The following is a 275,322-nucleotide window of genomic DNA, read 5'->3' on the forward strand; positions in this document are numbered from 1 at the left end:
GGATTGGGTGATAATTGTTAGTGCCCGGCTGGCAGGAGTGATGTGTTCCAAGCAGAACAGCGCTAAGCCATTCATCTCCCAGCATCAGTTACTGGTGCACTGAGACAGGTCTTAAGCTCCACATACACAGTCTATAGATATGTATATACATGGCCTCATCTAGCCATTTTAGCCCACGCAAGCCAATTTGGAGAGCAATTTTCTCATGAGCAAGGGATAGGGGCAGTCAGGGATGACCATGAATTACTGGGTGGGTTACCCGGCCCACGCCAAGGTCCACTGTTCTTCGGGCAGTCCATAAGTATTGTTCGTTGCCAGTAGCTCTTTGTACTCAAGGTCTTTGGATATTGGCCCACTGGAGCATAGGAGCACAGAGCATTGGGTCCCTGTATCCACAAAACAACTGGGCGGGTTTCCCTTCTATCTCTGTGCATAGCCAGCACCAAGAGGCTCTCCAGTGTCCCCTCTTGTTCTTTTTGGGGCAGTCCCTGACCCAATGTCCTTTTTCTTCGTATTAGGCACACTGATCTTTAGCCAGGAATTCTCTTCTGTTGCCAGGTACTATCTTCTTAGGTTCCCTAACTACTGTGGCCAGTATATGTTCCTCTCTCGTCTTTTATCTCTCTTTAGCTCTCTAACTTCTTTTTTTTTCTCTTTTTTTTCTCTAGCTTCCTGTTCTTTTTACCTCTTTCTTTTTTAACCTTACTTTTTTTGTGACTTATACTAACTCTCAGCAACTTAACTTAACCCTTTAAATTTCTGTAACATTCTCTTTATCCTTTTCTTATCTTAGCCAGATTGGTGGGGCATTTTCTAGTCCCTCAGAGACCCACCCTTGGAGTCTGGCAGCAGACCTGGAGCACTCCCTACCTTCAGGCGTCTGAAGAGAGCAGACAGAAGTGAGGGCCTTCTATCCATGTCTGGAACATTTTTTCTGGCCTCTAGTAGGATTTCGTCTTTCCTCGGTGGTAAAGAAGACCTGTAATAGCTACTAACAAGCATCTTAAATGGGATGGTGAGAAAACAAGGGAATCTTGAGAATAGAGGTCCACTGAAGAGGGCAAATAGCATTTAGTCACACAGCTAAGCCAGGAGGCTTTCTTGGACAAAAAGACCTTGTGTCTGTGAAACAGAAAAGTGAGCAGAGGGGCAGTCTATCTGTTACCGGTTGTCTCTCTGGACTTAGATTTTCCCTTAAGGAGTACCTCCCTTTAGTGTCAGCTCAGTGGCTTTATCGCTCAAGAGACCCATCCTCTAAATGGCACTAGGCTTCCAGTAACAACTAATAACAAAAGGATGGAGAGATGTTAGAATCTGGGTGTTAGATACTAAGCAGCTGACAAAAGAATTGTAACCAGTTCACCTGGGGCTTCTTGTCTCTTACATCTAATAAAGAGATTGTTAATACTATAGTACCAACCTTTAATAAAAAAAAAAAAAAACTATAGCTCTCTCCATGTCTCTGAATATCAGGACTGCAGTAGTAGTCCTTCACCAAACTGTCTCAGTGGGCTAAGGGCCCATGGAAAAGAAAACATTAATCCTGACCTTGGCCACAGCCAAAGCCTGAATTCAAAATTTTGACTGGCAAAACAAAACAAAGTTCTTTACAGTTTGTTGTAGATTTTTTGAAACTATTTTAGGGGCTTCTCTGTCCCCCAACCTGGGACATTTCGACCACTGGGGCAGGAACTGGCTGCTGCGGGGATAGGATCAAAGGCATTCTCCATGCTAATGATGACCAGTGAGAAAAGTAATTTAATGCTGGAGACTGGCTCCTCTCTTGGAATAGGGCCAGCAGATAAGGCAGGCTCCTTAAAGAACTTCTAATGAGCACTCTCTTTCTGTGAGCAAGAGTTGAAGGTCTGGCCACTAAAAGCAGACATTTTTTTCTTGTTCTTGTTTTTTTTAGAGTCTTCTCCCACCTCACTCTCAGCCTTTTTAGATCATTCTTCCTGTAGCATTTCTAACACAGCCTGTCCCTTTTTTATAGCCTGTTGACAGCATTTCTGATCTTTTAGGCAGCTACGCACTAAGTGCCATACCGGCTGAAACTCCACCTTTAAGAATCCTTGTTCCCAAGCAAAATTTAAATCTTCCCCAGCTTATCACAGCTGTCTACCGTGAGATTCCCAGAGATAGCGAACCAAGGTGTAGCAATTCACTAAGAAATCTCTCTATAGTGTTTCTTTTTATCTTAAGCCTTTTCTTTTTAAACAGCTCCTGAAGAGCCAGAAAAATTGGGTGAGACTTGAGAAGTCCCCATGCTCGCTGCAGCAGCTCTGCAGCTAATTTCGCTCCCCCCTACTGTGTGTTGGGAGCACAAGCACAGATAAAACACTATGTTTTAAAAAATTAACGTTGGCTATCAACACACCTCCACTAGAGCGGGGTCTATAAAATTAAGTTTCTTACTCACTATACTTGTTTTATACCGGAGGCCTAATCTGGGGAACTTTTTTATTTACTTTTTTATTTGTCCTAAAGGTTTTTGTTAATGTCTGTTTAAACAACTGTTAACAGCAGCTAGGCTGATCAAGGGGAGTAAAGGGAGGGGCATCTCTCCTTGGGGAGGAGGCTCAAGAGAGAAAGACAAAACTCCCTGGCAGAAAACAATTTCTCTCAAGCAAATTATTTTTAACTTTTAACTTAAGCACCAAGAGGACCAAGTAAAACTCTTTGACGAACAAAGCGAACAGTTTCATGATTTCAAACACAGTCGTCAGTCCAAGATTTCAAACACAGTCGTCAGTCTAAAATTCAAAAACGAAACAAAAGTCAAAAAGACACTCGACAATACCACAGAAAACAAGCCAGACAAACGAGACCAAGACAAAGCATCCTATAACCAATTTTCACAGATGCCTGGTACCTTCAGTACCTGGCCCAAACTGCAGCTTAACCTTAGCTGCTTTTGGGATGAGATGGACCATCTGATTCCACCTCCCAACAGGATTTTAGAGTGTCCTCTTGTCCTAACATCCGTACAATGGTCCACCATCAAAGACAAAGGGGTTATCACAGTCTGCCCCATGGCAAAGAAAAAGAACACCAAACACAGAAACAGAACACAGACAGCAGACACTAAGGAGCACTCTGTCTCCTTTGTTCCAGAAAACCACAGTCAGGTCCTCCTGACTGCCCACAGCCGGGCTCTTCCGACTGTTCTCTGCCCATGGAACGTCTTCCAGGGGCTGCAGCCTGCGGGCCCCGGGGCGTCCCCCGCTTCCGCAGCCAGAGGGTCCTCACGAACCACAAAGGCAGCTGCACTGAGTGGGGATACACATCCACTCTCCTAGCACAGGGCAGGAATACACATCCACCCTCTTAGCACAAGGCAGGAACACACATCTGCCCTCTTAGAACAGGGCAGGAATACCCATCTGCCCTCTTAACACAGGGCAGGAATACCCATCTGCCCTCTTAACACTGACCAGTACTAAGACACACATATATACACACACGGCGGAACCAAAACAGAGACAGACACAGACTGACAATTGCGGCGCCGCTCACACAGAAACACTCAGACAAACATCCAACTCACCTCCAAGGGGTCTTCAGAGTCTGGGGTGGTCGCGAAGATCCCAGACGAGCCCCCATTATGAAAAATCCCACGCAGAGAGACCCTTACTCAAGTCTTGGGAAATCGCGGACCCCAGACACAGAGAGACCATTTTGGATGTAATAAGCAAAGGCGAGGTTTATTACAGAGACCTATTACAGAGATCTCCGGGCCGACACGTATCCCGCGCAGGAGACAGAGGTGTCGGCCACGAAACTCAAAAGTCAGAGGTTTATATAGAGAAAGCTAGGGGGTTTTGGCGTGGTTACATACAATTGGCTCATTCAAACATAGCAGTGAGAACAAAGCAGAAAGAGTACGTGTTAGAAGTCAGGGACTTATCAGGGTCTGGAGGATGGCCCTGAGTGAGCTGGCGGGAGATGTCTTTCTGCCAGACGTCCCATGAATCAGTCCCATTAACTCAGGCTGGTTCCTGCATTCCTTTTCTTTATGGCTTGCCAGTCCTGCCTGGACAGTGTTTCCTGTGCTCCTTTATCTTTATGGCCTGCTAGTTCTGGCTGCAGGGCTTAGCCCTGGGTCTGTGGCCTTTTGGGGTTTATTCTTTTAATTTTTATATTTTTAAACCTAGAATTCGTATAATTTTCTTTTCACTCCAATACCACTCATTTCCCCAATCTTCCATAACTGCCCTCCACCCTTCTCACCCCCTCAAGAAAAAAACAAAATAAAATAAATAAAATAAAATAAAATAAATAAACCATCTTCACAACGGCCTGCTCCCCTATCAACCATAGCCTTCCCTCACACCTGTCACAGCGGTTGCAACCCCAGTTCCCCTGCGCTTGTACCGATTGGCTCCTCAATCTTTCCTGTCTCTCCATCACCTGTTTGTTGTGACATTGGAAGTTGCCACGTGTCATGCAGGATACACTTTGACCCAAAGAGCTTTATTTGCAAAGATTCATTGCAATGAGACATTGGTCTGGTTCAAAGCCTCTGGCTTCTGCTGCGCCATTCATACTGGACCCTCACTGAGGGTCCGATATGCACTGTTGCCCTGAATCGTGCAGATGCTGAAGTTTTGGTTCTACAGGACTGGTCCCTTCACTCCCTTTGGCAGCTCACAGATAGGGTAGATATTGGGATGTATCAGCTCAAAGCCCTGGATCTGAACCTGAACAGTAGCTGAGTTAGTCGGCTAGCCAGCTCTCCCTCACTCCTGCCAGCTGCTGTCAGGGCCAGCTTTCTCATACCGCCCAGGCAAGGAGGCGGGGCCAGCTCTCCCAGGCCCACAGCCACCTCTCCCCAGCAACAGCAGGCAGCACACTCCTAGATATCGGCATGGCTTCAGGTAGCAGCCTAGTCCACGGACATCTGAATGGCCTTTTGTAGAAACATGGCCCATGGACATCATACAGGCCCCAGCTGCAAGGCTTCCCGAGACTTCTCACTGCAAAACATAACACCACCATCACCAGGAGCCACCAGCTCCGTGGTACCCAGTGGGAATCTGGCAACTGAACATAGGGCATGAATTCTGCCTTCTTGTACTGTTATATGCTTTGGAAAATGTATGTATACACATACATACATATATGGTATATGTATGGTAAATATATGTATGTATGTATGTATGTGTGTGTGTATTGTATATAATAAATCAGCCAAAATAGAGTGCCCAGCATCTTTTCTGGACTCTACATATGCTAGTTAAGATGACTTTATCTTAGAAACTCTGACTGTAACACTCCTCTGCATGGAAAACTGAACCCAATTATCTGCTATTATGAGCATGATCCTAACCTGCTGTGACACAATCACCAAGGCATGAGATCCAGCAGACTTCATCACCATACTGTCTGATTCCCCCACTTATTACAAAGTCTCTAAGCACCTGGGAACCACAAAAAACAAAGACCAAGGCTAGGGATTCCTAAGTTAGCCTGGTTCTGATAAAAATACTTAAGTGGAAGTTGGAAGGATTAGAAAAATAAGCGCACACCGCTTGCTTCCCTGGTCTACAACTTTTATTGTTACCATTGAGCCAATTATGTTGTTAATAATAAAGTAGGTTTTCTTACAGGCATGTTTAAGTTATTGTTTTTTCTAAACAGTACTGGGTTGATACAATATTGTGAGATGACTGAAGTCAGAGTAAAAACAAACGGCAAGTCAATTCAAGCACACCAATGACAAAAAGTGTTTCCTTGTAGACAATGGTTTGCAAATACAGCTTTGCTTGAGGAAGTTGGCTGTTTTTCTCTTTATATTCAGTGTTCAGAGAGAAGCATTGCACTAAATTTAAAAACGCTTTTCCATAGAACATGTTGAAGTGACGACACAGTAAAATAGAATGCGTTGACAGTTCTGGTTTATTCTGATGGTTTTTCTCTTCTATATGAACACTATGACAGAGCACTAGAATTCTAAACAAAAATCCAAAGCACACAAGAAGCTAGAGAATATCTAATCTATGGGGTGAGTGACGTGCCAAGAAACATGGCTGGTGCAGGTGTGGTATTCTAGCATATCTGCTATAAGATAAATGCCAGACACTTAACAAACATCTATTTTATATATGTGTGTGCATGGGTATATGTGTACGTATAAATGTGTGTGTGTACTTGTCTACATGTATGCACATGTGTGTGCACACACCTATCATTGGTGCATGTGAAAACAGGCTCAAATGTACCACATGGCATGTGTGGGGGTCAGAGAACAGAATTGTTCTCTGCCTTCTCCCTGGTTTAAAGTAGTCTCTCTTACTCACACCTGTATACACCAGACATGCTGGCCTGTAAATTTGCAGGTATTCCCCTGTGTCTGCCTTCTGCCTGACCTTTGGAGCCCTGGGATTACAGATGCACACACTACTCGCAGTGTTATGCAGGTCTGATGTTACATGTGTCCAGCGATCAGAACTCAGGCCCCATATTTATGCACTTTACCCACTAAAGGTCTCCCTGCCTCACTATAACCTTTTACTTAAACATTGTCCCAGAAAATCCAGCATGGAAGAGTTGAAAGTCACAGAAATTTTGTGCTCATGTAATTAACTTTCATGCACACATTTTTTTGCCTCTTAAATTTTATTATTTAAAAAAAAATCAGTGTAATCAGTGACTATGATAGCTGTGCTAGAAATAGATTTTTCTGCATCCATTTTCACATATAATGCATTTCCAGTGGAACTTCTTGTTTAAAAATATCAAGTAAACCCTAGCCTCAAGGATTTTCCTCTTTTAGAATTGTATTTGCCCCTCCATTTCCCATGGCTTATCCCCCTATTCACTTTCGACTTAGGTCTAATATCCTACCCCTCCTCCATTCCCATCTTTCTTACCTCCCCACAACTTCATGGACTGCCACCAATGGACACAGTTTATGCGATTTGCTGATTACCTCTCTTACTCAAGTACAGTGAATGCCGCATGCACTCTTGGATGCTATCATTATCTTGTGCTCTATTTTGAAGTAACTCTCTACCAACCCCTTTGCCAGATCACGTGCATCTGGGGCCATGCCTTGAGCCAACCACTTATGTTGGCTTTGCTAGAACCCTCTTCCCAGAACCATAAAGTAAATGTGGCCTAATCCCCAGGGCCTGAAGCCACTGTTTTCCCTCTCCTCTGTCTCAAGGATCCATATCTACTCAGTGGTACACCGTGGTCCTACTCCCCATACACATACCTTGGGTATTAAAGTTTCTCGTTTAACTGTGTGCACGTACTTTTTTAAAGTAGTGGTTACATCTACATGTATGGTGTGTATGTGTGAGTATATGCTATGGGTGGGTGGATGACCACAGATACCAGAAGGGAGTATTGGATCTGCTAGAGCTGAGGTGACAGGCAGTTGTAAGCCACCCACTGTGGGTGTTAGGGACTGAGCTCAGGTCCTTCAGAAAAGTAGCAAGTGTTCTTAACAGCTTAGCCCCCGTGAGTATATACTTTTCATTAACTATTTCTTTAAATTGTGTGGAACATTTCTATAAATGAGGCAGTTGCTGCTTTCTTAAAGAAAACACTAACATTATGAGGTAAACATTTACCTGGTTTAGGTAAATCTAAATCACATGAAGTGTCTGCAGATCTATGATGACCGGTTGAGGGGGACAACCTCGAGAATCACTGAGAACACACTGAAACACACAAATGTGGCTATAGATCTATAATACCATTGGAGGAGGCAATGCCTCCAAATTGAAACACACTGACTTGACAGTACATCTGTGATGACTAGCTGTGCTGGTAAAACCTCAAAACTGAGAAATAACTATAAAGGTTCAAAGTCTAATTTGAGTAGGGGTCATGTTTAGAAGATCTTCAATTTGCCATTCTAGAGCTTTACACACACACACACATACATTCACACACACACACACACACACACACACACACACACATACACACACACACATAATTATTCAGGAAGAAACTAACTTTAGGACCAGCAAATGTTCAGTTATTATGGAAAAATAACAATTAGAAATTTTTGGTCATTTTTGATAACAGAATTGACCTCGTGAATGCATTAGGCCAGTGGAAAGGCTTTAAGTAAATGCATGCCGTTTCACAAAGCCATTCATTCACAGATGAGGTCAGCTCTGAGTGATGACAGACGTGAAGGGGTTATGATCCTGAGTTGCATGAAGATGACCGGATGCTTTTGTTTGCAAGAAATTGCAAACTTCTAAGAATAAGTGTGAACCGAGGTTGTAGCAATGCACCACTTTGAGGTGCTAAAATCCCCGGGAGGAACGTGTTAGCAATGTCAACTTAAATACCAGAGAGAGCCGTGCAGGTGATCCGGTGAAGTGGAAATCTGTATTCCTCAGCACAGGCTAGAAGTTATGTATGCTAATAAAGCAGAAGAAGCTTCTCATATGTCCTGAGTGTTAAGCCCATAAATCTAGCAGCTAAAAAAAAAATCTTTATTCTTACTCAAACATAAGAAAGTCTTTATTACTTTTATTAAGTATCTTCATCTCAGTGCTTCAAAAGAATCAAATCTCAAAAATAACTAGGTGACTTTTTTCTCAATTATAATAGAGCATATTCGATTTTCTGAAAAGCCCACCTACTTTTTTTTTCCTCCCTCAAGACTTATGCTGATACTGTCTAAATAAATTAAATCCAGGTGAAACAGCTACTCATTTTTGTGGGAAAGATATTTAGTTATGCTCTCCAAATCCAGTAGGTCTGCGGTCTTGGGCAATGTGTTTAATTCAAATAAAAATAAATGACTTTCCGTTTGACGTGCCTGTTTGCTTTCAGTGCCGAGATTCTTTTACTAAGTAAGTGAATTGTTTTTCTTGGATTTACATTAATATAGCACATAAGTCCTAAGGAATTTTCAATGAAATGGCTCATTTCCCTCACAAAAGAGACTTGAGAATCTTTCTATTCCCAGCTCCTTTGGTGGGTGTGAGTAGGACTGACCCTCACAGGCTCATGTGCTGTGGCTTCGTTAACAGCTGATGGGCTTTTGAAAAGTGATGGATTCTGGGATTCTGATCTACTCAATGAGTTAATCTGAGGAGAATCATAATGCCATGGCACTGCAGGAACGAGGGTGTGGAGCTTCATGGAACCCAGACTACAGGGTCGAAGAAGCAACAGGGACCTAGAGGAATCTGCACGGAGGAGGGAGTCCAGATGTGTGGATTAGTCAGAGTGAGCGGAGTCCTGTCTGAAAGCAGGGAAGCAAAGAGTGCGATGTACTACAAGTGGCTCGCCGCAGAGGGACAGCGAAGGGTAAAAAGGAGAGACTAGAGTGCTCTCGGACAAGAGACATAGAGAAATGATGGAACTGGGAACCAGCTACCCGGGAATGACTGCACATACCCTGCATGTTCAACGGGAACAGCAAAACTCCTGAATCAAATCAGGACAAGAGGCACAAGAATTTGGGAAGTGAATTCTGGCAGCTAAGGTAGCCTGGCACACAGATTAGCTTTTCATGTGGGTTCTTATCAAGGTAAGCAGATGTCTGATGCCAGCTCCCACAGAAAGAGGAGGAAACAGCACCCGATGCATCAGTACCATGTCCTCTATAATGCCCAGTGTGCAGTAAGTGGTGAAACACTGTCAAATAAACAGAAATGTTGGATCTGCTATGAAGGAGAAAAGTTACATTTTTTTAAGCAGGGAAAACATCTACTTTACCCAACTCTGGAGTTTAAATACATGTTTTTAATTGTATAGGCATGTGTCTTAGTCAGGGTCTCTATTCCTGCACAAAACATCACGACCAAGAAGCAAGTTGGGGAGGAAAAGGTTTATTCAGCCTACACCTCCACATTGCTGTTCATCACCAAAGGAAGTCAGGACTGGAACTCAAGCGGGTCAGGAAGCAGGAGCTGATGCAGAGGCCATGGAGGGATGTTACTTACTGGCTTGCTTCCCCTGGCTTGCTCAGCTTGCTCTCTTATAGAACCCAGAACCACCAGCCCAGGGACAGCACCACCCACAATGGGCTGGGTTCTCCCCCCTGATCACTAATTGAGAAAATGCCTTACAGCTGGGTCTCATGAAGGCATTTCCTCAAGGGAGGCTCCTTTCTCTGTGATAGCTCCAACTTGTGTCAAGTTGACACACAAACCCAACCAGTACAGTACGGAACGGGCATCCCATGCAAAGGTCTTCTGCAAGGTATTCAAGTGAAGCTCTTCAAATAGAGGTGCTCTCATTTGTAGTGTGAGCAGAACCGTCTACCCTATTCTTGAAACACTAGCTTTACTTGAAAGACTGATTGGTAGAATATTGTAGTCTAGCCTTCCACGATTGGCAGACATTTTATTATAAATAAATAGAGTATCAGTCATTTGAAAGGCAGCATCAACAGCAGGATTCCAGTTTTGAGGGAAAATTGAAATATTGGAAAGTCTGCCAACATAGTACCAGTTTGTGTATTTAGCTTAGAAAATGTCTCAATGATCTCAGTGGCAGCGTACTCAAGGGTGGTCTTTTGGTGCTACACAGGGAACCGCACCAACATCGGAAGACGAGCGTAGCTCAGTCCAGTATCCCGAGTGACTAGTTAATACATATGCTATGAACGAACGTGGGCAGAGGATTCACTCAAACCAGATCAGAGGGCTTTCATGTAACAGCACAGAAATTCTTTATTATGCTTCCAGATTAGTGATGATGAACAACATCTGAGATAACCACCATTCTTTTCGAGTTCCACATTATAGCAAAGAAAACAAGCAATGGTTTCTAAAAGGGCTAAGTGCTCTGATATCTTGCTTGAATAAATAAATAGATTTCCAAGTCTTACTAAGGGGTTAGGTCAGAAGCAGGTATGAAGCCCAGACGGGCAGTTCAGCACTCACAGGAGTGCTGTGATTGGTCAGGAGCGACACTTCTGTCTTCCTGGCCATTGAAAGCTGCTCCACAGTCAGCGTGGACCCTGGGAGGTTTGCTCTCTGCCTGGGCACATGCATCTATCCGCACACATCCATCTCACCCTTGCAGCTAACTGTTCCTTCCAGATCCCAGCCCTGCAACGCCTTCCTTCACAGTCTGCCCATCACTCTTACAGAACAAAATCGTGACAAAGTAAGAGGTCTCAGCAGGTGTTAGAAGTTAAACAGATCTGGTGCCACAACTCACCCCAGCCCAGCCTCCAGAAGACAGGCTGCTGGAGGGTTCTTCTCATTTCTCACTGGGAAGCAAATACAGATGCTGAGGGAGGAAACTCGCAACTTCAGCTCTCTGATCTCTCAGCGGCTCCGGAGAAATGGCTCTCCCTAATAGCCTCCGCCTCCTCTTTGCTGGGAAATGTGTTGTCTCCTCTCTGACCTTCACTTCTGTATTTAACACTTCATTGCTCTTCTCTGCTTCCCTTGGGAGGAAGTCAGCCAAATCATAGCTTTTTGGAGAGCTTGATCATGAGTGGGCTGCTGTCTTTCCAGCTGCTAGCCCAAGGTTGGGCCCCATCTGAAGCAGCCAGAGAATTTAGCTGCTGTAGTGATTATCTGTGAAGTATAACAGTCTGATAACAAAACTAGCTAATGAAGCAATTAAGAATATATATACTTATAAATTTAATATTTTCATCATACATATATACATTATATATATATATATATATATATAATCTCCTGCATGGAAAATTTATATCTTGTGTAATCTAGGAGAAATGTTTAATGTTGACACTTAATATTATATTAAATATTAATATTTAATGTAATATATTTTATCTACATGGAAAATGTAGAGACTTACTCTTGAACATGTCTAGGAGAAATGTTATAATATTGAGGGTATAAAAATTGCCAGAAAAAGAAAAGCACAGGTATGTATGCACATACAGACTGGCTTCTAAGCAAGGAAGAGGCATCAGACTTTCCCACGCTGCCAGATCACAAGACTAATATCCTACTATTCAAACACAAATATGCAAGTTCCGAGGAACATGCTATGAATCAAGCCATCTACAGTTCTTCAAGTTAGCATTGCTGTGCGACACAACGGAAAGATATTCCGACTGATGCCAAAACCTAAGCGCCTACCACCGATTGGAAGAGAAAAGCCTGTGCCGTAGCAGTGAACACAGCGCTGGTGGATCAGGTAAAGGTGAAGAGACGGAAATCCGCATACGGACATGATGTAGACATGGCTATGGTTAGAAAGATAACGTGGGACATCTACTTAGGAGGTAAAGATGTTGCCGTTAGCTGGTAGGGTTTCTAAAACTGACGTAATAACAGATAGAAGGACGGACGACGAGGATGGCTTACCAAAGCAGCTTTATAAAGCCACAAAATCAATGCAGTATGCAGCCATCTGCTATAGTCACCATACCGTACAACAGGACTCTTCAAATGACTCCTGTGACCAAAAACGTTACCTCGCTATGTCATGTCCTGCGACAACCCCAACTTCCAGATATTTGGCTATTCGCCAAGAGACAGTTCTCGAATTCAATGCGATCACCACAAGCTCTCTCTTAGGAATACGAAAGGCTGTGAATAGGAGAATTTGGGTTTGGATCATCTGAAATCCTCTGCCTCCGCCTAAAACCTTTTCTCGAGTTCAAAGTGTATTAAGAGAACAGCACTATGCTGCCTTACGTACTGCTTGACACCTTGCTGTGTTCCGTGGAATAGACTGTGAGACAGTTGCCGGTCTTAACATACGGGTTTTCGCTACGGTCTGTGCACAAGCTAGAGCCGCTCGTTCTGCAACAGAGTAACATTCATCAAAGAAGTTCTGGATTTCACAGCGTCCGAGCAACGCCGTGAGGCAGCATCTGGCCTCAGCGCCTTCTGGCAGCGGCGGTTTGAAGAGTATTCGTTACGATGACAACGTCAGTGAGTGGCAGCAAAAATGGAAGCAAGATTATTTTTGTATTTACGATCTATGCAGTTTCTCTCTAGTATTCCTGACGGTTATTCATGGCTACAATCAGAAAGCCTACGATAAGTGTCATCCTTACTCACACAGAAGTAACTTATTTCACGAAATGATAGACATTTTAGCAAAAAGGGGTGGGGGGGAGTTGTATCAAAAGAGAGACAGCATTGCATCAAATGTGCTAGAAAAGAAAAGAAAAGAAAAGGAAGAAATAGGAAATATTGCAAGAGGGTATTAACTCTGTTTTGGGTTTCTGATTTAACTCTTCCCTGACTTCACTTGGTACAAGCAAGGATTAAACAGCCACCCGAAGGAGAAAATTGCTTAATAAATATCGTTTTGATGGGTGCAGGCAGTTTTGATTTGCATTCGGTTCATCTCTTTTGTCTGCTCTTTTCAAAGAGGAAATGGAGGGGGTGGGTCTGGGGAGAGGGGAGAGGAGAACTAGAAAGAGCAGAGGGAGGGGAACCTGGTTGAGACACATTGCTTGAGAAGTGAAGGGACTTGCATACTGCAGGGTGCTCCCCTCTGGACCCCCGGTTAGGCACAGACCACACCCAACCAATTTCCAAACTCGAACTAAACACAAAGAGATCTTTTATTAAGCAAGGTAAAGAGACAAGGCGGCTTCTAAAGTAGATGTTGCCTCATTTTTTTTCTTTTTACCATTGAACCATAACACTGATTTCCAAACTGAATGACACATCCATCCTGCCTTCACTGTGTCCTCTACCCCAACATGCTCCCTTATCTAACAATTGGATCTTCCAAGAACTTCAATGACTGCAGTTAAATTCAGATAAAGCTACCAGACATAGTGGTTGGTATAGGCCTTAATCCCAGCACTTGGGAGGCAAAGGCAGGCATATCTCTGTGAGTTCAAGGTCAGCCTGGTCTACATAGTGAGTTCCAGGACAGTCAGTCACATAGTGAGACCCTGCTTCAAACATGCGGGCACACATGCGCATGCGCGCGCGCGCGCGTGTGCGCGCGCACACACACACACACACACACTCATGAACAATTGACTGGACACGTCAAGATGGACACGTGGAGAATTTCATGTGAAGAAGGCAGCGTGGAGCACGTAGTGACAAACTAGGGAGTGCTAAGGACATCAAGGGACTCTTACAAGTAAGTGTCCTAGAGCCAAGAGAGTACAGCCTACCCACAACCAAGACTCCAGCCTCCAGACCACGGAGAAGACAATTCTGTTTGAAGCCACCTTACTGGCAGCTGTGTGTTCGTGTCCGTAGAAAATTACTGTTGGGTCATTGATGTGGAGGTACGGGGGACAGGGAGTTTTGGAGTCAGTTGTCAGGGGGAAACTGGTTTAGTTAACAAAAGCCAAAGCCAAAATGAACGGTGGAGCCTCCCTGCTGCCATCTGGTGGTCGATAGATGGAAAGAAAGGTAAGCCAACTTGTCTTCAGGGATTCTGCGCAGAAATCCAGCTTCAAGACTTGGAATAGTGATAAAAAAAAAAAAAACAAAAAAACAAAAAAAAAAAACTAAATGTTCAGGAAAACTGAAAGAAAAAGGCTACCCAAATCTCCCAGTTAGCCCAGTGCACGGATGGCCAGTACGGCTACACATGCAACTCCTTTTATCAGCTGAAGTGTAAGACTCAGGAAATCCCATGGAAAAGCTGGCCAGCCTATGCCTCACCCCCACACCGCTCACTCCTCTCAGAACATAGTGAAACAATAGTCTTCACTAGCATTCACACAAACACACAAAACAAAAGATAGCAACAGCAAAAATAGCGTGCGCGCGCATGCGCGCGCACACACACACACACACACACGCACACACGCACACACGCACACACGCACACACGCACACACGCACACACGCACACACAGAGGCATGCAGGGAAGGTTGGGGGGAGGGGACAAACAATAATCCCTAGAAGCTAAGTGTTGCTAAGAAAGGAGATTATTTTTTATAAAAGAAAGAGAACCTCAGAGATTACAATAAAAACAAAGAAGAAGAAAATGTTTTTGAAAACAAGCAAATAAAGCTAGAAAGGACCAGCCAAGCTGGAGAAAGGGAGAAAGGAGAGGGAGGAGAGGGGGGGTGGGAGGGAGGGAGGGAGGGGGAGAGAGAGAGAGAGAGAGAGAGAGAGAGAGAGAGAGAGAGAGAGAGGAAGGAGGAGGAGGAGGAGGAGGAGGAGGAGGAGGAGGAGGAGGAGGAGGAGGAGGAGGAGGAGGAGGAGGAGGAGGAGGAGGAGGGGAGAGATTTGGGGTCTTCTCATCAATACTCTGACCATCTGCTGTCTAAATGGCTCCTCCTTGAGTGATGTCATCAAGTGACACTTTTTCCCAGTGACCCCTGAAGGTGCTGACGCGAGGTAAGGTGGGAAGTTATTTAGGGGAACAAATGTTCTCCATACTCTGTCTTATTACAATTTGGTCTTACTCATTTGCCTCTGAAGGAAGATTGCCCTGCTGAACTGAATGAACTACTTTATGAGGAACACTTGAGGCCCTAAGACTTCTGTACCATATGAAGTTGAGATGAAATAAAACCTTTAGAAAATCAGAGAGCAGGGGTTGGGGATTTAGCTCAGTGGTAGAGCGCTTGCCTAGCAAGCACAAGGCCCTGAGTTCAGTCCCCAGCTCCGGAAAAAAAGAAAAGAAAAGAAAAGAAAAGAAAAGAAAAGAAAATTAGAGAGCAAGGCTTGCAGTGAAGCAGTCTGGGGAGGCAAAGACTTGCCTGCGCTTCAGATTATCTAAGTTAAGTGCATGTCGCAGGGGGATGGACTTTTTAGAATCCAGAGTAGGAGATGTAGGTGCTGAAATGCCTCCTGGGCCATCTTACGATGATGTAAGGCGCAGATCTCAGAAAGCTGGATGCCTATATCTACACTGTTATGCTGCACTACACAGTCTGCGTTTAAAAAAAAATTAGTTTGCTACTATTAAAATATATAGCTTCAGGGTTGGGGATTTAGCTCAGTGGTAGAGCGCTTGCCTAGGAAGCACAAGGCCCTGGGTTCGGTCCCCAGCTCCGAAAAAAAGAACCAAAATATATATATATATATATATATATATATATATATATATATATATATATATCTTCAAAAAATACCAACAAGGAATGAAATACATATCCTGAAGAAATTGTCTAATTGTGTCCAGACATGCCTTGTAAGTATATATACTAGGCAAACAAAATGAGAAAAGTAAACCTACAATCAAATATGATCCATGACTGGTTACAATTTTGTGTGTGAATGTGAATTTGCAGACAAGCACACATGTGTATGGGTCTGTATGTACATGAATGCATACATACAGAAGCCAGACGTAACCTCAGGTGTCATTCATCGGGTACCACCCACCTGTCACTGGTCTGAGGCTTACTTATTTGGTTAAGCTGGCCACTCAGTGAGAACCAGAGGTTTGCCTGGCTCTGTCTCCCCAGTACTGGGATCACAAGGGCATCATGCCTAGCTTTGTAACTATAATTTTTAAACACTTTTTAGTTAGAAGTTATAATCCAGTTGTACATTGGGCAAGACTGAGGAGGGGCCATATTCAGGGATGAAAAAGGGTTGAAAGGACCGTTTCCAGCTCATGTTCTCTGGGCACTGATAGGCAGATCTCTGTGAGTTCAAGACCAGCATTGTCTACATAGCAAGTCCGAGGCCATCCCGGGCTGTAGAGTGAGACCATGCTTTTAAAATAGTGAAGCTACATGGGCTGGTTCAGCAGCTAACACCGGAGGCTTGCTATCCAGCATGCAGTTACCTGTATGATCTTTGCAAGAACCCAGATAAGCAGGCAGAAAATGTTGCATGTCTATATCTAAATTTTCTCAGACTGTTTCTTGTCCCTTTGAAAGTCACCCCTGTTGTCTGGTCCCTGTGTTTTTCACAGCCATTAAAATAGATTCTTGTCAGACCACCAGTTTTCACCAAGCCAAAAGCTTGGTGTCCTTGTACAGTCTACGAATCCTTTGCCTGAACCTTCCCCACCTTGCTGTAGCCCACACCTCTGCAACCACCACCAGTGTATTTGGTCAGTGCCCTGGTTCATGACTTCCTTTGCTCTGGGATAATGTGGCCTTACATATCACTCCCACAGGGGAATGTCGTCTTGGAGACAACCTAAGTCCATGCTTCCCGGCCATGGTTAGTTTCTCTCATTTATCTTAAGAATAAAGTCTCCCTTATCCCCGTAGAGGTGAGAGCCGGGTTTATGCTGACATTAGCCCCAGACTTCTAAAGTTATACATGAAATGACCAGAGGGAAAGACTGGTCATTACAAGATGAGGTAACTCTTAAAATCCAGTCTTTTCAGTCAGCAAGAATCTCAGTTTTCAACTCTTAATATTCTCAACTCTAAATTCAAAGTGTTCAGGTCTCTAGCAGGAGTCAAATCCTAGGCAATGAAGGACTTACAAGCCCTTCCCTATAGTATTTTAGATTAATAGTCAATGCGAGTCAATAGTCAATAGTCAAACCTAGCAGGGTGGTATTGCTGTATTTTCACAACTTGTATAACAGGTCAGGATTACCTAAGAGTGAGCCCTGAGTGTTGGCAACACTGTATCTACAGGAAACGTCATTAATTTGGAACAAGCAGCTGGAGAGAAACAGAGGTTTGGTTTTAGTTAAATAATTAATTAATTTTAATTAATTCATTAATAAAACCTTCAGCCATGTTGAGATCAAAGGCATGTAACAACCAGCTGGGCAGTAAAGAACAGTAAACCATCTGTCCATATACACAGTCTCCTCCTACTGACAGATTGAATTATAAAACATTAATGTTCCCTAAAATATATATTTTATATATTATCTATAACTCCAAGGTTTTCCAGAATATAATTATAATTTCCTGAGGACATAGCAAATCTTAACTTACATAATGGGATACTCTGCTTCTCAGACTGGAATCTACAGATTGAGCATCCTGACCAAGCAAACAGAACTTTGACATATATGAGAAGGAAAAGCTATTCTCCTGTGTACCCAATAGGCACACTGACATTACCCATTAGAGAAAGGTGGTTCTTAGAAATGTGACTGATTCCTCACCACTGATTCACATTTAAGTAAAGCAGCAGTAGAAAATGACCGTATTATCGGGACTTGCACTCATCCGTTGTTACTTGAGATCAGATTATTGAAAGTCAGAAACAGGACTCACAGGAACCACCTTATCAAAGGGTGCAAACCTCCCTAAAGAGGGGAGCATTCATGTCACTTCTTCCAACATTCTGATACCATCTATTGATGGGACTGAACATTCTTGTAATTAAAAAAACAAACAAACAAAAAAAAAACGGCATTTTGTATTCCGGAAGCCTCTTTGGTTGAGGTGAAATAAAGACCACTTTTCTACAAATAGGCACCAAGCAACCATGACTGACAAATAAAGTGTGCATCAGACATGATGTTTTCTTCCCTGCGTAATTCAGACATCAAGGCTCTAAGACCCAGATTAAAATGTCAGTCTGCAGTCAGCCTTGGATGGGTTTTCCTCACGGAGTATCGTCCTAACGTTATGGGCTATTAACACATGCGTGCTATTTCTGGGCATGTGTGGCTATCATGGATCTGTCATGTAGATGCTGTTTGGCAGTTGTGATCACTCGACATCACTGCAACTGAACCCTGTACTTTTCTGTCTCACCACAGGAGGGTGAGACACAGCTCTGCCAGTCACACTTACCAGGGAAGCAGGAAGCCCAACTGCAGATCTTTGCCTCTCTCTCTCCTCTCCCCAAAGCCACTCATCCAGTCTCAGCCCCAGCTCCGTAGTGCCACCTATTGTGGCCTCCCCTCACTCTTTGCCCCCATTCCCAGAAGAATAAGAAGATCCTGCCTGAACACCCTGTTTTCCTCTTTTCTGTGGACCCCCTCAGCTCCCTCCCTTACATCTCACCCCCATCTTCGCACGTCAGCTCCCATTACTTAGAAACACATTCTACCCAGAACACTCAGCAGCTACATTGAGCAGGATCCAAAAAGAATTCCCTACCAAAGCCACCGCACCCTCCTAAGAACCAGAGACCGGAACAGAAACCAAAGACCAAATCGCAAAGCCAACAAAGACAAGACCAGATACCAGCACCTAGAATTACCATCAGCCCAAAGCCAGATGCCTAGATGCCAGCATATAAAAAAGGAAAAAAATACAGGGCTGGAGAGATGGCTCCATGGGTAAGAGCACTGACTGCTCTTCCAGAGGTCCTGAGTTCAAATCCCAGCAACCACATGGTGGCTCACAACCATCTGTAATGGGATCCGATGCCCTCTTCTGGTGTGTCTGAAGACAGCGACAGTGTACTTGTATACATCAAATAAATAATAATTTTTAAAAAGCAATCAACAGCAGTCAGGAAACTATGTCTCCATTAGAATCCATTAGACCACAGTAGGTCTGAGGGACGGCACAGATGAAGCACAAGACATGGATGTTAAAATAACCTTGATGAATATTATAGAATTCCTTAAAAAGAAAATCTGGGACTGGATGAAAAGACCAAACCTATGAATAACAGAAATAAAGGAGAAGAAACAACCCAGGTCAAGGACATAGAAAATATTTTCAAAACAATTCCTGTGTCTTCCAGCTTCTAATCCCCCTTCCCTGTTCCCCTCTGCCTCCCCTCTCCCAACAAAGTCCCTCCCTCCGCCTGCCTTCTATGAATGTTTTGTTTCCCCTTGTAAGTGTGACTCAAGCATCCTTGCTTGGGCCTTTCTTGTTTAACTTCTTTGTGTCTGTGTGGGGTGTATCGTGGGTTCTCTGTGCTTTATGGCTAATATCCACTCATTGGTGAGTACATGCCACGCCTTTCCTTTTGTGACTGGGTTACTTCATCAGGATGATATTTTCTAGTTCCGTCCATTTGCCTGCAAAATTCACGATGTCCTTGTTTTTAACAGCTGAGTAGTATTCCACTGTGTAAATGAACCACATTTTCTGTATCCATTCTTCAGGTGAGGGACAACTGGGTTGTTTCCAGGTTTCTACTATTACAGATAAAGCTGCTGTGAACATGACGGGGCACGTGTCCTTGAGCTATGGTGGAGCATCTTTTGGGTATAGGCCCAGGAGTGGTATAGCTGGCACATGATAGATGATAATTTTCACTTGCAATTCAAATGCGCTTTATAGAGAACAAATGACTCTAAACAAGAAGAGTGTACTGCATGCTTCCTACAGCAGGAAGAAAGGGTTTCCAATGGCTTCAGCACAAAGAAATGCTAAATATTAGGGGGTTACATTAATTAGAAATTATGCAATGAATATATATATATACATATATATATATATATATATATATATATATATATATATGCTGAACCACCCCATAGGATCCATAGATTGGAACCTGATTTTACTTTTTTGTGGTTTTATGTGTGTATTTAAATTTTTGATTTAAAAGACAAAAACCCAAGAACTAACATAGACATAGCATAGACAGCCTTCACTTTGGGACTCTGAACAGAAACTGACCTGTAGAATACCAGTTCTCATTAATTTTGTATGATTTGAGAACCGAGATCCAAGCACTCTGTTCTCTGAAAACTGTGCAGATGGACAATAATTTTTGGGAGGAAAATCTGTCTGACAAGGTGCTACAGTTTGAATATGAAGTCTCCTTCATATTCAACCTGACACAAGCTGGAGTTATCACAGAGAGAGAGAGAAGCTTCCCTTGAGGAAATGCCTCCATGAGACCAAGCTGAAAGGCGTTTTCTCAATTAGTGATGGGGAGCAGCCCATGGTAGGTGGTGCCATCCCTGGGCTGGTGGTCTTGGGTTCTATAAGAGAGCAAGCTGAGCAAGCCAGGGGAAGCAAGCCAGTAAGTAACACCCCTCCATGGCCTCTGCATCAGCTCCTGCTTCCTGCCCTGTGTGAGTTCCAGTCCTGACTTCCTTGAAGATGAACAGCAGTGTGGAAAGTGTAAGCTGAATAAACCCTTTCCTCTCAAACTTGCTTCTTGGTCATGATGTTTTGTGCAGGAATAGAGACCCTGACTAAGACATCCCTAAAACTCATGTGTGGAGAGCATGGTCCCCAGAGTAGAGGTAATGGGTCACAAGGGCTCGGAATCTGTGAATGGGTGAATATGTTGATGGATTCATAGGTCAATAGGCGAGTGGTAGGTGGTGGGAACTTCAGTAGGCAGGGCCTAGTAGGAGGGTGCAAGTGACATTTCAGAATATAGTTAATCTATAACACCCTTTTGTCTCCCTGATTGCACTTCCAGGCCATCAAAAGGTGAGGTGCTTTGTATTCAACACACACACACACACACACACACACACACACACACACACACACACACACACACCACAATGCTCTGCCTCTTTACTGACCCAGAAGCAAGAGAGCCAAGCTGAAACCTGAGGAACCATGATTCAAAGCCAATTCTTCCTCCTGCAAGATGATCCTCTCGGTTATTTTGTCACGCAATGTAAAGCCGACGGACACACTACAGAAACAAATTGTGGCGTTTGAGGAAGGAACAAGAGAGGGTGCCAGATGATAGCATGGAGGCGAGTAAATTTAGACTCCATAATGACCTTCAGAAGATAGTGTGGCCCACATTTTAGTGGTAGAAAATGTGTTCATGGAAAGGTTTTAAACATCACATGACCCTGAGCCCCACGTCAGGAGCAATGTTAGAACTATTTCTGATTCCTTAAGCCTTCCTCTTCCACACATTCTGAGACCATTCATACACTTTAATAAGGCTGTATTTAATATTTATTATTTTACGACAGGAAGAGGAGTCTTGGACTAGGAGAATGGCTCAGTGGATAAAGTGCTTTCTCTGCGAGCATGAGGAACTGAGTTCAAATCCCAGAACCTACATGAAGTCAGGATACAGTAGTAACACATTGTTTCTGTAATCCCAGTGTTTTTCTACCAAGAAGAGAGACAGAAGGCAGGGGGATCCCTGGGACCTAGCAGGCCAGCTAGTACAGTATATACAACAGTAAACAACAAAGAAACTCTGCCTCAAGCTTGACGGAAAGCGACAGTGGCCTCTTTACATATGGTGTCACATACCTGTACCTGAACTCACACACAAGAACACTCATGTGTGAGCAGGTACACACCATATGCACAATAAAAGGAGGAGGAGGAGGAAGGACAAGGAAGAGGAGGAGGAAGAGGAAGGAAAATGGAGGGAAGGAGGAGAAGGAGGAGGAGAAGGAGGAGGAGGAAGAACAAGAAAGAGGAGGAAGAAGAAAGAAAAAGGAAGGAGGAGGAGGAAGAAGAAAGAAAAAGGAAGGAAGGAAGGAAGGAGGAGGAGGAGGAGAACAAGAACAAGAAGAAGAAGAAGAAGCAACAAAGTGTAAGAGAGTGGGAAGAAGGGCCATACCTCCCAGTCCAGAACTGCTCTGGTTAAGCCTTATCATTTTTAGTTGTGTAGAACTTTAGTCTCCCTTGGGGGAAATCATCCAGGTCAAATACCAAAGCGAGCAGCTACTCACTTTGTAAGCGGGTGGGGCGGCAAGTGACCAGATTTGAACACAGGAAGAGGAGGTGCTGTAACAGACAATGCACAGACTGTGCCAAGCTCAGCAGTGCACTTCACCAGGGCTTTCACCAGGGGCATCTTTAATCAAACCGGAAGTGACATTTCTGCCTTTGGTCTTGGGGCTTTTAGACTGTGACCCTGCAAGAGCTTGGGGTTTAACAGGGGTACAGCAAGAGGGTCCCAGGCTGACAGACCACTCTAGGAGTCCACAGACCATGCCTAGGGAGACAATAAAGAGAGGACTACTCAATTTTGTTGAAAAAGGTCATGAGTTATGTATCTAAGAGACTTGGAAACGAACAAGAATTCATGTCAAATACACATTTGATGAAATTCTGTGGTGAGGAGAAGAGATCAGATTAACAGCAGGCATTTCTTTCAACAGGAACAGTTTAAAATGCCTGCACCAAAAAAAAAGTCAGTATTAGGGAAAAACTGAGTCTTTCTGAGTGTTGACTAAAGAGATTTACTGTGACAAGTGGATACTTGGCTTTTATCACTTACAAATTCTCCCTGCCTCGTATTGTAAATACAACAGTGCCCTCTAGTTCTCGTTCTGCATGGAGAAGCTGTGTTTCGAAAGAAAGCAAACTATTCTTCAATACATGAATGATGGTTTTAATTAAATAAAAATTATTTCATTCTGAAATAATTTAGATAAGTAAAATTTTATTTAATAATGAAAATTTAATCCTGTCGATTTTTCATCTCAAATATTTAATTCTATTTTTAGAAAATAGAAAACCACGCCCAGCCGTTTTTTTTTTTTTTTACTTTTAATTGGCCATATCCTTTGATATTCCAAGTTGATATTAAGAACAGGTTCTTAGGGAAAGCTTTAAGTCTGGTGCAATGTATTAACATGTAATTATGACATACCCAACATTTGCCTTGGAGAAATTGTGGAATTCACTCACTCACTGATTACACGTGGAAGGGGTCTTCTAGAAACACCTTAGGGAAGCTTCCCACACGAGCCTCCAGGGTTCCAAGCAGCACTTGGGTACAGTTACTATCTGAAAACACCAAGCCCCGCCCTCTGCAAAGAGGACCAAAGTGGAGCACTCGTGATGTCTTGGATCCTTTTAATCCTACATACTCCAGAAAGCAGGGTAGCCTGGCCTGAAGCCAGAACCAAAGTTCAACCTCAGGAAGCACAGTGACCTGGTTATGGACAGAACCTGAGTCCTAAAAACGCTTAACAAGCTAGGCTCAGGCACCTGTCTCCAATACAGCACTTAAAGAGTCAGGTAAGAGTGGAAATGTGATTTATTCAGTGGGGTCACATTGAGAAGAAGCAAGCTCCATTCCACTCCCTCAAGTCCATCTTTGAAGTTCAAACATGAGGTTTATGTTTAATGCAGGGAAAGAAGTATGCAGGAACTCGGAGCCCGGGGCTGGGGGCAGAGTGTTCGATAGGCTGAAGACAAGCCGAGTGGTGCTAGGGGAGACCAATCGATCTCATGCTAAGCCAAGCATCACCCAGTGGTTTCTCTACATTCAAGCTGACTGGAACATCCTTCACGGCAGTACTTACTGCAAAGAGATCAGCCTGTTTTAAGCCTGACGTTCTGACTGATTACAAGTCTGGTGCGCCTAACTGGGTTTATTAATAAAGGCAGAGAAAACCGGGTCCCCTTTCAGCCTTACCTGGTGAACCTGGACACAGCTGTCTCCCCCATTTTTTTCTCAAGCATATTTGTCAATAAAGCTTTTAGGACTGGGAAATGTGATACAGTAAGCACAATCTTTATTGAGCAGAACAGCGGAAAGCAGAAACTGGGGAAAGATCAGTGTCAATAAAACACAAATGAACCCGGGGGACAGGACCATTTTAAATACTCTGACAAAATGTGATCGGGCTGGAATGAGAAAAGATGGCAAGGCAGAGAATGGATTTGAAGAAATAGTGACTGGGAGGCTCTCAATTGGGTTAAAATAAGAAATGCCCACTAGGAGCTCACCAAACCCCTGGAGGGAAAAAAAAAAAAAAAAGGAAAGATATGTTTCCGGCAGAACACAGAAAGAACGGCACCGTCATCGCAGCAGATAGGATGCCCAAGGATGCTATCTTTAGAAACTCCCGATTTTTATTTTTAAAGCTATAATTCACCATCTCATCGGATAAACACAGAAGTCCATGCGGACTTTCAATATGGGTTTGATTCAAAGTTAAAATTATTTGAAAGTAAAAATGATTTGACAAAATCCAATGCACATAACAAGGCTCTGTTCCCACCCCCACTCCCCGTCAGCAAACAAACAAAAGCCCTCAAAATTTCAATGGACATTAATGTTAATAATTATAAGCAAGCTGGGGGGGGGGGAGCAGGGGAGAGAGGATCGATTCTTTCCCCATAAGAAGCGAAGCAAAGTTACAGCTAGCATTGTTACCACTGCTATAACTTCCCACGAGATTATCCCACCGCCAGGAAATCAGACGCGTGCAGGTTCAGGATGGCTCTGGCGGTGTGGGCACCAAAGTGTGCCTGAACTGACAGCTGTCTCCTCCCTCCAGCAATAAAACACTGCAGTGTCTCCTCTTTCCCCTGACGCCCTGACCCTATTTTAAGAAGTGTAACACTAAATGGGGTTCACCTGGGCGATGCAGCTCACCTTCCCCGCTGTAGGAACCTTAATGCATCACACCTGCTGCCCAGATTACACTTAACTTCAACTTGATTGAACTGGGGGGACTCAGACTTGGATGTCTCACTGAGGACTGTCCCGGAGAGGATTAACCAAGTGGGGAAATGCAGACTGAATGTGGACCACATCATCCCTTAGCCTGGGGTCCCATACAGAATAAAATGGGGGTGGGGGAAGACAGCTAGCTGTCTTAGCACCTACCTACCTTTCTCTGCCTCATGTTCTGCCCAGATGGCCTTCATGTCCAGCCTGTGATGGTGGATTGCATCCCCTTTGACCCTGAACCTGAGCCAAGACCTTCTTACCTTCTTTATGTTGCCAAAGCCAGACATTTTTATTCCAACTAGAAAAGTACCTGGAAGTCACACATCTGTGTAGCGGTTGCTGTTGGCTTGGTTGCAATGAGAATCAGTAGCCTAGAGCACAATTGCCTTTTAATTTAAGGTAGCATTGCCAACCACGTTGGGCATTTGCCTGAATGTGGCTTGGGGTAGAGGGCAGTAATTCGGTCTACCAGAGCAAGGCTGGCTTGGGCTTACTGTTACCATTCAACACTGCTCTAGAATTCCTAGACTTGACAGAAAAGAAATAAAGAGGCATGAAACACCTAAATGTCTATATCTATTCTGCATGTTGTGGTCATAGAACACCACGAAAAGTACACGAAAAAGAGTCTCCTGGCCAAGCGGAGGGATGCAGTGTTTCTCCAATAAATAAGTGATTTTTTTTTATGTTACTGTGGTTAATCTTGTCCGCTTGATTACTCTGAGGAGTCTGTAGGAGATCAGTAAGGATAAAGTGGTGTTGGCTATTCATTTGTTTAATAAATTGGCATTTGCGCTTAGCTTCCAACCAGCCTTCGTTTGAAAGTTAATCGTTAGAAACCAGTTGAAACTGCTTGATTGTAAGCACCCAGGACAAGGCTATAATGAAGACTAAATCAGTTTTACACAATTACATTTGACGGTAGCGAAGCTTTTCAGTAAAGGGAAACAGCTATCTACATGCACAAGTCTACAATTGCAATGAAAATACACTGACTTACTTCTAACTCGAGTGGCGTTTTTAATATGTATAGAAAATAAAGGGCTTTAAAACTCAAATTACAATCTTTGGTTTAAAAAAAAATAATGTAGGGCTGTCCTTGGTCGCGCTTGACACCGGGCTGAAGTCAAAATGACCTTACTTCAGCTTGTGCGTGAGCACTGGGTTCATATACTTATCCCTATCAGATTTGTCTTAGGATATTATCTAGACAGGAAGGATGATGCAAAGCTCACTGCATTCTGGAATAAGAGTACGCTATTTCAAAGGGAACTCTGAGGCCCAATGAAGAAGTTACTTGGAAGTAAAAACTGGTTAAATCACAGAATGCTCACATTTTAAAAGTTATTGGAGAAATAAAAAAGTTTATTATTTAATTAGAAAGAAAAATAGTGTATTCTGTCTTTTGAAGCTGACAAGAAAATTGTAACTGTAAACTGTCACAGAGATTGAAAGTTCCGAAGCTAAGCTTGATCGGCATTTTCATCTGTACAGGGACGAGGCAGTTATTCGGACATGAAAGCAGAGAGAAAGCAGACTCTGCAGGGTCTGTCGTTGTTGTAGTTGATAATGGTGATGTTGTTGATGATGATGATGATGACGACGACAACGATGATGATGATGTTGCGCATGGGTTTTCATTGTGTTCTTCGAAGTAGCTGGTCTTCTGGACCTAAAGATGTCCTCCTGATGCTGCAAGGAAAGCTCCAGGGGTAAGAACGTAGCACCCAAGCGTTCACTCTCCACACATGTGACGCTCGAGGTAAACACATGCCTACTTCCAGCATTATCAGTGGCGTGGCGGTAAAATAGTTCCCTAAGATAGTCACCAACACCAGTTCACTCCAGTGACTTCTGGTCTTTGTGTGTGAGTTCTCTTCAGTCTGGTAAATCATTGGTCAGGCTTCTTCATAAATGGAGGTCTGAATTTCCCTCGCAGGTTCCATCTTCCTTTCTCTGTTCTTGAGACATCAGTCCTTTTGTAGAATGCTACCTGTCAGTGCCAAGGCCCAAGAATCTCTCTTATAAGGACAAGGAAATTTGGAGAACGCTGTAGGACGACAGAGCCTCTGGGTCCCAGCCTCTGCGGGAAACCAGGAGGCTAACTTTGGTGGGCTCCTTGCTCCAAGTTATAAGGAAAATCTCATGCGTGGATTTGGATTTATGGCAGGCTCATCCCCATGGGCCTCTCATAGTGTCCCATGCTAGAGCAAACTGTGGCTCCTAACCATTGCCCGGCCTCCGTGCATGTAGACTGCTGCACTGAAGTGGGTCACACAGTGGGAAAAAAAAGAAAGAAAGAGAGAGGGGGGAGGAAAGGAAAGAAAAAGAAAAGAGAAGAAAAGAAAAGAGAAGAAAAGAAAATCTTACCCTAAGGAAATGAGAACACTTTCACTCTGGATCAAGCCAGTTATCATACACAGAGGCCTGTAATCTGCCTCTCCATCCCTGTCAGCAGCTCTTAAACCCTCTGAGCTTAGAGCCAAGCTCTAGCCTTATCACACTCACTTTCCGAACTAACAGCCACATAAAGTGTTCACTCCAGTTGGATTTTCCCATTCCTGTGTTTTGCGTTGACAATGTGCGCTGAAATAAAAGGTGACAAGGACCACATTTATGTCAAAGACCCTACACTGCTACTTGTTGGTTAGAACCTCCTGATCGTGAAGGTCTGGGATGATGCAGATCCATGGCTAGATTATCTTGGGCTCTCCTTAGTCTTCTTCAAGGATGTTTATTGCACGTCTTTGTCTTGGCTTAGCATCCTGGTAACTATCAGTTAGATCCCTTTGGAATGCATAAACTAAACAGACCACCAGTTTATACCAATGCAAAGAATGTCATCAGACAACATCCGAAACCTAGAGCAGAGACTTCCCCGCTTTGCTCTAACCTCCTACCTAATCAATGTCCTTGAAATTTTCTGTAATATATGCCTTTGTTGTGTTCTGAAACTATAAAATCTCATGATGCCATTTCCAGATCTGAAGATGTTATTGGGTCTGCCCAGAACGGTTCAAGGCCACAGTTGCTCACATGTACTGAAAGAGTAATCTTATTTCGTACACTCTTTGAGATGAGAGCCGTGGGTAGTGTGGGTACAAGTCGCAACTGTTTGAAGGGGAATGGACTTGTCATTCTCGTAGCCCCAGCTCAAGTCCTAACGAAGAGAAAATCAGACTGAAGGTTACACTGAACGGTCGAAGATTCTATAAAACATGAGTAGAACTATTGGTGGAGGGGGCACGGGGTGTCTTGAACATAAAATAATTTAAAAACAGATACCGGGAAACTGAAGGCCAGTTTGCTGGAATCAGAGGAAGAAAGAGGATGTATCGAGACACAGTCTTGTGTCTTAGGTTCCATTTCTGTTGCTGTGATAAGACACCCTGACAAAAGCAGCAGAGGGAAAGAAGTCTTCATTTCGTCTTCCAGGCAAGAGCACAGCCCACCGAGGTTGGGTGTTCAAGGCAGCAGGAGTTTGAGGCAGCCAGGGAGGGGGGTGGACAGTGCTGTGAGCAGTATCCTTCCTTCCTGTTTACAGTATCCAGGACGTAAGCACAGGGAGTGGCCCAGCCCACACTTACCTTCCCACCTCGAGCTTCACCCCCACACCCCAATGGCATTTGGGCCATTTTTTCATTTTTTTAACCCCTTGGTGTGCCAAAGTGATAATAAGTTTCTTGAGTAACCTTTCAATTTGCTGCAAGATTTTCAAAGCTCTTAATCTTAAGAAAGAATTTTTCCGACAGTATTTATAATTAAATATCACTATATTTTAGTCAGAGAACAGCAAAGGACCAATTTCTAATTCGAATCTTCAAACAAGGGTTTTATACAGTTGTTTTTTAAAAAGTAAAATGTTGGATAGATTGAGTTCTATATTGTTTTTATAAATATTCAACACATACACACTGGGGCTCACACATGTACATGCATGTACACACTCATGCACTCAGGCACACCACGCATGCACACACCCCAAAATTAAGATTTCACATATGAGAGAAGATATGTTTATCTTTCAAAATCTGGAATATGTCACTTAACATCATGATCTCCAGTTGCAGCCATTTTTTTCCCCTGCAAATGAAAATGTCATGATTTCATTTCCTGCAAGGCTAAATAAGATGCCATTGTGTGTATAGACCACATTCTCTTTGTCCATTTACTTTTGACGGACTTCTAGGTTGAGATTGCATAGCCGTCTTAGGGTTTCACTGCTGTGAACAGACACCATGACCAAGGCAAGTCTCATAAGGGCAGCATTTAATTGGGGCTGGCTTACAGAATCAGAGGCTCAGTCCATTATTATCAAGGTGGGAGCATGGCAGTGTCCAGCACAATTCTCTGGGCAGAAGGTCCTGGGCTGTAAGAAGAAAGCTAGCTTACAAGAGAGCAAGCATGGTTTCTGCTTCAAGTCCCCACTTAAGTTCCTTTCGTGACTTCCTTCACTAATAGACGACAACCTGTAAGCTGAAATGAACTCCTTCCTCTAAATTGCTTTTGGTTGTGGCATTTATCATAATGACAGAATGAAACTCTTGTATGTATGCATCACATAGGAATCTAACTGAATAATGTAAGGGACTAGAACTCCAACCTCCAAGAAGCAAGAAAGACAAGAGATAAATAAGTTATCTTCTGCTCTTACCGGAGTAATCAGCATCTCTGACAGTTTTAAAGTTTCCCACTGTGTAAACAAGACCCAAGCTAATATCTCATCTCAAAGAGAGTCCAGCTATGTAATCCTTATTTCATATCCTCACTTTTATTAGCATTGCAGTGGCCAGTGGTTATAATGAGAAGCACTTTAAAAGCTATCCAAATGTCGTATACAACACTTTCTGCATAAAAGACCTAGCAGATAGCTAAGCCAGGGAATATTTACCAATGCACTCCTTTGTTTCGCAAGCCTTGCTTAGCTGCAGGTAAATTAATGTGCAAATTAAATATTCATGAGCCAATTTATGTTATTTGTTTACGTTACAACATCTAGGCGTCATTTTTCTCTTCTTTGATATACACCTGAGATCCAACTGCAAACACCAAGCATATTTGTTATGTGTGTGTATCATTAAAAATGGAGCCACGAGGCTACCTAGAAGGAACCATTTAATCTTTAAAACAAGACATGTCTCCTGGGAATCTCATTTTCTATCTTAGAATAATGTTACATCTATAACACCAGTTATACAGAAGTAGCAATTTTTAATGCAATTGTCTTTTAAAATTGTGGTCTTAGGGTCCATTCACATTATTAAAACTTATTAAAGATATAATTTTTCTTGATGTGGATTAAGAAATACTTTTCTTTATGTGGACTCTATGTAATAATTTGTGTTGTACAAATCAAAACTGCTAAAGCATTAAAAATTTCTGTTTAATAAAACTTATATTCATAAGCGTGTTATAGTACAATTATAAGTATTATCATAGTATGTCATGGTTTTATAAAAAATTCTATTTTCTAAAATCAAAACAAAATTAGGATAACTATATTTCATATTTTGGTAATTATTGCTTGGTGGTGGGTTTTGTTTTCTTTTCTTTTCTTTTGATTTTAGTAGACTAGGCTCGATAGAACTTATATAGATTCTCCTGTCTTCTTCCATTGTTAGTGTGTTTCAAAAGCATTGGTTAAAGTACCTACCTGAAGAAAATTTGGGTCAGAACACATCATTGGAGAGGGCAGACATTTCAGGAGGTTATTTTTCTTTGATACATAGAAAAATGAAAGTGTCATTTTTCAATATGAAATTTGAAACATTTTGCTCTCGATTTTATCAACGCAGAAGCTGTAATATGCATATGCCTGTTGGGTGTAAAACAAGTGGTATATTACATGCCAGTTACACCAGGATTGATTATTTTTTCTCTTCATCATATAACCAAGTCAATCTGTGACTAATTACTCAATGCCACTAAAGTTTTATATGATTTCTTATGAATGTGTATGTGTATGTAGATGATGTGTGTGCCTGGGTGCTTGTAGCATGGTTTGTGTGTGGAGGTCTGTCTTAGTTAGGGTCTTATTGCTGTGAACAGACACCATGATCAATGCAAGTTTTATAAAGGACAACATTTAATTGGGGCTGGCTTACAGGTTCAGAGATTCAGTCCATTATCATCAAGGCGGGAACATGGCAGTATCCAGGCAGGCATGGTGCAGGAGGAGCTGGGTTCTACATCTTCACCCGAAGGAAGCCAGGAACAGACTGAGCATCCTCAGGCAGCTAGGAGGGTCGTCTCCAAGACCACGCCCACAGTGACACACTTCCTCCAACAGGGCCACACCTTCTAATAGTGCCACTCCCTGGGCCAAGCATATGCAAACCATGACAAGGTCAGATGAAATTTTGTGGTTTGGTTCTCTCCTTCTACTTAGTCAACCCTGGCCATATATCTCTACAGTTTAGAATCTCTCTCTAGATGGCGATTCTTCTTGTGCCAGTGTACCAGAAGTGGGAGCACCCCTAGACTCTCACAAACAGCAGGGCATGCCTGAATTGGCTGCCTCTTTCAAAAGAAACTCTTGCCTAGCTTTATCTCTTTCTTCTTCTTTTGTCTGAAGCTCCTTCTGTAATAGGAATAGAATCTATTGTTCTCCGTCATAACTCTTGACTTTCGCATGACAGCATTTCAGACTGATCTTGATTTCCTAGACTGCTGTCAGTCCACACATGTGCTCTATAGTCCCATGGAAGGTTCCATTAAAACTATGAAATGCAACTGAGAATGATCAGTTTCTGCTAGTTCGTGTTTTTTAAATAACTATTTACAATGCAGGCTTGAGGGGAAAATGGAGATATTTGAAAAAAATAAAAATTAAAGCCGGAGTAGTGGCGCACACCTTTAATTCCAGCACTTGGGGGCAGAGGCAGGCAGATCTCTGAGCTGGAGGCCAGTCTGGTCTACAGAACAAGTTCTGGGACAGCCAGAACTACACAGAGAAACCTGTCTCAAAAACAAAACCAAAAAAAGAAAATCATATACATCAGCACACAAATATAGATATGGATTAAAGCCTACTACCTGTGGTGTAAGAGCTGTTTAGAAACTGCTAATTTAACCCAGTTATTTGGAAACCACTAATGTTGAAAGTAAATAATTAGCATTGCTTTGCTAGTATTTTTTAAAGAATTATTTATTTATGTATATGAGTACACTGTAATTGTCTTCAACACACCAGAAGAGGGCATAAAATCCTATTACAGATGGTTGTGAGCCACTACATAGTTGCTGGGATTTGAACTTAGGACCTCTGAAAGAGCAGTCAGTGTTCTTAACCTCTTAGCCATCTCTCCAGCTTTGTTAGTATTCTATGTGTTAAAAGCATGTATGCCTAAGAACAACTTACAACATTGACTTGACTTATTATATTATATTATATTATATTATATTATATTATATTATCTTTATTGGGAAGCAATAGATCTCACATCAGGTTGTCTTGGGACAATAAAGACATTAAAGTCAGAGATCTAGTTTCTGGACTGGAGTCATATCTTTGTCCTGTTAGTTATACTTTTTAGAGAAATTTTCCTAAGTTCTTTGCAAAACAGACTCTCCTCTGGAGAGGTTTGGTCTGAATTGTGTATGTGAAAAATCTGCATAGTGGATTCTAAAATAAAACCATTATGATCTCTAAAGAGCAAGCAATTGTAAGAAAAATACCCTATACTCCGGGCAGAAAACCCAGGATCTTTTTCTCAAAGCTTTAAAGTGATTGCGGAGAAATAAAACAAAAGATGAAGGAACCACAGATTGTAAACACTAGATCGCCCAAGGCAAGAGCTATTCTCTCTCTCTCTCTCTCTCTCTCTCTCTCTCTCTCTCTCTCTCTCTCTCTCTCTCTCTCTGCTGTGTGTATTCAGAGCCAGTGTCTCTCTGCTGTGTGTACTCAGATTGTTCACCCTCAGGATATTGTTAAAAACAACTTCTCAAAGATGAAAAGACATTCCACAAGAACAGACCAGCGACTTATGGGAACAGACCAAGGAAACGCCCTTGAAGTAGCCGTGTCAATGGGTCTTCTGAGAGCTACTGAGCCACTCCATCCTCGTGCTTCCTAGCCTTAGCTATTCACTCTAACTTCACATCCATCTTTTATTTGAACCCAGATATTCTTAAATCGTATGGTAAAATATCTAAGTCTGGCCCAGTTTAAAGGGATAGCAGAATTCTTACAATTTTATCCTATAACTAAGCACCGCATTGATGTGTAAAGAACTAAACTTTGAGCACCATGAAAATGTACATAGGATTGAACATATTTTCACTTCTAAACTCATAGACAGTAAACACTGCAGTGTCAAAACAGATAAAAAGAAAACATTATATGGCAACTGTCGCATTCTTGAATATCAAATAACACATTGAAATTCAACACTTTTTATTATATTCTAAATATTACATCACCAACTCTTTGGATGAATGAATGGCTGGATGTGAATAAGGCACACAATCTTTTTGTGCTCCCCTGTTTGGAAAATGATTCTACAATAAGAGTGTCCACATGTGGTATAGATTGTAAGCTCTCCCTTATATGCATCTTCTCACTGGTTTATCAATAATATTGTGCATTTCTTCTTTTTCTCTTTCTGTGCATCTGTACAAAGTGATAAACGGAAGGTGTCTGTATATCTAAGGGTTGTCTCACACAATTATATTGCACGAAGTCATTCTAATACTGGTTCCTTCTACATTATAGCCCTGACATTCTCCACGTAAGTACATTCTACTAGACTATAATTCCTATCCCAGAGTGGTGAGTTAAATACACTTGGCCCAATACAATGGGAGTGGCACTATTAGAAGGTGTGGCCTTGCTGGAGGAAGTGGGGTGGGCTTTGAGGTCTCCTCCTATGCTTAGGCTCCACCAAGTGCAGAAGAGAGCTTCCTCCTAGCCGCCTGTAGATGAAAGTCTCCTTCTGAAGGATCAAAATGTACAACTCTCAGCTCCTCCAGCACCATGTTTGCCTGGATGCTGCCATGTTTTCTGCCATGATGATAATGGACTGAGCCTCTGAAACTGTATCCCAGCCCTAATTAAGAGTTTGCCTTTATAAGCGTTGCCTTGGTCATAATGACTCTTCACAGCAGTAGAAGCCCTAAGACACCCAGGATTCTACGTTTAGTAGCAGACTAGCTTACCTTTTCCTTCGTTACCCTTATTCGCAGATCCAGAATATCTATTAATGCTAGACCTAACTCCGTGGGTCTGCATTATAGAATGACGCTGCAATTTGGTTCTGTGCACTTGAAATTGAACTCACTTTGAAGAGCTCTGCAGTGAAATCAGAGCAGTGTCACAATACAGGTCCAGGGTGCTTTGGCTGTCAGGGGAAACGCCAAGAACTCAGGTGCCCCTTCCCTCTTCTGGACACTTTCTCCCTGGGAGTCTTCTGGCCTTTGCTCTGGTCTGGTTTTCTCCTATTTTCTCAACGGGCATCTCAAGGTCTCCTGCACTGTGTATTCTTCCTTACATGTGCTTCTGCTTCCCTGTCCTCTCATTAAGTGCTACTTACTGTTAACAGTCTAGCTCACAGTCCAGACAAGAGAGAACAGTAGCTCTTGGTGGAAAGAACTTAATGACAGTTCCCTCGTGATCCTGTCCCATAAATCTATGAAGATCTGACTATAGCCTCATTAGAAATGCAATTTTCTCTTTATTAAATATGATTTTTGTCAATTACTCCCTTATTCTCTAGGATGCACTTCCTCCATGGAGGTGTTCACTGTGAGCGGACACCTCTGCTTTGGAATCCAGGCAGAATTCCTAAGAAATGCAGTAGACTGTTAGGCAAAGGGGCAAAACTGATGGTTATATATAAGAAAATATAGAATACTTCAGAACAGGGTCATGACTGGGAAGTAACTATTGTGTGGTTGATGTAACTAAGATAGGTGTTACTGCAGTGCTGAAGAAAAAGGACTCTGACCTATCCACTGGGATGTAATCTTTGATCTGTTATACGATCTCTGGCATGGGCTAAGACCTCCCTGCAAGTCCAGTGCCGCATCTGTGGAGAAAGAAACTGAAATGGTTAGTGCTTGTGCAAAGGCTGTGAGTGTAGCTCAGAACAGAGTGATTATGATACACAGCTCCCTGCATAAAGACACTCAGACCCCATGTGATACTTTTGCAGGTCAAATATCACATCAAATCACATAACCGAATTTTTTAATTCCTTCTGATGTAACAGCTCATGGGAGAAGTTCAGACCTTCCCTTTTTGGCCTAACTTTTATGGCCAAACTTTCACACAAATAGAACTAAGTGAGAAATTAAGGGACTGATATAGAAATAAAACAGCCTCATTTTTCTAAACCTACCGAGGCAGATAGATAACTAAAGCGTAAGTTTGTTCTCTTCCGCCATATTGTCATCTTTGTTAAGTGTAATTATCTGGTACCACATCTGTCTTACTTAGGGTTTCTATTGCTGTGATAAAACACCATAACAAAAAACAAACTGGGGCAGAAAGGGTTTATTTAATCTTATGTCTTGTAGTCAATTATCCAGAGAAATTAGGCCAGGAACTCAAGTTAGAGATCTAGAGGCAGAAACGGAAGCAGAAGCCATGGAGAAACGCTGCTTGCCGCTCAAGCCTTGCTCTGCCTGCCCCTTCTGATACCCTCCAGGCCTATCTACCTAGGAGTAGTGCCTCCCACAATGGGATGGGTCCTCCCACATCAATCATTGGTCAAGAAAATCCACTTCTGGGGTTGGGGATTTAGCTCAGCGGTAGAGCTCTTGCCTAGAGAGCACAAGGCCCTGGGTTCGGTCCCCAGCTCCAGGAAAAAAAGAAAAGAAAATCCACTTCAGGCTTGCCCACCAGTCAATTTGGTGTGGACATTTTCTCAGTTGAGTTTTTGTTTTGTTTTGTTTTGTTTTGTTTTTTTGTCTTCCCATAGGATTCTGGCTTGTGTCAAATTTATATAAAACTAGCCAGCCTGGCACCATAATCAAATCCAGATACTACAGCACACCAGACAATTCTGTAGGGCTATTCAAGTAATCCCATTTCTGATCCCAGATTTTCAGTACAAAGACCTTGTAGTTGCTGCATGAAATGGAGCAAGACCATGCCTTCTGGGTAAGTAGATGCCTACATACTCCAGATAGCACCTGGAATCACTCAACTTTTTTCTTTTTGGCCTTAATTTATTGGACTGTACTCGTTGTGCAGAGTGAGTTTCATGAAGACATTTACATACTGGTTTACCATGTACCTTGAGCACACCCTCCCATACCCGTCTTTCATAGTCAGATGTCCCACTCCGTTTAGTCCCCTTTGCTCCCCAGTCAGTTTTGCCTACACTTTCCTGTTACATGTGCACATGCATGACTTTGCACACCATTACAGTATAGGACCCAAGATGAAACAATGTGTGTCTTTCTGGAGGCAGAGTAGTAATTCACTTAAGATGATGACCTACGGTTGCTTCTACTTCCCTGAGGACTACACAAATTTGTTCTTTATGACTGAGAAACATTTCACGGCACATGTGCGCCACAATTCCTTTATCCATTCTTCTGTTGTTGGGCACACGGGATACGAGGAAGACTGGGCTTTGACAGCTCAGGGGTAGGCGGTACCCAAATGGGGGATTTGGTGGGCAAAATGGGCAGCGTAACACATTAGTCCCTCCTGAAGCAAAGGCGTTGTTGCAAGGTGGGCAAAACTGGCTAGTCACGAAAGGTAGTTATAACAGCATGTCCTAACAGAGAGAGCAGGTAGTCAAAGGTGATCAAAGCAGAACTCATTATATTCATCAGAAGTATCTGGTTTGCCAACCCAGCTGAAGAGAAAGGAAGCAGGCACATGGACTGGACTGGTTTGCACCAGGTTCCAGCAAGTCCAGGGTTTTCTACTCTCATAGGATGACCTAGGGCTGGTGTGGTGTAGATCACCTTCAGAGCAGTTTGTGGTCCACAACTGATTTCTGGATGATGTCTGCCAGTTGAGTAGAACTCTGCCAAGACAGATACAGACTAGAGACAGGAGTTAAAGTTAAAGAACTTTAAAAAATATTTCTATTTGGAGCTGCCCTCTCAGGAATAGGCAGCAGGCCGGGAAGGTTAGGCTGTTCATTGACAGAAGCTCTTATCTGGAGACCATTTGACCCTATGGTGGGTCTAAGTCTTGTGATTGTTTTTTTCAATGCCCTGAAGCTCACCTTAAAATCTTGAGCTTGTGACTGATAATCGTAGTCAATGCTTTACCGGTTCATCAGAACCCCATTAATGTTAAAACTTTAAATTTTTGAAATCTTAGTGAGAAAATAGCTTAGGGTAATTCGTATTTATATACCTTAAGTCCTTTTTTAGGTCCTCATAATTTATTTAGACTTTTTGTGTCCTCAAATGTTTACAATTTAGGTATTTTTTTTTCTTTTCTTTTTTTCGGAGCTGGGGACCGAACCCAGGGCCTAGCAAGCGCTCTACCACTGAGCTAAATCCCCAACCCCACAATTTAGGTATTTTAGGCCTTTGTAATTTATATACACTTTTGATTCAATTTTTTACCATTGGAGATACCTAAGTGGTTGGCGATCCGAAGCCATGGATTTGGGCCTGGGAGGGGTGAATACACAGAAGGTGCAGACAGGGTGGCACGCTTGGGGATAGGGGTTGGCCCACATAGCCGCAGCTTGGCTTGGCACTGTGGGAGTAGCAGGAGTCAGAGCCTGATCTGGCTCCCAAGTCCACTTGTAACTGGCACAGGAGCGTGCACACCTAGAGACAAGAGTGAAAACGAAACCGACACATGGAACTCACGCAGGTGAAAACCACAAGCAAAACACAATACACAGAGCTAAATAACAGAGACACGGACAACAGGGGTCACTCAGAGGCTCACCAGTTTGATCAAAACATTTTCTTACGGCTTTTCTTTTTTTTTTTCAGTTGTCTCCCCACACAAACCAGACGCTCGGAACACACCAGAGGCTTCCCAAGTGTCAACTTTTACCCAATTGACTTATGCCGGGGCCTTTCTGAGATCTCCTTGGCTCCCGGTATGCCTGACATCTTCTGCTGGGCCTCTCCAAACCCTCAGCTTGGTCCCCAGTGTAGTAAGACATCGTTTCCTCTGCGCAGGCCAGGTCTGCTTCTGCTTCAGGCATCATGGTGTAGGGGTGGGGGTGGAGGAGTGGGGGAGGGGGGCTGAAATGAAGCTTAGTCAGCTGGGTGGTTCAGACAGGAACTCAGGAACTCATCCGGCGTGAGTACGGGAGCAGTAGCCTTCTCCGGAGTCAGGTTTGGTGGAAACTGCTCTCCTTTATTGGTAAAAGGTAAAAGGGGAGTGGATAGGGATTTTCAGGATGAGCGTACATCTGGGGCAGCGGTGCTAAGAATGCTTGATTTTCATGAAGAGGAATTCCAGGTGCTTGCTAATTTTGCTACCCAGCTACTTGACTACCTCAATGGCAGCAGAAGTGGGGTTTGGAAGGCTTACGAACTCAGGGACTTGCAGGCCCAGAGCAAGGAGGAAGCACTTCTACTCCTTCCGGTCTCAGATGAGATTTTTGTTCTGGGTTTGGACACATCTCGACCTCACTCTTGCTCCGGATTGGCTCTCCTGGTCGCACAGCTTTCCACCAATAGACCTCAGTTCTGTTAATGCACCGTAGGCCTCGAAACCCTGCCAATGGCTGTTCAGGTGTCGGGCCTCAGCCCACAGTATCACCCAGGCATCCTCAGTAAAAGAACTGGTGGCTCTGGCCAATTTCCCAATTAACTATAAATGACCAGAGGACCATGGGCCCTCCTTTTGCCATGATCAGAGGAATTCCAGTTCTTGTCAGACTCCCTATGTCCCCAGATCAGGATCCCATATAACCAGAACAGAACCAGAAAACAGATGTCACGGGGGTGGGGGGGAGGGGTGTAAAAAGCTTCTATGATTGACCAAAGAGAGAAAAGGTACTTGCTTGGGTTTTTCGTTTGGTTTTTGGTTTTCGGTTTGCCGTTGTTGTTGTTGTTGTCGTTGTTGTTGTTTTATGACATTCTTATCTCTGAGGTGCACACCTTCCAGGGAGCAGCTCTTCAGTCCCCAAGGGCAAGAGGGAAGGGTCGAGGTCTTGCTCTTGCTGGGCAACTCCAGATGCTAATCCCAAGATGGGAGAAGAAATAACCACGGATGGAGCCTTTGGCCGGTGGCATAAACCAGGAACCGCAAGCATCCGGAGCATTCTCTAGTCTTGGTCAACCGTAAGTGGAGCCGCAGCATGCCAAAGAGACTGTGTAGGAACCACGCTTTGCAAGAGGCATGGACCGTGTAGAGATTACACCTTCAAATGCGAGCCCTTTAAACTCAGTCGACGTCGGCACCACGTAGCTTGGAGTGAGTTGTTTTGAAGGGGAGCGCATCGCACATGGGCTCATGGGTCTGAAGAGCTGGCGGTGCCGTTCCCCAGCCGGCAGTGCTGGTTTGGGGAGGTTGTAGAACCTTGAGGTGGTAGGGCCTAACTAGAAGTGGATCGCGGGGAGGGATGGGAATTGAGGTTCATACCCCAGCCCCGATTCATCTCTTTTATTTAAGTGCGAGCAGCCTCACACCCCTACCATAAGCCACTAAAGGCTGCGCCTGAGCTGTCCATTCCCTACTCAACAGTGGACCGTAAATCAAAACAAACCATGCCTTGCTAGAAACTGCTTATCCAATATTTAGTAACAGCAGCAGGAAGTGTAGTCAATGTATGCGGTCCTAAAGAAACCCACCGCAGACAGCTCCAACCGGAAATCTGTTCCACAAACTCAATCAAGGTTCTCTGGTGTCTAATTTCAAGCCCAGCCACGACCTACTTATCGCCACCCGGCACCTAAAACTAACTTGCCAAACATCAGAGAAAGCTGCCCAAGTATTCAAGTAGTCAAGCATCTGGATTCGTCGTTCAGTGCCCCTCACTTGACAGTATTCTGATATCTCGCCTTTCCAGTCACAGCATATGTTTCTGCCCATCCTCTGCAGGCCCTCTGACTACAGCCATCTATGGGGAATGTCCCCTAGTCCCCTGGGATGCCCAGCATAGACATGAATCCTGGACTGGAAAAAAAATGTCACAAATATTAGAGGATTTACTGAGGCAAAAACACCTGTCATCCACCATCCACATGCAAGATTACAAATTTAAAGTGCTAAACACTTGGAACCAAAGGATCCCGTCGCTTCTGTGCAGAGTCAGGGACCCAGGTCATTTCTTCTCCTCCTCAACCTGTCAAGTAAATTGCCCAAAGAAAAATTGTCCGATAAAGTGTTAACATTGTTCTCCAACAGATAAACATACAGGTTCAAAGATCTCTGTGGAACAGGATTGGCAAAGGCCGGGCTCTGGAAGACCCTCTTCCAGCCCCTGGATACGCTGACCCTTCTTCTATGTGGAAAGCAGCTTGCTGACCTCCTCAGCTCCAACAACACTGCAGCCTTCCAGTGACTTCAACCCCTGTGAGAGGAGTTAAGACATTCTGCATGCAGACAAGCAAGGCAAGCTACTCACCCACCATAGTGTCGTGCTCACCCAGGTCTCTACTCCGGCAACCAGGAAGGGTTTTGTCTGCCCTGGCAGAACCTCACAAATTTACTATCAGAAATTTAAGGAGATGGAGCAGAGTGTGAAAAAGAAACAGACACACGGCATCAGACTCGAGGGAAGGAAAACTCAGGCATTGGCAATGGATTCAGAGGAAGGAAGCCTCGGTAGAAGGAAAATGGCCTTCACAGAAACACTGCATGGCCAACAAGCATAGAGGAAACAGCCTCAAATGGGGCCAAGAGTCCAATTATGAGGCCCCGGTCCAGCACGGACACAGTTCTAATTAAAACCATCACTTCTTTATTTACATCCTGATCAAAGCTTCCCCATCCCTCCTCTCCTACCAGTCTCTCCCTCTTGCCCCTCACCTCCACACACACCACACATCCCCACCTCCCCTTTCTCTTCAGAAAAGGGCAGGCCTCCCACGGATATCAGTCAGCCTTGCCATGTCAAGTTGTAGCAAGTTTATCTTCCATCGAGGCTAGACGAGGCAACCCAGTTAGGGGAAAGGGATCCAAAGGCAGGCAAAGTAGTCAGAGACAGCCCTGCTCTGGCTTTAGGAGTCCCCCATGAAGACCCAGCTGCACAACAGCACAGAGGACCGAGGTCCATCCCACGCACGCTCTCTGAGCACCAACATATTTTTACCTCTGCTTCTAAGACAGAAACCGGCCTGATGCCATCTTACCGCCATCATACTTCTAATTTGTGTCCCGTGTTTTCCCCTTCCCTGCCATTCTACTCAAAGGAAATCATATTTGCTTGATGACTACCCTGTGACTCGCTTTTGCATTCTCTGGGTAATATTTCCCAAGTCTCCTAGCTGTACCTGGACATTTGTAGTTTCCTCTGGAAATCTTTGCCCTATTTTTTTGGAGGGGGGGTTCTGTTTTTTTAACTAGAGTACTTACTCCCATCAGTAGAAAAGACTTTCAAGGGAGATCCCTCTTCTCAAGAAGACTAAATAAAGCCAAAGGTATGCCTGAAGGATCCAGTAGCCAGTGATAACCACTAAGTAATCCACAGGTATGATGTAATCTGTTCTCAGGTTGCATGCCACCTATGACCACAGCACCAATGTTCTAAGTAATCCAAGCACGGGGAACTCCAAAGCCCTGGTCATCTACATCTTCTCAGTAAAGAGTCTGAGGTTTAACCAAAACCTGGAAACCTTGAACTAATCAGCAAGGGAAAGGAGAACCTGGGACATTGGGTTTGCGGATCAATGGCCACAACCCTCCCATGTTAGCCTGGCGGTGTGCACATGCCGTGAGCTCAGTGAAGCAGGAGACCCTTCTCACTCAGTTCAGACACACATGAAAGGCTTTCAAGCCTACCATAGGAACTCAATTTTCTTGACTTCAGTCCTGTAATTAAATTAGGGTACCCTGACCAAAAGTGTTGGGGAGTTCCTTTCTCAGGCATTTGAGAATGGCAGCTCTCTCCCTAGAGACTTATCAGCTGCAGTGTTATTGATTCAAGTTTGAATACACTCAATTATAGGCCTTGGAGTGAGGGGAGGAGCAAAAGAATATTCAATTTAAGAAAATAAACTTAAAGATATTCAGTCCCTAGTGCATAAGCCCTTAGCAGCTGAGACTGCAAAGTTGCTGGAGAGAAGCACGAGAATGCGTCTGCCTCACAGACACTTGGAAGATTTTCTTTGACACACAGAGAGCTGCAGTGGGATCAAGCTTTATTCAAATAAGGAAATCTTCACTCTTCAAGCCAGAGCACTGTATCGTAATGTTCCAGACGGCTCTGCACCCCATCCAGCAATAGAAAATGCCCTTTACAAAAAAAAAGAGGTTCTCTTGCTTTTCTCACCCTTTCTCGAGGTCCGTCTTCTTATTTGCAGTTAATATACAAGGGCTGGTGGCTTCTTCAGCAGCTAAAGATGCGTGGGAAATTGGAATGGACCATAACACAGAAGGCACATGTCAAATAAGGGAAACACATTAAAACAGGAAGCCAATTAACCCCCCCCCCAAAAGAAAACCCCAAACACATCTTTTGCTGTCCTCTGAACAATCAATCTTATACCTTCAAACACTATATGGTATGTCTAGTTTTCTGCATCTCTCTATTGATTCAAAACCACACAGTTGTCAACATTGGAAGCTTCACAGCTAAATCCAAGACAAACAGGGAAGACAGATCACAAACATGAGGTATCATGGCTTCGCAGATGAACGGTATACACAAAGCAGGATAACAAGAGCAAAGAGCCACTTTGGGCAGCACACTCTATTTTATTCTAGAATTATCTATCTATAGTATCGGCTCTTCATGGGAATGGAGAGATATATCCCAGAGAGGCTGTGTGCTGAGCTAAGCACCTGAGTCCTGTTGAGGCTGTCCCCTGACTGGCTGTGTGATTGCCAGTGTTGCCTTACCTCTGCAAAATCCCTCACCACCCCTCAACTCCCCATGTAACACACAATAAGAATAGTTGTACCTGCAAAGTTTGAGTGAGGTAATCCGTGTAAAGGATTTAGCTCGGTACACGGCACAAACTGAGTACATGAGGGTAGCCAAAGATATTGAAAGGCAGACGAAGTGACACCACTTCATGTGAAATGAGCCATTCAGATTCAAGATTTCTCTAAGGAAAGGGGAGTGATTTGGAGAATTCTATTGCTAACTAAAAAATAGTACAGTCAGGGCTGGAGAGATGGCTCAGTGGTTAAGAGCACTGACTGCTCTTTCAGAGGTCCTGAGTTCAATTCCCAGCAACCACATGGTGGCTCACAACCATCTGTAATGGGATCCAATGTCCTCTTCTGGTGTGTCTGAAGATAGTTACAGTGTACTCAAATAAATAAATGTTTTAAAAATAGTACAACCTTCTTTGGATGTGGCCTTGAATTAGTGAGAGTCGCAGGTTGCAAACTGTAGGGCAACTAACTTTAAAATGTAAAGTATACTTGATACATTTAAAAAAAATGAAACTATAGCAATTACAGAAAAGCTCACCTTAAATCAAAGAAAGGAAGAAATGGGCAGAAAGGGAAAACAAAGAACCGAGAGAAGTTAGCTAAAAACAAAAGTCTCTTTTAATGACTATGTCTAACTTAAACACCAATAGTCTAAATTACTATCAAAGTGGATTTTTCTAAAACAATTCAATGGCTCATTACCTGAAAAGACCCACTGTAGGTGGCTTGATCTTTTTAACAAGCCCACAGCCGTGTCTTGTGTATTACCCTTTTCCTAAGCACCTCTCTCTCCCTTATACCTGTGCTTGAATCTATAGTGAAATCTCTAATAAAATTGAGTTTAACAAACTCAATTTTGACTCAAAAAAATGCTGGGACAAAAAAAAAAACGCTGGGATGATGACTCAGTAAGGCACTCACTACACAAGCCTGAGGACCTGAGTTTGGATCCCCAACACCTAAGTTAAAAATCCAGGCATAATGGGCAATCTTATAATCCCAGCACTGAGAAAGCTGAGGCAGAAGGATGACAGGCACTTGCCAGCACCGGTCTAACTGAATCCTGACCTTTCAAAAATAAGGTAGAGAACAACTGAAAAAGACACCCAGGGAACATCCCACAATATCTGAACCAGGAAAGAGAAAGAAGCCTGACCCAGCACAGACAGCTCTTCCTGGAGAGGACGTGGAAATTACAGATGACAAGCTAGCCGATGTTGAACTAACTTCAGAGCTCAAACTAAGCGACAGCTTCTGACAGCTTCCTAAAGAGTCGACGGATCCTCATCCAGGCATTGGAAAGAAAAGAGGCACTGAGATCAATGCATTGTCCTTGCTCAACCGTGAACATGGGGCAAAACTCCACCCGGCTCCTACCAGCCTACTCTTCGTGTGCTATCTGATTCCAGGCTTGCAGGAGGCGTTATCCGCTGCAGGAGTGTTCAGACGAAAGACAGCTTGGCTGGTGAGACTGCAGTGCTTCCCGTGTGGATGGGATCAAGGAGCACACAGTCACTTCACTCGAGTTGTTTTCCAATGCTCGGCCACGGTCGAACGCTAGTGATTGGATTAGCTATCGAGTCATCTGAAAAGATGGTTCACAGTGGCTCTAAGCAAACTGAAGGCAGATTCAAGACTCTCGTGGTGACAATAGGGAAATCCGGTCATGGGGAATCTGCAACTCACCTTAGCATGTCTCAGCCCAGAGCCTCTGTGCACTGGCTCAACTCACAGCCTTGGGGTGTAAGTCTGCTCCTTGGCCTCTTGTCAACTAAGTTTAAATCCCCTGGTAAAGACCTTCGTATGGTAGCATCATATGCCCAAATGCTCGCCTACGTGATGATTAAACAACACCTGGATCGATGTATGGCTAGGACGACAGCCTTACTGCAGGCTGCAAATGAGATACTGCCTTTCCTCTCGACAGAGAGGGATCTCAAGAAGGGTCTAGGAGAATGGTTTGAATCTATTGGCGCTATAAAGCACAGTGATTCTATGACATTAGACCCCACAAGCATTTCCAAATCTCTCCTTAGCAGCGCACTTTTGGAGCAAGAGAGAAAGTGCAGCAACAACAGTGTGTAAAGCTCCAGTGATTCAACCTGACCTGGATCATCCCTTACAGAACCCTTACTTCCAAGGGCTCAGGAAAGACAAGTCGTAAGATCTGGAGTCAGAGGAGAGCTGAGTCCAGATCCTGAAGTTAGTTGGTATTACTGAAATCTCTATCAACCAATGCTAGAGAGAGAGACAGAGACACAGAGATACACAGTGACAGAGACACAGAGACCAAGACTTAGTATCAGCAAAACACACACACATACTCACAAAGTCTCCTTTAACAAGGGCATGGATATGTTAAAGCTAAAACTGATTTGTGGCGATTGCACTACTCAAGAGAGGGCTGGAGTTGCTGAATTAACCTCAAAGCTGGCTTCAAAGCAAAGAAAGTTGTCAGTGACAAAGTGGAGCATTCTATAGTAATAAAAGATGAAGTTCAACAAGACAGTCTTTTGTGTCCATCAGTATAATGAGAAAACATCAGAATACAGAAGGTTAAGATCGATAGGAAGCTGTTTGGGGCATTATGGTGCACACCTGTAATCCCAGCATGCAGGAAGATGGGGGGAGGGGAGGATCTTTGGCCAGCCAAGGCTACATAGTGAGTTCCAGGTTAGCCTGGGCTACATAGCAAGACCCTGTCTCAAAAAAATAAAGAGCGGGTTTACCGGAAGGCATGTCTGAACCTATTCGTACAGTGGGAGACATCAATGGTCTTCACACTACTACTAACTGAACATAATAATCAGGAGTAGATCAGAATTCAGTGGAATTAAATGGTAATTTCAATCAACCGGATCCAACTGACATTTACAGAAATCTTTATCCATCAGCAGAGAGCACAGTGCTCTTAAACTCAGAAGGGACAGTCACCAAGCGAGGCCGCTTTCTGAACTATAAAACCTACCTTAGGCAAAGTTCAAAGTCATAGATCATATGTCTGTCCTCAGACAACAGAGTTAATATAATGATCAAGAATCCAAATGCATTTGGGAAATCCAAAGGTATATCACATCTGAATAATACATGGCACAGGGCTGAGCTGCAGCTCAGTGGTAGATTGCCTGTCTAGCATGTGTAAGGCTCTGGATCCAAGTCCCAGGACCATACACATGGAAATAAGCACAATAACACGTGGGTTAAAAAGAAAATCCCAAAAGGGAGCTCTATGTTTTCAACAAACTAAAAAACACAATCTATTAAATTACAGGCTATAGTGGAGCCACGCATACATTCAATGTATATCTTGCAAACAACAAAGATCACTTGTTTCCTTCTTCCAAAGCCATCAAAGGAAAACCAAGTGAGAGCAGAAGTTAACGAAGCCGGATATCACAAACCAGTGCCCGAGAGAGACAACCACACACAAAAGACGTTGGGTTTGTTAAAGAAATCGATGAAACTGACGAGCCTCTCGCAAGCTAACTTAAGCCTCTCACAGGCTATCTTAAGACACGAATCGCTGATATCAGAAATGAAAAAGGAAGACATCAGTACTGACTCCATGAGCATCACGAGGATAATGAAGGACTAGAATTATAGCTCAGAGACGGAGCGCTCAATTTTCGTGTGTGATGCTCCCCTGGATTCCATCTCCAGCACTACAAAGAGAAAACAGGGTTGGATGAAGGACTGAACAAGTCTATGCCCAAGAGAAATAGACCAATTCCTTGAAAAGCACAATCTAGAGATATTTATGAATTAAAAAAAAAAACAGGTCCCTTGTCAATTAAAGAAGCAGAAATCAACAACTAATAGGCCCTGTAAAACAGAAAGCATGCATACCCACTGGTGAAATCTTCCAAAAATTTAAGGAGGCCATGACACCAATTTTCCATAATTCCTTCAGCAAATAGTAGCAAAGGGGACTCCTTTTGAACTCAAAGTGGGAATCCATCATTACCTAATACCCAGACAGCCAAAGACATGGCAAGAAAGGGGAAATAGAAGTTTTTCTCGTACACAAGACACTGGCAGCAGAACAATCAACCAGAGACATGAAACAGCCAGCCACAAGTACAGAACAACAAACCACCTGAAAGAAGGTGAGGACGAGCCCTGGCGATACAAATCCAGAGAAAGTAGCACTGAGCGACAGACAGGTCTAACCAGGGCGCTAGATAATGCTTGCCGAGAACAACAAGCAAAACCATCCTTCATACAAGAAAAGCCAGCAATGTCTGTTTATTACATGCCGGATAAGAAAGCAGAACTAAACAAGGAAGAACTTCTTCAGGGCAGCACCCTGCGCATAGTAAACCGCAGAGACCTAGAACCGTCTGCCCCCGCTCCAGAGAAAGCTGCCGAAGGGTCCCAGGGCCGCAAAGCGCTACGCCGATACAGCACAAGAGCAAATTGCTCGAATGAAATCGACAGGCTGTGAGAGAAAAAGAAAAAGAAATTAGCACCACCAAACTGACAGAAAAAAAAAAATTGCCAAGCGGCAGGGACCCTGCCAGGAACAGTGAGAGGACATGGGAAAATGGCTACATGATACAGAGAGAAAAAATAAACAACTAGAAATCACAGGCTTTCGAAATTTCACACAAATCTGAAGTCCCCCACCCCACCCCAGGGGAAAAAATAATCAAGAATAATCACTTATCAAGGTCCTAAACAAAACAAAATAAAAAAACCCACCAGTTTCTACAAGACAAAGTGACAACACAAAATACTCGGGACTATGGTCCCAAATCATTTAATCTTTCTGGCTGCCCAGACTATCAGTCCAAAGGAAGGAAAGACATCCTCTGAGAATCTTTGTAAGACCTCAGATATTTTTCCTACTCTGGACCAATTACCACAGAACTGTGGAACAGGCTGTTCTTTGTACAACAGAGGAAGCAAGTCAAAATCATCGGTGACCAGGGCATTGAAACATGACAGAAATCCCAAGGCTAAGGATGAATACTGTCCAGCTGGCCCAGGAACATAAAAGTTCATTTCAGACTTTCAGACTAAGACAGAGGACACACGAGCAGGTGGCAGTGAGGTGGCAGCCAGACGCGTTCGCCCTGAACAGAGACGTTTACAACTCTATAGTAGCATTTCAACGAAGAGAGTTATTATGAGCGCACTGAAACACGAATGGAAGTTTGAGACAATTTCCCCAAAAAACAATACTGAGAAAATTATCATCGCGAAATAAAATCCTATGAAAGGTGACAGTGTCTCTCTGAGGCTAGTAGTGGTTTGTTTTTTTCTCTTTTTGTTTTGTTTTTGTTTTTGTTTTTGTTTTTTTTACCAGCCCAGGAGCTGAGATTATAGCCTTTATATTCTTTTAAAATGAAAAATAAAATGTTCTGAAGGAAAATATAGAATAAACACCCCCAAAAAGGAGGCAAAAAATAGAGATGACTTGATCCCTGAAAGAAGCCAGACATGTGAGGTAAGAGCTACATCGACACGATTCGCTGCCGGTGTGCGCGAGGGCCTACGCAGCACAAAGAAACTAAACCTCAAGCAGAAAGCCACGGCATCGCCGGCTCCAAATACTGGAAAATGAAGATTAACACTGCATACAAGTGGGGAAGGAAGTACATGAGGAAGACAAACCCCAACAGGAATGTCCAAATAGCCTCCCGTCTGTCCTAGGTGCCTGCCAAGCCGGCCAGAGCAGAGCGCACAGTCAGGAAAATCTAGAGCTTTCACGGGGGCAGTGTTTAAGAGGCTGAGGTTGAACCGCCCAGGAGCGGCACCCACGTGCAAGGAAAGCACACGGAAAGATGAACCTGGGTCCCAGTTTCACACAATATGCAAAAGCCAACGCCAAGTGGACACTGGGTCCTTTTCGAAAGCCCACTTAAACGGGTCTCCTGGATGTAGGAAGCTCCTAGAAGCCAGCGCAGCAGCAAAACTCAGCAACTTCTGGTACAGTATCCAAAGCACACATGGTAGGAAAAAGGAGAAGAGAAAAAAAAAACCTGAATTCAACCAGTGCACAAGAATGCAAGCTTAACATGTAAAGCTGCGACCGAGGGACCGAGACGGAACAAGCGTTTCTCTCGCAAGGTGCTTGCGTCCAGGCTATTTTAAAGAATTCATACAACTTAGTAACAGCCCAGTTCTCAAACAGCCAAAGTGCCTGGGTGACAATGTACCTGCTAAGAAGATCTGCAAGTGGCCAATGGTCACAGTAACCGCTGTTCAGTGCCTTTAGCAACAGGAGACAAAAGCAAAAACATGGTACTCGGCCACCCACTGGGACAGCTGTCATTCAACGAAGGTGACAACATCAAGCAAGCTGTAGAGAAACTGGAACCTGTATGCGTTGTTGGTGGCAGTACAGCAGAGAGAACAGCTTGGTGGCTCCTCATAACGGGTGGCTCTTCATAACGAACAACACAACTTCTGTAGGACCTGCAATCTTCCTTTCTAGAGAAGGACTTGGGAGAAACGAAAATATCTTATTCGGCCAAAAAGGTATACACGGATGTCCTTGGTCTTGGACTATGACACTTCATCCCTGTTACATGCATCCCTTTGGAAATACCCATAACCTGAGTCCAGGTTATGAACAAAAGCCAAGAGTGGAGGGCAGACTACAGGAAGCCTGGACTATTTGTTCTCCAAGACTGACAGGGTCATTAAAGAGATAAAAACTGAAAAAGTGCCTATGTTTGCAGGGTCACAAAAGATATGACAAATAACTCCACCCGGTGCCCACGGGTGGGACACTGAAACAGAAAAGGGACATTAACAGAACACCCTGGTAGCATCTAAACAAAGCCTGGGGTGAGCAGCAAGATACTCAGGTCAGAACCTAAACTTGGGAAATGCCCAACACGAATGTAAAACGTTAGCGCTTGGGACAAACGAACGAAGGATGTATAGAAACTCTTCTTTCAAATATGCATGTAAGCCTAAGATTCTTCCAAAGCTCACAGTTTTCATTTTTTAATTTTCTTTAAGTAAGGTCACTAAATATAACCCTTTCAACAGTGCGGACTGCTGGAAGTCGGTGAGTGGGGCAATGTGTCCAAAATGCTTACCACTTCACCTTAGAATACTCCAGAATATGCACGAAATCAGCTCTGAGAGCCTCAGTGCACTGCCCCGTATACTTTTTTTTTCTTTGATAAAATTGCTCTAAGAGATGCTTCATAGAAGCGAAATAAACCAGGGAGGGAGCTCTGCAGGATGCCATTGCTTTTGCTCTGTTGCTCAGAGGATTAGGTAGGAATTGTGCTTGACTCTCTGAAGGGAGAGTCAAGCACAATTTGTCCACCTCAATGACAAGCCAGGAAGACAGAGCAGGCAACGTGGAGAAAGGGAAACTATCAGGGGCAGAAAAGGGGAAGAAAATCAACATGTCCTCGGCACCTGAACAGAGTGTGGATGGCCACGGTAAAAACTCCTAAGGCTACATCACTTCAGAGCACCCACCTTATATCCTTCTGACCCAGGAGATTCGGTTACCCACAGACTCCCTCCCGCTAAGACTTGCTATCCATCCAGTTAGATTTCTGGGTCTTAGGTTCCAGGTCAGGGGCATCAGTGGACCAAGTCAACAAATTCTTTGACAAGTAACTGCGAGTCCCTTTGATGTGTTTTTTATCCTCCGACATATTCTTCAGGGATATTATGTGATGGGTCCCATCCCCCCCATTTTTCCCCTGAGTTCTAATGCTTTTATATCCATATTATGCATCCCTCTAACCCCCATCTAAGGAATTCACAAGGACACCACGGTGGCTCAGCCATTCATGACACTCACCCAGTAGGCCAAGCAGGTACCAAGCTGGCCTCAACCCCGACTCCTACAACAGCGCTTCAGGAAACTGTCCCAACACACCTCCTGCCACAGAATGAACAGTTGAAAGCTCTTTGAGTCAGAAGCAGCACTGCCACGTTGCTTCCGTTATAACCCAGTCAGCGTCTCCTCTCCAGCCACTACCCCCATGTCCCTCCCGCACCAGCTCTTAGCACCGGATACTTCTCTAACCCATGCCAGCATCGGAGTAAACCATTCTTTCTCCTTAGCTTCGGTTCCTCTTATTACCAGTAATTCGGACTTTTAATTATAAAGTCAGTCAGTATTTGACAAGGATTGAAAATGGATACTGAAAAAAGAAAACACAAAAAATATTTTCAAAAGGTTCATATGGAATTTTTTTCTATAGCTGAAAATTTATAGCGCCTGAGGTTAAAGCATCCTCGATAGGAGGTGGGGATGTAGCTCAGTTGGTAAAGTGTTTGGGCATCATGTTTTTTTAAAAAAAAAAAAAAACAGTACCACAGAAACAAGGCCTGGTGGTACATGCCAGCAATCTCAGCACTTGGTAGGTAGAGGCAGGAGGATGGGAAGCTCAAGGTCAGCCTCAGCTACATAGCAAGATGGAGGTCAGCCTGGGCTACATGAGACCCTCTCTCAAAAGAAAACAAAAAGAACTCGGAGTTGCAGCTAGCCAAGGAGACTTTCCAGGCAGTTACGCTGAGTGCAATGGCTAGTCTCCAAGTACCATGGCGTGAATGTGTCGGCTGCATGAACAAAACACCCTGAAATGACAGAATCCCAGAAGAGTGGTTTCTAGGGCTTGGGCTTGGGAAATCTGAAGCCATAGAGGAAAGATAAAAATGGAACACAAGCAGCCCCCTAACGGGGGTCAGGGGGTGGGGAGAACTCTGAAGACCACTAGGTAGGAGTTGTGTCTCTGTCCGTGTCATTTGGGGTTCTAGACTGTCATCTATTAAGATGTTGCCATCGTTGAGCAATGAACAAAGTATGGGGATAATCAGCCATGATTCACAACATCACGTGGTTCTATAATCACCAAGCACATTTTCAACTAAAACATATAGACCACCAGCGAGCCATTGCCACAAACGACATCAGTGGGCTTTGATAAATAACAGAAGGACACAAAGACACAAAAAAGACAAAAAAAGCTAAGCAGAGTCCCAATAAGTTTCTCTCTCTCTCTCTCTCTCTCTCTCTCTCTCTCACACACACACACACACACACACACACACACACACACACACACACACACACACACACACACAATGAGGAAATGATGGCCAAAATGTTTTCCAATTTTCATGAAAACCACTCAACTCACAGAGCTAAGAAGCTCGACTGACCTCTTCATCACCACAGCACCCTCAAATGTCTCAAAGCCAGTAACAGACTGCTCTAAAAGGAGCCAGACTCATAAAAACATAAGTTCCCAGCAGCTCGCTAGGAAAGCCTGCAGAACAGTTACATTCAGGCAGAGGGCAAAGATACAGTCTACCTTGCTCCCTCCACAGCAAGTATCTTTCAAAACCAAAGGCAAAGTGGAGAGGTTTTAAGTCATACAACAGCTTAAAGAAACAAAAAAAAAATGCTGAAAGAGGTACAATGAGTGAAGCAGGGACTGAAGGAAAGGTCTTCCAGAGATGGCCCCACCTGGGGATCCATCCCATATGCAGACACCAATCCCAGTCACTATTGCTGATGCCAGGAAGGGCATGCTCACAGGAGCCTGATATGGGTGTCTCCTGGGAGGCTCTGCCAGAGCCTTACTGATACAGATGAGGATGCTTGCAGCTAACTGTAGGACTGAGCTTGGGGACCCCAATGGAGGAGTTAGAGAAAAGACTGAAGGAGCTGAAGGGATTTGCAACCCCATAGGAAGAACAACAATATCAACCAACCAGACCCTCCCCCCAAGAGCTCCCAGGGACTAAACCACCAACCAATGAGTACACATGGAGGGACCCATGGCTCCAGCCACATATGTGGCAGAGGATGGCGTCGTCCAGCATCAATAGGAGGGAAAGCCCTTGGTTCTGTGAAGGCTCGTTTCCCCAGGGTAGGGGAATGTCAGGGAGTTGAGGTGGGAGTGGGTAGGTGGTCGTGGGAGCGTCCTCACAGGAGCAGGGGGAGAAGGGGGAACGGGGATAACATTTGAAATGTAAATACATAAAATATCCAAGAAAAAATAAAATGTAAAAAACAAAGCCGAAGGAATTGATCACCAGAGCAATCTGATAGACAAGGTAAATTCCTCTAGTCAGAAGGGCAATGGCACAGTTGTAGGAACCTGGCTCTACACTGAAGCAACGAAGACCAGAAATAAATTGCAAAGCCTCTAGCTTCATGTGACATGATTTCCCAGGTTTGTCAGCTCCCTGGAAAATAACTGAGTGTTCAAAGCAGAAATAGGACTCACTGTAAAACTTAGAGCATCCCTAATCATCGAATCTACCATGATGGCAGAAAAAAACTGAAGACAAAAAAAAAAAAAAAAAAAAAAAAGTATCAGGATGCAGTTGTCTGCATCATCCGCTCACAAACCAGAGTCAACGAGTATAGACAAGTATAGGCAGGCTGAATTTCAACAGCAGAGACTTATTTTTCTTAAATTTCTGGAGGCTAGAAATCCATAATCAGAATATTAGAGGTCTGGATCCTGCTGCGGGCCCCTTGCTGGCCTGCAGGCAGCCAACTCCTCTCTGTATGAAGAGCCTGTGACCTCTCCAGGAAGTTATGTTGCAGAGTAAGAGAGTCAGCAAGCTCTCTGGCGTCTTGTAAGGACACTAACCCCATCCTGATAGTTCCACCACCATGAGCTCATGGATCCCAAGTTACTTCCCGTCACATTTGTGGTTAGCGCTCTACCGGATGGAGTGGGAGACAAGAGGTCTGCAAGGGTTGCTGCCGAATGCATGAAGGTTCCGTGTTGTTTGACGGTAGACTAGTATAAGATAAACCGTAAGCACTAGCCAAAATAATGCTGATCACACAAGCCTGAAGGTTGAAGGTCTTTGTTTCTGTTTTAAATCCTCAGCTAAATTAACAAAGACCAAAAATCGGAAGAGGAACTCTTGTCTAGATTAGACAAAAAGACTAACATCATCACATTAAATGTAAATAAACACCCAATTAACCATTAGATGTTGTTGGAACAAGTAAGGGTGGGAGGGGGAATGGCTGTAATGGTAAATCTTGTCACTCTCGTAGTAGGCTTTGAAGTTGCCATGGAATCATCTGAGTTTGGTTTTGAGAGTTATCTAGGCCCATAAAATAACATGCACAGCAGACTGTAGGTCAGGAGGGGAGAAGAAATAACAATGGAAAAATAGATCAAAGACGCAAACGGGCATTCAAAAAAGGAAGAAAGATAGAGCAAAACCAAATTTATCAAAATGATCATCCTCACTAAAAATTCAAGAATTAAAAATTAAAAGAAAACACAAGATGCTGTGGCAAATCTACTAAGGAAAAATTAAATTGACATTCAGCCATGAAAATTATTTTACACAGTAGGGGATCTAAGTTTGTGTCTATCTGAAAAAAGAATTTGCATTTCTTTCTAAAATTGAAAACCTGCATGCTCTGGTATTCAAGAACTGTTCTGCCCTTGTATTTCTTGCACAACCCCACTAAGAAAAAGGCATGTGTAATTTCCCAGCAACATTTTTAATAGCAAAAAAAAAAAAAAAAAGAAAGGAAAGGGAAGGGAAGGGAAGGGAAGGGAAGGGAAGGATATCCTTCATCCTGTGGGCCATTGCCAGAAGGATTTGTAAGCAAATTATTGTCAGAGAACATACAGAGCAGGAACAATGAGCAGTGGCCACTGGCATAAGTGTGACTTCTCTAAGACTATTCATGAAAAAACTTTCGCCCTCAAAAACTAAGCAGTATATTGTCACAAGCACAAGCCCAAGTGTAATATGATACTTCTGGTGGCCTTGTCTCAATTGCTACATCTGTGCCCATGTCACACCAGTTGTTAAATATTTTGAATATTAACCCTCAAAACAAACAAACAAACAAAAAACATAGCAAAGGCTGACCAAGTGTAACCACAAAATTCAGTTCCTACCCATTTCAGGAATGAACAGGGGGCAAAGGCTTAAACACTTGAGGTTTTGGGCAATTCTCTATTTCCACATGTGTCTGAGACTATGTTTTCCTTCTCTCCTTCCCTGATGTGTGTGTGCACACACACACAATACAGCCCAAGTGTTCCTGTGCTCTGCCATTTGTGTCACGGTGCCACCCTGTCCTTCACTAAGGGCCAGAAATGACAGTGTGTGGTTTCCAGGTCAAGTTCAGGTCATACAAATCAAATCACCTCTGCTGGGCTGTGAGGCGCTCTGAGCAGCAGCCCTGTGGAGAGACCCAGGAATCAAGGAGCTAAGGGTTCCTGGGACAGCTAGGACCAGTTTCCAGATGATCTGGAAAATGGATGTGGGTGTCCCACACAGATGTTCCCATCGCTGCCTCAGCTGATGCCTTAAACTTCAGGAAGTGTTCACAAACAGACAGCACCACACAGTCCACAAGTCTTTAATTCCAGGCACACCAAGGGCACTAACGACAATAAGCGACTCTTCTCATGGGGGAGCACCGAACTCTAGGTAACTGTTGTCAAAATAAGAAATAAGTCTCACAAGTGGGATGCTACTGCCAAGAAAAAAAAAAGCCTAAAGTGGGCACTCTGATGTAGATCTTGAGTCTCCATGTGCTGAAGGGATGACTTAGTCAACAACGTGTTAGTTACACTTTTGGGAAACTTGTAGGTTGCAGGTGCCGCCGAGTGAAAAAAAGTCATCTCACGGAGGTGCATGCAACTGAAGGGGATAGAGGAACTTAGACCTAACCCTCCCTCCTACCTCTCGCCCATATAAGGTAGGTCCACAGCTAATCTCTGCCACAAGCAACTTGCCCTGACGTTTTCTGCATTGCCACAGGCCCACAAACGACGGGGCCAGGCAGCCACAGACTGAAGCTTCTGAAACTCTGAGCCAAAATAAATCTTTCCGCCTCATAAATTTCATCATCCTATCTCTGGGATTTTTATCCCAGTGACAGAAAGCTGACCACACCTACACCCTACTGATCGAACAGCAGGCAGATGCCAAGGCAGACGTGGGGGGCTGTAGCTCACGGGCTTTGGGGTGGTTGCAAAGCTTTGGTGATGTTTGAAAAGTCGCCAGTAAGGACACATGGGAGCTGAAGAGAGACTATTTAAGAAACTGTGTAGAGGCAGAAAGCCTAACCACATCGTCATGTCCCCCAAGAAATCACTAATATACTAAGGTAAGCAGCTGGAGTTTGAACCACTAACACATCTAGCTGGTGGGGCAGAGACACGCTGAAGGAAAAGCTGTGTGGAGGTCCGAGACTGTTATGTTTGTAAAATCTCCGGCCTTTCCAAGTTTGCAAAGGAAACTGCAGAAATGGTACTTGAGCAGAGACCTTAGAGATCTTTCCGGGAGCCCACTCTGAAGCCTCCCCGACTGCATTTACAAACAGCCACCTCCGTCCCCACCCCCACACCCTTCTGCCAGCATCTCTGAGAACCGCCTGGAGGCAAACAGCAGGAAGCTCCCTCGGGTTACAAAGACACTGCCCTCTTCCAGGCTTAGCAGCTGTCTGGAGTGAAGGAAGAGAGGCTTATTCTGAAGACCTTGTAAACATGACATCTGTCCTCAGAACTTGCCCATTTAAGCAGGAGATTCACAAGGCTGAATCAGCCTCCAGCCCCGGCCCACCCCACCCCACCCCCAGCTCCTTGGACTACAAGCGACAGAGAGGATACCAAATGAAAAATGGTCTCTGAACTTTCAGACATCTTCCGGCAAGATACCTGGAAAATCACAAGACAAGGTGCAAACCACCAATGAGAATCATGCAAAGATAGAGACAATGGGCAAGCAAGTAGAGAGCTGCTTCCGGTGAACCAGAAGAGAAGTCTTCTTCCGGGTGCATTTTAAAAACGTGTCCTGTGCAGGCTTTGGAACAACTATCTGGGTGTGGACAGAGAGGGCCTGCGGCAGTTACCTTCTGCCTGTCCTGCACAAACACTCCGACGTGAAGAACTTGACCCCAGCAGCCTAATCACTCGATGTCACCCTGGAGTTGCCTGGGTGAGGATTTTTGTGAGATGAAACTCATGAAGGAGGGGGAGGTTGGGTTAAAAAAATATTCCATTGTACCCATGGAAAGCACTAGGGGCTGAAAGGTGAGTTAGGGTACCAGTCTCAAAGATGACCCCAATTTTCCTGAGTTGCTGGTATTCAGACCCAGTGGGATTCTTCAACAGACGCGGGGTCGGACAACAGACATTGTCACCTATAGCCGTGCTTTCTTGGATTACCCATTCTCTCAAAACTGGGGCATACCAGCAATTCCAGCGACCCCCATCAGCGAGGGAGTAACAACACAGTTAGCAAGGGCTCTGGCCACTGGCCAGCTGGTCTCAACCTTCCTGGCACGTGAGACATTTTGACATTGTTTTAAACACCCACCAAGTACACGGGGTGTGTTGTGTCATGGCAGATGTGTGATAGAGTTTAAAATGTGGAGCAAAAGGTCACCAAAACCAAAGATGGGAAATGGGAGGGGCTGTGGATTTGACAGTGGGTGGGAGTCAACATGCCTCCCCTCTAACTCTACTTTCGTCTCCACCCCCACCTCCAAGCAGATACAAAGCTCTCCTTTTTTTCACAGCCATGGGACCTGAACACATTTCCTTACAAATCTTCTGCAGAAGACAGACGTGTCTTGAAGCACACAGGCTGGGAGGAAACTTCTAAGGGATTTGGTGCTGAGAAGCAGCTTGGGCTTCTGAGCTGGCAAATCGTTTGACATGGTGAGGTCATAATGAATCCCCCACTCAAAAAAAATCTTGCTTTAAAACTTAAAATGCATAAGACTTTGGGGGGCAAAAGTAAACGATCAATCTGTCCCGCTTCTTTTTTTTTTTCTTTAAAGAGAGATCTTTTTTTTCAAGGGTCACCACTGGACTTTTTATGTGTGGTTCCCAAAGAAAAACACTTCTGGTGAGAGGGAAAATGTAAAGCAGATGTAGCCACATGGAGGGAAAATGAAAATATTACTCCACTCTCTATCATATATACTGCAATAAAATGGACTTGGCTATTATTCCATTTTAATAACAGCAAAGTGAAAGGCTTTTTTAAAGTTTATTTTTAATTAAAATATAATTACATCATCCCCCCCTTCTCATTCCAACCCTTCCCATGTTCCCTGCTCCTTCTCAAATGCATTACTTCTTTTGGAATATTGTTATTTTACATATATATAAATTAATATGTAAATTCAACCTGCTGAGTCCATTTAATGTTGTTTGTATGTATATGTTTTTAGGGCTAACCACTTGGTGTTTAGCAACCAATTAGGGGTTTATCCCTGAGGGACTCCTCCCTCCCACAGGCGGCTGTTAATCATCTAGAACAGACAGACCCCCATTTCAGAAAGCCGCAACTGGTCAAAATGTAGAGAACAGTTGATCTTGTTGTCCAGCCCCAGCGTTGTCGACATCGGCAGGGTTTTAGTTTTAGTTCATCGACCCGCATACCTCTCCCACAGTGACTCTTCCCACTTTACCTCAAGCTCTTTTCCCAGCATTCAGTTACTCGGGGCCCACTTGCTATTACAGCTGACCGGATTTTATTCTTTTATGTCTCTATTACACATCCTCAACAGTGTCTGCAGGTTCCTGAGAAAATGTATCATCAGAGGGACGAGGAAAACATGGGGTTTTATCCCCTGTAGCTACTTGAACATATTTTTGAGTCCACCACTCCTTGAGAAATGGGGCAGGGAACATGTGAACATGATATTGTACTTGATGACAGCTCTCACCCCAGTTAGTGAGATCTTTTGGATGAACTTCTAGAAATGAACATCTGCTCCCTTCCAACTCTTCTCTCCTCCTCTGGGGTCTGGTGAGGGATGCCAGGTCCCCCAGGGCATGAATGGCCAACCAAGTTCCCCAGGTCTCGATGCTAAGGCAGATCCTTGGATGCACGCAGCTGATTCTCTTGGTGAAGTGTTCTGATCCCACCCCCCACAAGCCCTCTCTATGAGAGTTCCTCCCAAAGAGCTCCACCACCTGCCCTCACTGACAGCCTTCCCTAGCTCCTGCTAGAGCTGGGAGCCAGCTGGGTCTCTCCTTGTTGCAGTAAAATGCTCACCCCATCACAGATCCAGGATACTTGGCAGCTTCTGGGACAAGCTCTCAACAAAGGTGCAGGTCTCACCACTGGCTCTAATATGGACTCAATGCTGCCTCAACATTACATAAACTGGTGTTGTGTAATCCCTTCCTTCCTCCCTGCCCCACCTCCTGGAAATTCCTAAGGGCAAGGAGACTGCATCACCTCCACCCTCCACCAGGGAAATTTAAACCAGTCCATACAAACACTCCCTCCCAACCCCCTCCCCCGGCCCCCACCATGGCCTTCTGTGTCAAGTTCCATAGAACATAACAAAGTAAAAAGGTATCTGGGACAGGGCCCAAAGGAACAACAAAGGCAGAAGAATCTTTAGCGCTCACCTAAATAACGAAAACAGCGTTGTGTAGAGACCAGGAGGATTGGGGAGGGCAGAGCTACCAACTGGCCTCAGGCCTTGGTCACATGAAGGTTGAGGCTGGTTTCCAGAGTGCACACAATACAGAGAGCCAAACAGTTGTAGCATAGCATGGGAAGGGAGCCCTAGGGAAGGGAAGCCATAGATGTAGGCACTGTTTTCAAGAAACTTGGCTGTAAAAGAGAGGGTAGGGGAGAGACGAGCTGCACATACAGACAGACACCACAGCTCATCTTTCTGTTCAAGAGGCAGAGTCACTGGCTCCGACTGTGGCAGTCACAGTGGCAGAAGTATCTAGCAGGCTGTCCTGAGAAGGAGCCAAGATTATTAATGGCTTCTGGACTGCATACCAAGCAATACAGAACAGAACATACATGACACTGGATGCCCAGATGACTTTGACCAAGGCAAATTTAGGGGAACTGTAGCCTAGAAGGTCTTGTGTGTGTGCGCATGCGCGCTATGCATTTCTGAGCAAACCCAGTCACCAGGTCCTAGTTTTACAAAGGCAGCAAATTGGCTGTCATGTCTGGCAACTTGCTATGTCGGCCAATCCTGGATGCCTGCATTTACCACATGGGCTCCAGTAGCTCAAATAAAGATGCTGCATCCCCAGCCCCTGAGAGGCAGGATGGTATTGCCTGTAACAGATAGCTGGAAAGGCCCTTAGAAATCAATTAGCCAAACACCCGATTGTCCCATAGGAAAACTCTAATGCAAGACAAACAGTCTGAATTCAAAGGCAGATATCCTGAGCTTATACTTCGTGACTGAAGTGGTCGACTCGGTGCGGGGGGGGGGGGGGGGGGGGGGAGGCACACCCTGTGCCTTGGGCTACCTTACCAGCTTCTTTAGAACCTGACATAGGTAGAGCAGCCTAGTAGAAACACTTGAATTCTTTTTTTAAACAACATGCCTATTTACTGACAAAACTTAGAGCCCAGAGGTCTATATGAAGAACAATGGCACCTTTGGATTTGGAAGAAGCCGAATCCCTAGGTTTGGGCAAAATGATTTCTTCCTTAGAAGTGTACGTAAGCAGCAGCATTCTGAGCTAAGCCAGCAGAGGGCGTGCTGCTCCACTCTTTTCCCAGCACAACGTGGGTTTAATGTGGCAAAACCAGGCTTTGGTATCTCCCTACTAATAAATACCAACACTTTCAAATGGTTCAGGCGCTTAACTCCCTTCATCCCAATAGAGAGGTCAGAAGACAGAGTGGTATCTGGCTCTGGGAAACAAAGTTCAGCACAATGGAAGGGGGAAAATAAACAAAACAGGAGACCAAAGGTTTCCATGGTGCAGACTGGAAAATAAAATTCTGATATCACAGCAAAAAGAAAAACATGTTCCAACTTTAAGAATGTACATAGCAAACTCAATGTCTAGGGTTGAGAACTAACAATCCACAGACCCAGAGAAGCTAAGTAACCAGGAGGGCTCAAGCGGGGTGGGTACACATTGATCTCCCTGGCAAGGGGAAATAGATTTTGTGTGTGGACTGGAGATGGGTGAGGATAGGAACAGGAAGGACCAAGCAGGGGATGGGAAGGACAGAGGGTGAGAGCACTGGGAGAGACAGACAACTGGAATTGGGGGGCGTGGGGTGGGGGTGGGGGATGTGATATAGAATACTAGTGCAGTGGCAGTGGAAACTCCCTGGAATCTACGAGAGTGACCCTCGCAAATTCTCCTAGTAATGGGGGGGGGTGCTGTACCCAAACTGGCCATCTTCTATAACCAGGCAAGGCTCCAAGCAGTGGGACTTGGGGGACACACTCACCCAATCACAAAACCTTCGACCTACACTCTGTCCTGCCTGCATGATATGCTGGGGTTATGGTGTTGCAGAACCTGGGGGAATGGCCAACCTAGGACTGGTCCAACTTGAGGCCCACACTACAAGAGGGAGCCTGACACCACAGGATGAGCAGGAACCAGAAGCTGGATAGCACAGAGACTTAGGATAGAACCAAACATGACTGGTTGGTAGATGGATGGATGGATGGATGGATGGATGGATGGATGGATGGATGGATGGATGGATGGATCTTTGAAATCATTCCTAATAATTATCTGCGATGCTCATAAATTGGTGCCTAGCCCAATTGTCATCAGAGGGGCATTATCCAGAAGCTGATGAGAACAGATGCAGAGATACCCAAACACTAGGCGGAGGCAGGGGAACCCCACCAAAGAAGGGAAGGAAGACTATAGGAATCAAAGGGGTTGAGGACACCACAAGAACACAGCCCACAGAATCAACTAAAGAGGCCTCATAGGGGATCACAAACACTAAAGCAGCAAACATAGACCCTATATGGGTCTAAGCTGGGTCCTCTTCATATATCTATGATTGTGTGACTTGTTTTATGGGACTCCCAACAATGGAAGTGGGGGTATTTCCAAGTCTTCTGCCTGCACCTGGGACCCTTTTCCTCCTACTGGATAGCCTCAGCCAGTCCTGACGTGAAGGTTTGGGCCCAGTCTTATGGTAACTTGTTAAGCCGTGTTTTGTAGATAGCTCTGGGAAGCCTGCTCTTCTCTGAGGGGAAACAGAGAAGTGGATGTGGAATAGGAGAGTTGGGAAGAGTAGAGGGAGGGGAAACTGTGATCAAGGTACGATCTATGGAAGAGACACCAAAGACAAAATGTAAAGAATAAAACTTTAAAGAGAAAAGAAAGCTACAAACAGAGTAAGTACCAGTTAGCAAACCGACTGCCGGCGAAACACTGAAAATGTGGGACACAAGCCCATCCCACCTTCCTCAGAGGTCTGGGTGAGACAACCGAACAGTCCATAGCCACTATGATCTCACAGCCAGGGTGGAGGACACCAAGAGAGCAAGAGAGCACCCCCCACCCCCGTGCCACTTTAACTTTCTGGGAAAGTGACTCTCTCTCTAGTATGCAATCTTTAACTTCGGGGTGCAAGCCTAGATTCCTGATGAAGTAACTCACCAAATCCCATGCCACTGACACACGGCTCCTGCTGTCACCCTAGCCTTCCCAGAAGACACTGAGCCGGGCACAAAAATCAAAAGTGAGGCGAGTAAAACAGTGTTACTTCAGATTCTAAAGTCTCTTGTACTCTTGAGGTTTCTCCAGGCAGTGCGGTGTCTTTGAGAAAGATTCTAGTACCCAGCGGCAGGCATTAGCCTCAGGGTGGGCTCCTGCAGAGCTGATCACTGCTTCCCCAGCTAAGGGTGGCAATGCCAAGTTCAGAGGACAGGGGCCATTGTCACCTCCAGCCTCAGGCACTGCAGGGCTGACTTGTGACAATGAAACCTATGTCTCCCTATCACTCACCCAACTCACCCCGACCAAGTCCACTAAGACAAGAGATAAAAGTTACTTTATTTCCATCTAATGGAAACTTACTTACATCAGATGAAAACGAGCACTCCCCCTACTCCCCCCACATGGAGTCACAGGCACCCCCTTCCCTCCCTCTCCACCATGACAGCTGCATGTGGGCTTCTCTAACCTCTAGCTCCTTTGCTGTCCCATGGGCACTATGAGCTCATCTAAATCGTTTTGGAGAAAACAAGAAGCCACGAGGCAGGGATTCCAGTCACATCCTGGCATCGCTCCATCCAAAAGGCAGCCAGGAAGCTCTATCCTGTTGAAGCATCTCCTCTGCCCTCAACGGAGCAAGATCTATGGCCGATGCTTCTCATGCCAGCTCTACACAGATTCTCAGGCTTCCGTCCCCAATGCCAGCCCCTTGGACAGCTTCTCTGTGCAAGGCTCTGCCTCGATACTTAAAAGCACTCCTCTCTCCCTGAGGAGTTCTCTCCCAAGTGCCCGCCCAGCCACCTCTCTCCCTCTTCCCATTCCAGCGCCTCCTTTGACCCATTTGCCCATTGGCACACCCCCAGTCAGCTTCTCTCACTTCTTAACACTTCCAATCTGAGTTGGTACCCCCAAAAGGACACTTCTCTAAGTCCCCAGCAACCTGGCCAGTCATATGCCTGCTTCTCTCTCTCTCTCTCTCTTTTTTTTTTCAAGAAGCCTTGACTGCTGTGAACTATTGTGATGCTTGCTTGTTCCAGAGTCCATTTACCAGGGCCCCAGCTGGCTCTCTGCTCACCTTCGGACCCATTCTGGCCAGCTTACTTAAGCTCTCCTTTAGGAGTTCCTACTCTTATCACCAGCCTTCTACACAAACGAGCTGATCTAAACTCAAACTTTGCTTTAACTTTCATACCAGAAACTCCCTTCCAAAGGCCTTACCCACTACTGTGGCATGAATCCATTCCTGAGATTCCTACCTCCAGAGTGCAGCTCTGCTCAGAGTTCCTGTCCCACTCCCCATCTCTACATAACGGTTTCAATAAGGCCCATCTCAGCAGGACCAAGAACCAACCAGAATCTGCCTCTTCCTGTCACAATCCTCCCTCCTGACACAGACTCTCCTCCTTCCCCCCCTTCTCCTGCCCCCATGCAGTTCCTCCTTCCTGAGGGTCTCCTCTTGCCAAATGGCATGTCAATAAAGAAGCCACTGGTGACAAAGACACGGGGTCACCTTCCACTTCTTACCTCCTGCCTCCACCCAACCAAACAAGGGCTGAGTTCTGCAAACTCTACGGCTGAATACATATCAGCTCCACGTCCACTTCTCCCTCAACCAAAATAACCATGACTTCTGTTATCCAAGGCCTCCCAAAAGCCCCCTTAGGCTTCCTTATATGTTCCACCCAGCAGCCAGTCAGGAGAATACTGCTAAAAACTTTGTCACTTCACGGGATCCTTGGTGCGGCCCCAGACATGGCGTCTCATTGACCTTGGACCATGCTTTGGTGCTAGGATATGGTATCCTGAGATTCTTGGTACTAAAAATGGATTGCTGTGTTGCAGGCCTCCCTGACAAAGCGGTGGCCGCCTCTGCATAGACCTTGGGGTCACACAGCCTCGGAGGCAACTCCTATGAGGACCTAATTGAAAACCGAGAGCCTAAAGATTGGTGACGCAGACAATGCCAGCCAATGGGGAACTGCCACTTGGAAGACATGCTTATTTGGGGCCAATGGGACGCGGGTGGAAGGGTGCACCCCCTTCCCGCCCCCCCCCCCCAGGATCAATAAAAGAGCTTGCTGCAGAATTCTCACCTGTTCCGGGAGACTGAGCTATTGATTCATTGATTCCACGCCACTCTCATTCCCAACCCCCAAGGGTGAGCATGGTCCGGCAGTGAGCAGTGCTGGTCCAGGGTACAAAGCAGCACTGTGCTATTGGGGAAGGGGGTTTGTGGTGGAGTGCGGGGAGGGGGGTGCCTGATCTATCAAAGACAACTTTGTAAAGTCTTCCTCGTGGCAGGGCTGTTTCCAGAATCTTCAGGGAAAGTGAACATACTTCCATTGAGAGAAGCAGAGAGTCAGTAAGGGGTTCGGTGTGCTCAGCGCTCAACCTGATGCCAGCAAAGCTTGGGGGGGAGGGACACTAGATGAGGCAGGATCCCACTCAGACAAAGTGGAAGGACAGAACTGGCAATAAGTGCGGACGCAAACTTATCTCTCCACTTTCAGCAAGTATTCAGGTAGGCCCCTGTCACACCAAGTGTGAAAAATCGTAACTACAAATCTAGCTAGCCCTGGACAGCTAAAAACCAGGGCTTCTGACATTCGCCGGCCTTAATGCTTTATGTGCTAGGAAACAGAGGAGAGAGCAATACACAGAAGCAACAAAAAGGCCAGTGAACCCCAATAAACGTGAGACAGCTGAGCACCTTTACCTCCAGGTGCAATTGGTGTGCCCTTGAACTGCTCATTTTACTCACGAGTCTGTGTCTATTCGCAGACAGAAACTTCTTCCATTCACCCAGAAAGTCCAACTTCCTAAAGACCCTGAAACCGTCCCCCACCACAGCACAGGAACTGTCATCAAGCAGCAAGTTGTCCTCCATGAGAATAAACGGAAATTGTGGGCCATGCCTAGGCCGTTACGGACTCGGACCCGTGGATAGCTCTTCTTTCTCCAATCAGCAGTGAGCCTTCCCAGATCCCATCAATCACGAGCAAGGTGCCTCAGTGCATAAGGAGCCCCGGCACAGACACCCCCCCCCCCGGGCCCAGCACGGCACAAAACTCCAGCTCTCCAGATGCTCTCCTCTTTCCCAGCTTCTCTCTGCTTCTCACTAAGACTGTCCCTTTGCTCGTCTGTGTCTCTTCCCCCTGGTGGAAAGTATAACGCTCAGCTTCTGAGCAGCATCGCTCTGGGCTCCCATGGCCAATACGGAAATAATACAGTTGCGCAGGACCCGGGTCTGGGATCTAGAAGTGGGAGAAATCCCCCAAACGGCCCCGGTGGACTTCTTGTGGCCACAGGTATGAGAAACAAGAAATGCAGGGGTTGCGTGGTGATTTGCTCCTCTGGAGAACACATAAACTGCCTGTCCTAAGAGGCCACAGCTACTTAGCAGCAGCGGTAGAAGGGAGTCCAAATCACAGCTCGCTCGCCCCGCCACATACCCTCAAGTTTTACACGGCACGTAAAAGAAGACCCACTCCCGGCACTGCTCGGAAACCGTTATTCCGTGAGTCTTCCTTTCCAATCACATTCAAACACTAAGCCAGGGGCCATCCGCCCGGCACTTTTTTATATCCCAGGTACTTTAAAGACCGAACAAAAGTAAAACTGAGGCCACCGTTTCACTTGGTGTTAGGTACACAAGCCAGATCAAAAAGCAAGACATTTATCCCAGGCATCATTGAGCAACTACATGCCAGGTACCACTGTGGGTGTCAGTGAAACAGGAAGTCTCACAGACCAGCCCCAGCGAGGGAAAATGGGCAGCAAAGCAGGCAGATGAACGAAGGAGAGTGCAGGTGCAGATCATCAAAGCCTCGGAGACAAAAGGGGGGGAGCTGAACCCTGTCTTCTCGGAAGTGTCATTGTTGAGCTGTGTCTCCCGCAGAAATAACTCTGCAAAGACAGGGAGGAACGCTTTCCTGGAGTGAGGAGTGCGGTGCCCCCTCCACAGACCTAGGGCCAAAAGAGTAGACAACCCAGGAGAGAAATAGTGTAGGAGGAGTTCAGAGCTGTGCACCAGAATTATGCAGAGCCTTCTGGGTCAAAACAAGGGATTTTTCACTTTGTCCTCAGAGGGGAAGGGGCTTGTATGTCGATGAGAGGCATCAAGTAGGACTATGGTCCCCAAGCTAGGGACATAATTGGAGTCATCTCTCCATGGTGAGGAGTGAGTACCACGTCCATGGGAGACACGGATGTGGCAAAGAGGACCAGAAAGCAGGACTGTAAGGGACAGTGGCAAAGGGTCTGTCGCTCCCACGCCAGACAGCTGCTCTGAGAGGACATCAGCAGGGAGCTACCACAAGGGAAATGCCTGCTGATGCTGAAAGCCTGTCTCTTTGGAAGTGGGCCAAGCACACATTTTTGCTTGTCCCTGTCCTTAAAAGAAAGACAACCTCGTGTCCCAAGGTCACTTGCTCATGTTTAATAGCTGTATGGGTTGGAGGACCTTAATGTGCCTGTTGGAGGTACCAGCACCTGAAAGACGTGGCTGCCTTCTCAGCTGAGAAGGAAATCCCTCCGGGACACAGATAGGATGTGCACAATACGTCCTAGGGGAGGGGCCCTGTGCTGCTCTGGGGGGAAGGAATCAGAGTTACAGAGCAGAAGAAGGACTGGACTAACTCAGAGAGCCAGAGCAGGAGGGGGCCCGGGAAGTTCAACAAGGCCCTGGGCCCCCAAGCAATACTCCAGTTCTCACTGTCTCCTGTGGATGAAGTGGGTTTCCACCGGGAAGGAAGCTATGATTCAGGTTTAAATCAAGGAGACCCTAGCTAAGGAGACAAAGAGTCATCGGTGCACCCCATAGAACATGTGAGGGTCCCTTACAGGGCCATTCAAAGTAAAACAGCCACACATACTGGGTATGGGGCGGGGTAGGGGTGGGGGTTGAAGGGGCTTCAGGGCTGAGTGCTCTGAGCTTCCCTGTCTCCAGACCCCCTCCTGTCCCGCATAGTAGACAGAGGCTGCCATTACCTCCAGTTTACAGACACAGGAAAGGAAGGCTATGCAGGACACAAGTCTGCAGGGCTCTCACCATGTTTTGCATAACTGTACTAAGAGCTAGGGTGCGTTCATCACCAAATTTTAGGAAAAAATTTCATAGACACCTTAATTGTTCATTTAACGTTGGGGGGAGCAAGACAGCTGAAAAGCAAAAGGATCTCAGAATATCCTAGATATACTGGCACCTTCAACCAGAGCCTCCTCACTCCCTTTATCTGTCCTTTTCTAGTATCTTTGCTAACCACCTTCTGGCTTTTTTCTTTTTTTCCAGTCCTTGGAAACCAATAGTGAGCTTAAACGAGTTACTAAGAGAGAGCTGCACTTGCCCCCATAGAACCCTGCCCAACTTGGTTCTACGAAGTGGACCGCACAGAAGCATCTTGGAACCTGCCACCCAGCCTCCCTCCCTGAAAACCAGGAGAAAATGAGGGTGACCCCGGCATTTCTGTGCGTACCCAATGACACTATGGGTCTCGCCTCGCCTCCCACCCTCCACAAACACACACACACACACGCACACGCGCACGCACACACACACACACACACACACACACACACACACACGCCTCCCACCCTGCAGCCATCACTTCCACACCCTGGGAGCCACGAAAATTAACCTCCTCTTCCAGTTTCCCCAAAAAAGCAAACTTGCACAGAAGCCGTTGGCAAAAAACGTGGACTTTCCAGATTATGCTCTGCTAACCCGGAATAGAATGCCCACCCCGGGTTGCCACAGCAGGAGACCCGGGCATCCATCCAGGTCCTTTTCAGTGCTTCCTCTTTGGGAGAAGGTGCCCACACTCCTCCCCACCTCACCCGTCCCCCAACAGCCAGGGTAATGGCTCCAATGTTCTCCCCTTTCTACCACCCCCAAAGTCAGAACAACTCGCACTTCCCATTCTGACACTATGGCTCCCTTTCAAACGTCAGGACTGGTCATCCTATCTTGCCATAGCAAATAGCTATACAGCTGTGTTCACACATGGCAGATGAGGTGCTTCATATTTCTCAAATTACTTTTTGTTTCTGGTTATACCTAGAAAGCAAGCTTTTTTTTTTTCTCTTTCTCAAAGTCTATCCCATTGTCTGTGTGGTCCGGAGAAAGAAAGAGAGGGGATGGAGGGGGAAGAGAAAGAAATGACTTAGAGGTTCAAAATCAAGCCACTCTATAAAGCTTTTTGTTGGCCAGAGCTTGCGACAAATGCCATTCGGCGAACTTTATAGCCGCCATTCCTCAAGAATGCGTACATCTTCGGGAGATTTTGAAAAGTAAGACGGAAAGTAAAACTAGTGGGTTTGACCTAGGAGAAAGAGAAGTGACAAATAGTTGGAGGGTGGGGGTAGGAGGAGAAACTCATCTCCCTTTGAACTTCAGCATGGCTTTGGTCATATCACAATTGGGTCCAAACAGTTGTTGGAAGGAAATGCACCAAGTCTGCCTAGAGGTCTTCCTGCTCACCTCCACAGGGTGAGCGTTGTGCCTGAGAAGAGCTAGACAACTTCCCTCAGAAAGGATTTGCCTAGATAAAGCAAGGGAGAGCAGAAGGCAAGTTTGGAAGGAAGGGTTGCCTTCCTTCTGCAGTAACATTACAGCGTGAGGCTCCCCACAAGGGGCAGAGCCCAATTTTAACCATTTTACCTACAATGTCATCTCAGAGCCAGCTCTGACCATACGCCTGGTCTTCTAGGTTGTTTTATTTGGGGGTTGGGGGGGGGTTCAAGAGAAGCAGTCTCCAGCTCTGGGAAACTCACAGCTTTTTTGACATCTATGGCCAATGTGAGTTTTCCTAAAACACCGCGTTAATCAAATAACACATCCTGGCTGGCTGGCTTCGACATACAGTGTGTTCATTTGTGATCTCTGGCCTGGGACACAGTTATCACAACTGCCCAACAATTTAGCTTGGCCGGTGCACACACACACTCACAGCCCTAATCGGAGCAAGGGTAAGGCAGGAGGAACCTTGTGATGTGTTTACACTGGAATCCAGTCATAAGAGGGTGTGTTCTTTGTCTCTGGGAACATTAACAGGACTTTCTCAAATAAGCTGTCTACTTGATTATCACACGTGGTGTTTTCCTTAATGTTTCCCCTTAAGGAGATAGAGAGATCTTTTTTTCTCCCCCTTGGCTTTTGACAGAAGGTAGGCCACAGTAGGGATACTTTGTTTCTGAATTATAGTTCAAGCTTTAGGAGCCCCACAAGGCAAATAAGAGAGAATGGCAGTTGTCCTTCTCAGTTTATTCTGGGTCCCATAGCTCCTCTTCTAACCGGCTCAGGCCTGAGGCTGCATCCTAGAGCATGGCATCCCCACCCTGGGTCAAACCTTACAAGTATATAGGGAACTCTAGCCCAGGACTTGCTTTGCTCATAGAAATCATCTTTAAAAAAAAAATCCTTTAAACAGAAGACAATCACGTATGTCTTCAAATGGCAGCATTCCCTAAGAGTGTCTGAGGGCACATGACGATCACAGCCCATAAACACTCCGCCGTGCGAGGCGCGTGCATTTCACATCACTCTGGTGCGGGTACCCAGAACCATACTGTCTTCTAACACAAGATCCCGGAGGAAGGGAAGACAGCGGGGCTCACTAGTGCCCGTGAAATAAAGTTGGCTCTCTGTCTCTCGAGGGGCCACTCAGGGCCTTGCGTAGACCCATGAGGCTATAACACACAGTGGAAGCAAAAGCAGGCAGTTCTGTCTTGACTGAGCATAAATGGAAACTTTAATAAAGGGGAAACATTTAAAACTTGCTCAGCCAAATTTCTGTGGGGTATAAAAGCATACGGCACATGACCTTTCTTCTAGATACAACTTGGATTTTTACAGAGGTGCCCTCCATTCACAGTCTCCTTCAGACGGCTACCCTCCCCCAAAGCCTTCTACAGTTAGAACAATAAGGTGATGGTTTTTGCACCAATCAGGAAGCTGGGGTGATATGGGAATTTTAAGTTCAGAAAATGAGCTTAAATTTGAATCCAGGGTCCCTGATGTGGGAGTCTAGACTGTCCCCACTTTGCTTGGAAATCTTTGGGTGGCAGAGGTCATGCTTAAATACGTCTAAGAAAAGCGACAACTCCAGTGGTAAACAATTCCTTGCCCAGTGAGTCACCATATCACAGCAAAAAACACTTTAGGAAGTGAATAAATCAAGCTTCCTTGTGGAAGCTTAGCAGAAGACACTGGGCATCAAGCAACTGTACAGGAAGCATTGACATACAACAATGTGGTCTAAGGGCCTCTCGGATTCTCCTCGAAAGGTGCCCTTAACTATGTGAGGAACCACAGTCAACCAACACCTATGTGGTACCTCCCTCCCCATTCATACACAGTGCTAATGCCTGGGGTACCATCCTGGCCAGGCTTTTTGGGGGTTTTCTCTCCACAGTTCTACATAACTTCAGCAAAAGAAAGCTGTGATCCATGTTTGCCCAGGCAGACCTGTTAACAAAACATTAACTGGAATAAAGAAATAAAGGTTTTTTTTTTCTGAGTCTCAGAGAACTATGACATAAGCCACATTTGCCACCATGAATGGGGGGTCTTACTCAGAAACAGTGTCAACACAAAGAGACAGGGAAGTTCAAGATTTAGTGAGAATCTTGATCATATTTAATTAAGCTCCTGGGTATAATCAACACTGAAGCTGTCATATTTCAAGGCTTCTGAATTATGTTGTCAAATTTTCAGTTTTGCTTAAATAAGTTTGATGTGGTACCACACACCTTGACAGAGATGAGCAGTGATCAGAAGACACGTGTATTACGTTTACTCTTAAAACCCTCGCAGACATGTACAGATAGGCACAGTGTGTCTGAGAGTCCTGAGAGACATTACAGTCATTGGTAATCACACTGATCATTATCAGTTTTGGTAATCTATAAGAACTCCTTCATTGGTCAATATGAGAAGACAATAACCAACAAAAGCACGTCTCAAAGCTTCAGACTACTGGACCACCCAAACAAAATGTCACCCTCTTGAACAATCGTCCAGCTCATGAGAGGAAGGAAACAACCCAGGTAGAAGAGAGACATTTTTCTTCACTTGAAAGGACAGTCGCTAATGAGGAAATCTGCCATTGTGAGTAGGAGACTTAAGGAGCAAAGATCTTGAGAAACGTTCCAAGAAACTGCTGGTTTATTCCACTAGTAACTGGTTGTTAGTGCTCTAACTGTGTGAGGTTTTCTCTTTGGACCCATCAGCATTGGCAGAGGAAGTCCCTGGCTGGAGAAATGACAGAATTCATTTGAGCAGCATTTCTTGGGAGCTGGTGTCCGTTGCAGCCATTCTTAGCCTTAGGCCCTTCTAACCCCAGAGAAAAAGTCAGTAAACCAAAGAGGCGAGAGGATCGAGTCGGGAAGTCCTCAATGATTCAGGGATTCCAAATTAAATCGCATGTTGCCAAGGCTGGGAGGGAGTCAAGGATCATCGACTTCAACTCTATTCTACAGAAAATGAGATCCAGAAATGTCCTTTCTAAGTGTCTTTGGCAAGTATTTAGCCCAATGCTATAAAGTTAATGGTGAAATTGTCACCATATTAAAAGTGAATTTAAGGTACCTTATCTTCCTGATAATCCTACCACCTGTTTTTGAAGATGCTTTTAGCCCGTTCTTTTCATACATTGTCTCCCCCAAATCCTTGGAGACCAAATCTTTCTGTACACAATGATGGATCTCAAGGCTAAGCACTGGTCCTCGGCTCTAAAGACCCTCTACTTGATATAGCAAAGGTTAACACATTTTTTTTTAAAGCTCTGTGTGATACTTGTAAATTTCTGAGGTTAAGCTTAAGTTTCTTTTATATATTTTACTGCCCCACCCCCACCCCCAACCCAAGTTTCTCACAGGTCATTTCCCACTTCATCACAGTGACCTTCAGGTGCACCACCATGATCAGGAAGTAAATCTCCCAGTATTAAAACTGGAAGAAACCTGACAGAATTCATTGTCTATAGACCGAGTCTAGGAGGCCCTGGAGGAGTGCTTGGTTGAAAGTCACTCCTGTTGTTAACAGAAATCAGAAACAAGCCCCTCCTCCTACTTTGCATTACTCTTGTTGCAAATTGGTTTCAGTGGGTGCTACTATGCCTGCCTCAGGACCGTATCCAGTGAATTCAATTAAAGAAGGACATGACTGCTCCTAGGTATGGCGGAGGAGGTGGTTTATTGTAGATATGAGGGAGAGCACGTAGAGAGGGAGAGACAGACATGTGGACGAGTCCAGAGTGGACATGACCAACAGACTGAGCAGGGCCATGTTGAGGACAGAGGGGAGAGCAAGGAGAGGGGATCTGTGAGCCAGGAGACCAAAAGGGCAAAAGGACCAGCGTAGCAAAAATGGCTAGGCTATATAGGGAAGGACAGCTTAGCAGGGGAAAGGGCAGCCCAGTCCCTAGGCTGGAGAAAGTTAGGGTCGGAGTCAGGGTATGACAGCCAGGAGGACCCCACAACAGGTAGGGGTTGAGGGATACTGAGCAAACCTCCCAGGCTTTCTCTGCTTTGGTAATGTTAGTAGCACCTCAGTTAGCCCTTTGTCCCAGGTCTGAGACCTGACATGCCTGAAATGAAATGCTTGACCGTGATATAAATTTCTATAATCCAAATAGTACTTCCCCCATTGAAAACCTGCGGTGCAATGGCGAATCCATCCATTGGTCGGATTCAAGGATGCACAAGTCAGCCAAAAATGTTAACTCCTTATTCCCTGCTCCCTTGTTTTGCTATTTACTGGAGCATCTAACGGTGCCGTGGATTAATTAGGATTAACTTATGTTTATCGTACTCCGTCTTAAAAGATCAAATCTCTTAACGGTCCAGGTGTGAACTCAAGGATTTAAGGACATGAGTCATTAAAATGGTTTAAAAAAAAAAAAAAAGCACAGCTACATGCGATCCATTATAAGAACCAATATACATGAATCCTTTCCATCGGCCGCTTTAGTAGAATTTTATTGGTTTTGTTTTATTTCTGTTTGTGAGGTGCTGTGGAGAAGTACAAAGTCCACAATGTGTGTGTGTGTTTTTTTTTAATCCCTTAAAGAACATAAATAGTAAGAGGAAAAAAATGCACACATTAGAGAAAAAAAAAAACTTCAAAACACCACCTCGATTATCAATCAGGTGGCAAAAGATTAATCACAAAATAAATCCTGCAAATAACTTAGAGGAAGAGAAAACAGAGGGGAACATTAAGGGAGAAGTTGAGAGCGGTGTGTCCAGTGTGGGAAAAGAAATCAAAGGACACTGCACAAAGAGCTGGTTATTTTGAGAAACCACCTGGCCAGTGTTGTAAAAGTTTCTTGGAGTCCCACAAAATCTGTTTTGAGACTGCAGCTTCAGGCTAGAAACCTCAGAACTGCTCTGGCACCATTTTCCTCCCAGCAGAAGACATTAAGCCGGAAACGGGAGAGACTCTGCTGTGTTCCATTTGTCTGCGCCGTATACACAAGTATGTGTACACGCCAAGCTGTGGCAGGACGAAGGCTCCGACAGGGGAATCTGCTGTGGGGAACCGCACCCAGCTAGAAAAGTCCTTGTGATTAAAGACTATGAACAAAGTGACAGGAAGCAGGGACAGTGCAGTAGGGAGGCCCTGGGATCTTGGGAAACCTAGGATGCGACTCTTCTGCTGAGTCCTAGGGAAGCCTTTGAGTGAGGTGAGGAAAAGCCCCCTTCAGTAAGCAAGGCTGGAACTGGTCTGGAGGTCAGAAGAGGACATCAAAGGGACCAACTCTAAATGCTTTATGGTGAGTAGCTTGGAGTCAGGCAAACAACCAAGGAAAGCAGTGTGGCTGCTGCCCACTGGATACACCAGGTGTTGAGAAACTTCCGTCCTTCTCTTCACATTTCAGTAAGCCTCTGCGAAACAGAAGCCACAATTATTGTCATGTCCAACCCACGTGGCCAGACCCTGCTCCCCCATTAAGATACTGCTCTAGAAATTACTCTGTCTACCCATTTGCTTCTTGGCTTGTTGGTAACACCATGTTGGCCTCCCCTGGCTGCATCTGACGACAGCCAGGCCACCAAGCTCTGATTTAGGCTTCAGATACACCCAAGCAGCCCTGTCATTGGAGGTAGAAGAGCACAGCTTGTCCTCTGAGGCCAGACCCTTCGCCAGCCCCTCTCTGCCACACCCCGCTGCTCTTGGGGCTCATTCTTCCAGCTGTTCACAGGACTTGATCCCAAACTCATCGACACATACTTAAGAGCATAAAGCGACGTGTGCTTCTTAACGCATGGCAGGCTCTGTGAGCCTCCCTCAGCCCCAGCCTGTGACCCACACGTCTGCCAGAGTATAAAGGCCCTACTTGCTGGGATCATCCCCAGCTGTTCCGTGGAACGACCTTTCCCAACTGCCTCAGGTTCTAACTGCTGCCCATCAACTGCCCCCAAGTAACTGCCACTCAGTGCCACTGTGGGGCATGGTACCACATCACTCTTGTGGTCCCTTCGGGGTTGACTCCAGGGTTAGGACACCAATAGGTCTCAAACCCTAGACAAGCAGCTAACTAAGGTGCTTATTAATTTGTCAAAGCTGACACTGGCTGCCAGGTTGTCCCAGCATCCCTTGCTCAGACATAGCTCAGCCATTTTGACTATGCCAGTCTGTTGCTCCAAGCTGCCTGCTCGTCTTAGTCGGCAGCTCCTCTCTCTCTCTCTCTCTCTCCCTCTCTCCCTCCCTCCCTCCCTCCCTCCCTCTCTCTCTCTCTCTCTCTCTCTCTCTCTCTCTCCCTCTCTCCCTCCCTCCCTCCCTCCCTCCCTCTCTCTCTCTCTCTCTCTCTCCACATGGCCCTGCTCAGTCTGGCCACTTTCACTCTGAACTCTTACTGATGTCTCTGACTGTTTTTCCCTTATCTCTATAATAAAGACCTCAATCCCTTAGGCGCCATCGTGCCCTCTCTTTTCACTTTGTCATTTAAACACTACTTCCTATTTTCTCAGTGGAGCTGGGGTCTATCGATCATTACCCTATGGGACACTGTGCCTTCTCAACACACAGGCCCTTTGAGGGCCTGCATAAGGATATGTGTCTAAAGCAGCTGGAGGTCACATAACTATTTCTTAAAAGAAAAAAGAAAGAAAGCATACCCTTGTGCACATCCAAAGAATATTTGGATTCAATGCCCAGAAGTCTACCGTTTAAATCTGACTTGAACAGTCAGACCTGGGCTACCGTAGCCAAGCCCCATCCTTGATCAGACCAGGAAACATAAACACTGTCCTGGCCTGGGACCTCCTGTCAGGCTGAATCATTACAACTGAATCATTGCACACTTTTCCATCAAAACCCAATTTCTTAGAAGTCTGGCTGTCTATTTTCCTCTTCCTCCTCTTCCTCCTCTTCATCCTCCTCCTCTTCCTCCTCAACACTTTTTTATTTATTTTTATTTTATGAGCACTGATTGGTGTTTTGCCTGCATGTCTATGTGAGAGTGTCAGGTCCTCTGAAACAGGAGTTAGAGCAGTTGTGAGCTGCCATGTGGGCGCTGGGTATTGAACCCAGGTCTCTGGAAGAGCAGTCAGTGTTTTAAACCACTGAGCCGTCTCTCCTGTATCACCGCTCTTTAATCCAAGTCATTAATGCAGTTTCTGTAGCCACTGTGTCTTACAACTCTGAGCCCCTGACATTTTCAGGATGAACTATGGGACTATGGAGACAATGTGGACATGGGCCCTTCCTAACATTGAAAGAATGAAGGAAACAGAGTTAACTCTCTGGGGTATACAGCAGAGGCCTCAGGTTCAAAGGAAGCAAGGAGAAGAATGAAGAAGTAACCAAGTAAAAACAATAAAAAAAATAGTGCTCCTACAAGACTTCAAAGCCAAGATAACAGCTAGAAAGCCCAGAGAATTCACCATTTCTTACCTCTGTTCCTCTGAAAAGCTCGTCCCTTTCTTTCTTTCTTTCTTTCTTTCTTTCTTTCTTTCTTTCTTCCTTTCTCTCTCTCTCTCTCTCTTTCTTTCTTTCTTTCTTTCTTTCTTTCCTTCTTTCTTTCTCCTGTCTGCATAGTGATTCCTAGTCTCCTGGCCGATCTACTGTCTGTATTTGCATGACATACACAGTTCATCAGGACGAGCATGATGGTCCTGCAAGACTAAGGTGCCAGCCAAAGCACACCCCTTTTGAGCTAGGTAACTCCAATCCCAGCAGCCAGCGGACAGTTGCTGCCCTGTACAGGTTTTGAACTGACCCTCATTGCTTAGTTACTAAGCTCTCTGTCCCTGACAGGAAGTCCCAACCAACTTAATCCCTCATTTTTGACAACAGTACTCCTGGAAAACCTTAGCTCAAAATCGTTCTAACTATCTGCCCTGTTCAGTGGTAGTTACCCCCTGCTTCTGGCCTCCTCCCTGCCGTCTGGCTTCCTACTTGGGCTTAATTACTCATCTGGTGGAGCTGTTAGCCCCATCCCTCAGAACGTCTTCTGAGCTCTTCCTAATAGTGTTTCCCTACAGTCAGTTCCTTAAGTAAAGGGTGCTGCTACCATAAACGGTGGTGGTAATGCTACTGGCCATAGCCAGACCCGACTTCCACAGAGAACATGCACTGCCAAGGACATGAAATAGAAACTCTACCCTGACAGCTGCAAGGATTCTGAAAAAGCACACTCCTGGTGCAGGTGGCCCCATCTTTGGAGTTAACGTAGGTCCAGGTTTGGAGCAGTGCACGGCTTGCCTTCCCAGGAAGCAGAAGCGGAACCCTGCCTCTCGTCTCACAGCCAGATAGAGAGAGGTGCCGTTCTAGAACTTGACTTACGATACCAGTGCCTCACAAGCATTGTAAGTAAACTCCGTCCCCTGGACACATGTCCGTCATCATAGTAAGCTTCGGTCTTGACCTAAAGAAACACTCAAGAGGGGAGGATGGATAAAACAGTAAGAAAATAAGATGTGGGGCCAGAGAGATGGTTCAGTGGTTAAAAGCATTGACTGCTCTTCCAGAGGTCCTGAGTTCAATTCCCAGCAACCACATGGTAGCTCACGACCATCTGTAATGGGATCCGATACCCTCTTCTGGTGTGTCTGAAGACAGCTACAGCTTACTCATATACATTAAATAAATAAATCTTTTTAAAGAAAATAAGATGTATTTCCTATTAGCTCTATTTCTATTTGGAGACTATCCAGACTGTTTAGCAAGTTACAGGTCTGCCACCATTTTTGTGCTGGTAAAGTCAGGACCTCTGAGAAGTGAAAAAAGAATTCCTCTAGTATACATATTCCCACCGTGGCTACCACTATGATATCACTGAGCAAGGTATGTGACCAGGGAAATGTAGAATGTGTGTCACTGGCTCTCACAATCTAGGCAGCCAGAACAGTATCCCCTCCCACCCCCATTCCCAGTCTGTTCCTTGGGTTTTTCTCCACATAGCTGGGTTGTAAGTTGAGTTGCTTTACCTGTGGTGGCTCTGCAGCCCTGAGTCGCCTATCTGCAGAGACTGTTTGCTGCACTGTTATGTGGTTCCCTTGATCGGATGACATGACCTGCCACTTTTCCCAAGTGAGCTATGTATGGATGAACCAACTTTCACACCCATACTTCTCTTCACCTCCTTAATTTCTACGTCTGGGTCTTGCTGCAACATTGGCGCCTCGACCTGGAATCAAAACGCACATAAGCTGGGGCTGGAGAGATGGTTCAGCCAGTTAAGAGCACTGACTGCCCTTCCAGAGGACCCAAGTTCAATTCCCAGTACCCACATGGCAGCTCACAACTGTAACTCCTGTTCCGTGGGATCTGACTCCCTCATACGTGCATGCAAGCAAAACACCAAAGTACATGAAATAAGAAACAAAAAGCACTTAAGCCTAATCCTTTCTCCTTCCTCAATCGTGGAGAGTCTGCTCTTGGCACAGGAGACGGGTGTGGAGGAAACACTCTTCTTGTTCTGTGTATCCATCTCAGTTTTCTCATCTTTTTCTCCAATCTCTTTTTTCTTGGGGATACCATGTCTAAAAGATTCTCCATGTATTTATTTACTCACTCAGATCGACACTGAGAACCCAGAGCGTTGGAGAAACTACACTTCCGGTTCCATAGAGCTTACACCGGAAGCCACTCCCTCGCTGATAGTCACTCGCTATGTTTGGAGCTATTCTGCTCGCTTGCCCCGGAAGCTACTTGAAAAAGTTTCCAGGCCAAGGGAGAGACAATTTCAAAGGTTCCAAAGACAAAAAGGAATCCAGTATCTAAGGACTAAAAGAAAAGTCTATGAGTGTGACCAACACATGTGAAGGGAAAGTGGCAGAGGTCAACTAGGAATCTAGATCATTCAGAACGTCTACCAGGTCAAGGAGAGACCAAAAGAAAAGATAATCGGCTCAGGACCTCTGAGACCAAATTCTAAGCACAAAGATTTATTTTCTCCAGAGGGACAGAGATGAGGGAATAAGAGACAAAGACAGGAGATAGAGGACGAGGAAGAAGGGGAAGAGAGCAAGGGAGAGGGAGCAGGGATGTTTGTCTAGAAGGAGGACAAAGGACTGGCTCTGAATAGAGAGGAGACAGATGTGACTCATAGGCAAATGGTGGTTTATAAAGAAAAAGGGGGAAACCCGGTTATAGGACAAGGTGTTTAATTTTAATCGGCCATGTTAATTAGGTGAGCCAAAGGGGGCTTTCCACTGCTGGACTTCAGTACTTTGATAGCTGGACCTCGACAGTCAGCCTCAGGAGGAGGAAGTGGACAAATATGGGGACAGACCTTTTTGGCTAGCTCTAGGAAGGTCACCTAATGGTTTTAGCAAGGCAGGGGGAATGGGAAAAGGGCAGAGCCTGACAGAGCTGGTTTGGCTTGCTAGAGCTGGCCAGAGTCTCCTCAGAGATGATGCTTGCTTTGACTGTGAAAGGAAAACCCCACTATACAAACAAACGGAGCAACACACTGGCTTCCTTTTAAAAATGTCTATGAAACTGCACTGTAGTGGAAGGAGCAAAATTCTTCAATTGGGCACCTTCCAAGCACAAGACGATAATCAGTTGAGTTACTAATAAGGCAGTGGAGACAGACGGACTTGAAATATGTGCCAGGAGTAAAGTAACAACAGCCTGTGGATGCTCATCTGATTGACAGGGAGCATGAAAAGGAGAGAAGCAAAGGAGGCAGAAGTTGGGAGCTTCTACTCCCAGCATGCTGCTCTCCCCATCTGAGCTGCTGAAGAGAGGGAAAGAAGCTGTACAAAGGGAGCATGAGTTTGAATGTATGAAAATGAGGTGATCACTAGATGATCAGGGTCGATGTCAAACCATCTGTTATAGAAGTCCAGAACCACTACATGGGCAGGATTCCTCCCTATGGCCTAATTTAAACTACAACTTGGAAACAGAAGGGAGCTAAGAGCTAAGCTGTGGGATTCACTCAGAGATAAAGCGACAAAAGCAGAGGCCATCCAGGTGACCAGGAAGGGCTGTGAGAAGAAAAGGCTCAGAAGAGACCATTCCCAGAGAACATTACAAAGACAAGTCCCAAGAACCGACCAAACGCAGCTGAGCTCGAGAATGCTCCAGAAGCAGCCACCGGCTCTGACAGCTGGGGACATGGCACGACCTAAGCCATTTCTGATGGTACCTGAAGGAAAAGAGGCTGAGGAATCAACAGGACTTGAATTCCTGCTGGGAATGATTCAGTGGAGATCAAGGACTGTGGGCAGACAGAAGGGAGAAGGAGGACAGAGACAAGTGCCCTGAAAGATGGGAGAGACCAGCCTTTAATAGGAGCAAGAGGAAGAGAGACAATGTTACAGTTTGTATATGCTCAGCCCAGTGAGGGGCACTATTATTAAAAGGTGTGGTCCTGTTGTAGTAGGTGTGGCTTTGTTGGCGTAGGCTTGTCACTATGGTTGTGGGTTTTAAGACCCTCATCCTAACTTCCTGGAAGCCAGTGTTCTGCCAGCAGGTTTCAGATGAAGATGTAGAACTTCTCTTAGCATCTCCTGCACCATGCCTGCCCGGATGCTGTCATGCTCCCACCTTGATGATAATGGACTGACCGAACCTCTGAACCTGTAAGGTAGTCCCAATTAAATGCTATCCTTATAAGAGTTGTTCACAGCAGTACAAACCCTAAGACAGACAACATAGGTTAAAAATGGACTGGAATACTACCAGAAAATGACGCCTCTGTTCTTCTTGTTGATTCTAATTGCCTGAGAAGAAACAAAGCAAGGCCTTAAAACAGGTTCTCTTACAAGGAACGGCAATCTCAAGAGTAAAAAGCTTTATTTAACCCTTTCCTCTTGTTCTAGTTTGCTTTCTATCGCTGGGATAAAGTCCATGACCAAAAAGTAACTTAGAGAAGAAAGGGTTTCTTTTCTCTTACAGCCTACATAGTCTATCACTGAGGAGAGCCAAGATAAAGGCTCAAGGCAGGAACTGAAGCAGAGACTACAGGGGAACACTCTTATTGGCTTACTTTCTTATACAGCTGAGGACCACACCTGCCCTGGCTGTTAACTGCCCACAGTGGGGAATCAATCACTAATCAGGAAAAAAAAACCACAGATTTGCCTCCAGGCCAATCTGATGAAAGAATTTTCTCAACAGAGGCTCCCTTTTCCCAGAGGCTTTTAGCTTGGGTGAGCTTGAAAAAGAAAAAAGAATAAAGAAAACCCTACCACTCCCTGACTAGAACACCTATTTCTTCTAGTAAACCCAGATCCAAGAGCTCATCTCACAGAAAAACTAATGCTCATGGAGAAGAAACGAAGAGAAACAATTTTCTTGGTGGCCAGGGTCAGGAAGCAGAATCGCACTGATGATTTCTGTCAGCATGAGAAAATCCATGGGATAAACAATGTTTCTTTAGGCCCACTGTTGGTGCAACCACTCTAGACAACCCTTAAAATGGGTCATACTCTTAATAAATTCAGAATTCAAAAATAAGAATTATGTGTGTGCAACCCAGGACAGATTCTTGAGCCATAAGCTGAAACTTATGCATGTGCTAGGGAAATGCATGCATGTCTTAGGATTTTGCCCTCAAAGGTCTGTGCATTCCTTCTAACTAGGACATAAGATACAAAGCAAGACCACTGGGAGATGGATTGTACAAGGCATAGACGGACCCATGGGCCATGCTTCTGGAGGCACCAACAGCAGCAAAGATAGCTAGAGAGAAGCCTTGGATGCTCTACACAAGGAGAAGGAGGTGTAAAGATGTCTAAAGATCATTAGATAGCCAAATGGGATCTAAAGCTCTGACCCTTTAATACAGTCCTGAGCGCTGTACGTGGGAATATCTGAATGTGCGTGGACCCTCCTGGAGATGGATAGAGGAGCAGAGTATTGCTTCCTAAGACCTCAGAAATCTGTGCTTTCAGATGATCTTAGGCCCCTATAAAAGGGTTGGTCAACCTCCACGGGGGTCGGGACCCGCAGGTTGAGAGCCACTGCTCTATGAAGCGGGCCAGAGATGTTTGTGTTCTTATTGTTTAGTCCTCCGTCCTTCGCGGAAGCAAACATACCACTTAACTGAAATGAAAACAGCCTGACGCACTTGGCAGAAAGCGTATTGAATCCTTCCGACCTCTGCCTTCCGGGGAGATGAACGTGCCTTCACATCCGGTCCTGAGGCACATGGGTCCATGTTCATCTATATCGTCTGTCTTCCTCTTGGCAGGTGGCAGGGCCTACAGCGCTACAGCTTACCGTGAAACGATGATATACCTGTGAGCTGTTCTGATACCTGTAACCCGGGATACAGTGCATCTAGAAAAGAAGAGTCTGCCGGAGGTAAGGAAAGAGGCACCAACACCACAGACCTCGGGTAGGGTTGACCATCTGTCCAGAGGAGCAAGACTGGATTCTGGAGCGGCTGACTGTCGCATGTGCCCTTTCGCTGTCTGGACATGAGACCTAAGTTTTCTAGGGTCGCAAAACCTCAGACTAATGGGAGTTTTTCAGCCCCGTCTCTGTGCATTTATGTTGATGGGTATTACAAACTCCAGTGTTCTGGTCACCAGAGGTGTTGTCAACAAAACCACAAAGATGACACATGGCCAGCTGTGTGACCTCCAGAAACACTTAATGAGAGAGAGAGAGAGAGAGAGAGAGAGAGAGAGAGAGAGAGAGAGAGCGCTAGCAGAGCTTATTTAGGATTTTCCATCCCAGTTTCACCGTTGGCACCAAAACAAGTTTCTACACTGTAGGAAACAAAGAGATGAAGCCTAAAAAAGGGATGTGGTAGCTTGAGGCCAGCCTGGTCTACAGAATGAATCTAGGACAGCTAGAGCTACCCAGAGGAACCCTGTCTCAAAAAGGGAAGGAAAGAAGGAAAGAAGGAAAGAAGGAAAGAAGGAAAGAAGGAAAGAAGGAAAGAAGGAAAGAAGGAAAGAAGGAAAGAAGGAAAGAAGGAAAGAAAGAAAGAAAGAAAGAAAGAAAGAAAGAAAGAAAGAAAGAAAGAAAGAACTCAGCAGGACGGCTAGCATCAAGGCCCACAGTATGAAACATTGATTCTCTGAAAGCAAGAAATGAGGTTATAAACACCAGAGGAGGACAGAGTCCTTACAAAATCCACTAACAGTCAAAATTTAAATGCTTCAATAAAAGCTAAGTATTTGAGGCTGGGGAGATGACCCAGAGGCTGAGCCTGAGCCGTTCTGGGAGAAGACCCGAGTTTGGTTTCTAGCACCCAATGGGTAGCTTACAACTGCCGGTAGCTCCAGTGCTGAAGGATCTGATGCCCACAGCAGACACGCCCACACAGCAGACACGCCCACACAGCAGACACGCCCACACAGCAGACACGCCCACACAGCAGACACGCCCACATGTGCCAACCCACAGTTCCATGCATATACACTGAAGTTCTTTCCAATAAAGTTTTTAAGATTGATTTATTTTTCTTTTGTGTTGTGTGTACAAGTCTTGTTGGCATGTATGTATGTGCCCCACCTGCATGTTGGCCTGTATGTATGGTCCCCACGTGCATTCCTGATGTCTGCAGAAGCCAGAAGAGGGAATCAGGTCCCCTGTAATTGGAGTTACAAATGGTTGTAAGCCGAAATGTGGGGCCTGGGAACCCAGGCTACTGCATGAGCAGCAAGTGCTATTAACTGCTGAGCCATCTCTCCAGCCTAAAAATAAAATATTTATTTACTTATTTATTTTACATATATGAGTGTTCTGTCTTCACGCACACCAGAAAGGGAATCAGATCCCAATTCAGATGGTTATTAGCCACCACGTGGTCGCTGGGAATTGAACTCAGGACCTATGGAAGAACAGCCATGCTCTTAACCACTGAACCATCCCTTCAGTCACCATAAAATAATTTTGTAACAAAATAAATGTTTAATGTCAGCCGACAAGTGTGTTGTCTACGCTGGAGTCTGGTCGATATACCAGGTGTCACACTGTCTTAGTTACTTTTCTATTGCTGTGACAAAAAGCACCGTAACCAAACAACTTATAAAAGACTTTTCTTGGGCTCACAGTTTCAACAGGTTAGGGTGTGTGGCAGCAGGAAGAGCAGAGAGCTCACATCTCAAACCACAAACAGGAAGTAAAACTAGCCTGAAATTATGTTCCAACTCTTGAAACTTCACCGGTGGCACACTTGAGCACGCCAAGGCCTCCTGTGATCCCCAGGGCACTCTCTCTGCCTCCCGCTTGTGGATCAATATGTGAGTGAGCTCTCAGCTGCCTGTGAACCATACACTTTTACCACAGTCATTAAGTCTCTGGAAATGTAAGCCCAGTCATTCTCGTTTATAAGTCATAGTGTTTCTATCACAACAGAAAAGCAGTAAAAGTAGCTTTATAGTTAGAAATTAAATTAGCTGTATTCAAATTATTTGTAACTGATCAAATATATTTAAGGGTATGATGTAATATTTGATGTGTATTGACATCGTGCATGGATTAAATAAAGCATAGGCATGATCTAGTGTGTTTTATGTTGAAGGGACTACTTAACATGTACTCCTTCAAGAATTTTGGGACATAAGATACAATAGGGTGGGTCCTCAAAACAAAACACTAAAAAAAGAAACTACCATATCTTGGTGGAGAAGGCACAGTAAGAAAAGGCATTATTTGCCAAGCCTGATCAGAATGATTTTTGTTATCATCCGGTGGAAGAAGAGAACCAGCTTCCAAACATTGTGCTCTGTTCTCTACATGCACGTCATGGCAAAGAGGCACACGCGTGCACACTCATAAATGCATACGCAAAAGCATTTTTTAATGTATTTACAAAGACGTGGCAATCTGTTTCTGGTCATCTATCTAGCAGGCGAACAGAAAGCCTAATGCCAGCAGTACGTTACTTCTGGAATTGTTGGTGCCTGAAGTCCCAAAAGTGCTCCAGACTTTACAAGCTATTATTGTCACTCGTGGCTACCCCTCCAGACTTGATGGTAAGACCCTATCGCTGAAGACGTCATAGACTTGAGTCATAGGACTTGAAGAAATTGAGCTGGTACTACTGGCCTGGATGGAAGCTTCATCTCTACTGGCTAGCTTTTGTGGAAAGGTGCTAAGCATGCTACTGGAGGACTGAGAGAGTTATATTTAGGGGTGTGTGTGTGTGTGTGAGAGAGAGAGAGAGAGAGAGAGAGAGAGAGAGAGAGAGAGAGAGAGAGAGGTGGGGGGAGGCCATCATGGAAGGAGGAAAGAGAAGGGAAATGATGTAATCACTCTAATTTTTTAAAGTAATCCTCCCTCCCTCTCTCCCCATAAAGGAAGCCTTCACCCTTTACAAAGCCTCTAGCCTTCTTCTACATTTGAGTTACCACCCCAGGCCTTAGAAGTCAGAGACTTTTGTCTCCAGGTGCCCTTGCTGCCCCTCCAGGGTTCAACGGCCAACAGCCGGGCACTCTGCATCCAGCGAAACACTCTGCTCTTAAGTAACAACAGCCACAGCCAGCAGCAGTTAGGGCCAGCTAGTATCAGGATGCTCGAGTACTTGAGTCTTCCCACTCCTACCATGAGGGTGTAGATCTGAAGCTGGCCTGGTGTATCAGGGCCCTCAGCCCTGGTGGGGGACGGCTCAAAGCCTCTTAATTTTTCACTTTTCATAGCTTCCTCCTTCCAACCCCGGCTTTCCATCTCTGCCTTCCTTCTGCCACTGCCTTTCCTCCATCACTTGCCACTGGGCCTCGGGAGCGGCTGGTGGTTGCTCCCCTAAGCCTTCGGCTGTCTTCTTTGCCACAGCTGGTCGTTGCTACTGTTTCCAGCCAAGATGGCTGCACCCATGATAAAGATCACATGCAGGCAAGAAATGGCCATTCGAGAATCCTTTTTATTAGACCTAATGTTGCGATACCATGGGGGCAACATGAAAAGTAGCCAAATCATCTATTTATATAGTCCGGAGAAGGACGTGGTTAGGATGCATCATGTAAGTGAAGAATTGTGTTTGCACCGATCCCAGCACAGCCTCCAATTTCACAGCACTGGCTTCTTACTGCTTCCCCTCCTGCCTTAAATGAGAAGAGCTTCTAGGTCATCTAACAGTCACCAAAGCCTATCTTGCTGGAGATACTGTCTTCCAAAGCTGGCAAGGGTTGTGTGCGGTGGTCACGGCTGGAGCAAGGCCTTCTGGATCGGAAGTCATTGCTTCCGTCGCCGTTATCCGTTCAGCTGGTGTGTGTCACGGGGCTTTCAAGTGTACAGAACAGGCTGGCAATCAGAAGGGCTACTGTTTAATATCTTCCCAACTCCAAGCTGCCAAGCTTAAGGGAAGGGTCTATCCTTTGCTACTCAAAGGTCTCACCAACCCACTCTTGGTTGTTTTGCTCATTCGTAGAAAGTTCTACCAAATAACATTTTCAACAGCGTTTAAAATTCTCCATCCTGCCCCAGCACCCTGGGGTCTCTTGGTCTCTTGGTCTCTGTCTCAGCTCCAGCTAGTGGTAACCTAATCGTCCCTGCAACAGGGCAAGGAGTTCTGCCCAGTACTTGAGTTAGGAGTACTAATACTTGCCATAGGAAGCGGTATTTACGGTAACAGGAGCTGATGCGCGGCGGCATTTACGGTAACGGGGGGCCGGGCTGGCCAAGGCCGGGCTGCTGGGTCAGCTCCGCCTGCTCGCCGCGCTCTCAGGTGCGAGCTCGCGCCTGGGACGTTCGGAGGATGCACAATGGCCCCTCGGGGCAGTGAGGGGCCGTGGCCCCGGAGCCGGACCTACCGCAGCCACGCCCCGCAGCCGGACCCCCGGGGTCCGAGTGCAGCGCTGCCTTCGGAGTCGGCCAGAGCTCCGGTCTGACCCGCGGGGACTTGCCCGCGCCCCGCGCCTCGATGGGCCTGTGCTACAGCCTACGGCCGCTGCTCTTCGGGAGCTCGGGGGACGCCCCCTGTGAGGACTCTGAGCCGTGCGCTGAGGATGCTCAGCCCAGCGCCGCCCCGGCCCCGGCCCCGGCCCCGATCCCAGCCCCGGCTCCGGTGGGGACCCTGCTCCGGCGAGGCGACGGCCGGATCCCCGCAAGCGCGAGGTCGCCAGTCGAGCTGCAGAACCGCCGGCGACAGGAGCAGCTGCGAGCCGAGGAGCGCGAGGCAGCTAAGGAGGCGAGGAAAGTAAGCCGGGGTATCGACCGCATGCTGCGCGAACAGAAGCGCGACCTGCAGCAGACGCACCGGCTCCTGCTCTTGGGTAGGTCTGCACCGATGGGCGCGGGAGCTGGGGGATTCGGGCGGGACCCCGCCTTGGGGAAATGTCAGGCGTGGACACTACCCACAGAATGACTTTCAGCCTGACATTTAAATGGCTTCGTCGCCAGAACGCTCCTGGGTGATTTCGCTCTCTTCCATGCCTTGTGACCGAAGGCCAGTAGCTCACCGATTACTAATTAATGAGCCTCTCTGGGAAATTTCCGCCCTTGATCCATTGATTTCCGCAGCGTGAACTCCACCGGGACGTCTCATCCTAGCCTTCCATTTCCTGCCACAGTCCAGGCAGCTTAGTTCGCTCTAAGAACGCCAATGATAGGAGACTTAGAAAGCCTTTTAGCTAGACCACAAAGCTTTTATTGAAAGCACGTCTTGGAGCATAGCTGGGTTAGGTGTAGGGTACTGGCTGCTGAGAAACAGCTTCCTTGTCCGCCTAGTGCTGTAAGTACAGGTGTTTGCTCTTCTTAGAACCTGCAACCTGGCCTGTCCTTTCCCACCCTGTGCCCCGCCCCCAGCCTCAGTAGTCGCTTACCAACTGTGATAAAGGGGACACGAACCTGCCAGCGCTCGGAGGTCCACTGGTATTTTTCAGACTTTTCGCATAAGTATGCTCTTATTAACTAACAACTATAAAACATTTTCTGTACGGTCCAGTGTGAGATGGAAAGGGAAACAGGTCATGGGTTCCCTGTGTCGGTGTACATAGTGTGTCTGCACATAGCAGAGACCAGAGTAGGACATTGGAAGTCCTGCTCTATCAGTTTTGTCCTTGTTCCTCAGAGACATCGTTGAACCTGGACCAAGATTTGTAATCATTAAGCCTTGGGGTTGCAGGGCTTCCCTGATGCTGAGATCCAAACGCAGGTCCTCATGCGTGAGCATCAAGGACCGTTTCTCCATCCTCTAAACCATAAATGGTTTGCTTTATTTTACATCTTTCTCACATTTATTTGGGTGTGTTAGCACACGTGTGTGGAGGTCAGAGGACAACTTAATGTGAGTCTGTTCTCTCCTACCAACTTGTGGTTCCCAGGCTTGGAACTCAAGTTCTCAGGCTGACAAGTACTGGCCTTGAATCTTAAATTTTTTTGTTCTATTTGTTGCCTTTTAGATTTCCAGGGGGGAAATGAAGGTGTCAGACTCTGATCCAATTTTGTGGGCTATCAGGTGGAATGGCTAGCATCCGAGCTCGGCTATATGGAGGGACTATGCCATGAGAAGTAAAATCTGGTTCACAAATGTACACGGCTCTCAAAATCTCAAGAACAAATATTAAGTTTAAATGGATTCACCCGCTTTAAGGATGAATAATTGCAAAACAAAACTAGCTACTGTATCACGGTGGATTACGTGAATTCTAAAACAAAGGGAATTTTCTTTTGAAACGAAAGACAAAATATAAACTTGAGAGCCTTACCTTTACTTCAGGAGATAACATTTCCAGTTCTTGTATGGAACCCTCTGCATACTCTGCTTTGCCCATGTATGCATAACTACTGTGGTGCTTAATACGTAAATTAGGCATAACCTAATCTAACAGCATCTTATTTAGACCAACACAACCGAGACCAACAACTAATAGAATACTACAAACAATAACCTGTAATAAATGCCATACGAATATAGTTTGTCTCCAAATCTTGTGCTGCTATACCGGCCCTTCTTATAGTGCTGTCAGGTGCTTCAGAATCTTAGCGATGAAATCAAGGCGAATGACACTGGAGTTTCTGTGTATCTGGAATGCTAGAGCACCATTTGTGTCCTATGCCTCAGCAGAGGAACGTAACCAGACACATGGATGTTTCCAATGTAGCTTATCCAGAGGACCGGTGTCACTGGCAAGTTAGCACCTAAGGAAACCGTCTCTACACTTCAATCCCAGCCAACAGTTGTAATAGAGAGGAAATTTTTTCCTATGTAGCCTTTATATTGTTGTAAAGATTTGGCACTCGTGGTGAGCATGCCTCCTTCATTATCAGCCTTCCCACTTGGCTTTCATTATATGAACATCTGAGGTGAGACTCTTCTTGGACTCTGGATCTGGTTAATGTCAAGTCTTTGCAGTCTTTAGAACAAGCAGGTCATTAATAGAGTGTATATGCAGATTTCTTCCCATGTTTGAATACAGAAAGTACCCAAGCCCATCCTCGCACCCCCTATCAATAACACACTAGTATTAAAGCTACTTGAAAATACCAAAGTGTATCAAAACTAGGAAACTACTAAGAGACCAGCAAGCAGGTAGCCTATAGTGTGGCTACTCTGTACAAAGGAGGATTCACCTCCTGGGCAGGGGAGCAGGGAGTGCTCAGAACGGGATTTTGCTGTGTTAATTGCAAGGGTCATTGAAAATTTATAAGTAGTTTATTTCAGAAATTTTTCATTTAGTATTTTCTAACCACTGTTAATCTTGGTCAACTTCAGATAGAGTTAACTACCGTATACCAAAAAGAAATACAGCAGTTGCCTCAAAAGAGGAGAGCAGAAAGCATCAGAGTTCTGCTCTCCGTGCCAACTTCTAGAATATACTGAAGCAAATGTTTCAAAAGGGCCTGAGGATACAAAATTACATCTCTAGACTTTCATGCCTATTTTGAACCATAGTGGCAGGCATGGGCACTAACTACATTTTTAAAAGGCAAAATAAATTTCAACTGCTTGAAACAAATTTTGAATGACTGTATTCTTCAAAGATATTGTCTCCTAGCCTGATATAGTTTGTTTGCTACCTCATGTTTGAAATAACAAGAGCTCAAAGTTCACACATACTTCCAATTTGTTTTATGAATCATATTTACAAAGCTCAAAGGGAGAAGGATTACGGTCTCAAGAAATAGGTTAGTGTGGTAAGACCATGAGTTATTTTTAACAAGGTTTTTGTTTTCTTTTGTATGTGTGGAGTTCTGTCTGCATATATTTCTGTGCACCATGTGCATCCAGTGTCCTTGGAGGCAAGGAGATGGCCAGCTAATTTGGAACTGGAATTATAGACAGCTACAAACTCCCATGTGGGTGCTGGGAATCAAACTCAAGTCTGCTATCAGAACACCAAATGCTCTTAACCACTGAACCATTTCTCCAGCCCCTGGCATAAGGTTTTTCAGTGTGATTGACTAGTCAGACATAACTCCTAAAATTAATAGAAATGAGGCCTAGTAAGTGTAAGGTTTTTGGTTCAACCCAGAAGCACCACCATCAGAAATAGATGAAGCAAAAAGCATTTGATTTATGATAAAGAAGGAGTAAAAGAGAAGTGGGAAATGTCCTCTGAAGAATGCTCCGGAGGCATAAATTTCTTTAGCACATTTTTGATGGTTATCCTCTTTAAAGACATTACCTCATAGTGTAATACGGTTTGTACAGAAATATCTGTTGTGAGTGGCATTAGCTCAAATGTCTCATTTTGTGGATTACATTGTATCTTCCACCCAAGACTATCAACAGCAAAACCTGGATCTAAGATTAGTTCAGTGTTAGCAGGTACTTGACCCTGAGTTTCCAGCACCAACCTTGAAAAACACAAGTAAATCACAATAATAATTTTAAAAAAAACCTGTTATATCAGGCTATTAGGGTTTATATATTTTGTGTAGATTTTGGTTATATGCAAAAAGGTTGTTGACATTTGTTACAATTTAAAAAGGCATTGACCAAAAGTCATGGATCAAACTTGTAGGCCCTTGATCTTAGATTGACTACTTCTCTTGCTCCTATGTTTGCCACTGATTTGCTTGTCCCTTCCTTTAATGATCTTAAATTGTGAGCCCACATTAGGAACTGTACTGGTTTGAACATGCTTGGCCCATGGGAAGTGGCACTATTAGGAGGTGGCCTCATCAGAGAAGGTGCAGTCTTGTTGGAGGAAGTATGTCCTTGTGGGATGTCGTCTGCCGTCCACCAGCAATGAACAGATTCCATAAGGCTCTGGTCTGGCAGGGAATGCTGGGAGTGTTAACAGCTCTTAGAAGAGAAGCGAGAAGGTTTGGGTGGCCTGCAGGTAGCACAGGTCCCGAGTCTCTCATCACTACCACAGTATCATTGGAGGCAGCATGAGCCTGGCCAACCAGGCAGATCCAAGATCCAGGATCTTCATCAGGGGAAAGAACTCCTCTCCACGTGTTATAGCTCAGGAAAGATGGCCACTCTCAGACAGTCCTCTGAAATAACTTCTGTGCTTTATTCCAGGGACTACAAAAACATTCAGGAGTGGGGTGGGTTTTAAGGGTAAGTGTTTCCTATTGGCTCAGTCTGAGATGTTAGTGATGCTCTATTTGCATGGGGAGGATTCCAGGGGCTGCAATATATGACTGACTACCTATGGTCCTCTCAATGGGGTGCCGTGGTTACATATTCCAAAGCAAATACAGAAATGAGTAGGGAGTGACTCTACTCCTGCTCATCTCAAGTGTCTGAGCTTCCCAAGGTCTGAGCTCACTCAACCTTACAAGTTCTCCTGTCTGGTGGCACAGCCAACTTGCCCTACGGAAGGGGTGGGCTTTGGAGGTCTTCTCCTATGCTCAGACTCTGCCAATGCCAAAGAGAGACACTCTTCCTGGGTGCCTTCAGATCAAGACATAGAACTCTCAGCCCCTTCTCCAGCACCATGTCTGCCTGCAGGCTGCCATGCTTCCTGCCATGATGACAATGGACTGAACCTCTGAAACTGTAATCCAGTCCCAAATTAAATGCTGTCCTTTATAAGAGCTGCCTTGGTCAAGCAATGAACCCTAACTAAGACAGAGAAAAAGTTCACAAACTTACTCAGAAAAGGTACACTTTCTTCTGTGCCCCTCTATGTTGAGGATGCTCTCATCCCCACCCACAATAACTACTAGGACAGATGTCAACCCTAGGTCCAGCTCTACCATAAGGTGGATCAGACTCTCTGCCATATATCACTCAGCAACATTCCCCAATAAGACCACAAACACCTACCCCTAAATTCCACCCCACTCCTCGATGTTTATATAGCCCCTGTCCACGTGGAATAAAACACACAAGTTATTTCTCTTGTGGGATTGTCTGAGAGCCTCACTGGAACAGTGAGGACCCTTGACGGGATAGTCGATAGGGGGAGCATCTTTCAGGAATACAGGATATTATCATCTTCAGGGATGGCTATGAATGGGATGGAGTCAAATTTGAGCAGCATGGTAAGAGTTGGGAGGTGTGGCCTTGGGGAAGGGGTTAGTGACTGTCACAGGCAGCAGGGAGGGGTCTGAGATAACTCTGTTTGGTAAGCAGGAAGTCTGTGATGGGGGTGCCCACAGGTCTGTTTTCTGGTGTGGAATTCCTGGGCTTGCAGTCAGCATCTTTCACATTTGCTGTTAAAATGTTTTCTGTGTGTGTAGGTGAGGGGCTCTCTGCTGTTTTTCCTCTTATGAGGACACCAGCTCTATCAGATTAGAATCTGCCTTATTTCACCTTGGTGACCTCCTTAGGCTCTGTGTCAAAATAATGTCAAGGATTAGAATTCAATATATAACTCATACATTGAATTGCAAATGTAAAGTTGTGTCCTAGTCAGCAATTAAAGCAGAGAGTGCATGCCCTGTCTTGCAAGAGGCAGCTTCATTTCCTTGACGTCTTGTGAAAACATACGCTGTGGTTCCCACAGTGGCCAGGTGTTATGACTTCCTAGAGTAAGATAGAAATACCAGTTTTCCCCTAAAGACTAATTTTTCTAGGCAGGGTCTATTGTGTCCTTCTGTCTTTCCTCCAACTCAGAGATCCACCTGCTACCTCCCAATTGCTGGGATCAAAGGCATGTGCTACCACATCCAGCAAGACTATTTCTTGAGCAGCTCAGTGTCGCCATGGCGGAGGTGCAGCAACTCCAAGTGCAGGAGGCTGTGAACGCCATGGTGAAAAGTGTGGAGAGAGAGAACATCTGGAAGATGCAGGACCTCGTGTTCCGGTGCAGTGCCAACCGCTGTGAAGGCACCCAAGCATCTATGCAGCAGGTGCACCAATGTATAGAGCACTGCCATGCACCTGTGGCTCAAGGCCAGGCCCTGGTCACCAGCAATCTGGAAAGGTTCCAGGACCACCTGGCCTAGCGCACCAGGCGTTGCAGTGACAAAGCCAAAGACTCAATGGATCCAGGAAGTAAGGAGCTTCAGGTGTGTGGCCAAGTGTGTGGATGACCACATGCCAACAATGACCAAGAAGATCAAGACGTCTCTGTCATCCATCAGGAAATAAAATTGTTTGCCAGTGGGGGAAAAAAAGACTATTTCTTAAGCATCATTAGATCATATTTTTGTGAGTCTACACAACCAATCTATGGTTAGCTAATGCTTGTCTCTGATTTCCCCCAGTCCACACTGAGAAGTCCCATTGATGGCAAGCCTGGATCTCTACCAATTAAAAGCATAATTGGCTTGATGAGTGTATCAGTTCATTTTGCAACTATAGTGAAATACCTGGGGCCAAGGAACTTTATAACAAAGAGAGGTTTACTATGGCTTGTACTTCCGAAAACCAATATTGAAGGGCTTGCAAGTGGTGATTGTCTGTTATCCTCTTGGTGGTCTCTTAGTCTCAAGGTGGTGCAGTCCTGACATCCAAGAGGGGGAGGGAGAAAGAAGAGGAGAAAAGAGAGAAAGAAAAGAAGAGAAGAAGAGAGGAGAGAAGAGCAAATGTCCTGGTCTCTCTCCCTCTTCTTATAAAGCCCTTGGTTATTCAATCATGAAAATCCACCCTAATGACCTCATCTAAATTCTAAACAGCTCCCAAAGGCACCACCCCTAGACACCAGATTTGGATTAAGTGTCTACTCTCTTAATACCTCCAATTCTCAATTAAGCTCAACACGTGAAGCTTACGGTACAAAGGCAGAGCACACATAATACCAGCCTTTGGGGAAGCTGAGGCAGGATTACCATGAGTTTGAAGCCAGCCTGGGCAATAAAGTGAATTCCAGCCAGTACCAAATAGCAAAACCCTGTCTCAGAGTGAGAGAGAGAGCGAGAGAGAGAGAGAGAGAGAAAGAGAGAGAGAGAGAGCCCAGAAGGAAGGGAGCAGAGTAATATGTATCATAAAGAGCAATGTCTTTGGGACAGTCACTACTGTTTTTGTTTTTGTTTTTTAACCAGAATCCAGGTGTGACTTTAACTCGTATCTTTAGAAGCACAAGGTGAAGTCCACAAGAATTTTTCACCAGCCTGTGGAGTTAGTCACTGTTGTTGTTGTTGTTGTTGTTGTTGTTGTTGTTGTTGTTGTTGTTGTTTTAAGTCTATTTTGATCTGTATATTTGTGCTGGCTAGTTTCGATGTCAACTTGGCACATGCTAGGATCATCTGGGAAGATGGGATCTTAATCAAGAAAATGCCTCAGTAGGATTGGCCTGTAGATTAGTCTGTGGGGTATTTTCTTGATTGATGGTTGATGTGGGAGGGCTCAGCTCACTGTGGAAAGTGTTGCCCCTGGGCAGGTAGTCCTGAGTCCTATAGGAAAGCAGGCTGGGCAAGCCATGAGGATTAAGTCAGTAAGAAGCACTCCTCCATGGCCTCTGCATCAGCTCCCGGTCCCTGCTCTGACTTCCCTGGATGATGAATTGTAAACTGTAAAATGAAACCCTTTCCTCCACAAGCTGCTTTTGACCGTGGTGTTTTATTCCAGCTATAAAAAGTCTAAGGCAGAAATTGGAGCCAAGTTGCATGGAATTGCTTTAACAGACCTGACTGTGTGTTTGGGAGAGGATTGCAGAAGGAGCTTGGAACTTTAGGCTCAGTGGGTTTTCTCCAGTTGCTTCCAAAGTAACAGAATTGATCAAAATGCAGTCAATGGGGACATAGATTATGAAGTTTCAGAGGGAAGTTTGAGGGTCCTTTAAAGATTATCCAAGCCATTTGCTATTTGGTATTAAGAATCTCTGGTTTTGGTCAGCCATAATTAACAAGAGACCAGAGCCACTAAAGTGAAACATTTTCTTTGCTGAGACAATCAACGCTGGTCAACTGAGGCTTAGAATCAGCTGTGATTTACGAAGACAGCAGTATCATTGAGGCAAAATCTTCTGGAAAGTGTTCCCTTTACCCAAGGTCAGTACACAGAAGCTGTGTTCCAGAGGGGGTCGCCGAGGCTGTATCTTATGCTGACAGCTGAACTTGGTAATGTGTAAGAGTTTTCTAGGTGGCACTGGTTTTTGAAAGCGTGAAGTTCATGATAAGGCACAAAAGCTTGGTACACCGTGGCTTGGCTAGCATCCCTGCAAAGAGGCTGGGAGAGGCCGTGGGTGAAGGTGCACCCTCAGTTACAGTAGAACTCCATCTTTTGAAGGAATCACAAAGAGACACTGAGGCTTGGCACCATGTGATGGGATCAGAGAAAGAGCCTAGGAAAGGGCATTGGTAACAGTGTAGCCCATTTGCAGAGACCCCAGCATTTTGGGGAGGCAGTGTCATGGCTGCCAAGACAGGGGCAGATGTGGAGTGGAGCCAGCCTGAACCTATGAAACAAGTTGTATGTGATGTAGGTGGCAGAGCTAAAAAAAATGGAGCTGTTAGTGAATGGGATTCTTGTGGGGAGGGCGGTAATGGGGGGGAGGATTGGGAGGGGAACACCTACACAGAATGGGAGGGGGAGGGGCTAGGGGGATGTTGGCATGGAAACCGGGAAAGGGAATAACATTTGAGATGTAAATACAAAATACCCAATTTAATAAAGATGGGGGAAAAAATGGAGCTGTGAGCCCAGGGGATTGTGAGTGAGTCCCAGATGTCAAGCCTGAACTTTTTATACTGTTGAACTTTGGTCTGGTTTAGCTTGAGTGTAACTGTGCCCTGGTTTTCCATCTCGGAGAAAGAACAAATTTACCTGCTTTATAGTTAATAGGCGTCCATAGTTGGGGGACTTTGAAATTTTAAAGAAATGGAATTTTATAGAAACCCTGCACTTTGGATGGATATTTTAAAGAGACTGAACTTCTAAAGTGTTGGAACATTTAAAAACAGCGGAATTTTTATTAAATGATAATGTTTTATATTGTCATATTAACATGACATCCTGGAGACAACAAAAAAAATGTTGTGGCTTAATAAGTGACGTGTTTGTGTGTCAGGCTGAGGAGGAGTCAATTTTATGTAACACAAGACAGGACCATCTGGGAAGAAGAAATCTTAATCAGAAAATGCCTCCATAGGATTGGCTAGTCTGTAGGGCATTTTCCTGACTGATGGTCAATGTGGGAGGGCCCAACACACTGTGGGCAGTGCCAATCCTGGGCAGTGGTCCTGGGTTGTATAAGAAAGCAGGCTGGCCAGGTGATGGTGCAGCACTCCTTTAATCCCAGCACTCTGGAGACAGAGACAGGCCAATCTCAGAGTTCGAGGCCAGCCTGGTCTACAAAGTGTATTTCAGGACAACCAGGGCTACCCAGAGAAACCCTGTCTTAAGAAACAAAAAATAGAGAAAAGAAAGTAGTCTGAGCAAGTCACGAGGATCAAGCTGTTAAGTAATGAGCCTCCATGGCCTCTGCATCAGTTCCTGCCTCCAAGTTCCTGCTCTGACTTCCCCGAATAATGGACTACAAGCTATGAGATTAAAATAAACTCTCCTCTTCAAGTCGCTTGTGTTCATGGTGTTTTAATGCACCAATAGAAGTCCTAATGAAGACAGCATGTATCTGCTCCTGTTCTATCTGGAATAGTTTCATTTAGCATGGTGATTAAACCTTTGATTTTGAACTTGGTCGAGCAACATCCCACATCCTCGAATGTCCCACGTTTATGCAGCCGCCATGTGACAGAGAAAGCCACCAATCCAGACTATCTGAACCGATCGATATACAAGCCTGGAAGGTGGCAGCACAACCAGTTACTGGCCAAGAACATGCTCCAAACAAGAGGTATGAAGCGAACACAGAAGATGTGTGGAGGAAAGAGGAAGGACCAGGCATTATGACGGTAATAGTAGAATGGTCAGCTCCCCCCCCCCCCCCCCCGGCTGGGAGGAAAAAAAAGAATTTGGAAAAGAAGAACACTCAGCAGTTGAGAAAGGTCAGGGATAATGAGGATGGAAAAGGAGACAGGGGTTCACGGGGTTGGTAAACAGAAGATTGAAAGGGACACAGAGAGATAATAGCCCCAAAGGAGACCATTAAGTTCAGTACTGCTCGCCCCATGCTGCGCAGGGAAGAAGGCAGTTTGGAAAGTACGAATGAACTCGTCAGCAAAGGACCACCGTCTCCACTGGTGGACGCAGAGTCTGCCTGTCTCTGCTCCGACAACGATTTCCGCTGCTCCGTGGTTTCCGCAATCAGGGAGTGAGCAGTAGGTGTGTGAACTCAAGCCTCTGTCCCCCTACTGCAGGCGAATTCCCCTGCTGGCACCACCTAACAGAACTGCAATTTAGAGCAAAGCTGATTTAGGAGCGAGCAAGAGAGAATATGCTGACCAACTCCATCTGTGAAACGTTTTTAAACACATCTGTCTTCAAAGATAAGCTCTGAGGTCGGACAGCGGCAGCGGATGTCGACACTGAAAACAATCAGCAGGGGATGATGCTCCAATACAGGGGCTTGTGGTGTGGCTCCGCGCGGCAGAGCGCTGGCCTAGTGCTAACATGCAGGAGGCCCCCGCGTCAGTCCCCAGCACTGGTCATGGGAGGAGGAGCGGTGGTGAACCTAGAACCAGGGTTCTACGACGGAATTAAGTGAGAATGGGGGAGGGGTTGGGGGATAGAGAGCTGGCTCTGTGGTCAAGAAGACTTGCTCTAAGATGTGTGGACTGAAGGGTTCACTCTTGGGCACACTGTGACACGCTACAGCTTCCACAATGAAGTATTTTTTTTCCTTTGGGGGAAGGTTGCAGGGGAAGAGATCGGGTACAAGGGGTTGGGGAAATGCGTGGAATTTACAAAGAACCAATAAAAACTTAAAGGAGAAACAGAAATGGAATAGGCACATAACTTTTACCCTGTCCTACCTTCCCCCCAGTAGAAAAACTACTGAATAATGAGATCTAGGGTCAAATTTACAAACTGTTTCTAATTTTGTATCTCCAGTGTATAAAGTACTTTTTTTCTATAAAAGTAAATAATATATTTTATTTCCCGCCCTGCCTTCCAATCCCACCCGAAAAGAACAATTGCTCTTAAAAATGGGGGGGGGCCGCACTGGAGAGACGGCAGCGGCTAAGAGCACTGACTGTTCTTTCATAGGTCCTGAGTTCAAATCCCAGCAACCACATGGTGGCTCACAACCATCTGTAATGAGATCTGATGCCCTCTTCTGGTGTGCCTGAAGACAGCTACAGTGTAGTTATAATTAATAATAAATAAATAAATAAATAAATAAATAAATAAATAAATAAATAAATCCATCTTAAAAAAAAAGAGAGAACAATTGCTCTTGCAGAAGACCGGGGTCCAGTTCCCAGCACCTCAGAATATGTGCTGATTCTCAACCACACATAATTTCAGGGATCTAACACCCTCTTCTGACCTCTGTGGCCACTAGGCATCAACGTGACACATGTGCAAACAAAGCACTTGTACACTTAAAATTAATATTAAGTTAGTCTTTTATAATGTTTTTAAAAGGAAAGAGCCCACAAGGAATGGTTACTTCACAGCACTAACTGGGCACTCACAGTGCTAAAGGTAGTGACAGCATCCGGAGGGGAAAGAGTGGCCTCTAACTGCCGTCAATGCTTCCTCTGAAAAGCATGGAAATGAGATCCTATCCACCGGGAAGTGAAGCTCTCTGGTGTTTCAGGTCCCCTTGGTCGGGCTAGGAGGAGCCAGGGCATCTTTAGGGCTGGGAAGCTGACCTGTCCGTCTCAGCCAGGGAGGACGGGTTGCTACTGCTCATTCAACCAAAACCACTGAGTGCCTGGCAAAATGGTGCACTCTGATTGCAGACCCAATGACAGTGATGTGTCCGGCTGCTTCATCCGTGGTGCCAGATGCATCTCTCTGGGGAATGATGACAAGGGAGGCTGTGTGGGACATGGAGGGCAAGGGACAGATGGAGAATCTCTGTACCTTCTGCTCAGCTTTGCTGTGGACCAGAATGCCTCCAAAGGCATAAATCTGCCAAGATAAACAATCCGCCCTGGGTTATGTCCTTAGATTGGGATCCAGAGCAAAGGAGTTAGTGAGAAGGAAGAGGAAACGGAGTGACCAGAACAGGGAGGTCTGAGTTACTCTGAACAGCCTGCTTCAGAGACACAAGCAGAAGCTTATCCTCTTAAAGAGACTGGTTAAATTAATGTAAGCCAAGCCAAGAGACACAGTGTCCTGCTGTTGAAAGCTGCAGCTTGTGAATAAGAAAAGCATCATTGAAAGCTCTCTCCTAGGCTAGAGAGGCAGCACAGTGGTTAAGAGCACTGACTCCTCTTGCACAGAACCCAGGTTTGGTCTGTCAGTCTGTTTGTTCTGACAGTCATGTGTCTAATTCCAGGGGATCCTGTGCCCTCTTCTGCCCACCCCCCCACTTCTCAGAACACATTTACATGTTATAAATAACCTTATAACCACAAACAAGTCTAGGCATCGCCCTTCATCAAAGAAGCCCCTTGGCAACAGACAGACAATTAGAGAAAAGCACAAGTCAAAACGCAGAGAACAAGTGACCATGTGGTTTGAATGAGAATGTCTCCCCATAGGCTCACACTGAATACTCATCCCCACTTCATGGAACTCTTTAGGAAGGACTAGGAGGTGTGGTCATACTAGAGGGGGTGTGTCAGTAGGGACAGGCTGGTTTCAAAAGTCCATGCCATTCCAATCTCTCTCCTTCTCTCCCACCCCTTCCCCTCGCCTCTCCTTCCCCTCCCCCCTCCTCTCCCTTGCCCCTCTGTCGATGGTTTTATCTCAAGATAGAAGGTCTTAGCTACTGCTGCAGCACCATGCCCTCCTGTCTTAACCACGCTCCCCAGCACAATGGTCATTCTCTCCCCCTCTGAAATTGTAAGCCCCTAATAAATTTTCCCTTTTTGAAGTTGCTTTGGTCATAATATCTAATCACGGCACAGAAAACTAAGACAGGTGCCCAGGCCCAGCTGATACATCTGCAACGAAATTCCCGTACCCAGGAGTCACAGCAGAAGAGGGTGCAAAAAGGTTTTAAGAGCCAGAGGACCAGGGAGTTTGCTGCATTCCATAAGACTGTCAGAGAGGATGCACCCACGAAGCCTCGTCAACATGGCTGCCCAAACAAAACCTGAGCAAAGACAATGCCCCGACAGACACTCGAACATGGAAGGGGGAGATCTCATGTGTCTTCAACCCTGGACAAGAAGACTTCAGGCAGCTAAGGAACGCTGAGAGCGGGAGGAATAGTTTTCCCCAGAGAAGACTCCCTCAACCCGTTATCTAACACCAAGCGGTCAGCTCTGTAATCACATACGAACAAATATTATTAGACTGAAAGACGTGGGGAGGCGGGGACAAAGAGAAGGGGAGTTATATAATTATATTTTAATCTCGAAACTTTTAAAATTTTAAAGCTGATATATAGCACTTAGCTAGGATTCACAAGCCCCGACTACGTTCAATCTTCAGTACTGCAGAGATGAGATAGCAGGAGTCCCCTTCCCTAGTGTATCATATTAGTCGGGGAACACGGGAGCAGTGGAGACATTCACTGCTGTAGTTCTGATGCTGGCAAATCAATGCATAGGGCCGCTGTCGGCCCTGGATGCAAACTGTCTGTAGAGGCCATGATGAGCCTGCCGTGTTTCTTCACTGGCAGCCACTGGAAGAACTCTCAAGTACCCAGGGCTCCTGGACCCAGAGCTCATGATCAGTCAACGTCACCCAGTGATCTATGGAGGCCAAGACAGCATGAGTATCTTGCTGGAGCATCTCCTGGGGATTGCACATTTATCATATCAAATCAGACTGTTTCACAAGTTGACATTAGGAACGTATTTTTTTTAAGATTTATTTATTTTATTTATACATGTACACTGTAGCTGTCTTCAGACACACCAGAAGAGGGCATCAGATCTCATTACAGATGGTTGTGAGCCACCATGTGGTTGCTGGGAATTGAACTCAGGACCTCTGGAAGAGCAGTCAGTGCTCTTAATCACTGAGCCATCTCTCCAAGTCCAGGAACTTTTTTTTTTAAATAAACCACAGCATCATGAGTGCTTGGAGATTGTTGTCCAAAAACAGATATAAAGGAAAAATATGTAAGTTTATCCTTCACGTGTGGGTCTCTATATTAATAACTGTCCACTACAGAAAGGAGCTTCTCTGATGTGGGCTGAGAGGTGAACTAGTCTATGGTTACAAAGATAACTCAGGAGACAGTTTATTATTATGTCCATTTGGTCGAATAACTGTATTCTCTGATGGTTTGTGGCCAACCAGGGATGTTGTCCCCAGTATGAGTGCCAGGAATGAATTCTTTCTCATGGAGTTGCCCTTAAAAACAATCAGGAGATGGATGGTTACATAATATTTGTGCCATGATTTCACCAGTGGCCACCCCTTGGCAGCTTTGCCATTACTGTAGTCACAGCTACCTAAGATTGGTGACAGCTTTTCTCCCCAGCAGAATGTCCCAGCACTGTGAAAGCTACCCATTACAGATGAGCCTTCTGGGTTGTTTGATTTGATATCACCATGTCCTGTGACTCAAGTACACAGTGTCTTCAGCAATAGGGTTTTACCAAAAAGTTCTGGAGGGCAATGGCAAGAGAGTACAGGATTTGTGGAGGTTGGTAGGACACCACTGACCAACAACTCAGAAAGAGTTACTTAGTAGCCTGTGGTGTCTGGGAGAGGCATTGCAGAGTCACAGGGTAACTCCACTTGAACTCCTCTTCTATGTATATGTATTTTGAGAATTGTCTATAATAACAACAGTATTTTCAAAGTCCTTAGTGTTATCCTGTAGCGTATCGCATAGTTTTAAAAAGGACCTATCGGTAGTTTCTCTGCTCCTCCATCGCCCCACCCCCACCCCCCATGGCTAGCTCTCTGTGGCTCTCTTCCCTGGTTCCTGCTGCTAGCTTGCTAAGCTAACCAAACCAGTTTTTCCTGTAATGGCTGACCCCTGGAACACCAGTACTGCTCACTCCCTCAGCTCCCTTTAGCCCAGTGAGATGAAAACACCAAAAACTTCTATTATACCGGCCAGATTTATAACGGTAAATCTCCAACCCCAAATGCCTGTGCAAAGAACACTCGACTCAGTAATATAATTACAAGCTGCACACGTAGATTGGACAAATACACTACTACACCGCTCCATTGCCCAGCTGTGAAATCTCTGGCTACTGGGACTCCTTCAGGCCATGTGGGTCGGCTCCATCTTCAACCTCTTCTTCCTCCATCCGCTTCTCCTCCATCCTTGAACTCTTCTCTCTTCTTTTTCCTTTTCTCTCTTCTCTAAAACCTTCAGCTCTGCCTTTTCCTTCCACTGCCCAATCACAGGCTCTAGCCTTCATTTGACTAATCAAGACTTTACCGACATTACTTGTGTATGTGATCTACTCCTCATCGGGGCACCCCTCCTGGGGGAACAGAAAATGCAAACAGCAATCCACAGCCTTATCCCTCCTCTTACCTCCCCCTCCACATCCCCAGTCCACTTATCCGTCTTAACCCTTCACTTCCCCTTCCCCCTCCATCACATGCGTTCTACCCCTGCTTCCTTCAAAATCTCCATCACCCCTAAGTTAGTCAGGATTCTTTAGAGGAACGGAACTAAAGGGGAGAGAGAGAGAGAGACAGAGACAGACAGAGAGAGAAAGAGACAGAGAGAGACAGACAGAGAGAGAGACAGACAGAGAGAGAGACAGAGACAGACAGAGACAGACAGAGAGAGAAAGAGACAGAGAGAGAGACAGACAGACAGACAGAGAGACAGACAGAGAGAGACAGAGAGAGACAGACGAGAGAGAGACAGACAGAGAGAGAGACAGAGACAGACAGAGACAGACAGAGAGAGAAAGAGACAGAGAGAGAGACAGACAGACAGACAGAGAGACAGACAGAGAGAGACAGAGAGAGACAGACAGAGACAGACAGAGAGAGAGACAGAGACAGAGAGAGACAGAGACAGAGAGAGAGAAAGAGACAGAGAGAGAGAGACAGAGAGAGAGAGAGAGAGAGAGAGAGAGAGAGAGCATATATAGCGTAAGACATTACCACCACGAAAGACAAGAGTTCTGATTAACTCTTGTGTTGGCAGCTGGAAGGGAGTCATTACAAGAAAGATGGGCAGTCCCTGATTCAAACCTGACTGCTGGAGAAGATGTATTTTATAGGCCCTTCTGGAAGCAGATAGTATGTTCTGGAGACTCCTAGAAAAGCAACAAGAAAAAATCAGGTCAGAGTCTGAGCCCTAGAAGCCCATGGTCACCTAGATGCCATCATTCTTCTCTCCTGGAAAGAGAAAGCTCCCTGGAAGTACGTGACCTGCATAGATGTGTAAGTGTGAGTCTCAACAGCACTGGAGTGAAACACCACAGCAGGACAGAGCAGGGCCCCGCAGAGGCCAGAGGAGACAAACCACAAGCTTACACTTACCCTGGGACAGAAACCTGGGATACAGCCAAAACCAGCATAGCCCTAAAGACTGAGTGGCTGTCACAAATCAATCAGCCACTGAATGTGTGGGACAATATATGTACGAACACAGATATTGAGCTGTGCTCTGACCTACTCACTGTTGACTAGCTGTTATTGGGATTCAGTAGTCACGTGTCCCAGATTCTGAGAGTCTGCTTTCAGACTTGAGCTCGTGGCCTCAGGCAGGAGACAAGTGACATAGCCAGCTGTGGCATACAGCAGCTCTCTTTATCCTAGGGGGATGAATTCCACAATGCCCAAAAGATTGAGCCAGGCCCTATAGACACTATGATTTGCTTTATGCGTGCATAGCCATGACGAAGTTTAATCTATACACTAAGTACAGTAAATGATATTAATTTATATACCTAGACTACTACCTAGAAGCATTATGATATAGTGTAATAAAAGGCTGTTTTTAAATTATGTATTGTTTATTTCTGGAATTCTTCATTGAATATGTTTAGATCTTAGTTAACCATGGCTACCTGAGTAGATAGAAAAGGAACTTGCTAATGGAGGAGACTATTCTACTATATATAATAGATATATATTATATTCTACATATGTAGTACTATAGTTTATGCTACACAGTATAAACTAGCACCTAGTAGGCACAGAGGACCAGCAATCAGAGAGGCAAGTGGGAGGAGCCTTTGTACAGACACTAGCAGAGCCTGATACCCAAAAGGCATCTTTCGAGGAACTCACTAAAAAAAATAAATAAAATAGAATAAAATGTGGACCATACTGAAGTTTTTAAAACAATAAGTTTCCCCCTATCCTTGTAAAGTTGCAAATTGAGGTTTCATCTAGAACAAATACTAAATACCTTGTCTGCAATTTTAACTAAATTCTACATAGGTCTCTCATTGACTTATGTGGTGAGTGAGGGCGTCTCTGCTCTTTGAGAAGTATAGAAAATGCATTTGGCTGCAATGAATTTTCATTCCACAAAGAGCAAGTTAAACTGTGACTCGTCACAGCCAGGTGATGTCCCTTCGTTCCTATGACATGGAGGGGTGGCTGTGGAGTTCCTCCCCACCCCCCCCCCACCCCCGAAGTTCTTTAACTGATGTTTTGCTTCAGAGCCATTTCTGATATGACAGCATACTGAACATTGGCTTCCTCACATGGAGCTAAAAAGCTTATATATGGGCAATTTACCCAATCTGCTCTGCTGTGCCTAATGGACAGGCTTATTTAAGAGTCCCTTCATTTCTCTCCTTTGGCCTGGTGATGGCTTAGAAGTTAAGCCACTGGTATTGGCGCTTCTGTAAGGGAATGGCAAGGCCTGGAGGGCAAGTATCAACAATCTGACATGCAGGCAACAAATTGTGTAGCTCTCTGTGAATGGAACCTTTGTCCCCTGTGGCTGAGGAAAGGAGATCCTTTCTAGGGGTGGATGCAGTGAGGCCTCACCCTGGACCACAGTATCAGAGAAGATAGCTTGATTCTGCTGACAGTAACCACCCTTGGCCTCTCTACTTTAAGCCCCATGAGTTACCCGAAATGCAAACTTGCCTTGACTGTACCAGGTATGACCAAATATTTCTTTAGTAAAGTGGGTGATGGGTTTTTAGAGTCATCTCAAAACCCTCATATTACTTTCCCTTCCACGGCTCTGATAAAACACCATAGCCAAGGCAATTTCTAGAAAGAAGACTTTTATTTGGGATTATAGGTGGGTGCCTCCATTATGACTAGAATGCAAGGCAGTAAGCAGCAGGCACGGCAGCAGGAGTAGGAAACTGAGAGCTCACATCATTAATTCAAGAGGGAAGCGGAGAGAACTGGAAATGACTCAAGATGTTGAATAGCAAAGCCCACCCCGAGTGATGCACTTCCTCCAACAATACTACATCACCTAAACCTACCCCCAAACGATGCCACCAACTAGAAACCAAGTGTTCAAATACCTGAGACTGTGGGCAACCTGTGTCCTTTAAGCCACCACAACCAAAGATAGACACCACCTTAAGGTAAAAGGATAGACTATGGTTATCCAAGCAAATACAACTGGCAAAAATAGAGGCTAAGCTATTCTAATATTTGACAAAACAGACTTCAAACCCAACTGTACAGAAGAGACAAAGAAAGTCACTTCATACTCATTAAGGGAACAACGCTTCAAGAGAATATTACAATTCTAAATGCTTGCACACCCAACGCATGTGCATCCAACTTCATAACGCAAGTACTAATACATGTCAAGTCACAGATTAGCCCCAACTCAGTAATAGTAGGTGATTTCAACACCCTACTGTCCCAATAGAGAGCGTATCTAGACAAAAAGGAAACAGAGAAACATTAGCATTAGATGACTCCATTGCTCAAATGGGCTATCAGATATATAGAACCTTCTACCCAAACACAAAAGAGCACGCATCGTTCTCGGCAGCTCAAAGAGCTTTCCTCAGATAGATCACGTAAGACATGAGCAAGTCTTGATAAGTGTAAGATTAAAGTAACATCTTGTATTCTGTCCAACCAAGCTGAGATAAAGCTAGATATTGACAGCAAGAAAGGCTACAGAAAGCACACAAACTCCTAGAAACCGAACAACACGTTGTTGAATGGTGACTGAGTTTCCACATGCATGCCAAGAAAATCAAGAAGGAAGATTTAAGTTCCTAGAATGGAATAGAAAACACAGCATCCTAAACTGTAGGCAACGCTAAGAGGGATGTTTATGGCTTTAAGTGCTTATGTCAGAAAAGCAGTGAGGGTGAGAAGGATGGCTCTGTGAGTAAAGTGTTTACCAGACAAGTTTGATGACTTGAATCAAGGCTCTGAAATACAGATACAGGTAAGGGAGAAGCAACAGCACAAACTCGTTGTCAAGTTTCCACATGCATGCCAGAGCACATGTGGGCTCCAAACACCACACATCACACACAGATAAATTAATGATAGCATAAAAATAATAATAGTAATAATAATAATAATAATAATAATAATAATAATAAATATGTTTAAATCAGAAAGAACACAGGTAAATAACTTTAAAACATTAATGACTTAATGACCAAGTCTTTGGAAAAGCTAGAACAAACAAAATATAAAAGCAGTAACAGAAAGAGACAAGTAGGGGCTGGGGAGATGGCTCACAGGTTAAGAGCACTGACTGCTCTTCCAGAGGTTCTGAGTTCAATTCCCAGCAACCACATGGTGGCTCACAACCATCTGTTATGAGATCTGATGCCCTCTTCCGGTGTGTCTAAAGACAGCTACAGTGTACTCACATATATAAAATAAATCTTTAAAAAAGAAAAAAAAAAGAAATCCCACAAAGAATCAATGAAATGAAGTGAAACAAAGAGATGGTTCTCTGAAAAAAATACATAAAATTGGCAAACCCTTAGACAAATTACTCAAAAAGAGAGAAAAGACCCAAATTGGAGGAATTAGAAATTAAAAAGAAGACATAGCGGATAACAAGGAAATTCGGAGAGTTATAGGGACATACCTTAAAAACTTGTATTTCACTAAATTTGAAAAGTCTAAAATACATGAATGAATTTCTAAATGCTTCTGACCTACCTATAAAAATTAAAGCAATATAAAATATGTGACTTTGGCAGATCTACAGCCATCAATGATACAGAAACAGTAATTTTCAAAAATGAAGGATTCCAGCAAACTTTGAAAGAACTAATACCAATGCCACTCAAATCATTCCATAAAATAGAAAAGAAAAGGAAGCTTTCAAGTTCATTTTAATGAAGCTAGCATCACCGAGATGCCAAAACTAGATAGATACAACAAAAAAGGAAAAATGGGCTGCACCTGGTGCTGAGCAACTTTAATTCTAGCACTCAGAAGGCAGAGGCAAGTAGATCTCTGTGAGTCTGTGGCCACCCTGGTCTACACAGGAAGTTCCAGGCTAATCGTAGCTCCTGTCTTAAAAGGCAAGCCAGGTTCAGTTAACATCAAAGGCATTATTCATCAGAATCAGGTTGACTTCATTCTATAGATGCAAAGGATGACTCAGCATAAATAAATCAATAAATGTAATTTGTCACATAAATGGACTCAAAGACAAAAATCACAAGGTCATGATCATAGACATAGAAAGACCATTGACATGGTATTCGACATAACTCAAACACCAGGTCTATGCAGATGACAGAAAGACCTCAACATGAGATACGATGCCCCGAAAGTGTTAAAGGACAAAGCATGTGCTTCCACATGTAGGCATGGGGTTAGCATTTTCTCAAGTGGAGACTCCATTCAGCAGACGAGGACCCCATGAAGCTAAAAGGCCTCTCGACGACATAGGAAACTGTCAACTGAGTGAAGAGGCAGCCCATGAAATGAGAAGAAAAGACGTTGTCAGCTGTGCGTCTGACAACGAATTAGGGCTTAGACTATGAAAAGAACTTTATCATTATTATTATTTTAATCAAGAGAGAAAGCTACTAGCTTGAAACTTGACTGTGTAGTTAAATGAAATTCTCAAAAGAAGAATGTGTTTACAGGTAGTAAACATTTAAAATGTGATCAAAACATCCTTACCTATCAGGGAAATGCAGATGAAAACCACCTCGCCCACGTCTGAATGACCATCGCCGAGAACACAGATGACAAGGGGCGCCATCATGAATGTGAAAAGGAGAAACCCCAGTACACTGCTGGTGGGACGTGAAGTAGTGGGGTCTTCTTGGAATCAGTTTGGAGGTTCCTAACGTGACCCAGCTGTGTTGCTCCTGGGTTCAAGTCCAACCTCACTACGGAGAAACCTGTCAGAAAATGGGTGGTGGGGTTGGGGATTTAGCTCAGTGGTAGAGCGCTTGCCTAGGAAGCGCAAGGCCCTGGGTTCGGTCCCCAGCTCCGAAAAAAAGAACCAAAAAAAAAAAAAAAAAGAAAAAGAAAATGGGTGAAATTGGAAAACGTCGTACTGCCTGAGGTAACCCACAGCCAGAAAGTCAAACACTACATGTCCTCGCTTACATGTGGAGCACACCGTCCATCTTTTATATTTGTTTATTTAACTTGAAATGTCTGTAGATAGCTGGAAATGACAGGGGAGCATAGCGGTAAAAGAGGCCTTAAGTGGGGACGGACCCTGGGGCAGGGAGGGTGAAACAGTTTAAATGAGTGGGTAAGGAATAGCATATAGGGTCTACCCAGTGAGATATATCAAAGAAGTCATATAGAAATCCACTAATTTATAAGCTACTTTAAAATATAACTTTAAAACGTTACAAGTCTGGCTGGGCACGTGGTGCACACCTTTAATCCCAGCACTTGGGAGGCAGAGGCAGGCAGAGCTCTGAGTTGAATCAGGCCAGCCAGGGATATGCAATGATGCCCTGGCTCAAAGGGGTGGGGACTTGACATGGAGCCTCCTGCATGGGTGAGTAGCATCAATCCCAGAAGCCCTAGGTTACTGAAAACTCTAGTATCAGGCTTGGAACAGCTCCCCAGGAGTTGGCTAGAGTGAGCTCACAGCCCCACCCCACAAGCTATACAAGTTATGTATGCCGTTGCCTTTGGTGCCCCCCCCGTGGCCCCCCCCCCGAGTTGGTAAGGTCCGGTTGCTGAAGACACAGCGTTCCTTGGCTGCAAAATACCGAGCAACTATGTTGGAACTGAGTCTGGAGTAGGAAAAGATACTGGCCAGTCTTTCTAAGGCCAGAATGACTGGTCAGGAAGCCGAGGGGAAAAAAATCCTTACCTCTGCGGCTTGAGTGCTGCAATGCCAACTTGGCAGACAAGAGTCACTGACTGGCATAGGAGTGTGGCACATCTGTTGTAGGGGTGAGCAACTGATTGTGTGTTTGTGTGTGTGTGTATGTGTGTGTGTGTGTGTGTGTGTTATGTGTGTATGCATTATGTGGTGTGTGGGTGGTGTGTGTGCATGTGCATGTGTGGTGTGTGTACTTGTGGTGTGTGTATGTGTATGCATATGTGCATGTGTGTGTATGCATGTGTGCATGTGTGTATATGTGTGTGTGTAATGTGGTGTGTGTGTGCATGTGGTGTGTGTGTGCATATGTGAATGTGTATGTATGCATGTGTGTATATGTGTGTGTGTAATGTGTAGTGTGTGTGCATGTGGTTTGTGTGTGCATATATGAATGTGTGTGTATGTATGCATGTGTGCATGTATGTGTATGTGTGTGTGATGTGTGGTGTGTGTATGATGTGTGGTGTGTGTGTATGTGAATGAATGGTGTGTGTGCATGTGTGTGTATGTATGCATGTGTAGTGTGTGTGTGTATATGTGTTTGTGGTGTGTGTGTGTGTGTGTGTGTGTGTGTGTGTGTGTGTGTGTAAGGACCGTTTATTTAAAACAAAGGCGGCAGGTATTGGAGGAGGAATTAGGAGAATTAATTATAATACAAAAGTGAGTTAAAAACAAAAGCTCCTTCTCACACACACACAAACTGCTGACCTAGACTGAACCTTACAGAATAGCATTCTGAGTCAGCACTTAAGTGAGTGCTGTTAGTTTTTGTTACAAGAGACTAAAGCTACAAACTCCACAGATTTGAGTTGTGCATAGGCAACACCATTTAAGTCCCCCTCCCCCATCTTGGTCTGAGTGAGGACAGGCTGATGGGAGGGTCCCTGCCCCAAGCACGAGAAAGAAGGTGGATTCCAAAGACAATGGATGTAATTCTAATTACAAATACAATATGCTTTAAAAAGTGGGGTGGGGGTAAGGCAGGGTGACGGATGCGGTTTGGGCAGGAACAATTTCCCCAGAATAAGAGGCTGCAGTCATTAGAGGCACGTGGGTAAGGACAGTGCGTTAAGAACCAGAGGAATGAGGTTTGGATCCAGACTTCTCCACATTCTACTGGCATGACCTAAAGGAGCAGCCTTTATCGGAGCTCCAGTTTCCTGCTCTATGAAACGAAGAAAAACCTGCATCTCTCAGAGATCTCAAGTTTGGGTAGGAAGGGGGCTGTGCACGTCAAGGGAAACACAGTTTTCCCTATGAATGTTCTGCAGCTGTGAACCAAATCATCTTTAAAACCCAGATCTGAGATCTGCTCCAGAGAAGAAGATTTAGTACCAATCCTGAGGGCCTGGCCCATGACTTGCAAGGCTGTAAGCCTGAGGGCTGAACCTATACCTTTTTTTTTTTTTCTAAAGTGACAAGTTGTCAAATGTATAGTTATACCTCAGTCTTGGTCAAAGAAACTTCTCTTTGCAGCAAGTAACAGTTACTAGAGAAACTCATGGCTGCTCAAGGAGTTAAGAGCAAGTGACTTTTGAGTGCTTAACCCTAAAAAGTGACAGCTGTGTCACCTCCTCAGGGAACATTGCAGCAGAGAGAGTGGGAAGAAAGGCCATGAAATGCTATCTTACAGACACGGCATGGCTGAGTGGCTCACAAACTCACGACAGCTGTGTCTGCCTGCATACAGCCTGCACTAGAGTGAACCCACAAACATGGTTCCTAGATGAGGAACAGTCTGTGGGTCATGCCTAAGGGCATGAATGGTCGTTGACCGCTGCTGGGGTAGAGGAAGTCTTTGCCTTTAGTGAAGTAGCCACTGGTGAGTTATTCACGCTCCTGTGGGTAGCTTCAAACCCATGCCCAAGTAAGGGGCTCTGGTTAATTCCAGTGGGTCACAAAGCAAGAACGAAGCACTGTGAGATGGGGATTCCGTGGAAAGAAGGGGACTGGTGGGGGTGGGAGAGGGACATTAAGGATAGGGGGTGTGACAAGAGTTTATAATAAGCATAAATTTCTCAAAGAACAAGTTGATTAATAATTAAGTTTTTAGCAGAAATAGCAAGAGGTGGAGTCGGGAAGGTGAGAGACTGCTGAAAAAGAGACCTGGAGGTCCCCCCCTCTGCCTTCCGCTCTGTAGTGTGTTCTAGAGAGATGCTCAGCGTCTGGGCTCAAAGCAACCACCAGGTGGCAGTGTTGCACAGAGAAACAACCCTCCTGCGCTCCTCCAGCTAAGACTTCACATTCTACCAACTGTACCAAGGCCTTGGTGTGGTCCAGCCTTGTCAGGTGGCTGCCCATGCAGGTTCATGCTCTGTCTGAGGAGCTGAGAGGTGCTTAGCACCGTGGCAAATACCTGAGAAAATCAACTTAAGGGACGATGGGTTTATGTTGGCACATAAACAGGCTTCAGTCTGTGGTTGACTGGCTGTGTTTCTAAGCCTTAGATGAGGAGAGAGCACAGTGACACAAGGGCTGAGTGGAGCGGAGACCCCCACCTCAGGAAAACCACAGCAAAGACACAGGGAGACAGGAAGGGGCAGGGGCAAGATACCCTCTGAGGACTTGCCCCCTTGTAATCCACTTCCTTCAGCTAGCCCCCACATCCTAAAGTTCCAGTTACCTACAGGAAAAAAAAAAGTGCCTTTAGCTAGGGACTGAGTCTTCAAACCCAGAAGTCTGTGGGACATTTTGTAATCAAACCATAACAGGTGTAAACTAGCTCTCCAGCTCTGTCACAAAAGGAATTTCTTCACATCTGAAGTGCTTCCTCTGAGGAAAGTGAGGAATGCCAAGCCAGGTGGCTGCACCCAGATGGACAAAGGCTGGAGCTAGGCAAGTGGCAGGTAGCTCACTGGGGGCTCCCTGTCCTCCCTGACCTCTTTCTTTTGTACATATCTTTCTAAAAAGGAAGAAGGGAAGGAGAGAAGGAGGGAGGAAAATACAAGAGAGGAGAGGAGGGGGAGGGAGGGGAAGGGAGAAGCACAAGATGTGTATCCACATGGTTATACATGTTCCTAAACATTCTGGTCCACCCTACAAACACATCTGTCCTGGAAGAGGCTCTCAGTCCCCCCCCCCCAAGGATGGGGAGGAAGATCACCTCAGTATTCTCAAGTATTTGCTCAAGGGACAGACATCTTTCTAGAGGCTCTGTGGTCTCCTGGTACTCGTGATTTAGGAAAAAGAAACCATCTTTTTCATCCCTGCATGAATTGGTCAAATCACAGAGTATGAGTTAAGTCAATCCAATCACTCTGGGTCTGAGGCCCAGAGCTAGAGCTGGGAGGCCTGGCCAAAGCGAGCTCCTCTCAGAGAGCAATGAACTCTGGGAGCAGTTGGAACGGCTTGCATCCTGTGTGCAGAGACTCGGCAAGGTTATGATCCTGTTACATGTTCAATAGGTGGGGGTTGGGTTTCAAGGGGAACGGACCTGACTGAATGGGTGTTGCTGGAGTCCTCTCGTTCACTAGCAATCATCAGTGGTCTGACTGACTCCTGAGATACGAACAGGGAAGAGGAACTCATTCTGGGAGAAAGACCAGGCATTCAAAAAGAACCATTGCACTAAGGGAGGAAGTAGCGAGTAAGCACGACACAGCCAGTGAGGTGATTGGAATAGGAATGGCTCCCGTAGGCTCATATATTTGAATGCTTAGCCATCAGGGAGAGGTACTACTTAAAAAGGATTTGGAGACGTGGCCTTTTTGGAGTAGGTGTTGTTGTTATATGGCTTGGAGTAGGCGTCAAGGTTTCAAAAGCTCAAGCCAGGCCCAGTATCTGTTGTATTTATAAGAAGATAAAGAGAGGGGGGGTATGTTCTATGGAGGTCTGAGGAAAGGGAGTGCCTCAGCAGGTTCATGCTAAGGCATTCCTTCCTGCTGTGAAACCAGCCACATGGTATATAGTATAGGACAGAGTTTATTCAAGGCATGGGGAGGGGAGTTAAAAGGGTAGTAGGGCAAAGAAAGGGAGGGAGAAGTAGAGAAATAGAAGCGTAGAGTAGAGGCCAGCCATGAGCACATGGACAGAATGGACAAAATGGGAAGAGGGTGAGAGCAAGAGAGCAAGAGCAAGAGGGAGGAAGAGAGTGAGGAAGGGGCAAGCAGCCCCTTTCATAGTGTCAAGCATACCCAGCTGTTGCCAGGTAACTGTGGGGGTGGAGCATAGACAGAATGCTAACAGTATCTCTTTCTGCTGTCTGCACCTTCAGATGTAGAATTCCTAACTCCTTCTCCAGCACTATGTCTGCCTGCATGCTCCCCACCATGATAATGAACCAAACCTCTGAAACTGTAAGCAAGCCCTAATCAAATGCTTTCTTTTATAAGAGCTAACCTGGTCATGGTGTCTCTTCACAGTGACCAAGACAACCAAGATTCCAGGGTATGTGAGAACAGCAGAAGGTGCTTTAAGTCTTGTGAACCAAGAAAGGCAGGAGGAAAAGCTGGCCAGGATGCAGTATTTTATAAGATATTAAAAAAGCAGTGCCAACACTGAGCTGGTCGAATAGAAAAGGCCACTGGCTAAAGGACAGATTGTTTTCATGCGAGTTATTTGTTGGTTTCATTAAGGGAAAGCAATACAATCAATGCTCGAACGCTAGAGTCTGGAGAAGGATAGGCAGCCAGGATGAGAGCCTTCATTTCATGGATCATGCTGGACTCAAGGGTTCCCTTCCTGCTGTGCAACCAGAAGCTACTGGTACGTGATGGTAGCCACCTATCAAACATGAAAAATACCCTCCACAATGATTTTTCTATGACAACTACAAAGTGTGGAGTTCCCAGCTATTAAAAAAGGAACCTAAAAAAACCCGAAACATTCTTGAAACCAGGGTTGACTCTTAGAAGGATGGCAGTGACTCTTCTACACTTGATCTTAGCCAAAAGGCCGAGAAGCGATGGCAGTGACTCTTCTAAGACATGGATTCGCCTAGTTTTCATCCCTGGAACTGAATCCTTGAAGCTAGGTAACTTTTAAGTTTTATTTAGGCCACGGTTTCGGAGGCCGAAAGTCCCAGTAGCACGATGCCACCTGGAAGTGAGGGCGTTGTGGAGAGGGCATCGTGGTGGAAGAATGTGGGGAAGGGAAAGATCACAGCAGGAGAAAGAAAGCTATGGAGGACCAGGAAGAATAGGGAAGCCCTTCTCTGATTCTTCAGTTTCGTGAAAACTGACTGGAGTCCCACGAGAGCTGCTTCAGAATGCCCTCCATGCCACCAGCGACCCTCCACCCAACTCCTCCACCTCTTAAAGGCTCTGCCACCTCTCACACACCCACACCAAGTGGCATGAGCCTTGGTCGGGGGCACATTCAGAGCATCCCGGCTAGCTTCAGGATAGATGAGTTACCAGAGTCCTGTTACCACGTAAGAGTCACTTGTCCTTAGCAGGTAGACATTGAGAGAGCCACGATGTCTCGGCATCCTTTTAGGGGGAGATGAGCGATTATGAAAACAGAGTGCCTCAAAATGCTGACAGTCTGGGCATGCAGACGCTGGGTGCCTTGCAGCATCCCCGTAAGCTTGACATTATTATTTCACGTTTAAAATGCGCGTGTTTGTTGCTGACCAGTCGTCTGGGGGCTCCCGTTCAGACTCATTGTGTGTGATTTTTAAAATCTCTACAGGTGAGAAAAAAATAGCTTTCTTCCAAACAGTTGTGACATATGCATGCTTTAAACTGGATGTATCTATTTGGGGTCCATGACATATGCACGCTTTAAACTGGATGTATCTATTTGTGGTCCGTTTCTAATAATCTCCAGGCATTTTTCACCTCCTTCGCTCTGACTTATCAACAACAAGGTCTTGCAACTTGGCCATAATGTTCCTCCTGCCTTTTGAACTGTGTTCTCTTCAGCATGATGCTGGGCCTTGGGCTCTCTGGATTATGCTTTGCATATTTCGAGCCCACTGGTTCATCTTCCTCTCGAAACCACAGAGCCAGGACTATCTGTACAGTTGTACAGGTTCTCAACTAAACAAAGGCGCAGACTGACAGATTAGGACTGGGGACTGAGAACCAAGTCTTTGTCAGAAGCCGCGCCTAGTGCCATCAGCACAGAGAAAGGCACTGTTCGGTGGGGACCCTGGGGGGAAAATAACAAACTATCTAAACCAGTTTAGCAAAGGGTTATTTATAAAAGTGAGGGGGAGGGCTCAGAAAACCACTGGGTGGCAGGGATGTGTCAGACCCAGTGACAACACGGAGCCCCTCTGTGCCACATTGATCAGAAATGGCTTTGAGAAAGTGCCCTGAGCTTCGTCTCCACCACTGAGCCTTCTGCAGTCCCAGAGCCAACACAGGGAGCCAGGGGGAGCCTTTTAGCACACAGGGGCAGCTCTCTGGAGATGCAGAAGAGGTGGAGGTGACACCTCCAGAACCTGCTGCAGCTCAGGGCAGAGCCTCTGCCTGCCTCTTAGCCTGGAGTTCAAATCTCCCAACGGTGTAGCCGGCCATTTGCAGCCTATACTGCCAAGTCAGTGTTGCAATGTGTGCACAGCTGGCTTCCTGAGGTGCCCAGTTGTCCCTGCCTACCCCATGAGACCCTGTTCAAAAGGATGGCCACTCTCCTGGGACCGCAAATCTGTGCTGTCACTCCAAAGAGGTTTCTCTCTCAAACGTGAGTATGTCTGCAGTTACGGGGAAATTGTAACTTCCTGGCTCTTCTCAGCAGACAGAGTGATCAATACACACACAAGACACAGAGACTTACAGAGGCCTGAGCCGACCTACTGATGAGCGTGGCCTCCTACTGTTCCTATGAGCCCTGTGCTTTGTTTTTGTCTTTGTTTTTGCTCCTCCAATTCCACATCTATATGCTGCCACTTCCTGTCAACCACAGGGTCGACAACACCCCTGCATTTGCTCACCCGGTGGCTTACCTATCTTTGCTTAGGATTTTTTCTGGAATGAGAGAATCCCTCTTGGATGTCATTGTGGAAATCTTTGTGATTTCTTCTTTTATCTTCCTTCTCTCTATTTATTCTAGAGTTGGGGAACTGAACCCCCCTCCCCACCCCGCCTCATACAAGAAAAGCCTCCTGTCTCTGAGCCACATACCCAGAGCCCTAACTGGAGTTTAAAGTCTTGGAAACAAATGCAAAACACGAGATGCAAAGCATCAATGTGAGAACTCCAGGACGCACAGATGGCTCTTAGGCTCTCCCCCACTGATTTGTCACCAGTTGCCCTGCGAGTTTGAGAATACTGAGTTTCCAGAGAAAGGGGTGTAGTTGGAGCCTGGGATAAAATGAGTTTATGTTCTGTTTAATTTCATATTTAACCTGATACTCAATCGTGTGGAATATGGCGGCTCTCAACTCTGCAACTGAACCAAAATTCTAAAAGAAACCAGTTGCTAAGGCAACTGGGCAGAGAGATAATTAATTCAACCGTCATTATATGCAGATTAATCTCTCTAATGAGTGGGAGGGGAGGCAGGCTTGTTCAGCCTCGTTCTGCAACAGTGGGAAAGAAAATGCTGTGGCTTCTTGCAGTGTATAAGGAGCCAGGTTCCAGGTCCTCCAGGCTCTCCCCACTGCCCAGTCCCTCCTGTTACCTTCAGACAGAACTGTGGACAGTAATGCGTCTTGTTAGGCTCAAATATGGTGTGGGAAGTCTTTTCCCTTCTTTTTAAACCTAAGGTGAACAGCAGCTCACACAGCTTAGTGGACGTTTCTCTAGGAAAGCAAAGCTTTTGTTTTCTAAGTCTTTAGAACTGAGCACACATATTCCTACGCATTCCCCCTAGATAGGAATCACAGAATCTGGTGCCAGTCTATTCTACTTGACAATACTATTGTGGTATCTGAAGTCAGAGATAACATTTATCAACACTCACAAATCACAAGGCCCAGCAGTGCTCCAAGGATATAGAACCTATTTTTTACATGCTTTTGTGGGGCTATGGGTGCATCTCAGTGAGGAAACGCTTCCCTAGCATGGAAAGAGCAAGGTTTGATCCTCAGCTCTGTAGAAATAAAATCTAATTTTACAAATGCGCTTCATGAGAGATGGATGTTGAGAGGGTGCGCTTTAAAGGACCCTCGCGGCCTATAGCTGCCCCTCATTCTGTACATTGAAACCGTCTAGTGAGGACCGAACACTGGAGTGAAAGTGCCTAAGGAGAAGAAAGCTGTTCAGAAGCCAGAATGATTGCTGTGTTTTATAAAAAGATAAAGAGAGAAGGAATATGTTTGGTGGAGGTATGGTAAGATATGGGGGAAGGGGTGCTTCCACAGCCCATGTTGAGGCATCCCTTCCCCCTGAGGGGCCAGCCACATATAGTATAGAATAGAGTTTATTCAGGGCATGGGGAGGGAAGTTGAGAGGGAGAGAGAGGGAGGGGGGAGAAGAAGGGGAGGAGGAGGAGAAGGAGAAGCAGAAGGAGGAGGAGAAGCAGAAGGAGGAGGAGAAGAAAAGGAGAAGGAGGAGAAGCAGAAGGAGGAGGAGGGGGAGGAGGAGGGGGGGAGGAGGAGGCCTGATATGAGCATGTGGAGAGAGGGGGAAAGGGGAATGGGGCAAGAGGAGGAAGGGGGGTGAGAGGACCGAATGAGAGCAAGATGGAGAGAGAGAGAGAGAGAGAGAGAGAAGAGAGCAGAGAGCAAAGGGGACAAGCAGTCCCTTTTATAGTGAATCATGCACACCTGGCTGTTGCCAGGTAACTGTGGGGTGGAGCTCAAAAGGCTGAGGCAGGAGGACCATGAATTTCAGGTCAGTCTTTGCTGTGGAGAAGAGCCCATTCTTTTTGGAGGGTCAGGATTAAGTTGGGAGAAACCCTCTCTGAAACTATAAACCTTTGTTCTCGCTCCAGAAGAATGTCTCTCTTCTACTGATACCAAGCTGAAGATTGTGCTTGTTCTGCTCTTTATTTCATTTTAATAAATTAGTTATATCATGTGCCATTTTAACCACTTGCCTCTGTCCCACTCAGTGGCGCTAAGCATATTTACGTCATTGTAAACCATCCCCACAACTGAAACCCTGCCCTCATTAAACCTTACGTCCTCATCCCCTCCTCCCAGCACCCGGCCACCACAATTCCATTTTCTGTCTTTATTTGCTGACTGTATGTGTGGATGCACGAAATGACGCAGCATTTGTCCTGTGACAGGTTGGTCCTCTTCACGTGATCTCTTCAAGATCCATCTACGTTCTAGTTCATGTCAGTTCCTTTCTGTCCTAAGGCCGACTCTTCCTCCATTCTGTATGGGTCACATCCTCTTACTGGGCATCTGTCATAGATGCTTGTCTCGCTGCCTTTATGTCCTCAGCTCTGTGAAGGTCCTCAGGAAATCTCTGTCGAATGTGTGATAACTCACTTTGAATGAGTCTGCCCTAGTCTGTAAAAAGGCCTCTTTAAGGATATCAGCATGTTGCCTTCTCTGGAAGAGTAAAATAGATAGGTGTCTGTCCAATTGATACTAAGTGATAATATATACTAGGTTTATTGAGAAATTACCATCTAGTACACACTGTGAAAAACGGATTCATTCAAACCACCATTCTCGTCACAGAGAATGGGCTTGGTCCCGTTGCCCTCAGCCATTTGCAGTCACAGCATGGAAAAGGATTTTGAATGTTCTTACCAATAGACACTCCACTGGAGAGATTACAGCTTAGGAAAAGTTACCATGCTGGCAATGTATATTTCCTTAAGGCTCCCCTGGTTCAGCCAACCTTGACTTGGACTTCACTTCTGTCCATCTTGTTTCCGGCAACCCCATGTCCTTACCTTTGCTCTCACATTTGCACGCCTACTTCTTCCTTGCCTGCCAAGCTTGTTCAAGCTGTGCCATGGTCTCTCTTTCCCCATGAAGGTTTCCCAGTTCTCCAGATCCTCCCACATAGAGGCTGTTTGGCACTATTCATCCATCAGTGCATACAAACTGTCACACTTGGCTCTCTGAGTGCCTGTTGCATGTTGCCTGTTCAAAACACCTTCTAGATTTGGAAGGTTTTAGATTTTGGAATATGTATGTACTATTCTGGCTTCCTTTCTGTTGCCCTGATAAAAACACTCTGACCAAAAGCAGCTTGGGAACAAAGGGATTTATATGACTTACACTTCCAGGTCACAATCCATCAGTGAGGGAAGTCAGGGCAGGAATTCAAGCAAGAACTTGGAGCAATATCTAAAGAGGAACATGGCTTGCTGACTCACTCACAGACCCATGACTGGCTAGCTTTCTTTTACAGCCTAAGACTACCTGCCCAGAGAATGGTGCCGCCCACAGTGGGCTGGGCCCTCCTACATTAGGTAAGGCAGTCCAAACAACCCTTCACAGACCAGCCTAATAAAGACAATTACTCAGCTGAGACTTTTCTCACATGATATGGACTGCGTCAGGTTAACAACTAAGGCAGACTAGGACACACACATGCACGTCATGAGATACCTTTCAGGTAAGACTCCAGTCTTAATACTAAGTTAACCTGTTACATGCACACCTTACATACACAGCCTGAAGGTAACTTTGTGCTGTATTTTTAGTGCACCTGTGCTTCAAGTTCAACCTGTCACTTGAGGTCAGGTCGGGGAATTTTCCACTGGGTGATCACATCAGCCTCCGGGAAACCTTAAGATTTCATACGATGTTAGGTTTAGCTTTGCAAGTTAGAAGTACTTCACCTATAGCTCATCTTACTTATAACTTACCATAGTACTTCCTTATAGCTTAGCTGTTCATGAGTATAAAATCTGCTCTTCTAGTTTTGTAGCTTGTAGTCTTTACTGCCCCACTTTATGCTCTGGGTAGACTGTGCTAAACACACACACACACAAACACACCACACAGACACACACACACACCACACACACTCACACCACACACACTCACCACCACACTCACCACACACACACACACCACACACCCCACACACACACACCACACACACACACATACACACACACAAACACACACCACACACACTACACACACACCACACACACACCACACACACATACCCACACACACACACCACACAGACACCCACACACACCACACAGACACACACACACCACACACACACCACACACACACCACACACACACCACACACACACCACACACACACCACACACACACCACACACACACCACACACACCACACACACACACACATACACACACACACCACACAGACACACACACACCACACAGACACACACACCACACACCACACACACACACACCACACACACACACCACACACAGACACACACACACCACACAGACACACACACCACACACCACACACACACACACCACACACAGACACACACCACACACACAACACACACACACACAACACACACAACACACACACATACACATACACAGACACACACATACACCACACACACTCATATTAGCTTATTTTTCAACCTACCTTATTGGTTCAATTGCTGGGCTCTTCTAAACCTCCCTTGGCTATCTCACCTATCTCACCCCTTTCTTTTCACTCCCAGATCTGCACCCTAAATCTGCCCTCAACTTTAGTGGCTCAGTCACCTTCTCCTTGTTCAGCAACCCAAAACTGCCCTCCATTTAATTTCATTTCTAATCTCCCACCTGGGGGAGCAAGAAGCCTATGGCCACTCTGCCTGAGATCTTACATGGGTCACCATCATTTCTCCTTCAGAAGCATGGCAGAATCTCCCTTTCCCTTCCTGTTTCCCTCAGCCTGCCTGCAGGGACCCAGAAGTCCCCCCTCTTTCCTTCCATCCAGTAGTCAGTCCTTGGCATCTTTGTTTATAGATCAAGAACCAATTGGGGAACAGGACCTTAGCATAAGAACCACCCCCTACATTCTTTATTCATTCATTCGTTCATTCATTTATTCATTCATTCGTTCATTCAAGTTTTTGAGACAAAAGAAAATCTCACTCTGAAGCTCAGGCTCGCCTAGGAATTGTGTTGTCCAGCCCACACTAACCTGAAATCCATGTCATCCTCCTGCCTCAGCCTCCTAAGTGCTGAGACTTGCAGACATGAGTCACCATGCCTGGCTTGTCCTGATACATGACACATGGGAAAAAGACACAAGTTCCATCATATGAGCTCTATTGTGCTCGTATGAATGGGGATGCTGTTAGCCAGCTTTCCTCGCCGTCTACTGTCATGTGATTCGCTAACAGACAAGAACAGATGTGTGCAGGTAAACAGCCCTGAAGTCCAGAACAGAGTCAGTACGTTACTGCTGGGATCTGTGCTGTGACATCTCTCACAGTTCTGAGACTCATACGAGCTGTCACCAACACAAGACACAAAAACAGCATCCAGCATTTAAAATGCAAGATACACCCTCCTCTTCCATTCAATGAAGGGACTTTGTAGAATTGGATTCACTTTACAAGAAAATAGTTTTGGAAATAGAAATACTCAAACTAGAACCATCTCTAAATAACGAAGCAATTTTTTTTTGTAACCATAAGATAATCCTTAAAATATAGTCTTTGTTGATGTAGCTTATATTGGTTTACAATTTTTTTTTAATTTTACTTCATTTGACCATTGTTAATCAGTGAAGAAAGATTACCTTTCAATCTTGGAAGACTGCTTTTTTTTTTTAAACTTCACATTAGTGTTTCAATATTTTTATTAAACAACTCGTATTGGACATCTGCTGGAGCCCGAAAGTTCGCTTGACTCCTTAAGGTTAAAGAGCAGAATGAAACCGCCAGAGTGCTGGTTGACATCGTTCTGATGCGGCCTTCTGCTCCGTCGCCGAGCCCTTTTGTTTTATGTGTGGCTTGTAAAATGTGTTTCAAATGTCACCGCGATACATGCAGCTTTTCTTAAAATACTCTAGTCCCTAGATGTGCCTCTGCCAACCGCCTCTGCCTCAGAGTTGGTGTTTGTCAGAATCGGTTACAGAAACAGACTGTGCGGGTCTCAGCTTTACTTTTCTTACAGCTGTGAGTGTTTTAGGCCATCGGTGTCTCCTTCCACTCGGCACCACTCGGCAGACTGCCGCCCCCTCAGAGAAAGAGAGAAGGGGACAGACAGACAGACAGACAGACAGACAGATGTGTACACACACACACACACACACACACACACTCATAGTCAAGGGAAGATAGAAGGCCTGAGCCATCACACACACGCACACACACACACACACACACACACACACACATGCATGCACGCCCGCACGCCCGCCCGCACGCACACATCTTGGCTAGAGTGTCAATGTCCCTTTGGGAGCATACCTTCAATGACCAGAAGACAAACTCCCTCCCCCACTAGTCTCCACTTCTTGAAAGTTCTGCCACTTGGCACTAGTCCTCCGGCCTGGAAACCAAGGTCTTACTAACACAGAGACTTTAGAATACACTCACTCAAACATGACAGGGCCAGGTCCAGTTTGATGGCTTTCCCGGGACTTCTGGACTGGGAACATTGACGGCTCCATTCTGCTTCCCTTCGACAGCATGCAGGATATTGGTATTGTTTTGGGTTTGTTTTTTCTGATGTCTTCGGTGTCTCCTACCCCATGTCACGCACAGTTGATAGAATCTGTCTGTGCCTCGGGGACACCGCAATCCTGGGCTTAGGACACAAAGAGAAGTCAGTGACATTTAGCATCCTTCCCCTACTGATGTGATGCTATTTTGGGGTTTAAAGCTGTCAGTTCCTGATCCTTTGTGGATGGCGCCTTTCACAGCTACTTCTGTTGTAGGAGTAAGAAAAAAAAAAGGAGACACATCATTTCAATAAGTTTTAAAATATTTGATCTCAGAGTATGTACAGAAAAGGAAACGTGAAGCTATTTCTCTGCTTTTCTGTTTTAAAAAAAAGTTTAAATGTACCATAATACTTGCTATGTGTATTATAATTAGGTCATACAGTGATATTGGCTGCTGAAAGTGAATGACAGCCTATTTTCATGTTTCCACCAAGACTCCAAGTGGCCGGCAGAGAGCCCTGCATGGGACAGCCTATGCTGGCCACATGGCCGAGTTTGTGGGCTGCCAGCTGCCTGCAGCTTCTCAACCACTGTTCTCGCTCTGAAATTAGCGAGTCCTCAGCTTCCACAGTTGTCCTGTTCCTAGGACATTTGATGAGCCCACACCAAAGGCCTTACTGCAGCTTTAGTCTTTAATATCATCAAAAGCACCAACACAGCAGAAGAACAAGCCGATTTTCTTTTTCATTCAAATTTAGCGCCTAATATCGGCTGGCTCGTTTTTTTCAGATTTGACCTCATTTCCTGAATCTGGGACCGTCTCTAATTGAAACAGCCATCCTGGATGTCATCTACTTGCTAATTAATTTTTTTCCAGGGAACTGCCTGAAAAGAAGGTGCAAAACTTTCTTCCTTTCCTGGACTTGGTTCCCAGTTCACCAGAGAGAAGCTGTGACTCTCTTCAGGGTTCCCGATCTTCAGTCAGAGGGGCTAAAGCAAACAGAAACTTTTAAGTCTTTATTTTAAATTTGTAAAACAAAAAATGCAAGAGACTGACATCAGACTTTTGAAACACTCCACCTGTCTTTATCCTGGGGAACCCCAGTTGGTTACCTTCGTCTTTGGACCTTGTCTTAATTAGGATTTTATTGCTGTGAAGCAATAAACACCTAACACATAACCAAGGCAACTCTTATAATGGAAACATGGCAGCACACAGGCAGTCATGGTGCTGGAGAAGGAGCCGAAAGTTCTACACCTGAATGTGGGCAGGTAGCAGGAAGAGAGAGACACTAGGTTTGGCTTTAAATTCTGAAATCTCGAACTCACCCCCAGTGACACACCTCCAACAAGGCCACATTTCCTAAGAGTGCCACTGGCTATGGGCCTGTGGTGGCCATTTCCATTCAAACCCCACTTTTTTTTTTCTTTTTTCTATTTTTTAGAGCTGGGGACCGAACCCAGGGCCTTGTGCTTGCTAGGCAAGCGCTCTACAACTGAGCTAAATCCACAACCCCAGGCCTTTTCTTTCACATCCCAGAGCCTTCCCCTTTTCTCTTTTCCCTGACCGCGTATGCTGGCGCCCTCTGCTGGTAAGGCTCATAGAGCTGCCCATAGACCCTGCAGGTACTAAGTGCCTTGCCTGTGGAGCCCCTTGGTGCTGCCTTGTTCAGGTTGCCTAGCAACAGATGCTTTCGTTGTTCTAGCCACAAATTGGTTTTCTGGGTAACCCTACAGCTCTGTTCCCTGGCTTCAGATGAGCCAGTGAATAGTTTGGACTGGTTCAAATTTTGGAAACATGGATGTGGGTATAAGAGGCAAAAGGCAGATTATTGGGCTTAAAACTTTTGAAGTTTGGGGACCAAGGGTGTAACTCAATGGAAAGGCACTTGTGAGCACAAGTCTCTGGGCTTGGTTCCAAAGACAAGGAGGAGGAGGAAGAGGAAGTGGGAAGGGTAGAAGAGAGAGGGAGGGAGAGAGGGAGAGAGGGAGGGAGGAGAAGGGAAGCCTTGAACCTAATAACAGGCTGAGATGGCTTTACATTTTTCACTGAAATCACTTAACAAAGCAGGCGCCATCACGATTTAGACTATGGGATGTACACGTTAGCACAGTGTCCTGGTGCATTGGGCAGATTTTGAGCCAGACAGTCCCCCTTCTAAGTCACCACTCTGAGCTCTTAAAATGACGGTGTCAATAATTCCTATGTTGTGTACTAAAAACTTTTTCCTAGAGACAGGACTTAGGCCAGTACCAGCCATCCCTCAACAGTCAGAAGCCGCTTTTCCGATGTGTGTGTTATCATAATATTGATGTCTACTAACTTTCTGGGTGCAGTGTGGTCTGTTTTTCACTGCACCAGTGTATTTAATCCTTAAATTTTATAACCCTAATTTATTTCTGTCTCACAGTTTATTTTGCAATAGGTAATGTGGAATCAAATTTAACAGTCTGTACAGTGATCCAAAGTTCATATTTATAAGAAATCAACCTTAATTGCATGATTTACAGCAGTGGTGGGTTTTTGCTTCCTATTTTCAAGTTTTACCGAAGGGGGTGTGGGGGTGCAGAGAGTAAGGAAGAGAGCAAGCCAAAAACCACAGACATTTGCATGTTAAAAGCACCCCACCGGAGTCATGCCTTGAGTTCTCTTTAAATGTTTCTCCTTTGTTACTTGTAAAAATAGCAACTCAAGACACTCTCAAAAACAGAAACCACAATGTTACAATACACTGTGAGTAGTTTAGATTCTGGTTCAAATTTTGGAAACATGGATGTGGGTATAAGAGCAAAAGGCAGATTATCGGGTTTAAAACTTTTGAAGTTTGGGGGCCAAGGGTGGAACTCAATGGAAGGGCACTTGTGTGACAGTTTGACTAGAACCCTGATTTATATATCTGATCAAAGTACAACCTTTTGCTATACTTTTTAGAGTCTCCGAGTATCATACTACCTTAAATATGTGTTTGGGATTTTCTAATCTAAACCCTCTTTATAACTTTTTTGTGGCATCTGTTTTGTTTCCACTTCTTTTTAACAATATAGATGTCTTGGCATTTAAAGACGGCAAACCCTTACAAAGCTACCCACACAAGGCTTTGCTGCTATAGTTCATCCTGACTTCCTTCCTGTCCTAATAGCTATGGTGTCTTCTGGGTTAGAACACTCAACAAATGTCACGGCTGTGCTAAAGTTTTCTATAAAACCAGTGCTCTGAACGTAGCTCAAAATGGAATGTGGCTGTGTGTGTTTATATCTACCTATGTCAAGAAGCTGTTGCTTCTGGTTTTAGGGGGAAAGTGTTTTTATTTTCATTATAATGCTACACTGGAGAAATACTTTATAAGTCTAGAATGTGGTTATGAAATTCCTACCACAACAGCCCATGCCTCAGCCAAGATTGTCTCTGGCATTTGTGAATTCTTCCTGCATTCCATAAAGAATCCACAGTGAATCTCTGGCTCAGACGCTGCTGTGGGGACAGGTGCAGGAGGTGCCCAGCCTGGCCCTCAAGGCACCCACGGTCTAATGAAGTTGTGATGCCTCAGATGTGATAGAGGAGAGGAAGATCTCAGACTCTGCGAGATACAAAGAGGAGATTCTAGGGATGTGTAATGGCTAATTCTGGTCATCGACTTGACTGAATCTGGAATCTACTAAATGGCAAGCCACTGGGCACTCCTGCGAGGGGCTTTCTTAATCAGATTACTTGAAGCAGGAAGTCCCACCCTAAATGTGGGCAGTACCTTCAGGTGGCACCTCGGATAAAAGAACAGGTAAGAAAGAAGCTTTTCTCTCTGCCTGCTTGCCTTCGCTCTCACTGACAACTTCATTTATCCTATTCTTGAAGCTTTCCTTTGCTGATATTAGAACACATGTTTTCTAAAGTAAACTGAAACCCAGCAGCTCTCCAAGAGTTCTTCAGATTGCCAGCACGTGACTAGTACTGATGAAATAGCCAGTCTCATGGACTGAGCAACTAACAGATTCTCAACCTCTTAGGGTCAGACTGCCATTGCCAAACTACCCAAACCAGGTCACAAAAGACAACCTAATAAAACCCTGTTAGTCTATAATCATGTGTCCATTACAAGCTGTCCAAACCAGGTCATGAAAGCCAATCTAATAAAGCCCTGTTAGTATCTAGTCATGTGTCTATTCTGTTCCTGGAGAACCCTTACTCCTACAATGTGGCTACAAGGGAGACATTGAGGCCAAAGAAAATAACTAGGAGTTGGCCCAGAGAAGGAGCCATAAGATACTCCCGGAGGGGGTTGGGGATTTAGCTCAGCGGTAGAGCGCTTGCCTAGCAAGTGCAAGGCCCTGGGTTCGGTCCCCAGCTCCAAAAAAAAAGAAAGAAAGAAAAAAAAAAGATACTCCCGGAGAAGAACAACTGTGCACCTGAACCTACCTTGTTAGGAAGGAGGGAGAGGGAGGGGGAGAAGTGGTGATGAAAGTAGAGGCCTAGAAGAACCAGGGAAGGAGTTTGCAGTGGTCTAGTCAGACGAGCAATTCGAGGGCAACACCACTCAGGCTGGGGACAATGGAAACGGGCCTCTACTGCTGAAATTGTGCTTAGAATTAGTGATCAAAGATGATGTGGCGGTAGAGGACAGGGGGCATATTTAGGAAACACCCAACAGGACACATGAACTTTTTGTGTTTACAAGGAAGAACAAAACAGGATCACTCCCATTCCGCATGGTTTAGAAAATCCAGAGAAAGGAGGGAGAAGGAACAGTGGGAGGTGTGGATAGTCACGGTGGCCAATCTTTATGTCTGGGGAGAAAGGACGAGCTGAGATCCACTAGGCAGAGACAAGCAAAACTCAGGTGGTGGTGTGTAGCAATTAAAGGCCAAGATTCAAGGAGAGGATCTGACTGGACTGACTTTCCTGAGAGGACAGAGACCAGACATCCCCAAATCTACTGGTAAGTCTGGTATTCTCTGTTCGGGACATGTCAGGCTACTAGGGCTGAAGTTTCAGGAGGCAGGAGAGGTAAGCAGGATTGGAGCCCTGGAAGGACTTCTCCATTGGTGGAACCCATGAGAGGGGAGACTGAAGGGCTCCCACGGCAGTGTGGGAGTGTGTTTGCATGCTTTAGGAAAATAGGCCCCATCAGGAGAAGGGGGGGGTGGGTGGGAGACTGGAGCAAGTGGAGAAAGCTAGAGGCAGGCAGAAGAGATGGGACAAAGAGAGGGGTCAAGAGGGCACAGTCTGACTACAGGATAAAGAAACTCAGTATCTGCTCTTTGGGACACAGGCCAGGTCATGCTGATTGCAAGGGAGAGTGTGGGTCCTGGAAAAGGCTGAACAAAGGCTTGTACGACTTGGTGCTCAGTACACAAATGTCGCCACACTGAAAACCATCGATTTCTTGTGATCTCTAGGACTTCAGATCTCAGTGCTGGAGTTAAATACCTGGCCCGGTCACCTCTTTTGTCCTGCTGATCCCCTGCACTTGCACTGTGAACACAAAACTCAGAGCTCAGCAAAACTAAGGACTCTAATTCTCTGGCACAATAAGGGCCCAGGAGGTTCCAGTCTCCTGTTCATTCCCCATTCCTCAGCTCTAAGGTCATGTTCAAAACCAGAGTGTGTTCTAGAAAAGCAGTGTTCGACAGAATTGCAAAGAAAAACGGGGGCTGGAGGTAAAGATGGGCTGGAAAGGTGGTGGCGGGGGCGAGCTGGAATAGTCTAGAAGCTGAAGAGAGCAAACGCGATGTGACTGGTGAGCCTCCTAGAGATCCTCCTCCCTGATAGAACATGCGTGATCCGAGTCCTCACTCGCCTGGGAGCCTGGAGGCGTCGGAGCTGTGCGAGGCGCGCGTACCCATACGCACTGGGGCGCGGGGTGCAAGAAAGCCACGCGGGTCAGCGTGTAAGCAAGCGCCCCTTGTCCCTCCTCTGACTCATCAGGTTAGGGAAACGCTCCTCTGAGCCCCCAAGCCAACCCCTACCCCAGTTCCCATCTCCTTCCAGGAGAGCGGGACCCGCAAGGGGCGCGCACATCAGACAGCAAAGCAACGAGTCGGCCCACAGTCGCCTTGTTGGGACTCTTTGGTACGAACTCTGGCCCTTGGTGCTGTGCTTAGCCACTACGAGGGGCAGGACCCTGCTTTTGGTTGCGCACCAACTCCCCCTCAGCATCTCCGTGGGGCGGTGCTGAGCCAGGAGCTGGCTGAGCCCGGGCACAGCGCCACCCCGCTGTCTCCAGCAGAACCCGGCGCCAGGGGGGTTCCGTGCGCTGTGCGCTGTTTCCCCAGCAGGTTCCTAAGACGACCTGCCTTTAAGGAGCGTTTCCCTGGGCGCGCCTGCCTCCCGGCGCCGTTAGCCGGGAGCGTGCGGTGGGCAAGGGAGGGAGAAGCCGGTGCGATCGTAGATCCCCGGGAGACCTGGCCGTCTCTTTCAGTATCAGACAGCGGAGAAGCCGTCGCGGGAGCGCACTTATCGGGGTCTCGCTGGCTCTGGTGCGCCTTCCTACTTGCCTGATCGGAGTGCGAGCCAGCAGGCATGGGGTGTTTGGGCAACAGCAGCAAGACCGCGGAAGATCAGGGCGTGGATGAAAAGGAACGCCGGGAGGCCAACAAAAAGATCGAGAAGCAGTTGCAGAAAGAGCGCCTGGCTTACAAAGCGACCCACCGCCTGCTGCTTCTGGGTAAGGCCGGGGTGCGTGGTAGCTCCGATCCCAGCGGCTCTCGGTGTCCCAGAGTGCACAGTCCTGGCCTCACGGGCACCGGCACACTGAGCAACGCTGGGCGCCGGAGCCTGGCCAGGGCGAACGAACTACTGCGAGAGCCCCTACGTAAGAGACGTTGGATAGCGACAGGATGGCCCGTTAGGAGGACATGGATGACCACCTTCTTTCTGTTTGTTCACAGGGGCTGGTGAGTCCGGGAAAAGCACTATAGTCAAACAGATGAGGATCCTACACGTCAATGGCTTCAACCCCGAGTAAGGATACCCAAATTCTCTGTCAACTGTGTCACTTCACAGAAGTACTTTCTCCGCGGTTCTGTTCATAATGTAATAGATCTAGGTGGTGGAGAGGTACAAATCTAGCATTGGATTTGCTCCATTTAGGCAAAACCCTTCTTTGGCAATGTCTAGCTTAAAAAGTAAAGTGCTTGCCAAAGTACTATTTGTTAGGAATTCTTGGGGGAATTGGTCTTTAATATTGGTGTGGCGCTGACCCCTCAGCCAATACATTGATCCTTGATCCCTTAGTATCTGAAGAGGAGAGCCCTTGAAATCCAAGAATATTGGAATCTGTTGCTTAAAGTGGCGTTTTAGTTGGGAAACCTCTAGGAGCATTCTTCAGTTCACTCCGAATGGCCTCCCCATGATTCACAGTACCTACTGTGATGTGTTAAGAAAAGCTGCCACTGTCGCGTTGGATCGTTTAGGGAACAGTTACAAGGAAAACTATCCACACATATGCAGTGCAGATACGGGTTTCTTGTTTAGTTGGTTTTGTGCCAAACGTTTTTTTGAACTAGTTGAATCCACCAGTGTAGACCTGCCTATAGTAAACTAACTATACTATATGGCAATACACCCTTTCTCTGTAGTACACCAACTTACATCTACTTCATTTTCTCTCAATATAAGGGATAGACTGGAATATAACTGTAGAGTCATATTCGTATGCACCATCCGTAGTAATTATTGAGATTCTGTGACCCTGACGTTTGTTCGAACTGTAGTTGTTTTTGCTTTTTGGGGTTTTTTGTTTTTGTTTTGTTTTGTTTTTAAGAGGAAACATTCAATTTGTTTAGGGCACAAATTGGAGAGGGGGTGCAGTTTTTATTTCTGGGGTTAAAAACTTGGCAGATGCCTTGGGGGTTGGTGCTGACCTCTGGTGACCCCAGATCTACCTGATGCTGCCCTCACTGGAAATTTAAAATCTTAATTGGCTTCTATCAATGAGGGGGGGGGGTGAATGAAATTAGTAACGACTTCTCTTTCAACGCAGGGAAAAGAAGCAGAAAATTCTGGACATCAGGAAAAATGTCAAAGATGCTATTGTGGTAAGGACTTCCCTTAATGTCTGATCACCTAACGTGTTGTAAGTTTTGCTAGACTCAGACTGGGTGAACAGGAAGAATGTATCTCTGATTACCATTCCTGGGATCCTTACCTGTTCTCTCTCTCTCTCTCTCTCTCTCTCTCTCTCTCTCTCTCTCTCTCTCTCTGCTTTGTTCTCCTCCTTCCTCCTACTTTAGACAATCGTTTCAGCAATGAGTACCATAATACCTCCAGTTCCACTGGCCAACCCTGAGAACCAGTTTCGGTCAGATTACATCAAGAGCATAGCCCCTATCACTGACTTTGAATATTCCCAGGTAAGAAAACCTTTCCTGAAATATTAAAAGGTGGATCCACTTCTAGTGAGGTTGCCTACTGAGGAGCAGCATGAATTCTCTAACCCTTGTGCTTGTTAAAAATAGTAAAATAATAATTATCATTATTAACAACAACAACAACAATAGTAATAGTCTTGTAAGAAATGCTCTTATGGACATCTAGATGGCTGATCATCAGGGAGGCAGCTTGTTTTTCACACATGCTGGTGGTGCTTTTCCTCGTATGTTTTTAAAGCACTGTCACACACAACAGAAACATAAATTACACGAGCAGAGAGAAAAGCTTATGGTGCATAACTGCCTCTGTGGAAATGTTTTTAAAAACAGTTTTTCTGGTTACAAGATGAGAGCTTTCGTGATGTAAGTAACACAAACCAGCATTCTGTGTGTTATATCAAGCAAGCTACAGTGAGGTTCACATCTGCCGCACTGACAGCTGCTACCCGTCATCCTTGTGCCAGCATTGCTTGTGCCAGAGGGAGACCAGCCAGTAGGAGTTGTTCCTTGTTTGATTTGCATGTCTTTAAAATATCGTTTACTACTGCAATGTAACAGATTTGAATCAAACTGTATACTAAGTTTCTGAGAAAGACATTTTTGCCGCTGCTGGGCCCCCCACCCCCAACCCCTCCACACACACACACACACACACACACACACCCAGGCTACTCCCTCCCATCCCCCACCCCTTCCCTTCCCATAAAGTGCCATTCTGTAGGCTCTGTATCAGTTAACAGATAACTTGTTGCTTTTTGTTTTTGTTTGTTTTTGAGACAGGGTTTTTGTTTTGTTTTGTTGTGTTTTTTGTATAGCCCTGACTGTCCTGGAACTTATTATATAGACCAGGCTGGCCTTGAACTCATAGAGATCTGCCCGCCTCTGCCTCTCTAGGGCTGGAATTAAAAGTAAACACCACTACATCTGGCTAACAATGTCCTTTTAAAATTATTTTCATCCTTTAGTATGGATTACTTTTTTTTCTTTTTCTGTATCCATAAATAACCATTATATTTTCATCCTTTAGTATATGTTTGCTTCTGATAAGCATCATAATATAGCCAGAACTAGCTATACAATCTCTGAAAAGCCGGTGCAAGTGACTCCATGAGTAAAAGAAGTTTGGCGTCTGGCACAAGACACATTGGCTCTGAACTGTGTCTTTACTTATGGATAACTGGGAGCAGAATAAGGAGATGGGAAGGTGGATGAAAGGTAGCAGGTGCTTCTGTCACATCCAGAAGCCTTCCTACATCCAGCTGGAGCTGTGGGACTTCTACTCTGTTCTCTGTGGCATTTTGTACATTGAGGAAGTCGTCCAATCTGAAATCGAGCGTGGCATTCTCATTCTGCCCCAGGTGTGGGCCGTCCTGTCAGGGTTTCCCAGAGTCATTATAAAAGATCTCTTATATCCCCAGAACATTTGCCTTTAGAATGTCACTCTCAGCATATGAGACGTTAAGACCGATTGCTCCATTCTGCTGTTTTCTCCCTGCTTATCAACACCCATAGCTAATTTCTTTCTTTCTAAAATCCTCCTGTGCTGTCTCAGGCATCCTCGTGAACTGTGAATGTGCCTTTTGGGTTAAGTCTTACATATTTTAATCAAAACATAAAACTTGAGGAACCATTTTCTACATACATATAAGCTTTCATAAAGTTATCATAAGCCATATTTAATTATCCATTAAGTAAAAAAGGGTTTGATATCAACTCATACCAATGTAATTAAAATACAGTGTGGAGGAAAACTCTTGTAGGGGCTGTCCTGTTGGGTTTTCAAATTTTCCTGTCCTAGCATTCTGTGTTTTTGCATATCTGTGCTCACATAATAGGGGAGTGTTTTGTTTATTTAAAAAAATCTAGACTTATAAAAATAAGAACTTAATAGTAATAGAAAACATTCTGATAATGCTATCTCTTGTTTGATATACATTCATTCTTCTGAGATGGCATTTTATAGAATTTGGAGGATGCTGAGTGGAATTCAGGATGCAGGCTAGATGTGAAGAATGGCTAGTAGAAGGCAAGTGTAGATTTGGAGCTGACTGAAATTATACCGACATGAGATGGTGTGGTGACGTGGTGTTGTGGTATGGGGTGCCTTTCATTGGAGACAAATGGAAAGTTCCTGGGTTTTGTTACATTTTTGGGGATGGAGCCATTGATTGAACTATTCTTTGTATGTGGGTTCTGAGCCTAGATTTCTGCACAGAAAATAGAAACAGGTTGGGAAAGGAGTGGGGGAAGATGAGAAGTGTTATTTTCCTGAGAAACTGGAGACCACCATTAAGACATCCAGGTGTGGGCACGAAGAGCCTGATGTGAGGGTTTGGAGTGCAGAGGGTGAAAGCTGGGGGTCCTCTGCACAGAGATTGTGAGGCAGGGTAGGCCGATTGGGAAGACTCTGGAGAAACCCTGAGGAGATGGCTGGGTTGCAAGTAGCTGTCTAGGATACCATGGCAGGACACTATGAACCAGAGCAATCAGAGCTGGGGTGAGGGGCACTAAGATGAGCCATTCAAAATTGAAAGAGACCTCCACCACAGGAAGTGTGGGGAAAGTAGATCTAAATAGGCATTCAGGGGGCGTGGCTTTTGTAGCCTGAAAGTCAGGAGTGACCTGACAAAGATCAGCTGGTTTGCTGAGAAGAGGATGCTGACTGGAAGCAGCAAGAGTATCCTGGGCTTTCCACAGGCTCTGCTGTGAAGAAAAGCCAAGAAGCAGAGACGAGGAAGGATATGAAAGGCACAAAAAGATCCGGGTTTGCCATGCACTCGGTCTCTAAGAAAATTCAGGAAGCACGGACCCAAGGGACAGAAAAGGCTTAGAGGGGTTACAGACAAAGGAAAAGGAAAAGCTTTGTTTCATTTACATGTGGATGAGAAAGAGAGAATAGGAGACAGAGAGAGATGTGGGAGCATGCGCGTATCGTGGTGCACAGGAAAAGGTCCAGCTGTGCAGAGTCGGTTTCCAGAGTGACATGTGTTCTTTAGCAAAGAGAGGGGAAAAAAATGGCAGTGCAAAGGAAAGGAGCTATTGACAGAAAGAGGCTATTGGCAAAGCCTGGACAGAGAGAGAGAGAGAGAGAGAGAGAGAGAGAGAGAGAGAGAGAGAGAGAGAGAGAGAGAGAGAGAGATTGAGATTGAGATTAAGGGCCAAGCCTGGAATCTCACAGAGTAAGAAGATGAGAGGCCAGACTTCTGAGAGACTGCTCTTGAGTACGAGGGAGGGCAAGGACAGGCAGAGACCTAGGTAAGACGGTAGGTATGGGACAGGAAAGGGAAGGAAGGCTAGCTTGCAAAATCCTCTTAAAACAACTGTTAAAGGAAATTGGCAAATGTCCTTAAAAATGATTATCTGGTTTGGGAATATTAGTGGTATTATTCATGGTTATGATGAGCAATGCATACGAGGGGATAAAGTTTATGCCCTTGAGCCCAAGTGATACCATGATTCCTTTCACAAACCAGAAAGCGCAAAAGGAGATTTCATACCAGACGTCAGAAGCAAAAACTCCAATTGTCCTTCTAGCTACCTAACAAGCTATCTGCTGTCAAAAACATGAAATTTGGGGAGACAGGCAAGCACAGTATGCTAAATTTTAACATCAACTAAACAAATGCAAATATCCTCTGAAAAATATAAATTATATTGGACAGGAAAGGTGTGTCCTTTAAGCACAAATAATTAATAAACAGTTGCATAGTTAAAGGTTTTTGTTTTTCATGGATATATCTAGACCTTATGTCATCTTGGTTTGAGAATCGGTCTACACAAGAATCATTTCATTAGTGGGTACCATGTACCTGCAATCAGATTTTGTATAGCAACCTGCACATCTGCAAAGAAAGAGATGGGAAACAGACTGGACAAAGAAGTTAAGCAAGACAATGTGAACAGATTGGTTGATCACTAACTAGGAGAATGTTGTGGTTGCCTCTTGCCCCCCCAAACCTAGCACCAGACAAAGCCAAGGGTGAGGTGACTTCTCCACTTGAGTCATTTTCTCAAACATGTGTGGCATATTAGCTCTTTCTAAAATGTGCTTTGTTAAGACACTTTCAAGACAAAGAAGGTCTTATGGAGAATGCAAAAGCAGAGCTGGTGTGGGGTTGGTAGCTGGTATAGCTGTCATCCTGCCATTCAGGAGGCCGAGGCAGGAAGATCGCAAGCCCAAGGGCAGCCTGGCCTGCATAGCAAGTTCCAGAGTGGTCAAGATTCTGGCTCAAAACAGGAAAAGGGAATAAAAGGAACAGAGAAGGAAGGCAGTCTGTCAACCCTTTGTCATAGTCACCACCTGACCACCCTAAGATGTCAAGTCCATCACAAGTCCATTACCAACATAAATCCAGGGAGCAGGCGTTTCGGTTTCCCCTCCCTCCATGAGGGTGAGTCAGTGAGGCCTCCACAGCTATCGTGAACTTAGTCAGCATCTAGACTTTGCACGCTGTTTAAACGTTGCCTTCACCAAGTGTCTTTGACTAGTGCAGTCTCCACACTGGGGCCTCCACAACTGCCTGAGTGCGTCCAGATCAAAGCTGGAGCAGATCTGAGGTCCCAAACAACATCTTGAGTCTTAGCTACCTGTGTAATTTCTCTTCTGCTTTTGCGATAGCAAGTCTGTGTAGTTCCGGCTAGCCTCAAATCTATGTAGTCCCGGCTAGCCTCGAACACAGGATCCTTCTTCTTTCTCCTCCCCTGTACAGAGATTTCAGGCCTGGGCATTACGTCAGGCGTAAGCTATACTTTTTGAAAAAGAGGTACTAGGGACCCAACCCAGGACCTCACAAATGCTAGCTTGACACTTAAGCACTGCACCACTGTAATTTGTGTGTGTGGTGGGGGAAGGGAGCGTCAGGGGGTAGTGAGTTTGTGATTAATTAGTCTGAAGCCTGCTGTGTAAGCCAGGGGCAGTGAGCTGTTCCACCAAGCCCGAGCTATGGTTATACTAGGATTCTCCAGCCTCAGTATCACAGCCTCAGGTCTCCCAACCTCCATCACCATGGCTGCTGGTGCTCCTTGAAACACAGCTGAGGAGGTAGCCAATCTCCTGCTGTGCTCCTCCCCACAGCTCACAGCAGAATTCACACAGAAAACCTGTTAATCCACGGTGTGACAGATCATTTTGTATCAGGGTCATCCAGGACAGTGAGCGTGAGATGCCGGCAGACGGGTTGATGAGATATCGGGCTATTAAGGAAACATTCTAGTGCGTACAGCTAAATGCTAGCCACCCTTTAATTCAAAGCACTGGGAATCATTTTCCCAAGCAGCTATCCCATCCTCTTTGAATTGATGAAGCCATGCGCCTGTTTTAAAAGAAACCGAAGAGAGGCTGGAGGCAAAGCACTTGCCTAGCATGTGCAAGGACTGCATGTCAAAACCTCAGGACTGGTGCAGTAGAAGGTGAAAACTATCACTTCCCTTAGGGAACTGAGATGCTCTTGTCTCAGCTATGGCCAGGGTTGAGGGATAAACAGAAAACACTCTATGGGGTACTCTTAGGGACTGGCTGTTCCCGTGCTGGGTGGGAGAGAATGGCTGCCTTGCAGGACCCACAACAATGAAGGACTATGGGCCTGGGCTGCTTCAGCGCTATCAAGGAGATTGAAGCTCGGTCACATCCCAGCATTCTCACCGAGGAAGGAAGGAGGAGAGGGAGCCATCTGTCTAAGGGGCATCACACAGGACCACTGTGCTCATACCCCAGGCAGACCAAGTGCTTGCCCTGTGACTCCAAGACCATTCTTCTCCTATAATTTCTCAACAGTGCAGCAGAGGGGATTGTGCTACTTCATGTGGCTGTGACAGGGTTAAATATAGTGACACCCAGGAGGCAGCCAGCTCGGGAGAGGTACACCTTTACTGTGAGCGTTCTTGCTCTGTGTGAGAGAGATCAGGGAGAGTCCGGTATATGGTGTCTTCTGACTCCACCTCAGGCTACGGCCCTCATCCTCTCCCCATGCCAGCCATCCCAGAGGTCCCGGTGGTCTAAGGAGATACCAATTCACAGCCAGCTCTTCCTTCAATCCGTAGGGAGCTAACAGACCCCAGAGCTGTCCCACCCTGCCATGGGCATCATTCACAAGCAGTCTCTTTTGTCCCAAGCCAAGAGCCAGTGTCCCCTAAACCTCATAACATTCCTAAGGAACCTCACTCCTAAGTATCACAATGGAGACAAGCAAAAGAACTCTGACCTCTGACCTCTAACCTCTGGTCATCTCAGAAGACAGATTTCATGAGTGTTCCAAGTACCATGGCTGATTGACTCCATCTCTGTCTCTGTCGCCAGCTACCTCGTGTCCCACCCTGTACAGTATTTTAACGTTTTTAATTTTCCTTTTTCTTAATTTCCATGTTTGGGGGAAATGATTTGTTTTGTTTTGTTTTGCTTTGCCGGTTTTTTGTTTGAGATACGGTCTCATGTAGCCCAGGCTGGCCTCAAATTCAGTATGTGGCAAAAGATGACCTTGATCTTCTGATTTCCAACCTCCACCTTCCAAGTGTGGCGATTAAGGGTGGTGCTGTTATGCTGTTCATGGGATGCTAGGGTTTGTGCCCAGAACCCTCATGAACGCTAAACAAGCACGCTACCAACTGAGCTCTGAAAAAGACCCTTCACTTGGGTTCTCACAAACCACCGCAGTCAGTCCCTCTTACTGATTTCCGCCCACCTCCATCCTGCTGTCTGACCCTGTGGTTTCCGAAGCTGCCTGGAACTAACCAGGCCTTGCTGGGTTGGGATGGGGGTTGTTATTTAATCTTATTAAATATTCTAATTAAAATGATGTTCCGTCAGGTAAAAATGTCTATCCATGTTTTTACCCAAAATTGCAATAGTCCTGACTGACCCTAGTAGTCCTCCTGTATCCAGTGAAAGGCGGGGGCTCTCCTGAACCTCGGCCTGAGGCAGGGAGATAACCCCGAGTGCTTCACATTCTGAGTGACAGGATCTTTGTTAGTCAAGGTGTCAGCATTCAAAATTTTTGTAATAAGATATTTTTAGTGTCCCGGGGTGTACACTCTGGTCTTTTAAAAAGTTCTAGAAAACGTTCCTTCTGAAATGGAGCAAGACTTTGGGGGCTGAGGCAAAGGGCTCTTGAGTTTGAGGCCAATCTAGACACTACCTCAACAAAACAATAATAATAAAATAATAAATGAAAGAGCTTCCTCTAAATTTGCACCTCTGGGTTGTTGGTTTGGTTTGGTTTGGTTTTTTTATTTAATTTATTTCTAGTGTTTGATGGCAGTGGCAAAGATTCTTAGAGCCAGGACAGCCATATTGGTTCCACAGAGCATAACAGAAATCATACTTGGAATGAAAACACTGGTGCGTGCTGAGAGCTGGAAACATTTGACAGCTCCAACTGAAGAAGCGAAGTCCCTGGCATGTGAGTTTAGTGTTTCTAGCCATCCGGGGAGCATGTGGCCCTTGGCCAACATGGAAGAAGTCTGTTTGGCCAGCAAGTGAAGATAGCATTAGTCCAATGGCTCTACCCTAGACAGTGGGTAGCAAGACAGAAGAAAGGTCATATGAGCTGAGCTTGCTTCTTCGCTGGCTTTTCAGTAGAGACAGGAAGTGTCTGGAGGTGCAGAGGTGAACAGGGGCCGCACTTTGCTCAGTCTCACATGTTGGCATTTGAGGTTCACAGGTATTAGGAGTACGTGAAGGATGCCTTCCTTCCTGAGGTGAAGAGAAATCCCTCCCAGCTGGAATCTCTGCATCGATGTGGACAGAGCAGAGGCAGAGAGTGGCTCCTTGTGACAGAGGCTGAGGGCATTAACCACACCTGGGAAGAGGGCAAGGACAGGTCATTTGTGCCAACTACAGGAATGTCACTGCTCAGGCTTCACAGTGGTTCTCACCAGAAGGGAAGTGTAGGTTCCTTTTGGAAAAATAACTCTGGAATTCAACTCTTAGGTCTTCGGTGGAATGATGTTCTGAGGGGTTGGCATGGGGAAAATGGTATTTCTTCTACCAGAAAATTTCACCTGGGCCTCACAGGACTTATGTCGAATCCTAAGGAAGGATGAACCATCCCTTGGTAATTCATAAGTAAGGTTTAGAGATGTCTCCTAAGACTGGTGTGTGTGTGTGTGTGTGTGTGTGTGTGTGTGTGTGTGTGTGTGTGTGTGTGTGTGTGTGTGTTCTTAGCAAAATGTTCACTGGCTAGTTTTATTTAGCACATGTTTGAACCACAGTAAGTAAGAGGAAAATTGTTGCTAGAATCTTCAGACTTATAAACCCTACAATGAGCTGGGAACATAGAGCCCAGCTGTAAAACCTTTGTTGAGCATGAGTAAGGCCTTGGGTTTGACCCCAACACTGTAGATAAAGTACTCTAGAGGAAACAGGGCAGAACGGAGACCACTGTGCTTTACACATGACAAGGCATGTTGTTGTATGTGCCTCCCAGTAAAAACTACTGTGACTTAGATGGACCTGTGTCCTGAAACTATCATGGAAATATTTGTGTAAGAACAAGGTAGCTGGGTGTGGTGGTGCCCAACTCTAATCCCAGCACTCAGAAAGCAGAGCCAAGCATACCTCTGTGAGTTGGCGGCTAGCCTGATCTACATAGAAGTCTACATTTTCAGACCAGCCAATGCTATATGGTAAGACCTTGTCTCAAAATTGGGAATGAGGAGGGAGATTTATCCAGTAGCATCCAAGACTTAACTTACCCATTACTAAAGGAATGAAGAACGTTTTTGACAGCAGACTCCTGTCTACCTTTCCTACATAACATGTACCAAAAACACTAGGAGTTTGAGCCACGTGACTCTTATGTAAAGAGTTTGTTCTTAGGGAAAATAAATAAAGCAAGGCAACTTTTAAAAAATTCCTTGGATAGGAAGGATGTCATTGAAATCTCAAGTTCTATGCAAAGACTTGAACAAAAAAAGACTTCTGACATGAAGTTCGCCTCTGGTTACTTTTTCCTCGAAGCTAGCTTCTCGGCTTATCAGAAAGAAACAAAGCCCAGGGAGGGAGCGCCTTGGCACCCTTCTTAGTCCTTGTCATCGCTAGCTTTATGTAACTGAGAGGAAATATTTTGAACTTTTCAGCCATCTCTTTGGGGAATGGCAGAAGGAACAGTAAGTAGGCTATTCTTATGGCAAATTAAGCCTTAAGTGAGTCAACACTTGTGGCTTCTGAGAAACGCACACCAAGATTTGATGAGGCAGGAGAGTGGGGGTGTTCCTAAAAGGATTCTTCAAGCATTTGTGACTTTTTAAATTGTTTTTTTTTTTTTTTGGTTTTGCATGGTGTCCTGGTCCTAGTCCACTTCTCTTTAACAGTGACCAAAAGCAACTTGGGGATGAAGCGGTTTAATTGACTTACAGGTTACAGTTCACCATCCAGTGAGGTCAAGGCAAGCGCCTGGAGACAAAACCCATGGAAGAATGTTGCTTACTATCTTGTCCCCATGGTTTGCTCACCCTGTGCTCTTGTAGAACCCAAGACTGCCTTCGTAGGGGTAGCACCACCCACAGTGGGCTCAGTCCTCTCTCATCATTATTAGCCAATAGAATGTCTGACAGATCAGTGTGATTGGGGCAATTCCTCAATTGGAGTTTCCTTTTCCCAAATGACTATTTAACCAGCACACTCAGGGATATCATCCATGAAGGTGCGGGGATTATTCCTTTACCTCTTAAAATAATTGTGTACTTTTATTATGTATGCCATGGCCTTCGGATTGAACTAACACAGCTCTCTGTGTGATAGTCTCTCTACACAAAGCAGTTTCATTGTTTTTTTAATTTTTGTTTTCTTGTTTAGGACATATTTGTATATGAAGCAAAAATCTGAAAGATATGAGTAGGAAACAGATTGGACCTTCTCCCGGATCCCCATCCACATGTAGCATGTGACCTGTCAATCACCAGAGTGGTCAGGGCAGCAATGACTCTGAGTAACTGAGTAGCAAGTCTCATAGCAGGCTTTTCCCCCTCATGCTGGATCTAAATCAGAGCTTTGAGCACAGCATACAAAAATGTGCTCTACCACTGGGCCACTTATCTGGTGGTGTTTTTATTTAAATTTTATTTTTATACATCTTAACTGAGATAAATTGCATTGCGTTCACCCTTCCTCGTCTTTTCTTTATCCATTCCCAAATTCTCCCTTTCCAGTTTCTTCCTTGTTAAGTGTGTGTGGAAATGTATGCACAAATTGTTATAAGCTGTAGGCACAAACTGTGATTAATCTTCTTAGTATAACAATTGACTAACCTGAACTTGCAAGGGAGTGTCTTTTTCAACAAAATTTGATCCTGAGGTGAATTGTGTAGAAACCATCTTGGGGGCTGAAACAAAATGCCAGAGCATTTGGTTATAAAAATACAGGGCAATGATTTTTTTCTCAGCTACACATTCACTGTTGCTGTGTTAAATATACCAGCCGCAGCCTTCATCATCCTGAGGGAAATCATGCATTAGAGAATTCCAGGCAGGACACTTGGAGGCCATTTGATCATGAGGTTTCAGGCAGGTGACTGCCCATTGAGGACAGCACTTTGACGAGTTTGGCTCATTGATTGTCCATTCAGACCCACCCCTCTCACGGGAGTGGCCCATTCAACCCGTGCCTGCTGGCTTCTGTTTCTCAGCCTAGTCTGACATCTCCATCAAAGAATGAGTCTCTACCATCCCCTGAGTACCACCCTGCTTTCCTCTTACTCCTGACACTTGACCCTCTTCCTACCAGTCGTGTTATCCCTTCCTCAAAGTCTGGTCCATCTGAAAAAAAACAACAAGAAAACAAAACAAAACAAACAAACAAACAAAGCCATGTCTTCCACAACTGCCTTTGCGTGTTGCCCAGGTGCCCTTATTTACTCTCTGATTTAAGACTTCGGTCTTAATGACTTTGACCACTTACAAGTACTCACTTAATGCCAAATGATCAAAGCCCTAAGGAAGCAGGTTGTCTGCCCCACTTCCGACTCCTCCCAGCAGCGAGGGCCATCTTTCTTAGGAAATTGATTGATTTGCTATAATACAAAGTGTTTTGTTTGCACACTGCCCTTTAATTTCTACAGGTCAGTCTTTTTTTAAGATTTATTTATTTATTTATTTATCATATTTATATATGTACACTGTAGCTGTCTTCAGACACACCAGAAGAGGGTATCAGATCTCACTACAAATGGTTGTGAGCCACCATGTGGTTGCTGGGATTTGAACTCAGGGCCTCTGGAAGAGCAGCCAGTGCTCTTAACCACTGAGCCATCTCTCCAGCCCTCTGCAGGTCAGCTTAACCATGTTGAGTTCGCCACTGTGCCCACACTGGGGGGTGAGGCAGCTGTCTGTGCTTGGGATGAGGCATTTGGCAACTGTTACGATCAGTAACTGCTAAAACCAGTGTGTAGCTTAGGCTCTGCTCTTTATTGTGCTTGGGGCCAAGAACTACACAAGAAAGCCCAAGCCCTGAGCTCCAAAAATGTTGGCTCAGTGAAGAAGCAGGTTGTTAGAAACATAAATGCATAAGATAAAATAGTGGCCAATAAGAATAGTGTGATTCCATAGCAACTTCCTTACTGGGGACTTGACCTCCATAGTCATCCAGTGACTATTAGTGGTCCATGAACTCAGAGCAAAGCGTCATGACAGACAGCACCCGGTGGAAAGAGTTTCCTAGCTGAGAAAATTTCACCAGCAGAGCCATGAAGAGGTCTTGGCCATGACGGAAAGAATCCACTTCCACTAAGAGGGGAAGTGGGTTATAAAAAACAAAATTGAGACCCAGAGAGATGGGATGTAAACTGCCAGTTCCACCTGAAATTTTCGAGTTGAGAAGCGACATGTGTTGGGGCTGGAGAGATGGCTCAGGGGTTAAGAGCACTGTCTGCTCTTCCGGAGGTCCTGAGTTCACTTCCCTGCCATCACATGGTAGCTCACAGCCAGCTGGACTGGGATCTGATGCCCTCTCCTGGCATGCAGACATCCATGCAGGTAGAACACTCATAGACATTTTTTTTAAGTACTATGAGAATGCCATAGGTTCAAGATGTGATCACTTGGGACAAAAAGGCAAAATCTTTTGAGAAGGAAACCTGTAGAGTCCTTGATCCACCAGTCCAGGACTCCATTCCCCATCAGAAGTTAAGAGTGTGCCTAGCACAGCAGTTTCACCCCTCTGCTCTAGGGGTGTGATGAGCTTTGATAAGAACTCAGGCTGAGCCTGAGTCCGCACACTTCTTCCACAGTAGGTGACTGTCAGTGCGGTACACACCACATGGTGACTCAGTGTTTAAAGAAATGTTAATAAGGCCAGGTGCGGTGGCCCCTTTAATCCCAGCACTCAGGAGGCAGAAACAGGAGAATCTCTGTGAGTTCAAGGCCAGCCTGTTCAACACAGAAAATTTCAGGACAGCCAGAAATACATAGAGACTCTGTCTCTAAGGAGGAGGAGGAGGAGGAGGAGGAGGAGGAGGAGGAGGAGAAGGAGGGGGAGGAGGAGGAGGAGGAGGAGGAGGAGGAGGAGGAGGAAAGAAAGGAAGAGAGGACAGATGGAAAGAAGGAGAGAAAGGAGGAGGGAAGGAAGGAAGGAAGGAAGGAAGGAAGGAAGGAAGGAAGGAAGGAAGGAAGACAGAACTGTTATTAGTGAAAATACACGCAGGCACATTGTGTTAGATCTGCTTTATATTACAGAGCACGTTCATCGAGGAAAAGAGGCATAAGTGAATATTGGTTTCCTTATCTCCACTTAAACTTTTTCATCCCAAATTGGAGTTTTTAGAGTAAACTTCACCACAGTCTTCTCCACTCATGACTTTACCTCCTCATCCACGTGGGTATCTATAACACGTGTGTGTATAAATATGCACGCACAGAGGCTCAATCACAGAAATGTTACTGAAAACACAAGCATTGTTTTAAAAGATATTCTCAAGATGCCTCACTTAGTTCCACGACTGTTCTTCAAAAAGCATCTAAAAGAAACAAAGGCGGTGTTCACTACAGAGTGTTCAGCATCGTCTCTAAAATGGGGAGTCACATTTTCGATTCACTTCCCTCTCGCCACCACCCTGGAGGAACATGAGTTCTAGCAACCATGTTTTGACTGTAGAACCAGCCATCAATGTCAACCAAGTGAGAAAATTTTGGCTAACATATTTGTCCAAAAGTGACAATTATTATGAGTTTTTGGTTTTTATCATGTGTCACCAACCTACAAAGTACCTCTTATGGGACTAGAATAAGTCATTTGACTTGAGAACATGCTCAAGGCTTCTTAACTCTCTTCCATAAGACTATGCTCCTTACCTGAGCTCCTAAACGTTATCTGAATGTCCTGTTGCTTTACACACAGTGCTGGGGATGAAACCAGGGCCCTGAGCACATTTAGAGAGCTCTCTACCAGTGGGCTACGCCCCAACCCCAAGATACTTATTTTTAAGAACTTTTTATATTTTAAAAAAATGCTCCTAAATGGTTTAGTTTAGTTTATATTTATTTATATTTATATTTACTTCTTTATTATTCTTCTTTTTTTTTTTTCTTTTTTCCGGAGCTGGGGACCAAACCCAGGGCCTTGCACTTGCTAGGCAAGCGCTCTACCACTGAGCTAACTCTCCAACCCCTTTTATTATTTCTTCTTAAACTGTGTAATTAAAAACCAACGAAAATGGCACTTCGGGCATTGGTAAGTGCCTGAGAGAGCCAAGCCAGTAAAATCCATCATCATTGTTTCTTATTTCTCGAGATGAGCCTTATACTTGCTGGGGTAAACTGTATGGCAGAGCACTTGCCTAGAGTATAAGGAGTGTGCACAGAAAAGAAATAAAGTAATGAGAGCCACATCATGTCATATTTGGATTCCTGTGAGTGGAGACTAATATCCTTCATTGAACACTAACGGTGTTTTCTAAGTAGTCATTCAGCTCTGTTTCTCGGGACAACAATGGAATATGTGCTGTGTGGATTGTGAACCCACAATTCAGATGAGCAAGGAGTGAGAGCAAGGCTGTGTGTAGCCTGGATGGGACCACCCATTGTGTAGTCTTGGCTGAAGAGTCATCTGGTCTACCTTGGAGGTCTCTTGCTGTTACCATCCTTCCTGTGTGTTTTAGATTTGGTTTAAATCTATTAAATAAGACCATAAAAATTGTAACTATTTAACTATTTTAGCTACTTTGTGACAGTTTTGCACGGTTTGACATTATAGGCTGCATGAGTTTCACTAATCAGTCTTTTGACATGGTCCTTTTTGTCCCCTGATTCTGGAAAGTAACCTTGCCAGTGACTGGTGAAGGGACCATTGACAGCCTCGCTGCCATGAGTAGTGCCTTCCCTTCCTGTGCCTCATCCCTGCCTACCTTTCTGTTCAGTGCATTCAGTCCGTCACTCTCCCTCATCCTCATTTCCAAGCTTGTCCCAGCTGGAGCTATATTCTACCTGTGACATGGGAAAATCTGCCAAAAGTTATATTGCCTACCCAGTCGAGGTATCCCCTTACCAGGTCCTGCACGCCACATCTCCACTCCCCACCTCCTAGATACCATTTGGTGACTAAGTCCATGGTTGCTTATCAACAATTGTAGCAATTAGAATTTTACGGTCTGTCTAAAGGACCTTCTGTAAAATCACCCTGACAGCTCTACAGTGTGTGCTTAAGTTGCCAATAGATAAGATGGCATCCTGGGCAACCAGACTCTGAAATTATTCCCATAATCACCTTGTTCTTGCTTCTTGAGCTTCTTTTACTAGATAGATAGATAGATAGATAGATAGATAGATAGATAGATAGATAGATAGATAGATAGATAGATAGATCATATCCCTAAAACTAGTTGTACATGTAGTTCTGTTAAAATTGTGCCTGAGTGATTTTGGTAGCTAGAATCGGAGAATGCCAACACCAGTCAGGGGTACAGGCTTCATAGTTCCTCTCATCTCTACTTCATGCCATATCTGTACACCTGGTCCCTGGCATCTCTTGACTCAATATTTTCATCTGTGAAATGGAAATGCTAAGCATAATGCCTCTCTTGTTAAGCTTTTGGGGGATCAAATACAGTACCTAGGTCTGAAGTACTTGACTGTGCCTGGCGCATTGTAGACAATGAGTGTCTGCCCTGTTCCTTTTCCTCAGCATTTAGTACAATCTTGCTGATGTGCGAAGTTTGCCTTTCAAGACGTTGCTTTGCACACCCCATTTGGGAGCTTTGCTATCAAATGCCTTCTACCAGGAGAATGCAAAGAGCCCAGCTCAATCCTGGAGGCATGTGGGTCCTCTCTCATTTTTGCATCCCCACTAGATTCCCCAAAGCCAGAATTATGGCTGCCATGAAGACTGGACAGCAGCCTGTAACTCCTGTATCTAATGCCTTCACCAACAGGTGGCTGGAGGCCACACACAGGCACCCAGAGTGATGCATACTTCTTGGTACCACCCAAGAATAAGGTTTCTCCTGAATACACTGTCAGTCTGTGATGTTTTCAGGGAATCTCCACCTTCTGTGCCTTTCACAGTTCGGTGTAACATAAAAATAGCCAAAATGCTCTACTTGACAGAAAACAGGTCAGTCTGAAATAAATTAGATAGTTCCAATAGGAGTGTAAAGAAAAGCACAATCGAGTCCTCTGATTTAGGGTGAGTTTTTGATGTTGGTAAAGTGGCCTGAGGTTAGCAATATACGATGTTCACATAGCCCTGTATCCAGAGCCCTGAGTCTACATATGAGAAAACAAAATCCAGGAGGGTGTGGGCTACCTCAGATCAACACAGGTAATATGGGGAATATTCCAAAATTTGAGCCTAGGCAGTCTGACCTCAGAGCTTGTCCTTCTTGGGCACTGCCATGAGGCCTTCCTGGGTCCATGTGGCACCCCAGTCAATTGGCAACTTGTCCAGTTCACCTCACTGTCCTTCATTTTGATTTTATTTTCAGAGTTCAGGTTAGTGGGAATTTCTCCTAGTCTATGAGTGTGGTCCTTCATCTCACCTCATGAGCAATGGAAGTGAGCATGGGCGGGGCTCGCCTCCACCTGTGTCACATCTGCCTCTTCTGGAATACAGAGTCCCTGAAGCTGACGGGCCAAATGGCTATGCCTCAGTGAACTTCTCCTTGACCAACTCTGTGTGTGGCTTTTGACTCAGACAAGGCAAATGTTGAAAGAATCACTGTGTTGCGTTTCCAAACCTCTAATCAGCAGCTCCAGGGGGACCTGATTAGAATCCTTTATTCTGAGCACTGATAACCCCCCCAGGAGAAATTCAGTTTGCAGGACGGAGGGAGAGGAGAAGGAGAGGGCTGGCCCAGCAAGTTGGGCTCCAAGTCTGTGCACATACAAACTTTCACTTATGAGAATATTTTTAGACAACCATTTTGACGATAGTACTTAGCTGTACAGTACTTACTACTCAGAAGCCTTACCAGAGTTACCTATTATCACATGTGTATGTGCACATAACATACCCCTGTGAAGCAGCCTGTGACAGTCCCCATAAAATAGATGAGAAAGGCCAGGTGAACTGCCTGCCCTCTTATCACACCATTGATGATAACACAGATATCACAGTGGAGCTGGCACTAAAGCCTACCTCTCAGCTATGATAGGTAGGTCAAAGGCTCCAGCCAGATTCTAACCCTGTGACACATTAGAAATGAAGAACAGCGAAGAAACACATAGCTATACATCAGTTAAGGACAGATATCACTCAGAGACATGCACTGCTGGGTGTGCCAACATCACAGAGTGCGCTTACCAAAGTTGACATGCAGTGGGCCAGCCTCCAAGGTAAACTCCATAGGAAAAAAGGAACGAGTAGTATCACCAATGACTGTCCCACAGCCGCTTGTCTATAGCAGTACATTGTGCTACAGTGTTAAGGGGCCTTCCTGCTGCCAGACAACTATTTAGTTACATTGTAACCATGTACATGTTTGTTTCTTTTTGAGCTAGGGTCTCATATAGCCCAAGGAGACCTCAAACTCACTATGCAGCCAAAGATGACCTTCAACTTTTGGTCATCCTGCCTCTACCTCCGGAGTGCTAGGATTACAGTTGTGTGCTAGCCCACCCAGTTCATTTTTGGCTAAGGATCAGACCCAGAGCTTTGCTCATGCTAGGTACAGCTCTGCCCACTGGACTACACCACCAACCCTCCATTGTAGTCTTAGGGGGGCCATCATCATATACCTGGCAGCTGTTCACTCAGTTTCTCTTGTGTTGCACATGACTTTCCATAAATAATAAATGTACATCAAGGACTCAAGACAAAAATATCCTTGAAAGCATTCAGCTTGAAGGCACATCTCCTGGAAGTCAGAAGCAAGCACTGGATCCCCTAGAAATGGAGTTGTGGGTGTTGTGGGCCACCATGCGGGTTCTGGGAAGCAAATCTGGGTCCTCTTCAAGAGTGTTATCAATCGCTAAATGTTCTCTCCTGACATTCAGTAATTTTTAAGAAGTTAAAGATGTATAAAACAGCCCAGGAATATGGGCACTCAAGGCCTGACAGGAGAGATATTGGTACCACAGCTAAGTAAATAATTGTGTAGAAATCTCTGTGGTATGTTGGTTAGCTTGGTGACCCCTCCTCTGAGATGCCTGCTGATCTGGTGATGACAGTTCCTAGAGAGAGGTCACTTATAATCTGTTCATTCATTGTCTACGCTCAGTGTCATCTCCCAGATACCTGAACATCAACGGTTTCCATTCCTGGGTATTCTTCCCCTCTCACTGGGCTGCATCTGGAGACAGAGTCTCCATATAATTCAAAAAAATTAAATTTGTAAGACAAGTTTTCTGTAAAAGCATATTAATGAAAGGAAGGTTTAAACTTCGCAGAGGACAGCACTGGTGTGTATAACGAGAAGTGACCACTGTCCTGTGAATTTAGAATTTAAAAAGAATACAAGGCAGACACCTGCACTCCAAGCTACACAGGGGGCAGAGGCAGAAAATCATGAGTTTGGAGCCCAAAATGTGAGACTAGCCTGAGCCATGTAGCAAGACCCTCGTTCCCCAGGATATGTCTTCCTTAATACCAGTTCTCATGCCCTTCTTGTGACTATACCCCGCACATGGTCCGTATGTGTATTTGAAGGCTATAGAGTATACTCTGAAGGACAGACCGGTGCATAACACTCAGCGCTTGCCACAGGCTTTGACTATGTGTCGGTGCCCCATGCCCACACCGACACGGTACCGAGAATCAGACGAAAGCCTGCAGGATTAAAGAAACACACACACACAGGTTATTCGTGTCAAGCCAGAAGAGGAAGAGAGGGAGAAAACTAGATGGTGTCCCACTGAAGGGACCCACATATCCTACCTATGGAACCCAGAACCAGAAATAAGCATTTCTCCAATAGGAGCTAGCAGAGAGGCAGGACGTCTCCTGCCTTTCTTCTGTTCGTAGGAGAGCTCTGAAAAAGTTCCAAAGCATCTGCGGAGAGTCCAGGAGGACTGTTTCTCTTAAACCCATTCATTCTCTCTCATATCTAGAGCGTAAACTATCTCTAGTCAGGGTCCAAAGACTAAAACATAACTCTAAAAGAACACATACGCAAAACCACTTTACCATTACCTTGTCCCTTTCTTATTACAAGTTTTACTCACGCTAACCCAAATCATCAAGGCCTTTTCTAGCCCATCTTACCCCAATACGTCCCTGCTTCTACACCGGCTTCCCGGGACGTCCAGTCAGGGGACCTTGTCTTTCCCGATCTCGGATCACTGGATTCAAAGTTCAAATCTCGGTGGGACCTCCATTTGTCAGTGCGGGCATGGGGCACCAACAACTATGAGCTCATGTGACCTTTGTAGGGGGATGGGAACTTGAGTGTGGAGGTGAAAGTCACTAGCTCGCCAGACTGAGAACCCCAGAGTCTAGTTCTGAGGTGTGTGTCCTCTCACTGGGCCTCATCTGGGAGCAGAATCCGCACCTTTCTACCAGCCAGTCTAGTGCCAAAAGTCCCATACCTGGGCTAGCTGTCTTCCTGAAGCTACTTTATGTCCTGCAAGCCAGTGTTATCTGGCTAAGGAGCCCCCATATTTCTCCCTCATATGTACAGTGAACTGTGCCTGAAGTGGTTGCTTTCTGGTTTCTAACCTTAAGAGTTGAAAAGATCTCTGCTTGACCCCTAATGGTGTTCACCTTTGATGCAGAGAACCATAGTCCAACGTCAAAGGGAAGTTCAGTTTTCTCAGTCATCTGAACTGTGACCTAGTCATGTCTGTCGATATAATTCCTCACAAGCCTGTCCATGCCATTTATGTGCCCAGCCTTTAGTCATTTTCTCAATAATTATGTCGAGTTCAGACTGAGAGAGTTCAGACTGAGCATCCCTAGGTCCTCATTCGGATATAGAGAAACATCTGCAGAGAGGCATGCGAGGAGAACACGACAGGGAGAATTTCGTTTCTCTGCCCCTCCTCAGGGTTAGCCATGGAACCTTGGGAAATCTAGGGATTTAGTTGAACTCTCTGTGAAAGTGAATTCTGGGTCAGACATGGTAACATATATCTGTAGTCCCAGCACTTAAGAGGCTGAGGCAGGAGGATCACCAGAGGTTTGAGAAGAGCCTTTTGTGCACAATGCTATCTTTTTTTTTTTTTTAAGTGAGATTGGCAACACGAGACCTACAGCAGTAAGTGGAGCCCACTGGCACCATGATAAAAGTCGGTCTCTTGCAGTGGGCACACCTCCTGCAGTGAGCATGACCCATGCAGTGGTCACATCTCTTGCAGTGGGCACACCTCCTGCAGTGAGCATGACCCATGCAGTGGTCACATCTCTTGCAGTGGGCACACCTCCTGCAGTGAGCATGACCCATGCAGTGGTCACATCTCTTGCAGTGGGCACACCTCCTGCAGTGAGCATGACCCATGCAGTGGTCACATCTCTTGCAGTGGGCACACCTCCTGCAGTGAGCATGACCCATGCAGTGGTCACATCTCTTGCAGTGGGCACACCTCCTGCAGTGAGCATGACCCATGCAGTGGTCACATCTCATGCAGTGGGCACACCTCCTGCAGTGAGCATGACCCATGCAGTGGTCACATCTCATGCAGTGGGCATGCTTCCTGCAGTGGGCGCACTGATGAGCCCTGGAGTCAATGAAACCCTCACCTCTGATTTCCATCATGGATTCCGAGATGTGTTGTAAGAGAAGAGTTGAGGGGCTATCGGCAGACACGGAGACAAGTCCTCCTACTCCACTAACTACAGCGTTCGTGAACTAAAGGAAAATACATTGGGATTTGAAGGATATGTTGGAGGACACATTGCAAGGCAAGCAGTTATGAGCAGTCATTACAACAAAAGCAGTTTCCTCAGACACTAGCTCCACACCCCCCTAGCAGCTTGTCGCTGTGTCTAGAACACCCATTCTTGGATTTCCTCCCCATGGGTTGCAAACTGTGTTGTGTGCGCCCCAGTCCATGACTGCCCTTCACTTGTTATCTTAATTAGGGTTTCTATTGCTGTGATAAAACACCGTGACCAAGAGCAACTTGGGGGGGAAAGGATTTACTTGGCTTAGATATGCCAAGTCACACAGACCACTGAAAGAAGCCAAGACAGCAAGTGAAGCAGACGCTACGGAGGAATGGTGCTTACTGATTTGCTTCCCCTGGCTTGCTCGTTTTGGTTTCTCATGTACCCAGAGACTCTATATCCAGGGATGGTATCACTCACAGTGTGCTGGCTCCTTCCACATCAATCAATCGATCATTAGTCAAGAAAGTGCACTACAGATGGTCTAGCAGAAGCATTTTCTCAACTGAGACGTCCTCTCCTAGCCGACCCTCACTTGTGGCAAGTTGATAAAAATCTAACTAGCACTCGTGTGCATGGTGACAATGATGGAGGGACCCAGTCACACTATGGAGGTTCATATAGCAAGGGAACAAATGGAATCTACGAGAGTCCTCAAGGGAAAATGGTTGACAAATGAGTCAACGGATTCGATGACCTTCTATGAGGTTAAAGGACAGGCTCTCTTACAAACAAGGATGGACTTACTGACAGGGTAAGAGGCAAGGTGAGAGTTCACAGAGCAGCCTGAAAGGAGCCAATGCCCTGGTGTAATGGGCTGGAATTCCTTTTTCTGGCATCTTTCAGTTCCAGAAGATTCCTCACTGTCCTGCTAAGTTAGCTCTAGCAGACATCCCTAGAGGACATTGAGGTTGCAAATAGAAGAGAGCAAAATGGTAAACCGTACTAGACCATTCGTGCAGGTGAAGTGGATACCCTAAGTGCTTCAGGCCAGTGGCCATCACAGCAACCAAATATAGTCCCCGCCCTGAAGAACACACATCGGGCTGGAGAGATGGCTCAGTGGTTATGAGCACTGACTGCTCTTCCAGAGGTCCTGAGTTAAATTCCCAGCAACCACATGGTGGCTCACAACCATCTGTATGGGGATCCGATGCCCTCTTCTGGACTGCCCGAAGACAGCGACAGTGTACTCACAAGAAATAAATAAGTAAATAAATAAATCTTTAAAAAAAAGAGAGAGAGAGAAAAAAAGAACACACATCGTCCACCAAATGGTGAAAGTCAGCCATTTTCCCTTGAGGACTCTCATAGATTCCATTCATTCCCTTGCGTCATGCTGTACGAACCTCCATAGTGCTATTGCTAACAAATACAGGCGTGGAAAATACAACCTACCTTGTTTTTTTCCACTCACTTGAAAATAGCCAGTAACAGTGTTGTTGCCCCTGAACTTGGATCCGCATCTCAGTTACCCCAGCCGAGCCCTGGGTTTTACACGCTGACCCTGCTGTTGGCTCTCTGGTGGCTCGAGTTGGATTTCTCAGATGTAATACAAAAGTATCTGCCTGCCGCATTCGTATCTTTTTGTTTCTTAGCCTCCTTTTTATGTGCTGTGACCTAAAACGATTCTACACGTAGGGACTTGAAAGCAGTCTCTCTGAGGGAAAAGCTGTTTCTAGGCAGGCATCTCCATGCTGTCTTACACGGAAATCTATCAGTGAGCTGTGCTTCCGGGCTCCGTTCCTAACACACAGCTGTCCTTCAGAACATTATCTGATATTTAAATTATCCCTCCTCCCTTTTTTTTTTTAAAGATAGACTTCTATTTAGTTTAAAGCACGCCAATTCTGAGCCTTAGCTTAAGTTCTTCCAAATAAATAAATAAATAAATAAATAAATAAATAAATGTTTATAGTTTTACAGTGAGAGCCTCTTTGGTGCCTTAAATAAAAATATTTGAGTCATAAGTGGAATAGTCAATTCTCTCGGAGCCTGCCACAGTGGGACAGAGAGAATAGCGTCTGCTCACCCAACACCCAATTTCAGCCCCCAACAGCCCGCCTTCGAGTGTCCCCACCGTAAGTGGGGCTGTGACAACAAGCGCTAAAGAGTCACAGCGAGTGATGATTGGACCACAGCTTGATAAGGTTTAAAGAGAATTAAATATAAATTTTAGTTTTATCACTTTTGATCCTTTCAAATCCTAGACCAGAAAGAGACAAGATTTATGTTGAAAATTACCCACAAACAGAGAAAGCACTGATACGCTTAACTGCTGACAGGTTCCCATCCCTAGAAATCAATTTTAAGGCAAGGCCTTAAATTTATATCACACTAACGTATAAATAAGTGACAAGAGATTGTGTAACCTATTAATCCATCAAATATATCATTGATAAGAGCTTTTAACTAAAAGGTATTCTATAAGAGAAAAATTGTCAACCAGCGAATGAGGAGAGAAATGGCCAAACCGTGGCGACGTTTTCTGAGCCATTAGGAATTAGGACTTCAAGTGTAAGGCAAGGGTGCTTCGTTCTCTCCTTATATACTTTAACGCTTCCGTGCACCTTTCCATGTGCGGCATGTGTGAAAGCTGCAATTGTAGCATTCCTCAGATTATAAATAAAATAATTAATCTTAAAGCCTAATTACTGATCTGTGTGTCTGAAGGACTCTGAGTGGTCCTTGGGGATACCCAGGATAAACCTGGGCTGAGAGAGCTTCAGTTGTGCCTTTAGCAACGCGTGACTTCTGCATCTTATAATAGGTGGTAGATTCGACCGTGATTGATTTCTCCTCCCATACACCCACACCCTCAAAAATCTATTATCAAAGCAGTGCCGCATCGAGGATGGGGAAAATATAGCATTCTATAGAAAATTTAATATGTTGCTTTTTTTTCAAAAAAAAGTTGTAGATGTTTCCCTAATTGCATAATTATTTTCCAAAAAGTCATTTAACACGAGGTGTAAATTACCAAGACATTGAGCTCTCTGAAGACACTGCTCCTTTCCTTTAGTGGAGAGTGTACGCTGCACTGTGCATCAGGGCTTCCCGGAGCAACGCAGAGAGGGTGCTGTGAGCCCCTCAGCCGAGTCACCACGCTGACATGGCTGTCTACTCTGCCCCTTTTCAGGAAAACTTAGGGATCAGGGCTTCCAGGGAGGCCGGGGTTGTGATGGACATCAAGAATGAAGACATCACAGGAAACCTGTTCTAGAACACTCATAGGGAAACTATTCATAAGGATGGGGGAGGGGCAGAAACAGAGACTTCTAAAATGGCTGACAGTAGGACAAGGACCTTATGATGTGTGGAAGGTTCAGCCTTCCATAAAAGTGGATGAGCTGTCGTATTGACAACCTGGGAAGTCTTTGTGTCTTTTTCCTTTTCTCTCTTCTTTCTTTCTTTTTTTATTCTTTATTCACTATGTAACCTAGGCCAGCCTCAAACTCAAGACCCCTCTGCCTCTATCTCTTCAGTACTGGGAATGCAGGCATGAGCCCATTCCTAGCTGGGCTCAGCCTTTATTCTTACTTCTTTCACATTCTGGGTTTATGATATAATTCCATCATTCTCCATCTCTTTACTCTCCCCTCAAACCTCACAGATGTATCCTCACTCTCCTTCAGACATGTGGCCTCCTTTCTCATTCATTGTTATTATAGACAGACAAATTTCTAAGTACACAAATACAACCTTCTCAGTCCGTTTAATGTTACTTGTATTCGTGTTTTCAGGGCTGAACATTTTATGTTGGCAAAGCAATTGGTGTTCTCTTCCCTGGGGAAGAATACTGTTCTTGGCATTCCTTAGTTGCCTGTAGGGTTGAGGCCTCACAGGTTTTCCTCCATCCCGGTTAGCACGTTTATTGTTGTTCGTGGTTAGTCACTTGTGTGGGTGATATTTTATTGGTATGGTTTCTGATGTTGCTAGAAGACACAAGATCATATTAAGGTAACCCAGACATAGAAAGACAAATGTCATGTGTTCTCTCTCATCTGAGTTCCAATCTCCTTATGTGAGTAAATAACCTGGGGTAACTACTGAGACCAGAGACCATTGCTCCTGCAGATAGGGTCAATAGGGGTGAGGGGGGAGCAGGATACAGGTGATCTGATCAGGAGAATGGGAAAGGGGGGGAAGGGGAGGGAGAGGGACATTAATATAGAAAGATGAAGGGGGTAACATAACAATAATATCTGAACAGTCGTAAGAAGCCAGGCATGGGGGCACACACTTTATATTCCAGCACTTGGGAGGCAGAGGTGGGTAGATCTCAGAGTTCAAGGCCAGCCTGGTCTACAGAGTGAGTCCCAGGACAACCAAGGCGACAGAGAGAAACCCTGTCCCAAACAAAAGTCATAAGGAATCATACTATTAACTATCTACCTAAAAATACCTCTAATATACATAAGTCAATGTAAACATTTACTGCATGCCTTGTGGAGTCTTCTTTTAAAGGAAATGTTTACATAGTCAATGTTGAATGGGCTCTGTGAACATAGCACACAAAAGGAGAAGCCTGAATCTCCCAGACTATACTTTGAGGCTGGAAGAGATGGCTTATTGGGGAAAGTGTGTGCTGCACAAACTTAAGGACCTGAGTTCAGATCCCCAGCACCCATGTGGTAAGCTGGATGCTATAAAATGTGTCTGTGATCCTGGTAGATACAAGAGGCTGGCTTCCTGGCCAGCTGGTCTAGCTTAATGAGCAAACTTCAGAATCTTTGAAAAGACCTTGTCTCAAAAATAGATAGATAGATAGATAGATAGATAGATAGATAGATAGATAGACAGACAGACAGACAGATGATAGATAGATAGAGTGAAGATCAATTAGCAGGGCACCTGACTTCTACCCATGCCCCCCAACACACACACATACATACACACACAGACACACATACACACACATATGCTCTCACACATGTATGTGCCCAAATAATCCCACACATCAAAAAATACATAAACATACACAAAAAAGAATTGTATCAGAGCTTTGTTTTTATTGCAATGGTTTCATCTGTGAAAAGAGACTGTATCGAGGGGAGAGAAAAAAGAAAAACTAAAAAAAAAAAGAAAGAAAACCAACAACAACAACAAAACAAAAGAACAACTAAGCTAGCGTTTGCAAAGGTGACTTGATGACATTCCACACATTTCTAGCTGCAGGTTTTTGCAGTGCACCAGACCCTGACCCCAGCTAGGTGCAACTCTCCTCTGAGATGGGCACAGAGGTAGCACTTGCCCTGCTGTGTGGACTAGAGGTTAAGCTCACAGTTTCATACATAGTGAGTGATAAGTGTTTACTGTGAAAGAGAACTTCAGTGTTTGCAAGGCCACTGATGTCCAAGACCACAGTCAAACTTGATTCCAAACACACACACACACACACACACACACACACACACACACACACACACACACACCAGAAAACTAACCTGGAACATAAGCGTAAACTGCATTAGTAATTTTTTACATTTTGTTTTGTTTTTCAAGATAGGATTTTTCTGTGTAGCCCTGGGTATCCTGGAACTCACTGTAGACCAGGCTGGCCTCAAACTCAGAGATCCACCTGCCTCTGCCTCCTGACTGCTGGGATCAAAGGTGTGCACCACTCATTGCCCAGCTTAGTTTTGCATTTTCTAACAACTATGTTTTTCAAAGTAAAAATAATATAAATATTTAAAGGATGCATTTTACTTAACACAATATGTCCAAAATATTATTTTGACGTATGACTTTTTTTGATTACCAGTGAGTGGTTTGACACTCTTTGTTGCCATGCATCATTTAGCCCCGTGTGTATTTTACACGCCCAGCACATCTCAACTTGAGGGTGTCTCATTGCAATTGCTCAGGGGCCAACCTTTTGCTAGAAGCTACAGAAAGTAAAGCAAGTGCAGCCAGCGGGGCTGGAGGAAGGGGAAAGCCTGCCTTCTGTCTCCTCGATCTCCACAACCTTGTGTTCAACCAAACACAGAAAAGAATTGCAAAACAGGCTTCTCCACTGACTAGGTACAGTCCTTGTCTTATCGTTAGTCCCTAAGCAGTAGAAAGAACATCACAACTCTCTACCCAGCACTTGGCCTTGTAAGTTAGGCAGGGTGACTTGAAGCAAACCGGAGAATACATATGGGTGCCCTGAAAACACAGTGCCCCCTTTACGTAAACGACTTGAGCATCAAGTTTTGACACTTGGAAAGAGTCCTTGAACCAGTGTCTCCCCAGTACCAAGGGTTAACCGTGATGATTTCTTTCTCGGTCTCAGTTTTCATGGTGTAGGAGAAGGAACGTTCTATCTGTGGTGCTCACTGCCCTGACAGACTGGCATGTGACAGTCCCCACTAGTGTCTGCAGCCTGAAAATGCATCCATATTTCCACAGGGCCCAGCAGAAGCTTGGCCCCTCTGCCTCTTGGATGCTGGAATCAACTGAGTTCACCCCCATTTCCTAGCTACTCTTAGAGACTTTTGTGTAACACTTTCTTGTGTCTTGGTTAGTGAATGAGGGGTACCCCTTACTGATTGGCCATGAGTCCTAATCCAGCTGGAAATTCTGTCCTCTGTCAACACTGGGGCTTCACCATAGAGGCCCTTCCCTATTGACCACATAAAGGTCCCATACCTACAGTGTATGGAAAGCTGATCTCACCCTCAGGCTATTGCCTGTGGGCTGTAGTTACAATTCAACTGTGATAGGAAGGCCCACCCTAAATGTCTGACTGAACACAATGTAGCTCGCACACTCCTTCCTCCTTCTGAGGTTGTGCTTCCCTGCCATGGTGAACTTCCCTACAAAACTGTGAACTAAAAGTAACTCTTCCTTAAGTTCCTTTGGCGAGGGGCTTTTGCCATGGCAACAAGAAATGAATTCCATCATCCTTCCCTGTCAACGCTTTCGTGACATGCCGGTTCTCTTCAAAGCCTAATGCTGTACTTTTTAATCTTATCTCCAGGAGTGGAGCTCAAACCTAGGTCCTTGAACAAACGGGGAAAATATTTTGTCCCCGAGCCCCACACACAGTCTGTTTAAATAGTCTTGGTGCCTTTCCTAACGGAGCCATTTGGCTGTGTGCAGCTCAGGCAGGAACAGATTGTGTGATCTTGTTCTTTTGTTTTATGCATGCGCTTTTTAGGGCACTTAGTAATTCACTCAAAATACAAATTAACATTGTGTTTCTGAGCCAAGAAAGCTGCTTTGCCCTGTCTGTATGTGTTAAAAAGCACTGCACCATGATTCTGAACAGGATACATGAAGACAGATCCTTGTAGCCTCTTTGGAACATGGCGGGACAAATTAGCAAGCCATATTGAATCCTGTCTGATAGGAATCTGCTTTGCATAGCCTGTTGGATTCTGGGAAATCTGCACAGACCCAGCTACGCTGTACATAAGGAAGTCAGAAAAGTGGGAGGAAATATATGATTCACACTGTACAGAGAACTCGAGTTTAGAAAATGGGAATAAACAAGAGGAATTACTCAGTCACTACTATTTAAAACTAGAAAGACAATTAGCACATGGGCGCTCAAAGAAAGTTCCAGATAATGTAGTGTTTTCAGTTTCTCCAGAATCTGTAGTTACTGACTCCTACTTTTATCAGACCGCACTATGTCCATCCTCTATAGCCAATAAAATGGAGGCTTCTCCCAGCTTCATTGTGTAGATAAGTCTTCCAAAGAAGTTTGCATAAGAATTCACCCCAGTGAGGTTTGGCAAGAACTCTAAGAAGCTCAAAGACTGGAAGGTAAGGGAAAGTTGAGGTAGCTAAGAGTCAAGCATATACTTGTTCCCAAGAGGTCAGCCTGGGGGGGATCTCTACAAATGTAGAATGGATATCTACAGAGCAGAGGGTAAGGAATGCACAGCAACATGGCTGTGTACCCAGAAGCATCCAATGAGAAAGACCCCGGGAGGTAAAGTTGTCCCTTGATGCCCACAGGAGTTTGGTTTCAGTGAACCCCTGAAGTTGCCAGATTCTGCAGTGTTCAAGTCCTTTATGTGAAATGGCATCATGTTGCATAGAATCCAGGTGCTCCAATCTTTATATTTTAATTAGACCCACGAATGCAGACATGGTTCTGCATAGATATCAAAAGAGGAATAACGAAGATGCTGGGCAGTGCTTGGTCTTGCTAACACTGGTGTCCTGAGAGACAGATGCTCTCCCGGTTCCTGTGTCATTCCTACCACCATCTTCAGAGACAAGAGGCCCTAAAGAATGTCCTATCTAACCCTAGCCAGAGTTTCTGTTTCCTCTCTCTAGCATTCAGTCCAATAGCATAGGCTAAAGGAATATCAGTGCCATGGAAGTGTGTGTGTGTGTGTGTGTGTGTGTGTGTGTGTGTAGAACGTGCCTTTCATAATGTGGGTCCTGCTAGTGCAAGAAAAGGCAGAAGGGACCCTTTGGATCTGACACCTATTTTTACTCTCCACCTCCTGCCGAGAAGGGTCTGAAAGGGTTAAACTGCAGATCGCAGCTCAGCTAGTGTCAAGCTGTTATTGAAGGTCTTTAAAGACTTCCACCCACGGCCTCCCACTCTCCTGGCAAGTGAAAGACATTTGAATTCCTCTAGCAAGGGAGGAAATTATTAAAATGAAAGAAAATGACTGTTCCCTGTTCTAAAAAGGAGAGAGAAGGGGAGCAGGGCCTGCCCCTCCTTTTTTTCCCCCCTTCTTTACCTGTGAAGGGTATTGTCAGAGGCAGGAAGAGGGATTCTGACTCTCAGAAGCAAAAGGAGGGGAAGCTGTCCCCTGAGGATGGGAGATGTCACCCAGTTTGCAGCACAGCCTTTGCTCTGACTTGGGATCTGCACAACACCGGGACGTGTGGTCAGTAGGATTGGGTCCTTATGAAGCAGCTTTCTCCAAAGACCCTGAAGGTCCTGGAACATAGACAAGAGTGTCTAGTGCCAATATTGGATTTCCTTGAAGCAGGGCTTGTGTTGAAATGAATCTATTCTGGGAGTTCTGGGAGGGGATCATCAAGGTCTGAGTAGGAAATTGCATTTGTCAGCTGTTGCCTTTCATGTGGCTAAAGAGTTGTGTCATGGGATATGTTCACAAACTTCCATTTAGGTCTTTGCATACTTTAGGAGAATTGTTCCATCCTGCCCATTAATTCAAATTATCATTCCACACCCCAAGAGATCGAGACTATTGGCTCAGTCTGTGTTTAGTTCCCATAGCCCTGTCCTGGGACTCTGGGGCAGACACCAAGGAGGGGCTGGACCCAGGTTGGGATGAATAAGATTTGTTAAGTAATCCCTGTGCTGGGGTTTCTGCTCTAACCAGGAGGGTGAACCCAACACTTGTGAAAAGCTAAATCAATTACAGGACTTAGCCCCAGACAAACAGAAAGGAAGGCAAGGATCTGACTGTCGCCCAGGTCTGTCCAGCATTCGTTTCAAGAAAATAGGCGTTCGCGTCTCTTTCTCATGTTAAGATGTTTAAACTGTGGTCTCTGCTAATGACACAGCCCTTTTCTGGCAGCAGCCATTGTGCCTGGAGGTCACAATGGAATTGTGGATGATGTGGATCGATGCAGCACTTAACATTTGATACCAGTATCATAATGGTATCATTTAGTGACTTCCTGTAGCCGTGATGTAAGTATAGATAAAGAACACTTCAAACTGTCTTTGAAATCAAATGACGATTTGACAGCCATCTGATGCGTCCCAGGATTTGAGATCTACCTGCCTGCCTCCATGACTTTACCTGGGGAACCTCCATGTGCTTGGTGAACTGTCTGCCTAGCAGGATCAGGAGTAACCATTTCCTTCCACACCCCTCCCCTGTGTTTCTTCTTCCTGAAGTCACTAGCATCATCGAAGCAAAGCTTTGGAGAACATGAGCTCAGCTTAGGGTGTGTTTCATTCCCAGGGTTGGCTGTGCTTTAGACCATCCCGGAGGTCCTAAGCCCACCCTTTGAGGTTTGGTTCAAGAATTCCTAGGTAAGATCTGTTTGAAAATCTCCCTGAAGGTTCTTAAACCACTATCAAGTTTGACGCTAATGACCAGCAATTGGCTGCCAGCGTTAGCAAAAGTCAGGATGTGGTCAGGAACTTAGATGGAACTTTATCACTTCCTAATTCTTCCGAGAGGGGATGACAGTGCAGTGTCTCCCTGTGTTCCTGAGCCCCCTTGCTCCCTGCCTTCTCTGCACCCCACAATCATGCGACAAACACTGCTTACCCTGTACTTTCAATTGTCGCACATCTTGATTTATATAAAGTTCTTGGTATTGTTTTTCCTCCCCCCCCCCCCCCGAGCTGAGGACCCAAACCAGGGCCTTGTGCTTGCTAGGCAAGCGCTCTATCACTGAGCTAAATCCTCAACCGCGGTATTGTTTTTCCTTAGGAGAATGTGTACGACAAATGTAAACACTGGGTACAGTGACGATTTAGCACCACAGGTATCTTCTCTGAACTCTCCTTGAATCTGGGGCCTCCCCCAGCTCTTACTGATCCCCCAGCTGTATGGCAGCCTATGGACTTCAGTTGGTCATGCTAGCACCCAACACCTCACACACCAGCTCACAGGAGGACTGGGTCTATAAACTACTCTCTGTAGTCACGTAGCTTTGGCTTGCCAGCAGGTTTGCCCAGGCTGCCCCCCCCACCCCCCAGGGTCAGAGTAGCATCTGCTCAAATCACTCTTGTTTCACGATGATTTCCAAGTCCTCCACATGTCAGCCTGGGTAAATAGCGGTGATAAAAGAAACTTGGAATGGGCTTTAAGTCTGACCCGGTAGGACACGCCTGCAATCCCATCTACCCAGAAGGCTAGGGCAGAGAATCACAAGTCCAAGATCTGGCTAGGCTTCAGAACAAGAACCTGAGGAACTCATGGAAATCTCAAAATTAAAAAAGCAAGAGGCTATAGACATAGCTGAGTCGGTAGAACACGTGCTCACCACGTGTGAGGCCCAAGATCCAGTCCTCGGTACCACAAGCAAAAAGATTTTCTTTTAACTTAGTGGTTTTACAGGTTGTGATAGGCTCTTCCCAAGAAAGTGCTGGTTAAAGCTTGCTCTAAGCCCACTGTAAGCATGTTCGTCCCACTTCCTGGCTCTCTGGAGTGACTGTGTGCACAGGTAACAGAAGGTGGTGGCATGTTATGGTGTGAAAAGGTGTGAGTAGTTAACAAGGCACCAGATAATAAAGTCCCGCATTTTATGCATTAAAAGGAAGTAGGATAGTCTTTTAAGTGGGTCATTTCAATAAATTACCTAAGGATCTCTCTTTAAAAGGTCTCCTTAAGGCTTATTCCCCATTTATCTTGGAACTTGTCATAATTTGGAAGCAGTCATCTGGCTTTCAGAGGGTGGGCGGGTGGATTCGTTGCATCCAGACATGGCCTGAGACCCATTCATTGGATTGTGCTGCAGAGATCTCTCACATGCAAGCAAATTTTTATGTGAAGTAGAATAAATCACAAATCTGGTGACTTGTAACAGAGAAGGACTTAAAGAAAGGACTCTGGCCATTGATGAGGAGTAAAAAAGAACATTCTCCGAAGTTTGAAGGCTGGGCAAGGAGCTCTCTGTAGACTGAGAGCACTTGTCTCTCAATGGTGACCTTGTCTCTTGGTGATCCAGGGGTCTGGACCACTGCTATGGAGGTCAGTTACTCAAGTCATTCTTCCAAAGCAGAAGTATGTCCTTTGAGCACACAGCCCTTAGGGGCCACAAGCTTCCTTGGGACCATACACACCAGTGTTGCAACAGACACGTTCTCCAAGGCCTTTGTCACCTTGTCACCGGTCCCCCAGCTTTGATCACTGGCATCACTGAATCCTAAGGGAAGTGTTGTTGACGGTAGCACAGCATCGCACTGAAGTAGATTGTATTAAACATGGAATCATCCAGCCTTTATTGTTTTAATCATTTTTTTCTTGATTGGCATACAATCTTATGTTAATTCAGAATGCTCAGTACTCCAGAGGGGTTTGGAAGGGAGGTAGTACTGGAAAGGGGGCTGCTAACATGCTTGATCCTTGCCTTTGACACTTGAAGTAAAACCTGTGTCTTTCTATCAAAACTATCTTAATGCTTAATTTAAAAAGTAAAATTACCGGTTAGGGATTTAGCCCAGTGGTAGAGCGCTTGCCTAGCAAGTGCAAGGCCCTGGGTTCGATCCCCAGCTCCAAAAAAAAAAAAAAAAGAAAGAAAGAAAAAAAAAGAGTAAAAAAAAATAGTTTAGAAAAAAAAAAAGTAAAATTACCAATCAGGTTTCCAGAACTAGATAGGGAGATTTGGGGAAAGAAATCTTATTAGTTTCCCAGAGTGATTTTTCTCTCTCGTGGCTGTGGAGGAAAGCCATAACGACTTTGCTGAGTGCCACCTATGGTGAGGACCATGACCAAGTGTGGGTTCTTGCAGCCTTGCCGGGTCCTGATGAAGGCTCCCACGTGATGAGGGAGCCCTGAAGAGACCCGCTGGCCACTGTCGTGTCTCAGTTTCCCGCCTGCGTGTCTGTGTTGCCAGCAACAGGAGCAAGAGCAGGACCCACTGGTGTTTTTCTGTAGCTACAGCAGAGCAGGCTCCCACGGGGCCACGGAGACACTTAGGCCCACAGCTGAGGTCAGAGAAGCCCACGAGGGACACCATTTGCCTTCTAAACAGAAGGTTGATTATCAAGAGATTAGGCTTGTTTGTTTGAAACAAATGAGCTGACTTCTCTCCTGGGTGTTTTTCCTGGTAAAACATCATAAATACTTTCAGAAGGAAAATGAAGACAGCCCTATCATCAGCTGAACAGTGTCTGAATAGGATACTGAGGTCTAAAAAAATAACGACAACAACAAAAAAATCACCCCCTATACAATACATTCAGGGTAAGAATTGGTGTTGGAGGGTCACAAGGTTAGCCCAGGGCCATCACCTGAACTAGACATAGACAGCAGCTACACCACACACACACACACACACACACACACACACACACACACACACATACTTGCCAAGATTTCGGTTCCATTGGAACAGACTTGCTCTTCCAAGAATCCAGAATTCTCAGGGCCTCCTGCCCTCCTAACTCAACCATCAGTTTCAGCCCATGTGGCCTAGGAGAATATAAGCATTTACCCTGCCCTACGAAGCGGGTGGTCTCAATGACTAGTATCACTTTCATAATGGCTGTTAACATTGTCATTCCCGGCTCATTCTCTGGGGTCAAGCCATCTCCTTTGGAGACATTCCCCTTCTGTCCTGAGTCCCTTCAGTGTGGCTCCCTATGGCTTTGTGAATGGCACTATCACTTAGCTTGTCCTGTTCCTACTTGATACAACGTATTCTTTCCTGCTTGCTCGCTGTGCCTTGGCCATGGACTCTCTTCTAAATGGTTACCTTCTTGAGAACACAGTTGTGATTCTTCTTGTGTCCCATCCCCGCCCCCAGCACCCCGCCTGGTGGATGGACACATACTCTGTGAAGTACGAACTCCTCAAAGACAGGGTTCTCTCTCTCTCATTCATCACAGCATCCCCAGTTCTTCCAGAGCTTGAGTTCAGTGAGCGCCTGGTAAAATTTACCAGCGATTGGGAAGAGCTGAGCGATGGTGACACTGCTGGAGAGAAAAGAAGAGTCATTTCTTTCAAACATCTTGACAAATTGCCAGCCCATAGGCGACATAGCTATAGGATTCTACTGTGGGATTCCTTGTGCTCGGCAAAGGGTAGTATAGAATTCCTACATGGAGCTAGTGTGCTCATGGACTTGAATAATAAGTGCCAGTTTCCAGTTAGAAATCGGTGTGAATTAGATAAATGAGATTGAACCTACTCTAATCACGTATATCGCCACACCCTACATAGTTAACTCAAAATTGATTGCCTAAGCTAACAAGGGCTAAAACAGCAAAACCCCTAGAAGAAAACACAGCAACAACTTTCCACAATGCCAGATTTGGTTGTGATTTCCTGGACATAGACCTATGCCATGAGGGAGTAAGTCACATTTCATCAAAATGTAAAATCCTCCTGCACTAGTGACATGATCAAGGAAGCAGAAGTACATTTCCCGGGGGGGGGGGACATATTCACAAATTGTACTTCATGTGGATCTAAAACCCAGAGCCATAAGGAATCTTTAACACTTAACAGAAAAGATAATTTAATTAAGAAAGGACAAAGGGCCAGAATAGACATTTTTCCAAAGAGGATACACAGCTGGAGAATAAAGTTCATGAGAAGTTTTCCAAGGCAGTGTTAATTCATAACCAATAGGATTCCCAAGCCCACAGCAGCCAAATACTGTTAGCAGAGAAGCCGGGTACTGACTGTCCCCTCCCCTGTTAAGCAGCAGTACTGTATCCACTAGCAATTCCAAAGTCATAGAAAGCAGAGAGGCCAATTGTTTTTACATCACTGTTGCCAGTTACTGCTCACAGCAGACAAAGGACGAGAACAGAGCAAGTTCCCATCAGGAAATGAATAGGCAAACAACACTTAATAAACATACACAATGAATGACCACCTAGCCATGAAAAAGAACGGCGTGCATCTACGGGCCACAGTGTGGGCAAGCCTTCCAAATGTGCTAAATGGGAGAAGTCATTTGTCGTGTTATCCTATTTATAGGAAATGTCCAGGTTGGGCAAATCCATGGCAACATAAAGCCAGTTGATGACTGTCACCTGTGGGAGGGAAGAGGCAGCCAGGAGAGTGGGTTTTCCTCTGGACTGATAAAACTGAATGAAAGAGAGGCTGTGACCATGCTCTGGGTGTGTGTGCTGATGCCACTGAGCTGCATGCTTTACAGCAGTTAATTTTATGTTTTCTGAATCTCGATTCATTTTACTCTCTTTTTTTTTTCTTTTTGTCAGAACTGGGGGCTGAACCTAGGGCCTTGCGCTTGCTAGGCAAGCGCTCTACCACTGAGCTAAATCCCCAACCCCTCACCTCATTTTTAAATGTGCACACATACATTTTTAGAGGGATACGTAAACAGGCATCTAACAATACTTGTTCTTGTCATGGGGAAAACCACTGTCTAAATTTTCCTTTGATGAAACAGAATGACGTTATTCATAAAGCAGTTTCACCAGGTGTCTTCTATGGTGGGATTCAGAGGATTGACAGAAAGGTGGATACACTAAAAGCTTTACGGCTAAAATGACATAATGCCCCAGTGAAAGTTCACCTGGGACCTTCTTATATACATGTTTCCTTCAAAACACATGCCTCATCCAGTTTTGAGCCCTTGTCACCATGTGCAAACTTATGGCCATGACTTAGAGATTTGCAGAATGGCGTCTGAGTCTGAGGCTAGCCTGGTCTCGTGTCTGCACCCTTGACCATGTTATATAGAACTGAAATATGACTTTATATTGTGATGTTTGGTTTGGTATATTTTGTTGTCTGTAGTTGGTTTGGTTTTGTTTTGGGACAAGGTCTTATTATGTTGCCATGGATGGCCTCAAATTTATTATATAATCCAAACTGGCCTGGAGTCTCAGAGATCCTCCTGTCTTTACCTGAGTGCTAGGATTAAAGGCTTGTACCCCCATGCCTGGTCATTATTTTTTTTATATACTTTGGGACTGATTCTTCATGTTCATGAAAAAAGCAAATGTTTATTTCTTGTACACAGTTTAATCCCAAATTCCAGTCTTATGTCTCTTGAGGATGAAGACACATCCTCAGGAAAGCATTTCACCAGGTGTTTTCTTGTCACATGAACATCATAAAATGTACTTACACAAACAAAGATGCAGCGACAACGTCTCTGGCAATGTTAGCTTATGGGACAACCATCACATATTCAATTCATGCTTGACGAAAAATGTCTTCCATGGCACATAACTAGTCTCAACTACTTCATATTCTCTCTTTTTTTCCTTTTGGACAATGTTATTAAAGAAACACCTTTCTGTAGAGTTTCTGAGTGGACCTGGGCCTGGAAATGTAGCATCTTGGTACAGCGCCTCATGCAGCTGTGCCATGTGTGAGACACTAGGGTCCATTTTCAGCACCACAGAAAGAGAGGAAGGAGTCTGCCAGGATTCGATGTGCATTTATTTTTTACACAGACTCACGGGGCAAGAGACAAAACTAAACATTCATAGTTGTTTCAGAAGCCACAGTCTAGTGTCATCTGCAGTCAGGACTCGGGAGGTAGAGACAGGGTAGATCTCTGCAAGTTCAAGGCCACCCTGGTCTTGAGTATATAATATTATATAATATTTGTGGGACAGTTCAGGACAGTTGGGGTTCTAGAGAAGCCCCATCTCAAAGATCAAAGCAAAAACAATAGTTGTGGAGAAGCAGAAACCCTACCTCACTCATCACTCAGGGCCGCTGTGAGCACCGGCCACACAGGGTCTTCACATTACAAAGCTGGTTTTTATTACCCTGTGCCTTTCAACTTTCTAATTTTTTAATCTTAATTTTATGTGTATGGGTGTTTTAATCTTATGGGTATGGGTGTTTCTCAGACATATATGTCTATGTGCCACTTGCTTGCCTGGTGCCCAAAGAGGCCAGAAGAGGGCATCAGTTCCCCTGGACCTGGAGTTACAGATGTTTCTGAGCTGCCTTGTGGGAGCTGGAAACAAAGCCCATGTCCTCTGTAAGAGTAGTGAGATCCATTACCTGTACATCTATTGCTCCAGTGTCCCCCACCCCAGGCCTTTAAAGAAATTACTATTGAACTGCTTCCTGTCTTCTTTTATCCTGGCATTAAAGGCAACTACTAGGGCTGGGCTGAGTAGAGAACTTTAGGCCCTAAGTAAAACTCCACTTACTCTCATCTAATCCCTCAAAGATCCAGCAATTGTGTTTCTATTTACAACATAAACATACATGATGCTAACATGTATGTTAGCAGAACTATCCACCTCAGATATCACTGTGCGAGTCACTGAATACTTTGTGTGAGAGACTTTTTTCTCTTCTTTATTGGTGTTTTGGCGGGAGGTTGAAGATTTACAGACAAACACAGTTGGAGAGTCCTAAACTTCAAGCGTTGCACTGGAGTTACCTAACTGTTTCAAATGAATAGACTTTCTTAACAATGCCTTTGGAAATTAAACCTCAAACTAATGAGTCCCGAGGTCCCTATCCTGGTTCCCTAGACACAGAATTCATCCATCCCCATGAGGCTGCGCTCTCTCTCTCTCTCTCCTCTCTCTCTCTCTCCGTCTCTCTTTCTCCAAGTACAGGGTTATTGTTTTTTGTTTTTGAAGACTACAATATAACTACATTTCTCCTTTCCCTTCCCTCCCTCTAAATCCTTTTATATACCCCTCCTTGCTCTCTTTCAAATTCATGACTTCTTTTATTAATCATTATTACATGCGAATATGTGTATGTCCATATATTTCTAAATATAACCTGTTCCGTCTGTCTGCTGTTACTCGTGTGTACATTTTCAGAGAGGACGATTTGGTATTGGACAACCCATTGGTACACTCTTCTCTGGAGAAGACAGTTTCTCTTGCCCTCAGCAGTCACTGCCCATAGTTCTTGTGTAAGCTTCAGGCCCCCTGAGGGCACTTAGAAGAGCAGACAACACTTCTAGCCTCAGGAGCACTGTTGCCCAAACTGGCCTGAAACTCATGCTGTGGCCTAGATTGGTTTCAAACTCACACTCCTGTCTCAGTGTCCTGAGCACTGGGGTTGCAAATGTGGTCCACCTTAAACACGAGTGTCGTATTCTGTCTACGATGAGCATTGAGGCCAGTGCTTTAACAATGACAATGTGGTCTCTGATAGGGTCGCTGCTAGCCCCAAGCAAGTTGTAACCTGTGGTGTGTCATCAAATAAACCACCTGCAGTTAGTATTGGTTTTCATGTAGTTTTTAATGGGTTCAGTCTCCAGTACCCTAAGAAAAAGAGAACAAAATGAAGTTAGTTTGTCTTGAATTAACTGTTGAACCTGACTATGGTGGCGCATCCCTGTAATCCCAGCATGCAGGAGGCTAAGGCTAGAAGACTCAGTTCAAGACCAGCCTAGGCTACATAGTAAAACCCCCATCTCAGGGGGAAATTTTTTTTTTATTTTACTTTGCTGTAGACTCTTGACAGAGGCACCATGTTCAGAATGCCCTGCTTTTTCCCAGTCGGCAAGCAAATGGGCGCCTGTTCCTGAACGTGCCTTCTCTCTGCCTCTCTTCCTCTCTCCTGTTCCCTCACTAATTGATTTGACAGTATCTTCCATCTGTGTGTCTGTCTGTCTGTCTGTGTGTCTGTCTGTCTGTCTGTCTGTGTGTCTGTGTGTCTGTCTGTCTGTCTCCCTCTGTGTGTGTCTGTCTGTCTATTTTCCTATTGTTCCCCTATTCTGTACAGGCTGAATGCCGTTATTGAATATCACTGTTTATCACTTGCCTTGCTGAACTGGATCTGATACCCCATATTCAGACCTCTCCCTGCTGGATCAGCAGTCTACAACAGAAATGACAGTTGTGTGAACGCATGCCCTATACACACAGCCATCCCTCAGCATCTTCAGGTGATTGATCCCAGGACTCCCAGGGGAACCAAACGCCACAGACGCTCATTTCTTCTACAGATCAACATTGTATTTCCATATAATCTATTCAAGTATCCCCGTATATTTTAAATTTTCTCTAGATGACGTATACCTGAGAATGTAAATTTCCCCTACATTCATCCACAATGCAAATTTTATATAAATAACTATACACTGCACTATTTAAGATATCATGACAAAGGGTTGGGGATTTAGCTCAGTGGCAGAGCACTTGCCTAGCAAGCGCAAGGCCCTGGGTTCAGTCCCCAGCTCCGAAAAAATGAAAAGAAAAAAAAATCATGACAAAAATACTGCATATGTTCTCTGTGAATGTAGTCACTTTCTCTCTGAAGATAGCTGAAACCATGGCTGTGTACCTTATCAGAAATATAGCTACATTTGTATGTTTGTATATGTATATCTATGTAAACGATAGCCATGGGGTAGCCTCATAGATGGATAGATGGATATAATGATGAGAGAGAGAGAGAGAGAGAGGGAGAGAGAGAGAGAGAGAAAGAACAAGCAGGAAGCATGTAACTAGCCCCACAATGAGGCCAGTTACCCAAAGGTCTTCTAAGGATCATGTTACAGAGTTCATGGAAATATAAATTAAAAATACGAATGAGGGCCGGAGAGATGGCTCAGTGGTTAAGAGCACTGAATGCTCTTCCAGAGGTCCTGAGTTCAATTCCCAGCAACCACATGGTGGCTCACAACCATCCGTAATGGGATCCGATGCCCTCTTCTGGTGCGTCTGAAGACAGCTACAGTTACTTATATGCATAAAATAAATAAATAAATCTTTAAAAAAAATACGAATGAATATTTCAATCAACCACATGCCTTTCCATTGCTGGTCACACTAAGACAAACACAAATAACAGTTCATGATAGGCTGAGGAAGGTATATGAGTGCCCAAAGACAATTCTGTTCCAATGTCGAAACATCATTTACTGAAAGGAGAGGAGAGGCATGAATCCTAGCAGAGGCCAAAAAAGAGAAGGAAGCTACTCCCTCAGAAGACTATCTCTCAGGCCATGGGACTATGTTGAATTTGTTCTTTGCCAAAGCACATAGCCAGGGCCTAAACTCTTCAGCCACACTGTGCCCCCAGAAGTACCTCCTGGCTCACATCTGAGACCAGGAAGTAGGACATCCAGTGTGGAGGAGCATGGTCTGAAGCAGCTTCTCTCTCTCGTGGAATACACAGCTCCTCACACCCGCTGCTCAGTATACACCGGTACCATTCTCCACTTTCTGTGTTTGAGGAGTTACTTAAAACCATTCACGAGGTTGAACCGGGATGAACATGCCTGCAAATGTCACACACACAAATCCCTGAAGACCCAAACCAGCTTTCCACCAATCCACAGGTCCTAAAACAATTTACTTACATTTATTTTATGAGCATTGGTGGTTTTGTCTGCATGTATGTCTGTGTGAGGGTGTCAAGTCCCCTGAAACTGGAATGACAGATGGTTGTGAGAGGCGGTATGGGTGCTAAGAATTGAACCCTGATCCTCTGGAAAAGAAATCAGTGCTCCTAACCTCTGAGCCATGTCTCCAGCCTGCAATTCTGTTTTTAACAAGTGATTTGTGTGGCCTTTAAGTTTAACTGTACAGAACTTTTGTGGCTAGGTAAAAGGGTACGAAGCAGGACATTTATAGAATGCTTACTCCTTCATTCACTCACAGAGATAGTGAAGGTGTCTAGGACAATGTTAACTGCTTGATACAGGTCAACAAACAAACTAGAAAGATCCCTGTAACAGAGATGCAGAGAAAAAACTAGGAATTGTAGAAACAAACATGCTCTACAGAGAAGGGGGTAATTAGAGTGAACCAGAGATGTTGGAGTCACAGGGTGCCCTGTGCCAGAGGGTCATCAGGGGACCCTCACTGAGATACACTGTAAAAGGGGGTGATGTGTTAGGGTTCTCTAAAGGAATACAACCAATGGATGAATGTGTGTGTGAATATATATGTGTGTGTATACGTATGTATACATAAATATGAATACCATATACATATATACATTTATGTATACACTTAAGAGCTTACCAAATCAGCTCTAAAAACACTAATACCAGCAGAATCACAGCTGAGAGCTGAGACCCCAGTAGTTGCTCAGACCTTGAAGTTGTGTCTCTCAGCAATTGGAGGAGTTCCACAGTGTATGTCTCTCACTGTGGGGACATCCTGATACCCAGCTGCTGCTCACTGTGCAGGGCCAATCAGTGCCTCTAATGCCAGAAGCCAGAAGCTTCCTGGAGAGCTGCTGACCTCTAGTCCACAGAGACATCTTGGAAATGCTGGTCCTGCAGTCAGCATAGGAATCAGCAGCTCCAGCAGCAAGGGGGCACATTAACTCAACTACGAGAGGGAAGGCCAAGGAGCAAAGCATGAAATAATCCTTCTACCACGCCCTTTGTATCTGGACGGATAATAGAAGGTACTCCTCACAGTCAGGACGGTGTCTTTCCACATCAGTCAGAATGATCGGGGCAGTTCTTCAGGGGAGGCTCCCTGTTGAGATGATTATAATATTTGGCAAGTTGACATTAAAACCAACCATAACAGGTAGTGAAGGAAGAGACAGGTGAGCAAGTCAGGGATCCATGGGGGAGAGACTGCTGCCTCCCTAGCCCTGAGGGGTAGGGGGCTCAGGGAACTTGGGATTGGTTGGCTACGCCAGAACAGAAGAAGATGATACGAAAGCAGCAATGGAGCAGGTAGAAGGAGGTGGTCTTGCAGTGTTGTGGGAGCCCTGGGTGAATACGGCCCCTGTGAGAACATGGAGGCAAGGAATGGCCTGAGCTGATGCAGACCCGAAAAGCCTCGTCCCAGCTACTGTCTCAGAATAGAGATAAGGAGACCAAGGAGGCAAATGTGGCCATCCAGGTAGGAGACACTGGTGGTTAGCACCACGAAGGGTAAGACGCTCGAAACTGGATAGTTTCAAATGAGCCTTGGAGAAACAAGTTTGATGTGGGGTGGAAGAAATGCCCAGGATGGCATCGTGGTTCAGTGTGGGCCACTGAAGGAAAAAAAAAAAAAAAGACCAGAATGAGCTCTGAGTGTAAAGACCTCAGGCAGAGCAGGTGTGTCTAGTCACTAACCAAACCAGCCCTGGGCAGATGGAGTAGGACGCTCATATAAGACCAAGTAAGGTTGCTATGACCGCTTCTCCCCCATCCGTGAAAGTCAGGCTCTCTGAGAAAGGCGTGTCAGGATCAGACTTAGGTGGTATTTCTCCAGTGAGCAATGGATACCCAAACCAAAATGGTCCCAGGCAATATCAGCTCCATTACACAACCGTTGTACAGACTTCTAGTTTTAATTTTTCAAATGTCAACTTGATTACCTGTTTCCCCGAGGAGTCAAGGACGTTTTCTTTGTTATAAGAACACATAATTTCAGACAAATATGACAAGATAAATAGTTCTGCTTCCTGTAACGTCTCAGATGCCTTCAGTTATTTGCTCTTGGTAGACTGACAAGCAGGTAAAAACCCAGACATTCTATTTGGAGGGCTGCTTTTGTTATGTAGAGCCATGGGGATTCTTTTAAGCTGTTCTGATGATACCCGAACCATGTGAAGGAAGTTGTATGTCTCACTCATTACCCATGGTACTTTGCTTTACTCTTAGTGATATGGTTGAATTCCATCTCATGCCAGCCACTCTTTTCGGCCCTGGTTATGGTGGTTTGAATATGGTTGGTCTATAGGAAGGGGCACTTTTAGGAGGTGTAGCCTTGTTGGAAGTAGTGTGTCACTGTGGGGGTGGGCTTTGAGGTTCTATGCTCGAGCTCCACTCAGGGCAGAAGAAACCATTTTCCTGGCTGCCTGCAAAAGACAGTCTCCTCGCTGCCTTTAGCTCAAGGTACAGAAGTCTTTTTTTTTTTTTTTTGGTTCTTTTTTTCAGAGCTGGGGACCGAACCCAGGGCCTTGCGCTTCCTAGGCAAGCGCTCTACCACTGAGCTAAATCCCCAGCCCCAAGGTACAGAAGTCTTAGCTCCTCCCCCACCATGTCTGCCTGCACACTGTCATGCTTCCCGCCATGATGACAATGGACTGAATCTCTGAAACTGTAAGCCAGTGCCAATTAAATGTTTGCCTTTATATGAGTTGCCTTGGTCATGGCGTCTGTTCACAGCAGTGAAACCCAAACTAAGACAGTGCTGCGGGACACGGGGGAGCAAGGTTTCTCGGGGTTCACAGTTTCAGCCCACGGTTAGCTGGATACATCGCCATGGGCCTGTCCTAGTCACCTTCTCTTGCTGTAATAACTACCTTGAAAAACAGCAACTTGGGGAAGAAGTTTTTTTGGCTTACATGTCCCTGTCCCAGTCCATCACTGAGAAAAGTCAGGGAAAGAACCAAGTAGGAGCAGAGTCAGGAACCATGAAGCAAAGGTGACGGTTAGCTTAGTCTCTGTGGCTTGCTCAGCTTGCTGCGTTATCCAACCTGGAGCTACGTGTCCAGGGGTGACACTGCCCCCATTGGCTGGGTCCTCCTACATTCACCGTTAATCAAGAAAAATGCCCCCACAGACTTGCCTACAAGCTAATCTGATAGAGGCATGTTTTCAACAGAGGTTCTCTCTCCCCAGATGACCCCAGCTTGTGTCAAGTTGACAAAACGTAACTAGAACAAGACCTGCAGCGAGGTGGAACATCTTGGTGACAGGGAGGTACAGCAAAGCATTACTGTTCACCACATAGCAGCCAGAAAGCAGAGGTGGGGGAGGGGAGGAAGAAACAGGAGAGATGGGCTCATCCAGAAAGCAGCCACCGTGGCCACCCACCTGGCTCCGCCTCTTAATAGCACATTCATTTCGATCTGCATGTTCGTTTCCTCTTTTAACTCTCCTCTTCTTCCAAATCCAGGTGTTCTGAAATATCCTGTTTGTTTTGATTAATTTTTCTCTCTTTCTCTTCCCGGTGTATTCATTTGGCATTATAAGTTGAATCTTCTGCCGCCATAGACCTGACTCCAAATGTACCCCGTCTCCACCTCCAACTCTAAGTCAAACTCTCCTTCCATTATAATCCCTCCTAGACTTGGCTTGACAATCCCACCGAGAGCCCGCCCCACGTGACTCCCAGAGACCATCTCCTTTGGAGTGCTCTCCTCACCAAGTGCTCCTCAGACACTGGCTTCCTTCTGATCCTCTCCTTCCTCTCTCTGCCTGAGTGCTTAGAGCAGAAGTCAGAATTTGCTTCAGCAGGACTCTTAAGATCCCATCCATTCCCACTAAGAATTCACTAATTCATTCTAGGTACTTTGTCCACGATGTTCCTTACGATGTGTAAACAAAGCAGTGAATGAGTTGAACAGGGAGGACATATCAGAGAGAGAAAAGCTCTATGGAGAGCTATAGGAACTTCTAACTGTAATTAGAACACTTCTTTTTTAACTTTTTAAATTTATCCTTTGGCGATGTATACATGTTGTATTTATGCATTACCCTCTTGTATCCCCTTCCACTTCCACTGGATATTTTATTCTTCCCAACAAATCCCCTCTGACACTTACATCTTTTATTTTATGACCCACTGAGTTTAGTCAATGTACTGGCGTTTACTGGAGCATGGACAACTTATCACTTGTCTATGCCACTGAAGAAAAATACCTCAGATGTAACAGGTTGGGAAGGAAAACTAAGGCCGCTTTGAACTTACTGAGCTCTTGGTAAAGTGCAAGCAGTGAGGCCAATTTGGTTGTGCTTGTCCAAATAACGGGAAAGACTAGGAGGGAGTGAAAAAAATCTGTATTTAATAGAATATCCATAAAATTTAAGGCACAGAATGGAAAAAAATTATAAAGGGAATGATTAAGCTCGGACAGCAGAGTGAGCCCTGAGAACGTCCAGGTTTCAGAGACTTGGAACTGAGGAATTCAGCGAAAGATGCCAAGCAATGGTAATGGCAGCATCTTTAATACCCAAGGAGACAGTGCTCTGTGGGGCAGGTGAGCAGCCATGGTGAGTGCTGGTGGGTTAGATAGGAGAGGATCAAAAAGCAACCACGGAATCAACACCAGAGGAGAGATCCGGTGGCCTTCATTATTATTTAAAGAGAAGCCAGCTTCTTTGTCAAGCAAACTTCCTGGTTTGCCTACCATTGCCTCCCACCCCTAAGGTTGTCCCATTCCAGGACTCTGATAAATAATTACAGCAAATCAGGTAGAAAGGAGAGTAAATTGGCAACTCTGACGATCAACCTCTGGGCCAGCCCGGCCCTCTCCGGCCTTCCAGAGGTTGGTTATCAGACTCCCCTGTAGATTCCTACCTCTCATCCCACACTCTCTAGAACTCCAGGTCTTGACCTTTGAGCCATGTACCGTTCAATCCAGGATATGGTGCCACCCTTAGCCCAGAAATACTGTATCCACTGAGCTATTCCATGAGATAGCTGGAGAAACTGAGTTTCAGTAGTCAGAGCTAAAATCCACCATCTGGGGTTGAGCGCAAGGACTCAGATGCTAAACTCTGAGTACAGCCACCGGGGTCATTATCTGATGGGCCTTATTAGAGCTCTTAGCGTGTCTTACATTGCAGTTTTCCCAAAGAAATGCTATCAGGTTCTACCATCGTTGTTGCTTGGAATGCAGCAGACCTACCTTCAGAGGTCTGCTTTAAATTCAGCTTGACTCCCCCAGAGAAGGGGTCTCCATTCCCTGTGCTGCCCCAGTAGACAGAAAAGCTTGAGTGACTCAGAAGGCCAAGGATGAGAATGATTACATAATTCGAGCTTGAGTTTTTCCCCCCACCAGGAGAATTCTTGTCAAGTAACAGCGCACTGTCTGAGAGCACAGACTTAAAGTCGTGATTCTTGAGGTCTCTTTTTCCCAGTGAAAATATCAAATTATTTTATTCCTGATCCCACACAAATAAGTTTCTGTGCTGAAGGCATGCCGCACTTGCGACTTTCCCAGAGAGCTGGGGTTTGTGGAGTCTTTTAAGTTTAGGAGTAGAAGTACTATGAAAATTCTCAAAAGCATGAGAACTATTTTTGGGGGGGGGAGAGGTAATTAGAGAAATTTATACTCCCACCACCAACTGGTATATTTAATTAATTCTCCACTGTGGGCCACAGATCTGATTATTAAACTTCTGTGCTTAAGACAATTGTTAGGTGAGGTAGAATTTGGAAATAAGAGCTGGAATTTTATATACCTCTAAAAATAATAATAATTTCTGACCTCTGCATGTACATGCGCGCGCGCGCACACACACACACACACACACACACACACACACACACACACACACACAATATAAAAGCACCAAAACCATGAAGGTTAACGTCGTGGCTGAAGAGGTCCCATGCCTCTCAGTCGTCCTGTATCTTCAATCTACGTTAAATCCCAATTCTGTCCCAGTTATAACCTTATAAATTAATAGGTAAAAATAGCAAGTTTATAATAAATAAAACTAAAAGAGATACCAATTTGTATGCTACTCAGAATGTCTAAAAATGAAATATTTGACAAGGTTTTAGAGAGAGAGTGAGAACCCAAACGAATAACATTAGTACAGACTGGAGAGTGGCATCACGACAGACCCTGGGGGAATTCCAAAACTCATAAGGACACGGTTTTAAAATATGTATCATGTCAAGCTGGAAACTATAAAAGAAATGGATAAATTTTGAGATGTATATGGTCTACCAAAGCTAAATCAAGATGAAATAAATAATTTAAATAGACTCATAAAGTCTAATGACATAGAAATGGTACCTAAAAAAATACTGCAACTGAAACAAATGGGATATATTCAGTAAAGAATTCTACCAAACCATTTAAGAACTAATGCCAGGGGTTGGGGATTTAGCTCAGTGGTAGAGTGCTTGCCTAGCAAGCGCAAGGCTCTGGGTTCGGTCCCCAGCTCCGAAAAAAAGAAAAAAAAAAAAAAGAAGAAGAACTAATGGCAGTACTCCTCAAAGTACTCCATAAAATAGAAAATGAAGGGATATTTTAAGTTCTTTTTATAAAGCCGGTACTACCCTGATCCAGTTCTACTCTACCCTGATATTGAAACCAGACAGAAAACCAACAAGAAAAGCTACTTATAGGACAGCTATAAATAGCTCTGATGAAATGAACAAAAAACAAACAAATAAACCAAAACCAAAACCAAAACAAAACAAAAAAAAACCCTCTCAGTAAAATACTTGCAAACATGGACTGGTGAGATGGCTCAGTGGTTAAGAGCACTGACTGCCCTTCCAGAGGGCCTGAGTTCAATTCCCAGCAAACACATGGTGGCTCACAACCATCTGTAATGGGATCTGATTCCCTCTTCTGGTGTGTCTGAAGACAGCTACAGTACACACACATACATAAAATAAACACTTTTTTAAAAAGTTAGAACAGCCACATATATAACTTTGGTAGCCTCTGGAAGTTATATCCCAAAGGGCTGATAAGAACTTTGTTTAAAAGAAATACTTGCAAACAGAATCTAAGAGCACATTTAAAGATCACCATGATCAAGTTGGCTCCATCTCAGAGATGCAGAGATAATTCAACATAAATAAAACAATGGACTCTAGGACCACACGACACCTCACTGAATGCCGAAAAGGCCTCTTGACCAGATCCCAACATCCCTTCTTAATAAAAGATCTAAAGAATCTAAGAATACAGAGGCCTTATCTTGGCATAATAGAGGCAATCCCATAGCCAGTACCTTGCTAAATGCAAGGAGCAAATGCAGACCAACTCCACTGAAACCTACAAGATAAATACACCAATTCTCCTCATTCCTATTCAATATAGTAGTTGAAATCATAGGGCAGCCATATTGAGAAGCATGCCTTTAATCCCAACACTTAGGGGCAGAGGCAGAGGCAGAGACAGAGATTGCCAGGGCTATGTAGTGAGACGAAGAAAAAAAAAAAGCAAAACTTGAAATATTAGCTACAGAAATAAGACAAATGAAGGAGATAAAAAGGATATAAATAGGAGAGGAAGAAGTCAGATGTTCTTATTTGCAGATGAAATGATTCTGTATGTTATAAAATCCTAATGACTCTGCCCCAAACCTCCCACAGCTGATAAATATATTCAGTATAACAATAAGATACAAAAATTAGTAGCCTTCCTATATGCAGATTGTAAACACACTGAGGAAGAAATTGGGGGATCTCATTTACAATACCCCCTACATACACACACACACACGCACACACACACACACACACACACACACACACACACACACATATATATATATATATATATATATACATATATACACACACACACATATAATCATGTCCTGAGCTGTGCAGGGAGGGGGTGTCTAACCAAGAAAATGAAAGATTTATAAAAGTTAAATATAAATGAATTCAAAAGAAGTAAGAAAGTTTACTTAGGAAGACATTTAACAAAGGATACAAAATATGTGAACATTGGAAACTATAAAACCATATGAAACAGTTCATAATTGGCATATGGTGTTCACAGAAGATTCATGATTAAGATACCATTCTTCCATTAGTGACTTAAAGCTCTATGTAAACATGAGTAAAAACACAAGCAAGACAATCCTGAAATGTTACATGAAACTTAAAAGACCTTAGGATAACCACAATGATGTTCTAAAAATGTTGTAGCAGAAAAAAATAGAGAACTTAAAGCTTCATAACTTGGAAACCAAGTGAGGCTAGTGTTAGACTTCGCATGACAGAAACTATGGATTCAACTCCAGAACCAAAAAGGAAAGAAAAAAGGAAACTCATCTTAAGGTCACTAGAAATCCTCAGTGATCGAGACAGTCTGGTGTGGGCATAAAGAGGACAGGGGTACCAGGTCAATGGTTGCCAGAGCTCCAGAAACAGACCCAGGTCCATTGGTCAGATATAACAGAAGAATCATGGTAATTCAACTGAGAAAGGGCAGCCTTTTCTCCAGATGGGCTGCAAATTGTGGGTATTCGTGTGGGAAAAGCAAGCATTGGCTGTTTCTTTACACCATGCCAAAGTAATTCATTGGGTTAATATGCACATGTATGAACTAAAATTATAACACTTATAAGAAAACATGGGAAAATTTAATCTTAAATTATCCAGAGAGTTCTCTGATAGAACACATACTGGGGGAGGGGTAGAAAAAGAGAGAGAACTATAAACTCTGAAGGATAACGAACTGATTAATTGAACATCAGCAAAAATTTTACGTTGTGTCCATCAACAGAAGAAACTTAAGAAAACTGAAGTCCAAGATATAAATAAGCCTGTATCTAAAAAAGGTTTTAACTTCAGCTGACATTTTAAAATCATTTACTTTAAAAAAAATTCCATAGCCAGAAGACAAGAAGATGTGCAAGAATCCAGGCGTAGTAGCAGACATCTGTAATCCAAGCACTTGGGAGGCGGAGACAAGAGGATTATGAATTCAAGGCCATCTTGGGCTACATAGGAAGCCCCAGGACAGCCTGAGTGTAAAGGAGGAAGAAAGGGAGGGAAAGGAGCAGAAAATGTCACAGCAATGATCCTCCACTGTATTTGTCTTTAAGGAAGTGAAAGCTAAGACCACAGTGAGGACATAATTTAGAAAACTGAGCCAGGCAGCAGTGGTAAACGCCTTTAATCTCAGCACTGAGGAGGTAGAGGCAGGCGGAACTCTGAATTTGAGGCTAGCCTGGTCTACATAGAGAGCCTTGTCTCAGAAAAAGAAAAGGGAAGGAAGGAGGAAGGGAGGGAGGGAGGGAGGGGGAAGGGAGGAGATGAAAAGAAGAAAATTAATAGAGTAAAATTGTGGGAAGCTGGAAGTCCTAGGCTTTGTTCCTGCCCCTGCCCCTGCCCCTGCCCCTGCCCCTGCAAAATGGAACCAATGAAGTATAACCAATGTGCACAGCAAACTGGCAGTTTTCAACAGCTACACGCCTATTCACTGTGTAATCCGGCAAAACCAAAGGCCATATAAAAAACAACACAGCACTCTTTATATTTGTTTAAAGCTGGAAACATGGCCCAGAAGATGGCTCAAAGGGTAAAAGTACTTGGCACACAAGCCCAATAGCCTGAATTTGACTCCCCAGAACTCACAGTGGAGGAAGAGATCCAGTCCCCAAAAGTTGTCCTCTGACTTCTGCACAGGGCACCATAGTACACTCGTGCCCGCATACTGAATCCATTGGAACACATTGGTAATATGCATTAAAAAGTGAATTAATCTAAAATACATTATTCTAAGTGAGAAAGAAACTAAAAGAGTATATGATTTCATATGTATAATTTGTTTTTTAGAAAAGGCAATACCACAGTGACAGAGTAAGCAGTCATCTGGCCCTGGGGTAGTGGTAGGCCTTGGACCCATAAGAAGGGTGAATATCATATCTTCTGACATGGTGCTATGTTCCTACCTGACTGCTGCTGCTGCTGCTGCTGCTGGTGGTGGTGCTGCTGGTGGTGGTGGTGGTGGTGGTGGTGGTGGTGGTGGTGGTAATGGTTAGTAGGCTAAGTCCTACAAGCAAAAACATGTGTGTACATGCTGTCCCCCATGACCTCACAGCTTTCCCGAGTCCCAGGAGCTGCTGTGGGCCAGAGAGAGAGGAGCTAGGTGGACGCAGAGCATGCTTTGAGGGCAGGCTTGGCCCCTTTCCAGTCAGGTTGATGTGAAGATAAGGAAGTAGGCTCAGTGGTCCTCACTCTACGTCAGTTCTGGAACCCAGAACTGCATCACCCATTTCATGGACTATTTGAGACACAGAAAAGACCTAGTGTCCAAAACTCCCTAGAGAGTTGCCTGGAGCACAAAGGCATCCACTGAGCATGGGGTACGACCTCCTTTTACTGAGTAATTTTTGATGCTGTCTTTGATAGTCATACTTCATGAAGGCAAGAGCTTGAGACTGCTCAGTGACTCAAATGGCTGGGTTAGTGGGGGTTTCCTAGCATAGTTTCTGAAAGCTGTTCCCAAGTAGAATTTTAGGCTTACAGTTGACATTCCATATTGATCGGTACTTTTTTTTTTAACCTAAGATGCCAACCAATGAAGAATCATAAATATTTTGGGGAAATCTGCAATGGTTCTAAACATGCGCAAACTTCTTCCTGTCTTTATTCCCTAAGGACACAATGTAGCAACTATTTACACAGTTCTTACATGTTATTAATATTATATAACCCCCTAGAAAGGGGCTGGAGGATGGGGCTCAGTTGGTAGAGTGCTTTCCCAGCATGCACTTGGTCCTCAGTACTACATAAGCCAGGCATAGCGTGCCCTCCTGTAATCCCAGCACTCAGTATTGGAGGCAAGAGAAGCACAAGTTCAAGGTCGCCCCCTGCCACATAGCTAATTTAAGGCTACCCTGGGCTACATGAGATCTTGTCTCAAAAAGAGGAAGGAGAATCATCATTGTCATCAAGTCAGGTTCTGTAAGATTAAAAACACTTAACAGATAGAAATAACCTGTCTTTACAGGAGGGTTCTTGACACTAACATTAGAGATATTTTCTCTATGTCATCTTTGAAAGAATATCAAGCACTGAGCGTAAGGCGCAATATTTTCTCACTACCCAGTGACAAGTTCAACAAGCCCCTGAGAACAGGGCTAGCTGGGGACTGCTGCCACTAGTCAGAGCTGAGCAGCCACACCCTACGGAGTGCAGGGGTCTGTTGTTCATCCCACATCTCAAGAAATTAGAGAGATGCTTCCAATTTGCATTTCAAATTGGAAAATATGTCCCAAGTGTGTGTCCCAGAAGTGATTGGAGTACATTAGCATAGAAATTATATTTTTATGTTTCTCGTCATCTGTTTGTTTTCCTTTTTAAAAAGACTTACGAAGAATTCGATAGCAGGAACAAAATCTGGTCGTTGTCTGAGAATTTCAAGCTATTTCCTATTATGCTATCAATACCAGGTTGTGGAAGAATATAGTTGTGAAAACAACAGGAAGTGGTTAAGTACTTAGCCTTTTTTTTTTTTAACTTTAAAGTTTACTTGAATTTATGGCCCCTAGGGAGATGGCTCACCATATAAAGTGCTTGCTGGGCAAGTGTGAGGATCTGGTTTCCGATCCCCAGCACCTACATAAATAAATGCCAGGTGGGTATGGCAGCCCTGCTGTCACAACAGCCAGAAAGTAGAGGACAGGGTTCCAGGGTGGAGAAAGCTAGTTAGAGTATCCATTTCAGTGAGCTCTAGATTCCTTTGAGAAACCCTGCCTCAACAAGTAAGCTTGAGATAAATCAAGGAAGATCCCCCAGTGTCGGCCTCAGATGTCTGCACATGGTTGCATACACGAACACCCCCGCCACAGATGCCACATGTGCAAACACGAGTACACATGCATCTACGTGCAAAGAAAATTAACAAAATTATGCTTTTGAAACTCTAGAACAATGTCATGAAGAGTAGTTTCCCATGTGGTACAATGTCTACCTTAGACAATGCAGCTCAGCTCCTTGGAAAGAGTCAAGGTATTTGACTTTGGCCTTTAGGTTGCCTAAGCATACAAAGATCTCAAGGTGCTTCTCATTCAGTAATACAAAAAAATTAAGACATGTCATACAGTCACATTTCTGCTTAGCCTTCCATCTCTGAATGCAATCATTAATGGCGCTGAAGAGCCGGGACATAGGTATCGATGTAGAGAGGAGCCCAGTGGATTCCACAGGGATCTTCAGAGCTTTGGGCCTACGTGATGCAAGCACCCCATGACCCTGTCCTTCTCCTGACCCGTCCAGCAAGCTCCTGCCCTTCTGTCAGTGACTGAATAGCAATGAGTTCCAATCGGGACACCTACTTCTCCCCTGCCACCTGCCAGGGGTCCTGCAGGGCACCACAGTGCCTCTGCACTTGCCCTAGATCCAGTCCCCACGACAAGCTTTCCATGGCTTGGTCTCCTGAGCGTCTAATCTCTTCCTGTCTCTGGCCCCTAGCCTTATCCAAGTTAGTTCAGGGTCTGACCTGTGTGGGGCCACACTGTGACCAACTGCTGTGACCACCACATTGCTCTGCTACATGGGCCAGAGACAGTCAGCAGCCTGCAACTACTACTGTGTCCCTCCTTAGTTTGTGTTGGCCTTTCTTAATCCAAGAAACCAGAAAAAGAGTTCCCCACTCTTTGTGCTTATTAGCCATATTTAGACCCATCCCGGGCACCATTTAAGCTGCCAATAGAAACTATGTTGACTTTATAACACATAGTATAGTATCAATGGTTCCTATATTCAGATCAGTCTTACATTAAGCCTGTTACATGGAGAGGAATCAAGTACCCCAGAGCTAGTGACATGACTTTAGTATACGGAAGGTTCTTTCAGAGGACCCTGCTGTCATAATGGTTGAGCATAGTGACTTTATGACTCTTGGGTGAACCAAAACTCAAGTTCACATTGAACTCATGGTTTGCTTTAAACACACACACACACACACACACACACACACACACACACACACACACAAATAAAACCCTCATAGTAAACTGTCCATCACTGAGCAGGCATAGTACTGAAGGGTGAAGCAGAAGGATCATAAGTTTGAGGCCAGCCTGGACTACCTGAGACCCTATGATAGATTTCCTTTTTATGTTAATGAGCCAATTGAATCCATCTACTTGATATGTTCCTTTTTATTTTTATTATCTTTTTATTTTATGTGTATGAGTCTTTTCCCTCGTATGAACCATATGCATTTCGGGTGCCCAAGGAGGACAAAAGAGGGTATTGAATCCCCTTGGGCTAGAACTACAGATTGTTGTGAACCACCATTTGAACGATGAGAGTCAAACTGGGGTCCTCTGTAAGAACAACAAGTGCTACTTTGAATCCCTGAACCATCTTTCCAGCCCTCCATTTTGATCTCATGTCATCTTGAAAAGCCAAAAGACAGCTGTTAGGTGGACCCAAGACAATTCATACCCTCCATCGGCTGGGGCAGTTACTTGGCTCTCAAAAGTACTGAATGCCAAAAACCTTACCAATCATGTTCTTGTTTTGTGCTTGATGCCTGCCATTGATTTTTGACTAACAGTTTTCATTCTGGTGAGCTTTGTGAGCAGTAAGGAGATTCTGTAGTTTGCAGGAGTGGTGAGAGACGAATCACCTTGCCTTGCATTGTGCTGAACGGTGGATCCCCATGACTGTGTAGAGCCTGAACTTCCAATCAAAAGAAGCCCTGCCTTTCTCTCTTCTGCCTTGCTGTTTCCTTTTGCTTCCTACTTTGTAAAATATCCTGACCTGTGTTTTCTTGTCACTCTTTCCAACCTTAGGAGTTCTTTGACCACGTGAAGAAGCTGTGGGATGATGAGGGAGTGAAGGCCTGCTTTGAGAGATCCAACGAGTACCAGCTGATCGACTGTGCACAATAGTAAGTTGCTGCCCAGGCCAGACCTCTCTGAAGCCTGATTGTATTCTTGGCTGTGCCCACTGTAGCTCTGAGGTTTCCTAAAAACAGGAATCAAGAGTAGCTTTGACTTCGGAAGTTAACTTTTCTAAAGGAGGTGGCTTTGGCAACATTGTTTCACTGAAGGTATATTCAGTAACATTGCTTCACTGAGGAGGATGTGTTTGGTAACACTGTTTTACTGAAGGAGATGTGTTCAGTAACATTGTTTCACGGAAGAACCAGAATAGGTTTCACTCACTTTGTCCTCTTCTAAGTTCTTTTCATGCGTTTCCTTTCTGCACAGTGTTAAAGGCATATTTGTGAATTATAATTACCTAAACATTCACTATTATATTTTAATTTTGAAGCAAGGTTCCTCTAATTATTTTTTTAATATCAAAATGTGTAGGACTGGAGACATGGCTTGGTGTCTTAAGAGCACTGGATGCTCTTCCAGAGGACCTAAGTTCAGTTCCCAGCACTCACATGGCTGCTCACATCTGCCTGTAACTCCACCTCCAGGGGATCTGGTGCCCTCTGCTGGCCTCCTTGGGCACCCGCACTTGTGCACTAGCATGCACAGAGATATATGCACACACATCTAATTTAAAATAAAATAAAGCCTGTTTCCTATTGTTTCCCTGCTGCATTTTGGAGTCCAGCATAATAAAGCTTACACTGATGTCAGGCAGGTTCTTGTTCCTTTCTCCTGCTGTTTTGGAGCGGTTCTGGACTTGAACCAGCAGTGACTTCAGTGTGTTCTGATTGACTGATCATGAAAAGGAAAGCAGATTGATTATGACCCAGAAGTGAGAGTTGACCACATACTCCTGGTCATACAACTGCCCCGTAACTAGGGTACAGAGCTTCAACAACGACTTTCGTTATCCTGCTGTTTCCTGTGGGATGAATTTGTGTTCCAGGGAAGAGATGTTTTCATATTGTCTGAGATCAGATACAGGCCAGTGTTGGAGCTCACTCACAGATTCCAGGTAGTTTGTTTTGTGAAGAGGCTTAAACTATCTTCTCTGGAGTTTTGTGGGATAAATGAGTGTGGTGTGAGTTCCTTCAGTGAGGGTTCTTAGGCCATCATTGGTTGATTCCCTTGCAAAGTAAAAAAAGGTTAATCAACGATCCCTTTGTTTAGACACCCCTTTGTCCCCTGAGATACAGAAGCAAGTGGTACATGCTAGTCTGGGGCCCAGATTCAACTATACTGCTGTTCATCTCACGGGCAACGATGACATCAGTTACCTGTTTAAATGCCTTCTAGAATTTGGAATAACACAGCTCTATAGTGTCCTAGTTTAATGAGTTAATTCTAAGTGCACTGGAACTTTCTCTGTGAAGGTCAAACTCACAATAAAGCTGTTGTTGTATGAGAGAAAAATAAAATAACTGTTTCAGAGTCATGACCAGGGTCTGACTCTAAAGCATGTGGTTATCTTTATGCTTATTACAAAGTTGAGGCAGGAATCTCGTCAGTCTGAGGTCTGCCTGTGTTATATAACTTCTATCAACCTACACGCTAAAGCAGAAATTGCCAGCATCAGGAATCTCCAGAGGAGCTCAAACCACAATGAAATTCACTTATGTTTGCACCGGAAGTTGGAGTGCAGTGTGTGCTTTGTTGCCTTGTGTCAGTGTCCTTGTAGACACAGCGTTGACACTCATTGTCACTTGAGGAATTGAATTTCTTTTTTTCAAGATTTATTTGTTTTATGTAAGTACCCTGTATGCTGTTGCTGTCTTAAGACAAACCAGAAGAGGGTGTCAGATTCCAGATGGTTTCGAGCCACCACATGGTTGCTGGGAATTGAACTCAGGACCTCTGGAAGAGCAGTCAGTGCTCTTAACCACTGAGCCATCTCTCCAGCCCGAGGAATTTAATTTCTTAAACAACAAAAATGGAAACCTTACTCTTGTGTCAGCGGAGTGGGGAGCTAATGATTTAGCTTCAAGTAGACTGTACAAAAATAAATCTTTTTTTAAAAATGACATAAGTTTGGCCATGAACAGACCAAGAATCAGATGATGTAATAGTTCTGCCGCCACCTGCTGCATGAGACTTGGGACAAAATATTTCAGTGGGAGGGGAAAAAAAGTGGCATCCAGGCCCATGGAGTTGTGATAGGACAAATAAGTTAAGACACCCAAAGCCCTGAGAACAGTGCCTGCCATATGGTTGAGCTCTTGGTAAGTATTAATCTTGCTTATGAGACTGATACCCTGAGGTTCAAAGAGGTAGACAGAGGCATTCCAGAATCACGGTTTCCCAGTAATAGAGGCAACCATAGGAATAGATTGCTGGTTTCCTTCACTTCTGTCCTTGAATACCTCAGAAAGCCCTGAAGAGAAAGTTCCTCATGAATGAGGCTCCTGGCCTCAGCCAGAGATTCCCCTTTCAGGCTTAAGAACATAAAACCCAATTTTCTTACCCTCAGATCTGGCCAAGTCACAGGAAGCTGCCACCTTGGAGACGTGGGAGTCCGACTCTTCATACCTCCCCTTGTACGTTTTATCCATCTTAACTTGTGAGGATCATGTTGGCTCAATACCTTTGTCTCCTAAAGACTGATCTTGTTTTACTCCCATGCTCAGTTCAGGGACTAAGGGAATGGAGAACCCAGAGTGTTTTAAGTGGCTATGTAAATGCTTGGGAAATGTAAGCTCCGACCATCTCCCGTCACTGTTGCTTCATAGAAGAAAGTGCATATATGCATCGCATTGGCAGCGGGGTGTGACTGTAATGCTGTGCTGTTTGTCAACTCGTGAGGCTTTGAACTTCTCCGGGGAATGGGTCCTGTGCCATATTTCAGTCGGGCATCACCGTGGGAAGGTAGTCTTCGTCAGTCATGTATGTAACAGAGTCAAACATTGCTGCTGACGTGATCATGCTCTGAAAAGTGTATCATGAGACAGTTCCATTACTGTACAAACTTCACCGAGCTTACATGCTTCTGCAGACCCAGATTGCACTTAGGCCTCCAGGGAAATAGAGACACATACAAATGTTTACTAACCTACCGTTCCCAGGACTTCGATGAATGAAACAGCTCAAGATTAAGTCAAACACAAAAGAAATGATGCAATCAAGAGACAGAGTAAGGACTAGAAGATGGCTCAGAGGCTAAGAGGACTTCCTGCTCTTCCAGAGGACAGGAGTGCAGTTCCCAGAACCCAGATAGCTCACAACTGCCTGTAACTACAGATCCGGGGGGGATCTAATCCCCTCTGTTGGCCTCAGCAGGCACCCACACATACACCACATACACTCACAAAGAGATTCGTACACATGCACACAATAAAAGTTTGTTTCATTTTTAAAAAGAGACAAGGGGAACACTAGATGTGTGAGGCGGCCGCTATCGAACACAGCATAGTGGTTTACAATCCACTCTTTTTCCCACAGTAGGAGGGACATAGTCTGAAATCACAGTTGAAAATGCAGTATGGGAAATACTGCACTGATGACATCATTGTTTCCTTGCCTTATCAAGGATGATGGCTACATGTGACTCGTGGGCTGTTCTTTTGTCTGGCTGGCAGCCCAGTGTGTGGTTCATACCAGCATCATTACAAATGCCAGGGAAATGCACTGTAGCACATTCCGACAGCTGGGAAGACCAGGAAGCAGGATCATTCTGCTCCATATAGTCTTAAGACACTACCATCACATGCTCAGTCCAGAGAACATCGAAGTTTCATGTGCAACATGGGATTGTAACTGAACTAACAAAGCAAGAGCCGGGTATTCAGTGTGCCGCTGACTGGAGACACTGACCCTTGACCCCTTCACAAGTCCACACCACACCCTAGATTCTCACACACTACAGCTTACTCTTGCCAAGCCCCAAGAACTTGACGTAGTTTCTTCCCTTTGCTTTGCTTTCCCCTCATCTAAATTGCTAGGAACAGATCTGACTAATGTCTTGAGTGACTCTGAGTCACCGTGCTATGCTATCCGGCAGTTCTGCACTCTGAACTCCAATGCTTACTTTTATTTTCTTTTTTTAGGAGCTCTATTATTGCATTTTTTATTGGATAGTTTTATGTATTTACATTTCAAATGTTATCCCCTTTCCTGGTTCCCCCCTCTCCCATCCCCCCTCCTCCTGCTTCTATGAGGATGCCCCCCTCCCACCCACCCACTCCTACCTCAACACCCTGGCATTCCCCTACACTGGGAAAACAAGCCTTCACAGGACCAAGGGTTTCTCCTGTTGATGCAAGACAATGCCATCCTCTGCTACAAATGTGGCTGGAGCCTTGTATACTCTTTGGTTGGTGGTTTAGTCCCTGGGAGCTCGAGGGCGGGGGCTGAGGGCAGGGGTGTCTGGTTGGTTGATATTGTTGTTCTTCCTGTGGGGTTGCAAACCCCTTCAGCTCCTTCAGTCCTTTCTCTAACTCCTCCATTGAGGTCCCCATGCTCAGTCCAATGATTGGCTGCAAGCATCATCATCTGTATCAGTAAGGCTCTAGCAAAGCCTCTTAGGAGACATCTATATCGGGCTCCTGTCAGCAAGCACTTCTTAGCATCAAAATAGTGACTGGGTTTGGTGGCTGCATATGGGATGGATCCCCAGGTGGGGCAGTGTCTGGATGGCCTTTCCTTCCGTCTCTGTGCCAGTCTTTGTCCCTGTATTTCCTCCCATGAGTAAAAGTCATCTTTCTATGCATAATTCTCAGAACCATCTAGAGGAGAGTTCCTTGGTGATGCTGAAATTCTGTTAGGGCCTTAGAAGACTGAGTGGTCCACTAAGACCTAAGAAGCCAGGCCTAGTGTTGCCAGCTTGCAATCCCAACTACTCGGGAGGTAGAGACAAGAAGATAGCAAGTTCGGGGCTGGGGATTTAGCTCAGTGGTAGAGCGCTTACCTAGGAAGCACAAGGCCCTGGGTTCGGTCCCCAGCTCCGAAAAAAAAGAACCAAAAAAAAAAAAAGAAAAAAAAAGAAGATAGCAAGTTCAAGGCCTTTTCAGGGCTAGAGCATGAGCCCAAGGGCAGCTTGGTCAGCTTAATGAAAGCCTAGCTCAAAACAAAACTCTAACGAGGGCACTGCCTTTAGTTAAGTGGTTGCCTAGCATGAACGAGGCCCTGTTTAACTTTCAGTACCAGAGTGGGAAAAGTGATATCATGAGAATCTACCAGTTCATAAAAGACTTGGTCTATAGTTCCAGCTATTCACTCTTAGTTATATGCCCAAGAGAAGCACAAACATAGACATCTATACAAACGTGTTCATAGCAACCTTACCCATAATAGCCAAAATCAGAAGCAACCCAAGCGCCCATCAACAGATAGATGTACAATGTCCTTGCAATGGGGTGTGTTCAACAACAGGAGAGAAAGGCAGTACGAATGCAGGGGTAGGAAATGGACAGACCTGAGAGACACTAAGCTACGTGATGGAAGCCAAACCCAAAGGGTCACAAATAAATGATCCAGGTATATAGAATGCCCAGGAATGACAAATGTGCAGGTGGTACTAGGGATGAGGGGAAGAAAGACTTAAGTGAGACTCCTCAGGGTAAGCAACCCTCTTAGGATGATGTGTACATGGGTTGCTTTTGTATTGCTATGACAAAATCCCTGGCAGGAACAACTTAAAGGAGAAAGGATTTGTTTTGGCTCACGGTTTCAAGGAGTTCAGTCATCACGACCAGCAGGGCACAGTGGAGCGGCACACTCACCTTTCGTCGGGTGAGGAGCAGAGAGAGAAATATCAGTTTTCTATTGACTTTCTCGTTTTTTCCAGTCTCTTCTGCACAGACGTCAGCCTGTGGATTGTTAGTGCTACCTACCGTCACCCCTTCAGTTAATTCTCTCTAGAAACACCCAGAAGTGTGACTCACCAATCTCCTAGGTGATTCTGAATACAGTCAAGTTGACAATTATGATTTCCCATTAGGGTGAATGTTCTGGAATTGGCTAATATGCTGGCCATATAAACTTGTGAATATACTAAACCCATTGGGTTCTACACGTCAAAGTGGTGACATTTTATATACATATACTACATAACATATCCGCATACACATATACATCTCAAAAAGAAAGATGACAAGAGGATGGAGAAATGCAAAGCAGAAAAAAATGTTGGCAGGGAGGGGCTGGAAAGATGGCTTAGCAGTTAAGGTCTCTGATTGCTCTTCCAGAGGACCCAGGTTCAATTCCCAGCACCCACATGACAGCTCACAATGGTCTACAACTCCAAGATCTGACACCTTCACACAGACATGTCTTAAAAACACCAGTGCAATGAGATAAAAGTAAATAAAGAGAATATTTTTTTAAAATATGTTTTTTTTTAAGTGTCAGGTACATGGTAATCAGGGCTGGCTCTGTGTAGACAGTCACCATGCAGGCCCAGTGACAACAGATTACAGCCTCCTCCTTCAGCCCTCCGTGCGTCAGTGGTTCATAACAACATAGTAGAGACATGCACATATGTTTGCAAGGCCTGCCTCTTCATACTCAGTCAACCAGCAGAGTGTGCCCCAGAAGCTCCCTGGAAGCTGAAATACATAAACAGGGAGGCGCCTCTGAAATGCACCACACGGGTAAGGCTTGTGAGGCTACTGAGATCTGCTTTAAGCTGTTTGGCACACAAGAAGTAGAAATTTCCTCAGGCTACTTCTTGGAGAGGTAGGAGGGTTTCTCCAAAGTTGACTTTGTCCTGGTTTCAAATCAGTTGTCCTTTGGGGAAGGCCCCTGAGCAGGTGCTTTCTCTTTGGGTTAATAGGTACATTGGCTTCTCTTGAGTTTATTTCTCCCCATTTTCGTCTCTTCCACCTTTCCTTTAGAAGAGCAAATTCCAGATGGAGTGAAGAGCTAGTGTCCAGCCCAGGCCGCCTCAAACGTGTCCCTCTAGCCAGTGACTGGAACTGGCTCCTCTAATCTAAGTCTGTAGTCACTTCTATGTCCCCTGAGCAGGAACTACCGCTTCCTGCAACAGTGCATGCCTACCTGGGGGTGAGAACAGCAGGAATCAGCGTTCCCACTGAGTTTGAAACGCCCCACTCTGGCACAAATGTCTTTTTAGCACCGAGCAAACTGCAAATCACCAGAGATTATATTTTATTCCAAGTTCCCTGGTTCCTGCTATGAACATTTAAACACAGTCTACTGAATTATCCCCCCCAAATGCATTTCCTCTAAGGCCTCATAATAAGTGATTAAGTAACCATGGAAACAGCTATTTTAGGAGAGAGAAAATTGAGTCTTTGGAAGATCTCTGTAAAATCAGACTTCACTTAATGTAACTTTCAACACCACCCAGTGCGGGCGCCTGTGCTTTGTACCAACACATAAGCTCATTTAGAAGCACATCCATTTCAGTAATTGGCTTGGGAAGACTCTTAGACTATCAAGGAAAAGAAGAATCAGGAAACTCTTATCCTACAGTCCAACTCTGTCCTTCCTCAACAGCCAGCAGTTTCCCCAGCCCCATCTACCATCTCTGATTCTGACTTCAACTGTACGGCTCGCTGCCAAGTCCTGGGAATACTACGCTCTTAGAATAATCTAGAAATTATTGGCACTTAGTTAAGTTCAACTTCAAAACTGGCCTTTTGTGGGTAATTTTAAAATGATTAAACAAAGAATTTAGAAGACACGTATTACATACACTATATCACTATATATTTGAAGTCATCAAAAACTATAACCGTCACCAAGATGGATAAACATGTTATTCTTAATTGTCCTCTTCAACTTCGTTGTTAGATACATTTGTTTTTCAGATTTATTTTATAGATCTGAAACGCTAGAACTCTCCCTTCCTGCTTATGGGCTGTTGTTTTTTGTTTGTTTGTTTCTTTCTCTTTTGCTGTGGGAGACGATAGTGTGTTGGAGAGAACACAAATAAATAAAACCTGAGCAGAAGTCTCTCAGCTCCAGTCCACCCCCAGTCCATCATTTCTTCCATCACTGTTTGTAAATGTCTGCCTTATAGCCTATCAAAAATTTTTTAACTAATTTATTTTTTTAGATTTGTGTGGGTCTATGTGCAATGTGTAGAAGGGTGTTCACATTTATATTCACATGTGTGGGTATGCTTGCAAGTTCCCTAGTTCCCCAGTTCCTGCTGGGAACATTTATAGTCAGAAGACAAGGCTTGGGTGTCAGTTCGTGCCTTCCACCTTGTTTGAGACAAGACCTCTTTTTCCCCCACTGTGTATGCCAGGCTAGCACGCACAAGCGCTTCCAAGCCTTCTCCCAACCTGAGCACCATCCCTAGAATTACAGACAGGTATGCACACTCCCATGTCAGGCTTTCTGTCTGTTCTGAAGGCCAAAACTCAGTCCTTACATTAGCATGACAAGGCTTTTAACTTTCTGCGCCATTGCCCCAGCCCACATGATTTTGAGTAGAAAATGTTTTAAAGTACCTGGGAAGAAGGACTCCCTTGCAGGAAGATCTCCAGTGGGTTCTCATGCATCCCTCTATTTGATAGACACTCTGTATAAAAGCCAAGATGACAAGACAGTGGGGTTCCCTGGTCCAGGCCCCTTCCCGGCTGATCACAAGTTTCTAAAACTCTTTGCCATTTGCTCTGCACTGCTGGAATTTCTTGGTGATCGTGCTAAAAGACCTTCAAATGATCAGTAACATAAAACACGAGTTTCTTTTTGATAGCTTACAGCTATATTGGTTAATATTCATTAGAAATGAAACCGTGTGTCCCACAGACCCAGGTGCAGCCAAGAAGCTGATGTGGCTGGTGGTGAGGACCAAGGACCCGCCCTCTCCCACTCCTGCACTGCCTCGTGTCCCTTTGTTGGCTCCAGGTCATGACTTCAAAAGCAGTACCAGTTTTCAGGATTTATAACAAGAGAGGGAAGGCAGCAGACACCAGGCACCAAAGCAAAGTGGCAAATTTCTAGAACAAATGGTCCAAAGTAAAATGCAATTTCACTGGAGGAACATTTATTACTCATGTTTACATTTATAGCCTTTAATCGCTACCAATGAGCCAGAAGTAAACATTGTTTAAAACGAAGTTGAAGCTCAGTGATTAAAGGTGACTTAATTCGTGGGTGCTGGGGAGATGGCTCAGTGGTTAAGAACACTGGCTGCTCTTCCAGAGGACCTGGGATCGATTCCCAGCAACCACATGGTGGCTCACACCTGTCTGTAACTCCAGTTCCAGGGAATCCTACACATTCACGGGTAAAAATGCCAATGCATGTTAAAAGATGACTTTATTCATTCACTGGGTTTGTTGTCCAGTTCTTTCCTACTAGGGGAGAGGCTGTGCTGAAATACTCTGGTATGTGTCCACCACAGGTTACAAATGGAAACCAATACACTTTGCGTTTGCCTTATAATCATATGAAATACTTTACACAGAGTCATGCAGAAGTATGACAAGGAAAACAGTTCAATCATCTTCCAACTTTAATCCCAAATAGTCCGTGGCGACACTCCACATTCCTTAATAGAATATCTGGAAAACAAAACTTCTGCCTCACTGAGGACCACTGAGGACATGACAGCTATCCTATGCAGAGCCTAGGCCAGAGTCTGGCCTCCTGCTCGTCTGCTGCTGGACGGAGTGTGTGGTGCACAACCTGCTCTTCACCACTTACTTGCTCACACGGGAGCTGGTTCATCTTTTTCTTTCTTTCTCTCTTTCTTTCTCTCTTTCTTTCTTTTTTTTTTTAAGATTTATTCATTTATTATATATAAGTACACTGTAGCTGTCTTCAGACACACCAGAAGAGGGCATCAGATCTCTTTACAGATGGTTGTGAGCCACCATGTGGTTGCTGGGATTTGAACTCATGACCTCTGGAAGAGCAGTCGGGTGCTCTTAACCACTGAGCCATCTCTCCAGCCCTCTCTCTTTCTTTCTTAATTACTTTTTTTTTTTACACTCTAGCCATTGCCTCCCTCCTGGTTTCCCCTCCCACAGTTCCTCATCCCATTCCTCCTCTCCCATCTCTAAAAGGATGCCCCCACACACACACACCACAATGTCTGCCAGGCCTCTCCACTCACTGGGGCCTCAAGTCTCTTGAGGGTGAGCCACATTTCCTCCCTCTGAGGCCAGAGCAGGCAGTTCTCTGCTGTATATGTGTCGGGGGCCTCAAAACAGCTCGTGTACGCTGCCTGGTTGGTGACTCCGTGTCTGAGAGATCTCAGGGGTCTGGGTTAGTTGAGACTGCTTGACTTCCTATGGGGTCGCTCTCCTCCTCAGCTTCTTCCAGTGACTGGCCCAACTTGGGCATCGGATCTCTTTACAGATGGTTGTGAACCACCATGTGGTTGCTGGGAATTGAACTCAGGACCTCTGGAAGAGCAGTTGGGTGCTCTTAACCGCTGAGCCATCTCTCCAGCCCCCTGGCCCAACTTGGAATCCATCTCAAGGGGAGGCTCCAGGGCCTGACACTATTACTGATGCTATGGTGTGCTTACAGACAGGAGCCTAGCATGGCTGTCCTCTGAGAGATCCAACAAGCGGCTGACTGAAACAGATGCAGATATTTACACCCGACCATTGGACTGAAGTCAGGGTACCCTGTGGTTGAATTAGGGAAAGGCTGGAAAATGTAGTTCCATAATGAAAGCTTGTCTTGAAATCGCTAAAAGATGCTGGCAAGGAATCCCTCATCACGCCTCTCCCTAGGGCTTGCACCTGCTCTCCATACAGTTGCATGATCGCCTCTCCTTAGCAGAAGCCGCTGTGGTATGCAGACACTCCATCCCTTTTGTATAATGAAAATATGAAAAAATATATCTAAATTCCATAAGTTCTTTTCCACACAGATGGACTATCTATCGCCTAGGTGTGTTAACTCTTCACTTGAGGTTACTGGGGGTGGGAGTAACAATGTTTTTTCTTCTTTGAGATTTTCATACATATATACAACATACCATGATCCCAGCTATTCCCCACTCCCCCTCCAACTCTCCCTAAACCCCTCTCCCATCTCCCACCTTTTTTTTTGTTCTCCATTTTAACTTACATTTTAATTCAAATCGAGTCCAACTAGTGTTGCCCTGCTGTTTCACCACAGCCCAGAACGTGGCCTAGCACATCACCGGCAGTCTATATTTTCAACTGAATGGCTGTTTGTATTGTAGGTCTCCTTTTTCCTTCCTTCCCCACTATCTTAGTCCACCATGTCCATATATACAAAAGTAATGTTCCTATAACTCTAACCTAGTTAAAGGCACAATGTCTGCTTATAGTATCATTCAAAGTCCTTCAAAAGAAGAACAATCGGGGTTGGGGAATTATCTCAGTGGTAGAGCGCAAGCGCAAGGCCCTGGGTTCGGTCCCCAGCTCAGGGGAAAAAAAAAAAAAGAAGAAGAAGAACAATCACAGTGTCCATCAACTGGTGAGTGGTTAACAAAATACACTATGTCTGTGGAATGAAATATTATTCGGGAATAAAAAGAATGAGGCTTTCTGGCATGTGGGGAAGGGGCTCGTGGTATCTAGGTGGTAGGGAGTGAGCTTAGCATGGATAGGGCGGGGTCTAACCCCTAGTGCCACAAAATAGAAAAGAATGAGGTCATACTACAAGGCCTCCTTCACAATAGAAGTATTTACTGCCTCCGGGACAATGAGAAGCTGGAATGATCCCTTATGTAAGTAGATTCCCTCCTTCCAGTTATGCAATTAGAACGTTCAGAGTGGATTTCAGAATGTAAGGAAGCTAGCTGCTCTTTAAGAATTTCACATTGAAGAAAGCCGTCTGAAAGAGGGGTTCCCTAGGCTGATACGTGTGCCAGTTATTCAAAAGAAGTAACTTTATTGTAGTAAATTCCATTGATCACATGATAACTGGGGTCCTTCCTATCTGTGGTCAACATTTGAGATATAAATATTATTCCATTATGATAAAAAATGGTATCATGGAATATGAACACAGTTTTCATTTGTTTATGGACCCCGCTGTTTATATGGGTGTCCTGGTTTCACATCCTAATTGGTATTAATAAAAACTTACTGCTTGGCATTATTTCGGGGAATAATAATGTAAGATCCCTAATCTGGCTGCCTCTCACAGGCAGCAACTGCTAAGGAAGAAACCGTGCTTTGCTATGACTTTCTAGTAAGAGGTGATCAGAGACTAAATATATCTTCCAAGACAGAAAAGACCCAAGAGATCATTTTGCCAAAAAAGGTAACTTTGTATTGTTTTCAAGTGAATACATTCAATCATGTTTCAGATCTCTTAAGAAACTAGTATGAAGTTAACACTGACAACAGGGTCAGTTTCCCACTCTGGTGTGACCAGAACAGTTGTGGCTATCCCTTTGAATGTTCAGGCGGCTGGTTCTGGGTCCCACAAACGTCCAGCTCTGTGGCCACTGAAGTTCCTTATGTAGTCATAAGATGACAGAAGTGTTTGCACAGAACATGTACACATCCTCCTGTGCGCTAAATCTTCCCCAGACGACTCATGCTGTTTGTATGGTATCGGTGCTTTTAGAGTGGTTACACAGAGATGGTACGGAATGAAGACAAGAGAAGCCTGTGCATGTTTGGACCAGACTCTTTTCTTTTTTATTAAATATTGTCACTCTTCAGTCAGCTTAAGCACACGTGGAGAATTTGAAGATAAAGAGAAGATGCCCATTTCCCTCCAGAAGTATGCACTTACTTCTCAGAGACCTGGGAAGCCTTCCAGCAGATGGGGCTTCTGGGAAGAGAAACCGTAATAGACAGTCCTGGACTGTTAACAAAGAATAGAACAAAAATCCCCCAAGGTACCAGAGCCGATGAAAAACTGTTGTCACCGTTTCCTTATTTCACTTCACATAAATGAACTGACTTTTTTTTTTTCCCAGTTTGGGTTAATGTTAATGGAAATTCAATCACTTTTCTTTTTTGTTCCCCATCCTAATCACTTCTGCAAACCTACTTTCTCCATGTGACTTACTGGTGAATGGTGCTTTTGGCACATTGGTGTAGGTGCAGGGAGGCAGGTCTTGCTTTTTTTATTTTCTGGACTTTGCTGGTACTAAGCAACACTATACTGAGCTCTAGGTCCCATTACTAGCTGGGACCTAGGATCCATTTATTTCTTCAAATCACTTCCCTGAGCTTTTCCTGGCGGTTCCCAGAGAGAAATGGCCACACTTCAGCCTCCCTCCCTAAGTTCATTGAGAATGCTTGACAAGCACCCCTGAGCCCTTCCATAAAAAGAAACTCTATGGAAAATAAAACATTCTACTTATGAAGATATCACGAATCACTCGGGTTTGCCTACTATCCTTGTCCCCTCTGCTGCTCTTTTAGCCTGGAGCTCAGGAAACATATGTGGAGTAAAGACATGGACCAGCATGTCAATCACAGAGAAGCAACTGAATTTCCGTTACACTAAACTGCACCAAGCTGCAAAATGGAATCAGTAAATATTTGTGGAATACAAGATGGACTAGAAGATTCCAGCACAGCTCTACCACATTCACAGGAAGGCACACATTATATTTTAAATGCCCCCACCCTTTTGCCCAACTGGATGCACAGGAAAGAACACATGCTGGTCTAAACAGACCATAGAGACCACGACCTTGAGCGGAATGTAAGGAATGGATTGCCGGATGCAGACATGGTAAGAGCATCCTCAGAGATAACTACTGAGACTCTGACTCGAACACCTACGTGGACAGAGGTGTATGTAAATAAGGATTAGGGGGGCTGGGGATTTAGCTCAGTGGTAGAGCGCTTACCTAGGAAGCGCAAGGCCCTGGGTTCGGTCCCCAGCTCCGAAAAAAAGAACCAAAAAAAAAAAAAGGATTAGGACGGAGGTGGTCTTATTTCACAGATTATCTACTGCCAAGGGGCAGCTGTGTGACAGTCTCAGGAACAGACTAAAACACTTGCTGCACAAGGGTGTGCCTGGGAGGTTTTGCTTTAAGTCATGTTGGGTTAGAGGGTATCCATGGAAGAGAAGAAGCAGAGCCTAGGGTACTCAAGGAGAGAAGAGCACCTGCCAAGGACAGAGTCAGCCTTCTCTTCATGTGCCAAGCTGCTATGATAGATGGTCCCTAGACTCCTCCCCCACTGAGAAGTGGCCAATCATGGTTCACTGAGTGCAACGACTTTTAGTGCCTATTCCACACCCTACATTAACCTTGTAATTGGTTCCAGTCATCAGTCTTCTCAGGGGGACTATTACTCAGTCAATTTATATTGGTAGGATAAGCAATGACCATTTGTTTTGTTACTTTTGTGTTTAGGTTTTTGACACTGAGTCTCACTGAGCATCTCAGGCTAGCTTAGAGTTTTGTATCTTCTGGCCTCAGCCGTCTTTGTGCTGGCATTACACGTGGACACCACTGCACCTAGTCTGCTTGTTTGTTTGTTTTGGTGCTAGGGATCAAATCTAGGGTCTTGTGGATGATAGGCAAGCATTGTCACAACTGATCTGCACCCTCAGCCCCAAGATTTCTTTGTTCTTGTTATCCATATCGGATTGATCTGTCACTGCTTCTGGGGTATCCAGGGAATCTGATGTCAACACTTAACCAAAGGTGTGGTCTCTGCCAAGTTATGCCTAGGTTTCCTTGCCTGGATACTGGAGCTATTAATAGAGTCTCCCTACTCCTGTGTGAGGGTAAAATGAACTTATTTATGGAAAGTGTTGAACAATGCCTAGCAGTTACGAATTTAATAAGCAGTGGCTGTCATTAGCTCCATCTGTCAGAGTTTGCCATGATTGTATTCCAAACCATCCCACCTAATTAGAGTTTGTCATGAAGAAAGCTATTGGCTAGGACGTAGCTCAGTTTAGAGTGTTTGCCTAGTATTCACGAGGCCCTTGGTTCCATCACCATGATTACGAAAAAAGAAAAAGAAAAGAAAAGAGCAAGGGAAAGAGTGCAGAAAGGCCAGGGATCTAAAGGGGGAGGAGCTAGTAGGCTGAGGGTGAGCAGAGAAGCTCAAAACACCCTCTGTTCTCACGTTGGATACATTAATATATGACATTCATAGAAAAGCTTCCCTTGGAGGTAGAGCTTTGCTGCGATGGGAGCTGAGTGCTAAGTTTACTGTATAGGGTAATGTCCCAACTTCTCGGCCACACTCTCGGTCCATAAAACGTCCTTAGACACACCATCTGTACCCACTTGCAATGGGACAGCAGAATAATCCTCCCTACTATCCAGTAGTTAATGTCATAACAGATGTGAACCAGACATATGTTCCATGCTATAGCAACCTTACAGAATCCAGCTGCCCCACAGTAGGGGACCTTAGAAGGCTCCACGGGGGAGGGAGGCCTCAGTAGAAACAAGCGTGAGGAAGCAGTCCCTTGCCCTCAATCTCTACTTTGGTCAGGTGACACAAATCTTGAACAGTTTCCAATATGCAGTCTGGTTTGACGGGCAGAGAAACAAAATCTGCCCTATAGAGTACGGAAGCCTGTGTGCCCTGTCTCAGGCAGCGATGGTATAGCCAAGAGCTTTGTTCTGAGGAAATGCCCATGGCACAGGTCCACTTTGACTGATTGACAAGCTATCACATGAATGATGCAGGACCCTGGACTAAAATAATCTCTAGACAGAATCTGCTCACTTCCTCGGTATCTTCTGCTAACTCGTGAGGGCAGTGGGCCTTCTGCTGTCTTGTGAGGGCTGTGTGGGAGGGAAGTTTGTAAAGGATAAGCTACAGCACATATCGCTGCCACAGAAAGCCAACATGTATTTTTAAAGCTCCTCACAGGCAGTGACGGGCTTGATGTGTGCCCGTGTGTGGGTCTCTGCCCCTCGCCATTCGCTCCTGCATAATCTAAGATGGCAGATAACCTGTCAGAACTCAATGTGAGCAAAGCATCTTGGATATTTATAAAACACTAGAAAGATAAATTCGTACCAGCAAAAGATGGGTCCTTTCGTTGCTCAGGAACAGGAAGGATTGGGATGGCAAATGCCAGCCAGTTCTCCTGTAAACTGGGCAAACAGCTATGGCGAGGAGTTAGATCAGAAAGGAGGCATCTGGGGTTGGGGATTTAGCTCAGTGGTAGAGCGCTTGCCTAGCAACCGTAAGGCCCTGGGTTCGGTCCCCAGCTCCGAAAAAAAGAAAAAAGAAAAAAGAAAAAAAAGAAAGGAGGCATCTGAGCTCCTGCACATATTGCAAGCAAAGACCAAGACACAGGCCCTGGACAGCTTTTGTCTTCTGGAATGGATTCGGGTTACCCTTATGCGTAAAGAAAGCTGGGGCTGGGGGAGTTCGGGAGAAGTAGCTACTTTGCAGCTTTTTAACCCAGCACCCAAACACCCCTCCAAAGCTGGCTGTTGTGGCTATTCCTGGTTGTCAACTTGACTATATCTGGAATGAACTACAATCCAGAATTGGAATGCTCACCTTTGATCCCAATCTTGAGGCGGGGAGATACAAGTTTCTAACCTGGATCTTGGTATAGAGATCTTGAGGCAAAGTGGCTATGAATCCCAGGAGCCTAAGGCAAGGAGATCTCTGAGTTCAAGGTCACCTGGGACAAAGCAAGCCCCATGCCCAAGCAGGGTGGCACACACCTTTAACTGGGGCACACCTTTTCTGCTGGAGATTTACATAAGGACATTGGAAGAAGGAAGAGTCTCTTTTCTTCCTGCCTGCCTGCCTGCCTGCCTCATGGGACTGAGCCACTGCTAGATCTTTGGACTTCCATTCACAGCTGCTGCTGATTATTGTCGGGAGTTGGACTACAGTCTGTAAGTCATCAACCGATTCTCATACTATATAGAGACTACCCATAAAGTTTGACACTCTAGGGAATCCTGACTAAGACACTGCCCAAGTTTGGAGCCTGGATATTTTTTTGCACACAGGTCTGGACTACACTCCCAAACAAAAGTTTTGTGAATTCGCTCCTAGTTTAGTTGCTTTAGAAACTACGCGGAAAAAGCCAGCGTTCCGGTAGAAAAGAAACAGGCGCCTAAGTGGGCGGGGCCGGGGCTGTCCGTCACTCGGGCACAGCCCTCCCATCAATTCGCCGCAGCGCAGAGTTTGACGTCACTGTCTGCGCCGCATAGCGTAGATACAGGAAGTGAGACCAAAACAAAGAAGCGCCGGCCGGGAGTGGACCTCCTTGCGCCGGTGTACCTGCTGCTTCGCTCCGGCCCACCCCGCGACCTTGTCCAACATGGAGAAACATCTGTTCAACCTGAAATTCGCGGCCAAAGAACTGAACAGGAGTGCCAAAAAATGCGACAAGGAAGAAAAGGCCGAAAAGGCCAAAATTAAAAAGGCCATTCAGAAGGGCAACATGGAAGTTGCGAGGATACACGCCGAAAATGCCATCCGCCAGAAGAATCAAGCGGTAAACTTCTTGAGAATGAGTGCACGAGTGGATGCGGTCGCTGCCAGAGTCCAGACTGCAGTGACGATGGGCAAAGTGACCAAGTCCATGGCGGGTGTGGTTAAGTCGATGGACGCGACGTTGAAAACTATGAATCTGGAAAAGATCTCAGCTTTGATGGACAAATTCGAACACCAGTTTGAGACCCTGGACGTCCAGACTCAGCAAATGGAAGACACGATGAGCAGCACGACGACGTTGACCACTCCCCAGAACCAAGTGGATATGCTGCTCCAGGAAATGGCAGATGAGGCGGGCCTCGATCTCAACATGGAGCTGCCTCAGGGCCAGACCGGTTCCGTGGGAACGAGCGTAGCTTCGGCTGAGCAAGATGAACTGTCCCAGAGATTGGCCCGCCTTCGGGATCAAGTCTGACCGCCGAACGAGTCCGAGATTTCCTTTGGACGTGCTCTCTGTGTTTTATAGAGAGATGTCCTAGAATTGTGCCAGAATGCCGAACAGTCTTCTAAGAACCTACAGCCCCCTCCAGATAACGCTAAGAAATTCCAGTTTTTCTCCACTTCTAACTGGATTTTAAAACTCTTATAGCTTATGATGATGTGTATTTTTATAGCTGCCTTTTAACAGAACTGGTTCATTTGCTCTACATAAATCTAGAAAAAAAATCAGCAGAACTCTGGCTCTCGTGTATTCCGTTTTCACTTAAAATTATCAGACTGAAGTTTAGTGTGGTTGATGGTACATAGACTGACAAGAAGCGCATAAAAATGAAAGGAGGAATCGGTACTTAGTTTAGTAACAAATGTGTAAACACTTCAACTTACTCGGTGGGAAATACTTTCTGTATATCATTTGGTTTTCTTTGTTTTTGCTGTCAAAGAACGACTGCAATTGACTTAATTTATTCTCATAACTTATACTAAAGTTATCTTAGAAGATTATTGCAGAATACTCTTTACATTCTGTTAGTTCATGTATTAATGGAGTTTGTGTAACTGGGAAAAAATGCCAAGTAACTTCGTTTATTATCAGGAAAAATTAAATGTTTTTGTTTATATTCTTTAACTCTAGCCAAGAGTTCTGAAGACTTCAGCTTAAGATAGTTTCTAATTAAAATAATCTCTAGTTGTTTTCTAATGAAAGTCAACCTTTAATAGTTTCCTGATCAAAATCATGTTCATCAACATGACAGTCCTATTACATGCCAAACATTGCCAAAGAACTGCTGATTTGGTCTGGCTAAGCCCTGGGACTGTAATTATAGGTTTTGTTTTTATTTAATAACCAAACATATAAATAAAATTAGAACAGCATTTTTTAAGTTCTATTTGTATTATTTTGTCTTAAAACAACAACTCTTTTAAAGCCTCAAAAAGCACAACTTAATGCTATAGATATATAAAACTTAAATGTACATTTAGCCAGCTAGAAGTCTAGAAGAAAGGAATTGAGATGGGATTAGAAGGAAAGAGAGAGGCTGAAAGCCACCAGCCGCATCTGCCTTCCTTTATAGCCTCGGGTGTGAAGCAAAGCAACTCCCACTTTTCTTCCTGTCCTCAAATCACAGAGAACAACCTGTGTTTGCTTGGCATATATATTAACCTAAGTTAAGTACTTACAAAGTTCCCTTTTATCCAGTTTCCCCTTTTCCTGAGTTTCATTTTGTTTCGTTTTTTCCGTTAAGAGTATTGCAATGTTTCAGACAAAGAGCCTCTGTAAAACTCTGAAAAATTCATTACTAGAGTATGGTTTCCCAGGTAAATAGTGTTTAATGAAAAAAGTATAAGAGTCCACTGATGAGTATTGGTTCTCAGAGTTAAGGAGTGTGTGTGATGTATGTGTGTATGTGTGTACATGAACATGCATATATACACATTTTTTCATGTCTGCCCTAAGGGACATCTAACTGCCCCATGTCCTCTCTCAGTGGTCCTTTAGCAGACATGTGACTTCTTATATACACAGTTATGCTAACTCGGGTGTGTAATGAATACAGTATGCCTTAATCCTTTTTCCTGGAAAACCTTGGTTAATTACAGCTTTAAAAAAAATAGCTCAGGATTGACTCCTTGGTAAATTTTATACTGCAAGTAACTCCATCACATTATATTTTGAGATTGAAGTATGCTATATATGCTTAAGCTTTCTTGAAGTATGTTCATTTCATACCACATGAATGTACATTTATATGATCCATAAACATTATTTTCAAAAGTACTACAGGCCCATGAGTTATTTCCTCGCTTTTAGAATGGATGCAGTTTTGAATTTTTAAATCATGAAAAGTGGATAAATATATTTTTAATGACATATCATTACTTGTGAGTATGGATCTCAGTATAGAAACAGAATGAATGCCGCATCCATGAGACCTTGGGCCAGATTCCCAGCACCACAGAAGAGGGGAGGGGTGACTATTAAGATATTAGAGAAAAAACAACTCATGATAGATTTGGTTCAAAAGTTGTCCTCGGTCCTGGATTATCTTATCTGGGTAGCATGGCATTTTCTAATACATCCCTGGGAGCCTTGTTTCTTAATCTGAATGTTTCTTTGTGGAAACAGCATTTTTTCTAAACGGAGTTTTAGGATTAATGGGAGGAAAAAACAGACTGATGTGCAAACTCAACTTTCCTGTATTAGTTTACTTTAGTGCAAGGCCCAGAAGTGTGTTATCAGAGCACTCTAACCAAACTGCTTTTCTTCCTACTACCTTTGATTTGGGGGGCAGAGGAAGGGGAACACATGTAAGTTCCAGTCTCCTCTGGTGACCTTATTAACCTGGTCTATATGTAACCATTAGTGAAGGAGTTCCCTGCAATACATAACAACAGTCTCCTGGGGCATTTGTTGTCAAAACATAGCTCAAAGCTACCAGCAAAACCTACCAAGTAAGGGACCTTAAGCAAACTGGTGAATGGTCTTATTTCTTTTCTTTCTTCCTTCCACTGCCTTGTCTAGTGAGCTGGTAAGCCAGTCTCCCCAAGTTCATTTTCTACAATTACATTGTCAGGCTCATAGGGAGCGGAACCGGACAGCATCTGGTCACACAGTAGCGGTGTCTCAGACACTCATGCCTTGCATGTATTTGTGTTCCCTGATAACCACTGGCAGACAGGTAAGGCCAGTACAGTGAGCTCAGGCCAGAGTCCTAGTGCTTTCTCACCAAGTGGATATTTATATTCTTCAGTACTTTCTTATCTTATAAAAAGTACTTATGATTCAGAGGAAAACTTTTACTTTCCTTAACAGTTACATCTTGCTCGCTCTCTCTCTCTCTCTTTTTCCACAAAGAAATTATTTAAAATGTGATTGATGACAAGGAGTTGGCGCTTTTCCTCAGGTCCACCGTCTCATTACAAAAACTATCTAATGGCCTGTTCATGACTATCAGGTCCCAGCTTATCCCCACTTCCTGAGCATCTTCATAGCCACAGACTTTTGAGTTATTCTCGTTGAAACACTGTTGCAAGCATACATACCTTCAGTGATAACAGGAAATGCTGGAAAATAGCAAAGTCAATGGGTGGGGTGGGGAGCGGAAGCTGGTCTTTAACCCACTTTGTAGATCAGGTAAACCTTGAACTTGGAATTTCTTTGCCACAGCCTCCCTAGTAACAGATTAGAAACCTACGGCACCATGCTCATTCTCCCTTAGTATCCAACAACACAAGTTTCTTGGTTTTGGTTTTTTCTTGCTTTCTTTTTTCTTTATTTACGGTTGAAGTTCTTTTGTGGTTTTGCAGCTCTGTATAGCACTCTGAACTACAAAGGGACAATCTTCCGTGTCCCAGTGTTTTCTGCTTCCTGTCACGTCCCAATAAAGGAGAATGTTACAACTCTGGAAGACCTTTCTAAGTCCTCCGTCCCATTAGTTGCGAGCCCCAACTTGATGAAGTGCTCCTGTGGGTTGCTAGGACCTAGGCCAAAGGTCAGAACTGGACAGAATTTTGGAAACCTCCTTTGGAAGGACAGTGGGGGACATGGGGGTGTCCTCATCTCCTTTGCCTCTTTCCTTGGCGTCTCAGTCTTAGAACTCGAACAGGCTTCAGGAAGGTTCCTACCACTTCCCTCCCACCACTTCCTCTGGAAGGCAGTGTTGAATTTCATCCCTCGAGAACCTCAGATGTACTCTCTGTCAGCCATTCCTCAGCCTTCCTACTTTGCAAGAATTATCATCCAAGTATGTTACATTCACCCACCTGCCTCCACCCTGTGTGCACCCTGCTTTAAATTGGTTGCTTCCTCAGCTGACTCTGACTCCTGCCACCAGCTTCCTATTTCACCTTTCGCTCCTAGCCCTTCTTGTCAAGGCCCTGCTCACTGCCTCTCTCGGTTGAAGGAGAAGTGAGTGTGTGCTCCTTCTATGAATGCTTCCTGAAGACCCGGCACTGCCCTAAGTACTGGGGACTTCAGAGTCCCCAAGACAAAGACCTGCATTCTGGGTCCCTCCCATAACCTGGAAAGCCAGGCTTCGTGGTTGTCTAAAACAGGCTCTGACCTCTGAGAGGTGGGGGAGGTGGCCTGCTACCTAGGACCCAGAAAGACACTTGAAAGATGACAGCAGGCTGATTCACCTGCCACACCCTACACAGATCTGGTCATCCTGTCCTTGAACTGACTTAACACTGAGAGTTGCTGCTAGGCATGGACTGAGAACGCTTCGGATACTCTCACACTCAGTCATCCTTCCACACCCTCACCCTATTCGACCACCATTGCTCACACCGACCTCCTCTCAGATCTCACACTCATATTCTCACAAACACAGCCAAGCATAAACGCAACACACAGGCAAACTCATGCACACTCAGACTTCCATACGTATGCTGGTTTTGGGTTCTTTACAGGGAGCTTCGTTGCGGTTTTGTAGGAACATTACAGCTCCTTTTCCCACCAGTTGGGCCTTGGAAAGGTCTAGTCATTCCCCCTCTGAGTTTCAGAGCAGCCACCACCTAACAAACCTTCCAGGACTGTGGAAGAGGGAGGAGAAAGGAAAGCGGGTGAAAGGACAGACCAGCAAAGTCACACAGAAGGCAGGCCTTGGCCTCCCTTGAGGCAGATATGTATCAGCTCCTAGATGTGTCCTCATCGTCACTGCAAACGTCCCATTAATGTAGCCCTGGCCCTGGGATAACTGGGATGACCAGAGAACAGGTCTGACCTTGTGCTGGCTTCCCTTGCAGCTTCCTGGAAAGGATTGACAGCGTGAGTCTGGTTGACTACACACCCACAGACCAGGTACGGTGAAAGTAGGGCTTCCAAGATAGACTGCCAGGAGGGTTCAATGATAACTTAGAAGATTTGGGAAAACATGCTCATGACCACTGCTGCTTGCACCTAGTCATGCTGCCCCTCATGTTGCCCCTGCCACCAAGTTCTGAGCCTTCATTTCCCATCTTGTGCATTGAAGCCTAACCTATAGCCCTTGCTGGTATGGAAGGAAGATCCATGTGAACCAGGAATATGTGATTCCCAGGTTTCCTAAGACCATCATTGAGCAAACCAGGCCTTCAGTTCCCTGTTTTGTACACTGGGTCCACTCTGCTTTGGACCGAAGGCTTGAGCCTCAAGTACCATAGCACGTATCCAGGTATGCCACAAGGGTGTCCCTTGGGTTGAGCCAGACAGGAGAAAAGAAGGGAAAGGAAAGAAAGCAAAAGGAGAAAAATGAGCTAGTAGACCACAACGAAGATAAGGGGCATTCACTCACTCTAGCCTTCCCAATTCATGTCAGATGCTTGCAACCCCTGGAGGCCTAAGCCTTGAGCCACCTGGAGGCCCTCTCTCCTCCATGTCCCCTGGAGATCAAAGTTTCTCTCCTCTGGGATCTTTGTCTCTATGGCAGACTCAAAGAGCTCAAAACAATCTTTCAGTGTGAGGCTCTCATATGAGGTTTCTGAGGAGGTCAGTGAGTTCAGGGGAAGGTAGAGACATTTTTCTCTACGCCTGTAAATAACCCTTCACCCATGTTCACCACGAAAACTACAAGGGACAACTTGGAAGAAGGAAATGTCATTGGTAGGAGGGAAAGAATGTGTCATAGAGGAAGTGCTCAAAATAAATTCTATACATGTATGCACGTGTCATACTGTATAGTTAATGAACACTCATAAAAATACATCCTACAGTGTAACCTACGCCCCCTAGCATTAAGAAAATCCCTCGACCTATGCAGGTGTGATGATACAATTATAAAACGTCACGGTCACCACTCATCTTCCAGAGTGGCTGATTCATAAATAGTATAGTGACACCTGCCCGGGACATGGAGATATCAGCTTTGTGAAACTGCCTAGCTTTGCCACACCCTCAACAACACATCAGCTTACAGAGAACAGAGCTATGCAAGGAAGTGACAGGAAACCCACTAAAGTGAAGTGGCCGTCAGCCCTCATGTCCCTGACTTGTGAATGGGAGTTAAGCTTCCCCAATCCTTGCCAGGAGAGACTTCCAAGAGTAGCTACAGAGCCCAGGTCAAGACTTTGTCCCTGAATCCTCCGCACTGAACTTTGGCTGACATATAACAGCAGGCGTGGCCATAAAGCACTTCTAAAAAGACCTGAGAGGCACAAAAGCATAGGTACTGTGTGAAGGGACAAACTAATTCACTGTGGTGGGGGGGTCTACAACAAAGCATTTTTTCATGTTTAATTATTTCTTGTTTTAATGATAAACATTGCCATTTCTCAGTCACCACACCTACCCCTGGGTATACCTTACTTCTCTCCTCTCGCTCCAGGACCTACTCAGATGCAGAGTGCTGACATCAGGGATCTTTGAGACACGATTCCAAGTGGACAAAGTGAACTTTCAGTGAGTACATTGCTTAGAGGGCTGTCCATGGCAGGGATAGGGAATGGGAGCCAGCCTCTGGGCAGAATAGGAGCCACAGGCCTTGGGGCTGAAGGGGTTGGCATTGAGATTCAGGAACAGGCTGTGTGAGCTGGACTCCAACAAGAGCACTGAGAAGCTCACACACTAGGAGGCATAGCTCTAGGAAAGGGGGCATGGGCAGGAGGAAGGCCAGGGCCCGCCTGATGAGCCACGAGGACACTAAGAAAACTGCATAAACCGAGCCCGGGTCAAACAACTGGAGAGCCTCAGGGAGAGCAATGCCATCTGCCCGAGTGAAGGTGATAGGCACCTCCTGACAGGCACTGTTCAGAAGCGCCTGACAGATGAGAGGGCTGTGGGTATAGCTGGGTCAGGAGGAAGCCCTCCCACTTCCGCAGGACAGACAGTCTTCTGAGGCTGAGACAAGTGATCAGAAAGTCCTGCCCTAGCACAGACTTAGCATGCACTTGGTACAAGATGTGATATAAACTAGAAAGGACTGCATCTATTAGGCACCTACCATGTATCCCTAGACACTATTCCAGCCGTTTTTCTGCCATACTTTTGACTCCTACAACCACAATATAGAATGAAAAGAGGACAAGCAGAAGCTGGGAGAGGCAGCCGGACTTGTAGCTCACGACCAAGGGCCGGGACACAGGGGTTGCATCACGAACGACCATTCTGGCAATAAAGGAGAAGCATGAAAATATGTGCCCTTTGCCTCAGTTTCCCCAGATAACTGACATCTCTCAGGGCGAAAGCATGTGCCCTTGACCCCCACTTCCCCGGATAACTGGCGTCTCTCTGTCTCTCTTCCACAGCATGTTTGACGTTGGAGGCCAGAGGGATGAGAGAAGAAAATGGATCCAGTGTTTTAACGGTGATTCGCATGCTTTGTAGCTGCATGCTGGCTCCCGCCCCTGTGCCTAGCTGCATTTTAGTCAGACAAACTCTAATCCAACTGTGTGTAAATAATAGTTAAAAATAACCACGGTCTCCTTAAACACGAATCTCGTGCTCGCTTCGGCACCACATATACTAAAAAACACAAATTAAGCATCCCACATACCCATTATCTTTTTGGGTAGAGCCCTGGTCAACTGCGGCCATGCATACGGCCCATATTCTAAATGCATTCTAGATGCAATCCCCAAATGTCAGTGTCTGGGACCTGCGCAGTCATAACCCCAGCACAACTGACACTGTCCGTCTGAAGTGCTCCCCTTTCCCTCTCTACCCCACCGTAGATGTCACTGCCATCATCTATGTGGCAGCCTGCAGCAGCTACAACATGGTGATCCGGGAAGATAACAACACCAACAGACTCCGGGAGTCGCTGGACCTGTTTGAAAGCATCTGGAATAACAGGTAATGAATAAACTCAGACTCAACACTAGAGCACAGACCTTGGGTTAAAAGTATCTTCTGAAGACTGTTGCTTTGCTATTGTTGTCCTTAAAAAGTACCCACGTTAGCCAAGTGTGTCAGCACATACCTGAAACAGGAAGGCTAAATCAAAAGGATCAGAGTTCAAGGCCAGCCTGGGCTACAGAGCTAGACCTTGTAAACAAAAACGTGAAGCAGAGGAGACGGTTCACTGAGTAAACTGTATGCTTATGCAAGCACGAAGACTTGAATTTGGATCCCTAGCACCCAAAACCCAAACCTAACAAAACAAAAAATACTGAACATATCCATGAGTGCCCATAACCCAAAAAACAGGGAGGCAGAGACAAGCAGATTTCCAATCCAAAATGGCCAAGTTCAAGGAAGAGACCCTGTCTCAAAACTAAATGGAGAATGATTTTGGAAAATATCTGGATATCAGCCTCTGGCTTCCACAGATTCCCCACAGGCATATGTACACACAGTAATAAATCCTGTCATTTATTACATGATGCTGTGAACAGACATCATGACCAAGGCAACTCTTTTTTTTTTTTAAGATTTATTTATTATAGATAAGTACACTGTAGCTGTCTTCAGACACACCAGAAGAGGGCATCAGATCTCATTACATATGGTTGTGAGACACCATGTGGTTGCTGGGATTTGAACTCAGGACCTCTGGAAGAGCAGGCAGTGCTCTCAACCACTGAGCCATCTCTCCAGCCCGACAAGGCAGCTCTTATATGGACAACATTCAATTGGGACTGGCTTACAAGTTCAGAAGTTCAGCCCATTATCATCAAGGAGGGAACAGGACAGCATCCAAGCAGGCATGGTGCAGGAGGAGCTGAGAGTTCTACATCTTCATCTGAAGGCTGCTAGGATACTGGCTTCTTGGCAGCTAGGATAAGAGTCTGAAAGCTCACACCCACAGTGACACACCTACTCCAACAGGATCACACCTTTTAACAGTGCCACTCCCTGGGCCGAGGATATACAAGCCATTGCATTCCACTCCCTGGCCCCATAGGGTTGTCCAAACACATGAGGCTATAGGGGTCATGACTAAACATAGCATAATACAAAATACATTTAGTCCAACTTCCAGAGTTCCCTTAGTCTGTAGCAGTCTCAACAATGTTAAAAGTCCAAAGTTCAAAATCTCATCTGAGATTCATCCAATCACTTACCTGTAATCCCCAAAGCCAGACAGGAAACCAGCTGGGCAAACTCCAAACCCTGCATCTCCAAGTCCGATGTCAAAGCAGTTTTCAGATCTCAACTCCTTTTTCGTCTTTGTGGACTGCAACAGTCTTCTTTCTCCTGGATTGGTTCCACTCCCTGTTAATAGCTTTCCTCAGCAGATAGCCCATGGCTCTGGCATCTCAAATATCTTGGGGTCTCCAAAGCAACTTTAATGTTACAGATTCTTGTTTCAATGTCTGGGATCCACACATGATCTTCAGGCCTCCTCCAAAGGGCTGGTGTCACTTCTCCAGCTCTGCCCTCTGTAGGACTCTAAGCCCAGGCTGATCCACTCCACTGCTGCTGCTGTTCTTGGTGATCATCCCATGGTCCTGACATCTCCCATACACTGGGGTCTTCTGCTGCAACTAGGCTTCACCATTAGCCTCTCATAGGCTCCCTTCTTGTGCTTAAGCTTCAACATCTTTATATGACACCTTTAGTCCAGAGCTGTCAGCTGCAAATGAGGCTGCACCTTCACCAATGGCCTTCCCTGGCCTCTCACAGTGCCAAGCCTCAGCTGCTCTTCATGACCCCTCCATGCTTTCTTTTTTTTTTCTTTTCTTTTCTTTTTTTTTTCTTTTCTTTTTTTTTTTTCGGAGCTGGGGACCGAACCCAGGGCCTTGCGCATGCTAGGCAAGCGCTCTACCACTGAGCTAAATCCCCAACCCCCCTCCATGCTTTCAAAACCAGCACCACCTGGGTGACTCTTACACATTACCAAGTACAGATGCATCCTGAGGTACAGCCGTGGCTATCTCTGGATATAGCTTCTTTGTGCTCTCAGAAAACACTTCTCGTTAGATTTCACTTCAGTGACGCTGGTCTCTTCTTAATCACCGCTAATTTCTTAGCTCCAGCTGACCAGCATCAATTGTCCCAGTGGCCCCTTCTATTCTTGACTCTAAAGCTAGAGCCACGTTGCTGAAGCTGCCGAGTTCTGCTGCTTGCTGGGGCTGGAGCATGGCCCCCTTGTTCTATTACATTATCACCAGCTTTCTGTTTTCCAACTCCTTCACTGCCTAAGCTTGCTGTCTTGGAACTTGCTCTGCAGACTGACTTTGAACTCAGAGATTTTCATCCCTGTCGCCTAAGCACTGGGATTAAAGGTGTGGTCCACCAGGCCTGGATTTAAGCTTTTCTTCACCTAGCATTTGCTCTGTTCTAGGCTGGCCTTGAACTCAGAGATCCGTTTGTCTTTGCCTCCTAGGGTTAAAGGCTTAGATCTAAATTTAGCTGGGTGGGGTCTTGCCCCGAGGTCACTACTACCTTAATTTGATATCCTTGAACACAGGATTCAGCTCCATTTCACTTCCTGGTGCCAATAGATTTCATATTTTTCCTTTCTCAGCTTGCTACACTTGTTTAAAATGCTCTTCATGAGACAACTAGAGAACAAAGTCTATGATGGGTGTTTCCCAGATTTCCTTTGTCACTGCAATTAATCGGAGTCTTATCACCTTAGCTTCAGGCAGACTTCAGACAAGGACAAAAAGTAGCCACATTCTTCACCAAAATAACACAAAACAGTCTCTAGGCCACAAATTGAAGGTCTTCTCCGTGGAAACCTCTTGAGCCAGGTCTGCCCAGTTCAAGTCACTCACAGCAGCACCAAAGTCTTCCATATTCCTTCTGGGATAGCCCATTAAGCCCCATTTAAAGCATTCCACTGCTTTCCAAATCCAAAATCCACACTCGTCTAAACAAAAGCATGGTCAGGCCTATCACAGCAATACCTCAGCCCCTGGTACCAACTTCTGTCTTAGCATTTTACTTCTGTGAACAGACATCATGACCAAGGCAATTCTTATACAGACAACATTTAATTGGAGCTGGCTTATAGGTTCAGAGGTTCAGCCCATTATTATCAAGGTGGGATCATGGCAGCGTCTGTAAGACTCAAAGTCTTAACTACCAGGAGACCCCCCAAGTGAGACCTGAGAATGGAGTTCAATGCAAACCCAAGAGGTTTATTTTCTAGCGCATGGGGGTCAACCTTCAATCAGCCCCTCGTGGCGAGTGACTAGAAGGTGACCCCGAAGTATAAGAAGCAGTTTTTATACTTTTTAGGGGTACAGGTTACATCAGCGAGGCTTAAATTTAAACTTATCAGCTAAGCATATTGACCTTCGAATCTATTGGCTGGCAAGCATGGGCAGATTATGACAAGCATTCAAACTCCATCTGGGACCAGAGGGTCACACCTCCTAATAGTGCCACTCCCTGGGACAAGCATATACAAACCATCACAAGTCCTAAATTTCATTAAGTCTTTCATCCCGTCTGATAGACATACTTACCATGGGGTGTATCTGGTGGAGCTCTTACAGCTGCTGGGTTAGGATGATTTCAATCTGTTCTAAAAGTCTCAGGTTATATCTGGAATTGAAAATTAGTTTTGTTTGCTGTTTTGTTGACCCGGTATCTCCCTTATTACCCAGGCTGGCTCTAATCTCTCAGTCCTCTAGCCTCAGCCTCCTCAGTTACTGGGATTTCAGATATGTGCCACCATACCTGGCTGGTTGGTTTGCTTGTTTTAAGAACCCAATTTGGGGGGAGGGGGGTCAGAGAGTTGACTCAGAGGTTAAGTGCACTGGATGCTCTTCCAGAGGACCCAGAGTCAAGTCTCACCATCCACAACCATCTACAACTGTAGTTCCAGGAAATCCAAGGGTATTGGGCACACATGTGGTACATAGACATATATACAAGCAAAACATCCATTAAAATAATAAAATAATTTAAAAAAAAAGAACCCAATTTGGAATGTTCACTGATAACTAACTAGATGGACTCTACAACCCCTATAGCTTGAAACCATAACTTTGATATTCGGAGACCCCTAAGGGGACAGAAGTGATTATGTCAGAAAGGAATGTTCAATATGCACTCTACTGCAGACTCATGCATCTAAAAACAAGGTTCTCATAAATTACTAAGGAAAAAACCACTAAGGAGTAAGGAAATAAAAGTTGACCTCGAATAATATTTGAACAAGATGGCTCTGCAGCAAAGAGCGCTGCCTGCTCTTCCAGAGGACTCTGGAAGATTCCCTGATCCACGTGGCAATTAGGAACTATAATTCTAGTAATTGTCACTCTAGTCCCAGAGGATCTTCTGGCCTCTGATGGCACCAAGCAATCTGATATACATGCAAACAAAACATTCACACACATTAAATAAGCATTCTTAAATTTAAAGTTTGTATTGATGAATAAATATCTTTCAAGTATTCAACTGCCATCCTCCCTATGGTATCAGAATTAATGGGGAAAAATAGAGTCAGGAAGCACCAGATAGACAGGAGTATGCTTTGGAGTGGTTGTCCAGGAACACACACAGCAAAACAACCACTTTATGGTGGTCTGAAAGAAAGATTAAAAGTTCTAAGCCCAGCATGCAGGAAACAGAGCAGTATTCAGTGTTGCTCTGAATTCAGTAAATTCAATATTGGAAGCCCCTCTCAGAGAAAGAGAAGGGTGGACCAGGCGCCAGGGCTATAGCTCAGTCAGTAATAGAGTCTTTGTTTGTGCACAAAACTCTGAGTCTGATACACAGTCCTGAAAAAAATTATAATCTTGTCTTTATAAATATGCGTGAGAATAAAAAATCTAGACATGGGGTTGGGGATTTAGCTCAGCAGTAGAGCGCTTGCCTAGCGAGCGCAAAGCCCTGGGTTCGGTCCCCAGCTCCGAAAAAAAAAAAGAAAAAAGGAAAAAAAAACTAGACATAAAGTTATAAATTTTCTGATAGTGATTATCATTTGATATCTTGCATGTATGTACATTTTTCTGTAACTTAAGCTCATTTGCATAGTATCTACAAAAAATTACATAAGTAGAAGGAAAAGCAGAAATAATGCATCTGAGGGGGAAATGGGTTGCTTCCCATTTGTGGTCAGGAGCCAATGGACTGATCCCTTGGAGCTTGCGGGATTTCATAGGGCTTTGTTTATTTGGCGCCTAAGTGCCTTTTGGCTAGATTTCAGCTTTCCTCACTTGCCACTGCTGTTCCTGGGCCTCATCCCTTAGCTTCTCATGTAACACAGGCAGAGTCCAGCTCTGCCCTTCTTCCGGTAATGCTGAGACAAAGACCCACACTGGCTGCTCATTAAGCTCCTTGCCATTGGCTAATGGATCGTTTGGTACTTTAGCAACATTTTAACTTTTAACATTGTAACACTGGAGTTTTCTGGCCCATTGACTCCCACTTATAGCAGAAAAGTCCAAATGTATTTATTAGGTGCCTAGATGTCCACTTTGTTACCAATAAATGTATGTCTCCACAGAGATTCATCCGAAAAGAGTGAACTGATACATTGTAGAGCATTGTAGAGCTGGTACAGAGAGAGCAAATAATGGTATTTATCAAATGATAGCTAGTTAGGTTCCAGAAGAGGACAACATCAGCCCACTCCCCCATCACCTTTTTGTTTGCCTGTCTTGCAGAGCTGGGGGTTGAACTCCTGGCCTCGGCTGGGCAAGCACCTGCCAATAAAGCCCATCATTTGAACTTCCCTTCTAAGCTGGCCACGTCGTTGCAGACAGTACTTCCACATGCTAGTATTGTGAAACCCGTGTGGATTTTTGTTCTTTCTAGGTGGTTACGAACCATTTCCATCATCCTGTTCTTGAACAAACAAGATATGCTGGCAGAAAAAGTCTTGGCCGGGAAGTCAAAAATTGAAGACTATTTCCCGGAGTATGCCAACTATACTGTCCCTGAAGATGGTAAGATTTCAAGATTGGGGATTTAGCTCAGTGGTAGAGCGCTTGCCTAGCAAGTGCAAGGCCCTGGGTTCGGTCCTCAGCTTCAGAAAAAAAAAAAAAAAAAAAAGACAAAAAAAAAAAGATTTCAAAACACAGTCTCACAACTATAGGATCCAACTGTTCTTTTCTCATAGTCCTGTAACTATGAATCAGAAACGTCTGATGAATCTAAGAAATGCCTCAGATTAAATCCCCTCTCTGCTGCCCCTCCCAAAGTACTAGAGCACAGGGTAAGTAACCCTGTTGAAAATGCTTGGGACCGGAAGTGTTAGGGAGTTAATTTTTTTTTAATTTTGGAGTGTTTGCTTAGCAAGGAGATGCGGCCCATATTTCACCAAGCCCAAAATTCATTGACTGTTGAAATGTGTTTGTATTCAGCTCATACATGTAGCATGAGGGTTTTGACTGGCTTGTGATGTGAAGCCAGGTGTGAGAGCTTCCCCTCGTGGTATGATCTCAGTACATGAAAGGTTACCAGATGTGGAAAATTTGAGATCTTAATGTGTTCCGAATTAGGGCTACTTAGTCAATATTCAAATAACTACATGGGATTTTCCTTGTAAGTGGTTCAGATTTTGATCTTTCCGTCAAAGCTGTGCCACACTAGGAAGGGCTGTTTGGTTGTGTGACTGTGTCATCCTAGGTAAGCTCTCTCGTGCCACCAGCTGGATCTTTTGTGGCCAGGCATATCATTCAAACCCCATCTAGTAACCCTAGATGGTGGCTTCTGTTAATTTTCCCACAGAACAGTGATTCTCAACCTGTGGGTCGTGACCTCTTTGGGGTGTGTATGTGTCACATATCAGATTTCCTACATATTAGATATTTACTGTCACCACTTTGTTTCTATTTTGTTCTGTGTGGTTCTCTGGTTACTTTGGAGGTTTGCTCTTATTTTGCTTTTGAGACAGTGCCTTACCATGTAACTGTGGCTGGCCTGGAATTCAGTATATAGATAGTCCAGTCTGTCCTTTAACTCATAAACATGCAGGAGTACTTGCTCACGAGCTCATGCACACACACACACACACACACACACACACACACACACACACCTGACACACCTGACACACCTGACACACCTGACTCTCCAAGGATTAAAGGAGCACATCACCACCCCAGCTATAGGCGCTTTTGAAGTCAGGGCCTACTCAGATTGCTGTCATAAGCTGAGCCACACACAACTCTTGGAAAAGCTCCTTCAGGCGTGGCTTCAGTTGCTGTAGCTGGCTTCTCCGTCTCCCCAGGAGATTGTCTTGCTCTCTCTCCAGATACCTGCCTCTCACTACATTCTAGTGCAGCCTACAAATGAGCTCTGTAGAACCTCATCCAAACATCACATGTCCAGGTGTGGGCCTCACCCATTCCTCTTTTCAGTGACTCCATTTTCAGCTCAGCCGTCATACTGATGCCCTCGTGTGTGTGTGTGTGTGTGTGTGTGTGTGTGTGTGTGTGTGTGTGTATGTGTGTACTTGCCTTCCCGGAGCATCCTTGGATTTCTGGCACAGCCATCTTTCTAAAGCACAAATTCGTCTTCTTACGCCCCATCACATGGCCCCAGCCCCATTGGCACACTGCTCTTCACCAGGTGGTAGAGCTTCCCAGTCAGCAAAGGAACACCAAAGGGATTCACTGCGATAGCTGAAGGGATCTTAGTTCCCATCACAGTGCCAGGCCCAATGACTGGTACTCACCTGGTACCGTAACTCCAGTCTGTCTGTGACTCCCAGGGCACCCATCCCTCCCTGGCATGGGTAATGACTGCTAGTAGCCTGGACTCAACCCTCCAGCTTGGTGATCCTCAACTCTGACTTAGCAAGAAAAGCAAGAACGTGTGGATCCATGAATGGGTGAAATGCACAATAATTACACAGAATGAAGGAAATCTGGGCCAGGAGGACTCAAGCTGTGCAACGTGCAGGAAATACAGGGTCCACAGTACTGGAATCATACTTGCATGTTAGGGAATGGTAAGAAAGGGCTACAGAGGGAAGTGGGGGCACATCTGAGGGTGCTGACACATGGTTATTTTGACCACCCCTCATTCTGATAATTTGATCGGCCAGTACATGTCAGAATATATCAATACATTTTATATATGTCAGCCCTCCATAAAAACAGTGCTCCGTTCCCAGCAGATAAATGGTCAGAGTATCTCCAAAGGTAGAAATGTCACCAGACCCGGAGGTACCAGGACACGCTGGGGTCGAAAGCCAGAGGTTCTCCTGCAGTAGATCTCCCAGGGCCCCCAGTGTGAGTCTGTGTAGTAACGCAAGTAAAAACAAGACTTTTTTTTAAAGCTGAGTGCATCCAGGACAGCACAGCCTTCCTCTCTACTATAGCTTGAAAGAAGAAATTGAAGAGAGAGGGGACTCATCTTGTCAGGATTTAGTTAGAGGCTTTGTTGAGCAGGTGGTACTTGCCCTAACCTGTCTGTTTGGGGTTGCTGTGACAAAAGTCCTCAGGGAGGGGGACTTATAAAGAATGAACGTGTTGTGGAGGCTGAGAAATCCAGTACATGAGACTAGCAGATTTGGAGTCTGAGGAGGCCCACTCTCCTCACTGAGCTCTGTGTTCAGCTGGTGGAAGATACCAACAAGCTCGTCCAGGTCTCTTTACAGTGCTGTACCCGCTCTTCACAGCAGAATCCCTTGTAATGGGGTCATCTCACTTCCGATTCTGTGATGAGGAAGGCAATCTGAGGAGAAAACACACAGCGTTCACAGCACAGGATAACTGATGTCTTCTCAGAGCTCTATGAGAATTAAAATGCTTTGGGAGAAAGAAAGAAACATTACATTCAAGTTTTGCCCTGTCACACATGTATGCTAATTCCATGCATAGAACCATGGATAGACCCATCTCCCTATAGTTGATTCCTTCTGCCTTGCCACACTTCCATACCTTTGCCTCCCATTAGCTAAATAAATTTTCATTTTTTAATTTTGACAGCAACACCAGATGCAGGAGAAGATCCCAAAGTTACAAGAGCCAAGTTCTTTATCCGGGATCTGTTCTTGGTAAGCAGATTTTTCCTGCCCTTTTGTTTTCTGCCACCTTATGGTTTCCCTGTTCTCTGAAGTTTTCTAATTATCCCTTTGTAGTCTCACTGTTTCCCAAAATCATGAGCCAAGAGACAAGTGGCTACCCTTCCCTACCCACTATCTCCTACTCCCTACCCTCTACCCACCACCTGAGCACAGACTTCAGAAAGGTCAGATCTCTCACCCAGTTCCCTAAAGCTCCCAGCATACCTGGGAGGGACCATCAGGTAACAGGGTTACACCGTTCACATGTGTCTTCCAAACAGAAGCAAGTCCTTCTGCAAAGTCTAAAGTGCACACTTTCAAACTCCAATGTCTGCTTCCTCCATTCAAAAGCGCCAGCTTTTATATAGTAAGCAGAGGGGAACTCATCTTGTCAGAATTTAGTTATATATATATATATATATATATATATATATATATATATATATATACATACATATATATATGTGTGTGTGTGTGTGTGTGTGTGTGTGTGTGTGTGTTTTGTTTTTCAGTATCTTATGCTAGGCAAGCATTGTATTACTGAGCTGCATGCCCATCCTTGATTTCTTGAGATAGAGTATATATAGCTCAGGCTGGTCTCAGAATCACTGTACAGCCCAGGCTAGCCTCAGAATCACTGTACAGCCCAGGCTGGCCTCTCTAACTTATTCTATTCCTCTTACCTCTGCCTCTGGGATCACAAGTTCCTGTCAGCAGGCCCTGTGCACTTCTTGTTACTGTTTTTGATCCTACTGTGTGTAGCTGGCTTTAAATATTTTACTTTTAAAAACTGGGAAAGGCCAAGACATCCCCAAAGATATGTTTCTATTAAGACTCTCTGTGCAGCACAGATGCTGACGGCTGAACAGTTTTGGATTAAGTGAGAATCTTCATTCAGTCAGTGCAGAGATGGTGCATAACCTTCCCATATGTCTCCCTTTGTCCTCTTACCACCCTGGGATGGGTTTCTTTTCCAAAGTTCTATGATGGGTTTCTTTTCCAAAGTTCAGGAGTAACTACCTGAAGAGTCCAGGTTCCATGCCCTGGGTGTGGCTCATCGAGACTGCACTTAACACAGTAGGAATAGAGCTCTGAGCTCCAATTGTGTCCCTAGAGAGGACCAAAAGCTGAGATTACAGGCATATGCATCTTACCAGGCTTTGCCAATGCAACCAATCGATTCACTCCTTTTGTTTTGCTTCTAATGAAAAACAGATGCAGATGGATCGGGTTCAGTGAGAGATCTAGGCTGTTTGAAGTTTGCAGATTCAGTCTGATAGTGACTCACTCCCTAAATGTATGTTGACCCAGACAGGCATAAGCCAATAAATTATAGAAGAAAACCAGTTTCTATCCCTTCTGTGTGTACTTGTTCTATATATACTGGCTAAATACCCTACTTGGTACTTAAGGGCTAAAACGCATTCATGTCTGTCTCTAAGCCTAAAAATGAGAAACTGGACCAGGGCTATGGCTCAGTGGTAGAATATACTGTAATGTTTGAGGCTCTGCGTTTCACCCTAGCAACAAACATACTTACCATTTATTCTTACCCCTCTGAGAAGTTTCATAACCAGGTAAACATTTCCCCAAGACTCTGGCCGTTGTCCTAACAGCTCCCTCTTTTCTGTGTCTCAGGATGCTTTGCAGACAAAAGACGTTGGGCAGGAGGCCCTGGAATCCTTCCAGTGGCCACGTGTAGTTAGAACAGTTAGAAAGTTGTGCATGAATTTGTTGGGGCTTTGGGGGAGCTGCCACAATCACCTCCCAGAGACAAGCATCCCACAGATGAGAGACCTAACGGATAGAAATGCTTCCTCACAGCTCTGGATGTTTGAAGTCAGGTGCCAGCAGAGGACCTAATCCTGAGCTCCTCTTCCTGGCTCTGATGCTGAAGCCGCTCTTCTTGGCCCATAGATGGCATCCTCACTTTGCGTCTGCATGTCTGTCCTGGCCTCCTCCCCCTGCAAGAGCACTAATTATGTGGGACTCAAGGTCAAGCTAATGACTTTATTTAACCATAATTGTCTCTTTAAAGATCACCAAATGTAGGCGCATCCTGAGGCACTGGAGGGTTCGGATCCAACATAGAAGTTTCAAGAAGCAATTCAGCTATACCTTTCTCTAGCCTCTCCCATGTAACTTCACAGATGGATCATGTGTTTCCCAACTGACAACAAACTTTTCTCCAAGACAACACAGACACACACACAGACATACACAGACACAGACACAGACACAGACACACACACACACACACACACACACACACACACACACACCAGGCAATATTCTGCTGCCAGCCAGGGTCACCTGCTGTGTGGAGAAGGAAGACGTATGACTGAGATGCAGCCCACCACATGTGGATACTTAAATAAATTAGTTGCATGAGGTGGCACAGGCCTGTGGTGAGGCAGGGGGATGGCTATAGCTCTGGAGTTCAAGGCTGGCATGGGCAATATAGCTAGACCATACCTCAAAATAAATATAAATTAATTAAAACTGAGTTAGAGATCAGCTCCTTCCTTCCCCCTATCCCAATGGCAGGCAATAGTCGCAGTAGCTACCACATAAATGGATAGGATATATTTCCACTAGCTGAGTGATGTTCACTAGAGCAACATAGACAGAGGCCAGTTCTGGACATGTTAGCCTACCTGACCCTCCCCAAGGCCTACACTGCATTTCAGCTCAGATCCAGTGCCTATGGCAAAGACAATCTTGTCTGTCCTGGCACATGCTTGGTATCTAGAGAGTTTGGGAAGGCAGCAGCCCATCAGCCTTTGGTTCTCTCTGGGCCCTAGATAAAGTGTCCCTTAAGCTTTCCCATTTGATTGGGCCCTGTCATCCTAAACATAACATTCTTTTTACAGAGGATCAGCACAGCCACGGGTGATGGCAAACATTACTGCTACCCTCACTTCACCTGCGCCGTGGACACAGAGAACATCCGCAGAGTGTTCAACGATTGTCGTGACATCATCCAGAGAATGCACCTCAAGCAGTACGAACTCTTGTGAGGGCCACCCACCCACCCCTCCTCCTCCTCACTGCTGCCTTTCCTCCCTCTTGACCACCCCATGAGGCAGCATATCCCCCTAGCCTGCGTGTCTGTCCACCCCGAGCCAAGGTAGGGAGTAGTGAGTGTCTAGTGTCATCGGACTGCCGTCTGTCCTGTCCTAGGTATGCCTATGTGTGACCACCAAGCCTCTGGCTACCTCTGTTCCCCAAGGTTTGGTTCTGTGACTTTGTTTTCACTGGACAAAACAGCCTCCCACCACCAATTTGTATCCCCGTATCACCCTCTGGGTGGTACTGCAGTGGATTTTCTCTGGGTGGGAATCTATTTATTCTTTGATGGAATGGTTGATGGGTTGAATCATCAAAGACAGCTTGGTGAACGGGGGAAATACATTGTTTTCAAGTTATCAAGCATGATCACAAAACTGTCCGGACAGTGCCACGCACTTGGTTTTTCCCTTTATAAAAGGTTGGGCTACCCAGTGTCTGCCCCTTCTGGTCTGCATTGGCCCAGGGCTTAAAGCAGATCCACGTCAGCAACAGAAGACGAGGACCTTTTTCAGCCACAGTTGCAATGGCTATAAGCCTTGGGCATTTGGGTTAGAGCACTTCTGGGAGCCTTTTACACTTGGGCAGAAAGCCGGCCACATTCACTACTAATGGTGTCCTGTCTATAAACAAGGGGTCCTCTACACCTTCCTGATAGCTGGGCATAGTCCTTCCTGTCTTCTTTCTGTTGTTGCTTTACCAGACTGTACAGACCACAAGATGTACTACTCTTTTCTGTGGCTACTCCAGAAGCCTCCTTGTAGAGTTCCGTGCCTTGGTGGCGGCTATACCTGTAAGGAAACGTGTCCCTCCTGTGCCAAGCAGCCTGCAGTCCACACAGCCTGCTGCTTCACAGTGGGGAATCAGTAGTATCTGCCCATCTTAGGATATTTTTATCAGGTTGGCACTTATGGAAGACTCGGTGATTTTAGAATCATCCACTTTACCAGCAGTATCTTCCCAACACTGAAACTGTTGCAGCCACCCGCTTTTACTGCTCCAAACCTGAGCTGCTGCACACATTGGGATGACCCGCTTTCAAGGCTTAAATTACAATCAATTCTTTTTTCAGGGTTCTAAGGGGTTCCCCCCCACTCCCCTCTCAAGGTGATCTGTTTTCAATGACCCCTTCAAGTTCTGTAGTCAGGAGCAGGCCAACCATCCCTTAGTTAAGTTCTACACACAGGCCACCAAACAAGAAACCGGTGGTCAGAGGAAAGCACAGGGGTGTCCATGTTGTATATGGCTGAGGACAATAAGGATGATGTCATCTGAAGATGAAATATACAAAACTACTTATTTATTATCTGTCTCTCTATTTGCTAGGGATGAGCCCAGCACCTAGTGCATGCTAGGCAAGCACTCTACAGCTAGTCCATATCCCCAGCCACAACTCCAGCCCTCACAAAAACCTTTATTTTAAATATAAAGACAAAATAAATGGCTTCTCCTCACATGTGTAAGATCTGCGAATACAACCTCAAGTTATGGTAGGACACCTAGAAAACGACACAGCACATACTGTCTAAGCCTGAGGCTTTGGGGGTCATTTCTCTTAGGCTTAAAGTTACCTGTAAAGATGTCCCAAGTTAAGTTTCTAACAGTACAGATAGGAAGGAGTGACAGCCTGCAATTCTCCTTATTGTTGCTTTAAGTTTATTCCGTAAACTGGCATTGTAGAACTCTCTAAAAACTCATCCTGGCCGAGATGTTCTTCCGAGAAAGGGTACAGCACTTTCCCCAGCTCCTCACCACTGTCTTCTGGAACCATTCCCTAGCATTGCATAAAACTTCCCTCTGAAGCCAGGCAATGAGGGTGCACACCTTTAATCTCAGCGCTCGGGAAAACAGACAGGCACATCTCAGTGTTCGAGGCCAGCCTGGTCTACAGAGTGAGTTCCAGGACAACTAGTGCTTCACAGAGAAACCCTGTCTCAAACAAAACAAACTAACTTCTGTCTGAACCAACACATGAAATGACAGCGGCTTTCAGTTCCCCCTGCACTCTCAAAGCAAAGCAAGAAGAAAAACTTGCACACACACACACACACACACACACACACACACACACACACGTGTGAGGTTTTATACCACAGTGTGCATTACTACTCTACAGTTCCCTGCTGACTGAATGACTATTGAAGAGTTTCGTTGGGGCTGAATGTGTAACTCTGACGGAGCACATGCTCAGCATGCGTGAGACCTGAGATCAATCAAGAGAAACGAGATATAAATAAAATCAAATCATTAGAAAAGAGCCAGACTCCTTAAGTAAGAAAAAGAATGTGTTTTATCTGACAGAATCATCACACCATTTGTTTTTTAAATTCAAACATCCATGTCCTCCCTGATTTTTTTTTTTCCAGTTTTAATCATGAAGCAGGCATCGAATTCGGATGCGATAAACATGGTTCCCTGGAAAGAAAGTTACACGTATCTAAAAATCTGGTTCCATTAGCACAGAAAGGTGAAAGCCTCCTTGGGTGCCTCTCACTGACTCTGTACTTTTTAGCATATAACTCCATGATCTATAAGGAACTGAGAGTCACTTCATAGAAGAACAGAGATGACCCAACTTTTAGGAGCACACACAGCCTCAAGTGTACACCAAAGCTGCCGGTCCCTTCCTGTGTGTCATGTGTGCAAGTGGTAGAGTCCATGATATTTACATACCATACGGGTGGAACCTTTGATTATACACACATTTCATACAGTGAAGAGATGGGTTTGTTGCAGAGTACACGTTCCTCTTTACAGCATTGAGAACAGTACGGTCAAATGTTTATTCTGTAGTCGCTGCCATCGGTGGTTCAGAATCCCCATGATGTTCATAAGAGCCACCAACGTTTGCTCTCCTCCGTGACTCACAGGAGCCCCGCTGGAAGTCCTACACCTGTGGCTTTGATTCCCATGACCGTACGCGACAGTCGCCCGCTCCTCACCTTCTCAGGTGCGACCTGCACAGTTTCCAACCAAACAGGAAAGATGAGGGCAGACGCTCAAAGTGAGCTAAGATGAGGACCAGGAGGAAGGCAGCCGCTGCGCAGTACGTGGTCAGCACTGTGTCCTCGCATGGGAGGTAGCACTTGGAGAGAGCGTAATCTCTGGATGTCAGGCTGCCCTGGGGGAGGAATAGAAAGTTTATGCTGCAGGGTAAATCCCAGGCAAGAGTCTGAGCTAGAGGCTGTCTTCTAGGTTCCCTCCTGTGGGTCTGGGAGGAAGAGCCCTCTTTACCCAGGACCAAGGGGCTTCAAGCATGCCAATCACCACAGACCACACAGGCACTGGCCAAAGGAAGAAGCCAAAGATAGGCGGGCTTGGGAAGAAGGTCTAGTATGCTGACCCCTCCATTAAAATCCTCACACAGTAGAGAAGCCCTGGAGGGAGAACAAGAAGCATCAGAGGAACAAGAGAATGAACGTTTCCCTGCCAAGGGGTATCTGGGCAGTCACCCTGTGCCCAGAAGTGTCTCTGTACCTCCACGGGTTCATCATTGCAGGCAGTATGGGATCGAGGTAGCAAATGTTTTTACCTACTTGAACTTAAAAGCACACAGAGCCCACCTCTTTATAGGAAAGAACAGTAGCCCTAAGACTGGGTGCCAGAACCCATGGTAGGTGTTTCACCGTGTCCACACCTTTCACCTTGGAGACTCGGTGGTACCATGTGCCTGACACACTTATATCTATAATTATATTATATTAGCTATAATCAGGTCTGCTAACGAGTAGACAACTGTTTCCTTGGAAACAAACTGGCACTTGCTGGACTCCACCTCTGCTCCTCAGAGTCTCAGCCCTGAAGCCACATTCTGCCTATCGGCCGACAGACGGACGGGCGGTCACAGACAGACCGGACAACTAGAGATAGTTGGTGGGTGTATCCACCCAGAGCACAAAGAGGGCGATTTATTTCTGGCTTTTGTGTGTGTTTATGGATTGCATCCAGTAAGTAGCTGATGACCGTGGTGAATTTCAATACCCAAGAGAGCTTTCAGGTAAAAGTAAAAAGGTTTACGTTACCATGATGAAGCTTGGGTTGTTTCTGTTCCTCCAACTGAAGGATGGGACGCTCACCTCGGGCGCTCCTCCGGGATGGAGCACCTCGCAGGCACTGTGCGTGTGGCCACTCAGAATCAGACGAGGCCGTAGCCACCACAACAGCTGGCAGCCAAGGAGACGCAGGTAGGCAGTTAGTGCTCTGACAGGCAGTGACATACCCACGGCTTTGCCAGGACCACGGCCTGCACCATCGTTCCCTTCAAACACTGATCCTTAAGGCTTGTTTTCCCTCAGGTTCCTTACTCCTAGGCAGCCTTAGGATTTACTTCCACATTTAAGATTTATGTATTTACACTTTAATGTGTACTTCTACATTATAATACGTAAATGTTATATGTTTTGTATACGTTTCTTTTTTTTTTGTTTGTTTTTTTTGTTTTTAAAGATTTATTTATTTATTATATGTGAGTACACTGTAGCTGTCTTCAGACACACCAGAAGAGGGCATCAGATCTCATTACAGATGGTTGTGAGCCACCATGTGGTTGCTGGGATTTGAACTCAGGACCTCTGGAAGAGCAGTCAGTGCTCTTAACCACTGAGCCATCTCTCCAGCCCTTGTATACGTTTCTTAAATATACGTATTTGAGAGGGTACATTTCTAATCAAATCCCCAAGATTAGACTCTAGATTTCATTTCCACTCAGTGCATTTAAGTCGATTTTTAAATTGCTAATGTAAAGATTAGCCGAGAATGTAATTTTCACTGAGATTAGGAAATAGTGGATCTACGGAAGAAGGGAGAGGGAGCAAACGGACCGAGCAGAAATGTGAGACAGTGTCAAAGCCCTCTCCCGCTCTCTGCAGCTGGTAACCACAATGGCCCTGTGTGTCCACTCACTGTCCCCATGTGACACTGGCATGAGGTCACATCACCACATACCTTTTGTGAGGCCTCCCGGGAAAGAACATCATATTTCTCCTCAAAGGGGACGCTCCTTTCCTCTGGAGGAGCTGCATCTTCACCAGAACAATTAGCATCGCTGGCCCGGTAGAGCGGATAGTGCTGTCCAAATGAAGCTGACATCAGTGATGTTCTCAGAAGCGCTGGGTGGCCGCCCTTGGCCCCCTCCCCCTGCTCACCTGCAGCAACACGGGGGCAGACAAGGGGAGCCGTGGCTCATGGTCACACTGGCTGGATCCCTGCACCTGCTGGTCAGGAGTCACCTCGTTACCTCATCAACTCCAGTGGTTACCACTGGCAGAGGGAGGAGGAGCTAGATGACTAACAGCCCGTGCACCTCACCGTGCAGCCTTTGGAAGACTTGAGCGCAGAGGTCCCCTACCTCTTGGGAGCAATTCAGTTTACGAGAGATCTCTCTGAGTTCAGCTTCTGCTTCAGAGCATATGGTACAACCATCCCCTTCCATTGCGACACTGTTGACCATGACAAAACTGAGGCAGACAGGAGCAGGCAGAGGTCAGACCACTTGGACCCGTACATGTAAATGTCATCCCATTGTCCCCATGGGGATATCATGCATACATAGTGTAATGAAGCCCAAGAACAGCTTAACCACAGCTAAACTGTGAGTTCATTTCGGTGAAACAAAATAGCGCCATATCCAAGATACGATAAAGCTGCGCTCAGTTCTGTTACTCCAAAGGAAACATGGGTCCAACTTGTAACTGGTAGGAACTCCTACATGAGAGAAGCCATGGGGTCTGACTAGCTCTCAATGCAGCATCCAGTTAGAAACATAACCTTGGGCAAACTCCTGAACCTGTGTCACCTGTGTAGGTGTGGGTAAGACCAGAAAGTCTACACCATCAGCTAAGTGCCAATAGGTGCTGAGGTGGGCGTGGAAAATCCATAATCGAGAGTAAGGTTACCTCTGCCTTTGTTACATTTTTATGAACCCCCCCCCATGAAAATATGCTTTTATTTCCCGTGCTTGTAACCACCTAGGCATGGGAAAGGTACCTCGGCATGCTTAAAATGCACACAATTTTTGGTATAAGGAGCTGAAGTGGCCGGTGTGTAAACTCTGGAGCACTGCAGTTAGGCAGAAGTGACTCAATGACATCAGTCCTTTGGCTAGGCGGGAAAGGAAGGTACTGCTGGAGAGCCTGTCCTCTATCCCACCCCACTCCCAAAGGGTTACGAAAATGGACCGATGGTGGAAACACCCGAGATACAGTCATCGCCAGATCTTAGGGTGAAGGTCTCACTACAGCACAATCAGCAGAGTTCTGGGACTAAAACAGAAGATGTTCCCTCTGCTGTGTGGACCAGGGCAAGGCACACAGCCAACACACAGCCAAAAAGGTCTAGAGAGGCCCTGCTTATGATCTCATGGAGGTGGGGGCATCCAATGACCAGACGAAGGGTAGATTGTTCTCTTCGAAAGGTCAAGGCTGATGAACTAGGAAACAGAGCTACAGAAACACCTGGATACACCTGGTGCCAAACGCCAGCATACCATACCTATCCAAGTGACCTTCAAACAGATGGATGGCCCAAACACATTTGGATTAAATGAATGGATGCTCCAGGATGTACACAGTGGCGTGTGCCTACAGTGCCATCTCAGGAGTTTGCCACTGTGAGGGCAACATAGAAAGATCCGTCTACAAACACAAACCCAAAGGAGTCACAAAAGCACCTTTATCTAGAGTGGGCTGCTGAATGTATGATATGTGGGACAGTATAGCTAGAACATCAAGTCCACACCGAGTGGGCGGGGTTGTGCCACACCCACACTGAGTGGGTGGAGGCAGGCTGACTAGTTCATTGTGTTCTGAGTTTTTCCATCAGTTCCCACAGTGACCATCAATCAGCAAGCAAGGTGGCTTTAAAGGTTAGCTTTAACACAGAACACAGGTCTGACCGTGTCAACCACCTTTGAATGAGAGTGGATTTGAGATGGCATAGTTCAGTGGAAGGGTCGTAGGCTCTGAGCTTCACCCCTCAGCACCTCACTAAAAAACCAAGTTTCATCTGAATTCATAGCTAATACTCACTTAACTCCTTTCAGAGAGAACAGCCTTTCAGAGCCGAACACTTTCTCAAATCGATTTATCCTGTATTTACTCATCCTGTATCCAATTATATAAAGAAACATATTTCAGGTCAAGCTGAGTTACCATGAACATGAAAAATAACTTCCATAATCTGGCGTTATTAACTGGACCCGGGCAACTGAGGGTCGAAGGTCAAGTCTGCTGTTTATCATGGGAGGGGCAAGTAACTTAACTCCCTGGGACCCCGGTGGAACGATAAGTAACAGCACAAGAAAAAGGGAGGAGTTATGGTACAGAAAGTACTTAAGGTGACTGTCACATGAGCATCATAGCACACTACAGTATGAGCTAGCAAAGGGTATGTGGACTTGTTGTCTGACTTCTAAAATAGTCTGACACAAAACGTACATTTTAATCCAGAGGTTGAAGGCAGGGAGGTTGCAAGTTTGAGGCTGGCCTGAACTACATAGTAAGACTGAGTCTCAAAATAGCCAGTGGAAGTGACACCTTTAATCCCGGCACTTGGGAACAGAGGCAGGCAGAGTTTGGGGTCAGCCTGGTCTACACAGTGAGTTTCAGTCAGCCTGAACTATATGGTGAGACCCTGTCTCAAAAACAATTGGTTAATTAACTAATCGTTACATTTTAAGTTAGTTCTCTTCACGGTACATACAGCTCATTCAGGCCAGATATCTGTTAAAGGTGCCAAGATTTTTATTCCTTAAGGAGCCTCCATTTCAGAACTTAAACCTTTGATGGAAAGCAGATTTCCTCAGTAAAGCACAAATAAGGCTTCCCCCAAGTCTTAGCAACTTTAAAATACCGATGGTTGAACAAATGGCCTCTGGGTGCACTTTTTCACACGCTACTTACTGGTAGTGGAAGCCAATGTCATGGTTGCCGATGACCACCTTGAGCTGCACGTGGCTGCCGTGCCTGAACATCCTCTGAAACCTGTGCAGGTCGTCCGCCCAGGCCTAAGGGGAAAGGAGCCACAGCTGAGGACTTTAAACCCTCTCCCCTCCGCCAGGAACAGGACCCTGCCTTGACTGGAGAAGGCACACCTGCCCCTACCCTCAAGACAAAGTTTTAATTCTTTCTTCCAAGACACCCATTAGCAGCTGTGGTAAACAGTGGAGTTTGCCACCGTAGGTTGGGGAATTTTCCACTTAGGGACTCCCTTCTCAGGGAAGCCAGGAGGGTGACTTAAGCACGGAAAAGAATGTCCGGAAGAATCATGGGGAGCAGGGTTAGGTTTAATTCTTTTTAAATGTTTAGATTCATTTGTTTGTTTTATGTAGCGTTCTATCTGCATATGTGCCCACAGGCCAGAGGAAGGCATCAGATCTCATTGTATTTGGTGGTGAGCTGCCACGCGTTTGCTGAGAGTTGAACTCAAGACCTCTGGAAGAGCAGCCGGTGCTTTTAACTGCTGAGCCGGAACGAGGCTTACTAGTGTCCGCATTACAGATTGAAGAGAAGGCACTGAGGAGAGGGCCTGCAAGACACTTGAAAGCCATGGTTTTGTTATTTTTGAAGTCATGTTGTACACAGTATGGAGTTTGCAGCAAGGCTCAAAGATTAAGTTTTTAAATTAGGTAAAAATAAACATGAGCTAGTTTACACAGTTCTCATCTGGAAGAATTTCCATTATCAGTTACGGGCCTGCTATAATTCCAACATCCCAGAAACTAACGAGGGAAGATCACCTGTCAGTTGATGTTTTAAGCCATTAAACTAACTTAAAGGGGGTTGGGGATTTAGCTCAGTGGTAGAGCACTTGCCTAGCAAGCACAAGGCCCTGGGTTCGGTCCTCGGCTCCAGAAAAAAAAAAGAAAAAAAAAAACTAACTTAAAATGTTTATACAGTGAGTTTCAGGGCAGCCAGGGCTAGACCTGTCTTAATAAATAAAAATAAATAAACAAACAAACAAACAGCAGAAATTTCCTTTTGGGAATGAAATTATAAGGTAGATTAGGAAGACTAGTGTTCAGGTTCAGTGATAAAAGGAAGAAGCTGGTATCCTGGTTTGTTTCTACTGGGATAAAACACAGACCAAAAGCAACTTGGGAAGGGAAGGGCTTTTTTTTTTTTTCAGTGTACAAGTTACAGTTGTTCATCAAGGGAAGCTAAGACAGGAGCTTGCGTCAGAGACAGGAACTGAAGAGTCAACCACCCAGGAACAATGATGCCTGGTTTGCCTCCAAGCACAAACTCACCCTCAGCTACTTTTCTTATACAACCCAAGATCCCCTGTCTAGCAGCAGCTCTGCCCACAGTGAACCACCCCCACCCCAAGTGCCCCCCCCCAATCATTTCGCAATAAAGAAAAATGTTCCCAGGGCCAATCTGATGGAGATAATGTCTTTTCTTTTAAAGATTTATTTATTCATTTTATGTATATGAGTACACTGTCGCTGCCTTCAAATACACCAGAAAAAAAGACATCAGATTGTGAGCCACCATGTGCTTGCTGGGAATTGAACTCAGGACCTCTAGAAGAGCAGTCAGTGCTCTTGACCGTTGAGCCATCTCTCCAGACCTGAGATGACATCTTCATGTCTCTATGGTTTGTGTCAAGGTTCCAAAACCTAGCCAGCACCATAGGGTTAATTGCATGGGTCAAGTACATTCTGATCCTAGGCGAGGATGGTCCATTTACCGGTTTAACATTCTCATTGGAGGGCTGGGGATTTAGCTCAGTGGTTAGAGTGCTTACCTAGGAAGCGCAAGGCCCTGGGTTCGGTCCCCAGCTCCCAAAAAAAAAAAAAAAAAAAAAAAAAAAAAAATTCTCATTGGAGAGCTCCAGGGAACACAAGTCTTATCTCTTTGACAGTCCTTCCTGGTTTTGTCAGTTTTAAGTTTTTGACTCTCAGTCCATAAGAGGTTATTGAGGAGATGGCTCTGCTGCTCTTCCAGAGGACCTGGGTTTGATTCGCAGAATCCCCGTAGCAGCTTACAACCGTCTACAATCTAGCATCCTCTCCTGGCCTCCAAGGGCACTGCACATACATGGTGCAGGCAGACTCATACGTATAAAATCTTTAAAAGGGAGGAGGAGGAAGAGGAAAGAGGGAGGAGAGGGAAGGAGGGGGAAGAGGAGAGAGGAAGAAAAGGAAGGAGGACGAAGATGAAGAGGAGGAGAAGGAAGAGGAGGAGGAGGTGGAGGAGGAGGAGAAGAAAAGGTGATGATGATGACAACGATGATTGGGGACCACCACAACATGAGAAATTGTATTAAAAGTTTAAAGCATTAGGAAAGATGACAACCACTGGCTTTTATGTTCCCACATATTTAATTATAAGAAACATTGCAATGGTTAAGACAATGGGTGCAAAGCTAGTCCAGGCCCTCTCAAAAACTATTTTACATTTTAGTTACTTATTTGTGTCAGAGTTGGTTCTTTCTTTCCATCTTGTAGGCAGCAGGACACCTTTCTCCACTGAGCTCTCTTTTCAGCCCCAAAGATTTTCTTTTAAATGCTTTTAGGCTGTTCTGGCAAATGCCAATGGATTCATGAATATTTCCCAACTAAAAACCCCTTCCTAAAAGAAAATCAGTGGCTGGGCATTTTTAAATGAACAGAAAAACAGTCCTTTTCCTTTGTTTTAAGACCAAACACTCGGATGGCTCTCACCTTTATGCAAAGCTGTGCATCATCCCCACATCTAGCAGCCGCCTCAGGCTCCAGATGCAGGGGAACCTCCCTGTGGCTCCTTCGGCATCTCCCACTCATAAGAAGGGAGAGTATTGTACAGTGGTAACTAATTCCCACAACGTACAGCTAAACAGGGGGATAAAGCTAGAGGCTGGACCATAGCTCAGTGGTAGAGTGCTTGCCTAGCACGCTCAAGGCCCTGGGTTCAATCTCCCGTGTCTCCAAAGGAAGAGAAGTGTATGAAGTTAACGGTCCCTCTCAACATGTATACATGTTACAGGTGAAATAATACTCTCTCGCCTATGCCTATTTCTACTTTTCCTTAGGAGGTCTTTGGACTACATTCCAATTATATAAATAATGTCAGCCTAACTACATATTTCCAACAGAGATAAATAAAAGCTTACCCGGCCTAACACAAGACTAGCATTGAGCAGGAACTCTAAAGATCTCCAAGATAGGCTGTATTTGAGGCCTGGGGAGCAAACAAAGGGCCTCACACATATTAAACACCCATCCCACCAGTGAGCGACATCCCTGACCATAGGACTATACATTCCTGTCTTCAGAACTAAGAAAACTCCCAGCTCCAGCCACTAGAGCGTCACGGACTGCCAAAGTAAAATCCCCAAGGCAGAATTAGAACCCAGGTCTTACCTGGGCGGAGCTCCACTTCCCTTCATCAAAGACGTCTCCCAAAATGAAGACTACTTCTGGTTGCAGCAGCCACAGAGCTGTCTGAAAAGCTCTCTCCATTTGCCACTCCCTTGAGAGGGAAAAAAACAAAAACAAAACCAAGTCTGTTTCTTGGGTGAAGGAAGCTACTTGAGCCTCCTCAGCCATTTAGAAGGTGAATTAACCTGGTGTGTGGGGAGTGCAGCTCTTTAATCCCAGCGCTCCAGAGGCGAGCAGATCTCTGTGAGTTTGGGTTCAGCCTTGTCTGCATAGCAACTTCCAGGGCAGCTATGACTACATAGTAAGAGCGTGTTACAAACAAGTGAGTTAATTAATTAGCAAAGCCAAATAAAAAAGCAAATTAAATGCTCTTATTCTTTTTCTTCCACGGCTTTGGAGCAACCCACAGGTTTGCATCTGATCAAATTTAGGGAATTTTTTTTTTTTTTTTTTTTTTTTTTTTGGAGCTGGGGACCGAACCCAGGGCCTTGCGCTTCCTAGGCAAGGGCTCTACCACTGAGCTAAATCCCCAACTCCAAATTTAGGGAATTTTAAGACTGCCTTCTCCCATCCTCAAGTACCCTGAAGCCATCAGTCAGACAAGAGAACCCTGGATTTGAAAGGACTCAAGAAGATGGCTTGCAGTCTAAGATTCTTTTTTTTTTTTTTCTGGTGTGTGTGTGTGTGTGTGTGTGTGTGTGTGTGTGTGTGTGTGTATGCACGAGTGCACACACTCACATAGTGTTGGACATGCAGGTTTTGCTTCTTTCTTTTTTTGTTTTTTTCAGGCATGCAGGCTCTGGAACTACAAACTCAGCTTGAGCTTTGCTTCTTAAAAAGACCTCAACCTGAGAGCAGAGACTGAAGGAATGGCCATTCGGAGCCTGCCCCACATGTGGCATATATACCAAAACTAGATAAGATTGATGAAGCTAAGAAGTGCATGCTGACAGGAACCGGATATAGATGTCTCCTGAGAGACACAGCCAGAGCAGATACAGAGGCAATACAGTCAATACAGTCAAATACAGAGGCAAATGCTAGCAGCAAACCACAGAACTGAGAACAGGACCCCTGTTGGAGGAGTTAGAGAAGGGATTGAAAGAGCTTAAGGGATTTGCAACCCCATATGAATAACAATGCCAACCAACCAGAGCTTCCAGGGACTAAACCACTACCCAAAGACTATACGTGGACTGACCCACGGCTCCAACTGCATAGGTAGCAGACAATAGCCTTGTTGGGCACCAATGGAAGAAGCCTGGTCCTGCCAAGGTTGGACCCCCAGTGTAAGGGAATGTTTGGGGGGTGGTAAGGGAGTGTGGACGGGGCAGGGAACACCCTTATAGAAGAATGGGAGGGAGAAGGGAGAGGGGGCTTATGAACAGGAAACCCGGAGAGGGAATAACATTTGAAATGTAAATAAAGAAATATCCAATTTAAAAAAAAAAAAAAAAAAGACCTCAACCTCAGTGTTACAGGGAAACAAAGAAAGAAATTGCAACAGTAAATCCAGTCCATTTCAGATACCCATTGATCACCCTGAAGGTGAGTTCACACCCACATGAGAAGGTGTTTGGTCTGACAGGCAATGGCTTACACGCCCAGGACCATCTGTTGGTAAGTGGCGCCTGGAGAATATTAGCACTCTGATCCCCAATTTCTTCCTTAGTAATAAAAACTAAAAAGAAAAAGAAAAGAAGGAAGGAAGGAAGGAAGGAAGGAAGGAAAGAAGGAAGGAAGGAAGGAAGAAAAAGAAAGGAAGAGACTGGAGAAATGGCTCAGTGGTTAAGAGCACTGACTGCTCTTCCAGAGGTCCTGAGTTCAAATCCCAGCAACCACATGGTGGCTCACAACCATCTGTAATGGGATCCGAAGCCCTCTTCTCATGTGACTGAAGACAGTGACAGTGTACCCACATACATAAAATAAATAAATGTTTTGAAAGAAGGAAGGAAGGAAGGAAGGAAGAAAGAGAGAGAGAGAGAGAGAGAGAGAGAGAGAGAGAGAGAGAAAGAAAGAAAGAAAGAAAGAAAGAAAGAAAGAAAGAAAGAAAGAAAGAAAGAAAGAAAGAACGCACTGTTGCCAGCATGGGAGTGGGTTCCTGTCATGGCAAGAAGACCATGAGTTCAAGACTAACATGAACTACATAGAAAAAACTGCCTTCAAAAAAATTAATTTCTTTACTAAAAATAGAAAGCACCCACTTTTGAGGATTAAATTAGGCGGTGCTTGAAGAATGGCAGCAGGGCACAGGCACATGAGAGCCCTGTGCTCCTCAGTCTGCCCCTCCTCTTTCCTCACCAACTCCCCCAGAATCACTGTCCTACGGATCCCCTCCCCCATTGGCACAGGCTTTGCTCCAGGATGTCGCTCCTCTAAAGAAGAATGCTATTCCCTACCCTACAGAAATAAAAGAAAGGTCTTTCTGTTTTTAATCAGAGTAACTTTGAGACCCCGAGTATTTGATCTACATTACTACTTAAAGGTTTGTCCTTCCAGAGCCAGAGGTGGCCCTGTGTCAACACATCAGTGCCACAGCCCTGGAAGATGAGAAGGAAAAAACTACCCGGAGGGACTGAACTCACCAGTCTCAGTCAAAGCCCAGGAAGTACAGCCTCACTCTGGCCTTCTCTACTCACATCCCCATTGACCAGAGCTCTTTGTACAAGAGCCTGGCAGCCACTCGCCCTTCTTCTCTCCACGTGCCTCTTTCTCCCCACACTGGGAACATCTATATCCTTCCTGCACACTCTGCCAACCTCAGGTTCTGCGCCTGCAGCATTCAGAGGATACCACCTCTGCTCACATTTTAGAAAACAACTGAGCCGTGGTAAGGAGGGTTACAGTTGGATCTTCAATGTCCCCTGAGAGCTCCTATGTGTCAGGTCTGGTCGCCCACTGATGGACTTTGGAAGTGGTTGGATCCTAAGGGTTTGAGTATCGCCAATATAGCGAGTCTGGAGTGGATTCCTAGTATGACGGAATTATTGGGAAGTGTGACCTAGCAGGAAGGAATGGGCCAATAGAGACCTTGTTCTTGGCCCCTTCCTGTCTCTCTTTCTGCTTCCTGTCCACAATGAACTGAGCAACTCTGTTCTGTAAACTCCTACCCCATGACACTCTGCCTCACTTCAAGGCCAGAAACAGGAAAGCAGGCACGGCTGATCTGAGTCAATGCAGCCATTAACCAACATAAACATCTCTCCTTTTCACTTATGTCGGATATTATGCTAAGTGACCTGATATAAGCCAGCCAACCACAGAAAGAAAGGCTGTGTGGTTCCTCTTATATGTAATGGCTGTAGTAGCCAGGTTCACCGAGGCAGGAAACACAGTGGTGGCTTCCAGGGACAAGGGAAGAGAGGCAAGTGAGAACTTGGTGCTTCGTGGGGACAGTTGCCATTCAAAAGGAAATCATCTGGGGGGGGGGGAGGTAGTGGCAACAACTGCGCAGGAATTTGAACGTGCAGATGCCACTTTGAGTGTGTGCAGAACCCGATGGCGATAGTAGGTGCTGTGCATTTTACATCGGTTCAAAGTATAGAACAAGAAAAGCTAGCAAGTGCAAAAACAGATTAAGCCGCCGCAGGTCAGAGTTGAAGAGGCAAGGCCTCACCCATTCTCAGGGAGACAGGCACACACCTGCCTCATGCCTCTGGCTATGCAGAGGAGTCAAAAAAAAAAAAAAAAAAAAAAAACCCAATATATTCAACTCACATACCACCAATACAGATCTGTATCCTCCTGCCCAGGGACCACTCCCTCATCCCAGAGGGTGTGTGGGTACCTTCCTCACACAGCTACGGATTCCTGTACTAAACAGTAACTGACACTGAGGCAGGACTCACAGACTCACCAAACTTCCAGAACCAGTCAGCAGCCCAGACCTGTAATTACAGGGCTCTGCATATAATAGATGCTTAAAAATTAGTAGGAGAGGGGCTGGGGATTTAGCTCAGTGGTAGAGCGCTTGCCTAGCAAGCGCAAGGCCCTGGGTTCGGTCCCCAGCTCCGAAAAAAAAGAAAAAAGAAAAAAAATTAGTAGGAGAAAAATTCAAACCCCCACATGTCCTTAAAAGGAAGCGTGGCTGTAACTGGAAGCTTCCATATGGAGAGAGGGCCATGACTTCCCGCCTACCAAATTCCAGAGGGATTCCCATCTTCCCTCCTTACCTTCGCAATTTGTCCAACCAGTGGCCTCTTATCTCCCCAAGTAAGTGAGTGTCAGCCAGAAACATGGCTTTCAGGACAGGCTCCTGCCTACCACCACGGGCTGGCATCTTCACCTCAGGCCAATGGCACCGAAAGAGGACCAGGTAATAGATGAAATATTCACAAAACAGGAGCACAGAGATAACAACGACTGTCAGTTTCAACAGCAACACTCTCCTCCTCCTCAACAGGTGGAAGTTCTGTCTTCTCAGCCCCCATCTGACCAGAGCCATGTCTCCTGCCCAGGAGTTGCCGGCAGTTGAAGAGAATCAAGTCCATCAAGAACCCACCGTGGAAGTCTGAGAGGGTTAGTAGTGGAGACGGCGCCCAGTCCCAAGCTGTACCTACAAGGAAACAGGAAACAGAAATGTGATTGTACATGTTTCCACCAAGATGGGTTTGCCCTGCAAATTAGTGTTGAAAGTCCAGATGTCCTTCTTTCAGATGAGCTGATGTGCCAGAGCTTTTCCGGAGGATGCTCAGAATGTTTCTGTGCTCATCCTGAATCTTGGCTAACTTTGCACCCTGTGAAGGAAGCAGTGTGTTTTTGAGACATCCGAGTAGCCCAGTTGACAACTTCCCCTCCTAGAACCTTTCTCAGAAAACCCACAGCATCATTGTCACCAGAGGGCAACCCACTATGGCCGCCTGCCCCCTTATCCCATTTACTGATAATCCTCCTCAACTCTCTAAGACCAAACTACAAGTGCCAAGGGACCAGACTCATCATAGACTCTATGTCTCAACTAGGGACATCTTTCGGTGTGGAACAATAGCATGAATAACAACAGGGACAAGGCCAGGATGTGGATGAGGAAACACAATTCTCACATTGAGAGGAATAAGAGATAGCTTATTCTAAAGCCAAATATGTCTGACCACAGCCCAGGAACCCCAAATACCACATTCCAATGTGGTGACAGTTTCACAAAGGATTTTATAGAAACAGAACAAAGACACTTTTAAAATACATCGGTGGGAGCATCAGGTAAGTAGACAGCTGAAAATCTGATGAACCCCCTTCTGTCTGTCGGGTTCATATGTTATCTGATGACATTCTTAGCTTTGGGGTTCCTGGAAGTCATGGTGTCTGTTCTTATGCACATCTGGGTGTTCTGCTGCTGTGAAGAGACACCATGACCAAGACAACTCCTATAGAAGAAAGCATTTAATTAGGGGCTTGCTTGCAGTGTTAGAGGATTTTTTTTAAAAAAAGATTTATTTATTTTATGTATATGAGTACACTATTGCTATCTTCAGACACACCAGAAGAGGCCGTTACGATGGATCCCATTACGGATGGTTGTAAGCCACCAAGTGGCTGCTGGGAATTGAACTCAAGAAGAGTGGTCAGGGATCTTAACCTCTGAGCCATCTCTCTCCAGCCCCCATTATTAAAGGATTCACCGTGATCACCATGGCAGGAAATTGACAGGCACGGCACTGGAGCAGTGGCTGAGAACTTTACATTCTGATTGGCAGACAGCAGGCAGAGACTGGGACTGGCCTGGTCTCTGAAACCTCAAATCCCACCCCCAATGACACACTTCCCCCAACAAGGCCACTTGTCCTAACCTTTCCCAAACACTTCCACTAGCTGGAGACCGAACATTCAAATATATGAGCCTCTGGGAACTACCATGTACTCCAAAGGGATTTAACTGAGAGCCAAAAGGCTGTTAGGGCAAACATTTAAGGGACTAAGATAATATGGTTCTAGGTCTATAATATTCCAACTATCCACAATTGTGGATCAGACCTGTAGAATGTTTAATGTAGGGATGGCTCCCCGGCCCCACCCCCACCCCAGGGAACTTCAGTTAGCAACATGAACCAGGGCTAGCCTAGGAAACAGGATCTGCAACAATCCTCCGCCTACGCCCTCCCTGTGTCGCTAGTCCTCGGTGGATGCCAACAGTGAGAGAGCAGCAGGCTCCATCCGTCGCCATTCCTCTGCCCCGTCACACTCGAGACCAAGGACACTGAGGGAACAGCACCTGTGTGGCCTTGTTGTGGAGTCTCACTTGGCTGACACTCCTCAGAAAGCTTCCGTATGTCCCAAGATGATGAAATTCCTAAATGTCAACTTGATAATTACTCCACGGCACCCACTTCCTCTCACTAGAGAACCCTGTTTGAGCAGGTGTGACTAAGGAGCTATGGGTAGGAGCAAGCATGGAGAAGGAAGGCGGGAGAGCAGGTGTCAGTGTAGGACAGACCTCCAGCTTCGCTGCGCCAAACTCAACACAGTCGCTGACCCAGCTCAACCTTCTCCAGTGAACCCACTCAGCAGGTCCTAACCTGTAAGCTCTCGATGCAGTCAAATACACAACACAGCAAAGGAGAAAACTCTAACCCTGCCTTCAAATGTCTGCCTTCTCTCCTCAGAGGAAAAAAATAACAAACTCACACCCATCTGATGGGAGGATCCTTAGAGGCAAGGAAAGAGAGAGGGACGGGGAGATAGAAAATGTAAAGGGACCAGAGAGCCCACTAGCATGCTACTGCTGCTCCATATTCTTGTGAGGAAAACCTTAGGACCATGTAAATCAGCTTTCCAATATAATATAATCATGGGGGCTGGGGAGGGGGAACTTTGGTTGGTGGCTGTAATTCTAGCACTTTGGAGGGGCTGAGACAGAAAGATTGCTCTAAGGATTTCCTGGACGATGTGGTGAAGCCAGCTGGGGATACAGAGGAACAAACATACACTTGGATGACTTCAGACACTAGATCCTTAAACTAAATCCCTTCCTTTTCTTCCTACACTCAAACTTCCTGAACTCCTATTTCAGTATTGTCCAAGTACTACAGGCAAAAGATGCCCCTACTTCCCGTAGAGATAATGGAAAGGGGGAAGACTTCATTCTCTCCCTAGACATAGCATCACCAAGGCCACTATGCCTTTTTAAGTCCAAGAACTGGAAAGAGAAGTGCCCATAATCCTAGCAGTACTCGGGAAGCTGGGGCAACCACAAGTTCAAGGTCAGCCTGAGCAACTTGGTCTAACTCTGATTCAAAATAAAATTTGCAAAGGCCTGTGGGTTTTCGTCAGTGGTAGAGCGTGTGTGTGTGTGTGCCTAGTTTGTACCAGGTAGGGTCGTAATCCTAACTCTGGTGTGTGTGTGTGTGTGTGTGTGTGTGTGTGTGTGTGTGTGTGTGTGTATTTTCCCGAAGATGAAATTAAGGGCCTCAAATGCTAGGCAAGCACTTTACCAAACCCTACAAACAGAGGGAGGGGGAGAGAGTGGAGAGAGAGGGAGAGAGACAGAGAGGGGGGGGGCTCCTTGCTTGACCAGAGAGTCAACAAACCACCTCACCTTTTAAAGAACGCTACTCCTTGGCCGAGTTGGGTGCCAAGACTCCAAGTTGACATCTGCATTCCAAAATCAGACAACAAACATCTAAAATAAAACAGAAAATGTGTTTGTTTTGTGTTTGATGCTAAAATAGAGTTTATTTAGTAAACTATTAACAAGCGACCTGACTGTACAAGTGAGAAGCAATGTTTTCTTTTTTTGGGTTTTTTTTTTTTTTTTTTTTTCAGGAGCTGGGGACCGAACCCAGGGCCTTGCGCTTCCTAGGTAAGCGCTCTACCACTGAGCTAAATCCCCAGCCCCAATGTTTTCTTTTTTGAACTATGTCATCCACAACCTATTCTTTCTAGGGCTGTGAATGTGGCTCAGTGGAGAACATCTTTGGTTCCTCATATCACAACGAAGTCGTCTTAGTTTGGTTTCTATGTGAACACCATAGCCATAAGCAACTTGGGAGGCAAGGCTTTAGTTGGCTTACATAGCTCAGGTTACAGTCCACTGAGGAAAAACAAGTCAGGAACTCAAGGTTATCCGGAGACAGGAACTGAAGCAGAATCCATGGAAGAAAACTGATTTTTCTCCCTCTGGCGGGCTCACTTTGCTTTTATATACACCTGCTCAGCGCGCCTCCGTTGGTGGGGCCCTACCCCACCAATCATTAATCAAGAAAAATACCCCCACGGACTTGCTACCGACCAATCTGACAGGGATGAGGCAGTGTCGCGCTTTCTCAATTGAGCTTCCCTCCTCCCAAACATATCTAGGTTTGTGCCAAGGTGACAAAAACAACCATCATGCTTGTATGAGACATGCAGGGCACTGTTCTACCCTGCCCAACACACACTAATTGCCACCATCTACATCTGTAAGCAAAATAGTTTTCTTTGTTGGCTGATTCTTAACGTCAAAGCTATCATCGAATATTTAGACCTGCCTCCAAAAGATCATAAAAAGTAATACTTCAATGCACCTCTCCTGGTTGTTTATAATTTTAAATATATTATTAGCACAATCTCATCCATCGCTATTTACATGTGAAATTTTATATATTAAGTATCTTCTAAATGATGGGTTTTTTTTTTTTCTTTTTTCAATTTGAGGAGTAACTGAGATAGCCCTACACCCCTCTCTGTGAATGTTTCTATAAAGCAGTTATTTAAGAGATTTAACTTGCTGAGATACAAGAGCCATGAAGTTTCGAACACTTAAAAAGAAACCGCAATTGACCTTTAAGTGTACGTATGGCCGGGCCGCAGAACCCACTCTTTCTCCTTACTTTATCCCTGCGCCTTGCTGGGCGCAAAGCGTGGAAGCAAACACTCGGGAAGCCCCAGGATCCCCAGGTCACCCGCCCTGGGACCTCGATGGCGGCCATGAAGGACCTCGGCTGGAGCTGCAGCCCCAGCACTGAGCAGTGGAGCCCGGGTGTCAATCATCTGAGAAACCCGGAGCCCTCCAAAGGCGGCGCCCGGTGTCGTGGAACTGCAGCTGCAGGAAGATCCGCCGCCAGTGCCTGGGAAGAGCAGACGCAAATAAAGATGGAAACCTACGCGGGGCTGCGGTGGCCGGCTCGCGAGAGCCATCCTCCGGGGACCGCCTGCGCCCTTCCCCGGGCCTGGGACCGCGGCGCCTCCGAGAAGTCGCAGCTACACAGGGCGGCGGCAGGAAGGAGCCGCCAGGCGTGGGTGGGTGGGTGATGCGCGAATGGAGGACCGGCTCGTTGGGGACTGAACCGCGCGCCCGAGGACCGCGGGGCCTGCGCGCTGCACAGCGGCCACCGTGGCGCCCGCTGCCCCGCGCCCTGCGGCCAAAGTCCCAACCGCGGTGGCAGCTTCTCGGGAATCAGTCCAGGAAGCCGCAAGAGCCCTTCCGGCCCGCAGTCACGGGCCTCTAGGTCTTCTGTCTTTTGTCATCTCCTGAGCCTGATGAGGTGTCTTTTTGGAAAAAGTCCTCAAGGAAGGCAGCATGTGTAAATGAGCCGGTTATTGTGGGGGTTTCGTTTTCTTTTCAGCGAGCAGAACGTAGCATGTTTAACTTCGGGTATTCTCACTTCCGCTATTTGAAATCATTCTTACAATAACCCTGCAAGAAGAAGGACAAAAACAAAAACAACAACAACAACAAAAAAAAAAAAAAAACCCATAAAAAAGCACCGGGGTCATTAACCCCTTCTTCAAGCAGCACATTCAGTGCAGGCTTGAGAAACTATGCACTGGCTTCCAGCCAGAAAATTGCCAGTCCGGGGTCCTGCAAATCTGGTTTCTAGAGTAAGCCGCGGTGTGACGAATCTGAACAAAATGCCTGGGATGCCTTAAGCATGCAGTAAATGCTCGCTAGCTACTAAAAATGACTGTCGACTTTTCGACTCTGTCCAGGCGAGCAACTTTTAACATGATCAAAGTAAGATACACCCAAACTGGTGCAGTGCGTGTAGATCCCGGCGTGGGATGCTGTGGGGTTGCGTAGCGGGGGGGACTAAATCCAGTCAGTTTAAGAACTTAAGAGAAAATAGAGTCTAATGACCATGCTGGATAACACACATGGAAGCCAACAGCCAGAACCAGAAGGCAGAACTCCTGTAGGACATAAACGATCTTTATTCAAAAGTAAAAGTCAAGCCATTGGGCGTGATGGAACACTCTAGAGTCTCAGCTCCCTAGCAGGCCAAGATAGTTAAGTTGCCAGTCCACCAACAGCCTTGGTTATATAACACCCCTGGCTCAATTGTTTTTCTTAATTTAAATTAAAAATTTTAAATGACACCAGAGAAAGGGGGGGCAAGGTTAGAGGGAGAGCTGTTAGAACGAGACTTGAGGTACAAGGTAGCAAAATGAAGTTTGTGAGATTTATTTGATGATTGGATACAAAGAAACTCTTACTACATTTATTTATCCCTCCTCCTGCATAGGTGGGCGGGAGTACCCCACCAGAGGGCATGTGAGCGCACCACGGCACACCATTGATCCAAAAGTAGAGGAAACTTATCAGTGGTCCTTTTCCTCTTCCTCTTCCTCTTCCTCTTCTTCTTCCTCTTCCTCTTCTACCACAGGACTTGCAGGGATCAAATGAAGGCCATCATACTTGGCTACAAGTGCTTTAACCACTGAGCAATCCTGAGGTCCCCAATAAATTTCTTTTAAAAAAAAAATTGTGAACAGATTGAGAAATAGAAACATAGACTGAATGCTAAATGACATATCTTGCTAGAGAATGCTTTTGTGATCACGTTTTTGTTTTGGTTGACTGGTTCTTGCTTTTTAGTTCAGACTGGCCTTGAACTCAGAATCCTTAGCCTCAGGCAAGGTAGAATCATAGGTGTGCACTTTGTTTTCAATCTTGTTTTCCTAAGAGTCCCTATCAGAGAAGCATGTGGAAGTAATTACATGCAAGTGATAGGATTTCTGAGGTTTGGTTTCACAGCAAATTTTGGAATTTGTCCTTAGTGGGGAACGATAAAGTAGTAGAGACAATACAGGCACCAAGCTTAACCCTGAAGCAACAAGACTGCGTGGACATTGTGTGGTGGAATTGTGACCCCACAAGGTGCCCGGATTCCAGTCTCTATGGATATGCTACCTTTTGTGGCAAAGGGACCGGTATAATACAGTCAAGGGGGGAAGCCTAGGGGATGTGGAAATCATCCTGAATTAACTAAGTGGTCACAATCCCATCCTTTGGGGTCTAATCACAAGAAAGGAACCCTCTCCAGTCTTATGAGGGTCAGTGAGGAACAGGGCAGTAACAACAACATTGGAAGAGGGGAAAGGGAGATTTGAGATTTGGTCCAGCCAATCTTCCTAAAAATACAACTAAAAGTTGTATGTAGTAGTTTTGGTCCAAAGCTGGGTCCTTTTTCTCCTTGGCATTCTGGAATCAGTAACAAGACCCAGTCCCTGTAATAAGCAGCAAAAGGAGACGTTTTTTACTCTGAGTGAAGAATAAGAGAAAGGAGTTAGGGAGATGTGCAGTGCAAGCAGGAGGCCTAAGTTCGAATCCCCAGCAGAGCATTAAAAACTCAGGCATGGCTGTTCATACTTGTAACCCCAGCACTGAGGACCAGGACAGGCAGATCCCAAGAGCTCACTGGTAACTGAAATCATGACATTCTGCATCAGTAAGAGACCTGAATGAAAAACATAAGGAAGATAGTGAGAGAGAAAGACACTAGGCTTCTGGCTCTGGCTTCCGTGACTACATGTGCACCTGAACACTCATCTCCATGCACCACCTGCAACAAAAGAAGAAGACAAGTGGGCTGTGCATGGCCATGCACACTGGTAACCCCAGCACCTAGGAGATGGCAGCAGGACAATCAGGAATGCAGGGTCACCTTTGTTAGATATCCCCGTATCACCAGGTAAAGCACCTCCATTGTAATTAAAGGATGACAACTGAAAGAAATTTGGCTCTCAGCACTACCTTGTTTCTCTAGATTATTGAATCCCCATCCTGCAGACTCCCAGTAATGGTCAGCAAAAGAGATGTTTATCTATTACCTGACAGTCCCTAAATGACCACTCACTGGTTACCACTAGCAACAGCAGACCAGAAAAGGCAAGCTCCCTATCTCCTTCCCACTGCCTTCCTCTAAAACCTGTAAGAAGGGACACCCCATTCCTAGGTTTTTCTTTTCTTTTTTTTTTTTTTTTTTTTTTTTCCCGGGACTGGGGACCGAACCCAGGACCTTGCGCTTCCTAGGCAAGCGCTCTACTACTGAGCTAAATCCCCAACCCCGGGACACCCCATTCCAACTCTCTGCCACACAGGCCTGAAGTCTCTTCAAAGCCCCACCATGTGGCTCTCTGTTCCTGCTTGGCTACGGCATTATTATCGCTCCTAATAAGTCTTTTATAAAAGGACAGCTTATCTCAGTAGCCCCATGGAACTGGAAATCCAAAATATTTAATTTTCAACCACATACAGAAGTCCAGGCTAACCTGGAGAACAGGAGGAATGAGAAACAAGCCGATGAAGAAACTTGGGCTCGATATAGGCTAATAGAGGGGAGGAACATTCCTGTGTTTTCTGAGGATGAGCAGAGATATTTTTCTGGGACTCATCACATTTTTTATTGTTTTCTCAAGTCATTGTCGTGGCAATTGTCAACTAACACTACACTAGAGGGACTGGTATGTAGCATTCAGATGGTAATACAGTAAAGTTAGAGGTTATCTGATTGCTCTAGCAACTGATCTCGGTCAACCACCAGAGAAGAGACTTCAAACCTTCCAACATCCTGTCCTGGAAGGTAACAAGATTGGGGTGAGTCATGAATTGAGCCAATCAAGACTGGGGTTGGGTAAGATCCATACGGTTTGAAGTGTCCCCTAGAGGCTCATATATCTGAATACGTGGCCCCCCAGTTGGTGCTGCTGTTTGAGAAGGTCACACAACCTTTAGGAGGCAAACCCTGATGGAGGAAATATATCACTGGGGGAGGGACACACACACACACACACCTTTCTCCTCTAAGTTTTTGTCAGGGCCTCCAACAGGGGGAAAAAAAAACTAATACAAGCCACAAGATTGGGAGAGCCCCCCTCAAAACTGGAAAATGCAAGGACATGAAGAATCGCTGAATGCCCATATGACCTACAACCACTTTAGCTCCATGGGACTTGTATTAGAGTCCTAATCTACAGAAGTGTACTTAACTGACTGTAAGATAATTAATTTGTGTTATTTGGAGTAGGACATTTAGGGCTATGGGCAGAACCCCCTGGATTCAATTGCGCTCCGATACTTAGGGCTGTATTGTTTAAGTCATTGCATTCGTAGTTAGCTTTTTTTTTTTACTTTTTTTTTTTCCGGAGCTGGGGACCGAACCCAGGGCCTTGCGCTTACTAGGCAAGTGCTCTACCACTGAGCTAAATCCCCAACCCCTGTAGTTAGTTTTGTTGCTGTGATTAAATAAATAAATATAAATAAATAAAAAATTTAAAACACCACAGTCAAGCCAACCTTATGGGAGAAAACAATTATTTTGGCTACGGTTCCAAGGGGGATAAGATTGGCAGGAATGGCAAAGGCGGAGGAAGCAGATAAATCAAATCCACCTCAGCTTCAAGCCAGAGCCAGAGAGACTGGAAAGTAGGGCGTGGCTACAGACCCTCAAAGCCTACCCCTAGTGACGCATTTCCTCCAGCAAGGGCTCACTTCCTAAACCTCCACAAACAGTGCTGCCGATTGGGAACCAACTATTTGAATGCCTGAGGCCTGTGTGGGACAATTCCCCTTCAAACCACCACAGTAGTCCTTACCTAAAGCAGCAAAAAAAAAAAAAAAAAAAAAAAAGATGCATACCAGCATTTGCTGTATTTCTACCTTCTTTTTTTGTAACAACCTAAGAAATACATTTTCCAAAATATTTCCTTGTTACCTAAAGGATAGGCCGGCCTAGGATGGGGTATGATACATTTAACTTGAAAGAGAAATTTATGCCTTAATACTTTTGTAAAAGAAAGTATAAGTAATAAGTAACATTTGTTTCCAAAGTTTCAAACACTTAGAAACATAGTACACTCTACTTACAATGTCTAGGCCTGTTTCAGTCAAAATCTTCATACTATACCTTCAAGACTGCTAACACGGGGCTGAAGATGTCGCTCTATGGTTTAGAGCACTAATTCTTGCAGATGATCCAGGTTCAAATCCCAGCACCCACATGGTAGCTCATAACTCCAATTCCAGGGAACCCAGTATCCTCTTCTGGTTTCCGTGGGCACGTACATACCTGCAAGCAAGGCACACTCATATATGCATGAAATAATAAAAATGAAAAATGAAAAATACAAGGCATGGACTGGTGAGATGGTTTAATCCCTGAAGTTCACAAGAAGAAAGAAACTGACTCAAATAAATAAATAAATAAATAAATAAATAAATAAATAAATAAGACACAATAAATTCTTAGACTACTGCCAACATTTACAAAAATTCTCTTCCCACTAGCATATATAAATTTAAAGAAACACATTACACAAATAAATGAATTTATAGAACTTTTTAAAGAAAATTATCTCCATGCCTCAGGTAGCCTGGGTTCAACCCCTATGACCACATAAAGCCACGTGTGTTTGCTAAAAGTCTATAATCTCTGCCCTCAGGAGGTGGAGGCAGGAGAGTCAGAAGTCCCAGGACATCCTGGAACTACAGGGCTACAGGGCAATCCTCAGCTACTTAGGCCAGCCTGCGACACATAATGAAAAATCATTTTAAAACATTTTTAAAACCTCCAAAACATGTAAAAGTGAAATAGCTTAAATGGTTCCTAGTTGCTGAGAGCACAGCTCAGCATTAACCTAGAATGTTCCAGACTTTGGGAACATTTGTCCATGAAACTACAGCTAGCAAATTTTTTGACAAATATGCCGAAGTCAACACTAGAGAAAGGGCACTTTATTAGGCAAATAGTGCTGGATATCTACATGCAAAAACGGAACTCAATCCCCTTCTCTCACTGAACAAAATTCACTGCAACATACACACACTCAAATGCACACACACATGCATGTGCATGTGAGCTCACATGCAGAAGCACACACACACATACAAATACACACACATGCATTGCACATGAGCTCACATGCAGAAGCACACACACACAAATACACACACATGCATTGCACATGAGCTCACATGCAGAAGCACACACACACATACAAATACACACACATGCATTGCACATGAGCTCACATGCAGAAGCACGCACACACACACACACACACACACACACACACACATTATAAATTTTGTAGAGTACCCAATAATTCGAGCAAGGGAGCTGGCTCAGTTGTGTACAGTGCTTGATTTACAAGCTTGAGACCCTGAGTTTAAACTCTCAATCTGATGGCAAACAGGTGGACATCATAGCACAGGCTTGTAAGCCCAGAGCTGGGGAATTAGAGATGAAAGGATTCCTACTGCTTCCTGGCCAGCCAGCTTAGCTAGCCTACCTGTGAAATTCCACACCTGTGAAGAGCCTGCCTTGAACAAACCCCACAGCCCAGGCTTGCCTTCTGAGATTAGCGCTGTGCCCGGTCTCCCTCAGAGGAGTTTCTTACTTCTTCAGGCTGAAGGTAATGCAGAAATGCATGACTGGCCAAGGAGTCAAGAATACACGATTGGTGTGGTGGTGCACACTTAATCCCAGCACTCAGAAGGCAGAGGCAGGTGGATCTCTGAGTTTGAGGCCAGCCTGGTCTATATATGGAGTCCCAGGGCTGTCAGGGCTACACAGAGAAACCCTACCTTGGAAATGATATTATAATAATAATAATAATAATAATAATAATAATAATAACAACATTAATAATAAAGAATAAGTGATGTTTAAGCCTAACCCCAAATGGGACAGCTGTATCCCTTCCTCCAAGGATCAGGGAACACGTGAGAAGCAGGAGCAGGAAATCCTGTAAGTGTAGCAAAGGTACCTTCTTGATAGACCGCCTGTGTGCTCAGAAACACTGCGGCCGTGGCTTCTAAGAGCGTGACTTGCACACAAGTCAGGGCTGCTCACCTTTCACCATGGATGAGGGAGGAACCCTTGAAACCGTTAGCAATTAACATTTGCTGAGGGAGAAAGTGTCGTTTTCCTCAGCGGTGTGATGACAGAAAAGCTACCCCTACGCTCTTGAATAACCTCCTTCCCACACTCGGGCAAGTGACTGGTTAAACTTAGTGGGCCACATGCAAAAGGAAGAAAGAAAAATAAGAGGGAGAACAAGTGTGCCAGCTGGAGAGGGAGGGTGTGTGTGAGAGGCATCAGAAAGGAAAATCACTAAAATTCATATGTAAAGATATTAAACAGTCAAACAACAACATTCTTAAAATGTGGGTGGTGTCTGAGGAACAGTAACCAAAGCTGACCTTACACACACACACACACACATGCATATGCACACACATATGATTGTGAAACTTTCCTACAATGACAGCATGTCATAACATGCCCACCTACCAACACAACCATCAAAAAGGCATATGTGCACACATACACACACACACACACACACACACACACACACACACACACATACACGCTCTGGGGATTATGCCCAGAACATTGACCTTGATCAAAGAATTCTTTTTTTTTTCTTTTTTCTTTTTTTCGGAGCTGGGGACCGAACCCAGGGCCTTGCGCTTGCTAGGCAAGAGCTCTACCACTGAGCTAAATCCCCAACCCTGATCAAAGAATTCTATGTCAGTGTCTCAGACATTATCAGACACCTCCCCTCCCCCCAGAGCTCTAGAACTGAGTAGAAGAATAAGATTCTAAAAATTCAGTTCTTAGCTGGCAAAAGTATGTTGCACTTCCATATAGCACAGAAGGAAGGCCAGTAAGTGGGTAATAAAGTCAGGTTAAGAGTGGCTTCGATAGGCTGGGAAAGGATAAAATCTCGGAAGAGGTAGTCTACCTTGCATTTCAAGGTCAACTGCAGAAGACTGTAAACTGCCCAAGGTTTGGGTTTGTTTTTAAGGCATCTCTTCCCCCAGCTATCATAGAACAAGTCCTCACCTGAAAAGCAAGGATCTGATGTCTGCCGCCTACTCACGGGCTTCCTAAGCCTCTAAATGTGACTCGTGATTTTCCGACACTTAGCCTCAGTACTGGCCGGTGCTCAGTCTCCTCTCTAAGCACTGCCTGCATCACACCTGAGTCTTGGTCTACCCATCTGCTCGAAGATCATGTACCACTGTCCCTAAAATCGTCTCCCAGAGAGTACGAGGACAGAACTTAAGTATGCTCAGTCTTGCTTCCTGGCTAAGAACACGCAGATTCACGATGGGCTCTCTGGCCTCCCATTCCCTCGTCCTTACTGAAAATCAGGCCACTGATAAGTTCTGGAAAGTGATCAAGAAAAAAAAACTTTTTTTCATATTTTCGAGACATGTGTAGTCCTGGCTGTCCTGAAATTCACTCAGTAGACCAGACTGGCCTTGAACTCAGAGACCCATCTGCCTCTGTTTCCCAAGTGCTGGAATTAAAGGCACGTGCCACTGCCAGCCAGCTTATTTCAATTTTGAAATAAGCAAATATATACTCCCAATTCATTAAGGAAATTACAGATTTACCAATTATTATGCATATACAGGTAGTTTCAAACCTGGGACAAATGACTGAGGTCGCTATTTAACATATCAACTCAGACCAGGTTCTCCCAGCATACCTCACCTGTTACAGCTGGCATAGCCCACTCCCTACCCTAAACTTCCCCAACTCAGAGGCTGCAGTTCCTCTCCCTTCCCCAGCTGCCCTGCTCTATATAATCCAGCCATTTTATTTCCCTCATCCTTTTTTTTTTTTTAAAGATTTATTTATTATAGATGAGTACATTGCAGCTGTCTTCAGACACACCAGAAGAGGGCATCGGATCCCATTACAGATGGTTGTGAGCCACCACGTGGTTGCTGGGAATTGAACTCAGGACTTCTGAAAGAGCAACCAGTGCTCTTAACCACTGAGCCATCTCTCCAGCCCTCCCTCCTCCTTTTTAACCTACTCTATTTTGAGCATCCAAGCTGCTGAACCTGGTATCCCTTTTCCTACTCCTTCTCCTCACAGGGCACAACTTAGGATCATGTCCACTCTGAACTCTCCCAGATGTCCTGTCTCTGCCTAAGCTTTTTTATTATTATTATTATTATTAACTTGAGTATTTCTTATATACATTTCGAGTGTTATTCCCGGTTTCCGGGGAAACATCCCCCTCCCCCCTCCCCTTCCTTATGGTGTTCCCCTCCCCATCTTCCCCCCCATTGCCGCCCTCACCCCAACAGTCTACTTCACTGGGGGTTCAGTCTTAGCAGGACCCAGGGCTTCCCCTTCCACTGGTGCTCTTACTAGGATATTCATTGCTACCTATGAGGTCAGAGTCCAGGGTCAGTCCATGTATAGTCTTTAGGTAGTGGCTTAGTCCCTGGAAGCTCTGGTTGCTTGGCATTGTTGTTCATATGGGGTCTCGAGCCCCTTCAAGCTCTTCCAGTTCTTTCTCTGATTCCTTCAACAGGGGTCCTATTCTCAGTTCAGTGGTTTGCTGCTGGCATTCGCCTGTGTTTGCTGTATTCTGGCTGTGTCTCTCAGGAGCGATCTACATCCGGCTCCTGTCGGCCTGCACTTCTTTGCTTCATCCATCTTGTCTAATTGGGTGGCTGTATATGTATGGGCCACATGTGAGGCAGGCTCTGAATGGGTGTTCCTTCTGTCTCTGTTTTAATCTTTGCCTCTCTATTCCCTGCCAAGGGTATTCTTGTTCCCCTTTTAAAGAAGGAGTGAAGCATTCACATTTTGATCATCCGTCTTGAATTTCATTTGTTCTAGGCATCTAGGGTAATTCAAGCATTTGGGCTAATAGCCATTTATCAATGAGTGCATACCATGTGTGTTTTTCTGTGATTGGGTTACCTCACTCAGGATGATATTTTCCAGTTCTAACCATTTGCCTACGAATTTCATAAAGTCATTGTTTTTGATAGCTGAGTAATATTCCATTGTGTAGATGTACCACATTTTCTGTATCCATTCCTCTGTTGAAGGACATCTGGGTTCTTTCCAGCTTCTGGCTATTATAAATAAGGCTGCGATGAATATAGTGGAGCACGTGTCTTTTTTGTATGTTGGGGCATCTTTTGGGTATATGCCCAAAAGAGGTATAGCTGGATCCTCAGCCAGTTCAATGTCCAATTTTCTGAGGAACCTCCAGACTGATTTCCAGACTGGATGTACCAGGCTGCAATCCCACCAACAATGGAGGAGTGTTCCTCTTTCTCCACATCCTCACCAGCATCTGCTCTCACCTGAGTTTTTGATCTTAACCATTCTCACTGGTGTGAGGTGAAATCTCAGGGTTGTTTTGATTTGCATTTCCCTTATGACTAAAGATGTTGAACATTTCTTTAGGTGTTTCTCAGCCATTCGGCATTCCTCAGCTGTGAATTCTTTGTTTAGCTCTGAACCCCATTTTTTAATAGGGTTATTTGTCTCCCTGATGTCTAACTTCTTGAGTTCTTTGTATATTATGGATATAAGGCCTCTATCTGTTGTAGGATTGGTAAAGATCTTTTCCAATCTGTTGGTTGCCGTTTTGTCCTAACCACAGTGTCCTTTGCCTTACAGAAGCTTTGCAGTTTTATGAGATCCCATTTGTCGATTCTTGATCTTAGAGCATAAGCCATTGGTGTTTTGTTCAGGAAATTTTTTCCAGTGCCCATGTGTTCCAGATGCTTCCCTAGTTTTTCTTCTATTAGTTTGAGTGGATCTGGTTTGATGTGGAGGTCCTTGATCCACTTGGACTTAAGCTTTGTACAGGGTGATAAGAATGGATCGATCTGCATTCTTCTACATGTTGTCCTCCAGTTGAACCAGCACCATTTGCTGAAAATGCTATCTTTTTTCCATTGGATGGTTTTGGCTCCTTTGTCAAAAATCAAGTGCCCATAGGTGTGTGGGTTCATTTCTGGGTCTTCAAGTCTATTCCATTGGTCTATCTGTCTGTCTCTGTACCAATACCATGCAGTTTTTATCACTATTGCTCTGTAATACTGCTTGAGTTCAGGGATAGTGATTCTCCCTGAAGTCCTTTTATTGTTGAGGATAGTTTTAGCTATCCTGGGTTTTTTGTTATTCCAGATGAATTTGCAAATTGTTCTGTCTAACTCTTTGAAGAATTGGATTGGTATTTTGATAGGGATTGCATTGAATCTGTAGATTGTTTTTGGTAAATGGCCATTTTTACTATATTAATCCTGCCAATCCATGAGCATGGGAGATCTTTCCATCTTCTGAGGTCTTCTTCAATTTCTTTCTTCAGAGTCTTGAAGTTCTTATTGTACAAATCTTTTACTTGCTTGGTTAAAGTCACACCGAGGTACTTTATATTATTTGGGTCTATTATGAAGGGTGTCGTTTCCCTAATTTCTTTTCTCGGCTTGTTTCTCTTTTGTGTAGAGGAAGGCTACTGATTTATTTGAGTTAATTTTATACCCAGCCACTTTGCTGAAGTGGTTTATCAGCTTTAGTAGTTCTCTGGTGGAACTTTTGGGATCACTTAAATATACTATCATATCATCTGCAAATAGTGATATTTTGACTTCTTCTTTTCTGATCTGTATCCCCTTGACCTCCTTTTGTTGTCTGATTGCTCTGGCTAGAACTTCAAGAACTATATTGAATAAGTAGGGAGAGAGTGGGCAGCCTTGTCTACTCCCTGATTTTAGTGGGATTGCTTCAAGTTTCTCTCCATTTAGTTTAATGTTAGCAACTGGTTTGCTGTATATGGCTTTTACTATGTTTAGGTATGGGCCTTGAATTCCTATTCTTTCCAGGACTTTTATCATGAAGGGGTGTTGAATTTTGTCAAATGCTTTCTCAGCATCTAATGAAATGATCATGTGGTTTTGTTCTTTCAGTTTGTTTATATAATGGATCACGTTGATGGTTTTCCGTATATTAAACCATCCCTGCATGCCTGGGATGAAGCCTACTTGATCATGGTAGATGATTGTTTTGATGTGCTCTTGGATTCGGTTTGCCAGAATTTTATTGAGTATTTCTGCGTCGATATTCATAAGGGAAATTGGTCTGAAGTTCTCTTTCTTTGTTGTGACTTTGTGTGGTTTAGGTATAAGAGTTATTGTGGCTTCATAGAAGGTATTCGGTAGTGCTCTATCTGTTTGAATTTTGTGGAATAGTTTGGATAATATTGGTATGAGGTCTTCTATGAAGGTCTGATAGAATTCTGCACTAAATCCGTCTGGACCTGGGCTCTTTTTGGTTGGGAGACCTTTAATGACTGCTTCTATTTCCTTAGGAGTTATGGGGTTGTTTAACTGGTTTATCTGTTCCTGATTTAACTTCGGTACCTGGTAACTGTCTAGGAAATTGTCCATTTCCTGCAGATTTTCAAGTTTTGTTGAATATAGGCTTTTATAGTAAGATCTGATGATTTTTTGAATTTCCTCTGAATCTGTAGTTATGTCTCCCTTTTCATTTCTGATTTTGTTAATTTGGACACACTCTCTGTGTCCTCTCGTTAGTCTGGCTAAGGGTTTATCTATCTTGTTGATTTTCTCAAAGAACCAACTTTTGGTTCTGTTGATTCTTTCTATGGTCCTTTTTGTTTCTACTTGGTTGATTTCAGCTCTGAGTTTGATTATTTCCTGCCTTCTACTCCTCCTGGGTGTATTTGCTTCTTTTTGTTCTAGAGCTTTTAGGTGTGCTGTCAAGCTGCTGACATATGCTCTTTCCTGTTTCTTTCTGCAGGCACTCAGCGCTATGAGTTTTCCTCTTAGCACAGCTTTCATTGTGTCCCATAAGTTTGGGTATGTTGTACCTTCATTTTCATTAAATTCTAAAAAGTCTTTAATTTCTTTCTTTATTTCTTCCTTGACCAGGTTATCATTGAGTAGAGCATTGTTCAATTTCCACGTATATGAGGGCATTCTTCCCTTATTGTTATTGAAGACCAGTTTTAGGCCGTGGTGGTCTGATAGCACGCATGGGATTATTTCTATCTTTCTGTACCTGTTGAGGCCCGTTTTTTGACCAATTATATGGTCAATTTTGGAGAAAGTACCATGAGGAGCTGAGAAGAAGGTATATCCTTTTGCTTTAGGATAGAATGTTCTATAAATATCTCTTAAGTCCATTTGGCTCATGACTTCTCTTAGTCTGTCTACGTCTCTGTTTAATTTCTGTTTCCATGATCTGTCCATTGATGAGAGTGGGGTGTTGAAATCTCCTACTATTATTGTGTGAGGTGCAATGTGTGTTTTGAGCTTTAGTAAGGTTTCTTTTACGTATGTAGGTGCCCTTGTATTTGGGGCATAGATATTTAGGATTGAGAGTTCATCTTGGTGGATTTTTCCTTTGATGAATATGAAGTGTCCTTCCTTATCTTTTTTGATGACTTTTAGTTGAAAATTGATTTTATTTGATATTAGAATGGCTACTCCTGCTTGCTTCTTCCGACCATTTGCTTGGAAAGTTGTTTTCCAGCCTTTCACTCTGAGGTAGTGTCTGTCTTTGTCTCTGAGGTGTGTTTCCTGTAGGCAGCAGAATGCAGGGTCCTTGTTGCGTATCCAGTTTGTTAATCTATGTCTTTTTATTGGGGAGTTGAGGCCATTGATGTTGAGAGATATTAAGGAATAGTGATTATTGCTTCCCATTATATTCATATTTGGATGTGAGGTTATGTTTGTGTGCTTTCATTCTCTTTCTTTTGTTGCCAAGACGATTAGTTTCTTGCTTCTTCTAGGGTATAGCTTGCCTCCTTATGTTGGGCTTTACCATTTATTATCCTTTGTAGTGCTGGATTTGTAGAAAGATATTGTGTAAATTTGGTTTTGTCATGGAATATCTTGGTTTCTCCATCAATGTTAATTGAGAGTTTTGCAGGATACAGTAACCTGGGCTGGCATTTGTGTTCTCTTAGGGTCTGTATGACATCTGTCCAGGATCTTCTGGCCTTCATAGTTTCTGGCGAGAAGTCTGGTGTGATTCTGATAGGTCTGCCTTTATATGTTACTTGACCTTTTTCCCTTACTGCTTTTAATATTCTTTCTTTATTTTGTGTGTTTGGTGTTTTGACTATTATGTGACGGGAGGTGTTTCTTTTCTGGTCCAATCTATTTGGAGTTCTGTAGGCTTCTTGTATGCCTATGGGTATCTCTTTTTTTAGGTTAGGGAAGTTTTCTTCTATGATTTTGTTGAAGATATTTACTGGTCCTTTGAGCTGGGAGTCTTCACTCTCTTCTATACCTATTATCCTTAGGTTTGATCTTCTCATTGAGTCCTGGATTTCCTGTATGTTTTGGACCAGTAGCTTTTTCCGCTTTACATTATCTTTGACAGTTGAGTCAATGATTTCTATGGAATCTTCTGCTCCTGAGATTCTCTCTTCCATCTCTTGTGTTCTGTTGGTGAGGCTTGTATCTACAGCTCCTTGTCTCTTCTTTTGGTTTTCTATATCCAGGGTTGTTTCCATGTGTTCTTTCTTGATTGCTTCTATTTCCATTTTTAATTCCTTCAACTGTTTGATTGTGTTTTCCTGGAATTCTTTCAGGGATTTTTGCGATTCTTTCAGGGATTTTTGCGATTCCTCTCTGTAGGCTTCTACTTGTTTATTAATGTTTTCCTGTGTTTCCCTAAGGGAGTTCTTCATGTCTTTCTTGAAGTCCTCCAGCATCATGATCAAATATGATTTTGAAACTAGATCTTGCTTTTCTGGTGTGTTTGGATATTCCGTGTTTGTTTTGGTGGGAGAATTGGGCTCCGATGATGCCATGTAGTCTTGGTTTCTGTTGCTTGGGTTACTGTGCTTGCCTCTCGCCACCAGATTATCTCTAGTGTTACTTTGTTCTGCTATTTCTGACAGTGGCTAGACTGTCCTATAAGCCTGTGTGTCAGGAGTGCTGTAGGCCTGTTTTCCTGTTTTCTTTCAGCCAGTTATGGGGACAGAGTGTTCTGCTTTCGGGCGTGTAGTTTTTCCTCTCTACAGGTCTTCAGCTGTTCCTGTGGGCCTGTGTCTTGAGTTCACCAGGCAGGTCACTTGCAGCAGAAAAGTTGGTCTTACCTGTGGTCCCGAGGCTCAAGTTTGCTCGTGGGGTGCTGCCTACGAGCTCTCCGAGGCGGCAGCAACCAGGAAGATCTGTGCCGCCGTTTCAGGGAGCTTCAGTGCACCAGGGTTCCAGATGGCATTTGGTGTTTTCCTCTGCCGTCAGAGATGTGTGCAGAGTGCAGTCTCTTCTGGTTTCCCAGGCGTGTCTGCCTCTCTGAAGGTTTAGCTCTCCCTCCCACGGGATTTGGGTGCAGAGAACTGTTTATCCGGTAGATCCCTTCAGGTTCTGGCGGTGTCTCAGACGCAGCGGTCCTGCTGCTCTTGGGCCCTCCTCTACGGGAACCCAGAGGCCTTATACAGTTTCCTCTTGGGCCAGGGATGTGAGCAGGGGTGGGCAGTGTTGGTGGTCTCTTCCGCTCTGCAGCCTCAGGAGTGCCCACCTGACCAGGCGGTGAGGTCTCTCTCCCACGGGGTTTGGGAGCAGAGAGCTGCTGCGGGCCGGGATCCGCGGGTTTGGGACTCCCGGTAAACACAGGAAGTGCCCGGTCCTAGAGGAATTTTGCCTCTGTGTGTCCTGAGTTCACCAGGCAGGTCTCTTGCAGCAGAAAAGTTGGTCTTACCTGTGGTCCCGAGGCTCAAGTTCGCTCGTGGGGTGCTGCCTACAAGCTCCTTGCGGCGGCAGCCGCCTAAGCTGTTTTTATCTACAATAAGCATTCTCCTCCCATTGTTCTGACTGCTTTTGTGTGTCAACTTGACACAAGCTGGAGTTATCACAGAGAAAGGAGCCTCAGTTGAGGAAATGCCTCCATGAGATCCAGCTGTAAGACATTTTCTCAATTAGTGATCAAGAGGGAAGGCCCAGCCCATTATGGGTAGTGCCATCCCTGGGCTGGTGGTCCTGGGTTCTATAAGAGAGCAAGCTGAGCAAGCCAGGGGAAGCAATCCAGTAAGCAGCTGTAGGGTGATGTCATTACGTAGATCTTGGGGCACTTCAGTGCCAGACCTAGTGTGGGATAAAAGAAACAATTTTATTTTAATTTTACAGCAACAAGCAGCACCCCCACCCCATGGCCTCTGCACCAGCTCCTGCCTCAAAGTTCCTACCCTGTGTGAGTTCCAGTCCTGACTTTCTTTGGTGATGAACAGCAATGTGGAAGTGTAAATTGAATAAACCCTTTCCCCCTCCACTTGCTTCTTGGTCATGATGTTTTGTGCAGGAATAGAAACCCTGACTAAGACACCTACCATAGCTAAAGGCACTTCTTTCCTTTCCTTCTTTATTTCTATTTTTCCATTCAGTCATGAAGTCATGACACATATAATTACACTCCTACGCAGGCCATGGTGGTACACACCTTTGTCCTAGCCCTCTGGGAAGCAGAGTCAGGCAGGTCTCTTTGAAGCCAGCCTGTTCTATGGAGTGAGCCCCAGGACAGCCAGGGCTACACAGAAGAACCCTACCTTGGAAAACCAAAAGAAAGAGGGTTGGGGAGGGGAGAGGAAGAAAGGAAAGGAAAGGAAAAGAAATTCTGGGGCTGAGGAAATGCACTGTTGGATAGAATGCTTGCTGTGCAAGAGGGAAGACCTGGATTCAGATCTTAAACATCCACACAAAAGCTGGGCAGTGGGGGTGTCATTCTTGCGTCTTCGGGGCTGAAAGGACAGAGACAAGAATAGCTCAGTGCTTTGCTGGCCTACCAGTCTCATGGGACAGTGAGCTTCTGGTTCAAAGAAGAACCCGGCTCAAGAAATAAGGCTAACTGAGGGCAGAAGACATCCCGACGCCAATTTCTAACCTCCCCGTGTGCACGCATAAAGATAGCAAATGGTCTCTTTTGGCTTCTCAGATAGATTACAAATGTTCTGCATCTGCCATACCAAGTGTTTGCTTACAACAGTGTTGAGTGACCCCAAGAGCGAATGGATCAAATGGATGAAGCTGATAGTTCAGCCAATTGGGTCAAAATTGCTGCTTTAAGCCCCGTTCGGAGCAGATAATTTATAGACTAAACCTCAGGATCCAACAGCAGAAGAACAGATCAGGAGAATGTGGTCCCATGCACGATGGGATTTCTCAGCCATAAATAAGAGCAGGGTTTTGTCATCTGCAGAAAAATGAATGCAGCAAGAAGCGATTATATAAAGCGAATTAAGCCAGTCTCAAACAAGTGTCATATGTTTTCTCTCCTTTGTGGTTCCCAGGTGTTTATAGAGTTACATAAAATCACATGTATATATGGCAAGAAAGTAAAAGTAAAACCATGGGGTTGGGGATTTAGCTCAGTGGTAGAGCGCTTTCTAGCAAGCGCAAGGCCCTGGGTTCGGTCCTCAGCTCCGAAAGAAAAAAAAAAAAAAGTAAAACCATCTAGGGGAACAAAGGAGCTAGGGGGAGGGGGAAAGGGGTCACAGGGCATGTGGTGGTATGCTCAACATACAATGTATACGTGTAAAAAATTTTTTTTAAATAGGTATCATAAACTGCTTGGTTTTAACTTTTTTTTTTTTTTCCCCGCCCCCGGTTTTAACTTTTGATCTATAATTGAAACCTACATTTTTTTTTCAGTTAAAAAAAAAACTATTATCATGCTAGCCAATCCAGGCATGATGGCATCTACATACAATCCCAGCACTTCAGAGGCAGAGGTTAGAGGATAACATGTTCAAAGGGATCCCTGGCTGTATCATAGGAAGATGCTGTCTAAGGAATCCAGGAGAAAAGGGACGAACACAGTGTGTTATTTTTCTCTGTTGGAGATTTTTTTTTTTTTTTTTGGTTCATTGGTTGGTTAGTTTGAGATTTTTCTTTGGGGGTTGGTATTTGGGGGGGGACATTGTTTTTTCAGTGTGTGTGAGCCTGTGTGTGTGTGCGCGCGTGCCTGTGTGTCTGTGTGTGTGTGTGTGATACTGAACTGAATTATGTAGCCTAGTTGGCCCTTGAATTCTGGATCCTCCTGCTCCTCTTACACACCCCAGATGTGGATCACAGATGTCTATCACCGTGCCTAGCACTGTTAAATTCTTATGTACCACTGCACCTGAAATACACAGCATAGTGCCTCAAACAGAGCATAACTATTCAACAGATACCTGGACTTAGATGTTTCATGAGAAAAAAAAAATTGGCAGTTTATCTTGATGGGGATTTGAGGACGCTGCTTCTCCACCCGCGCCTAGGAGAGCAGGGCATGCAGTAAATACAGCTGCTCCCATTTAAGAACTTGTGGTTTCACTTCTGCAGACACTCCATCTTCTCTCCGGTGTTTCCCGAAGAAGGAATGTTCTCCATAAGAACAGACATCTTCCCCTCAGCCTTGCTCTGGGCTATGGGGAAGGAAATTGTTAAACAGCTATAGCTTTGTCTTTCTGAATCCTTGATTCTCATTTTTGTGCACGTTAGAAATTAAGAAATGCTCTTTGGCATGAGCATACGTATTGAAAGTATAATTCAAGACTGAAAGAAAAAGTGTAAGCTTTCTGCTGTAGTTTTCAGTGATGTGGTTAAATCCAAGCCCTCTACCACTGATGACACTCCCAACATTAATTTTGATTTTTTTTTTTTGAGATGGGATGTAGGGGGGTGATCTGAAGCTACTATGTATTCAAATGCTAAATACTGGCCCTGAAGATCTAGTTAACCTGACAAGGAGATTCTCTCAAATATCAAGTGATGCTATATAACCTTGCTTCCCAAGTTAATTGGTCAATAAAAGACTAAAGCCTGTGATTGGACAATAGGTAGAGAGAGGCGGGTTTTCAGTTTCCTGTCTGGGGGTTGCAGGTAGAAGGGAAAATGGTGGTGGAGGTGGGGGGACCATTAGAGGATGTGGACAATGAGGAAATGGCCAGGAGAAACAGCAAGTAACAAGGGACATGTGTCTGGGATGTAAGTTAGAATAGTTTAAAACCTGCCCGCTCTAGGCTTACAGCTTATAAATAAAATACTTGGGTTGTGTGTCTTTTATAGCTAGAATTTAGAATTCATTTTACACAGGGTCTCACTATGTATCCTTGACTGAGCTGGAACTCACTAGACCAGGCTGGCCTTGAATACAGAGAGCCCTCTGCCTCTGCCTCTGCCTCTGCCTCTGCCTCTGCCTCTGCCTGAGTGCTGAGATTAAAGGAGTGCAAACTCACACCCAAATTATATTTTTATTATTAAGCTTTTTCAGGTTAAGGATATAGCCCAGTGTTAAGACACTTCCCTAGCATGAGGAGAGAGAGAGAGAGAGAGAGAGAGAGAGAGAGAGAGAGAGAGAGAGAGAGAGATCACATACATGTATAGCACCTTCAGAGGTCAGAAGAGGGTGTTGGATCTCCTGGAACTGGAGTTACAGATGGTCGCTTTATGTAGGTGCTAGGAACCGAACCCAAGCTACGAAGAGCAGCAGGCACTCTTAACCATTGAGGCATCTTTCCACATCTTTCCAATGTGTTCCTTTTTAAATGTATGAAGGTAGGGGTTTGTATTTCCCTTGAACATTTTTTTTAAAAGATTTATTTATTATAGATGAGTACACTGTAGCTGTCTTCAGACACACCAGAAGAGGGCATCAGATCCCATTACAGATGGTTGTGAGCCACCATGTGGTTGCTGGGATTTGAACTCAGGACCTCTGAAAGAGCTGAGCCATCTCTCCAGCCCCTCCCTTGAACATTTTAAAAATATAGATGAACCTGCTTAACTATAAATGAATTTTTGGGGGGGTCTGGCCTGTAACTCACTATGCACCAAGGCTGGCCTTAAACTCTTGATTCTCCTGCCAAGTGCTGGAATTATACATATGCATCACCTCAAATGACTCGATTGTTTAATTTCAATGTGCTGATAGTTCTAATGCACTGACCATTTAACTGGCTATAACCATGTAAACTTAGGAAGAACGGTTTAGAGACAACGTGAAGTGAATGAGGTGAATGAGGTTTTAGTAAGGTGTTTGTGGGATCAGGGTTCAAACCACAGGCCTTCAGTGTGCTAAGCACGCATTCTTGCCTGGGGCCCCAGCTCTACCTCAGAGACACAGTTTTGCAGCATTCCTTTAAAGTGAAAAATGTAAGATTATTGCGCTCTCCACCTTTATCAGGAAAGCTTCTCACACTAGGTGGTAATTAGCACAGAGATCCACAACTGGAAAGCATTCAGAGACCGAGGCTTTGGAGCACTCTGGTCTAAATGGAATGTTTTAGCCCAAGCTGTTCTCTCTAGGCTCAGAGATCGACGTGGAAGAGAAGACAGTAGGACCGATGCACATATGAACTCACAGAGTCTGGGACAGCACACACAAGACCCGAACAGCATCAAAACAGACACAAATCCCAGCACTGAGACAAGGAAGCAACCACAATCATCGCTACCCCTAAGCAAGAAGCTATGTGCAATTGATACCTGCTGGGAAAGAGAAAGTCAGATTTCGCCCAGAGTGTTACTGGGTGTGTCAACCACACTCCAGGACAGGCTCCAAACCCAGGAGCAGCCAGCCAGTGCCAAGTTTGTTGGCTTATGGATGTGTGAAACCAAAACAGGAGCTACACTGTTGTTAAGGAGCCACATTGTTACATATTGCTGTCATTAAGGAGCCACATTGTTACACGTTGTTGTCGTTAAAGAGCTACATTGTTACACGTTGTTAAGGAGCCACATTGTTACATATTGTTATTAAGTCTCCATTCCTAACAGGAATCAGTTTCTGTTTCCCAAACCTAATGTATCCTGCCTTCCATGTTTTTCAGCCTAAGCTGAACTTGTAACCCCATGATGTAAAACCACCCCTTTGCTTTGCTAAACTTTGAATACCTGAGATGCCACCCCCCCCCTTCCTCTGATGTATTCTTGCTCTAATCTACCCCACAGGCAGTCTTGAGCCCTGAGTCCCCCACTCTTTTGTCCTGGTGCTAACAGCCAGTGTTTTCTGCTGCTGTTGTTTTGCTTTGTTTTGTTTTGTTTTGTTTTATTAACCCTGACCCTGCCTTATAAAAGGGACCTCAAAAGCCAATGAGGGGATACTCTCTGAAACCCTGACTTAGGGAAAGGCAGTCATCTGGCCAGTTCTTTGTGCACTTCTAAATACAGCTTGCTTTAATCAGACAGTTGTAGAAATGCCCCTCCCCCCACACCAAGTCTAACAGGTACTTTTGTTTTGTTTTTGGTGTTTTTCTCTAATTGATTTTCTTTTCTTCTAATTTGCTTGTCCGATTTGATTCCTATTTTGTGGGAATTTTGTTGTTTTCCCTATTTTGTTGTGTGGCTTTGTTTTCCTTTTTTTTTTTTTTTAAGATTTATTTATTATATGTAAGCACATTGTAGCTGTCTTCAGACACACCAGAAGAGGGCATCACATTTTATTACAGATGGTTGTGAGCCACCATGTGGTTGCTGGGATTTGAACTCAGGACCTCTGGAAGAGCAGTCAGTGCTGTTAACCACTGAGCCATCTCTCCAGCCCTGTTTTCCTTTTTTGACAGAGGGGAGGGAAAAACATGAGGTTGAGTAGGAAGAGAAGTGGGGAGAATATGGAAAAAAAGTTAGAAAAATGAGACAATATGATTAAACTATGATGTATGAAAAAATAATTGTAATTTTTTGAGACAGAGTTTCTCTATGTAGCCCTGGCTGTCCTGGAACTCACTCTGTAGACAAGGCTGGCCTTGAACTCACAGAAATCCACCTGCCTCTGTCTCCCTAGTGCTGCTGGGATTAAAGGCATGTGCCGCCACCACCTGACTAATATTTTTTTCAAGATTACTGAGCTTGGTGAGAGAAAAACCCCTCTTTCCAGCCAAATTAAGGACCTTTAGCACCTTTTTTTAAACACAAAGTCTAATTTTATTCATACACAGTTGGCAGGAGATACATGGTTACCAGGGAAACGACACACACCTGGAGGCATTCTATTCAGTGTCAGATGAACCAGAACTGAAAGGTTATTGATGTATGGCCAAGTAAATGTCATTCCAGACCATGTAAACCAGGACACCAGCTGCCTAACTTCACCACAAGTTACTTTTCTCTATTTCTCTCTTGTATCTTCAGGGTTGTCGATCAAAACTAGAGCCTCAGCAAAGCACTGAGCCCCTCCTTTTTTTTTTTTTTTTTTTTTTTTTTAAAGAAGAAAATGACATCTCTTTAGTGCCTGCACGTATGTGTTCTCATCCATGTGTGTGCTTAAACATGGTTGTTCTAGCAGGAATATAGACATCAGGTGCACTTGTGTGGAATCAATTCTCTCCTTGAAGATCCCGTGTGGGTCCAGGGGGCAAAGTCTGCTTCCATCACATGGTTTCCCAAGTCAAACTAAGGGCACCAGGCTTGGTGACAGAAGCTTTTACCCATTAAGTCTTCTGTGGCCCTCGACTCTTAATTGAGTCTAAGTTGTAAAAACCCTTCAAAGCTATCACCCTGCCTCAGCTTCCCAAGTAAGCAGAATTAGAGACCTGTAGCATCACACCAGCCTTTCTACCCCCACTATTGATCAGGAAAACTTAGCAAGTACATTCTATGTGCCTGCAGTATAGTAGCTTGTATTAAGAGATACAAGGGGCTGGGGATTTAGCTCAGTGGTAGAGCGCTTACCTAGGAAGCACAAGGCCCTGGGTTCGGTCCCCAGCTCCGAAAAAAAGAACCAAAAAAAAAAAAAAAAAAGAGAGAGAGAGAGATACAAAACTCCAGTTCTACCCTAGGTTTGAAGTTGGGTGGGTAGGAGGTAAGAGTATAAAGAGTAGATCTAGGGGGAGTTGGAGAGGTTGAATACAATCAAAATACATTGTATGAAAGTCTCAAGAAAGTATAAAATTATTTTTAAAGGTGTTTAAAACATGTCCAGTCATTTCTCCATGGTCAGGACATTTGTGTTATAAATATTCCAAACTGCCACCCAAGAGAGGTACAGCCCACCAGTGAAAAAACTTGTATGACCTGCATTTCTATTTAATGATCTCTTAATCAATATATAGGAAAAATTTTAGAGTATGTATTAAAAAATTTTTACATACAGTATATTTTGGTATTTTCCCTCCCCAAATATCTCCAAGATCCTTTCTCCCTCAACTTCATGTTCTTACTCTTTCCCTCTCCTTCTCTCTCTCAAAACAGACATAAGTCAAAGGTCAAAACAAATAAACAAAAGCCCAATAATACAGAAAATAACAAAACAGAAAGCACACAAGAATATGAAGTTTCACCAGGCATGGTGGCGCATGCCTTTAATCCCAGGGCTTGGGAGGCAGAGGCAGGCTAATATCTGTGAACTTATATCTATCACTACTAAAATGCCCCAAAACCCGAAACTAGATAGGTCATGGCTCCTAGTTGAAAACCTATTACTATTATTCTGCCAAAGGAACATAGCAGCAAAATGACTCCTCATGAAATATTTCTATACTCATAGATCGATGCATTACTCAATCCTGATCACAGAAGCCTCTTCTTGCAGGATATGGGTGACTTCTTCACATTGACCAGCATCTCCCAGCACTGAAAGTCCCATTTCAGGGACACCCGTCTGGCACACCTGTTCTCTCCACCAGGCACACTGCAGCCCCCCTGCTCTGTAGCTCTGTGTTGGAACCTTTCAAGAGAATGAACGGAGCTATCTCCCTAAAAGCACCAATATTTGAAGGTGCATAGCACTCTTCAAATAGCCTCTGGCAAAAGTCACATGTTGGCCATAGGGCCTGAAGTTAAGTCACATCAGCCAGCAATGTGAATATTGAAAAAACTCAATCTGCTATCACTTGCAGATGTCTGTGAATTATTTTGAAGGCATTATCTGGTGGCTTCTGAGGCTACACGTGAACTTTAATGAGTAAGCAAATTCACAAACACCAAATCCACAAATAGTGGGATTTGCTGGGAATACACGTATAAGACATGTTTGTTCTAACTAGAAAGCAAAGAACAAAGCACAGAAAACGATGTAGTGTTCAGGTAAGTAGACAGGGCTTTGGATAAGACCAATGGGGTGTGGATGAAGCTCAATGGTAGAATAATTGCTTGCCGTGTAGATGTACCCAGAATAGATCCCCAACACCAAAAATAAACAAGTGGGTAAGAAGATTACAATGGAGTGTTTGTGGTTTTTTTTATTGCTGCTGTAGCCAATTATCATGCAGATGGTATTCTACAAAAACATAAATGCACCCTCCAACTTTGTCAAAGGTCAGAAGTCTCCATGGTCACACTGGGCTAAAATTAAATTTCCCCTAGGTCTGGATTCCTCCTGGAAGCTCGAGGAGGATTTTTCTGCCTGTGTCAGCATTCAGAGTCACCAAGTCCTCAGTTTAGGTTGCAGCCTGCCATTCAAGTCGAGAGAGAGAGAGAGAGAGAGAGAGAGAGAGAGAGAGAGAGAGAGAGAGACAGAGAGACAGAGAGACAGAGAGACAGAGAGACAGAGAGACAGAGAGACAGAGAGACAGAGAGAGACAGAGACAGAGAGAGAGGGAGGGAGGGAGGGAGAGAGAGAGGGAGGTAGGAAGGGAGAGAGAGAGACAGAGACAGAGACAGAGGGAGGGAGGGAGGGAGAGAAAGAGACAGAGACAGAGACAGAGAGAGAGGGAGGGAGAGAGAGAGAGAGTGTGTGTGTGTGTCTATGAGAAGAACATGACATCATCCTGGGGCAGATGACTGTGTTAAATTATTACAGCCTCTGAACAAGACTGCTATTGGCTCAAGGCAAACTGGGCTCAGAGTAAGGCCAGCATCGGAGAGTTAATCATAACAAGCCCCAGCTATAAGTGTCCCAGGATCGTGTAGCACTGAAACACTGCCTGGCTGTTCAGGTAGGGGTTCCCCAGCCATAAAAGCAGCCACTTAGAAAGCTTCTGGCCAGACAGCTTCTCTCTACTGCCTCTCCTATTGCTTCTGAACCACAGTGGATCTAAGAAATCATGCTTGTCTTTTCTACCACAGTGAACTATTTTATAGCATTGGCCAGTCACTTCCGTCTCACATGAGGGAAGGAGCAAGAGAGGAAAAGAGGGGAGAGGAGAAAAGGAAACAACAGTTGTGAATACACATGGAGCTTGTGTTTCTCTGCTAGACAGTGGTTCTCAACTTGTGGGTTACGACCTCTTTGGGGGTCAAGTGATCCTTTTACAGGGGAAAACACATGTATTTACATTGCAATTCATAAGGGTAGAAAATTTACAGATATGAAGTAGCAATGAAAATAATTTTATCCTTGCGGGTCATCACAACATGAAGGACTGTGTTATAGGGTTGCACTCTGGTGCTAGATGATGCCTAGCAGATAAGACACTAATTCTACAGTATTCCTAGAGAAAGACACATCACGAGCATATTCGTGACCTCTGTCGATCTCACAGGAGCACACAGTCTAATTCTAGAGATCCAAGTTTCCCCTCCTGACAAAGTGCCTTTCTGTTACCATGGAGAAATGGGACGCACCTCCCCCCTATTCCTTTCCTCCTCCTCTCTCACCTCATAGTACTTCTGACACCGGCTGACAGCTGTGTGGGAGGTGGGGAGGGGGGCAGAGACACAGACATTCTCACAATGTCTGATCTGTGACTTAAATAGCCCAGGTACCAGGCGACGGATAGAGGCAAGAGTAAAGTCCCCATGCCCCAGGTGACTTTTAAGAAACAGCTTTTGTCTGGAAAAACTAACTATAATATTGGGTGCTAGGGATAGGGTTTCCTGTAGCCCAGGCTCATCCTGAACATATTTTGTGGCTGAGACTTGAACTTCTGATCCTCTTACCTCCAAATGTTGTGATTATAAGTATGTACCATCACGGGCTGGAGAGATGGCTCAGCAGTTAAGAGCACTGGCTGCTCTTCCAGAGGTCCTGAGTTCAAATCCCAGCAACCACATGGTGGCTCACAACCATCTGTAATAGGATCTGATGCCCTCTTCTGATGTGTCTGAAGACAGCAACAGTGTGCTCACATATATAAAATAAATAAATCTTAAAAAAAAAAATAAGTATGTACCATCACACCTACATCTACAGACGGACAGACAGACACATGTACACATATATTAGTCTTCTAATTGATGATTACTGATGCTGGACATTCATCCATAATCGTCGCTATTTATATGTCCTTTTTTTTAATTTTATTTTTTTTATTAACTTGAGTATTTCTTATTTACATTTCGAATGTTATTCCCTTTCCCAGTTTCCGGGCAAACATCCCCCTAATCCCTCCTCCTCCCCTTCTTTCTGGGTGTTCCCCTCCCCACCCTCCTCCCATTGCCGCCCTCCCTATATGTCCTTTTAAAAATTACATTTACTTGTTTATCTCCTTGGGGTGGGAAGAATGTGTCCCCTAGCACAGATACAGAAGTCAAAGGACAACTTGCAGGCCTGGTTCTCTCCCCTCACCACGTGGATTCAAACTCAGGCCCTAAGGCTTGAGAACAAGCTCCTTTCACCCGCTATACCATCTCACCAGGCAGTTTCAGATCGCTAACCTCGACAATTTACTCGAATAGGAGTAATTGCCCAAATATATATAATATATTGTAATATATAATATGATATGTTATATATAACATGATATGTAATCTATGTGTGTTGTGGTTTGCCCTGAAGCTACTGTGTTTTGATGCTAATTCCACTGCCCCAAGGACAGCTGCCTAGTCAAGGACCAGAACCACCTCCGGATTGAATTTGTAAAGTACAGGTGAGGGGCAGGTACAAGATAGAAGGAGGCCTGTCATTGGAGGAGAAGGAAGGATGGGCGGGAGAGAAGTTTGAAGGAAAAGGAGGAGACTAGGGGAGAGAGGAAGAGACAGGAGGGAGAGAGGGAGAGAAGCCGTGGCAGGACAAGATGGCAGGTGATGTTAAGATTCTGCTCTGTGTATTTACAGGTTGTTATTAATGTTCTCAAGGGATGGATGGTACCGGGCTTTGTATGTTTAAGTGGGCAATTATATCTTACCAATTGGGTCAAAGATTGTTGTGTTGTGTGTTCTTTTATGTGAGGGTTTGAGTGTAAGAAAGTGTGCGGCTAGGATGTGTTTCCGCCAAGATACCTAGCAGATATCTGGGCACCGCGGCGTGGGCCTAGCAGGGTAAAAGACTATATTCTTTTATTTTTATATTTATACAACAACATATGTGTTTTATAGATTATTAATGAGAGAGTCTAAATTATAGCCTTCTGAGTTGTCAGGCCCTCTGAACTACTCTCGCAGTTTGTTTTTGTTTGTTTGTTTGTTTGTTTTGTTTCTTTGTTTTTTTATATGGGTGTTTTGCTTGCATGCATGGCTGTGCACCACAAGTATGTGCATGCTCACAAAGGCCAGTTACAGAAGATTTTCAGATGCCATGTGGGCACTGGGAATTGAACTTGAGTCCTCTGGAAGAGCAGCCAATGCCACTCTCAACATCTTCGGTATCTTTAGCACTCTGCCCCACAGAGGAATCATGGCCCTGTGGTTATTTAGGAAATCTACATTTCCTCATAGCTGAGACTCCGTCCACTGTCAGATACACAATTATTTTAGGTGCATAATGAAGAAAAGAAGGGCTGGTTGCAGCTCTTGGCCAGCATGCGCAACACCCTGAGTCTGATCACTGGAAGGAGGGAGGGAGAGAGTGGAGGAACATGACATATACCTTGTATAAGATGTACTTCAGTGTAGGTCTTAGAATAGATGGAATGATTTCTTACCACCTAGTATTAAAAACAGAAGTATTATTTTCCTACAGTCTAGTGGGATTGGGGTGTTAACATGCAAGTCACTGGTTCAGGATTTGGCTCACAATGGATACTAGAGAACTTGGCAACGCCCCATCTCACAACCTCTGCGCTGAGGAATCCCAGTGTGCTTAGCTAGAAGACATGACCTGGATATCTTAGAAGGTTGCAGTAAAGCCATCAAGCAGGCTCGTTCTGGCCTGGAGCTGGAGACTACACTCATTTCCTCACTGGCTATTAGCCGGAACTGATGGTTTGCAACCGTGACCTTCTGGTAAGTGTCCTGAATATCTCCCCTATTGTGGGAAAACCAAGAAGCCAGAAGTCATAACCTCTTATAGAAATGACATGTCACAACTCCGTACATCATGCTGTTCACAAGGACAATTGTGTAGGGGGCTAAGTACTTGGTTGTGGTGTAGAATGGCTTGTTTCCACAGTACACATACAGAAATAAAAGTGATTTCCTTCTAGTTTTAGGGGGCATCTATTCAGCACCTACTATATACCTTTTTGTATTATTCACTTTTCTCATTGCTGTGACCAAATTCCTGATAAAAAGCAACTCCAGGGAGCTGGAGAGATGACTCAATGGTTAAAAGCAACGGATGCCCTTCCAGAGGACCCAGGTTCAATTCCCAGCACGGGCATGGAAGTTCACAATTATATGTAACTCCAGTTCCAGGGGATCTGACACCCTCACACAGACATCCATGCAAGCAAAACACTAATGCTCATAAAATAAAAATAAATAACTTGTAAGATTGGTTTTTTTTGCTGTTCTTAAAAAAAATTATTTACTTATTCTGTGTGTATCTGCCCTCAGACTCAACAGAAGAGGGCATCAGATCCTGTTACAGATGGTTGTGAGCCACCATGTGGTTGCTGGGAATTGAACTCAGGACCTCTGGAAGAGCAGTCAGTGATTTTTTTTTTCTTTTCTTTTTTTCAGAGCTGGGGACCGAACCCAGGGCCTTGCGCTTGCTAGGCAAGCGCTCTACCACTGAGCTAAATCCCCAACCCCGCAGTCAGTGATCTTAACCACTGAGCCATCCCTCCAGCCCCCAAGATGCTTTTAAAAAGAAGCAACTTAAGGAAGTAAGTTGGCTCAGGGTTTGAGGGTTCAGAAAGGCTGTGGAGCAGACACGTGAGGATTAGGGGGCAGGAAGCAGACAATATGGCATGGAGCTAACCTTTCCCCCTTCTCACTCAATCTAGAGTCCCAGGCCGTGGAATGGTGCCACCTACAGCCAGGGCAAGTCTTCTCCTCAAATAATTCTCTCTAGAAACATCCTCTTAGATACAATGAAAGCTGTGCTTAGACATTATTTAATCTAATAAAGTTGAAAAATTCACCGCCACACTATGTTCCTTACTCCATACCAACAACTCGTTTAAGGTGATCAGAAAAAGCTGAGCATGGTGGCTCACTTCCATATCAACCATATTCTCAGTACTTAGGAGTCTGACACAGGAGGCTATGGCAAGTTCTAGGCCAGCCTGGGCTACATTGTTGAGCTCCAGGCCAGCCTGGGCTACAGTATGAATTCCTGTCTTGAAAGAGAGAGGGGAGTGGAGAGAGGGAGAGGGAGAGGATGACAACTTAGGTAGTTAACTGAGAAAAACGCAACCAATGAAATGACCCTACTCTCCTCAGTATTTTAAAATAAAATGAGAAACTAAAGTTGAGAAAGGCATGTGTCTTAGTCAGGGTTTCTATTCCTGCACGAACATCATGACCAAGAAGTAGGGTTGGGGAGGAGAGGGTTTATTCAGCCTACACTTCCACATTGCTGTTCATCTCCAAAGGAAGTCAGGACAGGAACTCACTCAGGTCAGGAAGCAGGAGCTGATGCAGAGGCCATGGAGGGGTGCTGCTTACTGGCTTGCTTCCCCTGGCTTGCTCAGCTTGCTCTCTTATAGAACCCAGGACTACCAACCTAGGGATGGTACCACCCACAAAGGGCTGGGTTCCCCCCACCTCTTTGATCTCTAATTGAGAAAATGCCTTACAGCTGGATCTCATGGAGGCATTTCCTCAACTGAGGCTCCTTTCTCTGTGATAACTCCAGCTTGTGTCAAGTTGACACACAAAACCAGCCAGTACAGTATGCAACATTTCCAGGGCCACACATTAGTAAGAATGACTGCTAGGACTCCTTAGGCTTCACTAAAATGTTTATTCAACCTTTGTTTCAATGAATATTAGTGTAAAATGTCAACCTTGGAAATCCTAAAAGAAACCTGTAAGCATCTAGAAGTCTTCACTTCCTTTTGCCACGCCCATCGGTTTCTTCGCCATGCCCATCACTGGCTCAGGAGAAAGCTCTCTCCTGTGTTCCAACACTCTGGTGCTGTGGATTGAGCTCAGAGACTTTCCTCCACTAAACACAAAGTCTACCACTGAATGACTCCCCCTCTCCGTCCTGTTATTTACTTTGTTGTGAGATACATACATATATATATATATTCGAGTAATGGCCTGTGGTATTGGACTGTCTGCAACTTGGATAAGGAAATACACCCACGGGGTTAAGGATTTAGCTCAGTGGTAGAGCGCTTGCCTAGCAAGCGCAAGGCCCTGGGTTCGGTCCCCAGCTCCGAAAAAAAGAAAAAAGAAAAAAAAAAAAAAAAGGAAATGCACCCACACTAACACGCGAATGTATACACATGTGTCCTCAAATGCTCAAGCAGAACCAAATGCTGGGACACTTGGCTCACAACACAGTACAGGTAAATAATGAAACCAGAGCCTTTACAAACATAGGAATAATTTCTCCTATAGACAAATTGTCTCAGGTGGAAACCATTTCAAGTTGTCATAACTTCACGACAGAATGGTAAGACAAAGACTAAGTTTTTGTTGTTGCTGTTTATGTTTTGTTTTGTTTTTTTGTTTGTGCATAGCCCTGGCTGGCCTGTAGACCAGGCTGGCCTTGAACTCACAGAGATCCGCCTGCCACTGCCTCCCGAGTGATGGGATTTTAATGGCACCCACCACCGCCGCCAGGCCAAAGATTACTTTTTACACAGTGGAGATGTCCAAATGTGAATGACATCTAGCACTCGGCAGGCATAGGATACATCAGTTCAGCCCAGGGCTGGTACCCAGGAAGCTGAAATTAGAGCCGCCAAGTTGCTCAGCAGGGACACAGTTCAGGTATCCTTCCCCTGCCTGAATTCTCCCTCCTCCTTTCCAACAGATCACTCCAAATCATTCCTACAGCGAAGCAGGCTTATGGAATTAGGTCCTAGGGCTTCCCAGTCCATATTAAACCAAGAACATTTTTCAAATGTCTGCAAGAGAAGATGATCGCTGGAATCGTCAATACAAACTGCCGTGACATCCCAAGGGAAAGCGAGGGTCTGACTGCGAGCTGGCCCGAGCCTCAAGTAAGCAGAAGCAGCTAGGGACCAGGGTCTCGACTCATAAGAAGCCCTACTCCAGCAGGACACAGATGAATGTTCAGCAAAACCTAGGACCTAAGGAATCCCAAACCAGGAAGCCCGACAAGGGATACAAGAGGGTGCTCCGTGGTCAGGGTTGGAGGGTCACACAACAGACTGCTGACTGCTGGAGAACGCAGCAATTCAGCAATGTCCCCACTAGGTGGCGTACACTGCCTTCGGCTGCGCAGACATTCAACAGCTTGGAGACTTTATGTTTATAGTTTTTTAATTGAAAAAAAATGTATGCACTATATTTTGATCATGTTATGCCTCCCCCAGTTCTTCTGAGATCCTTCCCACCTCTCTACCCACCAAATTGTATGTTCTTTTTCTCTCTCGAAACAACACTCTCCCGAAAAGAAAATGAACAAGCCACAAGACCAAATTTTACTTAATGAATGAATTAAAGCCAAAAAAATGAAACAAAAATATCATTGAGTTCTCAGCTACACCTGGCATGGAGCCTGCCCTAGAGTATGATTGATACATTCAATGATGCTCCAATGGAGAAAACCGAATTCCTCTTTGCCAACAAGTAGCAGTTGCAATAGCTTTTTGATTAGAAGTGGGACCCTGTGCTACTTAGCCCTCTCGGTGCTGAGACCCCACTTGACTTGAACCTGTGCAGGCTCGTGTGCACTGTCACAGATCTCTGTGAGTTTATACATGCACCACGTGGTCTTGCTATGTCTGGAGGACACTGTTTTCCTTGGAGACATCCATCACTCTGGCTCTTCCAATCTTTTTTTTTTTTTTTCTTTTTTTCGGAGCTGGGGACCGAACCCAGGGCCTTGCGCTCACTAGGCAAGCGCTCTACCGCTGAGCTAAATCCCCAACCTCTTCCAATCTTTTAGCTTCCTCTACTACATAGCTCACTGAGACTCAAAGGGAGGAGGGTTGGTGAAAATAACCCATTTAGG

General features: G+C 45.0%; 3 protein-coding genes, 1 long non-coding RNA gene, 1 other non-coding gene and 3 pseudogenes across 28 annotated transcripts; 5 read left to right on the forward strand and 3 right to left on the reverse strand.

Moving 5' to 3' along the window:
• Window positions 1-26,192: 26,192 nt before the first annotated feature.
• LOC120098225 (NADH dehydrogenase [ubiquinone] 1 beta subcomplex subunit 1-like) lies at window positions 26,193-26,408 on the forward strand (annotated as a pseudogene).
• Window positions 26,409-27,248: 840 nt separating this feature from the next.
• Window positions 27,249-27,383, forward strand: Snora80al1 (small nucleolar RNA, H/ACA box 80A like 1). The gene has a single exon (XR_015643173.1). It is a non-coding gene; the product is annotated as a small nucleolar RNA SNORA42/SNORA80 family (small nucleolar RNA).
• A 59,211-nt stretch (window positions 27,384-86,594) lies between these two features.
• On the forward strand, window positions 86,595-225,100 carry Gnal (G protein subunit alpha L). 4 transcript variants are annotated; one of them, XM_087592133.1, is made up of 13 exons: window positions 128,476-128,664; window positions 129,196-129,441; window positions 129,665-129,737; window positions 130,759-130,813; window positions 131,009-131,128; window positions 185,106-185,203; window positions 207,689-207,743; window positions 209,245-209,318; window positions 210,164-210,222; window positions 210,590-210,710; window positions 216,576-216,706; window positions 219,698-219,765; window positions 222,648-225,100. In XM_087592133.1, the coding sequence occupies exons 2-13, from the start codon at window positions 129,297-129,299 to the stop codon at window positions 222,792-222,794; spliced, it is 1,146 nt and encodes a 381-aa protein (XP_087448259.1). In that variant the 5' UTR covers window positions 128,476-128,664; window positions 129,196-129,296; the 3' UTR covers window positions 222,795-225,100.
• Window positions 92,888-93,372, forward strand: LOC147999854 (TIM double twin CX3C motif protein pseudogene; annotated as a pseudogene).
• On the reverse strand, window positions 114,103-114,270 carry LOC120098414 (U2 spliceosomal RNA; annotated as a pseudogene).
• Window positions 118,222-154,572, reverse strand: LOC120098241 (uncharacterized). Of its 2 annotated transcripts, XR_015643056.1 has the most exons (4): window positions 154,369-154,569; window positions 141,389-141,462; window positions 122,715-123,046; window positions 118,222-118,756 (listed from the first exon to the last, which is right to left on the reverse strand). It is a non-coding gene; the product is annotated as an uncharacterized LOC120098241 (long non-coding RNA). The 2 variants fall into 2 exon arrangements; XR_015643055.1 differs by lacking the exons at window positions 118,222-118,756; window positions 122,715-123,046 and adding an exon at window positions 138,341-138,939 and having other exon boundaries at window positions 154,369-154,572.
• Window positions 202,185-204,712, forward strand: Chmp1b (charged multivesicular body protein 1B). The gene is given in 1 exon segment (NM_001109533.1): window positions 202,185-204,712. A coding segment is annotated over 1 exon segment (591 nt). The 5' UTR covers window positions 202,185-202,325; the 3' UTR covers window positions 202,917-204,712.
• A 15-nt stretch (window positions 225,101-225,115) lies between the features above and the next one.
• Mppe1 (metallophosphoesterase 1) lies at window positions 225,116-243,577 on the reverse strand. 20 transcript variants are annotated; one of them, XR_015642394.1, is made up of 12 exons: window positions 243,284-243,577; window positions 241,737-241,820; window positions 238,378-238,760; window positions 234,185-234,293; window positions 230,742-230,845; window positions 229,869-229,943; window positions 228,191-228,299; window positions 227,988-228,053; window positions 227,788-227,910; window positions 226,866-227,006; window positions 226,078-226,220; window positions 225,116-225,964 (listed from the first exon to the last, which is right to left on the reverse strand). XR_015642394.1 is itself a non-coding variant. In XM_087593130.1 (11 exons), exons 3-11 carry the CDS (start codon window positions 238,647-238,649, stop codon window positions 225,843-225,845), a joined length of 1,116 nt encoding a protein of 371 aa, XP_087449256.1. In that variant the 5' UTR covers window positions 238,650-238,760; window positions 241,737-241,820; window positions 243,284-243,577; the 3' UTR covers window positions 225,116-225,842.
• Window positions 243,578-275,322: the final 31,745 nt, after the last annotated feature.

The sequence above is a fragment of the Rattus norvegicus genome, chromosome 18 (genome assembly GCF_021556685.1).
Source record: "Rattus norvegicus strain SHRSP/BbbUtx chromosome 18, alternate assembly SHRSP_T2T, whole genome shotgun sequence".
Lineage (NCBI taxonomy): Eukaryota > Metazoa > Chordata > Mammalia > Rodentia > Muridae > Rattus > Rattus norvegicus.

Bases quoted from the DNA above. Each gene is read 5' to 3' on its own strand.
- Gnal (XM_087592133.1), top strand. From the start codon at position 129,297: ATGGGGTGTTTGGGCAACAGCAGCAAGACCGCGGAAGATCAGGGCGTG. The intron at 185,204-207,688 runs GTAAGTTGCTGC...CTTCCCTTGCAG, and splicing joins CTGATCGACTGTGCACAATA to CTTCCTGGAAAGGATTGACA. The intron at 219,766-222,647 runs GTAAGCAGATTT...TTCTTTTTACAG, and splicing joins TTATCCGGGATCTGTTCTTG to AGGATCAGCACAGCCACGGG.
- Mppe1 (XM_087593125.1), bottom strand. From the start codon at position 238,649: ATGGCTCTGGTCAGATGGGGGCTGAGAAGACAGAACTTCCACCTGTTG. The intron at 229,944-230,741 runs GTAAGTAGCGTG...AATTGGATACAG, and splicing joins GACATTGGCTTCCACTACCA to GATGAGTAAATACAGGATAA. The intron at 228,057-228,190 runs GTAGGGGACCTC...ACTCCTGACCAG, and splicing joins AACTGAATTGCTCCCAAGAG to CAGGTGCAGGGATCCAGCCA.